At 47.5% G+C, this 288358-nt stretch overlaps 1 protein-coding gene across 5 annotated transcripts; it reads left to right on the top strand.

Moving 5' to 3' along the window:
* Positions 1 to 129483: 129483 nt before the first annotated feature.
* On the top strand, positions 129484 to 247180 carry FRMD6 (FERM domain containing 6). 5 transcript variants are annotated; one of them, XM_084630691.1, is made up of 15 exons: positions 170678 to 170812; positions 171227 to 171285; positions 202331 to 202580; positions 204392 to 204482; positions 210700 to 210779; positions 212913 to 212989; positions 215677 to 215863; positions 227712 to 227867; positions 230920 to 230985; positions 231913 to 231981; positions 234940 to 235114; positions 237592 to 237927; positions 238972 to 239103; positions 242128 to 242219; positions 243348 to 247180. In XM_084630691.1, exons 3-15 carry the CDS (start codon positions 202482 to 202484, stop codon positions 243618 to 243620), a joined length of 1833 nt encoding a protein of 610 aa, XP_084486817.1. In that variant the 5' UTR covers positions 170678 to 170812; positions 171227 to 171285; positions 202331 to 202481; the 3' UTR covers positions 243621 to 247180. The 5 variants fall into 5 exon arrangements, with proteins under 5 accessions (XP_084486821.1, XP_084486819.1, XP_084486817.1 ...); XM_084630692.1 differs by having other exon boundaries at positions 171227 to 171357; XM_084630695.1 differs by lacking the exons at positions 170678 to 170812; positions 171227 to 171285 and adding an exon at positions 129484 to 129504.
* The last annotated feature ends 41178 nt before the right edge of the window (positions 247181 to 288358 follow it).

Raw genomic sequence — 288358 nt, 5'->3', positions numbered from 1 at the left:
GTTATGTGATCCAAGTCATCTGGGAAGCTGTGCTTGCTTTGATATGCTACAGAAATATCCGTTTTCCCTTTGTGGCTCGGACTGGCTGTGTCTCTGAGGGTTTGTCCTCTAAAACTTACCACTGTCTTAGAGGATCTTCCATCTCTCTGGGCGTCTCTTTCTCACAGCTGCAGCCTGGAAGAAGCGCTTCATGCTCTAAATGGCAGATTTTCCCGATCTTGGGTTGTGCAGTTCACAGACCGGCTCTCAGTCTCTGGGAAGGAGGTCTGGTGGTCTCAAACGTGGCACTGTCAAACGTGGTCTCAAACGTGGCACTAGTTGCGTCACGGCAGAGAATGAATGAAGCCAGTAGTGGGCGTGCGTGAAAGAGAGAATTGTGCCAATGACGTGTGATGAAATCCCCAAAGATAAAGGGCTCCAAACGAGTCCTCCTCCTCCAGTAAAAGTGATTGATGTACATGTAGCACAGTGGGAACTGAAGGCTCCACTGAATTCAGGTGGCGATGTCGTCTGGCGTGAGTGTGTCCCTTTAAAATTAAAGACCTGATGAGATCTTCACAAGCCTGATTATGGCTGGATACATCACACTGGCATTGATTCCACCTCAGGCTTCTGGCCTACCAATTAGGCTTCGCGGGGGCATTTCTCAAGCCTCCTGGACAGCCTTCCCAATCTCAAGAGATTGGCTGTGGGGGCTGCCAGCATGCTGGAACCAAGCGCAGAGTTCATGAAAGTGATCGGTAAAGAGAGAGACGAGAGGGGTCCTTTCCAGGCAGGCTGCAAAGAAAGTAGCACTTGTGCCCCCACTTCTGTCTGGATTCACTGCCCCTGGCGCCTTTCACCGAAGCAAAGCAATGTAATGGATTTGACATTATTTCAAATGGCGGGAGTGGCTCCCTGAGAGTGGGGGTAGCGTAGGACAGCCTCTGGCTTTTCCAGTCCCCAGTGCGAGTGGGCATGGCTTGCACGTAGGCTGGCAGGGCCTCCAAGCATCCAGGAGGTGGCGCTCTCACTCTTCCTGGGGTGAGGGCACCCTCTGGTGGCTGTGGTTTCCGTGGAATCTGAGGCCTGCTCAAACCCAGGGCTTTGGAAGCAAAACATGTCAGCAACGCCTGACCATTGTCTTTGCAGTTTTGGGGGTTTTTTTATGAAAAACCCCCAAACACCCAAAAATGTCTTGTTTTTTTTATTATTCCATTTTTCTATCAGCAAAAAATGTGTCAACAGAAATTTTTTGACCAGGTCTGGCCGATCTCTACAAAACTCTCAGCGAGGGCTAGTCTGCTGGGACTGCTGCTTATCAGGCTCGTCACTCTTGTCTCCCTGTTAGCTGGTGCCTCCCCCATCTCTGGGTTGTGTCCACCTGTTGTCGTCTCTTGCCATATATTTCATGGAGAGTAAGCTCTTTGGGATAGGGACTGTGTGTGTGTGTGTGGTCCCTTGGGCCATGAGGCATTACTGCAATACAAAGTATAATTTTGAAGCTGCCATTGCTTCTTGGGATGAACTTAATCTTTAGAATGGTTGAGAGTGAGGGCTTGTCTGCCTGGCTGTAGTGCTTCAGTGAAGACGCTACCAATGCAGAGAGGCGAGGTTCTCCCATTGGTGTAGGTACTCCACCTCCCTGAGAAGCGGAAGCCAGGTCAACAGGAGAATTCTCCCATCGACATAGTGCTGTCTACACTGGGGGTTAGGTCAGTTTAACTGTGTTGCTCAGAGGTGTGGATTTTTCATACCCCTGAGTGACATAGTTATACTGACCTAATTTCCTAGTGTAGACCAGGCCAGAGTGACCTGGTCCTTGCCTTGCTCTAATCTCCTCTGGGCTTGGCAGGCAATTGCATCAGGGTGTGTGTGTAGAGGGGGGGAAGGGTGTCACCAGATTGCTATGCAAACACTGTCCACTGTGCTGTGTCACTCTGCAGAAGTCCATCCATGTTCTAGGGGTGGCCCCGCAAAGGTGTGGCTGGCATTGTGACACCCCCTGTATTAGATTGGCACACAAGCCAGGTATGGGATTTGTTCATCTTGACATCTGTCACCTGGGCTGCTCTGAGTCTGCCCACCCCCATGGAGCCACTTGGCTGGAAGAATATTTTTTGTGCAGGTGGATGCAATTGAATCTTGCTCTGGAGGATTGATAGACAACTGTGCCACTCGTGACATGAGCCAAAATCCATTCCCATCTGGCTGAAGGCTGAACAATACCAGCAGAATGCTTTTAAAGCCTTCTCAAGGAGTTGGTGGTCTATAGCCATGCACAGCTTCCCTGGGGGCGGCATCCTGGGAGATTTCGTGATGGAGCACCAGCAGCTGAGCCGGTTAGAGTGAACACCCTAATGACATCCTTGGCTTTGTTTGTCTTTGCCAGTCTTGCTGTTCCTATTTCATGTTTACTCCATGGGTCGTGCAAACAGGTGCAGTAACTATCCCAACCTGGCTGATGGCTGTGATAGCATCATTATTCTCAAAGTAACCAAGAACTGATGGCAACTCTTCGACAAGAATTTCTCACAGCTGTTTTAGTGTCAAGGAGACCTCACCAATGCCCAAAGCCAAGATCAATGGGAGTTGAATTCACTGTGCTCTCGATAATAAATGGTTGGTGGACCCAGTGCCTGATCACGACTGTAGATAAACATTCAGGGAAGATGCAGTCATCAGAGCACATGTAAACAGACTAGGGAAACTGTTCTGAATTCATTGTTAATTCACTGCATCTTAGAAACTGTTTCCAGCCAGTAGCTGTGACCTATTGGTGCTCCCCAAGATGAGGACGTGTACACAAGAACAGTTGACAGTGATGTAGCAAGTCCACGTCCAAGCTCAGCCATCCAGTAGGGAAGGTGGGCACTGAAGGGAAAGGAAGTTCTGGCACCATCGACCTTCCTCCCCCTTCCAGTGCACTGTGGGGGTGTTAAGTGGATAGCATCAGCTGGAGAAATGTGCTGTAAACCACAGGCAGGTCTGACTGGTGGTGTCAGACTGTCCTTCCGTATTGGGACATATGGAGAGAGAGGTGTAATCCAGGCCAGTTGCTTGTTCATTTAGAGATCACATGAGCTTCCTGCTCACTGTGATTGGTTTTCCTTGACCCTTCAAAGAACACAGTACGTGAGCAGTAAAATAATCCTAGGGACACAAGCTTCTGCCTCCTTCTGTGAGTTTGCGGACGAGGGGCTTTGGTTACTTGTTGAAAACATGCATGTGCTTCCAGAATTTACAAACACACAGGTCAAGCGAGAGGTCACAGGTCAAGTGAAAGGCTAAACACCGCAGAAACTGACTAGTCCATTAACTGGAAAGGCCACACTCTAGTGTATTCAACCACTAAAATGCTCCCACACCAAGACACCCTCTGTCAAAGGAAATAGTTCTAGGCAATGTGAGGACAGAGAGGACACTGGGATTGGTGCAATAGGGGGATCAGAGAGCCTCTTGGGTCTCTTCGTCTCTATGCAACATCTCCTGTATGTAACAGAAGGCTGGGCTTTGAGAGGAAGGATGGTTTGGCGGTTAGGGCGTTTAACCCAAGACTTAGGTCAAATCACTGCTCCACCACAGACTCCCTAGGGCACCTTGGGGAGTCCCTCAGGGTATGTCTACTCTGCAACTGGCCCAGGTGTCATCATTCAGGCCAGGGCTCTGGGACCCTTCTGCCTCCTGAGGTCCCAGATCCTGGGGTCCAGCCTGAGCCTGGACATCTGCACTGCAGTTTAATAGCCCCAGGGGCCTGAGTCAGCTGACCCAGGACAGCCATGGGTGTTAAATTGTAGTGTAGACATACCCAGAGTATCCGATCTGTAAAACTGTAATAAAATAGAGGATAAATACATTAAAGACCGAGGTGCTCAGATACATGGTGATGTGGCCAGATATCTACCTTAGCTAGACTTGTATGCATTCAGAGCTTACCCCAGTCAATGGGATGGGAGTCTTTCCATTGACTTTGGATCAGGCTCCTAAACATGGCTTCAGGATAATGCCCTCCGGAGGATCTGGTGCTTTGCAAAGAGCAAGTTGAGTCACATATAGCAGACTTGTCTGGGAAGCACAGCCCCACCAAACCAGAATGAGAAAATAATGTCACATATAGCAGATTGGTTTTGGAGTTTTTTTAAGCAAAGAGAAACAACCTGACTCATGGCTAAACCAGTTTCCAAATTAACTTTACATTCCCATCTATGTGATGTGAATTTCTGTTAAAAATAAATCGACTTGCTATGATACACCCAGAATTAATTCAGGCAGGATGCCAGAAATCCTGTGGGGGAGAGAAAAAGAAATCCATCTCACGCTCTCCTTAAGGAAGTTTCTCAATTCCTCCCTTTGCAAGTGCCAGGATGTATGCTTCTCGCTTTTCCAGGATCCCAGATTGAAGACTCCAGCTTATGTGCAGTGAGGTCTGTGCCCCCTTTTAAGCCTTGGTTTGTAATGGTCAGACTTGGATACATGGCTAAGGCTTGAGAGGGAAAGCTGAGCTGGACAAATCTAGGAACAAGATGTGGCAAGCCTCGTACAAGTGATTAATGACAAAATCCTGCTTCCCATCAGGAAGCAAAACAGAGTAGTAATCTGTTAAAGCTTTTATTTACCAACCATGGATGGAACTCTACAGGTCAGGAGTTGGGTGAGAGGATGGAAAGCAGCTGAGCTAAACTATCTTCCCTTCATGGGATGCTGATCTCGTTGGCCCCAGTTCTACTCAGGGGTAAGGCCATAGACTTCAATGGAACTGCTCCAGACTAACCTTGAGAGCAACTGACTTGCCCCTTGACTTGGAAAACCTGAGCTGGAAATCTCAGGAAAACAGGCTCTCCTGGGAGATTTCTGGTACTACTTGCTGCTGGGCAGGCCATGAGACTTGAGTTTTGACACTTCTCTTCTAGAATGTATGGAAACAAACTCTAAAATGGGGAAGTTGGTCACACTTTCTTTAAATCTCAGGGGCCCAATTTAGCATTGCGCCGTGGTCCCTTTGCAGCAGGACAGACGTAACTCTCCTCCCTCGGGAATGTCCCACAGTGATAGGAGCCACTGTTACCTCCATAGGAGCCCTGGGAGCAGGGGCCATGCTGCATAGAGCAGAGGTGAAGTGGGGGCAGGAGAAAGCAGTGCTACACCCCTGCACTGGCTCATAGTGGCCATTGCCACAGGGGTGCACAGAAACTTCTCCCCATCAGCCTCTGCCTAGCAGAGATGGGAACAGCCTTGCCCTCGACCCATCATCAGTTCTGGGATGAATTGGCCCCAGGTTTGAGCTTTGGGGAAAGGCTCAGGGTGGTTCTTGTTTTACTCCCCTCCTGTGAATGGAGTTTCTTGATTAATGATATGCCAGACTCCAGGTCTCCGTGACAATCTGCAACAACCACTGCTCCATCACCATGTTCCATCTGCATTTACACGGCCAAGTGGCCTGGGGACTGTAGGGCTTGCAAAGTGGCAACGTAACTTGTTGGAGAACTTGTAAGATGGGGGGGATCTTGTGGAAAGGTGTGCAGCAGGGAGCTATAATCCTTTCCCTAGAAGCCTGGTGTGCTGGGGTGGGGAAGTTCAGCCTGTTTCCTCTGGCATGATCAGAGAGCGGGGGCGGCTATGGGGGCTGGTCCATACAGGCCTTGTGCCCTCCTTGACCTCTTGCCCATCCAAAGAAGGGCTGAAATAGGGACATGCAGCATAGAAGAGGGGAAGCTCCTCTCATGGACAAGTAAATGGTTAAAAGATAGGAAACAAAGGGTAGGAATAACTGGAGTTTTTACAATGAAGGGAGGTAAATAGTTGAGTCCCGCAAGGATCTGTACAGGACCTGTGCTGTTCAACATATTCACCAGAGATCTGGAAAAAGGGGTAAACAGGAATGTGGCAAAATTTGCAGATGATACAAAATTACTGGAGATTGTCTAAAGCCGACTGTGAAGAGTTACAAAGGGATCTCACCAAATTGGGTGACTGGGCAACAAAATGGCAGATGAAATTTAATGTTGATAAATGCAAAGTAATGCACATTGGGAAATGTAATCCCAACTATACATACACAATGATGGGGTCTAAATGAGCTGTTACCACTCAAGAAAGAGATCTTGGAGTCCTTGTGAACAGTTCCCTGCAAACATCCACTCAATGTGTAGCTGCAGTCAAAAAAGCAAACAATGTCAGGAACCATTAAGAAAGGGATAGCTAATAAGACAGCAAATATAATAATGCTATTATATAGAGCCATGGTAAGCCCACACCTTGAATACTCTGTGCAGTTCTGATATATTAGAATTGGAAAAAGTACAGAGAAAGGCAACACAAATGATGAGGGGTATGGAACAGCTTCCATATGAGGAGAGATGAAAAAGACTGGCACTGGTCAGCTTAGAAAAGAGAGAACTTGTCGGGGTGGGATATGACGGAGGTCTATAAAATCATGACTGGTGGGGAGAAAGTGAATAGGTAAGTGTTATTTACCCCTTCACATAATTCAAGAACCGTGGGTTACTTGGGGAAATTAACAGGCGTTAGGTTTAAAACACCCATAAGGCAGTATTTCTTCACACAACACACAGTTAACCTATGGAACTCATTGCCAGGGGATGTAAAGGCCAAAAGTATAATTGGAATCGAAAAAGAATTCGATAAGCTCATGGAGGATCGGTCCATCAATTAGCCAAGATGGTCAGGGGCATAACCCTATGATGTGGGTGTCCCCAAACCTCTGACTGCCAGAAGCTGGGAGTGGATGACAGGGGACGGATCACTTGATGATTGGCCCATTCTGTTCATTCCCTCTGAAGTTTCTGTCACTGGCCACTGTCAGAAGACAGGATATTGGGCTAGATGGACCATTGGTCTGACCCTTTATGGGGCCACTCTTGTAAGCCATTTCAAATGTAGCTCTCTTACTTCTCAAGCTCCCTGAAGCCACTGATCACTGGGAGCTGACACTCTGCTGGGGATGTCCCAGTCACCACAAATCCACCCTGGAGCCCCTGAATGGGATTGGCTCATCAGGTGGTTGTGCCTAGGGGTCTGACTCAGAGCTGTGGGCCCCGTTGGCCAGGCGCTGTACAAATCCAGATAGAGGGGAGGTGGGGTTCTTGTATGGGATGGTCTGTTAAATCTGGTGGGTTTTAAATACATTATAAAGTCTATTTAACTTTGTAGAACTGCCCCATGCAGTGAGGACACGCCCCCCTCTCCCCCCTCCAATGATTTTACCCTTGTGGAGCAGCTCCATGCCCCAGTCTGGCTCTGTCGGGGTTAAGGCACTTGCACAGCATGGTGACTGAGTGTGGTGGAAAGGCCTCCATAGAGAATTGCTCCTGGCTGTGAGTTTTCTATAACATCTCCCAGGGTGGTGACCACTGAGCTCCTGCTGTGAGTGATAGCCAGGGACTGGGAGATTTGGATTAAATTCTCTGCTCTGCCACTCACTCCCTGTGTGACCTTGGGTGAGTCACTTAATCTCTCTGTGCCTCAGTTCCCCTTCTGCAGAATGCGAATAATAGCCCTGCCCTACTTCATGAGGGGCTGTGAGGATAAATACAGTAAATATTGGGAGGTGCCCAGATACTATGGTGATGGGGGGCATGTAAGTACTCCAGATAGGTGCCTTGAAACTGCAAAGAGGAGGCTTATTGGTAGGTTTGCCCAATGCCCCTCTTTCCTTGATAGTGCGTTTGTTGGCAGGTAACCCTACAACAGGTTCCATTTTTTTCAAGTTCTCACCTTTAAGGAACCAATTAAACTCCATAGTGTTTGAGAAATGAAGAACAAATGCTGAATTCCTATGGCGCAAGGGGTGAAGGTTTCAGACAAAGGGGCGCTCTGTGGAAAATCACAGCCCCCCTCCCCCTAGTCTGTTACACTGGAAATGGTTTATTTAACCCGAAACGTGTGGTTGGGTGGTGGTCACCCAATCACCTGTTCCTCTTTAGGGTGAAAGCTAATGTCAGTTATCATTGCTCTGTCGAACAGGGGATGAACCTAAGTGAATTGTCAAAAGGTCTGTTGTCCCCTGACATTACAAAACTCCTCACCCGCCTGGAAGATCTGCAGGGCAATGATTAGGGTTCTCTGATTCTGACCTCAGCATGTCCTCTGGAGCACGGTTGAATTTGCTAGGTTGAGGCCAGTCAGCACCGCTATCCTCTCATGTTGAGGAGCGCTGTGCTTCAGAGCTCCTAATTCTCCTCTTCCCTGGGTACCCCCCTTCAGGATCATTGTAGACAACACCACCAGCCTTGCTTGTCACTCAGGGCCATCAGCTGAGCATCCTCTTCTCCTCAGACCTCTGTACATCCTCATCTCCAGGCTACATCTCATCCTGACAATTCTTTTAGCGTAACCTCTCTAAGGGCTTGTCTGCGGGCACTAGGGAACTTTTAGTGCACACCAGCAGGGGCCACGCAGGTCACTTAGTGCACACCCGCTGGTGCACCCTCTACATGGACTAACACCCCCCGTAGGCAAGCCCTAAGGTACAGGCTTCCATCCATCCGCCCAGCTAAAATCCTTGTCCAAGCGCTCATCCTCTCATGTCTCCATTATTACAACACCCTTCTCTCTGGCCTGGATGTATCCAATCCTGCCCCACTCTTATCCATTCAGAAGGCTGCTGCAAAGATTGTTCTCCTCGCTTGGCACTTGGACTGCATCACCCCTCTCTCTGCATCCTTTCGCTGGCTGTCCCTTTTCTCTCTCACCAAACATGAGCTGGTCTAAGGGGGGGCAGGGATCCCACTTCTGGTGCCACGTGTCACCGAGATGGCCACCGCTGCATGTAGATCGACTGAGCCCAGTGCCCCTGGACTGGAGCAGGTGAACTTAACCCAGCTAATTAAAGAGGGCGGGGCTACACCTGGACCGATAAAGGGTGGCTAGTAGGCAGCTGGGGGAGGACTGTGGCAGGTGGAGTCAATATGAGGCATTGCAGGACGGCTTCTGAAAGGTGAGGCATTGCAGGACGGCTTCTGAAAGGCAGCAACGGTCAATGCAGACACTGAGTGGCGTACGTTGACCTAACTACGTCGACCTAAGTGCTACGCCTCTCACGGAGATGGAGTTATTAAGGCCATGTCTACACTCGCACTTATGTCGGCAAAACTTTTGTCGCTCAGGGTTTGACAAACACACACTCCTGAGTGACATGAGTTTTGCCTGCATAAGCACTTGTGTGCCCAGAGCTGTGTCAGTGGGAGACGCTCTCCTGCCGACATAGCTGCCCCTGCTCATGGAGCTGGTTTTATTCTGTCAATGGGAGAGCAATCTCCTGTCAGCATAAGGCGGCTACACGAGGGATCTCACAGCTGTCCGGGTATAGCTGTGCCACTGTAAGCCTGTAAGTATAGACATGGCCTAAGTCAGTGTGGTGGGCGACTTACATCAGTGAGCGCTACATTTTAGTGTAGACTCTTACAGAACGAGGCTGCCTGGAGTCAACCTAAGTCTGTAGCGTAGACTAGAGCGTACGCCATGTCTGCACTTAAAATGCAACAGTGGGCACAACTGCAGCATTTCAGTGTTGACGCTCACTACAGCGAGAGGAGGGGTTCTCCCGTCGGTGGAGTTAATCCACCTCCCGGAGAGGCGGTAGCTCGGTCTACGGAAGAATTCTTCCATTGACCTAGTGCTGACCACAGCGGGGGTTAGTCTGGGATACCCACGTCCCTTGGAGGGGGGTGTGGATTTTTTCACCCCCCGGAGAGACCTAGTTCTGTTGATGTACGTTTTCAGGGTAGGCCAGCCCTTAGAGAATGCAGAGGGTGTGAACAGCTCCTAGCATGTGTGATAGAGATAATGAATCATCGCTGTGTCTGGTAGCGCTCAAGTGCTGTCATGCTGATCTTTTAAAGGGCCTTTGGCTTGACCCACATGTGCTGAACTGTGTTGGACACGTCTGGAGACAATCCTGTTGCTGTACAGAAAACATATCCCTTAAGTGGCTACTTTATCAGTGACCAGCTGCCAGAATAGCTCCAGCTGGATCCCATGACCGCTGTGAGTGCCCTAGGGGTCTGAATGTACACCACTGAAATCAGTGGTATATTTACCCGTGAATTCAATGGGACAGGCCCAATTGGCAAGGATAATCCCTCACTTGGGGGAGGGGAATGTGTGTTGAGGAAAGGTCTTTTACAAGATCAAGACTTTCACACACTGGAGAAGGTCAACCCAGCCATATAAACAGATATGTTCCCCATTGCGCCATAAGCTTTTCTATGGCTGCTCCATTCTCAGCTCAGATCCACAGATGACTTTTAGAGGCTATGGTTTGATGCACATCATTCTGATCACACACCTGTCCGTGTGTAGACCATCCAGTGCACATGGTGAGTAACAGATGTCACAAGATATGATGGGGCATGAAATCAAAATCAAGCCATTTGAGTGTCCCGTGATATAAATACACATGGGGAGCTTTCGTCTGGCTTCATCTGTGAAACCCAGGAGGCCTTCTCTCCTAATGGGGTTAGTGGTTTAAAATGCCCCCTGCCACCAGAATGTGGAATTGGCACCTACACCCATTTCTGCCTTGGGATCTGCACCTGCTTATCAGTCACTTTCCTCCTGCAATGTATTTGTTGGGGGAATCCCTCACTGAAGCTACTGCAGAGTGGTAGATTGCTCAGTGGAGAGTTAGCACCTGTGGGGTTAACAGATGACGGCTGCTCAGAGCTCTCTCTGTTTCAGTTAGACCCATCCACTCGGCAGAGAAGATTTGGGCCCAATCTCTGTGCTCTCCCGCAAGTTATTAATATAATCCCCAGAGGTAATGAGCTCAGGCCCAGCGCCAGCTCATCTCATCAATACTTTATCGCTCTCTCTCTCTCTCTCCAGTTGGTTTGAATAGATTATTTTAATATGCACAGTGCTCCTCAGCCATTCCCTTAAATAAACCTGTGTAATTAAGGGTCATGGGGGAGCCTACCTGCTTCAGATCTATAAATACCCTGTCTTGCAGAGAGACCCATTCTTGCTCATTCTAATTTCTTCCAGCTGTGCAAAAATTCCCCGCAGTCTCCCTCCTTGATCAGCGCCGGAGGCCGTGTGCTCCTCTCCCTACCAATCCTCCGACTGCTCTTGCAGCCTGGAGATGCTTTGCAGCGGTGCTGGTGCCTTGGGACACAAGGAAAGGTTTGTGCGTGCACTGATTTCTATGCCACCGCCTGCTCTGCCACTCTCGAGACCAGGCCCTTCGCCAGGCGCCCGCAGCTCCCATTGACATCCGTGGGAGCGGCTGCTCAGCACCTCTTAGGATCAGGCCCCTAGTGTGAACTGTGGAAAGTTCATCCCACCTTTACCTTCTACGTCTTTGATTATTTATTTATTCTGTTGGCCACACAGAGCCCCTACAACGCCTGTTCTGCACAGTGCCGATGGGGCAGCGGGGTGAGATGCTTGCAGCATCCCTCTGTGCCCATAGCTCTGCAGCCTGCTCTATCTCTTGACTGGCTTGGTCCAAAGGCCATTAAAGTTGGTGGAAGGCTCCCATTAACTTCGCTGGGCTTTGGTTCAGGTTCTGTGTGTCCCGTTGACTCCATTTCCCATGAATTGGGCTTTGAGAGGAAAAGCCGGCTTTGATTCAGTGGCTAGATTTGCAGTGCGTGGAGGGCAGAGCAACCCCCGCAACTTTTGGTGAACATTCTTCTTGGCCCTGTTTTTCTCTTGTGCTGACCAACCCATGCATCCCTGGCAGAACCCCCTGGAGCAGCATCCCCATGTCTTGGAGTTCCCCAGGCAGGGAATTTGTTCCAAGCAATGAAGTTCCCAGGTGTCTGTGTTTCTGAGGTTATTCTGCACAGAGTCAGAATAAGCCACTATTTTGCCATTAAGAACTTGGTGATGAAATTCCTCTGCCTTGTTATGAGCATGGCATTTTATGGCCACCTTGTGTAAGGATGAGCAGGACTTGAACACAGGCCTACAGAGTTCCTAGGCAGCCCCACACTGGAACCAGCTGCAACCTGGCTACTCCCTGTGACCCACAATCTGCAGTGATTGCAGACCCCAGGAAGTTCTGCCTTGAGTGATCCGACTGACAGTGGTTTTAGCAATCACTGATTGGCGCCTTGACCCTAGAGAAGACCATGGGGAGTACCAGAAGGTGTCCAGGCAACAGTGTAGATCCTTAGCTAGCGGCCACACCTGTCCTGCTTCTTTGTTTCTGAACTCTTGGCTCTGGCTTGGATTCTGACTCCTGATTGACCTCCTGGACCTCCAACGTGAACCCTGATGCCTGGTATTGACCCTCGGCCTGATTCCTGACTCTGTCTCTGACCCTTGGCCTAGCTCCTGACTCTGGCTTGACTCTGATACTGGCTCTGACCCCTGGCTTCAGTTCCTGGATCCTAAGCTCCTGCCACTAATCCTGCCTGCCTTTGCCCAGGGTCCTGACACCTCTGGCCTCTGACACTCAGGTTGTCATCTGAGCTGTAAGTACCCATCTTGAATGCCAATCATATCCTGCCCCAACCCAGCTTGAGTCAAACTAGCACAAACTACTAGTGTCGCCAATGCAACAATTCTGTAATTCCTAGTCAAAAAGGATATTAAGGAGGTTACTGGAATGTGCGTGGACCTTGGTGACCTGAATGTTAACTCATGGCATCCAATGCAAACAACACTCGGTAAGTAGCCATTCATTCCTTGGGTTTGCAGGCTTTGCGGTCATTAAAATGTTTGCATGTTGATTTACTCACGAAAGGGCAATAATCATGAAAGACATTGATCACTGGGCGTGGGAGGACGGGTCTAGACAGAGCCCAGAGCATGAGCAAAAAGATGTGCAAATGAAATCGAGCTAAATCCTCTGCCTCCTCTCCCAGGGTGTTTTTTACTTGCAATTTTTAGGGCTGGAGGTTGTTTTTTCCTTCTTCTTCTTCTTCTTCTTCTTTGTTTAAAAGTTCATATTCTGTAATAACAGTTCTGCCAGTGTTTGGAAGACAGGTTTCCACTTTACAGAGGCCAGTGGATTGTTTATTGCAAGAAGCGGATTGAATGGTTCGGAGGGATAATGAGAAAACACTATATGATTTCTTGCTTCAGATGTGCTCCTAAGTTATTCCTGCTCATTGTAGAAGGGACTGATGAGGTAAGATTAGGAGGTTTGCAGAAATCCTTCTAAATTGGAAGGGAGACTTAATTATGGTTTATTGGCATTATAAGTTCTTAGGAAAACATCCTGTAGGGAAACTATTTTAAATCTCAGGGCTATCATAGAACCACTCCGGGAAGTCACTGGAACACAGTCGTTTTGTGGAAACCACAATGTCATGATCTTACAATGATTTAGAAGAAGACAGTAGTTCATTCAGACTCTGATTATAGATATTCTGCACCAATTATGGGCAAGCATGACTCATCTGTGGTGTTTACGGTACACTCAGCATTAGAGAGTCATTCAGGCTACAATTTCTGGAGGAAGAAAGATCAAAGCTATTGCCACTCCAAGATTTCACTGCAGCACTGGCTTTTCAGTAGGTCAAACTGGGCTGTCACTTCTCTATAGTTTCATCTATTGCAAAGTCTTCTGAATCACTTCCTTTCAGACAGCTGTGAGCCTAACAGAAATGAGCCCAACTGGGGGGAATCAATAGGTTTTGGACACAGAAGCTTCAGCACAGACCTCTACCACTTGAGCTAAAGGGGGAGCTGGCAGCAGCTGTAGTAGGCTGTTATCTAGGACAAGGATGCAATGCACAGTTTACAACAATGCAGTCTGTAGCTGGGAAAGTTCTCTATTGCTTTGCACCGTGGGTCATTATTTGCACCTGTGTAAAATGCTACCAAACTCTACTCACTTGCTCAAGTGTCTGCCCTTTGCACTTATGTCAGTGTGTGCACAGGGAAAGTGCAAACCGGTGGGGAATCAGGGGATCTAGACAGATTTTTTTTTAACTGATGCTAAAAATATATTGACCTTACGCACCTTTTAAGGCCCAGACAACAGCTTGTGTCACAGCTCTCTCAACCCAAGACAGTGACTGGAACCCCAGAGAGTTCTTGGCCTCTAAACCTATAGCAAAGTCAAACATTTAAGCTGCATCCTTTTCTTTGACTGGAGTTCTGACCATGCTCTGTGGGGGTGGAGTCAGAGCCTTTGCTATGTTTTCAGCTAGTTACCAGCCAGTGTCACTGAGCCCTCATGAGCTGCAACTTGTGCAGGAGCAGGCTGTGTTTGTTCCAATAGGTTATTAAAAATGTGGTCACTGGGGTTGGATTGTGCCTTTTGGCACCGACCTGAACAAGTGATCATGCATCAACCCTCATATAGCCCTGGGAGACCTTGTGACTCCAAGCCACCCCTTGTCCCCACCATTCCATTCGTGCTAACCTCCTGCAGCGGGGCAGTAATCTGCTACAGTCCTTTGCAGGGTGTACTGAACGTTCCCCAGCTCCCATCCAGCCACTTCCACCTGACTTTGTTGCACGTCTCGTGACATCTGGTGTTCTTCTGAAGGCCCCAGCTGCTGGAATCACGTGATTAGGCAACAATCTCAGGTGTCATCTAAGGATGTTTCTAGCTCTCCTGGTTTCTAAGAGAAGCTTGAAAATGTGACAGATCCAGCCCAGTGCACCTTCACTTCCTCCTGCCCGCAGGAAAGCCAGAGCACTCGCTGGATGTTCTTTGCTCCATGGGTGAGGTGGAAACAGCTTGGCAAAAACTTGACTAACCCAGCTTCTGTAAGGACTGGGTGAGGGGGTCAAGACAGATAGGTCTGACCAGGTTTGGACTGAGTAATGATGAGTCACATTGGGTATGTCTATGCTGCAATGAAAGATGTGCAGCAGCGCGGCTGCAGCTGGCCCGGGTCAGCGGGTTTGGGCTGCGGGGCTCTAAAACGGCTGTGTAGATGCTCAGGCCTGAGCTTGGGCTCTGAGACCCCACAAAGGAGGAGGGTCTCCGAGCCTGGATGTGTACACTCCTGTTTTAGGGCCCCACCGGCCTGAGTCAGCTGACACGGGCTCCGAGACAGGGTCCTGCAGGCTTTTGATTGCGTCTTCTTCCATCCACCTGCGTTGCTGGCTCTTTGGAGGCACGCCGAGGCAGGAGAGCACGAGCTCCTCCGTAATCAAACTCCAGGACCGCCCGAGGGGTAGTGTTCTGGGCCAAGCTATAGCGGCATCCTTTGGAAAGCTCACCCATGGTAATTGACTCCCGCAATAATCTTGGGCAGCCTGTGCAGGGAACAGCAAGTGCCACCCTTCTCAGCGGGCACGCTGGATCGTTTCAGGAGGGACCTAGGTAGGGGAGTGGTGGGGAGAGGCTCGAGATTCAGGAGTGCAAGCCCGGGGCTGGGAGACAAACCGCTGAGTGGCGCCGTGCAGCGCCGGTCTCTCTGCATGGTTGGTGAAGCTCTGCCTGCTGGTGGCACAGCTGATTGCTAATGAAATGGCGGGCGTGCAAGGCGGCTGCAGCAGCTGGGCAGAGGGCATACCGGGCGCTGGTCACTGAGTGGAGTGAGCGGGCTTGGGCAGCTGGGGGAGGTCTGCATGGAGCTGGAAGAAAGCTGAGCGCAAGGCCCCACAAACTAAGGCTGGCTCTGGCAGGACGGGCCGCTTGGCTCTCTGTTCTGTAGCACAGGCTTTCCTAGGCTGCACCCTCCCACGGAGCGAGGCTGGGTCTAAGCATGGCAGGGCCTTGTGTACCATATGACGTGTGCAGCCCCATTCCGTGACTGCTCCCACCTCTCACCCCTGCGGAGGCTCCTGACCTGCTTCTCTTCCTGCCTGATCACCCCTACCTCCCGCTGGTGGTAACCCCACTCAGCCGCTCGGCTCCATGCCCTCTGCTGGCCGCTAGCCTGCTCGCCCCTGGCCGACGGCAGCCGGAGGCAGCAGCAGGGGAATACATTCAGGAGCTTGGCCCCGAAGGGGAGGGAGCGGGGCAAGAGGAGGCGTTCGCCTCCCCTAGATATGCTGGAGGCTGCTAGTGCTGTGGCTGGCAAAGGACCCACAGGGCAGCAGTTGGCAAACATGATGCTCCCATAAAGGAAATGAGCTAGCCTGCATGTTAACTGTGTATCCGCTGTATCACAGTCATGGCCCTGCTGCGCTAGGTGCTGTACGAGCACAACAAGAATCACTCCCTGCTCCAACGAGCTTACCAGCTGAGCACCGGCTGAGAGGTGACAGGTGCATTCCAACGGGGGGCACCGGCGGACAGTGAGACGACCCAGTGTAACGAGAAGTGATCTAGTGTGTGGCCAAAACAGGCAGCCCCAGCTCCTTCCCTGGTTTCCATCCGGCACAAGGAGCCTGCGGGATGGAATCTTATTGAGAGAAAGAGCTCGGAGTGAAATAAATGTGTCTGTATCCCCCATCGCTATCGAGCGGGCCAGCCCCCGTGGTTAACGTCAGCAGGATGGTTCTCGCCGAAGGAGGCGTTGCCAGGGCAGGGGCTTGAGTGCCCCAGAGGACAGGAGGGAGGGTGGGTGCACGTTGTACTGTGGCAAGGGTGGTCAAACTTACTGACCCTCCGAGCCACGTACAATAATCTTCAGAAGTGTGAGAGCCGGCCACGCTGCCATAGGTGCTGGAACTAGGGGCATGGGGGGTGCTGCCGAACCCCCAGCTTGAAGTGGTTTCCCTCATATCTGGGGTTTACAATTTGGTTCAATGGCTCTCAGCATCCCCACTATACAAATTGTCCTAGCACCCCTGGAGCCCCGAGCCCTGGCAGGTGCCTCCACGAGGCTGGAGGCCCGATACCGCCCTCCCCACAGGGCAGAAGCCCCGAGCCCCACCACCCTGCTGTAGGGCAGAAGCCCTGAGCTCCCCCGGCCCCAGTCTGGTAAGGTGGAGAACGGGGTGGGGAACATGGGGGGAGCTCCGTGAGCTGCATTTTAACTGTAAAAGAGCTGCATGTGGCTCACACTTTGGGTAGGGCTACCCAGCAATCTGGAGCTGATGGGCATGGAGGTCTGGGGTTTGTGCTAGAGGGGGTGTGCTGAGCTGCAACTTCAGAGTGCCGTGTTACAGCTCTTTTTAGAGCACTGGTGCCAACCCCATTAGCCCGAGTCCGGCACCCCCAGGCTGGGCTGCTTGCTCTGTAACGATGGGCAGACGTCCCCTACGGGACTCCAAAGCAGCAGTGGGACGTCACTGACTAACGTGACAGCCAGAGGGCAGGATTAAATGGCCCTTCGCAAAAACTCAATGAGCGTACGTGTTAGGGCCCCACGCTTTCACCTTGAGCCACCATTGTGGTGGGGTTGGCCCCACCAGTCCACGCTGTGCTGGGAGAAGCCTTTGAGCTCCCACCCATCAGTCATTCCTTAGCACTCAGGGCTCTGGACTGCATGGGAGGTCCCTTAGGTGTTCCACCTCTGGTACTTGGGTGACAGACTGCAGAGGAGAAGGGAGGAGCTGCTGGGAAGATAGAGAAAGCAGGTGCCCAGCGCTGCTGTTGGTAACGTTGTTGCTGGTGGTAAGATGTATATAGCCCTTGGCTGTGTGGTCCCTACATGGCTGCAATGACAACTGCCCCAGAGCAGGTCGCAGTGGGGGAGGGAACACTGGCCACCAAGTCAGGGAGTTCCAAAAGCTTTTGGTTTTAGGATCTGGAGATGCAGATAAGGGTAGATGAAGGTGAGTGCTACAGGTCAGGGCAACGGCAGATATTTTCCTCCTCTGCCACCCAGCAAGTGCACTCGCTCCTGCTCCCAGCTCTCACCTTTCTTGGGGGACACTTGTGTCTCTCTCCCTCCTGACTTGGGTGTTTCTAGGCTGCACAGTTCCCTGCCTACGCTGTGAGTTGCCCAGCATGTCAGACTGCCTGAGCAGGGCTCCTCTGCTTTCTCCCCAGAGGGCTGTAAACAGCATAATTGCCCACAATTAAGTTAATGCCCAGCTCTTTCTAAGCAAGCACATTTACACTTTAGGTAAAAGCAGAACAGAGGAAACACAATAAATACAATGAAAGAACCTACAGGAATGCTAATGATCTTACCAGAGATCACCCCAACTCCACTAAGGGCTCTGGTAGGAGTCAGTTCTACGACCCCCACACAGGGGTTTTCCTGTGGTTACAAGTTCATAACAGCCGCAGAATCTCTGAGTTACTCTTTGATGACGTGTGGGCATTCTGACCATGGGGATAGGGAATTTGTAGACAAAGGACAAAGCTTCCAAAGGCCAAGTTCTTGCATAACTGGAGGGGGGACAGTTACACCCCCCTGCCCACAGAGACTTCCTTGGGAAACCTTTAAAAGTTCCCACTGTTCAAATAGTCCCGAGAAGCTCATCCCACCTCCCGAGGATGGCACTAGTTACGTCACCCAGAGAAGTTCCGTACAATCCCATAATAACACACACACACGCATTTGCATTTTTAATACAATGAGCTCTAAGATACTGAAACTTAATTCAGTCAGGTCTGGCCAGGATATTGCAGGAAATTGCCACCCCTGGCACAGCGAGACTCTCTGAAAAGGTAGCTGATTCTTTCCTCTCGTTTCGTTCAGCGGCATGTGATGTGGCACTGGGTAATTAAGGTGAGCATTTTTTTCCCTGTTGCCTCTTTAAGGGCTAGATCATGACCTAGCCTTCCAGTGTCACATGCGGCAGAAGGAGTGAGACGCTTCCACCCCCTACCCTCCTGCAAGGCAGCCTCTCTGCTGCAAGCCTTGGGGGAGAAAGTCGGGGCTGCATGCTTGGCACTTCCCACCCCACCCCGGGAGGCAGGTGGGGTGGGGAATAGACACACAGGGGAGGGCAGCTGGCAGAGCCTTGGCTCCGCCCCACGGCAGGCATATAAGTGCAACTGGTGAGGCAGCGTGAGCGTGTGTGACTGAGGTGTTCTTTATTCTGGGGGCTTCTCCTGGGTTGGTGTGGCCCCGGGCCTCCCCTTACCCAGAGCTGGGCCTAAGGGATCAGCGAAGCCATAAGGGAGCAGCAACGGGCTTTCATGCTAACTTTCCTGGGATTTGGGTCCCCCCGCTTGAAGCCATCAGTAGACCCCGAGGGATGCAAGACAAGGCGTTCGGTGACTGCAATGAGTCTAGATAGGCACCGCAGTGTCGTAGCCCTTGTTCAGGAGTCCAAGTGCGCGCAGGGTGAGAGTGAAACAGAGGCCATTGGAATTCCACACCGCTCCCCTCCCACGGCACGTGTCTCACTGCAGGGGAAGCTGCGTGCGCGAATCTCATTCCCAACCAGCCCTCCCTGAGCAGAGGGGCATCCATCTCCTTTGTCGTCGCCAAGCACGCACGGCAGAAAAGAAAATAGCTGATCCCAAGATGCTTATTACAATTAGAGTGAATCGAAGCACAGAGTTTTCTACCATTCGGGCGTGCTGGGAGCCCGTCTGTAAGGGCCCTGCAGAAGTACAAAGCACTGGTGGGGATTTGCATGCCTGGGGGATTTCTCTCCATCCGCAGAATGGCAACCATGGGTTCCTGATTTGTAGCAGCTTTTTGTCTATTGGTGTACCTCTGGCGTTCTCAAACATTTTTTGCTGGAACCCCCTTTGAAAATATTTCAGGCTGTGACAACCCTCCCGCCCCCCCAAAAGTGACGACCCCCCCATACCTTGCCACCCTTATTTCTGCACTGCTGCTGGGGGTGGCGCTGCTTTCAGAGCTGATCGCCTGGGTAGCAGCCTCTGTTCTCCAGCCACCCGGCTCTCAAGGGCTTGGGCTGACAGCCAGAGCCCCAGCACGCACGGGGGCTGACAGCCAGAGCCCCAGCACGCACGGGGGCTGACAGCTTGAGACCCTCCCCCGTAATAACCTCGCCACCCCCTGAGCGGTCATGACCCCGTTTGAGAACCCCTGGTGTAGCTGCATTTGCCTTCCTTGCCTGGTTTATTTTGGACCAGCAGCGTTCCTCTAACGACTGCTCCCCTGTGTGTTCCTTTCCCCATTTTAGGTCTTGGCTAGACTGACTTGCAAGGTACTGGCCAACCCCTTGTTGCCCCTTTGGCCCAAGCAGCTAGCCAATATCTGGGGCCTTTCTGGGTTGATATAAGGGACCATCTGCCAACTTGGGATAAGTGGCTACTTCCCCACCCCCCCACTCCTGCCGTGCTCCTATGACAGGGCTGCAAGGGGGTGGCAACTCTGCCCCAGGGACGTGTAATTGGGCAGAGCAAAGGACCTTCTGCTGCACTGAGCAAATTAGAGTGTCAATCAGGAAAATGTCTTAAACTCTTCTCTCTCCGCATTTACACGGCTCCTGAAATGGAAGTCTTCCTGTGACAGTAAATTCCAGGGGCATATTTCTAGTGTCTGCGTACTTATGGTAGACACTTATCATCACTTGTTGATGGCCTGTTCTGTTCATTCCCTCTGAAGCACCTGGCATTGGCCACTGTCGGAAGACAGGATACTGGGCTAGATGGGCCTTTGGTCTGACCCAGTGTGGCCGTTGTTATGTTCTTATACTGTGGAAACACTGTGTTTTGTTCTGACAGGAAAGAAATGCACAATCACTAACACCTAGCACTACTATCGAGCAGCCTTTTGTAAATAGCACGCAACTTGGGGTAGCTGGGCCCCTCACAACAGCTAAAACAAAGATCTACTTTTCAAATACCAATCTCTTCTTAAAGAAAAGATTCTGATCAATCCTATGTCCGATTGCAATCACAGCTGGTGAGTTTGTCAGGGGTTTGTTTGGCCACTTAGGTTCTTGCTGCATCCTTGGGATTGTGACTTGTGTAAGCAAATCACTTTGCTGCACTGGCTGCAGTAGAACAGAGGCATAAGTGGGTTACAATACTCACAAGGTGTGTGCATATTAAAAAGAATCAATGCATGCCAGGTACCTTTCACCTATGTGATTCCTTCTGCTTCAGAGTAAAGCTGTGCTTCGCAGCTCCACATTCTGCAGGGGTTAGCTACAGGGCGCATCCTCCAGAATCAAGTAATGACAACTCATAGCAGAATGAACCACTATCCAAAGGTTAGTGAGCCTATCCATGGTCCAGAATACTTACCTATTGGAGAAACCAGCACAGCTAAGGGAGAAGTCAGGATTCCTTCCTAGCTTCTACACCCGCGAGAGAACTGAGCTCCAATTTCAGAATCTCTCCCAGCTGATGCATGAATGGAAAATGACAGGCTTGGCCTTTGGTGCTACAGGCGAGTTTGCAGGGGTGGCTGGCAGAAGAAAACGCTCTTGGCTTGTAGCAGAAAGTTTGATCTGGAGGCTGAAGAGAGACGACAACTCTGGAACCCCCGCAATGCCATGTTTATTGAACAATTGCTCTTTAATGCCTTGCCATGTCTCCTTATGCAGCAGAATCCTCCACAGATGTATTGCTAAGACCACCCAACTTGTTGTTACTATAGTTATTAAACACCAACAAAATTCTGCACACAATGGGGTAGACACAGCGCCTCCTGTTGGAGCTCACAAGGAATCCTGGGCTCACACAGATCTCTGGATGAGGAGCAAATGGTTCCCTCTTGGAATGAAAGAGTGTTTTTAATAGTCACATGTGTAGCAGAGGGTGCTGGCCCTTTAAAGGAGGTGCTGGGTCCAGCACTGGACACTGATGTCGTCAGATTGCTTTTTGAGAGGCAGTGGTTAGAGCAGTGGACATCAGACTCAGGAGTTCTGTTCCTGTCTTGGCCACCAGTCTCCCGGATGACTTCCCCTCTGTGCCTCTGTTTCCCCATCTGTGAAATGGGGATAATGGCACTGACCTCCTTTGCAAAGCACTGGCCGATGGAAGCTGCTAGCTAAGAAGAAACTTTTTTTAGTTCTGCGGTTTTCACTTGGCCCTCCTCTGCCTGGTGCTGATGGGCTGTTTGCGCCAATCCCTTCTTGTCCCCTTCCTCACAGTGCCTTCAGCTCAGGAGCAGACTGCCTGATTGGTGGGAAGAGTCAGCAGGCCGGCTTTTAAGCCCAGCCGCATAGCTCAGCTCTGACTCTCTGCTTCAGCTCTGGCCTCTGACCCTGGGCTCCTTTTCCTGGCAACAGGGTCTTGCTCTAACCACGAGGCCCAACTGCACATGTCCCAGTCTCTGACACGCTGCACCTGCCCTGCATGTCCCTTTGCTCTCTTCCATGCCCCCTCTCTTCTCCTCCTCTGTCTTCTGTCTAGCTAGGCCCCTTCTAACAGGGCCCCATGCAAAGGAGAAACCTCCTCTTCCCAAAAAATGGTGGCATAGCCTAAGGTTTGCCAACCATCCCTCCACTGTCTCCCTCTCTCCTGTCCTCGTCTTGTCTCTTTAGTCTGAACGTTTTGGCCTGGGGACTGTCATTCTGTTTGTACAGCCCCTAGCACGAGAGGGCTCGGATGGCAGTCGGGGGTGTTGCTCTGTGGGGAGAGCCAAGTCCTGAGAGGGTATTAAGAGCTCCTGGCTGAGGAAACGGCCCCCGGGGAAGAGCTGGTAGCCAGGCCTGCTACCAGCTTCATTGCTGAGGGCCCTGGGGCTGGGGCCTGCAGGAGAGGGAGGGTATGAGCTCTCTTCTGAGGGAAAGCCCCAGTTGGGGGTGTCGCTGCTAAAGCCCTAGGGAGGGGTAAAGATTGACAGACCCTCAAGGCAGGGCTGTGACCCACAAAAAAGCCTGGGTGGCGGCTTGGAACCTTTGTTTACTCCAGCGAGGGGTGGAGGGTTTGGTTTAGCCAGAGGGCTAAACTCCCCAGCTAGCAGGGGGAAACTGAGGCACTGCCAAAGCTGCGTGACGGAAAGGCAAGGCACGGTGACAGTGTGCAGTGATGTTCCTCGCTCTGGTGGGCTAATGCTGGTGGGCTCTGAGGAAGGAGTGAGGTTTGCCAGTGCCTGTAGCCATCCCGGAGCAGTAAGAGTGGTGCCGTAGATCGAGCACTGGTTGTCAGGCTGCTGATCTTAGGCTTCGCAAATGAGAACCTAGTGAGGTACAAGTTCCCGTAGGCATGCGCCAGCCGCATGAATGGCTCAGGCTGCAGGGAGAGGTAGTTAAACCCACAGCACCTGCTGAGCAGGGCAGCAATTGACACCCCATGCATCTAATTATCTTTAGTTCTGTACAGATCCCTTTACTATAATTAACAGCAGTTTTTACATTCCAGAGGGGTGTGGTGGGATTTCTCCAGGCGGACGAGCCTCCTATTCATTTGCTAGATACTCCAAGCTATTCCCAGTCTAAGAAAAGAGACTTGCTGTTAATTTTGATCACAGTCAATGTGCATGTGTGGGTCTCAGGTAATTAAGGAGAATCTAATCCTCCTCTCTCCAGAGGAGCATTAAGTTTGTGTTTATAAATCCTTTCCTAAAATCTAGAAATATGAAACGTCGGACAATGGCTGCTTCATGCATGTCAATGAAAATAACACGGGTATGCGCCAGGCATCGTACGATCTGAGCATGCTACAAATCATTTCTCTCAAGCCTTCAGCGCCGTAACCCAGCAACCTGGATTTATTGGCAGTTCTAAGCTAACCTGGGAGGTATCAAGGGGACTATGATGTGTAAAACACCAACAGGCAGGTTGGCCTTGCTATGGAGCACAGGTGCTGTGCTGTGCTCTGGGGTCATGGTGCTAACGTGGATCCACACGGACCCTGTTAATGGGACGTCAAATCCACCTTGACCCTTTGACGGCCGTCTAGGAGAAAGATTGAGGAACCCAAGCAAGATGTGTCTTAAACACGCTGGCTACAGTGTTACTCTGGTTATTCCTCTGTGCTGTAGACGTGCCCTGTTTTCCAGTGTTGCCTCGCGAGGTTGGTTGTGTGATCGGAGTGGCACTCGTGTTTTGCTCGGTCGCTTCTGGAGAGGGCCTTGCTTGGGACAAGCCCCGGCTTCGCTGTGCATGCACGGAAGTGCCACCGTCGAAGCAGGTCGCAGCACGAGAGGGGAAGGGCTCGGCTCTGTGCGTTTTGTTTTTTGATCCTCTGAACATGCCAGATGGCGATGGGGTAACTCGGGATGCTGAAGCAAACATTCTTGTCTCTCTGCCAGCCCTGCCTGAGCCAGAGGCTTCCTGCACTGTAGCAAAGGAAAGTCACTTCCTGTCTGTTCCGCCAGTGCCTTGAATGCACATCAGTCTCCTCTGCTTTCTCTTCGGAGGCAGGTCAGCTGGGCTTTAGGGGCCTTGCAAGGAGAAAGCTCTGCCTGCTCTACCGTGGCTGCTTGTTAGCAAAGCATGGCAAGAATATTCACTTCACTGTAGTCACAAAACCTATTGATCCCAATGTACACCCACTTTACAGCTCTCTGGCAGTGCAAAGGGGCTTAGTATACAGTGGTGCTGGAACGAGGGGTGCTGCCACGCCCCTTGGCTTGAAGTCGTAACAACACCCCCCCCCCGCTATAAAAATTGTTCCAGCACCCCGTTAGTATAAGGGTTTCTCCAGAATAAGTGTCCCCATATGAGGAGCTACACCTTTATAACTCGTGATGCTGGTAAACGTCCCCACGTAGACTCAGGCTCGCTGTATTTCGCGTCGAGAATGATCTTTGTGGTTGTCTTTTCAACGAGTGCAGAAATGCAACAGCTTTATCTTCTCGGTTGGAGACCAAAATGACAGCATTTCACCATTGCACTTCATACCCCTTAGCTCAGCTCTTTTCAGGCTTGTTTGTTTTAACTGGGGAATCCAATTATTTCATCATTTTTAAATCGCAAAACATCTGCGATCGCTTCTTGTGCATTAATGGCAAAGGCTTTCGGTCTCAAATGGATTATGTTGCTGCCTTTGGGAAATGACCAGGAGTGCTGTAAACAACACAAGAGCTATTTACCATGTGGGGGGCTTTTGTACATGTTTCACCGGTTATTCAGCCACAGATGATCTGCTTTGAAGCTTCTGTGTCTCCTAAATCTTGAGTCTATCCTTCTTTATATATCAAAGGGCCAGTTCCCTGCCCCAAAGGAGTTTCAGTCTAGTATGTTGCTAATTATTTGTGTAACAGCAGGGCTCTGAGGCCTCACCCAGTAGGTTAGGCTTGTGCTAGGGACAATACAGACCAACTGAATGATGATTGCTGCCTCAAAGAGCTGACAGCCTTAGAGGTAAGACACAAGAAGTGGGTGACACCCACACAGGTGGGGAAGGGAAGCCGGAGTAAAAGCAATGGTTAGCTGTGTGCAAGAATTCATAGTTGTAATAAAGTCACCAGTAGCAGAAATACCAGCCCAGCCCCTGCCTAACTTCCAGGCAATATGAGTAAAGCCCCCAAACCATACTGGGGTAGGGGCGGTAGTGATACAGAGCCTGAATCAGCATGTGCTTAAATGCTTTCCTTAACTTTAAGCACATGTTTAAGTCCCATTGACATTACCAGCAATACTCACCTGCTTAAAGTTAGGTACCTACTTGAGAACTTTGCTGAATCAGACCCTTTGCTCTCCTGCTCTGGGGAAGAGAGATAAAGATATGTGGCGGAGTAGTAAACTAAGTGTATTTTGATTCGGGATCTGGAGGAGAAAGAGAGACTAGAGAAGCTATACCAGACATTGGAGGTGGCACAAAATGGCTTCAGTGGGAATTTGATTTAAAAATCTGGGTGAAAAACATTGAACCCATAGACTCGTAGCAGGGCAGGACTGGAAGGGACTCGTCATCCGCTCCAGCTCCCTGCACTGAGGCAGGACTCTGTAAACCCAGACCATCCCTGACAGTTGTTTGTCCAACCTGTTCTTAAAACCCTTCAATGACGAGGATTCCACAACTTCCTTTGAAAGCCTGTTCCAGAGTTAACTACCCTTACAGTTAGAAAGGTTTCCTAATATCGAACCTAAATCTCCCTTGCTGCAGATTAAGCCCATGACTACTTGTCCTACCACCAGTGGACATGGAGAACAACTGATCAGTCCTCTTTGTAACAGCCCTTAACATATCTTAAGACTTTTATCAGGTCCCTCCTCAGTCTTCATTTCTCAAGAGTAAACATGTCCAGGTTTTTAATCTTTCCTCACAGGTCAGGTTTTGTACACCTTTTTATCATTATAGCTGCAGTGTTCTGGACTCTCTCTCCAATTTCTCCACATTGCCCCCTAAAGAGCAGCACCCAGAATTGGACGCAGGACTCGAGCTGAGGCCTCAGCAATACCAAGTAGTTCCCATATCTTACCTACAACGCTCCTGTTAATACACCCCAGAATGGCATTAACCTTTTTCTCAGCTGCATCACATTGTTGACTCATACTCAATTTGTGATTAGCTATAACCCCCAGATCCTTTTCAGCAGTCCAGCCACCTAGACAGTTATTCACCATGTTGTGGTTGTGCATTTGATGTTTTTCCTTCCTAAGTGAAGTACTTTTCACTTGTCTTTATTGCATTTCATCTCGTTAATTTCAGACCAGTTCTCTCATTTGTTAAGATCCCGCTAGATACGCCCTCCCAGTCGAACAACAAACCACTGATAACTACTCTCTGAGTACGATCTTTCAATCAGTTGTGTACTCACGTTATGGTAACTTCATCTAGCCCACGTGTCCTTAGTGCGCTTATGAGAATATCATGTGGAACTACATCAAAGCGTTACTAAAACTGATACATCCTGTCTACTGCTTCCCCCTATGTGCTAGGCCGTGTCGGAGAAAGCTGCATGATGCTCCGTGAACTGTCACTTGTTAACTGTACCAGATTCCTAGGTCTGATTTATTTGCAGTCTCAGCCCTTTTTGATCAACTGCCCACAGCTTCTCCATGTGAGGTAGGTCCATGGTGCTGGGCTCATTTCTGGCTTCATCTCTTCATGTCTCCTGCTTTCCGAAATAGCAGCTGGACTAGTGGCTGCCAACGCTGGAGGTTGGCATGACATAGACAGCCACAACCTTTCCTCTGCTGCTTGTGGTCCAACACTTTTGCAAATAACTTTTCTGAGATGGGGTGAAGAGTCTAAACTGGAGATGGATCTAAAGAGAGAGGACATATCGGCGCTAGAAGGGTTATAGTTTGGCAGTAAAACCTGCCCCTGATCACAAGGGTTAAACTGTGACAAGCTGTTACGTGGGCTTCTTATCCAGATCCATCTTCTCCCGGTGAGTCTGGCGAGAGTCTACTTCATTTTAGCTGAAGCTCAATTCTGTGAACTGTTACAGGTTAAAGGAAGGATTGAGCAAGGAGGCTGAGAATACCAAACCCATCCCTTGGTTAGAACCACCTCCTCTTTTACTTCTCGAGTCCTCACTGGCCTTTGTACAAAAGATGCAGATTTCACACTGTGTCACAACAGAGTGATATATGGCTATCAATGGATTACCGTCAGAAGAGCAAACTAATCCCGTCTCCCCAAGTCAGTATTGTTAGGGGCATGAAAGCTGATCTCGGGGAAGATTTTATGGTATGTGTGGAGCAGCCATATGCCTTAACTAGCATCAAAAGCCACTGGCTAATCAGCAGGGGGAATGACTTGGAAAACTACTGTTGCTCCAAAAGTGTCTTGAATGTTCACAGAAATAGTCTCTGCCCTATTCCCTTCTTTGCTCAAAAATGACTGAAGTGGGAACTTCTTCTAGCAACGGAGCATATTTACTCTGCCAAGCATCCATATTTGTCCATCATTCCATGATATTCCTTTCTACTGGAGGAGAATTATTGTGGAGAGTTGAATTATAGGCAGTATGGGCTCTGGCTCTTTAAAGTGAGGCTCAATGGAGAGGTTGAACTGGCTTCTGATTTACACTTTAAGGTGGGGGACAGCAAGCATTTAATTAGCATCGCTACAGATTTCAGATAGGAGAGGGGAACTCTTCTGGGTCTAGGAGGTGCAAGCTAGTGCTGACAGTCACTGAGCATGTGGGTGCTGCTCTGAAAGTTCTGTTGTGGAAATAAAATGTGTGAAAGGATGGGAAATAAAATACCCCAACACACCCAGATAACCTGATCACAGAGGGGAACTGTCCTCAGAAATACTGACTAACATGGGGAGAAGGGGTGGAGAGACACACTTGTGTGATGTTAGGATTTAAAGGGGTAGCTTATTTTAGGGGGGTTCCTGGTGCTACATGCAGACTAGGGGGCTCTGGAGGGACATGTGTGACCTGGATCTTTCAGCAGTCAGTCAGCAAAGAGTCAGCCTAGAACAAGAAGGGATGAGTTGTACCTCACTGCCTTAGGGAGCCGCCTGCTGTGTGTGTCTCTCTGATTTTGGTTCTTGTGTGCTAACATTCTGGATTGTAAGAAAGTGAGTCATGTTACACTGCAACCTTCCAGCAAAAGCATTTTGTTTGTTTTTATTAAACATCTCTGTATGCCGTGTATGTAACCTGGGACAAACTTTAATTGCCAAAATGCGAATGCGGACTAGGGCTCCTGTGGTTAGCAAGGTCCCATGTGGCCAGATCAGTGTAGCCTGGATAATTAGAGGTGGATGCGCTTCATTTCAGAGGGCTTGGGTTTCTAACAGTCAGGAGGGGCTAGTCTCGCGTGAGCAGGTGTGCGATGGAAATACTGATCCAAGTGACCAGACTTTCTTTCTCCATCACACCACACAGACTGGTCCAGATCCCCGGCTGGGGTAAATCAGCATATCGGCATCTAAGACTGGATTTGCTATCGTGCTGTTTGCTCTGGTTGGGGATCTTAAACTGTCTGAAGAGCGCTGTGATCTTGGGGTGGTGTTTGGGGAAGTTCCCAGTCTCTTATTCAAAGTGAACCACAACCTTTGGCCTCTAGGGAGATGACTACAGGGGTTTGGTGCCAAGGCAGCCTCTGGCATGATGCCCAGGGAACAAGAGATGGTCATGGAGGAGAACAGAGTTTAGGGGGATTAAGGTAACTGGGGTGGTTGCAATTAATTCAGTGAGAACCAAACTCTCACAATGTTGAAACGTAAGTGAGAAAATGGGATATTTTTCTTCTAGCCTAAGGGCAGGGAAACAAGCATACAGATGAGGAGACAGGAGGCTTTAAAGAAGCAGCCCCTACTGGAACTCTGGAAAGAGAACCATCACTTAGAAGCAACTTAGCAAACCGTAGCAGAGCTTGGGTGAGTGTGGAGTCTCCATAGCACTAGAGAAAGGAGAGCACCTTGAAAAGGATTAACCAGATGCAGCCAATGCACCTTCAAGGGAACAGGAGAGAGCAACAAAGAGGCAGGCCCAGAGGGTGGGTCAGGTGGATGCATGGAAAATACACAGAGACCTGATCACCTGGAGAGGCGTGAGATGGAGATCAACTCCTGGGACAGCCATTCATCACCACAAGCCTGGGGAAAACCAGGGGAGCATCTGGATGCCACCTAGGCAGAGCTGCTATTCAGGCTGGGATCTGGAGTGGGAGAAATTCCAGCTGGAGGAAGAGAGACTGCAGCTGGAGGGACAGAGAGACCTGCACCGAGAATGAGCAGGAGAGCTCAGCCCATGAGAAATGCTGAACTGTAGCAGTGGCTCGTACCCCAGCTTTCATATCTGCATGCGTGTCTATACGTGTGCTTTGGAGCTGTTAGGTAGATGTTACTTCAGTTACAGCCCATCTCTACATCTAGTTTGGAGCTGCTGGTTTTAAGACCGTCTGAAATGATGCCAGTGCTTGTGACAGCTGTGGGTTATTTCAGGTGATCAAAGCTGGCTTGGTGTCCTGCACAACCTGGCCTCTCTTCCTCCACTCTGACACCACTCGCTCACTTCTTCCAGAGGAGAGACAGAAAACACCTCTTCCTTTGTTCTTTGAGATGATAGTTACAATCCACACAGATGGATTTTATTTTGTGTTCAGTAATTCGATCCATTTGGTCGCAGGATGTGGCTAAGAAGGGTGAGCCAAAGAATGCAAGTTTAAAGCAACTCAGTGTTATGCTGTGTATCTAGCTGAGTTTGGGGGTTTGGCTGAGACATGCGGTTTCCATGGCAATTGAGATTTTTGTTGTAGCAACAGGGTCCTTATGCAATGGCCTCTCAGACACAAGGTCCTCTGGTGAGTTATGGCTGGAGACATGAGTAGGACTGGCTAAGAGGGCGTAATGAGCCCTGGAGGGACTAGGTTCACAGCTGACTTAGGTCATAAGTGAAGGCTAGATTGTGCAATCCTCACATGGCTGAGGCGTGCCATGGCCGCTCTCCCATTGGAAAGCACCGGGTCTGTTCTTGTACGCAAGGCAAGGTATTAAGGTGTGTCACTCTCATTCAGCTCAGCGGGAGTTAGGCACCTAAATACCTTGGAGGATCTTGGCCTAAATGCTCATTGGGATAAATAAAGGCTGCCCAATCTGACCCTAAGTGAGTTTGGTCCCTGTAAAGTCCATTGCCACAAAGCCTCCACACTCCTCAGCACCCAACTCGGTCTCTACTTGGAAAAGTTACTGCTACACTACAGCCAGGGCGCCAGGGGCAGATGGAGGGTGTTGGCAGAGCTGTGGTGACACTGGATTTAGCTCTGGCTGTCGGCCGTAGAATGTCTGTCTCGTTTTCATCAGCATTCATACTCCTCAAAATCACTTCCATTTTAGATATCAGGGGGTAGCTGTGTTAGTCTGTATCCACAGAAACAAGGAGTCTGAAGAAGTGGGTTTTTTACCCACGAAAGCTTATGCCCAGATAAATCTGTTGGTCTTTTAAGGTGCCACCGGACTCCTTGTTGTTTCCATTTTAGAGGGAAAACGGCAATGGGAATGTTGAGCTGCAGAAGAACAGCTGGATGGCAGATGTGCTAGGAATGTCGCTCAGTCATTCTGAACATGGTTGCTCTTCTCTTATCTGCCTGCCTTGTTTGCTTAACTCTGCTTATCACTACGTTCTTAGATGGTGAGGAATTTGAGGCGGGGACTGTCTCTTATTATGTGTATACAGCACCTAGCGCAATGGAGCCCCGATTTGGGCCTCTGCGTGAAGTGCTGAGTCTTCTCTGAACTAGAGCCTGGTTAAGCCACGTGCAGTGACAAGTCATTCCTGGGCTGGGCACCAGCCAATCCTGGTCCTGGTCTCAGGCAGGTGTAAAAGCTTCACAGGAGAAACAGCAGCTCAGTCTGCTCAACATCACTTCCTGGCTTGAAACCCTCCCCTGCCTGTGAACGGTGACAGGTTCCACAGGCCTCAGCCTCCTCCGGCCCTGGCCTTGCTCCAGCCTCCTTCCCAGCCCTTCTGTTGCCTTGTTCCGATCCTGCTCTGACCTCTGGCTCCAGTTCTGAGCCTGGCTGTCATTGCACTGACTACTAGGCCTGGCTGCCACAGCTCCAACCGCTTGGCTTGACCCTCCCCGTCTTGGTTTCTGAGCCTGGTTGCCACTGCAACACACACTAATAACCTCAGCAACAAAAGGCATGAGCCTTAGAAATACCGTACATGTCATTTCTAGTGTCTGACTTGCTGTGGATGGTTCTGGTATCCCAATGACAGGTAAAATCCTACTTCTGCTTCCCAGCAGGATACGTAGGGCTATTCTCAGCTGATGCTACTGTACTTCACCACCACCCCAAGTCCTGTTGACAGCCATGAGAGGTTTGGGATCTGGGTAGAGATGAAATAGGGTCCATTCACTCGGCCCAGCCTATGAATGCTTGAGAGGGGCTAAGGAATTAAATGGTTACTTTAGGGTAAGGTGTCTCGTTAAATAGAAAAATGTCTGTCTGTGCAACTTAAAAACTGTTCATGCGGAACTACTGCCAATTCAACAAACTAATCCTAACAAATAGCTGAAAGTAGCTCCACTGTGATTTACTTTGTTACTAAATGAAGCCATTTTGAAATCTGTTCTACAGGTTGCAGTTTTCCTTGTCCTGTATTCTTCCTCTGAAATGGGCTGTTTTCTACTTTGTGCAAGTGACTTTGGCTTTTGCATAAGGCAGCAGATATTACATAGGATCTTCCCTGGAATAAATGTAGGGGGGAAAACCCTCCCGACAAAGAAGTGACTGAAAAGCAGGCTCTTGCTTAGCTTTGCAGAGCGCTGGTAATGTTTCCCCTCTGATCATTCATGCTTTAATATCAAAATAGATGACATAGGACTGGAGACAGAGGGGTGAGGCTATTGCATTTGAGGTTATCGTTTCCATGACTTATTTCCAATGCAACGTCAGGTCTGACGGGGTCGCACTGGAGGAAGCCCAGTGTCTTCATTATTATTGTAACTGGGGCCAGGCAATTCCTGGAACATGTCTGGGAACAATCCACAGAGTTTCCAAAAAAACCCTACCTCTTCTGGTGGGCTTTGGAGTTTGTGGCATGCAATATTTACAGTGTCCTGCAAGGAAAAAGTTAACCCCCTCTTCCTAGTTTCACTGCAGCCGAGTGAAATGTTCCCTCAGAGCCTTTCAGCAATATACACCCTGTAAATGTCAAATTTCTGCTTTATTACATGTGATGTCAGCCTGTCTACTCAGATAAGGGCCAGTCCTGCCCCCACTGAAGTCAATAGGAACTTTGCTATTGACAACAGTGTGCATAAAATCAGGCCTCTAACAGATCAAAGGGGGATTCCTCCAGGATGCCAAAGGGGAGTGTCTGGTGCACATGTTAAACTTAGAGAATAAGAAGATAGAAATGTTAAAGGGCCAGTCCTCATACCTGTCTCTCTATCACACAGCTCCTGCTCTTGCTGAGTCTTCTCCCCCTCCCCCCCACTGCATTCATGGGTAAAATGAAATTCAGGGTACACACATTGCAGCCAGAGATCCCATAGGTCTCCTGGGAAACCATCGCACAGTAAAACAACATTGTAGTGTGTGTGTTAACGCTGTGCCAGCCGGCATTGTGAGATTGAAGGTCTCTTTAGTCACACTGAAGACCTACAACACAGACAGGAGTGCAAAATTCCTCATGCTGCCTAGCCATGTTCCTCAGCTTGGAGACACCACTTCTGGGTTCAACGGAGAAGGTTCTGTCTGTGTGTTTCATTCAGTCCATGGCGCGTCCATTGAGCCTGCCATCAGCAGTGCCCGTTCCTACAGTGGGTCTAATTCCCATTTACACAGAGGCCCCTTCACACAGCCAGAGTGGTGTAAAGGGGCCATGGTGTACATGAGAACTAGACTCGGTGTTTTTTGTTACCATAGGTGGCTATTTGTCCAATCAGAACCAGACTGAAGCACTTTACTTCTCAATTAATCCCATGGAAATGAGTAGAAGTACTTGCGGATTGAAATACGACTTCCCTAGATTGCAAGCGTCTTGGGGCAGGGCCCAGCTCAGTTGAGGGTGTGTGCACAGTGTCTAGCACATTGGGCCCTGATATCTGAGTGGGGCTTCTAAGCGCTCTGCAGTACAAACAATTAATACCAACTGCCCAGCCTAACTATTAAATTATGAAAGCATCAGTTAAGCTTGCCATCTGTTTTTCTTAATCCACTAAAGTTTGCAGAAAGCTTTGTATGGAATCACTCAAAGAACAGTTGGTGAAATAGGTGGTGCTAAGAAGATCTAAAAGAAGGAAGGCAACTGTAGCTTCCATTCTACTACCTGTAAGTAACTTCCTAACTCGAAATAGAATTATAAAGGAGCACCTCTTTTGGGTTTACTATTCTACAGTAAGTCCCTCTCTTCACACAATGCATAGTCAACTTGTGGAACTCCTTGCCAGAGGATGTTGTGAAGGCCAAGACTATAACAGGGTTCAAAAAAGAACTGGATAAGTTCATGGAGGATAGGTCCATCAATTCCTATTAGCCAGAATGGGCAGAGATGATGTCCCTAGGCTCTGTTTGCCTGAAGGTGGAAATGGGTGACAGGGGATGGATCACTTGATGATTACCTGTTCTATTCATTCCCTCTGAAGCACCTGGCATTGGCCACTATCGGAAGACAGGACACTGGGCTAGATGGACCTTTGGTCTGACCCAGTATGGTAGTTTTTATGTTCTTATGTCAATGTCATAATCCTCCATCTACCACCAGGAATACTTTATGGTTACAATGAGAACATACAGTGCTTTGCTAACCATTGAGGGAGGTGGGTAATGCTAAGGAAAACCACTAAATTCCTAAGTCCAATTCAGAAAAGCTAAATTCAGTGGCTGTCTTCATTGTTCTCAGGGGATGCAACTCAATCTCAGACCCTCAGCTGGTGTAAATTGAAGTAACCCTATGGATTTGGGCCAGAGTGTACATTATAAAAACAGATCGGGATTAGCCGTGTCATTCAATTCATTAATTTTTAAGCAAAATAAGAACAGAAGTAGCCCTGAGCACTCTAACACAAACTTTCCTGGTATGTTGAAAGTGAAATTCTTTATACCCCAAAGGAATTAGTAAAATCAACTGCTTTTTCCCCTAAATCAGACTACAAACTGTTGTCCTCAGTGTGAGAGGACAAACTGAAGCAGCACCCTTGCCATTTAATGCCACAAGTATCAGAGTTGCTGTGAAGCGACCTCACCATTTCAGCTGAGGACCCTTTAATCCCTTGTCTAGGCATGTAAAGCCACAGGACTCACAGGAATGCATGTGATGTTTCCGGTAGCCTTTGAGACGAAAAGAACATGTGGTAGATCGCTAGAGCAGGAACTCCTTGAAGAGAAATGGAGTTAGTTAAGGAAACAGTGCACGGCTTTGTGCATGAAGAATCTATAAACGCTTATAATGTGCCATTCTGAAGACAGTTGCGGTGATTGTTTTCAGCGTGAGACCATACCTCTTGGAGGGAACAGGCCTGTGGGCCCACTGCCATCGTACTGGCGGCTTTCTGAAAAGCTCAAAGGGGGGATGGGAACTGTTGGGAAAAGCAACCTCTGTTTTTCTTATTAATGTTTAAGCCTTTGCTGCTGATAAGGAGCTTTCAAATTTTGCAAACACAGATGGCTTTGGGGGTGGGGAGAGGTGGGTTGTTTTTTTGCTTCTTTTCAGAATGCACCCACTGTCTTTGTGGAGTGAACCATTTTAGTACTGTAAATCCCTCAAAGTAGATTGCATTTTACCTTTTACTCTGACCCGACTTTGCCTCTCCGTGGGCTGCCGGGAGTAGGTCAAGCAGAGGTCGTATTCAAGTTCATTGGACCAAAGCCTGGTCAAAATAATTGGAATCAGAATTACTGGATCTTGCAGCATTTTTAATTTTTTTTTTCAAGCAAGTCCTCCTAAACCCTTCCAAACCAAAGGGTAACGTTAATGCTAGTGGCCCTCTTTATAGTCTGAATGTCATGGTGTGGAGCAGCCTGCTTTGGTCACTGGGCTGCTGTGCCACAGGCTGATGGTTCAAGGCTGCATGACGATATCTAAAGTTGGTGCTCAGCTATCCTGATGATGGCCAGTGTACAAAACCCTGAAGAGAAACACTTTCCATGGGATTTAGGTGCCTAAACAGCTTTTGAGGATCTAGGCCTTAGGGCCAGATTCTTAAAAGTATTTGGGTGCCTGAAGATGGAGATAGGCACCCAGTGGGATTTTTCAAGAGCACCTAGGCTCCTTAACTCCCATTGGCTTCAATGAGAATTAAGTGCCTCTCTCTGAATGTTTCCCTTAGTTAGGGCCTGTTCCAACTCCTGTTTGATGTGGAGGTGAGGGCCAGAGATTGCATGCAACAGATAACCTCTCCCAGGGCACATGGATTTTTATGGAAGGAATTGGCTATGAAGAAGGTGCACTGATAGAAATGTGCTCTTTCAGCTCCTGTGTAATTAAACTGTCACACGTCTGTCCACTTGCCTGTCTGCAGCCTCGTTCAGGAGAATACAGCCAAACTGTACTTCCATCGGTACGTCATCCGGGTAAGGGCCCGACTGAAGACCCATGGGAGCCATTCTGCTGACCTCAACGAGCTTTGGATCAGGCCACAGGTGTGAATTCAGCCTGTGGCCTCCTGGTGGTTGCCATTAGAGGAAGTGATGCTTGTGGTCAAGCAGTTATGAAATGATAAAGCACCTGTGATGTTTTGGAGAGCACCCAGACCAGCGAGGCGGTCTGTCTCCACCTGCCCTGAACTTTGGAGTGTCTAGGTGCCATGCGGCTATGCTTCAGAACCCTGTCACCAGTAGCTAGCCCACAAGCATACGGTCTCATCCTGGCTCTCACAACCCTAGTTACTTCTTGCACGGTAACACCAGCTGCCCTTCCCATCTCGAGTCTCCCCAGAGTTGGAAAGTACCAGATGCTCGAGCCGTTCCCTCTGATTCGTCATCTCCGAAAGCGTGAAACCAGCCCCTGCCCCACCAGTTATCATTCCTGTTGACACCCACATTCCCTGCAGCTTGCACACCAGAGACCTGCTTGGGGTAAAAATAAACATGGTTTATTTAATAGAAAACCCCCAGATTCAAAGATGAAATTGTAAAGGAAAGCAAACAAGTCCAAGTGACCCAGAAAATACACATCAAGGTGCAACCTGAGGCTTCATGCTTCCATATGAGATCAAATCCCTTTTCTTCTACAAGTTACCTATTGCCTTTTGAACGGGTTCCCAGCATACCCGCTAGCTCTAGTGGGAAATTCAGTGTTTCACAGACAGCTTCCCGCCTAGAGGCTGTCCCTCAGGTTCTGGAGGAAAACCTCAGATTCAAGCCTCCTTTTCAAAAGATTTTTTTTTTCCTTTTGCTCCTTTTATGTTATTCAGAGCTGGGGAAATCCCCTCTTAACTTGAGTACCAGGATGTCTTGGTGTCTTTCCGTTAACTCTAATTATTGTCTTTTCCTGGGGGTGGACAATGGATGGTTACTTGGAGCCTTTTCTTGTGTAAACACATGGTTTTGTGAGGTGCCCCTCCTTGCTAGGAGGTGTAGCTAAAATTGTACCACAGACTGGGCAGTTTGCTATATAGATAGATTCTTAACCACAGTCTGTATACATATTTCAGAGTGACCATCAAGCTCAGAACACTACGAGCTGTCATAAAATACCATACTCAATATACTCTATAGTACAGTAATATACAGTATGCAATCAGTTTAACTGCTCATTTGGGGGGTTTAAACCTTCTATTCTCCCCTTGGGGTGTCTGGATCCTGATTGTCACAACTTGGTTTTGAGAATATTTCGTCAGAACTGCTAAAGTGTAGAGGCCCAGATTTAGTTTGGCGGCTTCAGAGATGTCTTGAAAGTTTGAGAAACCGGTCACATACTGGGAGAGCGGAAAAGGCACGGCTTCGGCCTGTTTTCCAAAAAAGGAGAGCGATGAGCTCGCTCAAAGTATAGCGGAATAACACTGCTGCCAGCCCCAGGGAATAGGTTTATGATCATGCTACTGAAATACTGTCTCAGCCCAAAAGTGAGAGACCACCTATGTAGTTTCTGCACAGGTCGATCTACCATCCCTGCCGTGCTGTGGAACCGTGTTGAAAAATGACTAGAGTGACTAAAGTTACCATGTTTGTAGACTTTGCTGTTTCACGCAGCCGCTTTTGACGCAGTGCACTGGGGATACTGCCTCACCAGTACTGGGTGCCTGAGGATTTAGTGTGCCTGGCGGAGGAACTGTGCCGTGGAACATTTCGCTGGGTGAGGGTCAAGCGACGTATTGCAGCCTGGTTTCTGGTAGAATCGGGTGTACTGCAGGGATATGTTCTCTCTCCTACATTATTTAACGTTCTACTAGATGGTCTGATGACCAAGCTGATCTCAAGTATGTAGATGATAGAGCCTTACTTGGGGAGACTACTGACCAGCTACAGCTAATGCTGGACGAGCTGCAGAAGACTGCAGAATCCATGGCACGTAGATCAATGGTGATAAACCCAAAGCAATGCATGCCTCCTATGAAATGGAAATGAATGATCTGCCATGCTGCATATAGATGGCAAAGATGCTGACTGGGTGAATAGTTCTATCTGAGTAGTAAGTTGACAGCAGGAGGTTCTATATCTGAAAAAAAAATCACACACCTCTCATGGGTCTTGTTACAGTGGCACTTCACATCTTCAGAGGCCTCTGTTGTGCAGTCTCTGTGTGACAATTAAGATACAGGTGTTCAGTGCACTAGTGATGACAGCTCTGCTATATGGAGCAGAAACACGTCCTGCAAAGAACAGCGGGGCGAGGCAACTACACAGGGTTTTCAGTCTCAAAAGTTATGGCATAGTCTTAACATCCGTTGGCTTGCTTTTGTCTCAGAGGAGGAGATGCTTAGACCATCCCAGCTCATGGCAGTCTTTCCATTCTGTAAGTAGCTGATCCTGCGATGGCGGGGTCATGTCCAGCATGCAGAAGAAGCTACACTTTGACAGAAGGTTTCTAGAGCTGAAGTCAAAGGAAGCAGAGCACAAAGCAGACATTGAATGAAGTTGGAAGATGCAATTATGAGGGATTTGCGAAAGCTGAATCTTTCCATACTGACTCTCTTGCTAAAGGAAGAAAACTTGCAAGGGGCTGTTCAAGATGGACGTCCATTCTGCACACCACCACGGCCACATCATAGCTATGTGAATCTGATGACAATGACCACTGGTTTAGGCCAGAGCTGGGAAACCAGATGAGAGAAAAGGGATGGACTGAACAAAGAACCTTGGCCTTCTTCTGCATTAGCCCAAACCCAGACTTGCTGTCACTCTGATCTAGACAGAGATGGAACCCGCTAAGTCGGAGGTGGGCAAACTTTTTGGCCTGAGGGCCATATCGTGTTTCAGAAATTGTATGAAGGGCCAGTTAGGGGAGGCTGTCCCACCCCAAACAGCCAGATGTGGCCCGGCCCCCGACCCCTATCTGACCCCTCACTGCTTCTTTCCCCCTGACGGCCCCCCTGGGACTCCTGCCCAATCCACCCCTTCCCCCCGCTCTCTGTCCCCTGACCGCCCCTGGACTCTCCCGCCCCTAACTGCTCCATCCAGTCCCCCTCTCCTTCCTGACTGCCCCCCCAGGACCCCTGGCCCATCCAACCACCTCTTCTCCCTGTCCACTGACTGCCCCCTGCTGCCGCATTCAACCCCCCCTCTCCTTCCTGACTGCCCGGGACCCCTGCCCCATCCAACCACCCCTTCTCCCTGACCACCCCTGGAACTGTTGCCCCCATTCAAACTCCCTGTTCCCCGGCCCTTGACCACCCCCCCCCAACTCCTCTGCCTTCTATCCCACCCTGCTCCTTGCCTCCTTACCGTGCTGCCTGGAGCACCGGTGGCTGGCGGCGTGGCTGCACCAGGACAGACCGGGCTCCGCACCTGCACTGCTCCAGGAGCTCGCCGCCGAGAGCATTGCACCACCTGCAGTGCAGTGAGCTGAGGCTGCGGGGGCGGGGGCGAGCCTCCCGGGCCAGGAGCTCAGGGGCCGGGCAGGAGGGTCCCGCGGGCGGGCCGTAGTTTGCCCACCTCTGCGCTAACTGTGCTTTTTCACTTCACTTGAGTCTCTTTTTGTGCCTCGTGGTGTGTAAAGGTCTAACCTGTGAATTGGATTGGTGGGTGGTATGTTTGCTCTTCTGACATCTGAAAAGCATGTGGGTGGAAAGGAGTGTCAAATTGGCCTAGCCAGTATTTAGCTGGATAAAGTGAAGTCAGTTCTGCAAAATGGATGTCCGGCTGGGTGCTATCGGTGTGAGTGGGTCTTGTCTGGCTCACTTGAAAGAACCGCTGTCTGTGGAGCATGGGATGCTGGTTTCGCTCTCAGCTGTGGTAAGGTGCAGGATGTAGACACAGTGGGCCAAATTCAGAGGGGAGCCCAGTTGTTGCAACTTGCATCTTCTTCCATTCCACTTTCTATGCATGTTTCACTAACTTTTATAGCAATTAATACTTACATTCTGATAACACCCAGAAACCCCAATCAGGATCACAGTTGGATTGTTGCTGGGTGCTGTGTGCACACATAGAAAGAGGTAGTCTGGGCCCAGAATACTTAAATAGATCAAATGTAAGAAGGGGAAACAGAGGCTCAGCAAGGGGAAGTGACTTGCACAAGGGGATGCAGCAGGTCAGTGGCAGAGATGAGCCTAGAACCCACCCAAGTTTCCTGGGTCTGGTCCTAATCTAGCGGCCTATCCCGTAGACCCCATTGCCTCTGCAAAGGGCAATTCCAAACCCCAACTTTAACACTGAGTGGATTAAATTCAGAAGCAATCTATGGTAGTGTAAATTGTGTTAATTTCCATTCTAAGGGACCAGGAGAAAAGAGTTCAGCATGAAAAGTAACTTGCAGGGGAATTTAAGCATGTGCAAGTTAAAAGTAAACTGCCCTCTGTTTTTAATGCACGCCTTTTACCCCCAGCTCGTGGCGCATAAATTACGGCATCTTGTACTCCTCTGTCTTACGCCATTTTATCACCCCATACAACTGTACTGGTACAATACTATACACTAGTTAGGGGTCCACCCTGTTCCCATTGAAATCTGTAGGTCTTTTGACACTGAATATACCAGGAGCGGAATAAGTCCTTAGCGCATAAGGACATTAGATGTTTGAAAAATGTGACTCATTGCAGTCATTATGAACGCACACAAACTCCCAGAATGCTATTCAAAAATAGGTAGCATAGAGATTGCCATGGCTGGGTGGGTTGCTCTCTGTTCAGGACAAAAGATAAATGGCTAGAAGAGACCAGGTGTATGGAGAGAGAGAACCATCCAGTTGAACACTTTTACTCTATGCTGCCTGATTCTGCAGAATACATGGCCCCACCTTCAGCACGTCCTCCTCAGGAACCAGATGTTCTAATGTTAAAAATATATATAATGTCCTAATGGGGGAACTGATCATGTTTGAGATTTAATGAAATTAGAAGCAAAGGTCCAATCATCTGGTAAGAGAGGGTGTTTGTATTATAAATCAAGAGCCTGTAAAGAATGTTCATGTAGATGAACATGATTTGTTGGGGAAGAGTCAACATGGCTTTTATGAAGGGAAAACATGCCTCACCAATCTATGGAATTCTCTGAGGGAGTCAACAAATATGGACAAGGGTGATCAAAGGGATATAACATACTTGGACTTTCAGAAAGCCTTTGATAAGGTCCCCCGCCAAAGCTCTTAAGCAAGGTAAGCTGTCATGAAATAAGAGGGAAGGTCCTCTCATAGATCAGTAATCCTTTAAAAGATAAGAAACAAGGGGTAGGAATAAATGGTCAGTTTTCAGAATGGAGAGAGATAAATAGTGGGGTCTCCCAGGGATCTCTACTGGGACCTGTGCTGTTCACCATTCATAAATGAACTGGAAAAGGGGGCAAACAGTGAGGTGGCAAAGTCTGCTGATGATACAAGATAGTTAAGTCCGATACAGACTGCGAAGAGTTACAAAGGGATTTTACAAAACTTGGTGACTGGGCAACAAAATGGCAAATTAAATTCAATGTGGATAAATGCAAAGTAATGCACATTGGAAAACATAATCCCAATTATACATACAAAATAATGGGGTCTAAATTCACTGTTCTCACTCAAGAAAGAGATCATGGAGTCATTGTGGATTGTTCTCTGAGAACATCTGCTCAATCTGCAGTGGCAGTCAAAAAAATGAGCAGACTGTTAGGAACCATTTGGAAAAGGATAGATAATAAGACAGAAAACATCATAATGCCTGTATATAAATCCATGATATGCCCACACTGAATACTGCATGCAGTTCTGGTTGCCCCATCTCAACAAATATATTAGAAATGGAAAAGGTACAGAGAAGGGCCACAAAAATTAAGGGTACGGAACAGCTTCCATCTGAGGAGAGATTAAAAAGACCGTGATTGTGCTGCTTGGAAAAGAGATGCCTAAGGGGTCTGTGTGTGTGTGTGTGTGATAGTCTATAAAATCATGACTGGGATGGAGAAAGTGACTAGGGAAATGCAATTTACCCCTTCAAATAACTCCAGAACAAGGGGTCTCTACTGAAATTAATAGGCAGCAGGTTTAAAACAAACATAAGGAAGTACTACGTCATACAATGCACAGTCAATCTGTGGAACTCTTGCCAGGGGATGTTGTGAAGGCCAAAACTATAACTGGGTTTAAAAAAAGAATTAGATATGTTCATGGAGAACCGATTCATCCATGGCTATTAGCCAAGATGGTCAGGGACGCAACCCCAAGCTCTGGGTGTCCCTAAGCCTCTGAGTGCTAGAAGTTGGGATTGGACAACAATAGCCCTGCTCTGTTCGCTCCCTCTGAAGTGCCTGGCATTGGCCACTGTCGGAAGACAGGATACTGGATGGACCATTGGCCTGACCCAGTATGGCTGGTCTTATGTTCTAACTGTTAGCTGCACGAGTTGCCAGCATTCGTTGTGGGAGTAGGTCATTCTGTGCTTGGCTTTAATAGCGGTGAAAAACTGAATTTTAAAAATATGCCTTGCATGAAAAATCAGAGGGGACACCTGGGAAAAAGACACCTGTTGCCTGACCAAATTGTTTGTTTAATCAGCTCTCTTAATAAAGCGGCTTCCTCTCTTCAAGGCTGTGAACAAGCGTTAGCTGCTGCCTTCACTGGCCAATTCTCTGCGCTCCCAGCATATAGTGAGCTCACTGCTTTGGAAAGCCTTGGGCCTGAAAGGGACCGTATCAAAGCAGACTGAATGCTAAAGCATGTCAGCTTCCAGAATTTACCACCGCAATAAACTCAACAGCCAATAAATGGTGGTAAGAAAGTTAAAAGGGGCAGGCAATGGCTGCGTGTTTGGAAGGCGCGACTCCAAGTCTGCTCTGGGTAGCCCCGCAAACACTGTCCCATGTCAGACTGGCAGCTTGGCTTCTGCTGCTGAGGAGGAGAAGGAGGCCTTTTTACAGTAATTACATCATAAAACCTAGACAGTGGCGCATCCCCTAGCAGGCTAGCGAGAAGGACGAGGTGAGTCACATACAATCTCAATTACCTTCCCCTCTAAAGTGATCCTAAAGCTCCTGTCTGGGGCTCCCAGGAGTTTGAAGCGGTGAAATTGTTAACTCAGTGGGGGAGGTATTGTGCCCAAAGCAATTAGAGGATGAAGCATCTAGACCGGCACACCAGATCAGAGCATCTGGAGAGGCCTGCAGCTGGCCATTAGCCAAGATGGGCAGGGATGGTGTCCCTAGCCTCTGTTTGCCAGAAGCTGGGAATGGGTGACAAGGGAGGAATCACTTGATGGTTCCCTGTTCTGTTCATTCCCTCTGGGGCACCTGGCACTGGCCACTTTCGGAAGACAGGATACTGGGCTAGAGGGATGTTTGGTCTGACCCAGTCTGGCCGTTCTTATGTTCAGCTGGCAGACAGCTCCTTGGCAAATAAAACCAGCTCCAGGGCCAGGGAGCTAATCCTGGCTCTTTGCTGGCTGGAGACCAACAGACAGGGATCAGCAGATGATCAGGGCTCTGCTGCCAAATCCACTTCTCACTCTCCCGGCCCCAAAATGCCAGAGAGATCAAGAATATTGCATCTGTACAAAGATGTGGCTTGAGATGTACTGGGGCTTTAGACATACAGCTCCTACTGATTTTAACAGGATCTGTGTGGCTAAATCCCCTAGCTGGCTTTGACAGTCTCAGCTGTGAGATCTCTAAACCCTGTCCCTGTTTTACAGGTAGCATTTCAGTGACCCAGTGAAACAGGAGACAGCTAAGATTCACTTGGCCCCTCTGTCCCATTCAGAGATCCATGCTGGGGTTTTATGAACGCTATGGGGGTCCGGGCTAAACTAATTCATGTCCTCTTCAATTTGACCGTTTGTTAGGATGGTTGTTTGATAAGACACCAGGGACCAAATTCAAGCCTGTTTAAACTCCATTGACTTCACTGAAGTTGCATCAGGAATTTGGCCCAAAGTCAATACGAGATTGAGCTGTTCTTTTACTAACTTCTTTACAAGTAAAAAGCTTTTGTCTTTCTCTTTTGCTGGTGGGTCAGAATATTAGTAAGAACCAATTGAGCCATACAAGCACTGACTGGGAATAAACCATTCAACTGTAGAACCACAGGGTTAGAAGAGACCGCAAGGGTCATCTAGTCTAACCCCCTGCCACGATGCAGGATTTGTTGTGTCTAAACCATCCCACACAGATGGCTCCAGCCTCCTTTTGAAAACCTCCAGTGAAGGAGCTTCCACAACCTCCAGAGGCCTCTGTCCCATTGTCCTACTGTTCTTACAGTTAGGAAGCTTTTCCTGAGATTTAATCTCAATCTGCTCTGCTGCAGTTGGAACCAACTGCCTCTTGTCCTGTCCTCTGTGGCAAGAGAGAACAATTTTTCTCCATCTTTTTTATGGCAGCATTTCAAGTATCTGAAGACTGCTGTCCTATCCCAGTCTTATCTCATTTCCAAACTAAACATACCCAGATCCTTCAGCCTTTGCTCATATGTCTTGCATTCCATTCCTTTGATCATCTTTGTCACTTGCTTCTGGCTCCTTTCCAGTTTCTTCACATCTGTTCTATACAGCAGTGACCAAAATTGGACACAGTCCTACAGCTGAGGCCTAACCAGTGCCCAGTAGAGAGGTACTATCACCTCCTGTGACTTGCAGGCTATGCCTCTGTTAATAAAACCCAAAATAGCATTTAAACATTTTTTTTGCAACATCGCATTTGAAAGTAAAAAAACTAAGCAGGATTTGCACTTACTGGGCAAGCAGTTTAGATGGTGTAAATTGGGCTGGCTTCATTGAAGTCAATGGAGCTATACTGCCTTACACCACTTCTGACTAGGGTGACCAGATGTCCTGATTTTATAGGGACAGTCCCGATTTTTGGGACTTTTTCTTATAGTGGCTCCTATTACCCCCCCCATCCCCAGTCCTGATTTTTCACATTTGCTGTCTGGTCACCCTACTTCTGACTCTTTTCCTCCAGTCCATCATTAGACTTCTGCAGACTCCCAAAGAATAAAGAGCTTGCTACAGTCAGAGTGATGGCCCAGGTTCCTGGTGTAAATCTAGCCTGATGCAGATAACAATGGTAGTGTGTTGTTGTTTTTTTCCCTCGCTTGTCTCAAAATGTAACCAGGAGTCCTAATAAAAGCCTACTTGGGCTATTCTTAAGCAGCCAGGGACCTGAGGCTTAACGTGCTGAACACTTATGCTTACTCAAGCATAATGACAATGTCACTCAGTGGTATATTGTTCAGAATACAAGCACAGCCATTCATTCTTTGCTGCTAGCTTTGTCTGTCATTCATCAGTGATAAGCCTTTTATTTGGGCTCCTGCTGGTTTTCATGAATTCTGAATTGGTTACAGAAAATAAACAGATTCTTCTGCTGCAAAACGTGTAGATTCCTGGCACTGTACGTGGTTAAAGGCAAAGGGCCAAATTCTGTCTCGGTGTAAACCTGAGTAAGCCCATTGGGGCTGGAGAAACTGCACTGGGTGGAAATGAGGACAGAATTTGGCCATAACAGTAAAATTTCATTGTATATTTAGCTTTGATTTGGGTGTTAAATTAGCATAGTACTCCTGGCATACACGTTACCTGAATCAATTCCCTTATGGTGTAGACTGTAGAGGTCAGGTGCTTTCACCATTGTGTCCTAGGTTCAATTCCCAGTCAGGGAATGTTTACCTTTCTGCAGATGTGCTTTTGGTGGACAAATAGTACAATGACTGGTACAATATGGAGAGATGACCTGTCTCCATGGAACTTGGAATTATCCTTTACATTGCTGTAGTGCCCGGGGAACCATTCAAGGATCAGGCAAGGGTGTTGCCCTACAGAGGTTACAGTCTAAGTTTATTGCAAGACACAACAGGGGGAGGACAAGGTAACCGTGAAAGGAGCAAGTTATCAGCTGTGCCAAAGCAGGAACTATAGAGAAAACTCCGAATCCTGGCAAGAGAACTTTGGCTGAATATGCGAAAATCACAGTTCAGCACCACTAGGATGCTGCATTGTAGGGTCATTTCAGAACTTTCCTTTATCTTTAAAGGGACGTCATTAATACTGCAGACGTGTAACATAACAGGGGCTTCAGAGAGACAGTGCAGCCACTTGATACTGGGTCTCGCTCTGTAGAAACATAAGTAATCTTTGTAAATATCTGCAATCTTCCTGAAACATTCTCCAGACTCTGTCTGTTTTGAGTCTGCCCCCATTGGTCTAGCCTAGCTTGAAGCACTTCACTGCAGCTCATTGCATGTTAGGAGTAGGGTAGCAGTTGAAGGGTAGCAGTTGAAGAACACAGTAGACAGCATGTGGGAGCTGTGCCTGGGGATCAGGTCCAAGGCAAAGGTTGTTTGCAGGCTCCCTGATGTACTGGAATTGCTTGCCCACCCTGGGATTTACTCAGTGCATACATGCCACTAACTGCTTATTGGCAACAGACCCTGAAAAGCCAGCAATGCACAATGCCAGAATTCTTGTCCCAGTACCTCTGAGGCAATCAGTAAAATCTTTGCCCTGATACTTCTCCCTGGCTGATCATTTTCATTGGGGAAATTCCCACTAGCTGGTTGGCAGTCACTAAAACTGTGTGAAGTTCTGTTAATTGACAGGTGAGTTCATACCTATCAATCTCAATGGGTTGTACCTCAACCCATAACAAGGGTTCACTTGGATGATAACAAATGATAGTGCTCTGCACCTGTGCAAAAGGGATAGCTCAGTGGTTTGAGCATTGGCCTGCTAAACCCAGGGTTGTGAGTTCAATCCTTGAGGGGGCCATTTAGGGATCTGGGGCAAAAATTGAGGATTGGTCCTGCTTTGAGCAGGGGGTTGGACAAGATGATCTCCTGAGGTCCCTTCCAACTCTGATATTCTATGATTCTATGAAAAGGGGTGGAAGAACCTTCTATGGAATTGTTGCATAGCAAATAGCAGCCGCAGGGGTTGCTGAAGATTGGAAGAGGTAGAGTTCTTGGTTTTGTTTTTTCAGCTCCCCATCCCCAACCTGCAGTGGCATAATAAGCATACTGACAGTTTACAGAAAATCAGATTCATCTGCCAGGGGATCTGCTAGGAAGTTTAACTGGTGGAGCCAACTAGGGGAGACAAGTGCAATGGAGCAGTTGATGGGAAGCTATGGCATTAAATTCTTTTCACAACCCAGCCCAGGCCAGTGCTTGAAGCTGCCAAATAGAGGGGTAGGCTTTTGCAAAATGCATAGCAAACAACCCAAAAAACCAAAAATGTCTAGTTTAATATTTAGTCCTGCCATGAGTGCAGGGGGCAGAACTAGATGACCTCTCGAGGTCCCTTCCAGTCCTACGAGTCTATGATTCTACATCTTGTAGCCAGCGTAAGACGTGTGCCTGTCATCACCCTGATTATCCGACGTGGGTGTTTGTATCTGGAGCTCATCAGCATTTTGGCCCAAAAATGGGGAGTGGGTGGGAAATAACAAACTCATGATTTTTTTTTAACCCTCTCTAGTTGTATCGTATCTCGTGTTCCTGTCTGTCATACGTCCTTGTCTCTCCAGGCTTTCTGCTCTTTGGGGGATGGGCCATGACTTCCTATGTGCTGTGGAAAGCGCCTAGTGCATTTGGGGCACAACTAACATTTCCAAAATCTATTTAAATGACTCACCCCCAAAAGGGGCTAACATCCTAACAAGTGCTAGTCAGAATAGCTTGCCCCGTTCTGTTTCTCAGCCACCCACTAGTACAGGATTTATAGCAATGTCTTTAAATTAAAAGCTTTATACACACACACGTTTTCCCTCAGGGGTATAATTTAGTATAAGTTTTGCATAATGTTGGAAGCATAAAATATTCCATATCCATTTTTTGTCTATATTGAAGGACATGAGATGTCTTTTAAAGGGGGAGGCAGTGGACCAGAATCTCAGTTGGTGTAAGCCAGTATAGTTCTGTTGACTTCACTAGGTCTCTGCTAATTTACATCAGCGGAGGATCTGGCCAATGTGTGGTGAATTTTTGCAAAGAAGACTTTTTAATCCCTTGCATTCGGACTGTCTGCTGCGATTGGTGGGCTGAAATCCAGTGGGGGGGCAGCATGGCCAAATCAAAGAGCTGGCCCGATCCTACAACTCTCATGAATACAAAGCAATCATCTTTTCTAAAACGCTGAAGAGACATTCAATCAGCTTAACCTGCTGCCACGCAATGCTAGAAAGTTAATGGTCTCAGGGAAGATTTATACAGGTGCATCGTGGGAATCATTATGGTGTTATGGAGCAGGTTTCATTTGACTCTCCTTACTCCTCTCCTACCCCTGCCCTCGGGTCATTCTGCATAATGTTTCTGTCATTAGTAATATGCATGATCAACACTCAATGGTCACTAAGGGCTAGGGGGAATAAAGGAGATTCAAACGTTTTGTCTTTCCCGGGTATTTTGCACAGCAGCTTGTAAATGTCACCATCTAGTGAAGGTCCTTGGTGTGGTGGTAATGGCAGATGGAAATGACTTTGACCCTTTGCTGAGAGAACAGCTTGGTCAAAGGCCAGCACTTCTCCTGTCCCTGCCTCCATCTGCAAAGAACCACAAGAGGCTCTGTGCACACAAGGGTTCCTAGGCCAATGGACAGCTTTCCTTTGGTGACTCCCTGCACATTTTTCAATACGTTCAGCATGTACAAAATGTTTGCTCAGCCAAGACCCCCTTTTCAAGGGTCCCTCGTAAGTCATTGCACTTGATAAACTAAAGATAAATGTGCCACTTATTGAAATGCTCTGGAGCCTGCTGGACTTTGATCATGCAGTCTGCCTGAAGAGCTTTTTATTCTCCTGTTTGTTTAATGCGTCAGTGGGGAGGGTCCTGCTGCCTCCCGTCACCACAATCAAAGCCTCAGTCTAATCTCCCTGGAGGTCTGTTTCTAACTTGCAAGAAAAATGGCTGTCGTGCAAGCCAAGGGGAGGAATGAAACTCCTCCTTCTCCTGCAGGAACATGCATTCAGGACATCATGCCTGACCTGGCTGAGTCAGATGATGATGTGTGAGGTCAAAATTGTGACTTGACAGCTTTCCATCAGGGTGGAGAGACTACAGTATGGAGGCCCCTATAATATCATGTCAAGGGGACTTATTTTTCTGAGGGAAGGAAGATTATTTTTGCATATCTTGGTGCCTCCATTCTATTCCTTTTGAAATCCATTAGAATATGGACGCGTCGCACAAAGTCCTCTTCATTGGTCAGCCCATCTTTTTGTCATTAAGGCCTCCAAATTGGGAAAGTACATGCTAAGTTAGATAGCATGAATCTTTCAATCCAGAAGAAGCTGCAGTTACTTACAGAGACCTTCCTTTCTCAGACCTTACTCTGGAAGGTAATGTTCTAGGTGGAACAGGTGCTCTGAAGATACTGGATGACACAGCTCAGTAACTACTTAGAGGACAGGGCCCTTGAAGAAGCTGTCTGAGTGTTTCAAGCATGTGCACCTCCTCAAAAAGGGCCCATCAGGAGAAGAAGCTGCAGGAGAGAGAATCACTTTAGGAAAAATAATTATGAAAGATGTGGACAAAGCAAAAGGGAATACTCTCAAATGTTTGACTTGCCAATCAGCCCGGTTTCCCATAGGTGAATGGGGCGGGGAGGGACGGGGGTGGCTCACCCACTGGTCAGTGTGTGTCACAGGTCCCCCTCAGTGCCCGATCCACAGAGGATATGAATCTGTTACAGCTGCCAGCTATAGCACGTTAGCAGTCCGAGCTGCTCCTAGCTTGGGAGGTTCCTGGCTCAGTCCCGAGTGTGTCTGCCAAGATGGTGTCCATCACATATGCATACATGCCTGGGGGAGAGAGGGAGAAAGTGTAGATTGGAACCTATGGAAGAGTTGAGGCTTATGGGGATAAGAAAGGAGGGCCAAATCAAAATTCCAGCACTTGATCTGCAGTTTGCCACTGGTCTCTGTATTTTAATGGGCTGAACCAAATACTCTGAATGTGAACTACCCTGAGTTTTGGAGTGTCTGAACCCTGGATCATGGTTGTTGCAGTCTGAGCCCCTTCTAATTGGAATCATTCATGTATCGCAGGTGAGGACTATGTTTCTATGGTTTAGGTTTGTTGTGATGGGGTGTTGGCATTTTCCTTTCCAAAGTGGGCTGGATTGGCAAATAAATGGGACCTACTTGAAAAGCAATATACCCTTTTGCTTTGCCTATGTCTTTCAAAATTGTATTTCTCTTTGGTAATTCATTCTCAACTGAAACCAAGTATTAATGCCATGGGAGACTTACTTCCCCCTGAAAATGACTCAAAATATCAAATACAGGGGTGGCCAACCTGCAGCTCCGTAGCCACGTGCTGCTCTTCAGAGGTTAACATGCGGCTCCTTGTCTAGGCACCGACTCCGGGGCTGGAGCGACAGGCGCCAACTTTCCAACGTGCCGGGGGGTGCTCACTGCTCAACCCCTGGCTCTGCTGCCACTCCACCCCTTCCCCTGAGCCTGCCACGCCCTTGCTCTCCCCGTCCTCCCCCCTGAGTCTCCAGCACGCCACGAAACAGCTGATCAGGAGGTGCGGAGAGGGAGAGGGAGGCGCTGATTGGCGGGGCTGCCGGAGGGCGGGAGGTGCTGGGGGGGCGGGAGCTGATGGGGAGCTGCTGACGTAATACTGTGGCTCTTTGGCAATGTACATTGGGAAATTCTGGCTCCTTCTCAGGCTCAGGTTGGCCACCCCTGAGCAAATAAATTCAGATGGAGTCTTCAGTTTTCAACCTCTCCATTCTCTCTGTGTATGTATTAACCCACGTTCCCCCACTATCTTTTCTTAGCTGTGTGCCCACAACCCACTTCTGCAGCTCCTGGGCAGTATCTATTGCATTTCAATGCAGAGTGGAGCCTCGTGGTCTGATGTTCAGAGCAACAGGCATGAAGTCAGTGAGAGCTGTGGGTACTCATCAGCTTTGAAAATCTTGCCACCAGTTCTTTGAACAGAAACCGAATGGGATTTAAATTCTTTAGCTAAGGATTTTCCTAGAGCTGGCTGAAATCTTTCACACAATGTATTTTTATCCAAAAATGGGTCTTTTTTTTTATCTAAAACAAATCTTTTCATGGAAAAAATGTGGACATTATTGAGATTATATTTCCATTACATTATTATTATTTATTTGTATTATCTCATGTAGGAGCCACCATCATGGACCAGGACCCATTGTGCTAGGCACTGTAGAGACACACAAAAAGGCAGCACATTTGAATCAATAATTTTACTGAAATAGCTTTCCAACTCATCCTTGAACTGAGAAAGCTGTCTTTCTGTTTAACATGTTCTGTCCAGTTGAAATTTTTAATAATGTATTGTGAAAAGCAGAAGTGGGAGCCATTTTGACCCCTAGAAAGTAGAAACAACTTCAGAAACTCTTGCAAAGTTAAACCAGCTCTAGCTATTCGTGGCACAGATTTCTGCCAGGAAGGAGTTCCGCAGCTGAAGGTGCACAGCAGCCCAACACGTATCTCCAACAGACTCCAAGTTTTAGATTAAATGGTAAAGAGCAAGATGGTAAGGGACATAATTACACAATAAGATGTACGAAGCCAAAACCTCACAGCATTTTAAATACAACCCAGGATTTTAATCATATACTCCTACTCCAAAAAACCTCACATCCAGATTATGATTCGGATAATCTGCTAAAATGCCATGGAGTAAGTGAGGGCTCTAGAGACTTGATGCTCTCCTCAGATTTAACTCCATCTACTCTAATGGAATTACTCCTTCAGCACAACAATGCGAGGGGGCATTGGGTCCTTCACTGGAAGTGCATCTCATGAACTTTCTGTTGCTCTGGTAAACAATAGAGGTAGTCGGAGACTTTCTGATGTAATATTTCCTGTCAGAAAATAATAATTTGTGGTAAATTGCTGGGGTTTTTTTAGTGGAATTTTGTTTAGGAGAAAAAAAATGGAACAGAGCATTCTGATACGTGGTCATCTTTGGGAATGGAGAGGAGTTGTTTTGTTTTCTCCATTTTAGACTGCTAGAAGCTGAGACTGGACAATGGAACGGATCGCTCAATAATTGCCTTGTTCTGTTCAATACCTCTAAAGCATCTGGCACCAGCCACTGTTGGAAGACAGGATACTGGGCTAGATGGACCCAGTATGGCCCTTATGAAATGACCGTTAACATTTTCAAAAATTATATAGTGTTTTTTCATGTTGAAATCAGAATAAAACACTTTGATTAACCTGAATCCATTAAAAAAAAACAAAAAACTCCATTGTGTGGTTTCAGAGTAGCAGCCGTGTTAGTCTGTATTCGCAAAAAGAAAAGGAGTACTTGTGGCACCTTAGAGCCGATGAAGTGAGCTGTAGCTCACGAAAGCTTATGCTCAGATAAATTGGTTAGTCTCTAAGGTGCCACAAGTCCTCCTTTTCCATTGTGTGGAAAATTTTGGAACTTTTTTTGCTTTCCATGTCAGGATGGGAAATTCTAAACCGTGGAATTTCCTGCAAAACAGAAAATCTGCCCAAGTCTAATGAGTAATGCTTGCAGTCTTCCAGAGGGGATTGCATAAGCCATGGACAGCAGTCCTCCTCATGAGACCAGATCTCCCACACAGAGTCCCTAGTAATGGCTAATCCCATTACATCTCCCCTCTTGTGAGTGATGCTTTCTCAGTGTTTTTCATTTTGTGCTGAGTTTGGTTCCAGTTGAATAGCCTTTATAGCTGTGGGTTGGCAAGATGATGCAAATAACAGCAGGAGAAATGTGTGGAAATTTGTAATGACAAGGGTGTGGTGTAACAAATTGAAAGGACGCCCCCAGTACTGAGCTTTGAGCCAGAGGGCCAGATTTGGATCTCTTGTTATGCTGGATCAAATCTGGAATAACTTCATCAATGTGGATGGAGTTACTACTGATTTTGTTCCAGTGTCAGGGCGATCAGCAATTGGCCCAGAATATTGTACTGGGCTGGCTGTTTGGCCAAACTTACAGGAAGATTAAGTATTAAAGAAAAAAAAAAGCAAGCACAGTTACTTCACGTTCTCAGTTTTCCAAAAACAACAACAGAACCAAACCCACTCTCGTTTTGTCCATAGCAGCTTGTCTATCACTGGGGCAGGCCGGGAGTGAGTCCTGGAATGGAAAACCCTGCCCAGTGCACAGAGGGAATCCAGACAGAGCTGTGTGGTCAACGCACTCCCCACCCCAGCACACAACATTCTGGTCCCACGGACGCAGACAGGAAAACTCACCATGCCCAGGCGATGAAGCTCCCTGCAGGAAACTGCTGCAGGGTTTAAAGCTGTTGGAAGCCTCTTGGATTTGGTTCCTTCCTACACACGCTTTTTCTTTTCTTTTTTGTCATCCTAGTTTTGGGCACTCTTAAAGTAACCAACAAGCTGGAGCCTGGGGTGGAGGGACAGGGCTTCCTTCCAACCCAGCTTCTTAGGCACACAGGACCACGAAACAAAGCATCTGAGGGGAGTTATGCTAGCATAAAACTGGGGTAAACGTGTTGGGGAAACCAAGCCCAAAGCCTTCCACAGCCCTGGATTTCTCACCCCCAAAGTGCTAGTAGATGACTTAGATCAGAGGTCCCCAAACTGTGGCGTGCACCTCCCTAGGGGGGCATGGGGGAATGGTTGGGGGGTGCACAGCGGGACCCGGGCCAGCTCCCACAGGAGGTGGGAAGGAGCGCTACCCAGCCCCGCTCCGCCCCCAGCCCAGCTCGGCCACCCAAGCCGCAGCTCCACGCCGCCCCCAGCCCCGCTCTGGCTGCAGCTCTGCTCCACTCCATCCCCTCTCCACCCCCAGTCCAACTCTGCCCTCATTCCCTCTCTGCCCCCAGGCCAGCTCCATCTCACCCCCATCTCTGCCTTCAGCCCAAGTGTCTCTGCTGAGCCAACTGTGCAATAACAGAGGGGGAGCATGGACAGACTCTGTCACTGGGGGGGGGCGAAACAGGAAAAGTTTGGGCGCCACTAACTTAGATCCTATTTTTCCATCCAGGGCTGCAGATTTGATGCTTATAATTGGAAACAAAGTAAGCAAGAGCACTATAGCCTTGACCCGCGTTTCTCAAACTGGGTCTTGGGGGTCCATGAAGGTACTCCAGGGGGTCAGCTAGCCCCGTTGATCAACTTCTTCCCCTCCCCCCCAGTGCCTCCTGCACGCTGGGGAACAGCTGTTCAGCAGCATGCAGGGGGTACTGGGAGGGAGGAGGAGGAGGAGGCAGAAAGGGGCAGGGGTCGAGTGGGGGCTGGAAGAGATGGGGTGGGGCCTGGGGCAGAGTGGAAGGGCTTGGGGGTCCACGGAAATTTTTAAAATCAAAATGGGGGTCCTATGGTTGCTAAAGTTTGAGAACCGCTGGTCTAGATCAACTAACTGCCAAAGTGGTTTTAGCCAGGATATGGTCCTGTAAGGAAAAAAACTCAGCCAATACTACAAGGAGATGTTCATTGGAACAGAAAGGTGGCAAATTCCAAACCAATAGAAGGAAATACTTTTTTCACTCCGTGCATAATTAGATTGTATATAATTGCCACAGGACACTGCTGAAGTCAAGAGTTTAGTAAAATCCAAAGAGGGATTAGACTTTTAAATGGATAACAAGACTAGAGTTGTTCTAATTAACATCAAAGAGCAAAATATGTTGGAAGGGAAATAGTCACTCCTGCCTCAAGGTTTAAACCAATCTCTAACTATTAGGGATTAGGATGAGACCTTCACAGGGGCAGACATTCCCACATCTGCTATTGTGGAGTTTCTCTTGCACCTTTCTCTGAAGCACCAGGTGCTGGCTGCTATTGGGGACTGGATACTAGATTAGACTGACCACAGGTTTGATGCAATCTAGCAATTCCTGTCTTCCTATGTGGGCCTGCTTGCATTAGCAGTTCAGTTCAATGAGACTTGTTTGGCGTGATGGGTTATATGAGATCTGCCAGCATATGGAAAATGGAACTGGTATTGTGCCTTCTTTTACAATCAGTCTGTTACCTTCCTAGACTTCATGGATTCGCCTGTTTTCCTTCACTGGCTCTGAAATGCTGACTCTGTTATAGTTTTTCCCTGTAAAAGGGTCATGGCTTTCAGCAGGGCTGTTAAAGAACTACACCCTGAAGTCCTGTTCTCGTGATGTAAAGTATTTCTTTTGATTAGATTCAAGTTTGCTGCCTTTGGATAAAATCAGTTGCCCCCTTGCAACTCACCTTCTCTAAGCTATTCCTTATTTTGTATTCCCTAGAGTATGATCTCTCGTAACTTCTTTGTCCCTGAACAGTCTTTAACCCAGCGCGGTTTGTGTTTCATCATATAGTGCAATGGTGAAATAAAATGGTTTTCCCAACCAGACTATAGCGCTAAAATATTTGCTCTTTCCTATGGTTGAAATATTGACAATCGTGGCCCTATTCAATGAGCAAATTGAAGCACTTCATCCCCTGTGCCAACTTCTTTATGTTGTTCAAGTAAAGTTGTTACATCTCCGAGCCTCTCAACCCAACCTGAGGAGACCTTATTCCAATTCTCTCTGATCAGTAGCTGAAATAATACTGTTCCTCTTGCCAACCCATTTATTTTTAAACTAATTAAGGGCCTTAATTATTCACCATTCCTGCATTCACTCATGAAGGACAGCCACATCGGCAGCATACTTAATATTCAGAGCTACTTACTTCCAACAAATGTGGGCATTCTCAAACAGGTTTGTAAATGCAAAAGGAGAGCTAGAGGGGTAATTTGTAACAAATAACTCTTTAGAATCCAGTGAGATGGTTCTTGGCTTTTTCCCCACTTCTTTTCTTCAGTTGGCTGCAAACAGATGCTGCTTTTCTCAGCTGTATCAATTATCTGATATGATCTGCCAGACAATTTCTGTGACTATCTCTTGGTCTGCAGATTGTTCAGGAACAGTTAGTGACTATTCAATATTTGAGAGTCAAGCTGCTTTGAACGGACACGTAAGCCTCACTTTTCAAAAGTGGCTCATAAAGGGGCCTTGCTTTCAGAAATTGCCAAGTCACCCGCTGTAAGGGATTGGGGCATAGGTGGCCTGGCCTAGAAGTCATGACTGGGCTGGTGTCACCAAGTGAAGGACAGGCATGAGGTGGTAAGTCAGTGAGCAAAGATCAGAGTAATCGCTAAAGCCAGAATCAATAGGCGAGAGCCAGCGTCAGAGTCAGGCTAGGCTCAGAGACTGGAGATCAAGGGATGTGAAGTCTGGAGTCACAGCAAGCCAGAAGTGTATGAGACTGCCCAGACAACTTCCTGGGGTACCATCCAGGCTAAGTAGTGAGCATGGACCAAACAGAAGACCACAGGGTGCTCTCACACTGGACCCTTGGGCGGCACTTCCTGCAGCACCTAATAATTCCTAGTGCTCTTAGGATGTGGCTCTGCATGTCCCCCTAGAGGTGACGTGGGTTCTAGTCCCGTGGAGCCTTACATCACCACCCCCTGCAGGGGTACCCTTCCTCTGGGCTGCTGCCAGGCCTGGTTGTTCAGATGGGCTTGGTGAAATCTTCTTAACAGGTCAGGGGCAAGGACATGGGTAATATGGGTAGCAGGAATACTCTTCAGGACCGCAGCCCTGCCAATCCATGAGGTAGTACAGTCTCCCCCTCTGCAATTTAGAGCCGAGGACAGCGTGCAATATATATTCCTCATGCACTTGAACCTGGACTGATGGGCATGGCGGTTGGAGACTGCTCGGGAAAGGGGTCTTCCATGTAAGGCTTCAAGAGGGATACATGGAAAACAGGGTATGTCTTAAGGGACTAAGGGAGCTGCAATTTGAAGGTGATGGGGTTGATTTGCTGACAAATCCAGATGAACATCCAAGGAACTGGAGGTCTTCCTTGTGGGATAGCCTGTTCATACAGAAGTGTTTTGCTGCAAACCAGGCCTCTTGGCCCACTGTGACAGCTGGGCCTTCCTGGCACTGATGGTCCATGTACCACTTGTAGTCTTCGTCTGCATCTTTGAGGTGCTCCTTAAGCTCCTGGGTATGATGAATTCATTGGATCCAGTCTCTGGCTGCTGGCTTTGGGGAGGCTGCTGGCAAGGCTCGGTGGACCTCGTAATTTGCAAAAAAGTGACTCTGTCCAGTGGAGGCATGGTTGATGGTGTTGTATGAGAACTCTGCATAAAGCAGGAGGGAGAACCAGTTCAGATAGCTGACAAAATACCTTAAGTATTGTTCTAGTATGTGGTTCACTCTCTCTGTCTGCTCATCTGTCTGGAGGTGGTATGCAGAGGAGATAAAAGACCAAACATTCAGTAACTGGAGTGTTTCAAAGCATTAGACAGGCCTCGGTCCAAAGTGCTATGGTTCAGAAGCCTATGAAGACCGACAACGTGCACCACCAGGAGTTGAGCCACTGTTTCAGCAGAAGGTAGGTAGTCATAGGGGATGAAGTGTGCCATTCTGGCCAGTTGGTCTACAACAGTTAAGATCACAGAGTGGCTGTCAGAGTTGGGGAGTTCTACTGTGAAATCCAAGATGATCAAGGTCCAGGGTCTAGGTGGGGCCTCCAGGGGTACTAGATTGCCAAGGAGCGTCCTGGTGCACACACACAGGTCACAAGTCAACTCAGTCCAGGACTTCAGCATATAGGGCTACCAAAAAAACAGGAGACCGCACAGAAAGTCTGAAGGCGGCCAAAATGGCCCTCCAATGGAATGTCACAACAGAGGTGAAGCATTTCTATCTGCGGGCTCCCCAGTGGAATTTGTATGTGCCCATTGAGGTTTGTGACTTTGTCCTGACTGGAGCATTGCATTGGGTTCTGATTCTCATTTGCTTGGCTGTTTCATCACCTCCTGGACTACTGGGCCACACTGTGGGGTGGATTGGATTCGATCAGGCAGGGCTTGGTGCATTGTGGCACCAAGGAAGTTGCAACGTTTTAGGAGACTGGGTGGTTCTTCATTAGATTCTTCGCCCTCTTGGTAGTATTCCTCTTTTCGATAAGGCATCAGCTTTCCTTTCCTGAGTCCCAGTCGATAGGTGATGAGGAAGTTGTACTGCGAGAAGAATTATGCCCACCTGTGCTGTGTTTTCAAGGCTTGAGGCTCATGCAGATATTCCAGGTTCTTATGGTCAGAAAAGACATGCACCGGGTGTCTAGCTCTCCCGAGGTGATGGTGCCACTCTTTGAAGGCTGGTTTAATCACAAGCAGCTCTTTGTCTAATATCTCACAATTCCATTCTCCAGGGGTGAGTTTTTGGTAGTAGTATGCTCAGGGGTGATTTGTAGGGCTTGGGCAGCTTCAGCATCTATGACATTATCCGCAGCCCCTGAATCCATTAGGGCCCTCTCAGGGGGAATTGGCTTACATGACTATATATGTACTTGTAAGTGTGGGGAGGGCCCAAGTGTCCTGGATCATGTTTCCCTCAAGGGCTATGGGGTTGTTCAGAGCCCTGGAGGTACCCAGGCTGGTCCCCCACATGTCCTGGGCTCATTCATTTCCTTATTCTTTGCTGGTTGAGGTCTGTGATGGGCAAGAGGCGAGGCATATCATGGTGCTTCTCAATAAAAGCATAAGTTATTGAACAGTCACCGTTCCTTCTCTTCCAGCGTCAAGCATCGGTGGGCCAGATCAACCTGCATTGGTCTGTGGTTGGGCCCTAGGATTTTCAGCATGGAGTGTGGGCAAGATACTGGTATGGTTACCGTCTTCTCCTCCTTTTGCTCACGTAACTGGTTGTCAATATGGAGAGAGAAGTCCATAAAAGCATCCAAGCTGTCTAGGGTCTCAATGAAGGCTAGCTCGTCCTTTACCTCCTCGTTAAATCTACACCAAAATTGGTGCAATTGGGCCACCTCATTCCACTAAATGTCAACCATGAGTTGCCGGAACTGGGCGGAGTACGAGTCAGCTGGTCCTCACCCTTCCTTTGTGGTGCGGCTTTCACTGAGCATCCTCAAAAACTGCAGAAAATGCTCACAGGAAAGTATTCTAGTCGGTTAACACAGGGCTGTCCTGCTCTAGCAGGGGCGAGGCCTGCTTCTCCAGCTAGCAAACTGATCCCACCATTTATAAATTGGTTCGTCTCTAAGGTGCCACAAGTACTCCTTTTCTTTTTGGTTTAACTCCAGGATCCTGATTTCTTATTTACCCTAAAGCTGCCCCATTACACCACTCCAAAGCTGAAAGTCTACTATATTCATATGTTAACCTAATGTCCTACCTTTGTGTAAGCGGGGGAATAGTCCCGCTATTGTGGAGAACTTTCCTAGCTTCTGCACTACCCCAGTGAAGTGGGCTAGCGAAAGGATCTGAGTCTTTGCTCCCACTTCCTTTAGCCAGTGGCCTCCCTGCCCTTGAGGACTCCCCTTCCACTCTCCTGTCTGGCAGAGTCCTCGTAACCCCAACAAGGCTGGGCCCAGGAATCCTGAGGGGCTCGACCCCCAACCCTGCTGTGCCAATCTCTGTGGCAGAATTCACAGCCAGGTTCAGATTTTGAAGACCCCCAAGTTTGGGGTTGGTCCAGCCTGGGGCTCAGATCTGGTTCCAAATACAGGTTTCAAAGAGACCCGGAATTAATTGGAGATCTAGGCTTTAGCTCCATCTCTAATGATCGCTGTCATTACTGCAGTAACTTCCCCAGAGGAACACCACAAACTGTGGCAGGGTGGTCCAGCGGCTAGGACCATTGAGACTGTGACTCAAGATTCTATTCCTGGCTCTGCCACTGACCTGCTGTGTGACCTTGGCTGAGTCACTTCACTTCTCTCTTTGACCTTCTGGCCCTTGCCCATTTAGATTGTAAGCTCCTCAGGGCGGGGACTGTCTCTTCTTATGGGTATGTACAGTGCTTAGGACAAATCTAGAGGACCTGGAGACTTCAAATGCTACCGTGATATTACTAAGAAGGGGCACAATCTGGCGCTGTTGCTGATGCCCAAAGTGTGAGCTTCAGGGATATTTTACATAGAGATTTCTACCTCTAGAACAAGTGGGAACCGCAGAGGTTCCCAGCCAAAGCATGCGTGTCTGGCTAGCCTGAGCAGGGCCCAAAATGAGAATGTTAAATGACTACACTTAACCGTTGGCGTCTTTGCCATCAGCTGGGTCTAGCCGCCGCATTTCCAAATGGCATCTATTATTATCAATACATTCCTGGCAGCGCGGGGCCCTACTTACTGGAGTGATTGTGTAATAGCCGGGGCGGGGGAAAACACAACCGTCAAGACGCTTTTCGTGGACATGGCAGCTTTTCTTCCAAAAACCGGCTCCAATGTATGCACAAAGCGCAGCCTTTTACTTGTTGGGCATTCGACAAACCACACAGAGGTTTGGATTTAGCAAAGAAAAGTCAGAAATGTGACTGTGGTGATTGTCGGGTGCAGCAGCAGCATCTCCGTTGCGGACGATGATTCGCCACCTGACACTGTTGTCGACTTTTGGCAACTCTGGCAATTGACTCCATTTGAACAGGCCGGGGAGCTCTGTGAGCTTGCGAGGCAGAACGACCCGTGGCCTGAGGCTGTGGCTGTGATTACTGCGTTGGAGCTGTTACAGGGCAGGACTGGGGCAGGGGAGGACAGTGGAGGCTCTGGAGCAAGCAGCTATTGTTGGGAAAGCTTCTGAGGGCCAACCACCTGAACCCCTCTTGCTCTCGCTCTGCTTCAGCTGGGAGGGATCCGCCGACACTCTGGTGAGCAAGCAGCTCGACAATTAAACCCAGTCTGCCCACCTCCCTGAGTGTCATTGCTAAGCTAGCCGCAGTACACATCTGGATACTAAGGATGGGCTAGGGGCGAGTGATCCATTACAGCAAGAGTTGATAGGGCAACGAGGAAATGTTCCCCGTTCCTCCCATTGCTTTCATTTTATCTCTGCCCCCTCCCTGTTCTGAATTGCTCGTGCTCTGCACCCAGAGTAGAACAAATTTCATGGGCCTTCCCTCAGCCAAGGACTGAAACACATTCTGAGTTCCCAGTGGAAGTCCAGGGGACTTGAAGATGGGCTTTGCTGAGAGAAGGCTGACAGCTGGAGAGGTGAAGGATTTTTCTCTCTAAGTATATCATCATAGACTTTGGGATCTTCTCACCTTCTGCAGGCCTCTACTCCAGGATCTTTTGGTGAGGTCAGGTAGTCACATTCATCAGTTTCCTGTGATGTCATGGGAGAATGGGTGGGGCAGAGCTCAGGCCTGCCTGCCCTCAAATTCCATATTATTGTAGATACCACTCCAAAGTGGAAATCCTGCAAGTCCACATTTTCTCATAAGATTTCCAGTATGCTCTGGTTTGGACCAGGCTGAAAATTGGATTAGAACAGCTTGTTTGGTTTGTCTTTCCTACAAGACAGATTAGAGAGAGCGCAGGTTAAAAAATAGTTAGATGTATTCAAGTTGGCAGGGCCTGTTGAAATTCATCCTAGGGTACGAAAGGAACTAGCTGAATTGATCTCAGAACCATTAGCCGTTATCTTCAAGAACTCATGGAAGATCGGTGAGAAAGGCAAACATTGTTCCCCTTTTTAAAGATAGGTTTCAGAGTAGCAGCCGTGTTAGTCTGTATTCGCAAAAAGAACAGGAGGACTTGTGGCACCTTAGAGACTAACCAATTTATTGGAGCATGAGCTTTCGTGAGCTACAGTTTCCACGACATGCATCCGATGAAGTGAGCTGTAGCTCACGAAAGCTTATGCTCAAATAAATTGGTTAGTCTCTAAGGTGCCACAAGTCCTCCTTTTCTTTTTAAAGATAGGTACTAACAGGACCCCCGGGATTATAAACCAGTCAGCCGAACTTCAATACCTGGAAAGATACTGAAATAAATGATTAAACAATCAGTTTGTAAGCACCTAGAGGATAACAGGGGGATAAGCAGTGGTGCAAGTAGGGTGGTTCGGTATGGTACACCATAGCAGTAAGATATTTATAGCCGTTATGCAGTACCAGTAAGATATTTATAGCTGGTAAACCGTACCAGTAAGATATTTATACCCGGTATGCCATACTGGAAAAACACAGGAGGAGAAGAACATGGGGCAGCTTCTCCAGTGTGGCTGTATCACCCCCCAGCCCCGCCGCCAGCCCTTCCATGCAGCTGCGTCTACCCTGTCTGGGGTCTGTAGAGAAGCCCCACCGGAGGACGGAGCTGGGGGCAGTACAGCCATGCCGGAGGAACTTCTGGCATGGGACTGCCTGGCAGCCCCATATTCTGCTCCTTTTGCCACTGTGAGTCCTGGAAGAGCCCTGAACTGCAGGGCTCTCCTGGGAACTGCAGCGGCGAAAGGAGCAGAACGTGCAGCTCAGACTGACTGGGTTTATCTAGTGGGAACCAGCAAAGGTCAGTCTTGGGTCAGTGAATATTTTTATTAGTGACTTGGATAATTGGGTGGAGAGTATCTTTATAAAATTTGCAGATGACACCAAGCTGGGAGGGGTTGCAAGCACTTTGAAGGGCAGGAGTAGAATTCAAAATGACTTTGACAAATTGGAGAATTGGTCTGGATTCAACAAGACGAAATTCAATAAAGACAAGTGCGAAGTACTGCATTCAAATGCACAGCTACAACACAGGGAATAACTGTCCATGTGGTAGCACGGCTGAAAAGGATGTGGGGAGTTATAGTGGACCACAGATTGAAAATAAGTTGATAACGTGATACAGTTGCAAAAAAGGCCAATATCATTCTTGGCTGTATTAACAGGAGTGTTGTATGTAAGACACTGGAAGGAATTGTTCTGCTGTACTCAGTACTGGTGAGGCCTCAGCTGGAGTACTGTGTCCAATTCTGGGCTCTACACTTTTGGAGAAATGTGGACAAAATATAGAGAGTCCAGAAGAGAGCAACAAAAATAATAAAGGTTTAGAAAACCTGACCCGTGAGGAAAAGTTAAAACAATCTGGGCATGTTTAGTCTTGAGAAAAGCAGCCTGAGGTGGCATGTGATAAGTCTTCAAATATCCTAAGAGCTGCTATAAAGAGGATGGTGATCAACTGTTCTGTGTATCCACTGAAGGTAGGACAAGTAGTCATGGGCTTAAACTGCAGCAAGGGAGATCTAAGTTAGATATTAGGGGAAAATTTCTAATTCTGAGGGTAGTTAAGCTCTGGAACAGGCTTCCAAGGGAGGTTGTGGCACCCCCATCATTAGAGGTTTTTAAGCACAGGTTGGACAAACACCTGTCAGGGCTGGTCTCTGTTAACTTGGTCCTGCCTCAGTTCAGGGGGCTGGACTAGATGACTTCTTGAGGTCCTTTCCAGCCCGATATTTCTGTGATTCTATGATCGTTTTCCAGTACCAGCTGCAACTATGGAGCAGAAAGAGACAGACCAACTTGTTAAAAAACCATTACATTAACTAAACTTGTGTGATGCCTAAAAAGAGTTTGCTCTGAGTTCAGTGGGTATTTTGGAACAAAGTGAGGGGCTGTTCTTGGTCTTAACTGGTTCATTGATTCATCCACTTAATGAATACCTGGCACCAATGTGGCACACTGCCAGTCCTGCCTGGGAGATGACTAGATGAGTAAAGTTTTAGGCTGTTTGATTTTCTCCAGGCTGGGGGAAAAGAAGAAAGCCTTATTGTTCTCTTGGCCAGAGAAGAACAATGTGTAGAAATGGGGTGGAGGGGAGGTGGCAGGAAGGTGGCTGAGTGCCATCGATCAGAGGTGGGCGGAGGGGTGATACTTGTGGAACTGCTGTCCGTAAGATTGTTTAATAATAAACAGAAATGGCCCAGTCATTAATTTTTGCAGCACTTTATATGCATTGATAAAACACGTTCCCGAACCTGAAGAGGTTAATGTCTAACTAAGACAATGCAAATAAATGCGAGACAATACAAAGGCCCACCGTTGTGGAAAGGAAAAGTTTGGGGATTAGGAATGAGAGCTGGGTGAATAATGGATTTTTTGGATTCGCTGGAAATTCTGAAAGATTTGAAAAATAGTTTGAGACCAAACCAAAATTGATTATTATTTTTTTTTGGACATTTTTAGTGAATGAGGGATTTGAAGGAGGGCTTTGAAGGAGGCACCACCTGGCAGAGGAGGAGAGAAAGGCAGTTGAGAGTTATTTTGCAGGCAATGGACCTGAAGCCTTGGAGAGAGCAGGGTATTATGGGTAAAGAACAAAGGAATCTGGAAATTATTGTATGTGTGAGCGAGGTAACCATGCCACAGTGGTGAATAAACAGCATATTGTTAAAGCTCTTGTCTCCATGCTTATCTCTAACAACATGTCAAACATACCTTACCTCTAATTATTATGCTCTGCCACTAGAAAGGGTGCGGATGGGCCTTGGTTTATACAGGATTTCATACGGTATACTGCATCGTATATCTCGCCTATGCCTGCCTCTACAGGCTAGATCCTCAGCTGGTGTGAATGGCTCCCCTGAAATATGCTTGAGCTTCCCAAAATATGTTGCAAAAGCTCAAAACTCATAGCAGTTGGTTCTGTTTGGCACCTATACAGTTGGATGGGTGTCCCTCCAGCTTGCTGTGACAAGTGTCTGATCGCAAAAGAGCTGGTTTTATACCAATTAAACGTGTATTACATCCAAATAGCTGTGCTAAAAGAACATCATTAAGGTTGCAAAGTCAAGCACTCAAAAGTTAGGAAATGCCAAAATTAAGATTGTCCATTCAACCTGAATTCAGCCCCCTGGTGTGTATGCATTATAATACAGGTTTTAATTACATAATCACACAATTTTTTCTGCAGGAGCCCTCCACACTGCCTGGGTGCCACTGAGTGCTCAGTGCTGGTGCCCAGTGCCCTAGAAGCAGAGAGAAATAATTGCAGGGAAAGTCTGACTCTGCCCATGCAGTCCTGAACTGGAGCGTGCTCAGGGCAGATGGAATCTTTGGCAATTTTAGCTGTTAAATTCTAACAAATCTCTACTGAGCATGTGCAAACTGAGATTATTTTTCCAGAGGTTTATAATTTGCCCAGATTTGGACTGATTTTCACTGAGCTGGCAAAAGGCACATGCCTGACAACCAGGACAACCTCTCTGCCAAATTTCAAATCCCTGCTTGAAAGCGTGAAGGCACTGAAGTGTGTCAACAAAATAGGAGTAAGAATTTTTTTTAACATGGGGAATATATGTACCCTGATTCTGAGAAACCATTGAACTGTTTGAGCTGAAACTTTCCAGAAAAATACATATTTGGCAGAAACCTGGCCTGAAAAATTTCAGCCCAAACAGTTAGTTTAGCAAAATTCTAAGCAACTGACAACAGCCTCTTATTATGAAAAGCTTTGGGCAGCTGTAACCTTAGACATTGCTGCTTGCTCAGCTTATAATAGAATCATAGGGCTGTAAGGGGACTTCAAGAGATCAGCTAGTCTAGCCCCCTTCGCTGAGGCAGGGTAAAGTAAACCTTGACCATCCCTGACAGATGTTTGTCTTGCTTGTTTTTATAAACTTCCAATGATGGAGATTCAACAGCTTCCCTTGGTCACTTAGTCCAGAGCTTACCTACCCTTTGACTGGAAAGTTATTCCTAATATCCAAACTAAATTGACCTTGCTGCAGATTAAGCTGATTACTTCTTGTCTTACCTTCAGTGGATATGGAGAGCAATTGATCACTGTCCTCTTTATAACAATCTTTTACATATTGGAAGACTGTTATCATGCCCTCCCCCAGCCTTCTCGTCTCAACACTAAACATGCCCAATTCTTTCAACCTTTCCTCATAGGTCACGTTTTCTAGGCCTCTCATTTTTGTAGCTCTCTTCTGGACTCTCTCTCCAATTTGTTCTCATCTTTCCTAAAGTGCAGTCCCCAAAACGGGTCCCCATACTCCAGCTGAGGCCTCACCAGCGCTGAGGAGAACCCAGTAATTACTGTCTGTGTCCTACGTTCACGACTACTACTGACGGAATGCATGCTTGTCACTTAGTCCAGTAGCCAGCACGCTCCAAGCTGGAATCGTGACTGCGTTCCCTTCCTCCAAGGCTTTCACAGCCTCCCCCTGCCAGGCACCTTCCTCCGGTCTCTCCTCGGGTGCATTCTGTTATTTTCCCCATTATGTCCCAGGCCAGAGGAGCCCTCAGAAATTGCAGCCACTCATGAGGTGCAGCCTTCAGCTAGCCCCTTGCCTGGATCTGTGCTATAACTCCACATGTCTGAGTGTGAGCCTGGGCAGGTGGGAGTGGAGCAGCTCTTTCTATTTTTTTGCCCATGGGCCCAATCTAAAGTGCACTGAAGTCACTGGGAGAGTTTCCATTGATTTCACTGGGCTTTGGAGCAGGCATTACATAGGGAGGATCGGAGAGCCCCGTGCTGCAGACACATGATGAAGAATGAGCTCTCACTGGGGCCACCTGCGAGACCCTGAGGTCCAAAACTCATGGCTGCTCCCTTTTTAGTACCTAGTGAGAGGTGCCACTTGCTCAGTGAGCAGACCGGAGGGAGTTGCTATGCCCCACAGGTCCATGTTCCGGTATGTGCTGTGTTACGCACTCACGAAGGCCTGTGCCCATCCTTCACCTGTGTGCAGAAAATCTGAGGTTCATCGGAGTTCAGGCAGCAGGCCGTGTGAGCTGGATCAATGTACATACCCCTAGATGTCATCACACATGTCCATGCAAACCTGCTGTTCAACCCTGACCCATCTGTCTTCAGAATGTAGCCCGGATGCTGGAGACACGTCTATCTTGTGCCACTGGCTAATTTCTAAGGCCGTGTCAGGAAGATAAATGATGCTGGTTTAATCAGGGATCTCTCTGTGTCATGGCTATTGTAGGGGGTTAATGAAGATTTACTGATTAATACCACAGTGCTGTCTGAAAAATGGTGACAAAATTAGGTCAAAGGAGATAAATAAAAAGTTCTTTGAGGCACTCTCAGTCACTTTAAAAACTGAGAGGATGGATGGGCCCATGGTTAGGGTGCTAGCTAGAGACCTGTGTTCAGTTCCCTGCTCTGCTATAGACTTCATGTGCGACCTTGGGCAAGTCACCTAGTCCTTCGGGGCCTCAGTTCCCTGTCTATAAAACAGGGTAAATAGCCCTGCCTACCTCACAGGCACATTGCAGGGATATCTAAAGAGTGTGATGCGCCTGGTTACCACAGTGCTGAGGAGTCACAGAAGTACCATAGGTATGTTCAGAAGCATGCTTAGTATGATGCAGTCACTAGGAGGCAAATCTGGGCTCTTGTCATCTGCTTCAGAAACAAACCAGGGCTGTTTTCTAGAGCAAAGCAGCAGCTTCACTAGTAGCAGAGGGACTGGATTCTATCCACGGAAGTTACTAGATCGCAGGCCCTGGTTCTCCTGGGAGACTTCAATCACCCTGATATCTGCTGGGAGAGCAATACAGCGGTGCACAGGCAATCCAGGAAGCTTTTGGAAAGTGTAGGGGACAATTTCCTGGTGCAAGTGCTGGAGGAACCAACTAGGGGCAGAGCTCTTCTTGACCTACTGTTCAGAAACCGGGAAGAATTAGTGGGGGAAGCAAAAGTGGATGGGAACCTGGGAGGCAGTGACCATGAGATGGTTGAGTTCAGGATCCTGACACAGGGAAGAAAGGAGAGCAGCAGAATACGGACCCTGGACTTCAGAAAAGCAGACTTTGACTCCCTCAGGGAACTGATGGGCAGGATTCCCTGGGAGAATAACATGAGGGGGAAAGGAGTCCAGGAGAGCTGGCTGTATTTTAAAGAATCCTTATTGAGGTTACAGGGACAAACCATCCCGATGTGTAGAAAGAATAGTAAACATGGCAGGTGACCAGCTTGGCTTAACAGTGAAATCCTTGCTGATCTTAAACACAAAAAAGAAGCTTACAAGAAGTGGAAGATTGGACAAATGACCAGGGAAGAGTATAAAAATATTGCTTGGGCATGCAGGAGTGAAATCAGGAAGGCCAAATCACACCTGGAGTTGCAGCTAGCAAGAGATGTTAAGAGTAACAAGAAGGGTTTCTTCAAATATGTTAGCAACAAGAAGAAAGTCAAGGAAAGTGTGGGCCCCTCACTGAATGAGGGAGGCAACCTCGTGACAGAGGATGTGGAAAAAGCTAATGTACTCAATGCTTTTTTTGCCTCTGTCTTCACGAACAAGGTCAGCTCCCAGACTACTGCACTGGGCAGCACAGCATGGGGAGGAGGTGACCAGCCCTCTGTGGAGAAAGAAGTGGTTCGGGACTATTTAGAAAAGCTGGACGAGCACAAGTCCATGGGGCCGCACGCGCTGCATCCGAGAGTGCTAAAGGAGTTGGCGGATGTGATTGCAGAGCCATGGGCCATTATCTTTGAAAACTCGTGGCGATCCAGGGAAGTCCGAGACTACTGGAAAAAGGCTAATGTAGTGCCCATCTTTAAAAAAGGGAAGAAGGAGGATCCTGGGAACTACAGGCCAGTCAGCCTCACCTCAGTCCCTGGAAAAATCAAGGAGCAAGTCCTCAAGGAATCAATTCTGAAACACTTAGAGGAGAGGAAAGTGATCAGGAATAGTCAGCATGGATTCACCAAGGGCAAGTCATGCCTGGCTAACCTAATTGCCTTCTATGACGAGATAACTGGCTCTGTGGATGAGGGGAAAGCAGTGGATGTGTTATTCCTTGACTTTAGCAAAGCTTTTGATACGGTCTCCCGCAGTATCCTTGTCAGCAAGTTAAAGAAGTATGGGCTGGATGAATGGACTATAAGGTGGATAGAAAACTGGCTAGATCATCGGGCTCAACGGGTAGTGATCAATGGCTCCATGTCTAGTTGGCAGCCGGTATCAAGTGGAGTGCCCCAAGGGTCGGTCCTGGGGCTGGTTTTGTTCAATATCTTCATTAATGGTCTGGAGGATGGTGTGGATTGCACCCTCAGCAAGTTTGCAGATGACACTAAACTGGAAGGAGAGGTAGATACACTGGAGAGTAGGGATAGGATACAGAGGGCCCTAGACAAATTAGAGGATTGGGCCAAAAGAAATCTGATGAGGTTCAACAAGGACAAGTGCAGAGTCCTGCACTTAGGACGGAAGAACCCCATGCACCGCTACAGACTAGGGACTGAATGGCTCGGCAGCAGTTCTGCAGAAAAGGACCTAGGGGTTACAGTGGATGAGAAGCTGGATATGAGTCAACAGTGTGCCCTTGTTGCCAAGAAGGCTTATGGCATTTTGGGATGTATATGTAGGGGCATTGCCAGCTGATCAAGGGATGTGATCGTTCCCCTCTATTTGACATTGGTGAGGCCTCATCTGGAGTACTGTGTCCAGTTTTGGGCCCCACACTACAAGAAGCATGTGGAAAAATTGGAAAGAATCCAGCGGAGGGCAACAAAAATGATTAGGGGACTGGAACACATGACTTATGAGGAGAGGCTGCGGGAACTGGGCTTGTTTAGTCTGCGGAAGAGAAGAATGAGGGGGGATTTGATAGCTGCTTTCAACTACCTGAAAGGGGGTTCCAAAGAGGATGGAGCTAGACTGTTCTCAGTGGTAGCTAATGTCAGATCAAGGAGCAATGATCCCAAGTTGCAGTGGGGGAGGTTTAGGTTGGATATTAGGAAAAACATTTTCACTAGGAGGGTGGTGAAACTCTGGAATGTGTTCCCTAGGGAGGTGGTGGAATCTCCTTCCTTAGAAGTTTTTAAGGTCAGGCTTAACAAAGCCCTGGCTGGGATGATTTAGTTGGGGATTGGTCCTGCTTTGAGCAGGGGGTTGGACTAGATGACCTCCTGAGGTCCCTTCCAACCCTGATATTCTATGATTCTATCAAGCAGCATCACCACCTAGGACACTGGCTTTCCGTTGCCTCCAGTGTTATTTTATGTGCCATCCCCTGTCTGTGACATGGTTGATCATTTGAATCCATGGATGGCATTGGGCTCCTTTGGTTGATGGACTTGATTTGAGTTCCAACGTTCTTTAAAGATGATTTCTCACTGGCTTGATTTCTGCTCTACATTTAATTGAGCTCTCTCCAGCCTTACAAGCTGTTTTTCTTCCCCCTCCTGAGTTCAATTTCCCCAGCTGGCTTCTCTCTCGAAACATCACTTAATCAGGAAGATCTGATAGAAAGTGTATCCGACTTCTGTTAGCAGCAAGGGTTAAATGTAATAGGCTGACACATAAAAGAATCATCAAAATACATGAGTAACAGACCAGAAAAAAAAATTCCTTTTTTATCTTGGATGAACAGAGACTGAATTTCAAAGCCATCCCAATGGCAAAGCAGGGTCTGAACTGTGACGATGAATAAGAGATTGCAGACAGTGCAGTGATGTCCGGATGATGGCTATTGTTCTTGCACTGTGAAAACAATCTCCCTGATATATTATTAAAGCACAATACTGCACTTTCCCCCATCATTTCTTTGCAAACAAGGGGGACGCTAACTTTGTCTGCACTGAGATTAATAACAGCACAAACAGCCACTGCAGGAATTTGGAATTGTACTCGGAAATGACCAGGGTTTTTTGTTTGCTTTACACTTTTAGGAAGATTAAATATTATGGACATAGGTGATAGCGTGGTCTGGTGGGTAGTGCACAGCCCAGGAGCCAGGACTCCTGTATTCTCTCCTGGCTTTAGCACTGACTGGCATGACTGTGGGCAAGTCCACACTGCGGCTGAAGTAGTGACACCAGGTAAAGCCCCTTGTGCAGGTGCAATGTACCAGTATAAACTGGGACTTGTGCTGCTTTCCCCAGTGGGAAGCCAGTGCAAGTCCCAGTTTACACTGGCATTGTTCATCTGCACTAGGGCAGCTGCATCAGTGACTACAAATCCTATTATAGGCAAGGCCCAATCTTTCTATTTCCCAGTGCAGCCATCTGCAAAATGAGAGCAGTGATCCTGAGTCATAGGGGAGTTGGGATCATGAATTAATGTCCACCCATTGCCTCCCCTTAATTTAACCAAAACCCAAATATTTTTACTGAAAAAGGTTTTTGAAAAGTGACCTTTTTTTCAGTGTGCAGTTTCAGGGATTTTTATTAATTGACATTATTATTTATTTAAAATATTTTTGCCAGACATTAAAAAAAAAAACCCCACACATACAATTAAAAATTCCCATGAAAAATAGCTGGGGTTTGTCAACCCCCTCTGCTGCTCAGACCAGCATAGGATGGATGTTCTCATGAGTCAAATTTCATTACAGAAAACCTTTTATGGCCAAGTTATAGAAGCACTTGGACTGCATTCTGTTCAACCAGCTCACTAGATCACAGCATCTGGACACCTAGGTATTTTATGGTTTAAAAGAGATTGGTCCCATTCATCAGAAGCCTTCACTTTCAGAGTGCAAATCCATGCAGACACCACTTGCAGTGTTACAATAAGCAACAGTGCTTCTCTCCAGCTGTCTAGGAGCAGTCTGCCCTCTAGTACAGCATCTTCATCACCTCAGAAACGAGCTGCCTCTGTGCTGAATCGGCTATTGTCATGCACGTTTCTGATTAATCCTCTGCTGTGCCCAGGGAGTCGCGCTTTGGAAGGGATTCCACCCCACTGCAGAGCCTTTGGAGGGTATCCTAAACCTGGAAACACAGCAGGGCAAACACTGAGCATTCACACCGGAAGGAAACTTTCCAAGCTCAGCAGTTCCCATCACAACCTGCTACCCTAATTCTCTCAGCTGACACAATCTGGGAGCCAAATCAATGGCTATTAAAAAACATCAACACTGTCAGCCTTTTAAGGAGGTTTTGTGTTTTGTTGCTGCTCTCTACAGTCTGGAACATAAGAACGGCCACAGTGGGTCAGACCAAAGGTCCATCTAGCCCAGTATCCTGTCTTCCAACAGTGGCCAATACCAGGTGCCCCAGAGGGAATGAACAGAACAGGTAACCATCAAGTGATCCCCTGTTTCCCATTCCCAGCTTCTGGCAAACAGAGGCTAGGGACACCATCCCTGCCCATCCTGGCTAATAGCCATTGATGGACCTATCCTCCATGAACTTATCTAGTTCTTTTTTGAACCTTGTTATAGTCTTGGCCTTCACAACATCCTCTGGCAAGGAGTTCCACAGATTGACTGTGAGTTGTATGAAAAAATACTTCCTTTTGTTTGTTTTAAACCTGCTGCCTATTAATTTCATTTGGTGACCCCTAGTTCTTGTATTATGAGAAGGAGTAAATTACACATCCTTATTTACTTTCTCCACACCAGTCATGATTTTATAGACCTCTATCATATCCCATCTTAATTGTCTCTTTTCCAAGCTCAAAAGTCCCAATCTTATCAATCTCTCCTCATATGGCAGCCATTCCATACCCCTAATCATTTTTGTTGCTCTGTTCTGAATCTTTTCCAATTCCAATATATATTTTTTGAGATGGGGCAACCACATCTGCATGCAGTATTCAAGGTGTGGGTGTACCATGGATTTATATAGAGGCAAGATGATATTTTCTGTCTGATTATCGATCCCTTTCTTAATGATTCCCAACATTCTGTTCACTTTTTTGACAGCTGCTGCACATTGAGTGGATGTTTTCAGAGAACTATCCACAATGACTCCCAAATCTCTTTCTTGAGTGGTAACAGCCCATTTAGACCACATCGTTTTGTATGTATAGTTGGGATTATGTTTTCCCTAAAATACTTAATTAGCTTTAGGAAAACCAAATAAATATGCACAGACACGTCCAAATGATTGTAATTTATTTATTGCTTGCTAGTAAGTCTGCTGTGAAAAGTGCTATTTACAAACATACAAGTATCACTTTTCACAGCAGACTTACTCAGCCCTGGCAAGGCTGGAGACAAATTAAGCCCTGGAGTGAGGGTCGGGGTAAGTGGTGTGGGGCTGAGGGAGACAATGCGGGGCTGGAGCCTGAAGCCCTGCTGTCAGAGCCCAAAGCCTCTCAGCTGGAGGACAGGACCCAGGGACAGAGCCCGAAGCCCCATGTCCAGAGCCTGCCACCCCACCACCCCAGGGCTGAAGTCCAAATCCTTAGCCCTACCACCCCAGGGAAAGTGGGGAACTTGCTGGCTGCCTGCTTCTACAGCGTTGTGCCCCAGGTGACTACAGAGGGGTGCAGGGCCTAATCCCGGCAAGAAAAGCACCTGGGGCCGCATGGGGCCATGGTGGCCGCATTTGAGAAACGCTGGCTTCAATCATACTGATCATTACAGTACTGCTTCACTTAGAGAGTCATAGAAGATTAGGGCTGGAAGAGACCTCAGGAGGTCATCTAGTCCAACCCCCTGCTCAAAGCAGGACCAACCCCAACTAAGTCATCCCAGCCAGGGCTTTATCAAACCGGGCCTTAGAGGTTTTTAAGGATGGATCCATTTGTTCTCTTTAAAGTTTAAACCAAGCTCTGCAGGGTTATGCTATATTCAATTTATCCGAATTGCCACAGGGTTGCATTTGCATTTGGAAGGCAGACAGGCACGATTTCCAGGATCTCAATTTCCCTGTAGGAGCAGGGACAACTTTTATCAGCCAGCTGCAAGGTGTCTGTTTAATTAGGTTTAAGTGCAGGGAGCTCTAGTTTGTGCAACCTTCGTGGTTACTTGCAGCTTGTTGGGAATCCAGAGATGCAAAAATGGGCTAGTTTGACTCATTCCTTGTTTTGCTGGGAGGGGGTGGGGTGGACCCAGAGGTGGATTTACAGCCCTGCCAGCCAACTGGAAGCAAAACTAGATGCAAGTTGATTGCTCCGGCAGCCAATGAGATTGCTCATTTATTTTGACAAAACAAACAAAAGTCACACAACACACAGTCAACCTGTGGAACTCATTGCCAGGGGATGTTGTGAAGGCCCAAAGTATAAGTGGGTTCCAAAAGGAATTAGATACATTCATGGAGGATCAGTACATCAGCAGCTATTAACCAAGATGATCAGGGACGCAACCCCATGTTTTGGGTGTCCCTAAACCTCTGACTGCCAGAAGCAGGGACTGGGCAACGGGGGATGGATCACTCGATAATTACTTAGTTCTGTTCATTCCCTCTGAAGCTCAGTTCGAGCGAAACAATGGTTTAATTGGAGTCGCTGCCAGACGCTCAGACTAATGAAAGCCCCTTTGGGGATGGAGCCAGCGGTTGTAGTGGCGGAGACAGTAGTAAGGCACAGTTGTGAAAGCAGTGAGCAGCATAGCTGTGTGCATGTAACATGCTCACAAGTGCCACAATGCCCATATGCCGCCATTTCTTAGGCTCACTTCAGTGGAGAATAATGGCTTGCTCAGCTGGCTAGAACCAAATGGGTACTTCCCTGTTTGCAATCGGGAATTCGCATTAGCAGGTGAAATCTTGATTCTTCGACTAGTCCTCAGTGAATCTGGCTGTACTGTTAAAACTGGTTCCTTTGCAGTCAGAGAGGATCCTATTGCTACGGTGATGATAGACAGCATGGCCTGCTACAGCCGCTATTTCGCTCTGCTCCCAAGCATGCTAGAACTGCACTTGCATCACCAACCCCAAAGCTGCCGTAACACCCGCACTGAGATCCTCCTGACGACTCTGAGAGCCATGCTAATAATACTAGTTCTTGTATAGCACGCATCAGCCATAGATCTCAACATGCTTTACAAGGGAGGTCAATATCATTATCCCCATTTTACAGATTGGGGAAACCGAGGCACGGGGAGGGGCAGCAACTTGCTCAAGGTCACCCAGTGGGGCCATGGCAGCACCAGGAATAGAAACGTGGTCTTCAGAGTCCCAGTCTAGTGCTCTATCCACTCTCTTTGTCCCCCTCTAATGGCTGGTCCACAAAAAGGTTTGATTGTCATACTGTTCATACTAATGTACTTAGTCTTTTGGTGCAGGTGGTATAGGTTCGTGCTTTTGGTGTGGAAGGTCCTGTGATCAAGCCCTGCTGTCAGCCATGACAGGGTTGGTTACATCTATACCACAGCATCATCCTTGCCTCTAGTCCCTGCTCAGTGGAACCACTGAAGACCCTGGATAAAAGACTGTAGACCAATAATGACGGAATGGATAAATATCCACCCCATTAGCTGCTTTCGAACCCCCACCCATCGTAAACAGGATCGTCCCCAACCCACCTGCACCCTGATCAACCCACTAATTCAAGGAAAGCCTGGGAGAATAGAGGACCCTTGTCATGTAGAGAAACTGGAAAGGATCCAGAGGCGAGCAAAGGAATGCAAGCCCTATGAGCAAAGGCTGAAGGAACTGGGTATGTTTAGTTTGGAAACGAGGAGATTAAGGGGGGATAGGACAGCAGTCTTCAGATACTTGAAAGGCAGCCATAAAAAAGATGGAGAAAAATTGTTCTCTTTTGCCACAGAGGGCAGGACAAAAGGCGATGGGTTCAAACTGCAGGAGAACAGATTTAGATTAAATCTCAGGAAAAACTTCCTAAGACTGTAAGAACAGTAGAACAATGGAACAGACGCCTCGGGAAATCCTGGAAGCTCCTTCACTTGGTCTGTTGCATTTGTGAAACATGCCTGAATAATGCAGTTCGCAGCGATTGTAAACACTCCTGAGAGTCTATGGCAAGGGACAGTAGCCATCCCGCAGTGGGGTTCTTTAATCAGGGCACTGATCCTACAACTATGCCAGCAAGGGAGTAAATTTAGTCACATGAGCAATCCCATTGACTCAGGTGAGTCAAGTTATGTGTGGGTGTAATGCTTGGCAGGATCAGAAGCCCTAGGGTTTAATTTGACCTCAAAACTGGATCCCCTGAGCAGCAGGGGCAGTGGAGAGCAATAGTATGTTTCCTAAATTTGCAAAAGGCAAAATATTTAGCAGCTTTGTCTCTGAATTTTCCACTTCTCCCAGAAATGAGAAAGTCTTTGTTCTCCTAAAGTCAAAAGTGCCTGTCTTATTTCTGCCAGAGGAAAAAGCCAGTTCCACTGGCAAAACTGACCTGGGGCTCTGGGGCAAGGAGTGATTAGCCAAAATCACCTATAGAAATGTCTGGGGCCCTGGTCTTGCGGGGAGCCCCATGCAGGCAGCCCTGTGAGGCCCAGATGGAGGCCTGTTTAAGTTAATAGAGCTCTGTGTGGGCACTGTATCCCTTTAAATACTTTGTGAGCCCTCTCGGGGCGCTCACTGTGTTGTCTGTGTTAGAAGCAGTCAGCAGCACCCAACCTGTGGAGCTATCCCTTGCATGTTTTGTACATTCAGTCAGTACAGTTTTGTGCCCCCCCCCCCCCCACTGCCCCCGTTGCACCTTCATGTTATGTTTGTTGAGTAAGGAGCAAAAGACACAACATGTGCAGGGCTCCTCGTGCATGGAACTCACTGCAGGATCAGACCCTAACTTTGAAAAATCACCCTTTGGTGAAAATAGTGAGTGTTATCAGGGGTTTTTGGAGAGGGGAATGAATGCAAATTGAATAACTCTCTCGCCCAGCCCCTTCCCCAGGGTGGCATGATTTGCCAATGACTCCAGTTTTTCCGGGTGAAAGGGGCTGTCTCAGGGAGCACTGGCTCAGGATCTGATGAAATGCAGCCCAAGCCTACAAGCAGTACAGGACATTTTTTTGTGGGGTTTGTACAACCTGCAGGAATGAAATGCCTCAAGCCCCAGCCTTGCTCTCGCCAATTCCCAGACCCTCCCTCTGATGGCTATCTCACATACCAGTAAGTCATGCTCAGCCGGAGATGGGGATTTACTAACCTCATTATAAATGGCAAGAATAACCCTATGAACTTAGGGTGCTCTGCTTTCCGAGGGCCCCTCAAGTGCTTCCCAGACTGTAGGGATAAGGAGTGGGAAAGCAGAAGCTATTCTGTTCCAGTAGCACAACGCGGGAGGAGGTTCGGAAGTGAAGGTTTAAAACAAACAAAGGGAAGTATTTTTTCACACAACTCACAGTCAACCTGTGGAACTCCTTGCCAGAGGATGTTGTGAAGGCCAAGACTATAACAGGGTTCAAAAAAGAATTAGATAAGTTCATGGAGGATAGGTCCATCGATGGCTATTAGCCAGGATGAGCAGGGATGGTGTCCCTAACCTCTGTTTGCCAGAAGCTGGGAATGGACGACGGGATGGATCACTTGATGATTCCCTGTTCTATTCATTTCCTCTGGTGCACCTGGCAGTGGCCACAGTCAGAAGACAGGTTACTGGGCTAGATGGACCTTTGGTCTGACCCAGTATGGCCATTCTTACATTCTCTTATGTTCTTATGAGTTAATAAGAACTCCTCTAGCTGGAGGTCCGGGAGGGGGATTAGGCAGGAAGAACGCAATTACCCCCTTTGGCATGTGCCCAGCACTGACTGGCAAAGGCTTGTATCAAAACCAAAACAGTTTGACCACCAAGAACAACGACCTGCCATAGGTAGCGCAGTTGTTGGGAGGGTTCCCAAACCTTCTCCTATCATTGCTCCAACACCCCCCATTTGTGTGGCTGTAGAAGCTCTGTGACCGCCTGAAAAGGAGTTTGGGGCAGGGCCAGTCGTCTTGTTCTGCATTTATACAACACCTAGCACCACAGGGTTCCAGGCTGGGGCTGGGACTCCTAGGTACTACAGTAATAGTCATTCTCATTTTAGTCGTGGCTGGGTATTGAACCCAGAACTCTTGGTGCAAACACGAGCTTGAGCTAACTAAAGCTTGAGCCAAAGGAACAGCCTTCCGAGCTGCCCACCCATTGCAGTCAATGGGACTCCTTGCACTCATTTCAACAGGCCCTCTGCTGGGTGGTGTAGCAGAATCAGAAGCTCTGTGGATACGTCACACACACTGGCAGCTGGGGTTCATTTGCTTTTCTTCCCTACTCACTCTGTTGTGGTGGATGGTGTGAAATTGCTCTACCTTTGCCTTAGAGTGACCAAATGTCCCGATTTTATAGGGACAGTCCTGATTTTGGGGTCTTTTTCTTATATAGGCTCCTATTACCCCCCACCCCGGTCCCGATTTTTTACACTTGTTGTCTGGTCACCGTACTTTGCCTAGCCAGCCCTGGAAATGGTGGCTATAACCAAGACCTTAACTTCTGGCACCACTGCTCCCTTGATAAAAAGCCATCTGAGCCTTACTTTAATTGTGATCTTCAAATAAAATGAATTTACCTGAAATCCCCAATCCTGCTTAGCTGGGCCAGTTAGCTTAGCCTGAAGTTGTTTTTCAAAAACATCTTCCTCCTACACTTTAAAGCACCAGGAGAAATCCACTCTTCAGAACATGTCAGCAACTTACATTAAGAGACTCTGAATTTTGATTGTTTAATGCGGTGGAAATTGGTTGCCAAATGAGTTCTTAGCAGGCCTGCTCTGGTGCTTGGTCTTGGGAAAAGTTATGTTAAATACTATATCTCCTGGTATTCGACTTAAAGGAAATGTGATTACACATCTGTCATCATTTTACTCTTCTATGTTGACTGCTCGTATTAAGCAAACCACATTCCTTCTCTGCTTAATAAGCTGGGCTGTTCCTTTCCTCTTCGGGGAAGCAAGTCCCAGCTTGCCATCAATGTTCTTTTGATCTGCTTGGAAGAAGCTAAGCTATTAACCAACTGACAGCCCTGGTGGGAGAGTTCACACCATGTTGCTCCTTCCTAAATTGGTTTTACTTTTTGTTTCCTTTCCATACATGTCATTTGGCTAAACAGCAAAATAAGCCCAACGAGGTTGTCCGTTGGGGTTGGCTTGGTTCTCTGAAAGGTTTTCGTGGCAGGACTCTCTTCTTGTGAGCAGGTAAGAACATGCCGTGAGAAGTTGGAAGCTAGTCAAAAAAAAAGGGGGGCAGGTCCAGTTCTAGCAGAGCAATAATTCCCAGTGACTAATTCAGTAGCTGAGGCTTCACCAGAAGCAGCAATGGAAATGAATGTTTTACTCGGCTCCGAGAGAAAGGCACTTTGAGGACTATTTGTCCCCGCCACCCTGTCCCAGTGCTGGCCCAAACTTCCTGAAGGATGAGGTTCCAGATTTGGCCTAAGAGGAATCTGTCCTGAGTTATTTAGCCCTTTGAAAGACACTTCCGTTTTTCTCTTGCGGGTTTAATCTTCCAGTTCAATTAAGTTACCCTGGAGATTCCCATGGACCAGACGCAAGAACCCAACTCATAAATGTCTCCAGCAGCAGGTAGGAAAATGATCATAAACCTTTAGAAGAATGTCTCTGGAAGGGAAATAAAAACCATCAGACAAATCTTTAAGTTCTCAAAGGCACCAGTGATGCGAACCTGTTTAAACGTGTTGTTTTATATCGTTCCATAAGTCTTCAAAGAGGGTTCAGCAGGCAGTGGGAGAATGGCTTGAACATATAAGGAGACGTGTACTCTTCTAGTTTGTTGTTAGCAAATAGTGTTAAAGAGTTTAAATGCCCATCGGGGGCCTACTCCGGCGTTCCAGCTGGGGATTTTAAGTGGGGAGCAACTGCAGACTCATTGGTCTTTTTCTGCATTTCGGCTGAATGAGTCTTTGGGACTTTGCACTGCAGCTGGGTCGTATGAGGCCCAGCCCAGGTAGACAGACTTGTGCTAGCATGCTAAGAAAAGGATTTTGGCTGTCGCAGCTCGGGCTAGCCAGCCGAGCTCGGACCCAGGGCGTGGGGTGGGTTTGGACTCAAGTGCCAGAGCCACGGTGTCCAGGCTGCTATTTTTAGCACGCTAGCTCAAGCTGAGCTAGTGCGAGCATGTCTGCTCACGCTGGGAATCGCACCTCGCAGACGCAGTGCGGCCATGCGCCCTGTGGGCCCGACAAGCCATGCAAGTGTAGCCGGCGTTTGCAAGAGAGAGATCACCGGGGTATCTGTCACCAGTGGTGATTTGGACCCGGACAGAGCTTTGTGCTGAGTTTGGGGTTTGATCGCCAGTTATCACTGGGATATTTTAGCTCGAGAGGCGTGATCCGTGTATGGCGTCACGGGTCAGCCTTAAGAGTGGTCACTTAAACTCAGGAGTTGCATCCCTCAGCAACACCTTGCGCAACATTGTTTGTCTAGAAGCTTTTTTTAAAAGAGTCTGACAGCTGGTGAGAGGCAGCTGCAAATCTTTCCAACCTGAAGTTACCGGAGATCTCAGAAACTCAGTGGAGGCCCCGAAGGGCTATCAGTTATGCCGCTGTGAAGCGCTGTTCTGCTGGCTTATCGACAGCGATGTGTGCATATGTTGCATGTCAAATAACGCTTTGCTAGGACAATACTATATGGGAATAGGAGACAAAATAACATGAACACGAATGCTATGAACTGCCCCCCAAAATCACCAGGGTGCCTGAGGATTACAAAACCAAAAAGAAAATTAAGTGCATGTTGGAAGGAAGGAAAAATAATTTGGAAAATGAGAAGGGTTTTGTGTAAGTTGGACGTGTACCGCTTGACTCAGCTCCGTGGCTGCCGTGTCCATGTAGAATAAAGGTCAGATGCTGCGGATCACCAGCGTTGGGAGATTTTTAAAAGCAAACCTGGATTGATAAAGTAGGGTCAGACATCAGGGGGAATGTAAATTGATCGAGCATTAGGCAAATGAGGGCAATAATTCCTGCAATTTGAAATGTGTGTGTGAAAAGGACCCAGTATTGAATGCACTTAGAGCCTTCTCAGTTAATTGGGAGTCGCTGAAGTTGACAGAGGCGCATTCAGATAAAACTAGCTGGAGATGAGAATCGGGCACATTGAATTGTTTTGCTGCCTCCAGTGTCAGATCCTGATGCCCTCCTCAGGCTGAGTAGTACCTTACTCCAGGGGTAGTTTAACTGAAGCGAATGGGTCTGCTCCCGAAGTAGGGCTCTGTTCAGTGTGAGTACGGAGATCAGAATTTGTCCCGGAGGGAGGGCTCCAGTGATTCCTGGAAACTGCGTTTCCCTTTGAATTTCTCAGGGGAAGGCTCACACTGCTGTGATTCTCAGGGAAGCAGCTGGAAACATGGCCTTGGACATATTGTGGTGCTGGGGAACGTGACACATTCATTGATATCAGGTCCCAGGGCCAGACAGCCCTGGCACATCACTGCTGTTCCACCCCGGGGCCTCCCCTGCTACATTCTGGGATGGGCACAAATCTCCTGTAGGAGCCAGGCCAGGAGCTCATGCTTTGCCTGAGCCAGATATAAGCCGCAGAGCCCCATTCATCCCTGGTGCGAATGGGCACTGCTCCACTGAAGCTAAACACAGCCCACGGTCTATTGTGAAGCCAGTGTTGCTTTCCTTAGCATTCACCCCCATGCGTCACCTTGTTGTCTGTGATCTGCACCACTTGTCTCACTCCCACAGCCTCTCTCTGCAGCCTCACGTGTCTACACTGCGATTGGACATCCGTGGCTGGCCTAGGCCAGCTAACTCAGGCTCGCAGGGCTCGGGCTAAGGCGCTGTTTAATTGAGGTATAGACATTTTGGCCCAATCTCTGGGACCCTCCCACTGCGCAGGGTCCTAGAGCCCGGGTTCCAGCTTGAGGCTGAATGTTTACACTGCAATTAAACAGCCCCTTAGCCCGAGTCAGCCAGCCCTTTTAATTCCAGTGTAGACACACCCGCAGGCTGGGCTGCTCCCCGCTGTATGCACTGCAGAACTGACAGGGCGATGTAGCTACACAATCCATTAGCTCCATTGAGTCGCCAAGGAGTTTTGCAAATCTTTGCCTTTACTTGTTTACAGCAGGCCTTGCAACTCCTCCTTAGTGCAGGTGGCATCTATGCATCCGTTGCTGACAACGAACGCCAGCAAAAGCCTGCTCTGAGGACAAACGGCCGAATGAAACGCACATTCGCTTTTCTTCTCTCGCTGTCTGGACTTGCTGTGAACAGGAAGCTGGAGAACTGGTATTCCCGGACCTGCCCTGGGAATAAAGGAGTTGTGGTGTATTGAACACTGTGTTTAAATTGTAGGCTGTTGCTTTATATTTCTGGTCCTGCTTGCCGGCTAGTGGGATCTACATGGTAGTGAGCCAACTGGGCCTAGCAATAGTCAATCTGCAGCCAGCCAGCCTATGGTAACATGGAGGAGCTATGCCTTTGTTGTAGGAAGCAGCCTGCTTTGTCTCTCTCTGATTTGGGGTTCTTGCGTGTTCTGAGTTCTGAAATGAAGTAGGGTTATGCTGCAATCTTCCAGCAAGGGCTTCTTACGTTTTTTATCTAATTTCTCTGTTTGTATGCCGTGAAACAGAACAAGAGTCGCACCTCAAGGGAGCAGCCTTCTCTCATGCAACGTCTTGTTGGAAAGGAGCTGACATTTCAGGTCAGGGGGAATTGAAATGTACATGGCCTGAACCTGACACTGCAGGATGCTAGTCTTTGGTCCTTTCCACCTCCTCGCTCCATCTGCTGGAGCATGTCCATTTTTTTGGTAAGCTGTAGAATCATTTGAAGGAAGACCACGAAGGTGCATGATAAATGCTCTGGCCTTTGCGGGACATGAAAAATAGGCATTGCTGCGGGCATGCGGTCAGCCCCTCTTCACACAGCTTCAGAATGCCTGCTGCATGCACCGCCCGCTCTTTCGAACGACAGAGTCCGCCCGGACAAGCACTCTCCAGCGAGACGTCTGAGGGTAAATGTTAGCCTTGCCGCTCCTTTCCTGTAGGCCTTTTAAATGGTCTTCAAGCAACCCACAGCAAGTGCAACAAAACCTAGCCACCAAGGCTGTGACATTTGCAAAACCATGTCCTGAAACCCAAACCTTTTGTGCTGACGTCTCTCGTTTGTTTTACCTTTTGAGGAAGAATTTTCCAGGCACACCATTTAAAGAGAGATTTGTCATATTCAGGGGTCACTGCCAGTTTGGCTGAGCCAGTCTGAGCTACAGTTTATTCCTGTGAATCAGGCCAAAGGGGTATAAGTGGTGAAAGGAGATACAGACATTGATATCTACGCATAGTCCAGGGACTCTACACCAGCATAAAACCCACCATCTTGGGAAAAAGGATCTAGAGACAACTTGTGTCAGGTTAGATAGCCTGTGGTCTTTTAACCAAAAAAATGCACTGTCTGGTCTGATCCAATAGCAGCAGCAAAAATGACCGCATTTCAAGGAGTCAAGCCTGATAACCAGGAAGTTGAGACTAGCTGACAAATCCAGTTAATCGTTTGATTCTGCTGCTGCTTGTGGCACTGCAGTGACAATTCGGTGTTGCTGGGAGCAAAAGCACTAATAGATGAGCCAAGGTGGAGTGGTACAAAGGATGTTCAGGCCTGATTAGGCTGCAACTGCTGTCCAGTTCTGGGCACCACATTTCAAGAAAGAGGTGGATAAATTGGAAAAAGTCCAGAGAAGACCAACAAAAATGATTAAAGGTCTAGAAAACATGACCCCTGAGGGAAGATTGAAAAAATTGGGTTTGTTTAGTCTGGAGAAGAGAAGACTGAGAGGGGACATGATAAAAGTTTTCAAGAAAAAGGTTGTTACAAGGAGGAGGGAGAAAAATTGTTCTTCTTAACCTCTGGCGATAGGACAAGAAGCAATGGGCTTAAATTGCAGCAAGGGAGGTTTAGGTTGGACATTAGGAAAAACTTCCTAATTGTCAGGGTGGTTAAGCACTGGAATAAATTGCCTAGGGAGATTGTGGAATCTCCATCATTGGGGATTTTAAAAATACCACAGGTTGGACAAACACCAGTTCGGGATGGTCTAGATAATACTTAGTTCTGCCAGGAGTGCAGGGGACTGGACTAGATGACCTCTCAAGGTCCCTTCCAGTCCTATGAGTCCATGATTCTCTGTTAATGTGTATAATGCCATTGAACTGCCTTCCTAAGACACCTACATGGTAACATGTGAGCATTGCATGGGACCCGATGTAGCTTTCACTGAAGTAAGTGGGATTTGTGTCAGTGACTTCAAGGGAAGGGCCTGCCCAATGTGAGATGTGGGTCCAAGCAGCAGTCTTCCTACAAAACCTCTGTAAATACAGCGGAGGGATAAACCCCAGGGAGGGGGAAGAGCTATTTGAGCTAAAGGACAATGTTGGCACAGGAACAAATTGGGATAAACTGGCCATGAACAACTTCAGGCTGGAAATTAAAGAAGGTTTCTAAGCGGCAGAAGAGTGAGGTTCTGGAACGGCCTCCCAATAGGAGGAGTGGGGGCAAGAAACCCTAACTGGTTTTAAGATGGAGCTTCATAAATGTATGAATGGGGTGATATGCCAGGATCGCCGATGATAGCTGGGACTGGACTCAAAAGCCCAGGAGGTCCCTTCTAGTCCTATATTTGGAAAATTGTTTTGGGGTTCTGGAACCAACATGTATGTGTTCCATCTTTCATGTTGCAGACATTTCTATTACATCCAGCTATGTATGGGAGATTTGGGTTGGATCAGGGTGCTCTGTACTAGAAACGTGTTTGTGTACTCCTCTTCTCTGCCTACTGGTGATACTTAGTTTTGTTTACCTGGTGACGGATCGGAGTTACGCCGAGGAGCGTGGTGTGTGAATGTGCAATTCTTGGAGTCTGCATCTTTACCGAGCCCTTCCACTCTGTATTTTACTCCCCAGCCTTCTCATTTCATTACATTTCTATCATGGTCTGGAGCAGAGTGAATTTTTTTGGACAAAATGTTTTTTCTCTTGAAAAAATGCAGATTTGGGTCAACTGAAATATTTCCCCCCAAAAAGCCCCAAAAATTTAAATGTTTTGTTTCGACCTTTTCTAAACAAAATGCCTTCATTTTTATATTTGAAATGACTTTTTGTTTCAAATTATACTTCCATTTTATTGAAAAACGTTAAAAAACTTAAACAAAATAAAGTGTTTCATTCTGGGTTGAACTACATGTTTCATTTGACCCAAAACGATTTTTTTTTTTAACTTTCTTGGGTTGCCGAAAAAAATTTAAAACAATTGTTTTGGGTTGACCCCAAACAAACTTTTTTTTCAGTGATTCGGTTTGGCCAGCAAATGGAAACATGAGATACATGCACAGTTCTTATCTAGAGCTACATCGCAGGACAGAGCCTCCAATGGCGTGGCTCAGTGCAACTTCGTCAGTGTTCAGACACTACCTCAACTGAAGATCTGGCCCGTGTATATTGCGTTATAAGCGTTGCCTACAGAAAATTGCCATTGTAGTTCTAAATAGTTTATTCCACACTAGCTACAGAGAAAAAAACATTTTCCATTTTTTTATAAGAACATAAGAACAGCCCTACCGGGTCAAACCAAAGGTCTGTCTAGCCCCCATCCCTGCCCATCCTGGCTAATTACTATTGATGGACCTATCCTCCATGAACTTACTCAGTTCTTTTTTGAACCCTGTTATCGTCTTGGCCTTCACAATGTCCCCTGGCAAAGCGTCCCACAGGTTGACTGTATGTTGCATGTATATATATTATATATACACCAAAATCTTGAGTGTATGTTGTATCTGTTTTTGAATGAGTGCTTGACCTAGAAGAATTGTATCTGGCAGAGATCTGAGTACTAAAGTGGTGCCTTAAGTTAAGAGAAGCTTTCTAGATGTTGATGTATTCACAATGGCATGTTTTCTTATTGCTTCAAGTTAATTTGTGAGGCTCTCTGTGGTGCCATCTTTAAATATTTATCACAGAGGCAGGAGTGCAAGTAGGGCGGTACCCTCTAGTATGCAGTACCGGCAAGAAATTTTTAGCGGGTGCGGGGTATCGGAAAGACTTGGGGCTAGCCCCCTCCCACCCCCAGAGGGGGCGTGGGGCTGTGCTCTGCTCCTTAAAGGAGCAGAACATGGCTAGGGAGGGTGCTCATTCTTTATATGGCTTCAACAGCACAATACATATGCTAACAAACTCAAACAAAAGCTTTGTTTAAGTTTGTTAGCATATGTATTGTGCTGTTAGGTTGGTCAGGAGTCCTCAAGAGGGGAGGGTGGGGGAATGAAAGGTGTTTAAACAGTGTTTTTGATTCTGTTTCTCCCCATTGGTCTGAATTATCCATGACATCCACACTGCATCACATCAAGTCCAAATCATTAGAGGAATGCCTCTGCTTGCACTGACCAGATGGATTCTCATGTCAGCTCAGTTCTGCAGCCTGATGGGAATCAGGTGTTGTCCCCAGTGTACATAGAATTCTTCTTTGCAGCCAAACTAGTCTAACACCCATTTTGTTAACTGAAACTGGAGCAAAGAAAACAAAGAAAACAAATGCCTCATTTTCCAGCTTTGTGGGTGAGAGAACTATAAGTGAAGATTATAATGCCGGACACTGACATCCTTAAACCAGCTGCCTCAGGAATCTGCCAAGAACTTCGCTGAAAATATGTTCCTCATCTTAGCAACGGAGCTAAGACTCATCACACATCTGCCCACCTTTATTCGAATGAAGCTCCTTCTGATCTGACAGCTCAGGCATTGCCAATTTCATCCAGAACAATTTACAAACTTGGAACCTAATTCTGTAAACCCTTAATCATTTGATCAATCCCGTTGAAGACAATGGGACTATTTGCATGACTATGGGCCACTTTTGTGGACTGGTAAGAGTTTCAGGAGTCTGTTCCTTTAAAGGAAGTTGAATCCCCCATTGAAATGCAATGTTTGGGTACAATACCATAAAGCAGTTTAGGACACTGTTCTACCTGAAATTTGTCTTTTAATAAGTCAGACATATTCTGAAATGACTCCTCACCCAACTCCCATATTCCATATAAACAGACTGAATACTACATATATGGGGGGAAAGTGCATAGTTAAGCATGCTGATGTTGGCTGTCCAAGGGGATGGGGAGAGTGTGGGGGCCCCAGGCTGGGGGCAGGGCAGGGAGGAGTCACATGGGGAGGTCACGTGCCCCCCTTGTGTCCCTCCCATGAGTGCAGTACCATCAAGACATGATTTCTACTTTCACCACTTCACAGAGGAGATTGAAAGTTACTGAATGTTTCCAGCCAATGTGTGGCCCAGATTCTCCTTTCAGTTACATGGCTGCAACTGCTTTGAAGCCAGTGGGATTGCACTGGGATAAATGAAGGCAGGATTTGGCCCACAGACTGTATGAGTGAGAGTTTTCTGGCCATAGTCCATTGAGAGTTTTGTTATCAGATTGGGAAGAGCTTTCCGCCGGTGTCAGGAGGAATAATACAGAAACACAGGAAAATTAAAGAAGGCTACAGAGCTGAAAATGGAAACTGTTGGCTGTTGATCCTATCCAGGATAAATTATCCAGGGCTGGGAAATATGGAAATGATCTGGACGCTGCTTCCACTGTTAGCTTCTTTTTGTGCTCTTGCATTGACAGGTACTGGCTCTGTAGGCACAAACTCAGAATTACTCTGAGTGCCCCGAGTACGATGACCCTACAGTCCTTGTACAAGCGTAACTCCCCCAGGAGTTAATGGGAGTATTGTCTGTGTGAGGACTGGGCCCCAGGTTGTTTTAAAGACATTTTCAACATGACCAAGTGATGAAAAAGTACGTATTTATATTATGGCACGAGCGGAGAATGACTCTGCAGTGATGAGCTTAGCAGAGAAGTCACCTGAGAAATAAATCTAGCAGCCATACCTATTTCCTCAGCTCCCAGGGGTAAGTGGTTTAAAACTCATCTCTGATGAGAGAACAGCTCCCTTTCATTCAAATTCCTTGGATCTGCCTGAAGGCAGCTAAGAAGCATGAGACCTGATTCTCCTCCTGCTTACACCAGTTCACGCTGGTGTAAAGCTCCATTGACACCAGTCGTCAGTTACTCCTGATTTACACCGCCGTGAGTGCAAATCAGGCCCCTGGACTCTTTTGCAAGATGGCAGGAACTGGTGATGGATTTCTGGGTAGCTATTCTGGGAAAACAAGACAGCTAATTGCCCTGGTGGACTGCTGGCCTCGGAGGACAAGCCTGCTTTGTGGAACAGAGGAAAGAGCTGCTTCCACCCACAAGCCTTGCTCTTCTCTCCCTCATGTTATGAAGACAAACAGGTTTGTTGACTGTTCCTTTTCAAGTTCCTGCATGTCTATGAACAGCAGGGAAGGAACAGGTGGTGAAGTGGATCTGCAAAGGGAAGGCAGAGGGACTCTGCCAGGTGTTCTAGGCTGTGAGGTGCTCTAGAACCTTAGAAAGGGCCCAAGGGCTGACAAAACAAGTTCCCACCTTGCGCAACGACCCGCCTGCTTCACTAGGAGTAAGGAAGGGTGAGATCCTGGCCTGACTGATGTCGACGACAAAGCTTCCATGGACTTCAGTGGAGCCAAAATTTCAGCGACGGTTTACGAAAAAGTGTTTTCCGAATTCAACCGGATCCCGTTCTTCCAACCCTGACTCACGTGAGTAGGCCTTCTTCACAGGAGTTCTCCACTGAAGTCAATGGGGCTTCTCACTGGTACAAGGGTCACTCAGTCACATAAGGCTTGGCATGTTAAGCCCTAAATCACATCTTGTGGCACTTGAAAAAGTGTGCGAATGAAAACATAGGGCCAGATTCTGCTGCCTTTATCCAGGCCGAATCGTGCCTTACTGTGCACTGATATGAATGGGCCTACTTGTGGCCTAGGGTATGTCTCGGTGTGAGTGTAGCCGGTGGGATCTGGCTCACCATAGAGGTTCACGGCACTTGTAGCTGGACAGCACTTTCCAGTCCCAATTTGCTGCCTGCAGAACACTTGGCTAAAACTAGAGCTGGTTGAACAAGTCTGCATGGAACAGATTTGTATTGGAAAAGGCTATTTTATCACAACTCAGTGTTTCACAGGAACATGTGGATTTTGATGAAATTTTGGATGGAAAAGTTTCAGACTGATTCAAAATCAACAGGGAGTATTTTGTTTTGACTTTCTCAATTTTTGTTCTGACTTGTGTGGGCTGTTATATTTCTTAATGCTTTGGGATTAAGTGATAGAACTGCAGAAAAGGGTCTGGGGATTCATGTGGATCCCAGACTGAATATGTGCCAACAATTTGACGCAGCTGTGAAAAAAGCCAATATTCTGGGACGTGTTAACAGAAGTGCTGTGTGTAAGATATTGGAGGTAATTGTCCCGCTCTACTCGGCACTGGCGAGGCCTCAGCTGGAGTACTGTGTCCAGTTTGGGGGCCACACTTTAACAAAGGTCTGGACAAGCTGGAGAAAGCTAGAGGGGAGCAACAAAAAGGATCAAAGGTTTAGAAAACTTGACCTAGGAGAAAAGATTTTTAAAAACTGGGCAAGTTTAGTCTTAAGAAGAGAAGACTGAGGGGGAACCAGACAAGTCTTCAAATTGGTTAAGGGCTGTTAAAGAGGAGAGTGATCAGTTGTTCTCCATGTCCCCAGAAGACAGAATAAGCAGTAATCTGCAGCAAGGGAGTTAAGGTTGGATATTAGGAAAATCTTTCTAACTATAAGGGCAGTTAAATACTGGAGTAGGGATGTTGTGGAATCCCTTCATTGGAGGTTTTTAAGAACAGGTTGGACAAACATCTGTTGGGGACGGTCTAGGTTTACTTGACCCGACCAGCCCCACATTACTTTGATTTTATAATGATCAAATTGAAACATTCTGATAAGTTCATTTCAGTGTTTCTGAATCAAATTTTTCCAGAAATTCTGTTCTGTGAAATATTTCAAAATTTCAACTTTTCGTCTCGACAAATTTCAGAATGTCAGAATTTCCCAGGGGATGGAAATTCAGTTTTCTGACCAGCTCTATCCAAAACTAAGGAAGCTACACCCAGTCTTCAAAAGCACACAAATTACACCCCAAACGATGCTCCTGAGTGCTCACAACCTGAGCCAATGGTGCCCCAACATGGTGCAAAATGCTCGCTTACATTTCAAGCAGGTGTAGAAAATGTGGATGTGGCCTTTCAAGAAGGAGACTTGGCCAATAGTCTCCCAGCTGAAAGCATTGTGATGAAGGAACCATGTTGAAGCTTCCCAGTGCAGCCGTCATGTGCAGCTTTTCTGCTCCATGCAAGCAGGGCCACATCGCATATTGGTGCCAGTGGTAGGCTACTGACCCTTGGAAGGTTCTGGATACCCGTTAAATGAGCCATGACAAATGTAAGGGAATGGACATGGGGGCTAAATGTTGAAAAGTTATATATACCTGCGATAGTACGAACAATGATGTTGTTATACTATCGGTTAGACCATGGGACACTTTAGGCCAAATTCTCAGCTGTTCTGAACTGAAACAGTTTCATTGAAGCCACGGAGCACTTGGGATAGACAACCTGGTCGAAAGCCTACTGAAGTAAATGGAGAATCCCATTGACTTTAACAAAGCTGGGCCAGTTTATACCAGCAGAGAATTTAGGGTCGATAGGGTAGGCAGGTAGTTATAGCATAGATATTCCCCCTCAGTCTCCAGGAGAGGCTAGAGATTTAGGGAGAGATGGCCCAGATTCTCTCAGCTTGCTGCACAGGCCCTGATCCCAAACCAGATGCTGCTAGGTGAGTGTGGGGGGGAATCCCATGGAGCCACGAATGCACCTGAAGGCTGCCGGAGAGTGGGCTGGGGGGCGATCACCCCCTCTATTCCTCTATTAGCTCCATCCCTGCTTTAGGATTGTTCTTGGTAAACAATTAAGAGCTGTCTCCAGCTCACTTCCTTCCATGGCCTAGCAAAGAAAATTAACGAAATCAATAATCTTATTGATTTTTGTGAGTTTGTTTAAAGCAGGATTAGGGCTTCAATCCAAGTTTAAAGAAGGTATCTAGCTCATTTCTTCATGTCTGTGCACAAAGTTTCAAAACCAACGTAGCTTGGTAAAGGCATTTCTCAAGCTTTGTTGTGGTACAAACTTTCTGTTACTTCAAGCGTAGTGCCAAAGTAGTGGGAGCTGGATGAATAGAAACTTGGTCTGACTGAATTTTAATGTTTGGACCATCCAATGCTACAGACATAAGAGCCAATAGTGACACAGGCATAGATTGTGCCTGGCATCCAGGGTCAAATGATCCAGTAAACTGTCTTCATTTGAAACATGTCCCTTGGAATAATTTTGGCTGTTTAGGACTGATGAAGTTCTTCTTCATCAGAGTCTTCCTCACATGCTGTTCGGAGGGCATGTCCAATAGCCTAGTTGAAGGCACGGAGCACATCACATCCTTCTTCATGTGCTTGGGGATCTGGAATGTATGAAAGGATACAGGATTTTAGTTCAGTGCTGTGAATGTGCCCAGCCAGTGTCACCCCCAGCTGTTCTAGTCTAGCTGTGCAGAGCCTGGTGAGGTCCACTAGTTTAAAGATTGGAGCCACATCTTCATTCAGTCTTGTCTCTGCGGTGTATGTTATCAGTTCATCAAGGGCAATCTTCCCATGTGACATCTTCTCTGTGTTGCTTTGCTCAGTTTTGTTCTCCATGACTTTGTTGTAGAGAGACACCAAACATCTTTGCATGATGGGCCACTAGCTCGCATGCGCTTGGTTTTGCAAGCAAGTGCTGGTCTTGCAGCTGAAGTGCACACTTGCGGACTTCAGTATCGATGCTGAGGATGGAAGCTTCATGGAGGTCTTCTAATGGTGCATTAATTTCATGCTTCTTTTTCTGGAGGTCCTTTGTGCTGGTCACTTAAACATGTGTGTTTCCTCTGCAGATCATCAAGGCAGGGCCAGCCCACAACATTTTGGCACCTGAGGCAGGGAGCTCAAAGGATGCCCCCATTCCCCCTCTCTTGGGTCAAAACTTTGAAACTCTGGGTCCTAGTGGTGCTCCCCCACAGTCTGGCACCTGATTTGGCCACCTCAGTTCGCCTCATGGTAAGGCCAGCCCTGCATCAGGGTGATCCACAGTTTAATCCGTTTTACCCTTTTAAAGTTTGGTCCTGTCAAACTTGATGTAGCAGGATTTGTGCCAATGTCCATTGTTCTCATTCAAAGTCTTTTCAATACCATCACCATCCTCTAACCTACATATGTCTGTGGATATTGGAAGTGCATTCAGCTTATGGAAACATCTGACATTTTATAGTAGAGTTTGATAGCCAGATCCAACATGCTCTCGTTTATATTCTGATGGATTAATCAACTCTGCACTTGTGTCTTCCTCATAAAGTGCACACTTGTCCCAGTCAATATAGGAATGGGATGTGCCTGTTGATGGACCTGGCTGTCAGACAAGCTAGTATCTTTTTGACATATTTGAAGCATTAGTATTAGCCAATAGTAATCTAATATATTTCGCCACTGTGTACAGGTAATATTACCCAATCACCAAGCAGCTTTCAGGCAACCAAAGTAGCATCTGAAAGAAAAGAGAACTGGGATTAAATTCTCCCAAGACCACGCTCACTATCAAAATTAGTACAAAATGTGTCCTTACACCAATGTTAAGGTCATGTTGAAGGAAAACCAAGACTACATCCCTTGTATGTCCACCTGTAAAACAACAAAAATGTTTCCAATTATGACAGTGTTATTAAAATGACTGCCACAGACAACATGGCATGAATTGGTGATGATCCCATATCTGAACATCTTTATTGGGTCATGCCCTAAGACTGTAGCACATTTCATGCTTTTATGAGAACACCCATAATTCCATCTTTTCCCCCCCACAAATCTGATCGGCTGATGGTATCTGGCTTTCATGGTGGAGGCAATGTTTTGATTAAGTTATGAAACCTGGGGTGTGCACATCAAAGAACTGGATACCCTCTTGATCCCTGGAAAGTCTTCCTTATTGTAATGAGCATTTTTCCAGTGTACTAGTCTTCTGTCTCCATTAGAGATGGCCAGAACATGGAAATTCTTTCTGAAATTTCACTTTTTTGCAAAAAAAATTCATCCTGAAGTGGGATGGAATTTTTTGCTTCTCAGCTGTCCTCCTGGAAATCTCTTGTCAATTTCATGTTATCTCTCAGCAGGCTCATCATCAAATTGTTCCATCGAAAGAAGTTCCAGAGTGGCAACTGGGGAGCTAAAATTTTGATTTTCCAGATGGGAAAAATCAACATTTCTTGGCCAAGGGCATTTTTCATTGGAATGACTTTCCAACAAAAAGCCCCTGACCAGCTCTGGTCTCGAGGACTATATAGTGCCTATGAGAGCCAAGCTGAGCACCCGGCAGGACTTTCTTTCCATCAATTCCATTCAGCCAACATATGCCACTTCTTGGGCCGTTAAAACCACTTGATCTTTGGCCTTGTCCCTTTCTCGCTCTGCTCTGGTTGTTCCCAGAAATGCACTGTCTGGAGGGCCTTATTGCATTAATAATGGTCAGTCCCCCAGACACTTGTAAGGAAGAATAGTCAACGGGCTGACTAGCACCAGTTTCACTCCGTGGAATAGTTGCTATGAGGCTATATGCACAAGGGAACTTGAACTCAGGCCACATAAGAGCATAGGGAGGAATTACAATGGGCTGACTTTATTTAGAGAGAAGTTAATAAATAGAATGAACTGCTCAGAACAGCAATCAGAGCAGCTAATAGAAACCGTCTTTAACTGAAGGTAGTAAAGTGCAGTATCTGGGGGAAACAGCTGCTATTAAAATAACACCATGTGACCTCACTGACTAAGTGGTTCCTGACCTCTCTCCTTTCCTTAGTTTCCTATCCTGGATCCTGTCCACATACACTCCAGTGCTGGTTGAGATGTGTTTAGCCAGAATATTTGGCTCTGGATTTCAAACACCCCAAAGTCTGGGCAGTGTTTAGACCTGGAGTTTTGGTGTGTGTTTAAAGAGAGATGCCTCACCCATTTTCAAAATGCTGGTTTAGGCTGGGTTTTGGATTTCAAACACACCTCCCCCTTCGCCACCCCCCTTCAATAGTCAATGCTTGGATGTGTAGGGGCTGGGCACCAGCCATCATTTTATGGTGTAAGAGAGTCTCCTGCTTTTCCCCTTCTGGATAGAGAAGGAAGGGAAAAGCAGCTGCACCAGCTCCTACTTCAGTCGAACGATAGTTACGTTAATCTTGGAGCAAATACATGGCTTCGTAGGAAGCTTGGAGAAAGGCAGGTGTCCAATTTAACAGCCCTGAGAGAAATAAACACAAAATGTGTACAATAAAAGCTCTCCTTGTGCCAAGGAATGTTGCAAGATGAGATTCCAGGTGAGATCAGAGACCCAAAACAAGATAAGGTTAAACTGATTTCCAAATCCTTATGCGGCGCACTGCCATAAATTCAACCCATCGATTCCCTTGACAGCGAGCTTTAGTTGCATTGTTCAGCTTCTCGGAAGCCTGAGTAGTAACTTCATAAAGACGGGGCCTTGCCATTTTCTAACCATGAAGATCAGGTCTGTTTCCTATTCTGCCTTTTTATCACAGCAGTGCTGAGCTTTAATGGAGCTTTAATATTTCTTTCTATTATAAAAAAAATGTGTAAATATGGAGCCAGGCAATAACAGGGGTTATTAAAGCAAATAGAGTATAATTGATGCACTCCTCCCTCTCCATCATATTTTCCTCTCATCTGTTTGTACGAAGCCGGCCAATCCAGTTGGGCTTTCTCCATCCATGTGATGCAGTATCTCTCCCTGGAGAAACCCACTGGCAGAGAAAATAATGAATTTTCCAGTCCAAATCAACCAGAGTTAGCTTTTATTGTTCCATTCTGTAGCGAGGAATGCATCATTTGTCACCAGTGATAACCATAAAAAGTCTTAATGAGGCTTTAATAAAGAGGAATATCTTGTTTTCCATGCTGTTCATCCATCATGTGCCCATTAGCAAATCCAGTAAAAACAGACATGCTAAATGGCCTATAGAGTATAAATCTATCTGCATTTTTGGGTTGTTTTCTCTCTCTTTCCCTTTGTTGGTAGTGAGAGAAGACAAATATTGTTAGCCATGTATATGATGCAGAACAAAGTCAGACTCTTCTGTACTGGAAACTTGCATTAAATATCTTTGCCATAACTACAGTAGGTGGGACAGAGTCAAACACAATTATCTTCTGCAACTAATTTATGAAATAGAGTACAAAAGGGAGATTATAATGCTCAGATTAGGCTTCATTTCAAACCAGCATGTTGGAGGATGGCGTGGTATTGGATTCTGTCCTTATAATACTGAATAAGGTCTCCTACTGCACAATAAAACAGATGTATATGTAATTAAGGAAATGCTACATGCAGAGTGACCAGATAGCAGATGCGAAAAATTGGGACAGGGGGTGCTGGGTAATAGGTGTCTATATAAGAAAAAGCCCCAAATATCGGGACTGTCCTTATAAAATCGGGACATCTGGTCCCTTTTGTACCCTCCAGCTTCAACATATACAAATCACAGAATTTGGGGAGCTGGTCAAGATGTTTTGAATGAAAAGGGTATTTTTTCTGATGGGAAAAAATGGCCTTTTTGTACAAATGAAAATGTTCACGAAAAACGGTCAGTTTTTATTTTTTTGTGGAAAATGTCATCTTTTTAAAAAAATATTGAAAACATTTTCAAAGGGGCTACTGAAATGTTTTGTTTGCAGAAAACCGGGTTTTTAGTCAATGCAATATTGCAAGAATTTTTGATTTAAAGAATTTAAATATCAAAGACGTTGGGAGAAAATGGTTCAATTTCTAATGTTTTGGAGAGAAAAAAATCCAACTTTGAAACCTGGGGCAAAACTTGGTTTTCGCCTTTTAAACAGCTCTCGGTGTTTTTCATGCTCCATACCTGCATTTCCCACTGGCTTCCCTGGGAGTCGCAGTGGCTCATAGAGAGATGTCATTACAGATGCTGCATTAAGGGGTTTGATGAAACTAAGAGCTTTGTTGTCTTATACCAGGGAGTTTTCTGAACAGGAGCTGTCCTGAAGGCAGAGCAAAGAGACCCATTTACAGTCATTCCACCTGGCAAATATCTGCTCTCAAAACCTTGCCAGCTGCATGTCTCTTTAACAGCAGTGTATGGGTGTCCTAGGCATTCCCCACCGGTGAGGTGGGAAGGGCGCATGATGGGATTGTGATGGTTCTGTTCAGACATATACATTTTCATCCTCCCCTTCCCTTGACTTGAAGAAAGTCCAGGGGGAGCAGCATTAGCTGGAAGTTATTTTATTTAGAACAGCCCTAAAGATGGAGTTATAGCTTGGGGGGCGAGGGGGCGACGGACGTCCTAAAATGTGCGGGTTTAACAGAGACCTGGGGAGAAGGAATCTTCATTGCGTGCCGCTCTGTGTTAGGTTCTCTAGCTGGTGTTGCTCCAGCTGGGCAAGGAAATAATAAAAGGTGGCAGGTCTGAAGCAGCCCCACCTCTCAGCGGTGCCTAATGGGTAGTTGCTTGTGCATTACTGCTGGACGTGCTTGAGGATGTAGCAATTGCACATGACGCGTAGCCCGAGATTATAAGGCTGGCTTCAGAAGGGAAACCACAGAGCTCCTCCACTGCAGGAACTCCCTCTTGCCTTTTCCATCCTCTGAAGTCCAGGTTGCAGCTGAAATCTATTTGGCCGGGCACCCATCCGGCTGGCAGATAATTCTGATTAGCAAGGTAGGGGGGAGAGTGACACCTTTACCAAAGTGGCAGTGTCTGCCTATCCTTTTCATCTGCAGTGTGATTAGTGCCTATCGATGTCATTCATATAATAATAACCATCCTTTACACTTACATAGTTGAGTTATGCCTCGCAAAGGGCAGTTCAGTAGTTTTGTGGATGTGGTATTCTTTGCTTCCTGTCTCAAACCCTTCGGTGCCATTGCAGTGCACAGCTGCTGTACTCCACCTCAGAGGTGTCTGTATTGCAGTAGTGGGCAAGCAATATCTAAAGTTCTGTCTAAACTCTGGGTTTGAATCTGCTGTCACTTCCGCTGATTTTACACCTATGTAACTTGACTGACTTCAGGGGAATTGCTCTGGGTTTACGTCTGGGTGCACATCTGAGAGCAGAATGCAGCTTGATGGGCCAGATTCTTAGCTGGTGTAAAATGGGCTTCACTGGAACTATTAATAGGAGTGACGGGCTCACAATCTGAGCCACCCTTGCGCTTGGTGCACAGAGTTTTCTCCTGTCTGAGCCGCAGGGCATTATCTCTGTCACTAGGAGGGACGTCTAACGCATTGCCCCTTGCACAGCACCATGTTCCCGAGAGGGCACGATGGAATATTTAGGTCCAGCCGCTCAGCCAGCTGGTGCTCTTGGTGGCAAGTACTAGGGCCTGGTGAGAGAAGCACCTGCCTGCCGTGGTTGGCAGGGAGCCCAGAGCTGAGATGGCACTGAGATCACTCACTGAAGGTTTGAGCTGCTGACCCATGCCCAGCCCATGTGCCTCACTGATGCTTTGTCATTGCCACCCCTGCCCTGGCCCTAGCTGAGACCGTAGGACCAAGGGGAATATTCCAACAATGCCTCTACGTCTTCCAAACTGAGACCTGACCAGGCAACACGGCGCTTGGCGTCTCTGCTTTCCCTCCTGGCACAGGCATGGAGCTGTAGTTAGCAAAGCGATTCCAAACCCTCTGGGACGAGGTCACACCACAGGTAAGAATCCCTTGTGACACGTCCCATGTCAGAGAGATCCGATCCATCTTGGAGAAGTGCTGTGCTCCAGGCTGACCCAGAGCAGCACAGACCGACTGCTTGCTATGGGACGTCCCAGAGGGTTTGGAATCGCTTTTAAAAGAGGAAGGATGGTCTTAGAGTTATGGCTCTGGCTGGGACTCGGGTCATTTCGCTGCTCTGCTGCAGTCTCCATCTTGGACCTCAGGCAGTTCAGTCAATTGCTGTGTGCCTCAGTTTCCCCTTTATAAAGCTGAGATAATAATACTTCCTTTGTCTGTCTTGTCTATTCAGACTGTAATTTCTTTTAGGGTAGGGACTGTCTCTTACTATGTGTATGTACAATGCCTAGCTCATGGGCCCCGATCTCAGCCAGGGACTGCGTGCTGCTGTGATATAAGTATTACTGTCCCAGAAAACGGGTAACTGCTTCCCTAAATAACAAATATTGGGCCAAATTATGGTCTGTTTTACCGTGTAAATCCAGGGTGGCTCCACTGACACCAGCTGGGTCACTCCAGATTTACACAGGTGTCGCCAACAGGAGAATTTGGCCCAGCTTTTCTGACAATGTTTGCAATGCTTTAACGTGCATCCTGATGCTTGGAACGGAATCCCCCATTCAAGGGCTGGCAGGGGGTTCCTCCGTCTTTGTGCTCAAAACCGAGAAGGGGTTTGCTGAGGATGGCTAAAGGGCCTAGTCGTGATTAAAAGGCTACTGGCCAACATAATTTCATGTATTTAAATTAAATGATCTATTGCCTAGATAATAGCTCTAGGCAAGCTTGAAAATTCAAAGGCCAGAGCTGAGCCAAGCCTCCCAGCTTGATTCTAGCTGCCAAAACACAAGCTGAGTCAGTGCAGTTGAGTGCAAACATCTGCAAAAGGAAATACACCATGATGGATTGGGTTGAGGAGAGTTCCAGTGTTCCGTGCCACAATGTTCAATTAAAACGAATGATGCTTCTGCATTTGTGAGCATGAACTTAGGTTGAAATTAGGCACTTTTCTGCACGAAATCTCAGCCCTTTGTTGATTTCTCAGATCTCCTGGGACAGGGCTCCTCTTCCTGCTAGCGTGAGTGGAGGTCCTGATACCCAGAGCCCACCGGTCATTGCTAGGGATGGTAGCACTGTGTTCAGAACATGGTTCTCCTGGTGGCTTCATTAAAGAGAAATACATTAAGCTCGGAGAGTCATGATGGTGACTCACGGTACCTCTGAGCGACCGCATACGTGTCCGTTGATTCGGGGCTGCTGCGGATGGGAAAATGGGCTGTGCATTCAAGGCAAGGTAGATATTCTAAGTGCCGTCCATTGAGCGCTGGATTTTGCGGGAGCCAGGAAGTCTTGCCAGTAGCAATTCCAAAATATGCGTCGTGACATCTTAGATGGAAGGGACTTAGAAAGGTGATTCTCCCTTTCTCCACTAGATCATAGGCCCCCTGGCTTCTTGGAGTGTGTGTGTGTGTGTGAGGGATGCTGTATGGTGTTCACATTGCTGCATTAGAGAATAACATGGTAATAAGCCATGCTATGGCTCTCAAGGCTCATCTGCTTAGGTTCCATACTGTAAGGGTGAGGAACAGCTTCCGTATGGGGAGAGACTAAAAAGAGGAGGGTTGTTTGGCTTAGAAGAGAGAGAACGATGGGGGGAGGGGGATATGATAGAAGTCTATAAAATCACGACTGGAGAGGAAAAAACGAATCGAGAAGTGTTATATTTATCCTGTCCTACAATACAAACACTAGGAGTCACCTGATTAAATTAATAGGCAGCAGGTTTAAAACAAACAAGAGGAAGTACTTCCTCACACGACGCCCAATTAACCTGTGGAACTCATTGCCATGGGATGTTGTGAAGGCCAAAAGTATAATTGGATTCAAAAAAGAATGAGAGAAGTTCATGGAGGAGAGGTCCATCAATGGCAATTAGCCAAGATGGTCAGGGATGTAAGCCTATGATCTGGGTGACCTTAAACCTCTGACTTCCAGAAGCTGAGAGGGGAAGACGGGTGGATCGCTCCAAAATTGGCTTGTTCTGTATGCTCCCCCAAAGCTCTGGTACTAGCCGTATTGGAGACAGGGTACTGGCTAGATGGACTGTTGGTCTGACCCAGTATGACAGTTCCCCAGGCTGGGAGAAGACAGAGAGAGGCAGCCCAGGAATGGTCCTAGGAGGGATAGAGAAGCAGATCATAAAGAAACTGAGTTAGGAGAAAGAGGGGGAAAATACCACTTAAACTCATTGGGCCGCAGGCCTGCAAGGGCATCTTTGAGTCTGAAAAGGAAGGACTATGCTTGCAACAATAGTTCAGTCCGTGCAATAGCTGAGCCCTTTCACAGTTGAGCCCGGGGTGCTGGTAAATCAGGCTGTGACTGTCTGCAGGACCCGTCCCTCACCCCAAACCCAGGTTCGGAGGACAGTATTCTTTGTGTGCCGTTTCCACGAAGCACAATGACGCGGGCCCGTGGCAACAACGGTAAATATCTCTGCACTTCCCAGCCGCTTACAGCAGGAAAAGTGCTCCATGTAATGAGGCTGTCGCACCTTTCACTGGGGAGCGGCATCCGACCACAGTGCTTATGCTCACTCTGGAAGGGCTTCCCTTACGGTAATATAAGACCACGTAGGCTGGCTTTACCACTGCACCTGCACTGCGGGAACAAAGGGAAATCTTATCCTCTAAGAGCGAATGGCAGACGTTCCAGGTGAGCGCTCAGCACCCAGGTAATTGGTCAGCAATTATCGGTGCCCAAAGGTTAACAGTGCTGGCTAGGGCTGCCCTGTGATGCTGGGCCACAAGAGCAAATAGGGGAGACGCACTGTTCCGGGGGGGTGCAAGCCCAAGCCTCTCCAGAGATCCAGCAAGCACATAGGAGGGGGCATGTGCTGCACCCTCCCCTTGGACGATGTAGCTGGCTCCCTTTTGCACAGCTGGTGAGTTCCACAGAGCCGGAGCCTGTCCATGACCCTGGGGCACGGCGCACATTGCAGGGGGGGCTCCCTGCAGCCTCCTGTCACACGACTGCAGGCCTGCACTAGGGCCAGCCTTACCCGTAGTGTGATGCATCCTGTTCTACTGTGTCCTGGCATCACGTGATGGCAAGGCAAAGCCAAGGGCCTCAATGAGGGGGAAGCCTGTTTGAGCCATGACAGTTCATAAAACGTCATCCCTAGTGCACATCCCTCCACGCCGGTGGTGTTATGCTGAGGGGGCACTGGGGTCCCGCCGTATAATGCATCAGTCTTTTTACTCCTCTGCGTCAATGTACGCCCCCAGGTCCCCCGTCTGCAGGCTCCCACCCGATCCTTGGTTTGAGCTCAAGAAAACTGATTTTCCCAGATGGAGATGTCAGCCGCCCGTGTCACAGCAGGGACCTGCTAGCTGGTGATTGGGGGCAGAGCTGTTCCTTTCTGAGCTCTTTGCCAGTGGATCTTGCTTCGGGGATTCTGTTCTCCCCATGTGCCCAGCGCTGGGAGAGGATTTGGGAGGAGATGTTTGCCCGATGGCCACAATCTTGCTGTCACTCTTGGGTGAAGCAATCCTCTATGCTCATCGCCCAGGAACGAGATGAACCCTGAATTAGCAGGAGCGGAGGGGGCGGCTCTCCACCTAGTTCAGATGAGCTTGCAGTGACTTGTTCGGCAGTTCCAATTCCTGTTGAGCGGCTTATTACAAGAACCCGAAATAAGGATCCTGCATTCCTGAGTTGCGCTTTGGGAAGTGGCTTCATAACAAGCATCACAGTGCGTGCGTTACCCAATTAGGATTTCCCAGCTGGGTGGGATGAAGGCCTTTCCTGGCCTGCTCCTACGACAGCAGTGTGCAGTTCCGCTTCAAATCCAGCAGCAGGAAGATTTCCTGCAAGCTGCGCTGGGTGGTGTTCAAAGTGAGGTGCTAACTCTGCCGGTCAGGGATTCCTGGGGACAGATTAGCCCCGTGCTCCGCTCCTGCCGCAATAGCTTCTCTTGCCCAGCGCTGTGAAAACTCCACAATTGGGAGGGCTCCTTCTAACTCACCTATTGCACCTTTCACCTAACAAACCTGCCAGCCCCACTCCAACCTCCCTCTCCCATTTGGTGACCGGCCCTTTGTAATCTCCTTGTTCCAAGCAGTTTAGAAGGGCCTCGTGTAACCATCCACCAAACCAGTAGGTTTAAGATTTCAAGGCTGGGCAAACCACTGAATCGTTGCTTTGTCAGGAAACCAGTTAATAAGCAGCAGCCCCTGCAGTGAAGGGCGCGGGAATCTGATTTACTGCAACAAAAGGGCCATGTGGCAATGATCATACTATGGGCGAGATAAACGCACAGGTGTATGCCGCCTCCCAGATGTCTCCTGAATGGAAAAAAACAGGGGAACGAGCTAGCTGCTTCCCTGAGCGCCCGATCCAAAGGCCCCTGGGGAGACCATAATGGGCTTTGGATCAGGCCCTTAATCATTATGAATTTTATTATATGGTGCATTTCTAGGCTGCCCGTCCCCGAAGTTTGTAGGTGCTGCATCATTTGAGAAGTACGTCCTCCTTCCTTCCAGAGGAGAAACGAAGTCTCTTCCCCTCCCCGACTCTTTGTCTACTTTCGGACTCAAAGGAAGGGGCCTGCTTGCACAGATCACGCAGAGCCCTCGTTATCCATCAGGCTGTGATGGCAAATATTCCCCTAGCAGCTAAGCTGTGAAATGGGCCTGATCCTGGAGCACTGTGACTTTTATTGCCTTTGTTTAAATCCAGCCTTGGTAGGTTGCTCTGATATAGGAGCCACTCTCCAGTGTGGGAGTGAAATCCGGTAGGATTCCAGCTTTCAATTCCCCCCAGTATCCTTCCTCTAATGCCAGTATGTCAGCTCCGCTATTGGGCTCCCTTTGCACTGAATCCTGATGATCTGAACTCAGCGATATCCAGACAAAACTGGCGTCTCGCAAGCTGTGCAGATGATCAGTGTAAACCAAACAGAAGTCATTGCAGCTATTTCACAGATGCTTATTTGGACTCCCCCTCCCCCTGCTAGCGAGAGGTGCTGATTCGAGTTCAGTTCAGGCTCTCGCTCACTGAAGGGCAACGTACAATGCTTTTGATTCCAGGGCTTGCTCTGGAGCCCCCCTTCAGTGAGGCCGTTAGTTCATGCCGAGTGCATTTCCTGTTTCAGCCTGTGTTCCTATTCTCCTCCCTTTCCATTAGAGTGGCTAAGAAACTTGGCCTCTCCTAGAGGGGAATTTCCCAGCATCGGGTGCTATTGGCCAACTTTAAGGTAAAAAAAAGTGCATTTTTTCTCCTTGAGTCACCAGCAGCCCGGCAGGTGAGAGAGTCCCTGAACTGAAAGCAAACGAGAGACATTAATCATTTTATTAAGCCACAAAACAATCCTGGCACCTGACCCAGCTTTGTCTGCCTTCGTCCAGGCTATGAGCACTGGGGTAAAGTGCCTGTGTATTTACAACTTCCTTCCTGGCACGAGGGCTCCAGGTGCCTCCTTCCCTGGGGAGAAGCTGGGATTATTTCTTCACGTGGTGCCAATCACACCGGCAGGCTGATTTTTTCCTTTCATTCCTCCAAACCATGTCACCCTTTTTTAAAACAATGGGCCGTACAAACACAGAACCTGCTCCTTCGAACTCAGCCCAGATCACCGCCGCTTAAATCGAACACAGCTCACAACACCGGTGCCTTGGACCAGGCACATCGCCGCTCTCGTTACCGGGATTTTTCTTTGACACACCGAGGGATACATTCAACCTGTGCTAATGCTGGCGTAACCCTGGACTCACATTATGATAATGCCGAGGTCTTATGTAGCACTTTTCATCTGCAGATCTCAAAGTGCTTACAAAGGGAAGTCCGTTTCAGGATCACCCTTCTTCAGATGGGGAAACTGAGGCAAGGAGAGGCAAAGACATAGGGTGGGAGGGATAGCTCAGTGGTTTGAGCATTGGCCTGCTAAACCTAGGGTTGTGAGTTCAATCCTTGAGGGGGCCATTTAGGGATCTGGGGCAAAAATTGGGGATTGGTCCTGCTTTGAGCAGGGGGTTGGACTAGATGACCTCCTGAGGTCCCTTCCAACCCTGATATTCTATGATTCTATGAAAGTGACTTGTGCAAGGTCGCCCAGCAGGCCAGTGGCTGGGACGAGAACCCAGGACTCCTGAGTCCAAGTGCAGTGCAGTGCCCAGTCCCCTTGGCTCCAGTATCCCCCAGTCAACACGGACGGGAATAGCAGTGGTGCTCATGACACCTACTCCACTGGCAGGCTGGGAGATGATTGGCTTAGCCCCAGGCTGAGTGATGCTAGCCAAGGTGTGATGGCTGGGAGATGTGATGAATCAGCGGCCAACATTAGTGAGTCTCCTGTGGAGAGCTGGGTGCAATTTAAAGCTTCTCTCTTCTGGCCACACTCTTGGGAAGGACTGCAGTGCAAATGCTGACTGCCGTCCTCCGAGGCAGTAGCTCTTGAGGTGCAGCAGCTCTGCCTGTTCAATGTGGGGGACAAGGTCCGTTCAAACCTCCTGCCCCACCGGGGGTGAATGGCGCTTGCCAGTGTCACCAGCAGCATTTCCATCCCTTGGGATCTAATGTCTCTGTCTGCATCCCAGGATACAAGCCTGTCTTGGGCAGGTGTTGTGGGATATTGTGCCCAGCTCGGAGGAACTCGAGCCATGGGTGGCCTCTGGCCCTATTGGAAACTTTTAGGCAGTGGTTACAGCGCCAACGTGGCAAGGGATCGGAGAAGGGGAGACAAGGATTCGAGCCCACTCTTGTGGCGGAGGCTCTAGGTCGGAATGAGTTGTTTTCCTGGATCTGGCCCAGATGAGGTCCAAGATGATGTGAAGTTGCTCACCTGAGCTCACCACTGTACAAGAAGGAAGAAATCTCCCAGGAGCAGCTGCGCTCATGAGCCTTCTGCCATTTGGGGCCAAAATTCTCCCGAGAGCAGTGTGACGATTCAGCTGTGGGATTCAGCCCAGCTTAGGGAGAGGGTGGGGAGGTGACACCACCTGCCCTGTGACCCTGGTTCCTCTACACTGTGCAGCTGAGACTCAGTGCCCTGCCACCTGCAGCCTGCTCATCACATAACGGCCTCACCCTCACGCCCCCCAGCCTGGGTGCTCCTCGCAGGGTGACCCCAACAGTCCCGAGTTTGCCCCAAACCGTTGCCCCTGGAGTGCCCAGCCCCTCTCCCTGTAGCACTCACAAAACCGTCTCAAGTTTGCTGCTCTTTTAAAGAGACTGCGCAGAGCACCAGCCAGCTAGTGTGGCTGAGGATTTCACCCCTCAGTTTGGAGCACACAAGAGTAAGTTTATTAACGAAGACCAGAGATTTAAGGGGGGAGCAAGGAGAAGGAATCAAGATAGAAATGTTTCAAACAAAAAAGAAAAAAGATGCTTCTAAGGCTAAAACCTAACTTAACAAACCAGAGTCTTTTGTTCAAAGGCATTTTCTTACCCCAGTCCTTCTTCCAGCATCGCTGGCCAATCCTGAGCCGGGATCCAACAGACAGCGCCCAGAGCACTGGGTTTCTTTGTCTCCTTGAGCAAAGGATAACTAGGGGTTCTCTCCCCGCCTTTTCCTATCGATAGGACTCCGTGTCTGTCATGGAGGTCACGGATTCCGTGACCTCCGTGACTTCTCCAGCGGCTGCTGGGGCTGACCCCAGAGCCACCCAAGCCCCTGGCCTAACTGCTCAGGCAGCCCCAGGGACAGCCCCATCAGTCGCTGCTGTCAGCGAGCAGCAGTCCTGGGGGCGGCCAGAGCAGCGGCGGGTGGGCGGCCCTGGGGACAGCTGGAGCAGCCGCTGCACGGTGGCCCCTGGCAGCTGGTGCCACTGGCCTCTGCCCCCTCACCCCCCCAGCAGTCAGGGGTATGTAATAAAAGTCACAGACAGGTCACGGGCTGTAAATTTTTGTTTATATGACACCTTACATTGCACCTTTTAAATACAGAGTATGACAAGCATGTTAGGTGCGGTGAGTGTAGCAGGCCTGACAAAAGTTGTTGACACAGAGTCACGAACCACCAGTGGGCGTCTGGGTCAAATGCATCTTGCATGAGTTAGATGCAAATCCCAAACCTAACCCTAGCTTAGGCTCAGCCTTTTGAACCCACATCCAAAACCTTAGCTTGCACTTAATCTAGCTCTGGGTCTAACATTGGCCCATCTCTCGCTTCAGGCCAAAGGTGCCATTCTGAAATACAGCCCTCTTTCACAAAGAAACAGCTTTGCTGGGTGTACCTTTTTTTTCACTAGCAGGAGTTAGGAGAGCATTCCTGGAGGGAAGGAGTTGGGGTGGAAATGACCATTTAGTAAATCAAATAATCCATTTGTCTGCCTGATGCCAGGATTTATTTCATTCTCAGCTATCCCTGAAAGATGGCCGTTGAGTGTGGCCATGAAAATCTTGAGTGCTGGTGGATCCCCAGACTATGTGGTATCCCTCTACCTGACCACGGATGGATAATGTTGCTCGTCACAGTGGTAGCTGGGTGCCTTTCATAGAATTAAGAGCAAATATACAAAAGGTGTGATGCCAAATTTTCCAACGCAGCTGGGTAAATGCATTAGTTAATTTTTATTTCCTTTTTCCTTGCCTCCCTCCATCCCACTCCTCCGCCTTTATTTCTTTTCCTTCTTGTCTGCACCTCTTTTTCTTCCTCGGTTCTCTTGCTCTCTGCTGATCTCAGTTGCAGATAGGGAGTTAAGTCACAGATGTGTGTTTTGCCCTTGGATCTGCAGGGCATGAAATTTCTGGTTATTCTTACCTTCCCTATGCATTCCAGAGCCTTGGCCCTCTCTCCAGCTCCCACGAGCTTCAGCATTGAGGTTGGCAGCATCATAGCACCTGACCATTGTCACAGAGCGAGGGGTTCTGGTGGCTGGTGCCATGAAGACGGCCTCGAAGATAAGGCTTTGGGCTTGACCCAGTATTCTCAGGGGAGCCAGTGGGATGAGAGGAGGCCATGTGCTCTAAGGGCTGGTGTTGCTGAGGAGATGGGCTACCGGGGCTGGCCTGAGGGGGTGGGTGATCGGGGTAACAAATCAGCACATCTTTGGGGGAGGCAGGACGGGCACCACATCACTAGGTTCATCTGCCTTTTTTGCTCTGCTGGTTCAGGAGTTTGGGGGAGGGGTGCCAAAAACGTTTTCCACCCTCGGTAGAAAAACAGCCAGGGCCAGCTCTGTTGGTTGTTACATTCTTGACTCACTGAGGCTTTTCTCAAAAAGAAAAGGAGTACTTGTGGCACCTTAGAGACTAACCAATTTATTAGAGCATAAGCTTTCGTGAGCCACAGCTCACTTCATCAGATGCATATCGTGGAAACTGCAGCAGACTTTATATATACACAGAGAATATGAACCAATACCTCCTCCCACCCCACTGTCCTGCTGGTAATAGCTTATCTAAAGTGATCATCAGATGGGCCATTTCCAGCACAAATCCAGGTTTTCTCACCCTCCACCCCCCCACACAAATTCACTCTCCTGCTGGTGATAGCCCATCCAAAGTGACAACTGTTTACACAATGTGCATGACAATCAAGTTGGGCTATTTCCTGCACAAATCCAGGTTTTCTCACATCCCCAGGTGCTCAGACCTAGGTCTAATGAACTGCAGGAATCCTGCAGCCTGGAGGTCCCAAGGGTGCTCCAAACTCTATGCACAGAGCAAAACTGGATTGAGGAGAGCTTGTTTGGAGCTTTCCCCTCTGTCTTCAGCAGCTGTGCTGGCTGCGGTGCCTGGAGCAGTGTGAAGTGCACCTCTGCTCTTTTATTCCACTGGCTCTTCCACGGGAGTCCACTGGGCAAACGACAATGAACTCACAGGCTTGCAGGGGCTTGCATTCTGCTTGTGGTCTGGGGGAAGGCACCAAAGGTCACTGGCTCTTTGTCAGCTTTTCTCCCACCAGAAACTGCCGTTGGAACTCAAAAGATTTTTGCTGGTTGGCATTGTCCAGTTTAAGGCTTTTCTGCTTTCTAGAGCAGGAGAATCTATCTGCCAGACAGTGTCTTATGGATAGGCACCAAGGAATCAGGACAGTGGTACTTGTCTGGCTTAAGATGGCACCAGAAACCTCACATGATCACTAGTGAGCAATATTGTGCAAGGACATTCCAGTGATTTCTCATTAGAACCAGGTTTCATTTGGACTTGCCCACCTCCTGATTTGATTTTCACCAATGTTTGTGCGACCGGGGTTTATTCACAGGAATATCTAGGGAAAGTAATTTTCGTGGTTGTAATCCAGATTGCTGTCACCATGGAATCCAGTTTGTTTGGGGCAGAAGTGAATGGACTGTTTATAAAGGTTAAGTCATCCAATCAGGGAAGAGTCACGGTACCATGTGACAGTCACACAGCTCAGAGAGCGAGCCAGCCATTCCTGAGATTTGTTCACCCAAACCACTGGTGGAAATATTTCAAACATGCCCCGGCTTTGCTCACATTGAGTGAAATCACTGGCAAAATGCCCATTATCTTCAGTGGATCAGGTTTATAAAAATTGTAGTCTGTTTGCAGAAAATTAGTGCCTAGGAAAATGGGCTAAATTCCCCCACATGATTCTCCCAGCTCTGTTCATGACCCTGGAGGGGTGTACACATTCAGGATTAACAATGGGAACTGCAACACACCTGTCAAAACTAGGTTCTCTAGACAAAATCTGGGTGGGTGGCAACCTTCCCACCCAATATGTGTGGGCTGTATGAACATTCATGACTGTTCAGTCATCGTGCTCATCTAATAAGTAGGTTAGCCATAGTCTGGGCTTACCCAGATGGGTGGATAATATTTTAACAGCAGAAAGATCTTAATAACTGTGAATGAGGCATAGCTAAGTATACAGGGTTGATCAGGTGATTTACTGAAGCTAGCTATGCGGGGCCATTTTCCTTACATATTTATACGCTTTATTTTCTGGGATTGTTTCTAATGAATCAAATGAAGAATTATGGAACCCATCTGAATTTTCTTTCCTAGGGTGGGTGGTAACTGAAACACTCACTGAACATTTGCTGTCCCTGATCCTTCATTTTCTTAAAGAGAAGGCGTGCCCCTTCTTGCTCTGTTTGTGCAGTAGCTCTTCCGGCGTAAAACACACCAGGTGGAAATTGCACTCTTCCTTGGCTCAGGTCCGGGGCCAGAGGGTAAAGGAATATAAAGGATGGGAAGCATTCAGAAAGGCTTCACTAAGATCCAGTCCTATTGTACTTCCTCGTCAGCTAGTGAACCTCTTGATCTACAGTGACAGGGCTAGATTCTCCATCCCAGCTGTGCCCAGCCTGGGAACGTCAGTGGGCTGGTGTGCATCTAAGAGTGGACAGTGTTTCACGGAGCACCGTGTTCCCACACTAAGGTATCAGTTTGTTTATACAACTGCTGTGAAAGCAGCCACGATGCAGGACAGGAACTGTCTTGGCAAACCCTGAATGCTACAGATCAATGGGCAACAGGGATTCAAGCAAGTGCCTGGTAGGGTCAAGCCACAGATCACACCATAATAATCTATCTGGGCTATGTGAGGCCAACAGCAGGAATTCTTGTTTAAGGCTAAACCAGTTTTCCAAAAATTTTCATGAATGAACGGGGGGTGGGAGGATAGGTTCAGGTCACTGAAACATTTCCTTTGAATACATTTGACATGTTTCACTTTTGACCTCTTTTTCTTTCACTTTAAATTTTTTTATTCAGAAATTTAACTTATTTTATACTAAAGTCATTTCAAAACAGAAATCTGAAACTTTTCATTTCAAAGGTGTCAAAATGGAATTTTGAAAAGGATTTTTTCAAGTCAGGAAATTCATCAAAACCAACCTTTTCCCATGAACAATTTCAATAAATCTGCATTTAATGGCAACCAAATTTATAATCTCATCGAAAACAGATATCAAATTAGATTGACAGGCTCTATTTTCCATAAATGCAGGGTGATTTGCATTAATTACATTACCCTCCTTTAATTCTTTATTAATCTTCCCATTCACCTCTGGCCACACTAACCTGTGCTTTCCCAAAGCCATGTCTGAGTGTATGCTGTGGGCATGGAAGGATACCGTCTCCACTGGCCATGTCTCCTTTGCTTTTTGACCATGACCACTCTCTTGGAGCTGGGTGTGGGTTGAGCGATGGTGCTGGGCACTTGTGTGTGTGAAGTAGGACTAGCATGACAGCTTGGGGGAGGGATAGCTCAGTGGTTGGAGCATTGGCCTGCTCAACCCAGGGTTGTGAGTTCAATCCTTGAGGGGGCCATTTAGGGATCTGGGGCAAAAATTGGGGATTGGCCCTGCTTTGAGCAGGGGGTTGGACTAGATGACCTCCTGAGGTCCCTTCCAACCCTGATATTCTATGATTCTATGATTCTTGTATTTCCATGTCAATTGTGCATTTCTCTGCTACATTGTACAATGTGCTAGTGAGGCCATAAGAATGATTCATTCTGCTCATAACCCAGTATCCACCACACCTGGCAGGTATTTTGAATGAATTTCTGTAGGAAAAGAGAGACGAAATTATTGTATGATCTCTACATGCATTACACTGGATTTGAGGGTGAGGTTGAGCTACATTAATAAATATAGAGTCCTGACTTTGACTCTTACAAGTTAGAGATATGAATTACCAATCTTAAAGCTGGCTACAAAATACACCGAAACAGAATAGCATCTGATAAGAGCCTAGGCTATTCAGTAGCAATTGAAAGAAAAACTGTCAGATTAAACTGATACCCGGTTTCATTTACAATCAGTTTCACTTTCAGGGGCTTAGCACTGCTATTTTGGGGTTGCAGACACTGCCGGGAAACTCTTTTCACTGGAATTGTTTTACAAGAAGCAAACATTTCGAGTGTTCTTAAATTCTCTGAGAGCTTGTTCTTGTAAAACCTACATTTAGGACCAAATATGAGTTGGTCGTGTTCCTTTAACAGGATATATAATATCTAATTCAGAATTCTCCAGCTCATCTCAAGAGAAAAGTCCAAATTCCATTGGCATTTGCTGGATAAATTCTAGTTCCTTAAAGGGGCATGGTTAACTTAAACAGACAAAAGTGTGATTTAAAAAATCTACTATTGTTACCCACTCACTGTAACTAAGAGATCAAGGGGAAGTGTTTCCGTTTTTCTGACTAAAGGGGTTTCTTATCCTTCGCAAATGATCTTTTTGTGCATGTGGCCACAATCCCTGTTGGTTCTGGTTCACAGTTCACCCATGTATCATCCATTAGGCCCCAATCCTGCAAATTGTTCTGTGGCCACACCATGAAGTTCGTCACCCCCCCCAGGAAACAGATTGTAAAAAGATCACAGAGATGCATTCAGGGGAACTAGAGCAGGTGTTATAGCTCAGACTATGAACTCCTGTTTATTAAAATTGACTAGCTCTCAAGTTTCTTTATCTGGATTTATACAGCTGATGGTGTCCTTTTTAATACTAAAATAGCCTTGTCATTAAGGCCCTACTGTGGGATGATTGTCAAATAATGGTGGCTAAACTGCAAACACAAAATGGAAAATTTTGGAAAAGTAATAATGGACATTGATTAATTGTGGTAATTTGGAAAAGCCAGAAAAGACCTATTTGTTTAAGAAAAATTTGATGGAACAATGTAAACACTCAAATATTACGTTGTACCTGATGATATTTTTTTTTGATAACCAGACATTTTGATGCAATTATATTACAGTCATTAATGTGTGGGGCTGACAGCAGGCCCCTGGCCGCCGGCTGCCCCGGGCTGACAGTGGGAACCCCCGCCATGTGCAGGGCTGACAGTGGGAACCCCCGCCACCCCAGGATCACAGCAGGAGCCACACGGCTGACAAAATTGCAGCAGAAGCCTAATATTGTGGGAGCCACAATATTGCCAATGAAATAGGGCCTTACTTATCATGCAGTCATCAGAATCAGCAACATTGGTGAGCAAAATTGGCTCCTATAAACTAAATATAAAGGGTGAGTGAAAGAGGGCAGCAGTAAGGATTGGCTCTTTGGTGTAAATGGGTGTAGCTCTTTTGAAAAGCGTCTTGGATTTACACCACTGAAGATCTGAGCCTAAGAATTAAAATAAGTTACACAAAGGGCAGCATGCAGTTTTCAGACAATCTCCTCCTTTGGAGTTTTCACCACATGTTTGCAGTAGCAGCTGCATGGTTAATGAGGTCACAACCGGGGCACATCAGACATAAATATCAGCAATAACAGCCCTCCAGCTTGCAATCAGGGTGAGGAGACCAAAGTCAGGATAGGCTTTGAAGCTGAAGTGCAGGGGCCATTTCAAAATGCCTCTCATGAACGTGACTTTAAATAGAAAATAAAATAATTGGCTGTTTTCTGCTATTCACCTCGGAGCCAGTAGCAAGAGGCCACGCTAGAGCGATCACAGACTCCGAGGGAGACTTGAGGAGAGACCAAACACAGCACGTTGTCTGGGGCTGAACAAACTTGTGGAATGCAGCCGGTGGGAGCTGGCTGTCACTTGGCTTTATTTCCTTATTCCAGCAAATAAGGTCTGCCTTCAGAGTGATGAAAATGTCTCACTATTTACACCTTAGCAACTGGCCTATCCGTGACTGTGTTAGAGAAACATCTCAGATATAACACAGGGACTCTGCTCTCTCTTTCAGTCCCCGCTGTCTCTCCTGTGCTTTCCCCCTCTGTTTTCTTTGAACAGTCAGTTTGCATGGTACTGGCTAACTTCCCGCTGCTGCTGCCCGGGTGTGCTAGGGCGGAGTGAAGGATGCAGGGAAGACTTATCCAGACCTTGTTGAGCTTGGATAATAGACGATATTTTACTAACAGAAAAATACTGCCTGAGTTACTCAACCTCAGAGAAAAATAAGTGTGTGACGGGGGTCCTAAAAAAGGGGGTCTATGATGCTCTGAGGGTGAGGAAGGATGGAAGCAGCTGGCTTTCTTTACCTTGGCGCAGTGAACTGGAAAGTAGGACATGAGTCAACAGAAGATCTCTCTGAGGAGCAGGCCCAAAATGCAGGAAGGAGACACAGGTTGGGGTTTTCAAAGCTACCTATGACAGTCAGGTGTCCAACTCCAAGGAACGTCAGTGGGAGATGCGTTCCTCTCTCCCTCAGGCCTCTTAACGAATCTCAGCCTTCATGGAATGAGGGCACAGCCCTGCAACTTACCTGAAAATCCAAGGGGTGGGGAGAGCGTGCATGGCTTGCAGTGGCCTAGAAGTTTGTGGAATACTTTGGATGAGACCTTCACCTCAGACCAGAGTAGCAGCCGTGTTAGTCTGTATTCGCAAAAAGAAAAGGAGGACTTGTGGCACCTTAGAGACTAACAAATTTATTTGAGCATGAGCTTTCATGAGCTACAGCATGCATCCGATGAAGTGAGCTGTAGCTCACGAAAGCTTATGCTCAAATAAATTTGTTAGTCTCTAAGGTGCCACAAGTACTCCTTTTCTTTTTACCTCAGACCAGTGCCCAAAGGCAGTTCTCTAGGAGACACAGCGTAGGTGATTTGGACCAATAGCAGGAGGAGAAGGTTCTAATCCAGTTCGCTTCACACAAGTTTAAATCTAATGGTGACTCGGGAAAAGTGAGGCACGGAGGAGATACTGGCATAGCATCTGACTGACTCTGCTCATCATGGCAGACAAGGTGGGGGTGAGGTAATATCTTGGATTGAACTGAGAAGACAAGCTTTTGAGCCACACAAGAGCTCAGTGTGGCTCGAAAGCTTTTCCCTCTCACCAGCAGGAGTTGGTCCAATACAAGATATTACCTCACCCCCCTGGTCTCTCTAATATCCAGGGACTGTTACAGCTACAACCACTCTGCTCATCATGGCAGATACATTCTGATTTGGGGTTTCTCACAGTTACTTAACTGTAGAATTCCTCCTCCTGAGCCGTGGAGAGAACATGCTGACTCAGGGTATGGCCACAGTGTGTCCGTTTTAGATAGACACCACAAATTCCAGTACCAAGCTATTATAGTTGCTTAAGGCTTCATACCTCTGTCTGCCTTTAGGGCTGTGATGTTGTCTTTGTAGCAGAGAAGATTGTGCAAGAATCCTGGGATTTGCAGATCTTCAAAAGGAATATACACTGCTCACCTGTGCTTTCCCTGAGCAACCTACACTACCATTGCAAAATTCCAAATCTCACTTTGAAGAGCTGCTATTTTTCCGACTGCGGCTAGGCCTAAAGCAGCAACACTGTTTAATGTGTAACGGTGTCCAGGTATGTATTCTCCCTGTGCACATGTAGGGAAGCCTTGATCTCTAGCATGAGATTTTGATATGTTCATCTGCGTCAAGCTTTGGCTAACGACTAAAAGATGTGCTGGATTGCCTGTGTTCATGCCACGTATGGTATATAGATCAGTGTGCAAAAAATAGAGGGAAAGTCATGTCGCTTGATCATTTTAGGACTATACAAAGTCTCTAGTACCCATATATGATAAGGTACCCAAGTCTTCGAAACATCCACACATGAGAAATAGGAAGGCATATTTTATCATCTCATGTATTCCAGTGTTCCAGGGTATGCTTAGTGTCAGTATCCTGTGATCTAAGTAATACAGATGAATTGCAAAGTTTTCAAAAACAACAAAGGGTCCAATCCTCCACTGACCTCAATGGTGTAGGATCAGGCCCTATGTGACTTCGGAGTGTAAGTCTTATTGAAAGTCAGTGGGACGTAGGAGACTGTGGCCCAGATTTTTAAAAGTATGTGGGTACTGCTCCTCTCAGCATTGTAAGGCCTAAGGCCCAGATCCTCAAAAGTACTTAGGCGCCTAACTCCAGTTGGAAGCCATGGGAGTTAGGCACCTACATAATTTTGAGGATCTGCATCTTTGGCACTTTTAAAAATAGTACCCAAAAGAATTCATGACTTTCTCAAACTCAGTCATTCCATGTTACACCTACTACTCAGGCTCTTAGAAAGGAATTTTACAAAGCAGAATTATATATATTTAACCCTCCCCCACCCCAAGCAGAGACTAGCCACCCTAATCAATGTAAATAATCAAACAGAATTTTTCAGTCATGTCTTAGTTGTAGAATATGGCTGATTGCACGTCACTGGCCCATGTACTGAAATAAAAACCACTCCAAAGTTACTGTAAATGGCCCAATTCACGCTGAGAAATACAGATAACTTGTTATTAAAAGGGCAGCCTCCCTGCACCCCTGCTGTGCCTTGGTAATTCAGTACATTTTGCATGGCATTTTTTTCCAGCGTGCCTCAGCCGAGAAATGGATCAGCCACATTTAGGGGTGAAAGGGTCTGATGGAATGAAGGTCACCCTGGTGCACCCCCTTTCCATCAGGTCTGGTGCTGCAGGTGAGCCCGTGCCTCACTTCCCTTCACCCAAGTTATGAACAAGTCCAGACTGACCTTCCATAAACCCACGCTCAGTCAGGTACATCTAGGGCCATTCATCATTTCAGGCTTAGTCCTGCTGGCTCCTTCAGGAGACCTTCTTGTCCTGCACCTGAAAACAGTCTCTAGTCTGGGCAGCCTTCCCCATTCCTTTTAGGGGTTATCCCTTTTCAACCCCTCCTTAAGCCAGAATCCCCAGCCCTCGTCTGCGAACTGGGGCTGTATTCATTAGTGACAGTGTCTCTTTACCCAGGAGCTGAGTTCTGGGTTAGCCAGCTCTGGGCCCTTTAGCCAGCTCTTGGGGCTTCTCCCCTAGCTGGCTCCTTTTCCTTAATTACCCTTTAGGCTGCTTGGCAGCCCACCCTTTCCCTCCTTGTGTCTGTCCTGCTATAACAGAGGAGGCAGCCTTTATGCTGGTCCCCAATTGATTGGGGGAGTGGGGAGCCTTGCCCCACCCTCTCTTCAAGGCTCCTGGCCCTTAAAGATATAGCAACAGGATTATTCTCCCACACATCACTCATTCCTGGGACAACTTCCTCTCTGTCCATATCTCCCTTTCTCCTTCTATATAGAGATATTGGACCGTTCAAACTCTTAAAGGGCCATCCACATTTCGGGATGGGCTGACCGCTAGGTCCCATTACCCTTAAGGGGCAGATGAGCCTGTAGGCATTTCGTTCTCCTGACCCAGTCAGCCTCAGGACCCCGTCAGTTGCTGCACGGTACCAATCAGCGCAGACTTTGGCGGTGGTTTCTCTGTGGTGTGGACCGCTGTGGCCTGATCCCAAGAACTCATTTCCTGTGGGCTGCCAGAGCCAACAGATGATCATGGCCCAGTCACGTGACTTGCTCATTTAACGAGGAAAGGGTGAATGGCTCGCTTCCGCTGTACAGCAGCACACGGCTTTTGGGAAGCCCTGCGTGTGCCGCATTTCAATAGCTGGGTTGAGTGAGGCAGAAGCAGCTCAAATGACTGGTATAAATTCAGTATAAGCGAAGTTCACCCCCGGGCGGAGGTGGGTTTTCTGTGCGCTGCTGCATGGGACTTGTGCTGGTTCTCGTGCACACAACTGGGATGGCTGGTAGGTAGGGGCCAACTCCTCAGAAAGAAGCTGCTACTTGAGGAGTATTATCACCTTATGTTGGACTTGCAGCTCAATGCAAATGAGAAGGCCTAATATTTTTATGTAGCAGCTTTATATTCAATAGATTCATAAATAGGAATATTTTAATTTTACAAAGGGTCTGGTCCTGCTCCACCAAAGACAAGTGGAGTTTTGCTATTGATTTGAGTGGCAGATGGATCAGGACTGACATGATGAAGGTGTTTTCAGGTGAAGTCCCGCAGTTTAATTTCTAACACAGAACAGTGAGGCTAGTATTTGGAGTATTTGGTGCTAAGAACTAGAGATGGACATAAATCTGAACAGCTGAACTCAGGCTGAAGTTACTATCTCAATCTGAATGTGATTGCTGGTTCTTTGTGATGCTTAAATTCCCAAGTGATGTGCCTCTCAGAGAGACTGTAGATACGCAGATAATCAGCTGAATGTCAAGTCAGAAGACAGTTACTCTGGTGCTTTGGGGACATTTGGATCTGAGTCCAAATCAGGATCCTAACTTGGTGATTGTGCCCAGCTCAAACCAGAACCAAACTCTGCCTGTGTAACTGGGTTTGTTTCTGTTTGAAAAATATGGACTCCCATATGGGAATCAAATTTAGATTAATTCCCAGCCATACTTAGCATCATTGTATACTGGGGCTTTGCTAGGGAAGAGTTTGGATAAAGACCTCCAATAGAATGATTAATGATTCATTAATGATCTGGAGGATGGCGTGGATTGCACCCTCAGCAAGTTTGCAGATGACACTAAACTGGAGGAATGGTAGATACACTGGAGGGTAGGGATAGGATAGAGAGGGACCTAGACAAATTAGAGGACTGGGCCAAAAGAAATCTGATGAGGTTCGACAAGGACAAGTGCAGAGTCCTGCACTTAGGACGGAAGAATCCCGTGCACCGCTACAGCCTAGGGACCGAATGGCTCGGCAGCAGTTCTGCAGAAAAGGACCTATGGGTTACAGTGGATGAGAAGCTGGATATGAGTCAACAGTGTGCCCTTGTTGCCAAGAAGGCTAACAGCATTTGGAGTACTGTGTCCAGTTTTGGGTCCCACACTACAAGAAGGATGTGGAAAAATTGGAAAGGGTTCAGCGGAGGGCAACGAAAATGATTAGGGGCCTGGAGCACATGACTTATGAGGAAAGGCTGAGGGAACTGGGATTGTTTAGTCTGCAGAAGAGAAGAATGAGGTTGATAGCTGCTTTCAACTACCTGAAAGGGGGTTCCAAAGAGGATGGAGCTCGGCTGTTCTCAGTGGTAGCAGAACAAGGAGTAATGGCCTCAAGTTGCAGTGGGGGAGGTCTAAGTTGGATGTTAGGAAAAAAAAATTCACTAGGAGGGTGGCGAAGCACTGGAATGCATTACCTAGGGAGGTGGTGGAATCTCCTTCCTTAGAGATTTTCAAGGTCAGGCTTGACAAAGCCCTGGCTGGGATGATATAGTTGGGGATTGGTCCTGCTCTGAGCAGGGGGTTGGACTAGATGACCTCCTGAGGTCCCTTCCAACCCTGAGATTCTATGATTCTAGAAGAACAGTACTTTGATGCTCCTGCTCTCCAGCAGTGAACTGGCTTATTACACAATGGAGAAAAGCCAGCCAAAAGACCGGGGACAGTTTCATTTACCCACTTTGTTATTTTAGTGAGTTGCTGTCGAGATTTATGGAACGAGGCCTCAAACCAGTCTCCATATATTTGGTTCCAGTCACATGACCTGGGTCAGCATTCTCAAGGCTTATGCCAGGAGTCAATAGCCACTGACTCCATGTGCTACTGTTACGTGCACCATTAACAGTGGGTGCAAACGCTACTATATAGACATCAAAGTACCTGAGTGCTGGACGTGGAAATGTGCAATGGGTGGTGGCTGTGTCCACAATTAACTGCAGGGTGTGCCATTTTGTGCATGGACAAAGGGGAACCACTAGGGATGGTATGAAAAGGCCACAATGTTTGCAGAGGTGGGTGCTGAAGTTCATGGATCTGCTTCAACTTATGCCAGGTACAGCACGCTTTTGTGATCACTCTGCTCACCAGGGAGCAGCAGAGTGCATCTTGCTCTGACTCCGCTCCTTCCAGCCCCATCACACTCTCTCGTCCCACCTGAGCTGGACTTGACATGCCCTCTGCACTGGGAAAGGGGCCAGGCCAGAATTCTCACAAACTAGGGGAATCCCCCATTGTCGCCTTAGAACCGATTCAAGGTGGCTTTGTGCTGCTCCACCAGAACAGAGCAACCTTGGCAGGGCCCAGTGTTTGGTCAGTGCCATACAATGTACAAATTCTGTAAGGCTAATGAAAACCAGTCCCTAGTACGTTCATACTGCTCCCAGCCCAGTTGGACCTATGGCTTGGCATTTCAGGGCACCATTCTGATGGAAATCAATAGGCAGCAGGTTTAAAACAAACATAAGGCAGTACTTCTTCACATAATGCACCATCCACCTGTGGAACTCGTTGACGGGGGATGCTGTGAAGGCCAAAACTGAAAGTGGGTTCAAAAAAGAATTATTAGATACATTCATGGAAAATAGAACCCTTAACGGCTATTAGCAAGATGGTCAGGGATGCCACCCTCTGCTCTGGGTGTCCCAAAACCTCCAACTGCCGGAAGCTTGGACTGGACGACAGGGGATGGATCACGCAATAATTGCCCTGTTCTGTTCATTCCCTTTGACGTGGCTGGTACCTGCCACTGTTGGAAGACAGGATACTGGGTTAGATGGATCATTGGTCTGACCGGTATGGCCGCTGTTATGTTTTTAACAAGTGCTTTTTGCTGGTAGGACAGGAACTTCTCACTGGGGCTTGATCATGTATGATGGCTGGACACTAGGGAGGTCACCCTGCCATTGCTCAGGGGTAGAAGGTAATGACATTATCGACTTGGCTCCCCCTCTGCCTCATTTTCTCCAGGGGATGGGTCTAAAGCTCTCAGAGCTGGGGCAGAAACTACTGAGCCCTGTGTTTCTAAAAATACCCCCTGGACTGTTCTGTAGTGCAGATCACTGAGAAGCAAGATTATACAGGCCGTGCAGGTTAAAATGAGCTGCTGGCTGTATGCCCTGTCCCCCACGCCCTGCTTTAACGCCCAGCAGGGCTGGTTATGCCAGAGTAGTTAATGTTGTATCAATGTCTCCACGTTAATCCCCAACATTGAAGAGTTTATAACTTGGCCATAAAAAATTCACTCTGGGCTATGCTTTTTATACATCTCTAATTCAAAAAAATGGCTTTTTTTAATACCCAAAGCTCTCAAACTACAGTGTATCAGCCCAGAATGGGGATCTAGTGCCTTTGGAGAACTCATTTAGAAAAGCAGCTTCTGTAGATCCATAATAGTAACTTCTTCTGCATAAAATTCATAAGGACTTTCAGTCCGGGGATGAGAGCACGTGAGTTATCGTCATCGACCCAGCAGTGGCTCTTCATCTGCGCTGCGCCAATAATCTTCTTACTCTATTCAAATACTAATTGATATGCTAAGCTGCTAAACGCTCCTTGAAATTATTGTGAGCCGTGGTATCAAGAAGACCCCAGCCATCCCTATGGCCCCACACTGCACTCACTATGTGAAATTCAGGACCCACTCTTTAGTCATAGAAACACATAGTTTCACTAGACTAACACACATCAGTCCTTTGGAGACTAAATTGTTGTGTGCCGCAGGCAGAGAACCGGAGGGACCGAGGCGCCCCAATGCCCAAGGTCTCTCCAATGGCAGGGAATGAGACTGATTTGTTGCGCTAGTGGGAAACTGGGGAACCAAATGCTTAGACACAATAGCAAAAACTAAGAACATTTGCCAAGCAGGGGCATCTAAAGGCTATGGATGCTGATACAAAGGGTGGGGGTGAGGTGGTAGGAGCCCAGGAAGCTGGTGTTTTCTCTCTGCATGGCTCCTGGAAAAGGTTTCCTGAAGAGGAGAATATTCTACTGCTGGGGTCCAGTAAGTACAGATGGTCTTGTAGTGGAATGAACATGTAGGTGGCATCAAGCCATGTAGGTTCTGTCACTGATGTGCTGTGTGACTTTGTCAAATCACAGAACCTTCCCGCCCTTCGCTTATATTCTGTATGGAAAACAAGGATAATAGGTCAGATTTTGGCCCTGTTCTAATACGTTGGGTATTCCTCTGGTCTGGGGGAACCCCATAGGGTGGCATAGAGCTAGTTAGTGCTGGTTCCAGTTCTCTCTTCCGGGCAGCTCCTGGGTTGAGGGGCATGTCCAAAATCCGGCTGTGCGCCAACAATCCCTGTCTGGTGTCGCAGACTTTTGCGGGCCATTTCTAGCTGAACAAGTTAGAGCAACCATCAGATGTCTCTACTTTTTGCCAAGGGATGAACTGGCTTCAGAGTCAGGGTGGTGGAAAGCCATGCTCGTCTCCCACTGCACGCCCCAGTAACTGCACCAGACCTAGAGATTTGGAGATAATGCTACTTTGTAAAGCAAAAGTCTATAGATGAAAACTTCTGTGTAAGCACAAAGTACTATTATTAATTACCCCGGGGGGTAATGCAACCTCCCTGTAATCACTAGGGACCTAAAGAAGAAAGCCAGTGATCCAGAAATGTATGTTTAGCAATCTGCATGTAAGGTATAAATCAGGGGAACAGTGGTTTATGGAAATGAATCCAATCTCCTGCCAAATGTGGTAACAGCAGAGAACAAAACAAGGTCATTAGAACCACTGAATACAGCCCCTGGTGTCTTTGTCATCCACTATAGCTCCTAGCATTTGCTAGGCTTTGTTTATGCTACTGTCCCTTCTCATATCAAGGGGTGAAATTAATCAAAAGTCCCTCCTAGCAGCCTAAGCTCAAATGATTTAAGGTGAGTTCTGTTTAATAGATCTTGATTTGGCCCAACATCCTAGAACTGTAGTGAACAAACAGCGCATGGAAGAAAACATGTACTATAGACAAAGTCCCCCCGCTGTGAATCACACCTGCCAGGAGCAAGGTGTCAGACAAATTACAAAGGGCCCGAAAAGCAGAGCTGGTGCCTAAGCTGGCAAAGAGACTGCATCAGTGTATTGAAATGATTTCGGCCTAAGGCTCAGCCTAGTAGATGAGCTACAGACAAAGGGCGTGGGGCTGGAAAGCTGGGCTGCTCCCAAACTGGGTGCGTGTGAACATGCCAAAGTCTCCTGGGTGGGACTGAGGGGATTAAACAGACACAATGAAACACTGAGGCTGGGACTTTCAAAGGAGCCAAGGGAAGTTAGGCACCAAACCCCACTGCATTTCAATGGGAGCTGGGCACCTAACTTCCTTTGATAATCCTGGATTAACGGTCTAATCCTGGATCCTTTGAAATCAAGGAGAGACCTCTCATTAACTTCAGTGGGCACAGGACCTAGCCCTAAAACATGACAATTCTGAATTAGCATCATCATAACCTCTTCTAAGGCAACATTCCTAATGGAGAAACTCCTAGAGACATTTCTAACTTCATCAGGTTCAGTTCTTGGATCCCAATAAGAAAGGACCCACACATGTTGCTGGTTTTTAAGCAGAACTCTCTGTGGATTTCAGTAAGAGGTTCTTCTTGAAAATGAATGGCCCAGAAATTGCCAGGTTGTTCTCTCTGCATTCTTTTTAGTTTTCAGAGTAGCAGCCATGTTAGTCTGTATCCGCAAAAAGAACAGGAGGACTTGTGGCACCTTAGAGACTAACCAATTTATTTGAGCATAAGCTTTCGTGAGCTACAGCCCACTTCATGGGATGCATGTAGTGTATCCAAAAAGCAAAGGGTTTCTGGTGACCTGCTCACTGGCTTTTTCCATGAGTCCCCGTTTGCCCTTCACAATCTGCAGTCAGCACAGACAGGCATCAACAACATTTCCCATTATAGATGAGCAAGAAATGAAAGATTAAAGGATGCCTGACTCAGGAGGTGTTTGTCTTCCCTTCAAAGGCTGCTGGGTCCAAACACAAGGACATACCTTGTGGAAAACATGATGTGTGGAAAACATCACATTAAATAACCCGCTCTATGAAGGGTTGTGTCTGTGACATGAGGAAATGAAAGCACCACGTCCAACAGGAGGATTGTGGCCCTCCCTAGTGTTTAATCACAAAGTGCTTCTCAGAGTTGGCTTAGAATGGTTATCCATGTTTTAGAGAAGGGAAAACCGAGGCACAAAGCCATTAAGAGCGTTGGCCAAGCCAGGAGCAGGGGTCACAAGTAGAACCTAGGTCTTCTGATGCCCAGTCCCCTGCTCTAAGAGCACTTCATTAAAGGGCAGCTGAGGTTTTTCCCCCATGACCCCCTGCTAGTGTGTTATATGCCCCTTCCCCTGGTCCCGTGCCCAGTCTGATGAGGATGTGAGTCTGTTACAGCCCTTGCTGCAGATGCTGGGTCTTTAGCTCAGGCCCTAGAGCCATGCTTTCAGCTCTGAAGGTCCCCAGGGGGCTGGCCAAGATGGCAGTCATCATGCTAACAGGACCCAGATGACAGTGGCTGATTACGGCGGTAGTGTAAATAGGGAGGGACTCCGCTGCAGGGAACGGGGCAGCCCAGGAAGCGAGAGGAGCAGAAAAGCCACATGGTCTGGATGCGCTCCCCCTTGCTGCGTGTTGGCATTCGCAGGCCTTTCAGGGAGGCGTGAAGGATGTTCATGGAACCAGCTCTCAACGGCCCTTCCATCGCTCAGCCCAGCAGCTTGTCGAAATTGGCCCTGACCATCCCAGTGCAGTGAAATGTGCCCTCAGCCCCAGGTAGGAGCAAAGTGCCCTGTGGTGGGTAGCCAGCGGCGGCAGCTGGGAAGGGATGTCCACTGCTATCAAGCTGGGTTAGGAAGGCTGGTCGAAAGAGGGCTGGTTTTCACTCTACTTTAAAACAAATCCCCCCCCTCCCCCCGCGGCATGTTTCCACTCCCAGCTGTTTGGTGCAGCTCCCTGGATCTCTGCCAAGCTCTCCTTGCTCGCCCTCAGCCTCTCTTTTATCCTGTTTTCTATCTGGATGAAGCTGCTCACGCCACCTCCTCCCCAAGAAGCAGGACACACGCTCGGTGTTGCTGAGCTGAACTTCAAGCTGCCCTGAAGCTGCTTCTCCGTCCCGACCCGACGGGGGAAATTCTTTCCTGGCTGCTGACGTCTGAAGCCTTGGAGAGAGCCAGAGAGCTCGCATTTCAGATCGTTTGGAAGAGCTTCTTATCTGCATGCAGTGAAGTCCGCAGGGCGGGAAGAGTCCGTACATCCATGAAGCTCAGTGCCCTGTCACTGACACACTCTGGGGTCCTGGGAAAGTCAGTTAAGCCCAATGTCTTCAGCAGTGCCCCCTCGTTGAGTGTGCCCCCAGCGATCAGGATGACAGACCTCACTGCTTCCCTTTCCGAGTGCGAGGTGCACTTCTTCCATTAACTTTGCTGATTAACGAGCGGAGGACAGCGTGGCTAGACGCAGCCACTGAGGAGATAACCGCTGGGCCAGGACAAGGGGAATGTGCAGAGCACTCCCGCCCTATGCGGCGTAGCAAACATTACCACAAAGCCCCTCCCCTCCTCCCCCCCACTACACACACCCCATGTGCAAATGGCTCGAACACTTCCCAGCCCCTCTGAGTTCCCTTTGCGCTCCAGGGAGTGCGCCGGGCCCAGGCCAAGGAGAATCAAGCTGCTGGTGTTTATCCCACAGTGACAAGGCACGTTTTAATCTGTTGTTTCAACCACACGGTTCAAATCCTTCTCTTACTGCACCAGTGCAACACCGCGGAGGTGAGCTCGGCCCTGTCTGACCACACAGTGGACAGTTAATTCATTCAGAGGGGAACACTGTGATCGTCTGGTCTGATCTGCTCTGTTGCAGCTGGACTTGCTAGCCCTTGTGCTCCAAATGCAGTTTACCAACAGAGAGCTGGAGCACAGGCTCACGCCTCTTTTTCGGCAAATGGCTTTGTTCTGCGATCGGATTGTAAAAACGGAAGAAGGCCTGTGTCGCTATTTCTCGCCTTCCTGAAATCAGAGGGGATGGATTCAGAGGAGGAAAAAAGCCTGGAGACCTGTCTGCATGGGACTGACCTGACAACACATCTCAGCCCTAATGAGAATGCAAAAATGCAGCCTGAATTCTCTTCCCGCCCCCCCACACCCCGCAGCCTGCATGAAGGGCTGCAGTAAGGCACCTCTCCTAGTGACTTTAGGAATGTGAGACTCCTGCAGATGTTTGGAGCAAGGAGCCAGCTGCCTCCCACATTCCATAGATTGGCTCCTCGCTGGGAACATCTGGGCTACCTTTGACTCTTCACACCTCTCCTGCCCCCTCCCCACAAATCATCTTCGCTCTTTGATTTCAGTATCTTTCCAAACACATTCGAAGCCGATGCGTCACTATCACAGGGTGTGCGTTAATTCATCACCCTGGCTTTAGTTCCCCACATTGCCCTTGGATGACCTGCAGTCACCTGCGCCATTCATGTAAAGAGACCTGGGTTTGAGAGCTTGGGGACTGTCTCCCTTTGGTTTACAGTTAGTGCATTCTCAACCTCCCTGAATAAAACCTTCCAGTGGATGTCGGGTTGTTCTCTTTCTCAGCCTCTGGGCCAGATCCAGCCCTGCTGTGATAAATGGAACTCCTTTTAAATCAACGGTCTCATCACCTGCATTCACCAGGGCAGAACTTGATCCAACACTTGTATCTCTGAAGGGTGGGATTTTCCAAAGTGCTTAAGGAATTGAAGAGCACAAGTCCCATTGGATGTGCTCCTAAATCCCCTAGGTGCTTGAAAAAGTACCACCCAAAATGAATAGCCTTCTTTAGATCAATGGGAGGATTTTTTTCAGATACTGTTTCAAGGTCTCGGTACTTTGGAGGATCAGTCCTTGATCTGCCTTGTTTAGTTGTGGGTACCATGCATTCAGGTTATCTGGTCCCTAGCTGTGCTCGCATGGCTCTAGGGAAGCTAAAAATGTGTGTGCTGATGCATGCATAGAGTTAAGGCTTGGAGTTCACCAGATAATAACCCGCTGGCCCCATTCTCCCATAGGCAGGCTGGGGAAAGTCTGTGCAGTTCAGTCTAGGGGGGCCCTGTGCCTCTCTCCTGCAGAAGTGACAGGGGTCTATTCCCTCGGGCAAGGGATCTTGTCAGAGACAAGGGGGCTTCACTCGAACACTTGGCCTGCTGGCTCCACGCAGCCCCTGGAAAGCCTGTCTCCTGCAGGAGCAATGCGGCCAGTGCCCCCTCAGACCAGGCTTCCCCAGGAACCTCCTACGGGTAGGCAAGAAAGCCCCATCAGTCACTACAGCCTGCCCTGTCTGCAGTAATTCACAAGCTTTACTCCTTGGGTTTAGCAGAGCAACAATTAAGCAGAGACCAGCTGTCTCCATGCCTTGCCCCTGGCTATATCCCCTCCTCCCTGGCCATGCCTCTGGCACACCTCCCGTGCAGGGGATGCCTCTGGATGAGGTGGCTCTCTGCCACCCGAGGAAGCCCCTGAACCCAGCAATGTCCCCTTCCCCCATAGCCAGGTCTGCTGGTTTAACCACTCCTTCGCGCTGCTTGGTACTGCCCACACGTGAGAGGGTGATGCACAATCAGCCGCTGTCGTTGTCCACATGCACAGTTAGTTTGTTAAGTGTAGGTAGAATTTATACAGACTCGACGCAAACAGCCACTTCAGGCTGGCCCCCATCCAGCCTGCCGAACTCACCCGATCTCTCCCAATGAAAACCTACCCTGAGGGACCTACCTATCTTTAAAAAAAGAAAAGGAGTACTTGTGGCACCTTAGAGACTAACCAATTTATTTGAGTATGAGCTTTCGTGAGCTACAGCTCACTTCATCAGATGCGCATCCGATGAAGTGAGCTGTAGCTCACGAAAGCTCATACTCAAATAAATTGGTTAGTCTCTAAGGTGCCACAAGTACTCCTTTTCTTTTTGCGAATACAGACTAACACGGCTGTTACTCTGAAACCTACCTATCTTTGTTAGAGACTTGAACCGTGTATCAAGTCAAGAAGGATGAAGATAAATGGGATAGGGTTCAGAGAAGAGCCATGAGAATGAGTGAAGGATTAGAAAGCCTGCCTTATGGTGATAGACTCAGGGAGTTTGATCTATTAGCTTAACAAAGAGAAGTTCAGGGGTGACTTGATCACAGCCTGTATCTACCTACAGGGGGAACAAATATTTGATAATGGGCTCTTCAAACTAGCAGAGGAAGGTCTAACACCATCCGGTGGCTGGAAGCTGAAGCTAGAAAAATTCAGACTGTAAATAAGGCATACGTTTTTAACGGTGGGAGTAATTAACTGTTAACACAATTTACCAAGGATCCTGGTGGAGTCTGCATCAATGACAATTTTTAAAATCAAGATTGGGTGTTTTTCTAAGAGCTCTGATCAAGGAGTTATTTGGCAGGTCTCTGGCCTGTGTCATACAGGAGGTCAGACCAGCTGATCACAATGGGCCTGTCTGGCCTTAGGATCAGTGAATCAACCACTCAGCAGCTCTACTAGACTTTAGGGCCCAGAACCTCAAACCTATTTAGGTCCTAACATCCACTGATTTCAATGGACGTTAGGAGCTTAAATACCTTTAGGATCTAGGCCATATAAGGTCCCAGGTTCCATTAGTTAGCCTGAGAGCAGTGCCCGCTCCATCCGTTGTTCAGGGCGCTTTCACTAGAAGCAGGGACCCTTACAATGGTTTGTCTGTAAACACGGATGACGATGCTTTGGCAGCAAAAGGAGGATTATCGCTGTCTGCTTTACGAGATCTTAGTTCCCTAGAAATACCCAGCGCAGTGGCAATGTCCTTTAAGGAAGGGTTGTACCTAGGGAGTGCAAGAACAATGAGACCCCTCTAGGAGAAAGGAGGGAAGCTTTGTTTAATGATGAATTTAAGAAATAAGGCAAACTGGTTCCAGAAAACATGTACAACATCCTCCTTATTCAGCTGCTGGGTCTCCCGGCTGACCTTTAATCTAACCTGGATGATCGTTACTGCAAGATTTTTCTGAGTGTAACAGAAGATATGTTTCTTTGGATGCAGATTAAAGCTGCGTATTTTGTGGAGGGAGTCAATTTCAGTGCCTCCCAGTTATGCAAACAGATCAGTATCGTAAAGATCCACTCATGATGCGGCATGGTAAAAATCAAAGGCAGAAGGCAGGGTTTCAATATGCAGCATTAAATGGCCTCTGTAAATTCAGCCACCACACCTTGGGCTCTGATTTTGGTAGAGTGAGATTGAGACTGGCTCACACTTGGATATAGGGTTGCCAAATGTCTAATCGCACAAACCCAGACACCCTTGCCCTGTCCCCTGCCCTGCTCCTTCCCTGAGGCCCCTCCCCTTCCCCAAGACCCCGCCCTGCTCACTCCATCCCCCCTCCCTCTGTCGCTTGCTCTCCCCCACCCTCACTCACTTTTACTGGGCTGGGGCAGGGGGTTGGGGTGCGGGCACTGGGCTGGGACCGAGTGGTATAGAGTGTGGAAGGGGGCTCCGGGCTGGGGCAGGGGCAGGGGGTTGGGGTGCGGGAGGGGGGTATGGGGAGCAGGCTTCAGCCAGGAGGTGCTTACCTTGGGCAGCGTCCGGTCAGCGGTGCAGCAGGGCTAAGGCAGACTCCCTGCCTGCCCTGGCCCAGCGCTGCTCCCAGAAGCTGCCGGCATATCCCTGTGGCCCCTGTGAGGGGCAGGGGGCAGACCACACTCTGCCAGCCCCCTGCCCCCTCCCCCCAGGGCCTCAGGGACGTGCCAGCCGCAGCGCATCCCTGCCTTAGCCCCACGGGGCTTTTAGAGCCTAAAATCTCCCAGTTTGGCTTTAGTAGCCTCCAGGAGATATGGCCTGATTCCGGGAGACTCCCGGAGAAACCGGGAGGGTTGGCAACCCTACTTGGATGGGAGATCTCCAAAGAAAGTCGCAAGCTCCGCATGGTAGTGATTCACTTGGTGTCATTCTGAGTAAGAACTGAAGCAATGCCTAGCATTAGGGCCTTTAGGAGATATCTGTCCAGGTACCTAAATTGTCCCCCTTGCAAACATCAATTGATGTATCCTCACCAGACCCTCCATGAGTCCAGGAAGGTGCTGAGGCACAGAGATCTTAAGTAACTTGCCTAAGGTCAGACAGGAAACATGTAGCAGAGCTGGGAATTGAACCAGGGTCTCTTGAGTCCTGGTCCAGTGCATTTAATCACATGGATTTTTAGGAGAAACTCTCTGAGAGGGACAGGATGCTCCAATGGTTAGGCCAGTAGTTCAGAGACCGGGGTTCAATGCCTTGTGCTGGCACAGACTTCCTGTGGGACCTTGGGCAAGTCACTTTGGACCAGCTTTTTAATGGTGTTTAGGTGCCCAACTCCCACTGAAATCACTGACTAAAGTATCGTTAAAAATCTGGCCCTTAACCTCTCTGTGCAACAGCTCCCTTGCTGTCCTGGGGGGATAATAGCACGGCCCTGCCTCACAAGGATGTTGTGGGGATAGATACAGTGCTGATGCGGCCCTGAAAGTATCTAAGATCAGTCATAGAGTTTTCTTCGGCTTGGCCTGCTCCTCTGTGTTTCCCCGTGGACAGGTTGATTTGGTCCAAGACTATTAAAAATCCTGTAACGCTTCTCAACAGAGATGTGGTAAGTGCATTCTGCTGCCCTAAATACTCCCTGTGTTTTCAGTGAGACATGTTCTTCTAGATCGCCTGTGCTAAGCTGCAGTTCTGTCAGTTGCCGTATTACACTCCAGAGGTGGCTGCATTACACTGGCAGTTGAAGTCATGCTTGTACATCTTACATGCAGTATGTGAAACTTTAGAGATACTGTGGGAGGAAAGGTGCAATCTCACTATAAGATATGATTATTAGTTATGATATTACTACTAATAAATCACACCAGCCTGGGTTAGACCTGAGGGCTCTTTCAGCCAGCACAAGTACAGTGCAGGCATTTCTTCACGAGAAGGTACAAACTGTATTCTCCTGGATTTTTAGTTTGCCTTTTTTTTTTTTTAAAGTAAGGCCTCTGAAGAAGTCTGGCTCTAGGGAAGTGCTGTGTAAACAAGAGCCAATGCAGAGCTGGAGCCACTGATGTGGAAAACAAGAAACACCTGGAATTTCTCCCTGCATCTCTGGCCACATTCACAGACTTGAGGCTCTTTGTTCTCTCGATGATTATTTTTTTGCAGACTCATTGGAAATGAATGCCCAGAGCTGCTAGCGAGGGATTGTGGTTGGAATTAGACCCAGGGGATCGGGTGGGAGGAGGCTCGAAAGCAGGCTGGTTCTAAAGGTTTTCACTTCTAATCAGTCAGGCTTCGGTTTAGCCACCACAATCAGTCCCTACGTCCATTTTGGATCTGACAAGAGATGAAAGTTGTGCTTTACTAAACTCTTTAAAATTTAGTAAATGGACATATCGATAAGCTATTCCTCCCTCCAGTTTTGTCTGGTTTGATGGAGATGTTCGATTTTCATCACCTTCTACTAAACACACATCATGTTCCACTTTGCACTGTCCACAAAAGTCACTAAAGCAGAAATAGGCATGGTGAGATATAGAGATTTCCACTCTTGCTGGCCTCTGGTAGGACACTCAGTTGAGGGCTTGGATTGTGGTTCCTTGCCTCTCTTAACTGTGAGGACATCAAGCCTGATTGTGGCGTTGTTATTTTTCCAGCCATGATGTCATGGAGTGAGGAGGGACCTGGCTATAAATCTCATTCTCTCTTGCTGTATCTGATGTCTAGCCACAAGCTGTCACTTAGAGCAGGGCAGATGTCGCTCTGCATGGAGAATATTACAATCACACTAGGGGAAAGGCAGGCCTGAAACGAATGCCTTTCTAACCTGCAGAAGGCAAAAAGAAAGGGAATCTAAAATGCCCCTTATGGATAAGCCTGACAGAAGGATGAAAGCCATGAGGTGCTCTAGAAATTACTCTTAAATGCCATGGAATTTCACAGAAAATGAGATTCTTCACAATAGAGATTCTATTGAATTTTTAAACCAACAGTGCAGGTTAGAGACTCCACCTTACTCTTAACAAAGCAAATGTGCGTGCATACACACACATGTGCTTAGTGTTCAAACTCCCTCTCCCACTGCCCTGCAGTTTGCCTTTTTCATTAACTTGAATCACACTCAAACATAAAATATAGTATCCATTTTTTCTGGAGCTTTGCTTGGTCCTAGACTTCCTGTAGAACCTCCTTTCCCCTGCTCCCAGTTTTCTCAGCCTTAGAGAGAGGCTCGGCCAACTCCCAACCCCACTCTGCCCCTGATTTATAGATGTAGGTTGGACCTAGTAGGGCTCACCTGGTCTGATGAGTCAGCAGAAGTAGTTCTGCATCGCTCTGCTGTCACACCAGCTGAATAGCAAAAGTCAGCTCTATTGTGGAATTCTAAAGGTTGGTTTTAATATGCCATCATTCTGTATTGATTTCCATAGGACTTTTCCATATGGAGCTCACCTAATGACCTACAAATCAAACTAGCCCAACTAACGGACCCAGATTCGAGGTTGCAGGTATTTTTTTTTTATTGATTTTATTCTTCTCCACGTTTCCTTACCTAGAATTTGTCTACCGAATGATGGCAAGAATTGCTTTTGTGTATCTGGGGTTTTAGATAACATCTGGCCCTCTGGAAGAAATCGTTTTCACTGTGAAAATCCTAAAGGCCTTTTGCTTTAAATTTTTTTCTAAGCATGATGGCAATAGACCAGACTTTGCCTAGTGACTCCGTAAGAAGGCTCAGCTGCCCAAGCCACGTAGCAGGAATACGAGGCCCAGACAGTAAAATTCTCAGGATGATGCCGTTCTGTGTGGTCTGCTCACTTTGCACCCCAATTTGGCATGTGACAATGTGGCTGGAATCACTTGCTCCAGCCTTTTCAAGACATAATTAACTCAATCCCTCATGGAGTGCATTTCTGTGAACATCAGATTAACTCCCGATCTAGACAGATGCCTTCCCTTGATTTCCTGGTATGCTCATCTGTCCTTTCAGATAGCAAATACCTGATGCATTGATTAGTAATGCAGGATTGAGCTCTGCAAAAGCAATAGGAATGCTAATTGTATGTAATATATTAAATGTGCATACGCTGTCAGAGCTGGGCTCCCTAAATTACTACCCAGGTTCCATGTACAGAATGAAGAAGAAAATGAATATTGCTTAGTTAGCTCAGCTCACACTGTATAACCCCATTATAATCCCCATATATCACCAGCGTGGTTGGTTTGTAAAGCGAAATCCGAGACACCGCAGCAGAACTGTTCAGAAATATACCTTTATAAAGGCGGGCACCGAAAACGATCAAGATCTGAAAGGCTTAAGGGGCTGCATTCCGTTCGTTGTGCGAGAAGGATGACACGCTTCCCCAGAAAGGAAGTAGCGTGATCTTAGTGTAGAGCTTTTGACTTCTTTTTGATCAATAAAAGAATTAACAATTCTTATTTTAAGCTGGCCGCTTTCAAGTCAATGGGCGTTTTGGCGTTGACTTCAGTGGGTCCAGGATTTCCCCCCAGGTGCCAAGCTACCAATGGCGAGACTTACTTGGGGATTGGACATTACTCCAAGGCCTGAACTTGCTTCCACTAAAGTCCATGGTAAAACTCCCCTTGACTTCAGTTGTTCTCAGATCACAGTTGTGGGCCACACTCCCACACCCTCACTCGTGTCTGAGCGGCATGGTCACCTGCCAATGGTCCCGCTGACTTTAGTAGGACCACATGTGCAGTAAAGGGTCTATCCCAAGTGAGCAAGGGTATCGAAATACAGCCGCATGTGAGGTTGTCAGCTCCTTGGGTTAGCTTCATCCAGTTGTTGAGATAGTTGTCTTCTCATCAGAAAGTATATGTGTGGTATGTGAGTGGAGGGATGGGGGTGAAGATAGATGTGATGTCTATAGCAGATCTTCAGTGTAATCTTGACGAACCTGCTCAGATGTGCCATATTCACTCGATCTGTGCTATGCTGCTTTCATGGAAGTGAAAGTTTAGAAGAAACAACTCACCCCAAATAACAGGGGTAAGGTGGGGCCCTGGTCTCCCTCATTTTGTGGTGGAATGATCAGCTTTGCCAACCACACACAGGTCTTTGACACCAGCTGAGAATCTGGCTCACAATCAGCCTAGCTCGATTAGAACCAATGCCAACTTATCCCAGTTGAGAAACCAACCTGGAATTTTTATTCTATTTCTTACCTGCGTGAATTGACCTGCATAACAAACCATGCTATCTATGTCACAAATAAGACAAAAGTGTATGTACAATAGGCTGTTGTCTGAATAGCCTGGAAAATGATTGATTGTTTCTAAGCTACCTCTTCAACCTCTGTGAGAGGCAGGTTTGCTCTTTCACTCCCTGTACCAGTGGAGAAGACAGCATATTCCATCCATGGGGGATGGAGGGAATAGAGGTTTTTAAGGCCTGGCTTGACAAAACCCTGGCTGGGATGATTTAGTTGGTGTTGGTCCTGCTTTGAGCAGGGGGTTGGACTAGATGACATCTTGAGGTGTCTTCCAACCCTAATCTTCTATGATTCTATAATCAGAGTGCCTTACATTGATCTTGACTGAGTCCCATCTCGCTGAATGCTTGGGACGATGTGGGTGAGCTCTGAGGGGACCGTGTCCAGCCCTTGCTGGCTGGAGGTAGCTCTTAGCAGGATGAAGTCTGAGGACAGCGTGGGAAAGCGGGTGAAATGGTGGGAGTCGCATCCCAGTGGCAGATCAGCTAGGTGCTGTACAGCACAAGAAGCCAGTTGAATGGAGATTAGTTTGTAAAATGTAATTGAGAAACTTGGAACGTGCCTCACAAATGATCAATCAAAAGGGCTTCCTGGCCTCACTCAGTGCCAGGCTCACGTGAGAACAGAGTGAAGGAAAACAGGGTTCTCCGTTGTTTGACCTCTAGCCATGTGGCAGCATTCTTCGGACTGAAATGGGTGGTGCCGTGTGAACAGAGAGTAACCTAACGTCCTGTAGGGTGTCTTTAACACATTCCCAACTGTCCACTCTGGGTGGACTCTTTTTTTGTTTCTTTTACTGCTAAAGTGCTGATTACTCTTTGGTGGTGAAAATTGTACAGGTTTACCTGCATGGGGGTGGGGAATGTCACCTTTCATTGCTTAAATTGGTATTTAACAAACTCAGCACATACTTCAGAGTGACGAACTTTCAGTGTTTATTATCTGGAGGCCTTGTCAGTGTTAATTAGATGCTTGTTTGTCTGAAAACTCAGTGCTTTCATTAGGTCCTACCAACTCCACGTATTTCTCTTGCAAAGGCTGGTGCAAGCCATAGGGACTGCACAGCCTGTGTGGCTGCACTAAATGCATGAGGGGAGGTTTACAGAAGAGCCTAAGGGAATTGGGAAACCAATCCCACTCAAAGGCAGCACCTCCCCACTAATGGTTTGCTCGTAATGGGACTGCTGCATTAGACACTTTTGAAAGGCCAGCCCCCAGGTGTGGTCCATATGACATTTAAAAGTCCTGCTTTCCCCAGACAACGTAGGGCCTGAAAGTCAGTGGGTCTCTTTCTACTGACTTGCTTGGGGATGGGGGTAGCTTTGTCGAGTTTGCATCAACCAGAACTTCCTCTTGAAACAAGTCTCCCCTTTACAACTCTGCTTCTTTTCCCCCTTCAGAAGCTACCCACTTAGTGTCCTGCCTCTTCCACATGGCTGGAATTTGTGACACATTTAGACCAGTGCTGAGAAATGTAGTCAAGTTGGGAAAAAATCTTGCACGCTGTTGTATCTCTGGGAACAGAGAGTCACTTAAGTGCAGAATCAACAGAGACTTCTTTCTCCTGACTACATTCTGATCCATGCAAACATTCCTTCTCACAATGAAATCCCTCTCTGTCATTAGGAGATGAAGGGGGGGCTATTTCATATACTCACCCATCTGCGGTCTTTTTTACACTCCCCTCCTTTCAGTACCGATGTCTGTCTCTTTTTCTCTCTCCCTTTCTGCATGTGTGATTACATGTATTACGGACAAAAAAACCTAAGTTAAAAGAACGTTAAGGCTGCAAAGTCAAGCACACAGAAGTTAGAAAAGGCCAGAATTCACGTTGCTGGGCAGGGATATTTGCTGACAGCAGAGGGGTGAGTAGACTCAGGAATCTTGGGTTCCATTCCAGGTTTGTGCAGGGGGTGTGCTCTAGTGGTCACAGACTCTTCTGCCCCTATTCCCCCGCAAGCCCGACCCCTTTTGCCCTGTCCCCATCAGCCTATCCCTGTGCCAGTCCAGTCTTCCCCAGTTCTTGGCTCCTTGCCCATCCAATTGCAACATCCCCCGCCCCACCCCTTCCCACCCCTTCCCACCCAGGTGCCCGTCCCAGTCTTCCCTTCCACCCGCAGACTCCTTGTACCAATCCACCCCCTCTATTCCACCCCTTTCCAGTTCTTGTCCCTTGTTATTTCTGTCAGCCAGCTTCCTCCTCCCCCGCGCTGCCTGGACCCCAGCAGGGAGCACCGACGGCACCAGGGAGACAATCTACCGGCTCACAATTCCTGTGTCCAGCACAACAGCGCCCTGCTCCTCCGTTTGGAGGAGCAATTGCGGAGAAAGTCCCTGCTCAGCCCTGGGGTGGAGCATGCTCAGTACAGACAAAATCTTCAAGAATTTAGCTGCCAAACTCCAACAAATCTCTACTAAGTGTGGGCAAGCTGAATTTTTCAAAGGCTTACGAGTTGGCCACATTTGGGCGGTTTTTCACCGGACGGCATAAGGCACATCCCTGATACCAAGGTGACCTTCCTGACATGTTTCAAGGCCTTATTTCAAGGCACTAGAGCCTCACCAAAAAAGGTTGTAAGAATTTTTTCAAGGTGGGCAAAAGCAACATATCTTTTCCTAATCTTTCTCTTGAAAACGACTGACAATTTTTGCTGGAACTTTTCAAAAAACGTCAGCCTGAGGCACACACCTGGCATGGAAAATTTCAGTCTCAACAGCTAAAATTTGGCTAACTTATAAGCAACTGAAAACAGGGTCTTATAATGGGAAGTGTCAGGCAACCTTACCTGTAGACGCTGTACCAGCTCCACCTGTGATCTGTCTGCACACATAGATAAAGGATACTGCTGTAATTCTATACTGATATCGCTAGCTCATATTAGAGATATAAAATTAGAATCAGAGCTGTCTATTTTATGCCACTATGTAAGCTGGGGTCAGTGCTTTTATTCTAAACCTTTGTTTTCCAGAGCTTTATGTCTGGATCATAAAAATTGAGGAGAGAAACAAAGCACATAAAAGAAGTTAGCAGCTGCAGCTGCTTTTGCTTTGTTGTGCTTGTATAGCTCATAAACAACTTTGTTTTCCAAAGTGAAAATATTCAGGCCAGCAGCACATAACACAGACTCTTCCCTTTTGCCTTCGGGTGTTTGCTTTAGAACACAGTAGCTGGTGTCTTTCCAATAATAACAGCTCATCAAGATTTTTAGGATGCAAACTCAGTGTGACTGTGCAACAGCGATATTGACCCACAGCAACTCTGTGCCTTCTGCAAACCTGGGCTCTGATCCTGCAAGCTCAGCCATGCAGGCAGCCCCCTGCAACCATGAAGAGCCAGCGGCAGGGCAAGACATCATGCCATGATAGACTGTAGTGGATCCCTAGCTGCCGTTCTGCTCTGGTTAGTGTATTGCACCCATCACCGGGAAGTCCCAATGACTTCCAGAAGGACACTGAGTGACATGAGTAGCAACTACCCTGAACTTCTTTCTGTCCCTCCCTTCCTTGCTCCCTCCCTCCTTTCTTCCTGGAAAAATGGCATGTGGATTTTTTAAAAATACATCTTTAAATGTGTATTTTGGTGTGCTGTGCCCTGGGCTTACATTAGTGAAGGCAGGTGGGAAAAAATTCACGTGGCACTTGGAGTGGAAGGGGGTGAGGTTTGTGGCAGTCCCTGTGGGAATTTGTTCTACAGTCTGGAAGAAGCCCCCCCAAAACACTCCTCTCCCCCACAGACAAGTTTTGCCCTTGCAGCAGAAAGCTCCATTATGCCTGAGGAGTGGAGTTATTGACCACGACCTTCATCCTGATGCTTTAGGTGATCTTTACCCCAGGCCCAGATCATTAAATGCCTTGGTGGGAAGGACCAAGGAGGAAACCCTGCTCTCATTGAAATCAGTGGCAAACCTCCCCCGGACTGCAGCAGGGCCCAGATTTCACACCCGACTTCTTGTGTCTGATGTGATATTCGCTGGGAAGCCAGGGTAGAGAGCAGGTCGCATGTGCTCGCAGCAGCCCGTGTTGCTGAGGAGATGTGCTGCAATGTTCTGTGCTGATTGCAGTTGCCTCAGGGCTGACGGTTTCATGTCCAGGCAAATTGCATTGCTGGGGTGGAGAGTACCCCATGCAAATAGGAGCAGTTTAAAAACAAAATAGTATTTCCTTCTCTCTCTCTCTGCCCCTCCTATGAGGTGAGTAACCTTGCCATTCCACACCCCTTCTCTTCCTGAGTTTCCTACAGACTCTGCAGTGAGGCATCCCACAGCCTAACCAGAGAACCGATGGTCAGCTTTCCAAACTGCCCCCAGGAACTGAGCTCCTGGCTGAATGTTCTCTGCAGGCCCAAACATTTGAGGGGAACGTACATTTTACATGGGGCCGAGTGTGCCGAGCGCGGGAGCAAACCCTGCAAGCCGTGAGCGCTCTTCCTGCAGTACATACGTCATCTGTAAGAAAGCAGAACGGAGCTTCACAGCTGAACCTTTTCTCTCAGCTCCTCCCCAGACTCAGCCATGCTTAAACCCTAATGAAGAAACGGTGTGGGGGATCCAGTTCTGCTGGGCTCTGGGAGTCTCTTGCGTCGGGGAGATCTTGGTACGGGCCTTTTTTATTCCTTTGTTAAGGGGCTGGGTTTATTTCCCCAGCAGCACAGCCCTCTGCTAGAAAAGGGTCACACATGGTGCTGTGGGGTTGTTCTTGCAATTCATAGAGCTTGGATGTAATCAGCGGTCGTGGGTCACCGGTGTGGTTAGATGTTTGGCTATGTGTGTGTGTTCTCCCTGTGTGCTGCCCCAGCTCTGTGCAGACAGCCAGCACAGCAGACCTGGAGCGAACCGCCCAATGACCACAAGATCCGTTAAGGTACGAAGGCGCCAGGCCAGCTTTATTGTCGACAAAGCACGGTAATAGCATCTGTCAGACTCTATGAGGATACTAAGACATGTATGCCCGCGACAACGGATGCAGCTCAGTGAATGGCGGGACTTTCCATTCCCCTCTCAGCTGGACAAAGACACTCCCTTTGAGATACCTCTTTATACCCCATTACAAACAAGTTAGTAGTGCCTCTGATATAGTCATTGCCCCCTGACCTGGCTAGTTATCACCTTGTCCATGTTGGTTCAATCAAAACATTTCTATTACATACTATCATCCTTATCTTTTAGGAGGGGTCAGTGTTTTCCTGCTATCCTTGGGGAATGTTTTTGTACCATCCTTGATATCGGGGTGTTCTGGTACCATTTGATACTGGGATGTGTTTGCGTGAGCACTCTGTGCCTAGCATTTCTTAGGCATGAGCATGTCTGCAATATCAGCCCTGTTCTTGCCAAATTCCATAAGCAGGTCCTGCCTCATACCAGGCCTCTGATACAAGGGCTTATGTCTCAGGCTCTCTTCCTGCTGCAGCTGTCCCTGACACTGGTCATTTCCTTTGGATTCAGCCGGGTCATGCCCCTGTGAATCACAACAAGCCATTGGTCCTGGACAGTATTCACCCCCTGTGGCTTGCTGATCCACAGCAGTATCCTCCTCCCATTTCTCTGTCCTTAAATACTACACAAGACAGACACCCCTGCTGTGGCTGGTGATGTGCTTCCAACAGCAATTGCTCCGGTCTGCCTGGAGTTACACTGGGGTAGCTGCTACACCCCTGTGACTGGGCCAGCACTGAGCCCCTGCGGTTTAAACAGACCCATTTGGGATCATGCCTGTATGTACTGGAGATCCCGTTCTTGTTGCACTCCCTGGGTGTGACCCAACTCCATTGATTTCTACTTAGATGATTAGCAGTTTGGGGCAGGGACTGTGTGTAGACACATACGTACAGCGCCCAGCACAATGAAGCGTCTAGGTGGGACCAATACATCCTGCTGACAATGGTGATTTCACTGGGGTGCTTTGGGCCTCTCACACATAGCCCTAACGCATCCCTCTGCTTCTGATTGCTCTTTGCCCCCTGCCCCACATCTCTGCTCCAGCAACGCCCCCGTTAGATGACAAACTCTCTGCCGATGACGTTGTAAACTCAACTTTAGTTTGCAGGCTCCTTGGGGGCAGGGACCTTGTGTAACTAGCACAAAAACCTCCTTCCTTAGAGGTTTTTAAGGCCCAGCTTGACAAAGCCCTGGCTGGGATGATTTAGTTGGGGTTGGTCCTGCTTTGAGCAGGGGGTTGGACTAGTTGACCTCCTGAGGTCCCTTCCAACCCTGAGATTCTGTGAAAGTCCTATGCACTCCTGACAGCGTGGTGTACGGTAAAGCAGTAGTAATGCCCTAGATCCTGCTTTCTTCCTGCCTCCCAGTTTTGCCTGCCTGACTTCAGGGGCCCTCTGAAGTGAATTTTCCCATTGATTTAAGTGGGAGCATGACTCAGGCATCTGCTTCCCCCTCCAACCCTGCAACTCACCCACACACGCCAGTCTAACTAGCTAGCCTTGGGGAAGGTGAGTCAACCTGTCGCTCCAACTCCCTCCTGCTTCACTTTAATTAGACAAGCGTGTGATGAACAGCCCTCCAGCTCCCAGAGTGGTTCCAACCCGCAGGCCCTGGGAAGAGTCATAAAGCTCCCTTTGCATTTGGATCCTCACTGGGCTTCCTGATTCTTCCGTGCTGCTGTCACTTCTTGTGGGAACGATTCACAGCTGGTCCCTCCTGCTTTTCCCCAGCGGGGTGACCCAGCCCCATTCATGGGAGTGTTGCCGTCAGTGGGAGCACGCCTGGAGCTTAAGCTAGCTGTTGGGGAGGTTATCCTGGAAGCTTTTCCACGTGGCCGTGATGCTCTTAGCATTAAACCTTGACCAGAGCCCTTTAAAAATGCCAGCTGGGGGAGACCCAGTGATAGCAGGAGGGGAGCTCACTCTCTCTCTCTTGCAGTCCTCCTTCCCGTGTCTGGCCTTTGCCCTCTCCCCTCTGGCAGCAGGCCAGAGGCGTCTCACAGAGGCTGATGAGGTAGCTGCAGACACAGAGCGTCCGGGACGCATGCTGACAGATGCAGGGGGAAGTCGGCATGGCAGGGACAGAGTGGCAGGGGTCTCTTTGTTACATTTTTCCACAGGGCTTACTTGTAACATCCCTGCGTCAGCCGTCAGCGCCTGGCCTGATTTACCATCGCTTCTCTGCAAGCCTTCAGATCTGTCCCCTTGCCGGGCCGTGCACAAGTCACACAAACGACATGTTGGCTGAAGCCCTTTCAGGGCGAGAGCCGACCGGCTGGCTGGGGCCTTTTGGTTACGCCCCAAATTCTGGCCCCAGCACACAGCCCAAGCAGCCAGGTGGCATTACTCTGGGGACTGAGGGCTAGAAACCACTGCTCCCAGGCTGCTGCTGTTGCAACCTCTGGGCTGGAAGAGCCTCCACATGGCTTCCCCTTTTCCCCTCTCAGAGCAATGACCAGGGGATCAGCCAGATCCCCATTGCACGGGTCTGCAGGGAGCTCTCGCTGGGTACAAACCCCAAAGCCTGTTTTCCCCTGCTTTTTGCACAGTGGAACTGCCCTGGCACCGTGTATGTGGATGGATACAGATAGTAGAGTATGCATCTGTGTGTGTGTAGATAGGGTGGGGTGTGGTCATGCAGGGAATACAAAATCCTCCTCTACATGTTTTATTTATAGTGTGCATTTCTTGTGCCATATTCGGTTACATTTCTTTCTACCACCCGGCTCTCCTCTGACATTGTGCCATGTGACACTTGCATTTAAAAGAAGACAGGCTGATTTCACCTTGGATATACCCATCTGCTATGCTGCTGCATTCTGCCTGCCAGGAACCTGGTGGGTCAAAGGAAACTGAACGCAAGGAACATGGATAGTACAAGCTGAGATCGCTGGGATTTGCTGACTATCCCAGCAAAGTCTTTTTGAATAGTTTAGTAGAGATGAAGTATTAAGAGGAGGACCATTGTTTCCTAAAGCCACAGGTGCAGATCCAGTTATAGCTTTGGGGCCAAATGCAGTACGGTCCTTGGGACAGAGACTGGGTTTCTCACTGCAAATTTGTACAGCTCCTGGTACAAAAGGGGTGTGATCCCTGATTGAGCCCCTACATGCTCCTGGAACGCAGTTCTTATTATTTTCAAGGGGTATGTGCCTGACAAAGATGTGCATCTGATGGTTTCTCAATTCCTTTTATGCCTGAATGTGTGAAGAGTAGCAGGAAACTCAAGCTCGTCCTAGGATTTTCAAACGGCGTCTCTCCTGGCCAAGTCTGCTCAGGATAATTGGTTCCATCACATGACCCACAGTCACAGCTGCACAGTGTAGGGGCCGGAGAATGGCCCTGCACCCTGGAGCAGACCCCATTTGCCAGGACAGGCAGTGCGGTCTAGTGGAGCAGGCCTGAGAGTGGGAGCGAGGAGACCTGGGTTCTAGTCCTAGCACTGCCCGGCTGGGTGATCGTGGGCACGGCCCTTCCAAGTCTCAGGTACTCATGTGGCCTCCATAGCTGTGGTAGCTGAGCCCCCATGGGGCTATGTGGGAATCTGGTACCTACCGTGCACCTCACATGGCGGGGAGTGGGCCTGGAACCCACAGCAGCCCCTCTCCCTGCTGGGGGTGGAAGAAGCCTTGAGCCAGCAGGGAATGGGGGTAAGGAGCTGGGGGAGGGGCTCTGGCACAGTGCGTACCCGAGGCCTGTTCTGGCTCCTTGGCCCTCCTGCTGCTGGGGCACAGGACTCACGAGGAGAGGCTGAGGGAACTGGGATTGTTTAGCCTGCAGAAGAGAAGAATGAGGGGGGATTTGATAGCTGCTTTCAACTACCTGAAAGGGGGTTCCAAAGAGGATGGCTCTAGACTGTTCTCAATGGTAGCAGATGACAGAACAAGGAGTAAAGGTCTCAAGTTGCAGTGGGGGAGGTCTAGGTTGGATATTAGGAAAAACTTTTTCACGGGGAGGGTGGTGAAGCACTGGAATGGGTTCCCTAGGGAGGTGGTGGAATCTCCTTCCTTGGAGGTTTTTAAGGCTGGGCTTGACAAAGCCCTGGCTGGGATGATTTAGTTGGGGTTGATCCTGCTTTGAGCAGGGGGGTTGGACCTCCTGAGGTTCCTTCCAACCCTAATCTTCTATGATTCTATGATTGTAAACCCAGATCTGTGGGACCTGTGCTTGTCAACTCAGTGGTTTGAAACCTGCTCTTGAGCACCCACACTGCATTGTAAACCTAGGCTTACAATTGCTGTACCTGGTCTAACAGCCATGCTAACACGTCCACACTGCACTACACAGACTGTCTGACTCAGATGTGCAGCTTGAGCTGCGTCCACACTGCAAAATGACAGGGCTTGGGCCCGAGCCTCATGCTCTGACCCACCTCCCAGCAGGGTCCCAGGGCCCACATCCTGAGTGCTTGCAGACCCGAATCAGGCAGATCTGTGTGTGGACAAACGGGGTCTTGGGTTCAAACCTGAGTCAGATCCTGAGCTTAGTGTGCAGCATAGACATACCCACAATGACAATTACACACAAGGCAAAGCTAGTCAAAGGCAGGTTGTCTTAATGTGTCAACTGTGGCAAGTTTTGACAAGATCAGATCCATAAATTGGTCATTGCAATAAACAGTCATAACATAACTCTCCTTAGTTCATCAGGCACTAGATTTCATTGTGTTAAGGATTTGTGCCCCACTCAGTTAACAGCACTCGGAGCTGTCCATGCTTCCTTTCCATTGCAGTGACAGTTCTATGTAAGACCGCTTGTCTTTTCAAAATGCTTCCCACAGTGGCTTGCTCAGGATCTAGATTTGGATGTGAAATCTAAGTTAGCGTCAATCTGTCATTCACTCTCCCCTGAGTACTGGAGCCCTGTCTCACAGCAGGCATGCGTTTAAAAGCCTACTGCATTAGCAAGGAATTCTACTTGCTTCTCTAACCCGGTGACAGAGTGCTCACAGCACCACCCTGATCGGGGACATGGCTGCAGGCTCAGCTGGAAGCCGTTCACCACTTCCCAGTGAGGGAGTCGAGCACCTGGTTAAGAATTGCCAGGCTAAGGTTATAACTGGGAGGAACGGGAAGGCTTCCCTGCTTTGCAGCGCCTCCTTGAGACGGAGCCACTCCACGTGTGAGGAAAGGGCTGTGTCTAAATGCCGATACGCTGCTCCTGGCGTAACGTAATCAGCAAACCAAGAATGAAAACAGGGACTGGGAAAGAGGATTTGCCCCCACCCAGTGTTTTCTTTCTTGCCGCAGTGGAGTGTTTGCACCATCATTTTGGTCCCATGCAGGGTACATGGGAAACCTGGGGGAAGGAGGGTACAGCCAGAGGAAAAACCCAAAATAAGGTAGGAATTGAATGAGGGAATATATTTTTTCTGCCAGATTAAAAATCCTGGAGCCTTGCGCTAGCTCTGCTGGCACTAGAAAGCCTGAGCGCATTGCTCTCATGAGCCCTGTACCGTGTGTGTAGCTCTAGGTTAGAAGCAGCTCTGAATTATTTAATGACTTGACGCAAAGCCCATTGACAGCTGGATCCTTAGAGCCACCTTTTCAACCTGCTTCAAACCAGCCTCTAAATTCGCATGTGCAGAATAATTGGCATGGCCAACCGTCTGCATGTGCAATTACCCAAATTGCATGCACAAACAGATCTTTGCATGTGCAAATCAAGTAGTTGGCAATCAGGCTCCTTGATTAGTGCAAACAAATGTTTGGTTTTTCAGTGTAAATGCAGATTTTCCAATCAGAGGCTGAGGTTATTCCAGGTGATATGTGGCTTTTACTCATTTTGTGCATAAAATAGCGCTAGTAGATTTGTTTAATCTGCGGGGGTTGGCGGGGGGGAGGATTTGAGTCAGAATAAAGTTGCCAATGTCCAGGTTTTCCCTGGTTCGTCCCTCTTTTGAGTGGCTGTCGTGGGAAGTCTGTAAGGATGCTCTGTACACCCCAGTTTTATGGGCTCAGGATCATGCTTGACGTCCTGGCTTTTTGTACCTGAGATGTGGCAACCCTAAATTACAAACAGCTTTCTAACAAAAGATACAGATGGAGGAGACACTTAACTTGCTGGCAACTAAAAGTTTTGAATTAAAATTAAATCTCCCCCCAGATTAGAAATGGAGCCGGCAAACAGAGAAACTCGGATTCCAGCTATATTATTAAGCAAACCAATCTCTAACAGACCACAGTTGAGCAATACTTCAAATGCATTGAATTACTCACATAATTTAGATTTATTAGAATAGTTCCTGTGTGTCTAATATTAAACATCAGAAAATAGGTTCTTAGTAATTAGTTAACCACACATAGAACAGTGAAACCAGTGTTTGCCTAGGCACTGACTCCGTGAGTGTTCCTGGGCTCATGCACCCGCCGAAAAAGCTAGGGAAAGCTCAGCACCCAGGAGCCACAGTCATAGGCAGCATGTGACTCTTGCATTTCGGGAGGCTGGACAGGCGTGCTGGAAGCTCCCTAGAAGCTCCCTAGAAGCCCTGTGACCCCCACCCCTGCTCCGGCCCAAGGCCCCGCCTCTGCTCTGTCTCTTCCCGCCACTGCTCCGCCTCTTCCCCCAAGGTCCCCCACGCCCACTAAGATACCAGGTATAGACCCACAGTCAATCACTGGAATATAAAAGATGTGTATAAATATGCTGAAAATAGCCTGCCCCCAAAACTGGCAGAGCCCCCCTCCCCAAACACACCTCTTCAAAAGCACCCACCAGCAAAAACAAAAGTCAGCACCTGTGGGTAGTTGCCTTAGAAAAACCTAAGATAGATGGGAAGGTACAATGGGAAGATACAGACACATGCAATACAAATCATCTTATGCGACTGAATCTAACAAGTAAAAATTAGCTCCCCGGACTTTAGTGGAGTTTTGCTGCTAGCTCTAGTGGGCCCAGGACTTGATCCTTAGTGTTTAACTTCAATACATCAATCAGCTAACGTTTAATTAAAATTGTCTAATTAGGGTGGAAATTCAGCGAGGGCTTCTACATGGGCTAGGCACCACTCAAGCCTCACGTGCAGGGCCCAGGAGGTGCATGGGAGCTCTGCCCGGGAGTGATTCTTTTTTCACTCCCAGGTCCGATCCTACAACTGGATCCATGCAGGCAGCCCTCTGGGCAGGCGTGGTGTCCCAGTGCCTTCAGAGCGTGAGCCAGGCCGATGGGCCTGATCCAAAGCCCACTGTAGCCAGTAGAAAGACTGAAAGGGCTTTGGGACTAGGCCGTGATGCCTCTCATGCAGCGCTCTGGGTGCTTTGCAGAGCTGAATATTACTGTATGACGACCGTGTATGCAAACATGGCCAGTGTGTTTCACAGCGCGAGGGCTCGGTCTGCTGGATTGCCTCTAATTGCACTTCTTGGCTGTTAATTAAGTAGAACTGGATTCTTAAAATCTATTTACTAAGGTCTAATATTTATTGACTAATCTAGAGATGGATCCTTGTACATAGCCATTCATATCCCAGCTAGTATATTCTAATAAGCAATTTGCATCTGATTTAACATTCAAACAGCTGCTTCATTAAATCTAAATGCGATCCTTAGCAGAGCCCCTTCCTGTAAAGCCAGGGTGAAGTGCCGCACAGGCATGCTCACTGCCAACAGTGGCAGTAGATGCCATGGGGAAAACTGCAGCTCTGGCAGCTTGCTCCCACGCAGAGCCTAGGACACAGCACTCACAAGCTTAATCTGCTCCAAGGCTACCTACTAGCTGTGGGATTCCTTGTGCTTCGGGCCAAGCTTCCTTCAGTCTGGGCTCTGACCTAGCATCTGAAGTCAATAGGATGCTTTCTGCTGACCCCGATGAGCTTTGGATTAGGCCTTTGGGGCATGCTGAGAGCAGTTTGCATGAGGCTTTTATGCTGGGGGATACGTCATAAATAGCATGCACATCAGTGCCCAAAGCAGGCCTGCTCAGTGCAGTCATCCCACCCCTCTTTCAGCCAGCGTGAGGGGCACTGCAGGTTTCTAAGCCCATCGCGGGACCCTGCTTCAGAAAGCTGGAAGAAAAGAAAAAACAACGTGCCTGGAAAGGGAAGAATCCCCCTTGCACTCCTGTGAAAGCTACTTAGGTCTCAGCACGTTGAATTGTATGACTGGAAGGGACCTTGAGAGGTCACCTAGTCCAGTCCCCTGCACTCACGGCAGGACTAAGTATTAACTAGACCATTCCTGACAGGTGTTTGTCTAACCTGCTCTTAAAAATCCCCAGCGATGGAGATTCCACAACCTCCCTAGGCAATTTATCCCAGTGTTTAACCACCCTGACAGTTAGGAAATTTTTCCTAATGTCCAACCTAAACCACCCATGCTGCAATTTAAGCCCATTGCTTCTTGTCCTATCCTAAGAGGTTAAGGAGAACAATTTTTCTCCCTCCTCCTTGTAACAACCTTTTGGGGAAGTAAGAGGATGTTGCACACCCAGTATTGCTCTCTGGAGAAGATGGGTGCCCCCCCCACACACCCCTTCTTTTCCTACTTGCTAGCCAGAGCAAGGGGGCGCCAGTGTTGTGTTCAACTCCTAGTATAGACCGTCCGCAACTCACTACCCCTCCCTCCCCCACCCCAGCAGGGAAGGAGTGGGTGAAGGATTGTGCCAGAGAGGGGTTTCTCAGGGTCACAGCACCTCCTAGTGTCACATCCGGGACATGGGTGGTCTGGCCTAGTGGGTTCTAGTCTTCCAGATCCTTACACAGGGCCTGAGGGTACAGCTGATGCACTGCCCCTTGCTGTGAATTGCCTTGGCCATCCATCCCTTTCCTCTCGTTCCTGTTGAGTAACATTCTAATTCTGTGATGTATTTATGTTGTTTTATGGGAACTCAAATGGGGGACATAAATTCTCATGTGCTGCTTCCAACCGGCGGAGATTTACTGCCTGTGGCTGACCCCGTAAGATTGATGTTCTGCACAACGAGGATCCAGAGAAATGTCTCTCTTGATGGGAGTGTGTAAGAATGTAATTGGGCCTCATTAAACCCACCTTCACTTGGGCATCTGTTTGTGTATGTGCAGCAGTGCCAGGTTTGAAACCAGCGTTAGCACCGCCAGGGGACAGAGAACAGAGCAATTCGCCCTTTTTAGATGGAGAATAGGAACTGAAACCTTGCTTTTCCCAGCTTTACACTAGCTTGAAAGTAGCACCAAGAACAGTTTACACAATCGCTTCCTTGAGTCGTGCTTCTATGCACTGGGAGAAATTCAGATCTTGGTGACATTAATGTAACGCCACTGACTTCAGTGGTGTGACTCTGGATTTCCAGCCAGTGTCAATGAGGTTAAAGTCTGCATTCTCCACCTGTCTGCTGGGGGAGACAGGCAGGAAGCTGCTGCAGATTTTTCGTGTGTCTGGAAGTTCTGCGCAATCCATTGACCATAACTCTAGTACAGTGAATGCACATTCCGATGATGGCATTTACTGTTGCTCATGGACACTTGCTTGAGGGTAGAAAGAGGATTACGGTTCAGACTGATCAAGTGTTCAGTGAGGATCCTTGTCCATAAGTGATGAGTGGGTGACACTAGTGAAATGCTCTATGCTATTTCTTTCATCATCTTTTCTCAGGAAAGAAATACCACAAACGCTACAGTAAAGGCAATATAGTAAACATCCAGGGCCAAGTCCTCGACAGATGGAAATGGATGTAGCTCCATCAATAGAGCTATACCAGCAGATGATCTGGTCCCAATTTCTGATGGCATCTGCCATGAGCTGGATTTTTCATGATCATCGATCAGCTAAATGTAGAAAACTCAAAAGAGCCAGGCTTCACTGACTTCCTTTAGTGAAAGTGTTCAAATCAGGCACTATCCTGCCCTCACTTCTTATTATTATTGGTATTGCCCTAAAGCCCCAGTCATGGCTCATGGCCCATTGTGCAAGGTGCCGTACAAATACAAAGCAGAGAGACAGTTCCTGCCCAGAAGGTCTAAGCATTGTGTAATGATTGTTTCAAAGAAAGTTTAAATCTCTTACAAATAGTCTCATAATCTGCACATTGACTGAAACAGCCTGGTTTTAGCAGTGATTGGGGATTGGTCAGCTCCCAAAGGTTCCCTTGTTCATTTATCCAGAGAGATAGATGACAAAAGGTTGTCCTACCCACCTGTGACAAAGTAGAGACTTTGTTGGCTAAGAGTTAAGAGCCTTGGAACGTCTTACCTTCTTTCTTCTTATGATAGTATGTAATGTACCTAGCGGCATCCCCTCTATCAGATGGTAATCTCATTGTGGCAGGGGCCTTCTCTCCAGCAGCACTATATAAATATTATTTCTTCTGGAGTATTCCTCCCAAATGAACACAGAGTCTTAAATATTGGGGCTTCCTTGATCTTCAGGCTTCACTGTACCATGAAGTATGCCTAATATAGACAAGGGCATCTATATATATGTACCATATATCAGCTGAGCTACATAGAAAATAATAATGCTTAAGGAGCTGATCCAAAGCCCACTGAAGACAACGGGAGTGTTTCTTTTGACTTCAGTGACTCACAGACTCTAAGGTCAGAAGGGACCATCCCTGACCTCCTGTACATTGCAGGCTACAGATCCTCACACACCCACTCCTGTAATAGACCTCTAACCTCTGGCTGAGGTACTGAAGTCCTCAAATCATGATTTAAAGGCCTCAAGTTACAGAGAATCCACCATTTGTACTAGATTAAACCTGCAAATGACCCATGCCCCATGGGCTTTGATCTTACTGTACAGGCCTGATGTCACTGTACAGCACTTTTTGGCCAAAATCTGTTCCTGATGAGTGACTTTTCTATCATGCACTGCCTCATTCCTGTTAGTTCAGAAGGGGAATGTGTGGGGCCAGGTAGTGTGAAGAAAAGGTCCTTGCTAATCACTAACACCCACTTCTGCAGGAGCACACTTGTCAGTTGTTGAGCCTGATGGAACATCCAGAGAAGTAGCCTGTGTCGGGCATAGGGGGATCTATGTTGTTTCTCCCAGGACATGGAGAAAATTGTGCCTATTGTCAGGCAGTAAAGACTTGATCCTGCCACATTGGAGACAATGGGAATTTGATCAGGATTCCCTAAATACCAGCACTGAAGAGGTTAAAATCTGGTGTACATGTGCTGGTGTAAATCAATGGCACCCCCGTGAGTGAGGGTCTGGCTGTGAATAGAGCCCCACTGGAACATCATATAAAAAAGTAGAGCGGTGAGCCAGCTGTGCTGTAGTTCAGGTTAGTGATCTCAAAGGGCTGCCCAGAATCCTGGCAAACCCATGTGACATCAGCCGCTTGCCTGGCCTTGTTTAGATTGACAATGTCCCTATTGCTGTATCAATGACCCACTAGTGAACTGGCTGATACTTACACAATGAGTCATTGTTCTGGCACAATTCCCTGCTCTCCAAACACATTTTTTCACCTACCTTTGGAATGTGGGACGACTGACCTTGCGAATCAAAACTCAAGCAGGAAAAGCGGGGCCGTCAGTGGCTTTACTGCGGAGAGGGCAAGCAGTGGGGGAGCATTTTTCCAGGCACTATGTGACCAAATGACGATTTTAAAGTGGAAGGCCAGGGGCAGTTTAAGACAGATATCGTAGTTGCTCCTGGGCCTAATGAAAAAGTTGCACACACACACACACATACACAGCTTGTTTTTATATACAGTGGGCTAAATTCTGTCCTCATTTACACCCATGTAACTGACAGCAGCGTGTGTACGCATTTAATTGCAGACACAAATTCCTAGCTCACTGAAAACTATGAAGATGAAAGGATGCTGTGTGTCCACAATTTGCTACAACACTAAATCAACAAAGGATGTTGACATTGCTGCTATTCCTTACAGTCTTCAGCTGTGTACATAACGGCATTGAGCTGTTCACAAAAGGCATTACATACTTACGGGTGCTTAGGCTGATCAGCAAAACCAACCTCATCTGAAAGATGCTGTCTTGCCCTGGATTTCTGTTTGCGGAGTACAGTGACAGAGAATTATTAGAGGTGTTAACAAAACAAACTAGCTCTTACTCTTCATTATTGTGAAGCTGGTACAATAAGGACAGCCACTACTCTGCAGAAATAAATAACACTGCAGGATGCAACAAACAGTTTCCCAAGCCCCAGATCATATTAATCATCCTTGCTCCCACTGAGCTATAGAAAACTGGGCTGGACTCATCCAGAAATCACAGATTGGACTGGTAAATAGAGAGATACAATGTGCAACTTTTTGGTTCCACTTTATAATTGAATCTGGCCATGGAATTAAAAACGCTGTGCACCCCAGAGGATTGTACTCAGTGCCTCAGGATAAAGAGACAGGGGAGAAAGGATACAAAGCAGGATGTAGCGTTCTAGGAGGACTTTTATGCAAATTGTAATTCTACAAAATCAATCTAGTTTTGGGTTTTTTTGGAGTCAGTGGATATTAGCTACTAGCTTGAAAAGTGTGAAGCAGGCACAGCCCTGGTGATGGATACAAAAGGGAATAAATTCACTTATAAGGAGCAAACACTTTGGGACTGAAGAGAAAGAAACAGGATGGACGGTCTCCTGATTAATGCATGGAACAGAAGTTAGGGGTCTATTACAGGAGTGTTAGGTGAGGTTCTGTAGTCTGTGATGTGCAGGAGGACAGACTAGATCAGAGGTTCTCAAACTGTGGGTTGGGACCCCAAAATGGGCTGCGACCTCATTTTAATGAGGTCACCAGGGCTGGCTTAGTCTTGCTGGGGCCCAGGGCTGAAGCCAAAGCCCTGGGCAGCGAGGCTCAGGTTGGGCTTCGTCTTTGGTCCCCCCACCTGAGGCAGCAAGGGGGTCACGGTGCAATGAAGTTTGAGAACTCCTGGACTAGATGATCATGATGGTCCTTAATGACCTTAAAGTCTCTAAGTTCACACCCTAGTTCTGCCACTCTCTTCCTGTGTGACCTTGGGCAAATCATTTAACCTCTCTGTGCTTAGTTCCCCATCTGTAAAATGGGGATAATACTTTCTTGCAGCCTTTAGCTGTCTTCTCTATTTAGATTGTAAGATCTCTAGGGCAGGGCCTGCCTCTCACTAAGTGTATGAACAGCAGCTGGCACAGTGGGGCCCTGATCAAGGTGGAGTCCTCTAGATTCCACTGTAATACAGATGATGATGATGATGATAGTGAATAAATAGATCAAGTGTAGGTATTGTCTTTGTGTGGTACAAACTGCTCTGATCACATGGAATAAGATCATAGAAATATAGGGCTGGAAGGAAACTCGAGAGATTATCTAGTCTAGCCCTCTGTGCTGAGGCAGGAACGGAAAGGTGTGAAAGAATCCCATGTACCCATGAACTCGAAGCATCATGCTCATGAATAAAATGTGGCCCACTACCTGTCACAGCTGGTCATGGGCAGCCAGATGCCACAGTCATGAGACAGGAGTCCAGAGTTAGCTAGATCGGAATACCAGGAGGTCAGAACCACAAGTCAAGACCCAGATTGAGGCCAGATCAGGATACCATGAGGTCAGAGGCAAGAGACAAAATGGAGGTGGGGAACCACAAGTCAGATGCTTGGAGTCCCGCCAGGTCAGAATGCTGGGAAATCCAGCCGGGGTAGCAGGAAGCACAAGGCACGCAGGGCAGAGCCTACTTGGTCAGACAGCTTCCTGTTCCTGCTGCTGGCTTAAGTAGGGCCAGCGGGCCAATCAGCCGCTCTGGGACTCTGCCAATCAGACCTAAGGGGCGGAGCCTCACACTGGGGGCTGGGCTTTGTGGGTCCCAGGTCAGCTGTTGCCAGTAGGCTGCCAGGTGTAGGGTTGGAGCATGTCTGCTCCCATGAACCTCGCAGGGTCGTGACAGAGTTGCTCGTTAATGTGAATTTCGATTGATGAGGCAGCACCATTGCCAAGACAGACCAGGTCACCGCAAGGACAGTATTTGCACAAGCTTCAAAGTAAATACAGACTGAGGAGCATTCGATGGAGCTGGCATGATGGAGCGGAGAATGCTGGGTCACAAACAACCAATGTCAGATTCCCAAAGTCGACCAGATTCCAGGTAGGTGGAACTTACGTGGCCCAATACCTCAGAGCAACTGACAACGCTTAGGGACGTTCTGCCTCAGTAAATGCATCTTCTAGGATTAGCACTGGTTTAATTCCTCTTGGTGTGGGACAGCTCTAAGCATAGTCTCTGACTTATTGCCATGGTGACACCAACCAGAGAGGAAGTAGAGGCCTCATCTTCTAGGGCAGCAGAAGCTTTGGAATCAAGACTAGCAGAATCAGCAGACTGTTCTCTAAAGTGACTCTCTGGCCATGTGTTGTTAAACCACCGAGCCCATGGTAGTGGAGTGTGACTTTGTCCTAACTAACCTGTACCAAGGCAAAGGGTGTTATTTCTGCATTCATGGATAGTAGGTAAAAGACGATGGTACAGTCTCATGTCACTTGTGAATAGGGTGACCTGACAGCAAATGTGAAAAATCGGGACGGGGGTGGGGGGTAATAGGAGCCTATATAAGAAAAAGACCCCAAAATTGGGACTGTCCATATAAAATCAGGACATCTGGTCACCCTACTTGCTTTTCATGGTCAAAAACTATTTTTTTCTGATGCATTTCTTTGAAAAACACTCTGAAACAATGCCTCTGAACATTGGGGCCATGCATGAGCACTCCACCTGCCCAGCTGAATCTAATACATGCTGTTGACCCTTGGGCCAAGCAGTTAGCCAATATCTGAGGCCTTAATGTATTTCTGTTAGGAGGAGAAACTGACTATACAAATCAAGTATTTCTTTAGTATAACCCTGTTTTCTTTACAAAGAACCTACGCAAAATCCTGCTTCCCTGAACGCTGGAGGAACCCATGAAAATTCTAAGCCTGCCTTTCCAGCCAGCTCTCTGCCCAAAAGAAGCACTCTCTTCACTCCCTCCCAAGGTCACATTTACCCGGCTTCTCTCATTGGCTGCTCGCTTTCTGGTTCCTTTCACACACCTTCCAACAGAGAACTGCGACCAAATCAGTGCTCTAAGCCTGAATGTGCAATCCGACTCCAGGGAAACCTCGGAGGCCTCATGGCTCACCTACTACTCAGGCTTTGCCTTAGTGGTTGGGGCCTTGGGCAGTGGCTTTGGTTGTTTTAGCTATTATTAAACCATAGGGCATTTAATTTGCTCACTCATTTAGCCTAAATGAAAAGATGGTTAGCACACCTATCAGCTTCAGTGAGGTCTGTGACGGCCCATAAATTAGTTGAAATGAGAGGCGGCATTGCCTAATGGAGGGAGCACTGAACTAGAACTCAGGAGGTCTGGCCTGCTCGGTGACCTTGGGCAAGTCACCTCTTTGCCTCAGTTTCCCCATCTGTACACATAAGGTTGATACTGACCTTTTGTGAGTGGGCTTTGAGACCTGCTGATGAAAAATGCCATGTAAGATCTCGGAATAATTATTTTATTTATTTTAAGTCACTTAAAAATGGCACTTAGAGTCCTAAATCATTTAGACCCAGATCCTCAAAGATAGTTAGATGCCTAACCCTGGGCCTTAGGCACTTCTGAAAATTGTATCCCTCCTATAGCTATTGATGGATAGATTAGAAAACATAGTAAGATTGCCCAAGCATTTTATCTATTTATTCTTGAAAAATCTATATTATAGGTAAGAAGGCAAGTTTTGCAGCCAATTAAAGTGTCACTATAAGAAATATTTCCCCCCTACCCCTGCCCCCAAGTAAATATTACTGCATAGAGTAATGGGATTATTAGTACTCGAAGGCAGCAGTTTAGAAACCCCCTTAAACAGTAAAAACACAGTAGTAAGATCCTGGACTGGATGACAAAAGGCCCATTCAGCATAAATTTCAGCTTCTCCATGTTGCTAACATTTTCAAGATCTCATAATTGGTGAGTTTTCAGAGTAACAGCCGTGTTAGCCTGTATTCGCAAAAAGTACACAAGTACTCCTTTTCTTTTTGCATAATTGGTGAGCTAGTCATGCTTGTGGTTTGAACCAAGGGCTCAGATGAGATGAAGTGAGATGGCAGCCAAGTTTAAAACATGCTGGAGACATCATAAAACAGAAATTGGTGGCATTTCTGCATGGATCTGAAGTAAAACAACAAGACAGTGTGAAAAAGGACTAGGTTTCCGGGTAGAATCTGTTAGTAACATTTTGGGGTATGTCCCATTTTAGCACGGGCGTTTTGGTTATTTTAAAACTATATGGCAAGATTCTAATCTGGGTTACACGACTGTAAAACTGAATCACTCCAACTGGAGAAAGTCTATACTGACTTCAATAGTTACACCCATGTAAATCTGAGACCAAAATCTGATCTCAAGTGCCAGATTCCTTCCACCTGTACCTCCAATGAAGTCAATGCATTTACACCAGGGATGAACCAAACTTTGTGTTCATTTAATTCTGACTGTAGTTACAGCAGTGGAACTGATGTGGTTGAGGGTAGACATTTATCCCATAGTGACATTTGGGCAAACAAGGAGTCATTTGTTAATTTATGGTGAAGATTTGTCTTTAAATAGAATATTGTGTACCCGGATCAGAGTAGCAATCAGACACACTGCTTTTTAACTCTTTGATTCCTTGACGTTTACTTGATACTTCATGTGCCCTCTGTGGGGTGGGGGAGAGAGAGAGAGACCCCCACCCCCGATGAAGAGTTTCTTTTGGAACTATGCAATTGCCAATGACAGAGGTAGAACAATGTAATTGATCCAGTGCTGTGAACCAAAGTGAAGGCTCTGATCCTGCAGTCAGATCTGCTCACGCAGACAGACAGACCCTTCTGCTTATGCAAAATCTCACTGAAGTCACTGGAGCTCCAGGCGATTGAAAGTCCTGCCCCCACATCCAATTACAGGATTGGGGCCTACATGTGTTAGATGTATCCAGATCTTGCCTCCCCCTGGACCCTCTGTTGTCGATGATGATGTCACTACAGTCATGCATATCAAGGAATGTCTAACGACTGAGACAGACAAACCACTCAGTACTAGGTCCGGTTGCCAACAATGCATTGCTCTCTCTGAAACAGCATCCAAATGGCTCATGACCACTGGTTTTATGTCCTGCCGCTTAGTTACTCCCTGTTGAAAATAGGTGTCTTTACAAAGCCCCGCACAAAGGAATAAACAGTTGTTGCTAAGAATAAAAATATTGACTCTCGTACTTTATATGATTGTCTTAAAACGCTGTGCTTACAGCAAAATCCTTGTGTATAAAGATCTGACAAAAGAGGATTCCCTAGATCAATTTTATAAAGTAAGTGGTGCAATGGATCAGTAATTCCTGGGGGATAAATGCCTCCCCTGGCCCAGTTACTCGACTATATTGGTTCTACTCCCCGTTAACACAGCTCCTCTACCACTTCAGCACCAGAGGACGGAGTAAATCTGGTTGCATAAGTAAAGTCAAGCACTTTCTGTGCAAGACTCCTGATCGGTCCGAAGATGACCCGAATAAAATAGAATCTTTAGCCATCCCCAAAATCAAGCCCTCCACTGAACTGCATCAGGTAAAGCACTGGAAATGGCCGTCTGCCATAGCTTTAGACCTGAGATGGTGGTATTAGTATTTGGATTGCATTAGCTTTGAGAAGCTCCAGCCCTGGTGAACACTGCCCCCCCCCCAAAGAAGTCTTCAGATCCCATGAGCTGCTACAGCAAACGCCACGACCCCCCCACCCCCGCCCTGCTTTTGGCCAAAAGGCTTCCAAGAATGGAACTAGACGACAAGAGCCATAAAGAGGGGTGGTTCTGAACGTTGTAATCAGACTCAAAATGCCTACTTTTTATTTCTCTTCTTCTCCCAACAGCACAGTGTGTAATGTAGCATGTTATAGGAGGCCAACAGCCAAAGGGAAACAGCTAGCTCAGGCAAGTGTCATCATGACATTGCAAAAATACATCCCCAGAATGTCCTCACGGCAGCCATCTTTCCTTGCCCTCTGTTCTAAACCTCCTGGCTGTCATGGCCAATAAAGACTTCCTTAACTATCTCATACTTGGGCAGGCAGAAATGGAATGGTCATCACATGGCAAACACCTTGACTTTCTGGCCTCCCAAATGACTGCCGGATAACTGATGTGTTTTCAAACACAGTCATTTGGTTTCCAGAAGGCTAACTTTTCTAAATACCTTCTGTAGCCCTAAGACTCGAATTGACTGAGCCATGTCAGACTCTGGCCTTCAGCCAGAAGAAATGTTGCCCGTCTCAACTGCAGAACTAAGACACCTTGTCCCTCCTCAGCTTGTCACACTTTTAGGCTCAGCAGGATGATAAAAATTCATTTTGAGCCCAAAGTAAAGCCATGGGAACTTGCAGGAACTTGCCCGGAAAGCAAGCTTGCTGTTTTTTTGTTGTTGTTTTTTTCATCAAATAACTTGCCACCAAAGCCTGCAAGAACACGGAGAGCTTAAAGTCAACAGAGAAAAGTGTTATATTCTTAACATGTCTTATAGCCACTCCAGGAGAGGTTGTTGCTGCAGTGTTCTCATGCAATAGGATGTGGGGTCAAGGACCAAATAACTGACTGGTAGAGCTGGTTGAAAAATGATAGTTGTAGGGAGTGGGGGGAGGTGGTTGTTTCTTTTTTGTCAGGAAGTTTACAAAAGATCTTTTTCTTCAAAATATCCTTTCAAAAATGTTTAGTTTTTTGAGAGAAAAACTAAAGACAAAACTGGGGGCAAATCTTTTTCTTTTCAAAAACCAAAAAAACAATGGGGGTGGGGTTAATTTTTTTTGGAGGGGGGGTTCAGTACAAATGTTCAGTTTTAGAAAACCAAATGCCAACACTATTTTATCAGAAACCAAAACAAAACAAAAAAAATCCATTTTCGAACCACTGAAAATGGGTCAGCCTTTGCTTTTTGAAAATCATATATTTTTTTCGGTGCTTTTTTTAAATAGATAAATCAGAACATTGTGAAGGGAACAGAAGTCCGTGCATTGCCGTCAAATGTCATGCTTTCAAGAGCTGCATGAAAAGTCCTGGTCTTTGGGTATTCCCTCTATTACTCGAGGGGTTAACCTAAGAAGGGAAGCGAGGGCAAGCCAAGTAACCCTTTAAATCTCTGGGTTGCCTTTTTCCCCCCATTGGTTTGATGCTAATTGAATTGGTCCCTGCTGGTTGCCCCCTTCTCAGGCAATGCTAGGCCTGTTAAGCAGGTCTGAAGGATTCCGTGGGGACTCATGTTCAGATATTCTTTTTTTCCACTGTATTCTAGCTTCTCCGGCTGAACTGTCATTTCTCACCGTCCATCATTGTCTGTCAGGACCCACATCAGCATGGAGAGAAGCAACAGCTCCTCCTGATCCCCTGTAAGACGGGGGAACGTCCTAACACTGAGCCAGTCTTTCATGCAGATCATTTAGCTGATGATTTTTGCTTCTCTTCCTGCTCCCAGCAGATCCCAGAGAAGACTGCTATTTTGGTTACTTTCCTGAGCCCAGGTCAGAGCCAAAAAGTAAACAACCAGCATAAATATAGGGCCCAGGTCATTAGCGTGCGTAAATCGGTGTAGATCCATTGATTTCATTCCTCCAGTGGAACTGTGTCGACTGAGGCCAGCTAAGGCTCTGGCCCTAGATTTTAGGTCAGAAAATGTATTATTTAAAAATCCAGGGCCAGAGTCTCGTCCGGTGTAAACGATGCAGCTCCACTGAAATCTATGCTAACTTATCCCAGCTGAGAATCTGGCCCATGATACTTAGCCCAATAATGCCCTTTTCAAGTGCTTCCATTGTGCTTTGAGTTCTCTGAGCTCACTCTCTCTTTCCTCCACGCTTCTGCTCCCCCCACTAGTGTCCAATACAAGTCACCACAATAATTCTCTTCAGAGCAGGGACTGTCTCTTTTATTCTGTGATTGTACCGCGCCTGGCACAACAGGGTCTTGACCCAGGCTCTTAATGCTACAAATATATCATACTAATCTATGAAAATATTAGGTTTCAGAGTAGCAGCCATGTTAGTCTGTATTCGCAAAAAGAAAAGGAGGACTTGTGGCACCTTAGAGACTAACCAATTCATTTGAGCATAAGCTTTCGTGAGCTACAGCTCACTTCATCGGATGCATTCCACTGAATGCATCCGATGAAGTGAGCAATGCATCCGATGAAGTGAGCTGTAGCTCACGAAAGCTTATGCTCAAATAAATTGGTTAGTCTCTAAGGTGCCACAAGTCCTCCTCTTCTTTTTATGAAAATATTATTGTTCCTTGATCTCTCCTCTGCCACCATCCTCTGTCCCCTGGAGCCTGAGCTCATGTGCACCAAACAAAACCCTCTTTCGAATGCATGAACAGTGCCGCAGGGAACGCTCCGCCTGTCCAGAAGTTGATTGACAGGCCGTCAGGTGTATTCTCTCTCTGTAGTGAGTTGGCATCTGTACAGAGCTTTGAACGGGTGAATTGCTGTGTAAATGCTAAGAACGATGATTATCTAGAGCCTAGCAGGTGGGTAGCATTGGCCTTGAAACCTGGTGCCCTGGCTAGCGGCTCCCGGAGTGTACCTCAGTTCTCACACTACAACAGGAGCAGAGAGTAGCACAATGTGATGGCTCCAAGGCATTGAAAGCTTTTTGGGGGGTGTAATTATAAGATATATAAATAAAACAAAACCCAGCAATGGCTACTGGGCATCTATGTTTGTGCGCAGCCAGCGTCTGGGAACCACACTGGAAACATACAGGTTGTTGTCACTCTCCATTGTCTGCTCCACATAAAGGCTTATGTATCTGCTGCTGCTCCCATGTAAGAGACTTAGGTGCCTAAATACCTCTGGGGATCTTAGCCCTGCTCTTTAGCTGAAATGCCGGCGCCTCATGCTTTTAACTCTGGAGGTCCTGGGTTCAAACCCTGGGGTCAGTCCAAGACATTGCCATCTTTGGTCCTATGATAAACTCTGTATTGTCAACGGGAAGGCCGGGCATTGGTGGCAGAGCTGTGCTCCACCTGTTGGCCTTCCTTTAACCCCTGGGTATTGGAGAGTCTTATCCTCACCCTCCCTTTTGCTCTGCCATGCTGGCTGGGGCAGGCTGGATGGCCTGGTACTGAAGGTGCAGGGAAGGGAGATAGCAGTTAAAAGATCTGTGAATTCGAACTGAACTGCATGGGGCAAGTCTCTGTCTTGGCCGTTTCTAAGGGCTGGCATGATGGATGGACTCTTACACAGCAGTGTCTGGCAAAAAGGCAAGTGCTCCACTAAAAGAACCAACCACTGCCATCTGCCAAAAAACAGGACCGGCACAAAACCCTGCTCATAAAATCGCCATATGCTCTATTAGTTGGAATGAAATATTCTCATGGAGCTGTCTTCCCCCACTGCCGGGCAGGTGGGGCTGTCACCCGTCTCTTCACTCACAATACATTCTCACTTACTTTACCATGGCAGCACCGTTATCTTGGAGAGCTGGACGGGCAGCCTCCTCTGAGCTGGGGATATCGTCACGCTGGACACTCTGAGGACATGAACATGTGCACTCAGACCTAACACAAGACATCACCTCAAGTTATTCCCAATCTGGGAAGAGATGCCTGAAGGTGGCAGTTCTCAGGTGGCACCATGCAGGGCTTCTACCATACCTTTTAACTGGTCGATTGCTTTACTTTCTCTTTTTAACCCCAGCTGACTGTGTTCCCCCTCATTCCTAGTTTGCTTCTTCTGGATCAAACAGAGTTATGCAGGAAATCACCCTGTATGCTTGATCCTGACAAGGGAACTCAACAGCCAGTTTATAATCAGAACAGGAAAGGAATGGAAACAAGTGAGCGGCGTGATCTTACTTTTCAGTTTAATAGGTTGTCTATCATAGATCTACAAGGTGATGACTTGACTTCCATTCTTGTACGGCTCCGAGTGCTGGGCACTGAGGGAGAGACAGGAACAGATATTGAATGCAGTTGAAATGAAAATGTTAAGATGAATGCTTGGCGTTATGAGGATAGCCCATGTTCGAAAGGAACACATTTAGGGAAGTTGCGAAGGTGGTACCAATTATAGAAAAGTTACGGGAGTCCAGGCTTAGATAGCTTGGCCATATGACCAGCCGATTGGAAGACTATATAGGAAATATAGAAGCAGAAGGGAAGAGAAGAGTTGGAAGACCCAAAAGTAGATGGACGTCAAACAAAAGGATTTGATTAGCTGTGGAGTTTCCAAGGAACTGCTTCAAGACAGACTAGAATGGAGAAGGACTTGAAGAGCCGACCTCGTATAGTAGATGGGACTAAGGCTAGAAGAAGAAAGGGAGATGCTGTCAGGCTGAGGCTATTGAGAGAGCAGAGTTTGAACCACCAGTAAGGCTGCTGGGTATGATCCTTTGTTACTCACCATCCAACAAGGCAAAGTAAACTGATGGGGAAAACATGCTGCAGGCTTGTGGACCAGCAAGACTCCTATCCCCATCTTGAAGCATGAGGAACACGGGAGTTTCCAGACTGGATCAGAGGGTGACGAGAGGAGAGAGACTGTGTTTGGGGGGGAAGGGGATTTCTGATGAGGTATTTTTGTACTGTATTGTGTTTTTTATCCCCAACTGGGTTGGGGGTCACTGAAAAAGGAGAATGAGAGAACACAAAAAGAGAAAGAGAACAGGGATCGTCTTGGGGAAATTTCTGGGCGCCACATTTCAGGAAAGATGTGGACAAATTGGAGAAAGTCCAAAGAAGAGCAACAAAAATGATTAAAGGTCTAGAAAACATGACCTAGGAGGGAAGATTGAAAAAATTGAGGTTTTTAAGCTGGAGAAGATAAGACTGAGAAGGGACATGATAACTTTCAAGTACATAAAAGGTTTGTTACAAGGAGGAGGGAGAAAAAATTTTCTCGTTAACCTCTGAGGATAGAACAAGAAGCAATGGGCTTAAATTGCAGCAAGGTGGTTTAGACTGGACATTAGGAAAAAACTTTATAACTGTCAGGGTGGTTAAGCACTGGAGTAAATTGCCCAGGGAGGTTGGGAATTTCCATCATTGGAGAGTTTTAAGAGGAGGTTAGACAAACACCTGTTCGGGATGGTCTAGATAATACTTAATACTGCCATGAACATAGGGGATGGGACTAGATGACCTCTCAAGATCCCTTCCAGTCCTATGATTCTATGAAAGGTCTGATATCCTGTCTGACAAATGCTAACGCCAGCTGCCTCAGAGGATGGTGCAAGAAACTCCCTAGTGGGCGATTATGGAATAACCTGCCCATGTGGGTAGTTCCTTTTTAACTTCTATCAGTCAGTTACTAGTTTTTTCCATGAATGAAAGCACCAAGGTTTAAATTACCTATATCCCTGTTTCCTTTGAGTCTTGCCTAAGAGCTCTGTGTAACTCGAAAGCTTGTCTCTTTCAACAACAGAAGTTGGTCCAATAGAAGATATTACCTCCCCCATCTTGTTTCCCTTTGCCTATTTGTTATTCAGTATGTGTGATTGTTCACCCAAGTCATATGCAAGGTCATACATCTAGGAACAAAGAATGTAGGTCATACTTACAGGATGGGGGTTTGTATCCTGGAAAGCAGTGACTCTGAAATGAATGTAGGGGTTGTGGTGGAAACTAAATGAACATAATCTCCCAGTACGATGCTATGGCAAAAAGGGCTAATGCAATCCTTGGGTGCATGAGCAGGAAAATATCGAACAGGAGTAGGGAGGTGGTATTATCTCTCTATATAGCACTGGTGAGTCCATAACTGGGTACTGTGTCCAGTTCTGGTGTCCACGCTTCAAAATGGATGTTGAAAAAATCAGAAAGGGTTCAAAAAAAGAGCAGTGAGAATGATTTGAGGTCTGGAAAACCTTCTTTACATTAAAAATTTAAAGGAGCTCAATCTATTTAGCTTAATGAACAAAAGATTGAGAAACGCAACTGGATCATGATCTAGAAGTACCTCCATAGGCAGATTTTTGCTACTGGAGGGCTCTTTAATCTAGCAGACAAAAGCATAACAAGATCCAGTGGCTGGAAGTTGAAGTCAGCAAAGTTCAAATTGGAAATAAGGTGCACATCTTTAACTCTGCAGGCAATCAAATATTGGAACAAATTATCCAGGGACATGGTAAATTTTGCATCACATGGTGTGTTTAAATCAAGTCTGGATGTCTTTCTAAAAGAATGTTGTCATTCAACCAGAAACTATTGGGTTGGGTGCAGGAATTCTCGGGTGAAATCTCTGGCCTGTGTTGCACAGGAGATCAGACTAGATCACACTGAACCCTTCTGGCCTTGGAATCCCTGATTATCTACTAGGTGGTTTGCAAATGACCCAGAGGGGGAAATGTTTGCATAAAGGGCTCAGTAGACAATTCCAAATAATGATCAGAGATGTAAAAATTCAAGGGCTAGCTGATGTAGGTCAGTGTAGCTCTGACTTCAATAAGCTATGCCAATTTACACCAGCTGAGGATCTGGCCCAAAATGTTTATCAATAATTAACCAGTGGAAAAAAGGCTAAAATCATTGACTGAAATACTTGCCATTAATAGTGTGTCCTGGATGAGAAGGGCTGGATGAATAGTGAGTGGCGAATGGTAGCACTGTGACTTTCAACTTATTTCAGCAGCATTCACTATCCAAATATGTTTAGTGCATTTCACCATGCAGCAGACAAAGACATCATTCTCTCCTTTATATTAGCAAGTATTCCAGGTCGCAATTACACAGCCACAGGCATAAAACTGGTCTGACCTTTCTGCAAAGTAAGATAACTCTTAAATGTACAGGCATCAGATCTACCAGCTCTTGAAGATATTCACCAAGTCCTGTTGCTATTTACACTACCGAGTCTATCTTTGGAGTGAGGTGTAAAAACAATCATACTATCTTCTTGGCTGTGTCCGCCCTCAAATATTGCACTTGTTTTCATGACGGTAGTCACTAGTTCACTCATTTAACACACAACAGGAGGGAGAGTTCATGTTTGTTCCTAGCACAAACACCATCAGATCATGTGAATTTCAAATGCAATCCTGAACCCATTCCTCGGCTGGTGTCAACTGGTATAGCTTCAGTGAAGTCAGGAGAGCTGAGCTCTGCCAGTTGACACCAGCTAAGGATCTGGCCTTGTATATATTTCAGTGCAAATCAAGAGTTCCTACTGCTCATTCTTGTGCTCAGGCCCCTAACCAACAGTCCCTTAAATATCTGCACATCAGAAGGCATAAAGAGCCAACATTTCCTTCGTTACACCAGTGCAACCTCACTGTCTTCACTGGGATTGGACTGGTGTGCGTGACATGAGAATTTGACTCTGAGCTTTGAAATGGTTCTAAGTCCTAGGCAGCTGTAAATGATGGTCAGAACACACCATATCAACAGTAGCTGTTCAGTATTTTCATCTCGATTAAGGAGCTACAGACAAGATGTAAATTCCAATATACCAAGAGAAGTTGAGAATGGATCCTTAAATCTTTCTCAGTCTTTCAGACATTTCTTGTGAACTGAGGTTGGATCTTATTTCTTATCCTCTCATTCCAGTCTAACCTCGCTCTCCTCAGGAACTGTTTGGCTCAGCCCAGATCTTGTTGATTCATTTTGCTAACCCCTGTGTGTGGTAGATATTGGCTTCCCCAGCTAAGACAGGGCATTATTATGGTTCTGCAGTGTCTGGGGAACGCATCTCAGATGGGAGTGGACTATTGGAGCCAAACCAGAACCCAAACTCTCATTCGGCAAGAAGTTTACATTTACAACAGCAATGTAGACTTGTGTGCTCGTGCTGTGTGTTACATGGAGCACACTAGGCCTCACTAAGGGGAATCCAGGCTCACTTTGCCAGCAGGCAGAGGGAAGGACAGTCCAGGATCCTGGAACTGTGTGTGATTCTGCATTTCTGACATTCCTGCCTGAGTCTCTGATGGCTGCCTGCCACTGGCCTGGCAACGACAGCTGACACATCCAGCTATCATTGATCATTGCCGGGTGAAGTTAACAATTTAGCTTGAAATCAACAACTCCAGCAATTTCAAACAAAGCCTAAAGGTTGAATCAGTTTAGGTGACAGTGGGTCAGTTTCCCCTGTAACCCGAACTGACTTCTCTTTCAGGGCAGAACTTTGTTTTCAGCTCCTGCGCACAATTGGGAAGTTTTTTCAAACTCAGTGGAAGACCCAGAATTGCAGATGGAATTGCTAGGTGGTAGGTACATTGGGTTGGTTAATTCCCATGTCTTCCATCTCAGGAGATCTGGGTCCAAATCTGATTAAGATCCCAAGCCAAATGCATTTGGTGAGCTCAAACTGGTCATGCTTGGACATTTTTACTAACATCAAAAGACTACCCCATAATTTGCTGCAACTGATGGTCTGTCTGAGAGGCCTGGCTCAGCTAGAGATCACAACTTTTAATATTATTATTGTGTTACCATAGCCCTGGAGTCCAGGAGCCTGATGTGCTAGGTGTTGCAGAAACACACACAAAAAGATGGTTGCAGCCTCAAGGACCTTACAATCTAACTCTAAGACAAGAGTCAGCAGCCAGATCCAGGCAGACAGAGGGAGCACGAGGAAACAATGAGACAGCGTTGGTCAGCGTGATTGGCAGTGCTCTCTGCACATCAGTAACCTAATCCCTGTTAGCTTCATTGTAGGCATCACAGCAAAGGAGAGTTTTGAAGGTGGCTAATGAGGTAGCTCTGCAAATGTTTACAGGGAACTTCTCCCAAGCGTGAGGGACAGCATGGGAGCAAGCCCGAAGTTGCTCCTTTGAAAGTGTAACAAGAGGCTGATGGAAGCTGGCATTGTGGGCCGACTGGAGACAAGCACTGACAGATTGAAAGTGAATGTGAGATGATGGGCCGGGTGGGTATAGGCCGTGAAGGGCCTTGAAAGTGAAGACAAGCTGCTTTTGTTTGATGCAAGAGAGAAGAGGGAGGCGGCAGAGGAATTCAAAGAGGGGGTGACATGGCCAAAGCAACAGGCTAGGAAAATGATCTTTGCAGCAACACTCTGAAAGGAAATGAGTGAGGCCAGGGTGCATTTGTCAAGGCCAGAAAAAAGGATGTTGCAGTAATTGAGACACAAGATCATGAGAGCTGGGACAAGAGTTTTAGCACTGTGGATGGGTAGGAAAGGCTTAGAGATCTTAAGCAGAAGATAAGAAAAAACTAAGGCTTTATTGAATAAGAAAATTGCACTGGTTTGATGTAAATTGGGTTTTAAACGGATTTAGTTAAACCGGCGCAAACCTGCGTGTAAACAGTTTTATTTCAGTTTAGCTTAAATTGATTCCTAATTGACTTAAATTAAATCGAAATAGGCCTGGTTTAGGTCAGAATAAGTGTGTCCACACAGGGGTTTGCAACAGTATATCGAAATCAGTTTAAAAACACATCTATAATTAAAATGCAAAACTGTCACATGTGGACGAGCCTTAAGTTGCATTGGGCAGCTGTTTGAGCAAACTCACCCAGCCCCTCCCCACATTCACTAGAGTTTAACCTTTGCAATCATCCACCTCATTTTTTAATGAACACGAAAGCTCATGCTCAAATAAATTGGTTAGTCTCTAAGGTGCCACAAGTACTCCTTTTCTTTTTACAATTCACTCCATACTCCACTTCCCTGTGGAAGACAGTTTTTATCTCCCTAGGGCCACACCTGTGATTGATTGCAATGGAAGCTGTGGACTCTCCACACATTGCAAGATTGGACCCTTGAGGATGGAAGTCAGATTTCCAGCATGCAGTCAGTTTCTGCTAATGGACTGAACCAGAGTAGTAGGAACCAACAGCAAGAGAGATTCACTGACCCAGGCTTTTACACAGATGCAAAACTCAAAGACAGAAAACAACCTCTCTGTTGGATTTGCCAGTAACTCTTTGGATCGCCATAGGGCAAAGTTGCAGACTAAGATAACAGCAAACCAAAATGTAACATGACTTGATAACTTTACAAGAGAAAATTCGAGTTGGTGGCATGGGGGATACAATCATCAGGAATAAACCACTTACAGCCTAGCACAGATAGCTGATACAGCCCCTAAAATGTCAACATAATTTAAGACTGTTTTCATAAATCTAAAATGAATGTTGCAAAGGTTTATGATTTGAGTCCCCCTCATACGTGCTTGTGTCTTTCTTTCAGCTGTATGGCATATAGCCGGAGCATACTACCGGTTATTTTCAGCTCAGCCAGGTAATGAGGGAGGCTGGTGCTGATTCCGTGGCAGAATGAAGACCAATTCCACTAATGGATGGAATTTAGAATAACACAGCACTGTAGGAATAATGTGAGAGGCTAGCTGGGAAAGTCTACCAGGGAAAGGGCACAGATAGGTATTTTATATTCAGTGTCCTGTGTGGTTTGGTAACACATTTTGTTCCTTGAATGGCAAAATGAGTCTCCTATTTAATTTGAAAACTGTTGATACTACAAAACGTTAATAAAAATAATAATACCATGCACTTATAGAAAGGTTTTCATGAGTAATCTTAAAGCACTTTACAGAAGAGGGCAGTGTCATTATCCCTATTTTATAGATGGGAAATTGAGGCACCGACAAAGTGACTTGCCCAAGATCATTCATGAGGCTAGTGGCAGAGCCAGGAATAAAACCCAGGTCTCCTGAATCCCACTCTAGTGCCCTCTCCTCTAGGCAACACTGCCTCCTTTCTTTCTGCAATGAACCTGTGCAAGCCCAATGCTGAACTCCTTTCTCAGGGAAAACTCCTACTGAAGTCAATGGGAATTTTATTTGATGGAGGAAAGTGTGGTGTGGTGTGTGTGTGTGTGTGTTCATGCATGAATATGCATTCGTGCCCATCTATCGTGCAAGTTGTTAAGTAAGACAAAGACTTAATTATGTCTTTAGAATGGCGGAGGCTATTTCTAGAACCAAAATATAATGAGACTGTCCTGCTGAGAGCAGCAAAAGCCCAAGCTTTATCGTTAGCAAATGGCTTCTGCTGTGACCCACTGAGAGTGCAACTTTTACCTATTCTAAACTTGATCGTAAAAGATTAAGGACAGAACCAGCCTCTCCCAAAATGTCAGGCTGTAACGATCTCAAGAAATACCTTCAAGATTTTAATTATTGGAGCACTAAAGTGATCTCTTCATTTGCTCTAGCGGGTTGTGAATATTGGTTGTAAAAAGGGCACTCTGTGGTGTTACTCATGACAACAATCGAGAGGCTTCAGCATTTCTCCAACACAGTCACACTTTTATTACTATATTTTCCCCCAGGACATAAAGGTTTTAACTGTATGTGATGCTGCTTTCCATTATCCATACCCTCAGTGAAATGTGTGCTCAAAAGAAGCCATGGGTGCGGCCTGCCTTCATGTGCTGGCATTGACCCTAATGGAAGAAGCTAACGGCAGTCCAACGGCCAAATTTATCCCTGTGTTCTCGGTATACTGCATTGAAATGTTGATGCCATTTCTCAGCTTGTATGGAGATGCAGCAAGAACTTTCCCAGATCCTCTGGGAAAAAAATGTTCCAAGTCTTCATTAAAGTTTATGGCAAACAATATATGGTGGTGACTCTGTAGAGAGCAGCTCTTTTTAATTAAGGTCTAAGTCATGCTTTAGCAAAACCCTGGCTGGGATGATTTAGTTGCTGTTGGTCCTGCTTTGAGCAGGGGGTTGGACTAGATGACCTCCTGAGGTCCTTTCCAACCCTGATATTCTATGATGCTATGAAAACATCGATACAGAAAAAAACCAACTCCTTCCCCCCTTCAAGATTAACAGAACTCCTTTTTTATTACACGGTCCATGCAAGGATTTCTCAGTAAGGTTTAATGTAACTGGAAACAAAAGCATTTGGCCCTGCAGCCAAGCCAGATAATGCTAAAGAAACGTTAGCCTTACTACTGATCTCACCTCCTCCTCTCCCCAGCATGAAGAGGGGGGCGTTTCTTCACAAAAGACAATGGAGTTATGCATGTGTGAGCAGAGAATCAGACCCCTCGTTATTTTGTCAGCCCTTCTTCACACAAGCAGTCCCATTACTACTTACTCATCGTGAATAAGGCTTGCGGAATAAAAAGTGGTTGATTCCTCCATAAACAAGTTCATGGAGATATTTTATAACACGTACCAGTGGTTCTGGAAGTTTATAAAGAAGACACATTATTAAAATGGTTCTTACTTACCCAGAAGTGCATAAACCCAGGTACATTAGACGTATATTATGTAAAACATGCACATCCTCAGTATAGGCAATGACACTGAACATGGTAGGGTTCCTTCTCGATCAAGACAATGCAGGGAGCTTTATTGCTGCCGCTCTTGCTGTCCCGGTCCTAAATTCATATTCCTGCTGGCATTGCTCTACCCGTGGGGAAGTGCTTTTCAGAGTTGGGGCCTATAGGCTCTTGTGGGAAGAGGACTTCAGCCTCGAGTGATGTCAACCTAGCACCTTTCACAAGGACAAACTTCATATCCGTGTGTACAGTGGAGATGACACTGAATTCCTTTGCAAAGGGCTTTGAGATCTACCAATGACAAGCACTAGGTATTATTACTAGGCAAAAAGTGAAGCTGGAAAAGGAGATGTAAGAAACTTAAGAACCTCCTGATGAGGGCTTTATGAATTTTAAGATATTAGATGGAAGAGCATTAAAGTTTATATTTTTATATCTGTTTGCCAGAAGCTGGGAATGGGTGACAGGGGATGGATCACTTGAAGATTACTTGTTCTGTTCATTCCCGCTGGGGCACCTGGCACTGGCCACTGTTGGAAGACAGGATATTGGGCTAGATGGACCTTTGGTCTGACCCAGTAGGGCCATTCTTATGTATATTCAGTATAGTTTTGGGTGGGTGGCAGCCTTAATTATCACTAAACAAAGCTTTTGTTTGTGTTAGAACATACTATATTGGTGAAGCCCTCAGTCCAGCATCTCTCTACACACTGTAGGCCTGTATTATTGTCAGATGTGTTGATATATTGTGTGCAGTAGTTTAGACTCTATTATATTATATCATAGCAGTAAGTTATTTAAGGCTATCTTTTAATTATAGGTATGCACTTAGCACCACAGGACCTCAATCCCTGATTGAGAGTTCTAGGTGCAGATGCAAATATTAAATAATAATATAAAGAGAAAGCTCACATGTTGTTAAAAAACCAATCCTCTGGATTTAATTAGTGTGGTATAATACACATGGTTATATCATGAAAAAACATCTTAACTAATTATGTTAATTTTTTTGCAATGGCCTAGAATTATAAAGTATATTGACAAGGGATTGTGCTCTATCCCATCACAAACCTAAAATGCATAGAATTAAAGATGTTTAAAAATAATCTCTGTACTAAATGGCTCAATTAACTTTGGTTTGCCAATGTTTTCAAATGTTCTTTAGTGGGCTTGGTGCTCATGGGCAGATGAATTCATTTTTTACTCTGGGTCATTGCTTACATTTTTCAACTGGTTAAACAAAACTATAGGAAAATCTACTTGAGGTAAGCCAGGTTTCTTCATTGCACAGTTGTGTAGTTATTCTTGCCATCAACAATGCTACTACTGAAATGCTGTTGCAGAAGCAACTTGACTGGCAATGACACAGGATTGTAGAAAGCAGCTGCTAGGCCCTGCAGACTCAATTCTGTTAACGTAAATATATCCTAGTTCAAAATATTTATATGCATTTTAAGTGAATGAGATATTCAGCCACAGTAATGGCTCCCTTTCTGAAATTTGCAGAGAAAAGCCCATTGTTAAGACTCTGTTACATCTTGTCCAAATATAATTTAATTTATTGCAGTTGCATTTTCCGTCTATGCTTCCATGTCCTGTTTTTAATAGTATTAATTCCAGAATTTTTAATGGATCTATTGTTTGTCTTAAAAAAAAAAAAAAGATAGAGAGGATACCAGCTAAAGTTTATTTGTTTTTCTCTCTGCATAAAGAAACAGATTGTCAACTGGTGTAAACTGGTATGGCACAATTGGCCTCCACTGGTATACTGGTTTATACCAGTGGAGAATCTGGCTCAAAAACTTTCACTTAACCATTTAGCATATATGTAAATTAAATGTGCATGTTAACTGTATTGCTATACGTACTGTACATCCTGTTATAAGCACAGATAAGAAAACCCAGTAAATTATCCAGGCTTTCGAATTATACTTCATTTGCTTTATCTAATCATCTCAATGTCTTTGTAGCAAGGTTTCATACCCCAAGAAAATGCACTATTCATAATGCGTAAAATGTGCAAGCTCAAAGGCTGTAAATGATGTTGAAAAGGCAGGCTAAGAAACTGTGCTTATGTTCCAAGATATTAAGCAGAACTAATTTATCTTTCCATATGAGATACACAATTACTATTTGGCATCAAATGTGTCTTAAGAGATAGCAATATAGAGATGATCATGAACCGATCCTAAGAGGAACATAAAAGATATTGAATATGCCTTTTCCAGATGTCTGACCTGCAACAACTTTGTTCATTTAAGCACAGGTGCTAAAATGTTTGGTGACTTGAGCTAAAATTAATGATCATTCTCAATAGAACTCGAAGAAAGCAATGGTATTCTTACCAGATCAGTCCACTCATATGGTAGAATAAAGTAGAACATATTTTTCCTGGTACTGTGCTCATTCAAAAACCAGTCGAAGAACACTTCAATCTCTCTGGTCACTCGATTACAGACCTAAAAGTTGCAATTCTTCAACAAAAAAACTTCAAAAACAGACTCCAACGAGAGACTGCTGAATTGGAATTAATTTGCAAACTGGTCACCATTACGTTAGGCTTAAATAAAGACTGGGAGTGGATGGGTCATTACACAAAGTAAAACTACTTCCCCATGTTTATTTCCTCCCCCTACTATTCCTCACACGTTCTTGTCAACTGCTGGAAATGGCCCACCTTGATTATCACTACAAAAGGTTTTTGTTTTTTTTTCTCTCCTGCTGGTAATAGCTCACCTTACCTGATCACTCTCGTTATAGTGTGTATGGTAACACCCATTGTTTCATGTTCTCTGTGTATATAAAATCTCCCCACTGTATTTTCCACTGCATGCTTCCCATGAAGTGAGCTGTAGCTCACGAAATCTTATGCTCAGATAAATTTGTTAGTCTCTAAGGTGCCACAAGTACTCCTTTTCTTTGTGCTCATTTGTTTGACTAATCCAAAATCTTTCAGGGATATCTTTGCCTACACAATTAAATGTCCACTTTTTGCAATGATTCCCTTTTGAAATCCAATGCAACAAAGGCATTTCTCTTGCAGATAGCAATGTAACTTAAATTCAGTTAACTAACCTTGTCTGAGTACCACTGAAAAGCAATGGGATTATTGGTATAATAAGGCTCTGATACAAGAAAATGCTTACATTCATCCCTGTTCAGCAAAGCACTTAAGTATGTGCTGAAATCCCACTGGTGCCAGTTTAAATGTTTTGCCCAATACTAACACTGAGTCATGCCCTAAGGCAGTGTTTCCCAAACTTGGGACGCTGCTTGTTCAGGGAAAGCCCCTGGCGGGCCGGGCCAGTTTGTTTACCTGCCGCGTCCGCAGGTTCAGCCGATCGTGGCTCCCACTGGCCGTGGTTCGCCGCTCCAGGCCAATGGGGGCTGCGGGAAGCGGCAGCCAGTACGTCCCTTGGCCCGCGCCACTTCCCGCAGCCCCCATTGGCCGGGCACAGCGAACCATGCCAGTGGGAGCCACGATCGGCCGAATCTGCGGACGCGGCAGGTAAACAAACGGGCCCGGCCCCGCCAGGGGCTTTCCCGGAACAAGCGGCGTCCCGAGTGTGGGAAACACTGCCCTAAGGTACTACACAATATGAGCAAAGGTGGCACAATTGGGCTTATGCCATGACTGTTTTAATGATGAGCTAGCGGTGTCTTTGATGTCTATTGGGGGGGAAGCGCACCTACAGGGGTCCGGGAACATAGGGCCGGGGTGCTGCGAGCCATTGAACCAAACTTTAAACCCTGTATATAATGGAATCTTCTTCAAGCCAGGGGGGTGCAGCTGCACCCCTCGTTCCAGCCCCTGTGGGCATGTACTTGCAGAATATAATCGGGCAACACAAACTGTGGCTGGGCAGAAAACTACTCCGTGGTTTGAGCCGTTCTCAGTGGAACTGCTCTGCCGTTTGGTTTACAACCCACTGCCTGTTTGCTCTTCAGAACTCTTCAGTTTGGTTTACAACCCAACGACTATTGATTGGCTCGTCAAAACTTGGCTTTGTTGGGCTGGGGCGACCCGCTCCAGAATAACAGGGCTTGAACCCCCGCCACAGCAGGACTCAGGCTCTGACCCCCCAGCAGTGTCCTGGGTCGCGGCTCCTGGGGGCTTGCTGGCCCGGCCAGCCTGAGGCTCAATCCGGAGTCACTCCCGCGGCTCAGTGTAGACATGCCCTCAGAGGCTGCGGGGGGGACGGGGACGGCTCTCCGGGCTGTACCAAGGGCTGCCCCGCGGAGGGGTCCGAGCCGCAGCGCCGGGGGAGGGGGAGGAGGAAGAGGAGGGGGCGGCCCTGGGGCCGGCCTGCGCCGCGCCGCGCCGGCGGGGGGCGCTGCGCCGCGCCGCGCCGCGCTGCCGGAGCGCCCGGGCCCTGCCCCCCCGCCCGCCTCTCTCCTCCCCCGCAGCCCGGGGCTTGGTACGTTCCCGGCTGGCGGCGCCGGGGGCCGCGTTCCGGAGCTGGCCGCGCTCTGGGGCCGGCGGGAGGAAGCGGGGAGCCGGAGCGCGGCAGCCCGGGGGACGCTCGCCCAGGTACCGCAGCGGCTCGGGCCCGGCGAGGCGAGGCGAGGGGACCGGCCTGGGAAGGGGGGGCGCCCCGGAGGACCCCCGCTCCCTCGCCCCGCTGGGCCGGCGCCCCCTTCCCTTCCCTTCGGGGGGCGCTTGTCACGCCGCCTGGCTGGGGCGTGGGGGCTGCGGGGCGGGTCCCCGGGGCGGGCGGGGGCGCCGCGGGGCTCGCGTTGTTCGAGGACTGCGGCGGGACGCGGCTGTGGGAACGGGAGGCGAGCTTTGGGCACGGCGCGTCCGGGTAGTGCCCGCCCTGGAGCGGCCCGGCAGGGCTCTGCCCAGCCCCTCCGCTGTCCGGGGGTCCCGCTTGTCCTAGCCTTGGGTTATAAAGATAAAGCCCCTTTGAGGCGTTGATGAGCTTTTTGTCTTGTGTTTACACAGTGAGGTCCTGGCCCAGGCCCGGGGCTTCCAGGAGTTGCGCGAAAACTAATAATAAGAAGGTACTCGCTTTTCTTGGCACTTTGCATGACATGTGCGGGGAGTGCGAGCCTGGAGGAAACTCTTCAGGGCAGGTGTGTAGACAGTGACTTGAACCTAGAGGGCGCTGCTAAAATGCAAATAATTAGGAGCCATCGTTTCCAAAAGTGGCTAGTGATTTGGGGTGCCTCTGTGTTTGGGTGAGACCTTAAAGGGACCTGCTTTGCAGAAGGTGGGTGTTTCAGAAAATCAGACCTTTATAGGGATGTTAAGTTGCGAACCCATTGACCCTAATAAGAATTGAAGGCACAAACTGGTGGAAATGTGTCAAAACAAGGAGATTTTAAAGCCCACATGAAGGCTGGTAGTTTTAGACGGATCACCTGTTAAGTTGGTGATCATAGGAACCTTGACATTTTTGCTAAAGCCAATGTCTTGGTGAGGGATTGAATATGATACAAATGTAACAGCAGAAATAGCTTTCTTTGAAAATAAAAGTCAACCCAGTTAGTAGATTCCATTATTTCTAGCAGGGTAACATTCAAAGCACTTTTTGTGTGTTTGTCCTATACAAGTTTGAGTTTAAATGTTGGGTTTTTTATTCTTTTCAATGCGGTGATTTGAAAAGCTGAGATGATGTAATAAAATCTCCGTGGATTGTCTTTCCTGTTCCTTTCCTTTGGGAAATATAGACATTTTCAGTGTTTTGGTTTCATATGCATCTATTTTAATGTTGCTGTTTATTGCATGAACTACTCTTTATTGCCACAGGGCGCAATTTTAGGGATTAGTAAGTGGTGTTGGAGAAACTGCAAGTTGCTTCATTTTCCAAGAATGTTAGTCATTTCCTTTTAGTGATTTCTGGGAGTTGAAATTTAACAGCATCGGTACTTCTAGAGGAAGACTTTTCCATACTGAACTGTCATTTCGGCTCTCTGCATTTCCTAGTCTAACTCACGGGAGCAGTTCTTACTCCTGCACTAGTATGCCTATTGACATCAATATAGCCGCTCATTAATATGAGTAGGATTTATTCAAAATCAGATTTAGCCTTCGCCTGCTCCCGTTTTAATCAGTAGTTCTGCTAACCGTTTTGTGGAGGTAGGAATGGGATCCTAAAGCGAATTATGAGGGTTAATTTGATGATTTCATAACACATTATTAGGATTTTGTAGGAAAACACCTTATAAGTAAACTGGTAAGACAGTTTTGTTAAAATGTGTGGCCGATAAAAGAAATAAAACAGATGAATCCTCTCTGGATTATGGAAGTCTGGTAGATAAAACTGCTTAACCTTTTAATGACGCACTTTGTTGGTGAGAAAGTGGAAATTTAGGTCCCAGTCCTGCAAATATACTTAGCTTTCTTCATGAGAGTAGTCCAATAGGGAGCAAGTTACCATCTAAACTGGGACATATTACCCCAAGATTTGCTAGTGTGACTAGTGATTTTTGAGTGCCTCAGTTTGGGGGTAACGTTTGGGGCTATTCACATGAGTAAAGTTATATGTGAACCTGAGTCTTGTGGAATCAGGGCCTTAAATATTTACTCTTGTACTGAGTACTGAAAATTAAGTAATACATTTTTAGAAAGTAAAATGAAATATTTTAAAATCTGTATTTAAACTCTTTTTGGAGTAATATATCAGCAAGAAAGACGTCTACAGTGGAGCGCTATTATCTAGTTATTTTATCCGCATGCTATCTTGTCCAGGCAGCCAAATACCTAGAGTTTGAGTTAGTGTTTTAATTGACTTGCAAGAGTAGATAAAAATCTGACCAGTGGGTGACTACAGCAATCAGCACATCTGTCATTTCTTATGGAAGCACTGCTGAAGCAGACAGGAAGGCCTGGTCTTTGCCTAAAAATTAGACTGACCTAGCTACATTGCTCAGGGTTGTGAAAAATTTTTTGCTGTGTGCAACATAGTTAGGTCGACCTAACCTCCACTGTTGATGCAGCTTGGTCGATGGAAGAATTTTTCTATAGACCTAGCTACCACTTCTTGAGGGGTGGATTTACTACAGTGACGGAGAAACCCCAGTAGCTGTGCTGCTGTAGTGTAGACATGCCCAAAGTGTGTGTTAGCAACATTGTTGCAAGGGGGAAAAGTTGAGTGTGCAAGTTTAGAGTTGCTGTAGGGCAAAGGTTATGCATGGTGGGGGGCGGTATGCAGGGTCACATGCCCCCCCATCCCCCCAGTTTTGCTGCTTGGCTTGTACTGAGTATGTCCACATGGCTTGAGCATGCTCAGTAACACAGCTGAAGCCAGGGCTGCCCTCGCTCTGCCTCGTCCCTTCCCCACCCCCAACTGTCAGCAGGTATGGGTCATCTCTGCTGTAGGACTTAGCAGCTCTTCTAAAAAAAAAAATATTGTACACAAAAAAACTATATTAAAAGAACACTATTAAGGTTGCTAAGTCAAGCATTCAGAAGTTAGGAAAAAACAGAATTCAGGTTGCCTGTGCAACCTTAATATGCCTCCTTGTGCATGAGTATTATGATACAGTCTTTAATTACATGCCTCGCCCAGAGCTGCAGTTTCAGGGAAAGTATTGCTGAGCTGTAGGCTGGAGCGCGCTCAGTGTGAACAGAAACTTTGGTGTCTTTCAGCTGCTAAAATCTAAGTTTCTACTGAGCATGTGCAAACTGAGATTTTTTTTTTTTCCCCCAGAGGCTTATAACTTGGCCAAATTTGGGCAGTTCTTTATGGGGACAGCAAAAGGCACATCCCTTGCGCAAAGGCCACCCCCCTGCCAAATGTAAGTTTTTTGCTCCAAAGTCTGGGGGCGCTAGAGCTTTTCAGAAGAAAAGTCTGCGGAATTTTGTAACATGGGCAAAACAATGTATTTTTCCCTAGTCTCATTCTCAGAAATGACAGAACCATTTTGGCTTTAATTTACAATACCCGCCCCTCCCCCCAAAAAACTGTCTGAAGCAAACACCCAGTATGAAAAATTTCAGTCCAAACGGTTAAAGTTTGGCAACTTTGTCAGCAACTGAAAACAGGATCTTATAGTGAGAAGTGGTGTTACTTGCCCCACCTATTTAGTCAGTGTGAAGAACTTGGCTAGTGCAGCAAAAACATTTGAATATGTTTTTGTCTTGTTGGGACAGGAGTCAGCTTTTTTGTATGAGGCTGATGTATTTTACTTTCATAAGAATATTTTCACGCCAATCCAAACCCTTTTTCCTGATAAGAAAAATTACAAAACTGTGCGGATTGAACTGCCAGACCTTTTCTATTCCTAGGCTGATTTAACACTGCTTTATAAAATCTCTGACCCTCTTAAATGGAGGATAAATTTGTGGATTAGTTTGGCCTTTTTGGACAAAATGCTTGAAACTGAGGCTATTTCCTTTAACTCAGCTACTTTTGATGGTGAGTTCAGATTTGGACACGTACTTTGTTTCTAATCTCACTTCGTAAGGGAGTTCTTGGTCATATTAATTTTTAACTCTTAGTTTATTGAAACTAAGAATTCCACAACAAGTCCTGCATCTTGGCAGGGGGGTTAGACTAGATGACCCTTGCGGTCCCTTCTAACCCTGTGGTTCTGAGATTCTATGAAATTTTCTTTTAAATCAAAATCTGTAAGCAATTATTCCTTTACATGAAAGTCAGTGCTCTGAACAGATTAATTCAGACCAGATGTAAAAATATATGTGAATTTCAAATTAAGATGATCTCAACTTCTTCCTCCCTGTTTTTTATATGCTGTGGACCCCAGATGGAATATACAAATTATGGCTGTTAAAATATCTGCCTGGTTGTTAATCTAGCTTTATGCGCTTTCTGGTTTATAATGTTTCTTTTAAACAATCAGCATTTTCCCTGTTTCTTCTGAGGAAGTGAAGTTTATTAACATTGTCAATTGAAACAAAGCACATTGCTGCTCTGGTTTGGTAGAGGTTATTTCCATCTGAAATGTAAGCAGCCAGTAATGTAATTTGTAGTGTGTGCTCATTGTAAGGATGCTAAATTTATACAGGATTATTTAAGAAAGGCAATACCAAGTCAGTTGTAGAAAAACCCCTCAATACCATTCTGTTTTTGGCCATTTGGTTGCTCATTTATGGAATACCATTGAAGATCATTTCAGGGATTAAAAAGTAATTCCTTATGGTTTAATCTTTCTCCCATTTGAAGTTAGGGCGAAGCTGCCATGGACTTCAGTGAGAACAAGATTGGGCCTCAATTTGAAGGATCAGATTCTGTTCATTTCAGCATGAATGGAGTTTGTTTAGTAGAGTCTGTCAAAAACTCATTAAAGTTTTTCTGGGACCCCAAAGTGGGTTGTAACCCCATTTTAATGGGGTCGCCAGGGCTGGCTTAGACTTGCAGCAGCTCGGGGCCAAAGCCCCCGGGATTCAGCCCGGGTGGCGGGGCTCAGGTTACAGGCCCCCTGGTTGGGGCTGAAGCCTTTGGCTTTGATTTGACCTCTTCCCGGGGCCGTGGGGTTCAAGGTTTTGCTTTGCGGCCCCCCCCCCCCACAGGGCTTCGGTCCCCCCTCCTGGGGTTGGGTAGGAATTTTTTGTTGTCAGAAGGAGGTCGCGGTGCAATGAAGTTTGAGAACCCCTGTTTCAGCAGATTTTGGATCAGGCCCATCATGTGCCTTCCAAGAAGCTTTTGGTTATCTTGCAGTGCTGATACCGATTGGACCATGTTGTAGGCGGATACTATCTTTCTCTATTGCAAAGTACTAAACTGTTCTGGCTCTAGTTCTGTAATGTTGGATGGGGAAAAAGGAGATGTAGCTAATAAACAGCTGAAGAAACTGCAGCTGATATTCATCCTGGGGAAGCCTAAACAAGGGAAAGGGCAACGGTTGTCAATGGAGTTAAGAAGGAATATGAAGAGTAGTAGGAACAATACACAGAAGGCTTTCAACAATGTAAACATTCTAGCAGGAAAGAGCATTGGAGGAAAAAATATAAACAAATTAAAAGTACTTTCATTGGACCAAAAAGGAAACATTGGTTCTTGGATTAAGGAGTTAAAGGCAGGATTGTTATCTATAATCCCAGTAAACAGAAGGTGAAGAAAAGAATGGTCCATTTTAAAAAGTGATGGGGAACTAGAATTCTTAGTTGGAAAGAGTTTACGAGAGACCTACTGGTATAGGGAAACATTTCCTTTGTGAAATTTCTGGAGGAGAGTAATAACCCCAGTAGAAGTTCCAGTCAACTCCATTAGTCTTTCGGTGGGTGCTCAAATACTGCAATGATGTAAATATTTAAGTAGGGGACCAGGAGCCTGGACACAAGTAGATGAATCAATCTGCTGCTCTGTTGCAAAACCAAGCAGACCAAATGGAACTAGAGGAAAATTTTCAAATAGAATTTCTAAGGAAATGTAAAATGTTATATTTTTTTTCTTGACTGACACCAATGACAACGGTTACGTTAGCAACCAGGGACAAAATGTTTTTAATTACGGTCAGCACATTACCTTATGGTTTACTTTTGCCACCACTATGCTTGTCTGTATATCACCTATGTGGGTGTGCAGTGCTTAATGTGTGCCAAGGCTGGGCCCCGGCACCTCTAGGCTTGGCAGTTCGTGGCCCTGGCACCTCTGGGCTTGCTGCATACATTATGCTTGAGACCTGGCACCTGTTTCATTACAAATTACGCACTGGGTGTGTGTGTAAAGGAGCAGTCACGCAGTGTACGTTACTGATGAGGAAAAGGATCTATACCCAGATCCTCCAACGTATTTAGGTTTCTAACTTGTATTGATTTCAATGGAAGTTAGGAGTTAAAATATCTTTGAGGTTCTGGGCTTGAGAGTATGTTGTGGAAAAATCCTTGAATCAGTCAGCTCACTGTTTGAGTCCAGTGGAAAATAAACAAGGTACAGGAATGTGTCACAGACAGAGAGAATCATTTCTTTGGATTTATATTCTGTTGTTGTGCTAGGCACAGAGGAGATATTGTCTAGAATTCTTCGTTGCGTTTTGGACACCTTTCCATTGGAAAGATATTGCCATGGAAGGAGTGCAGCATAAACAACTAAGATGGTTGCTAATTTTAAAGACAATTCTCAGTATAATGTGGGATCATAACTGGGTTCTGAATATTTCCACTTATCATTTGTGTTGCTTATTACAGTTGTGGATAAACAAATGGATTCTGCCTCCTCCTGCAGCCAAATCATAATGCCTGAATGTATGACATCCCAGACATTCCCGTGGCTGTGATTTAATAAAACACTGGTTATTACTTAACTGTAGAAAGAGAAGCCGTGGAGGGAGAAGTCTCTTCCTCAAATGCATGTTTTCGCATATTACTTGCAGAGTTCTTTTAAAGAACCCAATTCTGCACCCTCACACTAAGTAGCTGTCACTCAAGTGGGTCGTCCCAGTATCTTCATTGGAACTGCTCCCATGAGTAAGGGATATCCAATGGGACTCATGGGAAATATCCTTATGTATACATATTCTCTCTTTCCTGTTAGACTTGTTGTGAAAAGCTCTATGTAAGAGGCTACGTACATAGATACAAGAGAGGCTAAAAGCTTGAATTTATTCGTTGTCCTTATTCTGGACCAGATTGGGACAAAGGGCATCACTGCAGTGATTTGGGTGGGCTTGCTTGTGGTGTTAAGGCCAGATTTTTAAAGGTATTTAAATGCCTCACTTCCATGGAAGTCAATGAGTTAGGTGCCTAAATACATTTAAAAATCTGCCCAACAGTACTGTTAATTATGAGCCAGAGTCTCCATGTCTGGCCTCAGGTGTATTAGTCCCCACTCTTCACACAGGAAGACCCAAGCTGGAATGAAGTGCCCAATTCCCCTTGATGTCTGTTGGAACCGGGCATCTCGCTGCCTGAGGCACTTTTCTAAATCCCACCCACAGTCCCGTGCCCTGCGGAGCACCTGTTCTGAAAAAGGAAAAAAGAAAACTTAGAAGTGACCGATGAAATCTTGTGAAGGGCTTTAATAAAGCTGGTTGAGCCCAACTGGCTTCAAGACTGAGCTTGATAATTTATGGAGCAGATGGTATGATGGGACTGCCTGCAATGGCATGTAGCTGATCTGTGACTGCAAGCAGCAAATATCTCCAGTGTCTGGTGATTGGACATTAGATGAGGAGGGTTTGAGTTACTACAGAGAGTTCTTTCCCAGGTCTGGCTGAGGGGTCTTGCCCACAGGCTCAGGGTCTAACTGATCGCCATATTTGGGGTTGGGAAGTAATTTTCCCCGGGTCAGATTGGCAGAGACCCTGGAGGTTTCTCGCCTTCCCTTGCAGCCTAGGGCACTGGTCACTTGCAGGTTTAAACTAGTGTAAATGGTGGAGTCTCTGTAACTCAGTCTTTAAACCATGATTTGACGACTTCAATAACTCAGCCACAAGTTAGGGGTTTATAACAAGAGTGAGTGGGTGAGACCTGTTCTGTGGCCTGAAAAGTGCAGGAGGTCAAACTAGATGATCATGATGGTCCCTTCTGACCTTAAAGTCTAGGCATCTATAAATAGGAAATCAAGAGGGAACAGGATATTTTGACTAGATAAGTTAGAGGGAGAGAATGCTGAAGGATTGTCCATGTGGCTAAAATAAACAAACGGGACAGACTTACTTAGCTGAGTGCCGCCTTCTTGTCCAGCAGTTCTTTGTCTGTTCCCCCTTAACAATGTCATCAGTACAGATTGGAACTTCTGGATACAAACACAGTGTAAATTGTGCCAGCTGGCCTGGTACATGATACCCCTGCCTATTAACTACAATACTAATTGATCCAGTTAGCTCTTCTGATTCTTCTCTAATACCCAACAGCCTCTGTTTTAAACATAATTATGTCTCCCCTCCTAAGCTCCTGCCTTGTAGGATAATTGTTTCCATCCAGATACAACAAACCATCCTTAAATTGCACTATAATTGTGCTCAACTTACCCATTCTATTGATTAATATTACATGGGTCATTTCAAAACAGGAAGAGTTACAGCCTTCAGAGTCTCCTCGCTAATTACAGTCCTGGGGTGAATGTACCACACTGCCTGTGGAAAAATATTCATTGACAATGTAGTGCCATTTTTGTGCTATGCCAGGGTGAGCTCAGCTTTGCTGGGATTTATTATACATCAGAGGGAAAGATATTGTATGTTGCAGCAGCGTTGGGACAAAATAGTAAGATTTTGTTCCTGAAATTTTACTGTTGAAGAATATTAAAAACTGATAAACATAGCTCTGCCTTGGTGTCGCTATTTAATCATTTGTATGGGATGAGGGATGCTCCATGTCTTACTACTAACCGTTTTGCTAGTTACGGCTATAAAGCAAAACAACACATAGGAACTTCTGTAAGGATACGCTGGAGGGAAACAGGAGCCAAAAAAGAGTGGCGGACTTACTGTGGTGTAGGAAGACAATTGATCATAGGTCCTGAACTTGCTTCCCATTTGATCTTGGTGCTGGTTTGTTACTTCTGTATAAAGAGAGGGGGGGTGGGATTCTGGCCCTAGGTCCTTATTCCCCACTCTGGAGGTATATTGGGGTTGTAAAGGCACTGCAACTTGCTGGGGGGTAATTCTCCTGGTACCAGAGCAGTGCAGGACTACATGGCCCTCGACCCTTGCAGAGCCTGGTGATGGGGCAGTGTCTGGGGCTGGCGAGGTGTTTCTGCAGCACTGACTGTTACGAAGATTCTGGGTTGCTCCAGGCTGCGGGGCAGTCCATCAGCAGCGTGGGTAGCATCTGTGCCAGAAACCGCATCAGTCCCCAGCTGACCGAGAATATGGGGGATGCAGAAATGGCTGGTAGCCATCTTTGCCCCCGACCCTCCCCCAAGTCGTTCCTTGTGTGTCATGCCCCCTGGGAAGCACAGCACGGACTCTGACCCTGTTCTATGCTTGGGGCATGATCCTGCGACATGCTGAGCGCTCTGAGCTCCTGCTGAGTTGAGGGAGTTGAGGGCAGTCAGCACCATGCACGATCGAGCCCACAGGGAAAATGTAACCACGTAGGCTGGCAGGATTGGGCCCTTCCTCACTCAGGCGTTGCCCTTGGTTCCTGTGAGAGCGCTGTCGGAGCAAGAACTGCTTACGCGAGTAAGAGTTGGTGGAACAGGCCCAGAATTAGTCTGTGTTTTGCATGGGGTTAGTGCAGCCAGGCTGCTCCCCTCTTCTGGAGATGGTGGTTGGGTTGTCGCTGTCATCAAGGCAAATCCCCCAGTCTGTCTGCGCTAACTGCCTCCCCTCCCTTTAAAGCTGTTCAGACACATCCGTGCCGTTGTGTTCAGCTGCAGCTCTTTGTACGGTTTAAAAATTGTACTTGAAGATTTAAGCACTTGGGAAAGATTTGGGGGAAAACAAATGGACAGAGCGCAGGTTTATCTCGGTGGTGTTCACCGTGGAAGATGGACACTTTAATATCTCCGTATTAGTCTGTGGCTTCACCATGAGCCCTGAATGTAGGGGCAGGATTTAGGGTATGTCCGCGCTGCAGTTAGACGCCAGGGCCAGCTGACTCGGCTGACGGGGCTCAAGACATTCAGGTTTGGGCTGCAGCCAGAGCCCTGGGACACTCTGCCTTGCAGGGTCCTGGAGCAGAGGCTCCAGCTTAAGCCCAAACATCTACACTGCGATTAAACAGCCCCTACGCCTGAGCCCACGTCAGCTGGTATGGGCCAGCCGCGTGTGTTTAATTGCAGTGTAGACGTACCCTTATAGGTTCTGCCCTAGGAACAGACCGGAGAGTGAATTGTGACTCAGTCACACCCTGGTCCCTGGTTCCCCTGCCCCCCAGCTCCTCTGGAACAAGGTACTTGCCTCAGCCCTCTACCTGGCACAGATTACGTCTCCTGTACGGACTCGTGTGTTATGAGGCAGGGCAGAGACAAGGCCCCACCCACTCCTTGTTACTTGGTATGATTAAAAAAACAAAAACACATAACAACGTTTCAATTATGTGTGGCTAAAGCAGCAGGCCCCGTGTATTTCCATTGCTTTTTGCAGTGTTGCCTTTATTCAGCAGCGTATACATCTAGTGGAACGTCATGTTTTCAGATATTTTCTGGGTTGGTAGCAATCAGAAATGGTTTTGGTTCTCGTCTTTTTGTAGGAAATCACACTTTGCCTCAAAGATTCAGAAGCAAATACAGACAGGTTTCCTGATATTAGCATGACGTGGTGTTGGGTTGAAACAAAGAAGATTTAGCAATTCTGGGTCCCATTAAACAAGCTATTGGTTTTCTCCTTGGGGGTAACAACTTAGTGCAGACAAAATGCCTTACTGGTGCAGTTGTCAGTGGGCGTTTTATGTGCACAAAGCAACCAGAATTTGGACCTGAATAGTTGAGCCTTCAGAAATGTATTTCTTCAGGAAACTGGCGGCAGATGAAGGTGTATCTTTACAAATGAACATGAAAGGCCAGCTCCTCAGCTGGTGTAGATTTTGCATACTTACAATGGAGCTATGCAGATATATACTTTGCCAATTGATACCAGATGAGGCTCTGGACCTTGAAAACTGCCAAGCGTTCTGCATCCAAACCAGAACAGATATGATTGATACTGTGTTGTGCAGCAGGAACTGTTCTCCCTTTTCAAGATATCAGTTTGTTTTGTTTCTGTGTTTGAACAGAGAAAATGACACATGATTTCAGCCAAATCTCCTTTGCAAGTAGCATCGCTGACAGTCTGTCCCGTGCAGTGCAGCTCAGCCGGGGCTCTGTACATTCCAGTGAGAAGGGCTTTTAGGGGGTGGCAAGGGGTAATCCATCCACAGAGGAGTCTGAAACCCTGGGTGCTGCAGGAGTGACAGCAGAGCAGCTCCACAGTGATCAGTAGAGTGTGAAACTTAGCAGGAGTTGTGAGGAGAAGTAGACACCAAGGCGTTCAGATAAGGTGATTATGGGGGCCAGGTCACTGGATTTACACCAGAGCTGAGCGGAGAATTTGGGCTGATACTGGGGAACTTACTCAGTTTTCAGTAAAAAGAAAAGGAGTACTTGTGGCACCTTAGAGACTAACAAATTTATTTGAGCATAAGCTTTCGTGAGCTACAGCTCACTTCATCGGATGCATCCAATGAAGTGAGCTGTAGCTCATGAAAGCTTATGCTCAAATAAATTTGTTAGTCTCTAAGGTGCCACAAGTACTCCTTTTCTTTTTGCGAATACAGACTAACACGGCTGCTACTCTGAAACCTGCTCAGTTTTCAGTGTTTGTCTGGATGTTTGGGTTTTTTTAAATCTTTCGAAGCTCATTCCTGATTCTCGATTGCCTTGCATCTTGATCCTGATTCAGCTCCTGTTGGTGGCCATGCAGGGCCTTGATGTCAGTGGGAACTGGATCGGGGCCTTTGTGCCCTCGTTTTTATTTGTGCAAATCAGGTGGAAAGCTTGGCTGTGCGGTGGAGTAAATGAGTGCCCAAAGTGCAGGGCAAAGGAGAATCGGGCCCCATGTGACTTCTGCCTTCCCCCTCCAATAGCTCCCCACCCTGGCAATAACTAGTGTCCCCAAGCGCTGTTTGCTGAACATCTAAGGTGGGGTACGCCTCCCTGGAGTAACAGGATTGGCTTATTCCGAGTGTAACTCCAGTAGACTTTTATTTTGTGCTGCAGCGTACGGCCTTCATATATTTACATTGGGTAACTTCTGTCATGAGAGGCAGGGCTTCCCTACAGGCTTTGCCCCAAAATGTAAGGGTTCAGCAGCCCAGGATAGATCCGAAGCACCTGCAGAAACACTTATTTAAATCCTAGGAGTGCCACCCCTTTGATCCTAAATTAACAGTCCTAATTTAGCTTGTGCAGAAACCGACTTTGGCACAAGAATTCTGGCCTATAATGAGAGTGATCAGTTAAGGTGAGCTATTATCAGCAGGAGAAAAAAACCCTTTCGAAGGATGGCCCATTTTCAACAGTTGACAAGAAGGTGTGAGTAACGGGAGGGGGAAAAAATAAGCATGGGGAAATAGGTTTACTTTGTGTAATGACCCATCCACTCCCAGTCTTTATTCAAGCCTAATTTAATGGTGTCCAGTTTGCAAATGAATTCCAATTCAGCAGTCTCTCCTTGGAGTTTGTTTTTGAAGTTTTTTTGTTGAAGAATTGCCACTTTTAGGTCTGTAATCGAGTGATCAGAGAGATTGAAGTGTTCTCCGACTGGTTTTTGAATGTTATAATTCTTGATGTCTGATTTGTGTCCATTTAGTCTTTTACGTAGAGACTGTCCAGTTTGACCAATGTACATGGCAGAGGGGAATTGCTGGCACATGATAGCATATATTACATTGGTGGATGTGCAGGTGAACAAGTCTCTGATAGTGTGGCTGATGTTATTAGGCCCTGTGATGGTGTCCCCTGAATAGATATGTGGGCACAGTCAGCAACGGGCTTTGTTGCAAGGATAGGTTCCTGGGTTAGTGGTTCTGGTGTGTGGTTGCTGGTGAGTATTTGCTTCAGGTTGGGGGGCTGTCTGTAAGCAAGGACTGGCCTGTCTCCCAAGGTCTGCCACGCTATCAGACTTACATTTTTGAGCATTTAACTTTAAGATCTGTCCTTTTGAAGGGTCAAACAGTAGTCTGCCTTCATCCTTCCCAGAGCAGTCCACAGTTTGGTGTGACTTTTCCTTTTCAGCTCACTGTGTAAGTGCACCCCCTACCTTTCCATCCTCCCTGTGCTCAGGTACGTGCTCTGGCAGCTCTCCTCTTGGCTTCAGAATGAGACATAAGCACAACAGTGCGGAAGGACGTCCTGGGATCAGATCCTGTGGCTGGGTTTCAGAAAGGGTCTGGAGAACTGTGACCGTTGCTAATGTCTGCGGATAAGGGTACCCTAGTCATATGGTCAGTTGCAGAGCGATTGGGCCAGGTTCTGATCTTGGCCTCAGTGCTGTAGATCTGGAGTAACTCTCTTGTCTTTATTAAAGCCACGAAAGTTTATACCAGTGTTAAGATGCTCAGGATCTGACAGTCATCTGCTGTGCTCAGGAACAAATTGTTCCCCCATATACAGCAGCGCATAATTGGCTATTGTGTGTTCATTTTTCCTTCCTCCAAAGCATCAGTTATTGGCCACTGCCAGAGGTGGGGTATGGAAACTGATGGTCCAATCATCTAATTCAATATGGCAAATCCTCTCTTTCTTTCTTTCTACTTTGGTTTTTCAACATCCAATTTCTGGCTTTTTGTGCCAGATGAAATAATCTGATATTTATAATGAAGAGCTCTTGTTCCAATGAAGGTCTTTCATCTGCTTGCATACAGTACATGGAAACTTTTTAATGCATGCAGAATTGGAGACAATTTTAATTATGTGGCAACCGCAAACATGAATTGAATTAATCCAGCTTTTGGTTAGCAGAAGTTGTATTAAGTGAGGGGTTTAAAACTTGTAACAGTAGCTTGCTGCATACCTACACTGACATGATGTATCATGAAGAAGACATTTTTAAAATTTAAAAATAAAAAATTCCTCCAGAGTGAAGTGAAGCATGGTAAATTTCATCTTTCCACTCTCCCTCAGTTGGACATTTCATCCTTGCTTTGCTTTACTTTCCTTGTACAAATCTTTATTGTATAACCCCTCAATTCATCCATTCCTTTTTATCCTGTTAGTAGCTCTTAAGAATTAAGGGCTCAGCCAGGAGTCGGTGGCTAGTGAGTTCGTTTAATGCTTTAAGGTGGCTGTGTGAAAAACATTTGGCAACATCTGTGTTGTAAAAATATGCAAGGACTTATTCAGAACTCTGTTTCTCGTATCCATCAATGATGATCCCTTTGCTATTTAAATACAGTAGGTGGAAAATCTGTTGTAACACTCTGAAGAGGAATAAATGTGTCACACAATGAGAACAATACACTGCGGGGAATCGGAGCAGTGCAGACTAGCTCCAGGGTTTATCTGCCGATTGCTCTGAACTGATGTTCTCTGTTCTCCCTTCATCGGGCGTTTTAATAGTGACCATAGAAGGTGGTCACAAATAGCATTCTCATGACAATGCCAACTCGGTGTGTTCTGGCAGGGGGTGTGATTGGGGTGAAGGAAGAAATCTGTGCTCTAATGAGGAAAAATGATGCTATGGTGTGAGAAATAACCAGCCTTCTACGGCCACAGGAAACACGTGAGCAGAGCAGAGGCCCTGGTTGGGTGATCCAAGGTGAACCTCATGGAGTTTCCATCAAGGGGTCTGCTCAGGAAGTTGGGGACCACAGAGGAGCTGGGGGCACGGACCTCCAACCTGCAGTGGCTAAGGATCTGCAGAAAGCTCTGCTCTCAACCCACAGATCCCAGAGCTTTTGCAGGGGGGGCACTGTTCCCCTGTGGTGAGCTGTGATCTACCTCCACTTCTGTAGCACTGCTCAAGCGACCGTGACCTTCCCCCTGTGCAGATGCGGAGCACAGCCTATTGAGGGGACTGAGTGGCAGATAATGCTGCTTGGAACACCAACAGTTCCCGCGTGGTGTCTGGAGCGGGAGGCCTGACCCTCTGGAGTGGGAGCTGAAGGATTTGGATATTAGGAAAAACTTTTTCACTAAGAGGGTGGTGAAACACTGGAATGCGTTACCTAGGGAGGTGGTAGAATCTCCTTCCTTAGAGGTTTTTAAGGTCAGGCTTGACAAAGCCCTGGCTGGGATGATTTAACTGGGAATTGGTCCTGCTTCGAGCAGGGGGTTGGACTAGATGACCTTCTGGGGTCCCTTCCAACCCTGAGATTCTATGATTTCCATGAGCTCGGAGACGAGGGAAAACATGGCCTGGAGCTAAACTGCCCCCACACTGCCCCCTCCATTCATCCACCGCTGGGTGGGAGCATTAGCTCCTTACAGACAGATTTTTTTTCCAAAGAGCTCAGCAACCCCCCCCTTCCCCCCCCCCCCCCCCGATCCAATTAAAGTCAGCAGAAGCTGAGCGTGTTCGGCTTGTCTAGAAATCAGGCCCTGCGTTTTTAATGCCTTCTCTGATCAAATAATGGATGGAATTCGTCCAGGGCAGTTGAGTGGGTCAGGACCCTTCTTAGAGGTAACAGATGCAGATATTTTAGGGACAGGATAACCAAACTTAAATGTGCAGATTCCATTCTTAACTGCCAGATAATAGGAATTTCAGAGTCGAATCGCTCACTAGTAAACAGCACGGCATATGTGCCAAAGGGAGCTCTGTGGAAGGCCCATGCATGAAGGAATCAAAGATTACATTGTAGAAATAAGAAGCAGATGCTTGAAAAGAATTTTCCAGAGTCCAGCATTCTCCCCCCCCCCCCCACCCCCCCCGCTGGATACAGGCTGCTAGAAATGCATCATGTTTGAAAGGAATTTTTGTGCCTGGTTCCTACATCTGACATGGCTTCATATCACAGGTGTTTGTCAAAAAAAGCAAGTGGATCTTGGAATTTAAAATTCATGAATTCTATAAGTGTGCACAGCCTGGTTGTATGGTGCCTTTCAAAGACACTTAGCCTAAAAGTTGAGCTTTACTGGACCAAACCCAAGTGCCTGCATCTCTTTCAACATGGAAACCAATTTTTCAGGTATCTGAGATTAGTCATTTTGTTGATTATTTGTATTACCGTAGCACCTCTGAGCCCCAGTCAAGGACCGAGGCCCCACCATGCTAGGCGCGTACAAGCACAGAACAAAAAGACAGTCCCTGCCCCCAGGAGCTGATAATTCAAGTGTAAGAAAAGGTGGATGCAGACAGACGGGCAGAATACAAGGAGGCAGTGAGACAATTTGGGTCAAGAGGCTCGGCACTGGTCTCAGACTAATCACGTTTTTTGTAAGCACCACAGCAAAGGAGAGTTCCAAGGAGGGATTTGAAGGAGGACAGTTAGTTTGGGGGGTGTTTATGGGGAGCTCCTGCCAGACATGTGGGGCAGCATGGGAGAAAATACGAAGGAGATTGTTTGACGGTGTAGCAAGTAGGCATTGGAGGTTGGTGTCCTGGGTGGACGGTACACGGGAGTCGACATCGCAATAGTGAATGAGAGATGACCGGTTGGCTGACCGTTTGCTCCCTAAAGTTTCAAATTCACTGGGAGTTCTTGGTGTGTGGGGAACTATTGTTATTGTTTGAAAAGGAGCCCTGCCTATGGGTCCCACTCACAGATCAGGGCCCGTTTGCACTGGGCCCTGTACAAGCAAACAGCAGGAGAGTTCCTGTCCAAAGGAACTCACAGACTAGCTTTATGACAAGGCGCCAAGTGGATGTTGCAGACAAATGGAGTGAGGGAAGAAAAATGGGTACAGGATTGGTCCCTAAAATTTAACTTCTGATAAGCAAGGGATGACTTTATGGCCAGTGTCCTTAGTAAGCTCCTTCTTCGCTATTGGACCATTTAATTGATCCTTCCTGACTAATGAGCATTTTTAGTTCAGAGGAATTGTGGTTGTGCACCCAAGCTACGCTGTAGAGATCTTTCAGAAGTAAGGCCTCCCTCTCAAGTAAAAATCAAGTGATCTGGTTATTCTGACATGCTCATCTCCTACCCTTCAGAGCACCTTCTGGCATTTTTGACAGTAGCATTTGCTGGACCAGGAACTGCTGGGTGGATGTGAGTTGATAGGTAACAGCCAGAGGTTGCATCTCTGAATGTTGAATGGTCTTCCTGCCCTGGGAACGGTGTGAACTTTCCTTTATAAAAGGATACTCTTCATGCTTTCATTTTGTTTTTCTAAGGGTCTACGTCTATACGGCAGCGGCCCAGCCGTGACCGTGTCGCTGCGCTCCTGTAGCGTAGATGCTGTCTACGTCAACAAAAGGGGTTTTCCTGTCTCGGGCGTTAAGCCATCTCTCCAAAAGGTGGGAGCTAGGTCGAAGGAAGAATTCTTCTGTCGATCCAGCAACGTCTAGTCTAGGGCTTAGGTGGACCTAACCACGGTACTCAGGGTGTAACGTTTTTCACAGCCCTGAGCCATGTAGCTAGATTGATCTAACTTCTAAATGTAGGCCAGGCCTTATTCTGCGAATGTTGTTATGAAATCCAAGGGAAATGGGGGAGCTGGCCCAGGAGCATTGCTACTGGTTGCTGATTTTTTGGCAAGGAGGAAGGCTTGGGTTCAGGAATGGACTGCATCTTCCATTTACAGAGATGGCAAAGACTAGTCATTAAACGTAGGAGACGTGCTTTTGCCTTCTTGGGTTGGATGGGTGGCTGCCCATTCAGCCACTGCCCAGCACCGTTTGCTGTTTGACACGTTGACTTACCGCTGGCACAATTTGTGGTGATCATAGCAAGCGGGAGGAAAAAGGAAGGACTCTGGAGGAGAGCAGGGGTCTGTACTGAGCAAACCGGCCCCTGGACAGCCCCAGGAAAGAACAGGGTCTGCTGGGTGATTAGAGGTGATTAAGAAGGGAAGGGAAATATGACACCATCAGCAAAACACCTTGCTTTGCATCTGACATTCCTTCTCTCACTGAAAGTTTGTACCCCGACACCATCAAGTGTGATGAAGTAAGAACCAGACCTGTTTAGAACGAGTTCCACTCACCCCACCATTACACTTTGCTTTCTCCACCTGCTGCCCCTTCTCTGGATTTCTCAGGGCTCCAGGAAAGGAGAGCCTCTACTCTTCACCCAAAAACTCAGTCATTGTTTGTATCTGTGTTTCCATCCAGCATTTATTCCTAGTTTATTATCTCGATTGCATTTTGTTATAGCTGTGTAGCGAATACAATGCTCCCTTTGTTCTGATACAACTAGGATCCTTCGCCATGGCTTGGCAGCCTCTCTCCTGCACGCATTCTCTCTGGCGCCATTTCTTATTCCTCTTTTTTTTATTGGTATTGCAGTAGCACTTAGAGGGCCCCCAGGTTTCTGTGTTAGCAGTGTGTGACCAGTGCCAGCGGGCATTGCACACAGACAGGGCAGCTGGGCTTTTCTGGGGCTCTCATCAAAAAACGCTTCCTATTTTGCTGCTGTTACTCATCAGTTAAGAACAGGGCTGAAGTGGGATTAAAGCAGCCAACTCCCATCCTGGAACTCGGGACGCCAGTGGAGACCCAGCTTGTGCTATGTATGGAGATGCTTAATATTGGAAAGCAACTAATTCTTCTGCATGCTTACAGTAAGCAGTAATGATGGCTAATGTTACTGGGACCGTCTAGCTTCACAGACCAGATCCAGTGTTCTTAGAGTTACTCCGTTACTGGTAAAGTTACCAGTGGTGTTTGGATTCTATAGGTACAGGGCTAAATCCTGCTTGCCTTACTCATAGTGGGTCAGTTTATGAAGCTGTTACTCATAACTATTTATTGTTATTTTATCATATGTGCAGGAGTCTGTCATGGTCCAGGACCCCACTGTGGTAGGTGTTGCACAAACACAGAACAGAAGGACCATCCCTGTCCCATAAGCTCACAGTCTAAGACCAGAGACAACGGATGGATGCAAACAGATGGGGAGTGTCTCCTTGTTTCCGGGTAGTGTTGGTCAGCATGACAGGTAGTAGGCTCAGCATAGCAGCAGGCTCACCCACGTGGGTAGTTCCTTACTCTAATCAGCCTCATTGCTCTCCCGACAGAAGGTCCTTTTCCTGAAACAATCTTGACATGAAGAAGGGTTCCCCAATTCGGCTCAGCAGGACTACTTATCTGAATATGATTTGTGGGCCTTAGGCTGTAATGTGATCTCTCCCTCTAGGGTTTAGAGCTATGCAATGCAAAAAAACAAATCTCCTTTTTCAATTGGTTAGTAGCATCGGCCCTAGTGAGAAGAAGAATCAACTCCAATAACTATAGGGCAAAAAATAGTACCAGAAATTGTAGCTGACTAAGAGTCACGGTACCACAAACCCGATGACACCCAAATCAGACCAATCTTGCTGTCCGCACTTCTGTGGCCTGCAAAGAAAGCTAGCTCCCATCCAGTACAGTAATATCTCACAAATGGTAGTGGGGCGGAGGCGCCCATGTTTGCTAGGATACTGTATGTGAAAAGACGGTGGGCCAGGAGTTTCAAAGGGAACTAAAGATTTTGGGTTTCTCAGTTCTGGGGGCCTGACTTGAGTCCCATGTACAGGCCAGATTTCAAAGCAAGCGCTGAGCTCCTGGTGGGTAATCAGGTTTTCTTCGGTTGTCTCAGCTTGGGCCTCTAGAAATTGAGGCACCCAGAATTGCTAGTCCCTTTTGAAAATATTAACTGGTGGTCTTGAGCATGGTGAGTGGTGTTCACACAGACCTCAGTAGTCCAGGCTCAGCTACTCCTGATAAATTGCTTCTGATCAATTCACACTGTACATAGCATGCATGAGATACCTTATTTGCTTTAAATAATGTTGTGTGATGCTCCTGAATCATTCGCTGTGAAGTGTACAGGAGAGAGGGCATGGCGGGAAGGGAACTGACCTAAACTCAACTCCTTGCATAAAGACTTTTCACACTGCAGCTGAGCACTGTGGGGAGTCCCGGCTGCCAAATGGAGACCAAAAGGGACTGGAATTGTGACTTGTTTTTAGGCACCAGAGAAGCTGTGTGGTGGTCCACAGCTTGTTGCTCTGCCACAGACTGGGCTGTGTTATTGTTGCCAGCCCTTTCCCCAGGTTAAAAAAAGAAAAGGAGTACTTGTGGCACCTTAGAGACTAACAGATTTATTTGAGCATAAGCTTTCGTGAGCTACAGCTCACTTCGTTGGATGCATGCAAGTTAGTTTCTTCGCTCAGTATCCTAAGGCCATTGGCTTGTTTTGCAGGGAGTGCCTTAAACGGCTGTCTCTGAACCACATGGTGGGAGATGTTTGCTTCTGCATCAGGCTGCACTGACTGTCTGAACAAAGCAATGCGTGCAGGCTCTGTGGCTCTCACTGTTTTCAGCTTGTGTATCTTTTCTAGTCTTTTAATTTCTAATTTAAATGACGAGACCAGTCTCAAGTCTAAGCAGGAAATGTGATATTAACTTGATGCTCTGTGGAATTGGAGCTGTATTCTCGCCTGACTCCGAGAACAGTTTTTAGTTTAACCTTTTAAGTGCCAGCAGCTAAATTCACCAGACTCGTTGGGTGCTCCCCTCAGTATCAGCAAGTGCTTATCAGCAACGAATCCTGGTTTCTGTTCCCACAGGCTGAGGAGATTGCAACAGGTGTGTCTGACTCTTCTTTGTGTGGTTCCTTGACCTAAGGTTTAGATTTAGATTTTATTCCTGTCTGTGTCCATTGGTATTCCTTTACTTTTAGGGGTTGGTTTTATTTCCTGCTGCTTTAAAGAGACCTTTTTTGTATCTGAACAAACTGGAAACAAGGAACCAGTTACAGAAAAAGCAATTTTCTAAGTCTCCCTCTTCAGTATTCCCTTTGCTGTTGTCTCTGAAGCCTGTATTTTAATAAGGACCCAAATCCCTCACCGTTCCGCTTGTCTTTGCTTGATTCTTTAGCAAAGTGACTATCAGCCCAGCCTCTTACTTATTTAAGTTAATGTGATGCCACAATTTAGCACTTGTGAATTTTGTTGTAGGATCACCTAGGAAGAGCAGGTGATCTGAAGAACTGAAATATTATCATCTGAGCTAAAAGCCAACCAGGTTAAAGTCTCACTATGCAAACATATTGAGTAAAATTTCCAGCCATGCCCAAGGGACTTAGTATTCTAAGACACATCATAAAATGTTACCCAAGTCTCATTTTCGACAGTGATTTAGACATTTAGAAACCCAACTCCCACTGACTTTCAATGAGAGAGTGACTTAGGCACTAAGGATTCTAAGTCACTTTTGAAACTGGACCCCTAATGAACTTAGATACTTTGAAAAATTGACAGGTTTCAGAGTAACAGCCGTGTTAGTCTGTATTCGCAAAAAGAAAAGGAGTACTTGTGGCACCTTAGAGACTAACCAATTTATTTGAGGATAAGCTTTCGTGAGCTACAACTCACGAAAGCTTATGCTCAAATAAATTGGTTAGTCTCTAAGGTGCCACAAGTACTCCTTTTCTTTTTACTTTGAAAAATGTTACCCCTAGTAAATGAAAGTTCCCTTCTCCAAAGAGTTTTTGATTGAAAGTCTTCACTAAATTGCTAACATTGCAAGAAGTATTATGAAAAACAAATTGAAAGCTGAAAGTTTGTATTTTAAATCTAATATGTACAAAGATCTTTCCTCTAACAGGAAGCCTTTGTTTTAAGGGACACGATCAGAAAGTTGTATAATAGCTCTTCAGAATGCCCTCTGGACCAGATTCTCATTTATGCTCAGGCCCTTTTACACTGCATGGCCAAGAGCATAAGTGAAAATTTGCTGTCTGCTTACAAAACCTCCTTGGAAGCCTAAATCACTTTTCTCCCTTGTGGTTGTGATTATGATGAGTATTAGTTTAAATTTATGGCTGAGATTTTGCAAGCTGAATTTCATCCTACACGCTCTACTTTGCCAAACCAAACTGATCCATCTGAAATTTCACATGCCGGATTTTAGACCAGGATAGAATATTTTTGGAAAGTTTGGGACAAACCTGACCAGGTATTGAGAAGATTTGGGGGGCTGAAAAATGAGATGGGTTTCACTTTTGGAAACCATTCCCATGGTTTCTGTTGGCTCACTTCATCCAAATGGCTTGGCCTAGAAACTCTAGGCTCGTGTAATTCTGTTGATCCCGGTGAGGAACAGTGCCTTTGGCTCATTTTGTGTGGAACAATTTAGATATTAACTGTGTTTTTGGTATTGCCAACCCAAATGTTGAAAAATCATGATTCAGGCCCCCAAAATCATGAGGTTGTCTTAAATCATGAGATTTTAAAAATAACAACTGTTAGGGTTTTTTGTTTGCATCTGAGTTGTTAGGGTGCGTTTGGATTAGATCGTGACACTTTTCCCTTCAACATAAAGGCTAGAAACTCTCTTTGATTTTAAATGAAAGCCGAGATTCTCACAGAATCACTTTACGTCAGGAAATGGGGCTTTAAGAAAACACCAAATTAATAGTGAGAACTGACAACCCTGAGGTTTTCATGTTCCTAGTAAAGTCTGCGTGGCCCAGGCATGGTGAAAAAACCTTTTGCTCACACCAGTGCACTGTTTATAAAAACCTGTACCAGTCAGATGTGCCCATATAATGCTTCTGCAGCGCTTCTAAGATAAGAAGGAAGGAATTGGGAGCGACTGAGGGTGAGATGGCTCCAGTGGAAATTTGAAACCTTGCAGAGTGTGTCTTGCAATGTGAAGCACTGCAGGGCTCAGACTAAGGGGTTCTGCAGGAGTGGAGCGCCACCATAATTAGGAACTGCACTGTCTGGACTAACAAGAGGGAGAAAAGTTGGGAACTGAAGGTTGGCTGAGATCCAGAGCGACCGAAAGGGAGCTATGCTCCCGCGGATAAGAGCTTCTGAACGGCACAAGAGCAGAGCTCCATCTTGGTCACTCATGCACTGGAGCAGCTGGATATAATCAGAATCAGGTCGTCTGCCTGTAGTGGGAAAAATGATCGTTTGCTGCTTTGGACTCCCATTAGATGTGCAGAGACAGCCCAGCCATGGGAGAGGGAGCTGGGTTCTCTTCCACCTTACGACATTATCAACCAAAGGATCCTTCAGGTCCAGTCAGTCACACCTGTGTAACCTCCAGCCAGTGGGGGTTACAGAACTGCCACTAGTGGGTAATGGGAAGGCCAGGGGTTGCACGGGTATTGCTGAGGAGAGGCCCTCTGTTCCAGCTGGTGTGAGACCCAAGGAGCTTTGTTCGATGCTCCGGGCCCAGGCTGTGGTGCTGGTGTATCCCAGGGCGAGGGTGTTTTCCTGGTCCCCCTCCGCGCCAATTGACAGAAGATAGGAGTCTGTTCCGGCTCCCAGCTGTGGAGCCTTGGTTCTTTAGGTCAGCAGTTCTCAACCAAGGATTTCAGGGGGGCCTCAGGACCCCGCGACTGAAACCCCGAGCACTGGTTTGCGTGTCCCGTCCCCCCCACTGCAGTGCCAGAGCAGGGCAGTCCCAGGGGCAGCTCCATACCCCCCCCCCCCGTTCCCCACTCCTGAGACCCCATCCCCTGGCCAGGTCTCAGAGGCGGGAAGCCGGAGGCGGGCAGCTGCTGCTCTTGCTGGTGTCATGGAGCAGGCAGCCACGGCATTCCCCCATCTGCTGCTGGTGCCCGGAATTGCGGCTGCTCCTCCGCTCATGCAGCTGGTAAGAGCCGCCCAGACAGGGGGACCCCGCTCTGTGGCCAGCAGAGCCCTTGAGGAGCAGTGACCACGGAGGAGCCCTCCTGGCACACAGCCCCTAGCTACCCCCTGCCCCCACACAGCCCCTAACTGTCCCCTGCCTGCACCCTGAGTTACCCCCCCACCCACACATAGCCCCTAGGTACCCCATCCCTGCACCCTGTGCTCCCCCCTGCCTGCACACAGCCCCTAGCTAACCCCTGCCTGCACCCTGAGCTGCCTGCCCCTAGTTACCCCCCCGCACCCTGAGCTACCCCGCTGCCCACACACAGCCCCTAGGTACCCCATCCCTGCACCGAGCTACCCCCGTGCCTGCACCCTGAGCTACCCCCACACACACCCACACATAGCCCCTAATTACTCCCTGCCTGCACCCTGAGCTACCCTCCCCCCACCTGCACATAGCCCCTAGGTGCCCCATCCCTGAACCCTGAGCTCCCCCCCACATGCCCCTCTCTGCACCCTGAGCTACCCCCTCTGCCTGCACACAGCCCCTAACTACCCCCCCGCCCGCACATAGCCCCTAGCTACCCGCTCCCTGCACCCTGAGCTACCCCCCTGCTCGCACTCAGCCCCTAGCTACCCCTGAGCTACCCGTCTGCCTGCACACAGCCCCTAACTACCCCCCTCGCCCGCACATAGCCCCTAGTTACCCCCCCGGCACCCCGAGCTACCCCCCTGCCTGCAAACAGCCCCCAGCTACCCCTCTGCCCACACCCTGAGCTACCCCCCTGCTCGCACTCAGCCCCTAGCTACTCCCTGCCTGCATCCTGAGTGGTTTTCAAACTTTTTGACCTGAACCCCTACCCCACACAGCCCAGACAGGTGGGTGGCCTGCTGAGGTGAGTCGGGTGGAGGTGGTGCTGCCTTCCTCCACCCTGCTGTTCAGAGCTGGCCTGAGCCCTGCCGGCCCCTGCTCCCACCCAAAATAGAAGTCAAACTACGCCTATGCCTGAGTCTCTCCCCCCCTCCCCCACTGGGCCCTGGAGTTTTTATAGCATGTTGAGGGGGGTCTCAGAAAGAACAAGGCTGAGAACCTCTGCTATAGGTCATGCTGGAGCAACTCACGCTTTTAGGTCTGGAGGGCCCCAGTTCGATCCCTGGTGTTTCAGCTCAGAGGGTGGCCCTCACATTAGCACTCACTAAAATCACTGGACATATTTAGACTTGTAAACTGAGCATACTTGCTGCAGAGTCATTGAGAGACTGTTTGCAAAATGCTGTCAAACGCTGTCCAGAGTAAACAAGCTGAAAAAACAGAGCTCTCTTCCTCTAATCTCGCTTCATCATAATAATTTGAGGTATTACTTCTCGAATGGACCAATCGGAATTCAGACAGAAGTGATTTCCCTCCCTAGATTGATGGTGTCCTTTTTAATGAAGTCTTTTGCCTTTGAATAATTTGCATTGAATTAGCTCCATGTGTCCTCCAGCATCCCCAGTGCTTTCCTGACTGTGTATATAGGAATCCCAGAGTCACCATTCTGCACCAGTGACGTTTCCTGCTGGAAGGAAGCTTTTTAGGAAGGGAAAAAAAGATACCTTGGATTGAAATTACAGGGGGACAGGGAGAATAGTAGAGGGTCACCTACTTCGTTGTATGAGTAGGCCAAGCTGTACACCCAGCCAGGCCCACACCACACTATGGCCACCCTTCCCCCCCACTCTGGGCAGAATCCTGTTGATTTTGATGCAAACTAGAAGAGCCTGATTTCCATTCTGCTCCATCCCACCAGCCTCTGTGAGGTCACTGTCCCCCCACCCTCCTATCCTGAGTTACCAAATAATGAGTTTGGAGGAAATCGGAGTTCTCCAGTTTGAGGTCTCAGGGCTGTGGGTACGTGGCAAGTGCAATTTTGTTTTCCCCTATAATTTTTAATGAGCCTTGAAATTAACGTGGCTGTTCTATTTAGACCCTGGTTTGTCATAGTCGGGACTGATTCTGTCAGTTCAATTCAGGGAATTTCATTAGCAACACTCAACTCATCTCCCTTAGGCCACATTACCTAGTGTCATGAAATTGTATACGCCCAAATCCTGAGACCAGTGTCTGCCCCATGTGGACAGGCTAATACCTGAGCAGATACAAGAGGTTGAGAGGGAGGAAGACTCCTTCCCCATGTAGGCAATATAGAGGCTCCACAGCCAGGCCACAGAGCCTGCTCCAGCCCCTCTCCCGATCATAGGAAGATCATCAAAATATCCAGCCTTGCCTGTGTGTCCACCCACCCGTCATGGTATGGTGCAGGAAGCCCATGCAGGGTGAGGCTCTGCTCAGGAGTATGTCCCCCACTATACAATCCCTAGCTCCATTTCTGCCCAGCAGAATCAGACCAGTTCTCCAGGGGGACTCTGCGGCCATGGAGCATGGGGGCTGACTTGCCCTTACTGAAAGATGTCTGCATAATGCCTACGTTCAACAGCTCAGAGCTGAGTTTAACAGGGGGCCCTTCACTCTGAGTTTCATGACTTTGTTACTGCAGAGGTAAGGCTAGGGTTTAGTGTAAGGCACTTTCAGAATAGGCAAATGAAACTGGCACGGAGACCAGTGCTCTCTTTTGGTCGGAGGCAAATATCTGCTGAAGGAAGGGGGCAGCCTCCTCAGTGCGAGCGTAAATCAACAGGTTATAAAAAGGAAGAAAAAGTAGTTTCTATGCGAGACATTTGCATGTTTCATTGTGTAGGTTATCTGGGCATTCATAAATCATCACGGTGACTTAAAACTACTTGTTCAGAGCTCACCCTTTAAAAGAAAATGTTTTTGATAACCGGATATCATTACCACTGTGTTGCCTAGTTATTCTTTATAAATACCATCAAAACTGCTCTTTTTCTTATCAAAGGGAAAACTAGAAAGATTAAGGGCAGCTGCTGTAAATGAGTCTCCTTCTATTCAACCGAAACCTCCGTCAGCTGAAGGACCCCTTCATTTCTGTGCCTAGTGTATGCTGAGCACGTACTCTGAAGAGTATTTCATAAGACATCTTGCTTTGAGCTGACTTTTTTTCTCTCTCTCTCCTTTTTGAGGGCCACTGAAATACTCAGTGAAGAACTTTCTGCAAAGGAGAGAGACTGCCGCTTTCTCTGCTATCCTATTTAAAGCTTCTTTGCATATCCTATTGTAACAAGTGGCACCATTGTCTCCATCAGGATATCAAAGTCCATGACAGGAGCTGGCTCCTACAGCTTGAGGAGAAAAGAGCCATTAGGAAGCAAGCAGCTCCCAGGCAAGATCCACACATTTTCAGTAACTGCCAAAGACCATGCAAATCTTGGATTGGACTATTCAGTCACATGAGACATTGCAAACCATCTGCGTCATAGGCTGCAGAAAGGAGGCCAACAACAATTTTGCATATCCTCGTTCAAACTCCCACAAAGCGCAAGGGAGTGTCTGAGGAGAGGAAATGGTGATAAACATGCATTTGAGGCCAGGTTCTTTTGAACTATTCCATGACCATTACAAGAGTTTGGTTAGTTTAGGGCCTATCAGTGGTAAATCTCCCCAAGTCTGTTTTTTGTATTACGGTAGCATCCAGAGACCACAAGTATGATCAGGGCCTTATTGTGCTAGGCGCTGTACAAATACCTCCTAAGCGACGACAGTCCCTACCCTGAAGAGCTCTGTCTAATTAGACAAAACAGAGGGCAGGAGTGGAGACGGAGGCACAGGGAGGTGCAGTGCCTTGTTTGAGGGTGTAAAGCAAGCCCATGGCAGAGCCAGTGCAAGATTAATCAGGTTTAAGCCCAGAAGGGACTGTTATGATCATTTAATCTGACCTCTTGCATAACGCAGGCCAGGGAATTTCATGCAGTGATTAGCCCAGCACCTTATAGTGGAACTAGAATGGATCTTTTGCAAATCTTGATTGAGAGACTCCAAGTGATGGAGAATTTACCCCACCCCTTAGCAATCTGTTCCAGGGGTTAATCACCCTCACTGTTAAAGCCGTTTTAATTCCAGGTTGAACTTTGCTCTCAGTCTGAACTCAGGTATCCAGAGTCCCAGTCGAGTACCCTGTCCATTGGACAGTGCTGCCTTGGATGGCATGTGTCAGATGTACGGTCATGGCACATAGTGAGAGTGCAGTATAAGAACTTTGATACACTAGACTAGAAGAGAAGGGACCAAACTGCGTCCTTCATTCTAAATGTAGCATTCAGAACATCAAACAAACAAGTAAATAAATGAGAAGGAATAACCTATTCGATATGGGATCCATGGGGAACAACAACGGAGACATACTGATGTCTTACTCTGCAACACAGCTTATAAGTGTTCTGATTTGAAAACAAGTGAAGTCAGAATCAAGGGACACAAGGATCTTTTCCTGGAAAAGGCCAGAAGCAATAGTAAATTCTGTCCTTCATAGTCTCATCTGGGTAGCTGGAAAGATAGTGCTGCCCTTGTCTGCTAGCCAGTCAGCCTGGAGGATTGTTGCTATAAGACCTCCCTGCTGGGAGAGAGATGGGTTAGCGTCACTATGTGCTCTCCCTGTCACCAGATAGAAGTAGAGAAATTTGAATGTATTCCAGCATTTGAGGTGCTTGGAATCTGAGCATAGTCATATTCTGGGCAGCCTTGGGCTGACCCATCCACTTTATTACAAGATCAAAACGGAGCTGTAGGAGATGGTCAATTTTACACTTTAGACCATTGCAAATTATATCAGTAAAGCAACTGCAGTAATATCTCCCATCTGACTGGAGCCTTTCAGCTGCTGAATTACAAAATGTTGTATGTAGTGATGGTTCATGTCTCAGAGCCTTTCCCATTTCTCCTTCTTAAATCTGCTAAGAAAATTGTGGCTTCCTCCCAGTGGTGAGACTTTAGGTGCTTCTAATTTAACACATAGAAAGTGGGTGAGCAGAAACATTCCTTCGTTCTCTAGGTGCGTTAATGACCAGTAGATAATTCCTGAAAAGAGAGACTGCAGTTTAATTCGGAATATGGAGCCAGATCCACGGCTGGTTGATGTCAGTGGAGCTGTGCCGATGCATGTCAGCTGAGGATATTTGATGTATATTTTAAGAGGAAATTTTCCTGACGTTAAGACCATTTAAGGAGTCAAATTTCAATAAGACATTAATAACTTCTAACATCCCTCCTATAGAACAGTTTTGATGGGGAGGAGGGGGATACTGAAATGGGAAGTACTTATGCTAACTGTATAGGAATGAAAAAAATCGCCTCTCTAAAACCCGAAAGGAAAGAATTATGAGCTTCCAATTTATAGTCTTGTAAAAACAGAAGCGCATTTTGATTTTTTTCATTTGTTAAATCCTGAAATAATCAGGGGTCAGAATATAAGTGATCATGGAAGAAACAAATGGATTAAATACAGCAGAGCTGGGGGTATGTTGTTGAGCAGTTATAAAGGTACCACCCATTCTTTCTGCTAGCGGCAACAAATTAAATCCAAGTGCACTCCTGTTTCTTTCCAAAAAGAACTGTTTTGTTCTTGCCGTATATACATTTTCCCCTTCTTAATATGCCAGTAAAGCCCTTTAGAGGCTTGTCTGAAACCAAGCCAAAAGAATAAAACGGCCATTTCAAGGCTTTTCAGAGTCAGTTGGAATTTTTGGCCACTGTAATTAATGTCTCTGAGCTTTCGGTCCTAGGAGGTTTCGTGGTTCTGTGTAACTCTGATACGTACTAGATTGACCTCAGACCTGGTTTTGTTCATATGGGTAAAATGGTATGTCATGTCCTCTTTGCAACACTGCCTGTATGGGTGGGAACTCAGAGCAGTATTCAGGTAACATAATGGGTGGGTTTTTTAAGTGAGTAAGTCTCTCTGATTCTGCAAGATATTTAGGCACATGAATACCACAAGTCAGTGGGACTGGCAGCCTGTTTTAACGTTATCCATGTGCTTAAGTTCCTTGCTGAATTGGGGCCTTAATATAGTTGGGAGCAAAGACCCAGTCCAAATAGTTTCCGTGAGTGACTGTTTTAACAGAGTGCCTTGCAGAGCACTTAAGGCTTCTAGCTTTAGCATGGAAGAGATTGGGTGGTAAAAGTCTGCCCAAGGTAAATCTGATATAATAGTACGTTTTACCTTGCATTGAAACCTCACCAACTTGTCAGACTTTAACATACCACTCCTAGGAGTGCAGACTCTGTATGCAGACAGTGCAGGGGGTAGGGGGTGTCTGTATATTGGGAAATATACAGAGCAGGAATTAACGCCTTGATCTTGTAACCCATTTACACGTTGAACACAATGAGATGGCTCGTGTATGGCCAGCTAGTTATGTGTGTGTGCGCGCAGAATCCAAGCCCACGTGGCCAAAGACCAGCCCGGCACAAAAATGCCTGTGTTCAACTTCAGTGGGAGGATCACAGACACAATGTATGTTTCCAAAAAGGAAAGTTGAGACCTGGACGCCGTGGTACTTTTGTTTACCCTTTTCAAAATCACTACATTGGGTGAGATGACTATCATTTTTCAAAGGTCTGAAAGCTCCTATCTGTGCTAATGATGTCGGACTGAGAGAACTCCTCCTAGATGGTGTCATATGATGGCCATTTCAGTAGCCGTGTAATTTTTCATGAAACAGGTCTGTAGAAGTGGGGCAGTGAAATTTCAGCATCATTTGCTGCTGTCTGCGATACCTCTTATAAAACTGCTATTCCTTGGTAATTCTGTCTGCTGCTGTACCTTAAAACTGGGCAGGGATGTTTTAAATGAGAAATAACAAATCCCACGTTAATCCTCCGAGAGGCAGATGGTCAGAACGTACCTTGAGGATGCATTGGTAGCATTAGAGAGCTCGTACAGAGGCTATCACATAAGACACTGAATAACAATGAATTGCATTTCATCAAAGCAAGCGAACTAAATACAAATACTTCTGTATTGAGAGTTGCAGCTGTTAATTCCACATCACTTCGTAAATGCCTAACGGTGTTAGGAAATTAATGTAAATCCAGCTGGCTTTTTGTTGCTAAGTGTAAGTGATGGGTTCCCAACCTGAGGGGCAGGTGCCCAAGAGAGAAGGGCAGGACTAGATTAACCCAGGCAAACATGCACTTCTGGCCCCTCTACAGGCCAGCTAAAGTAGATGCTCCCACAGTAGGGATGCATTTATACTAACCCTGCCCTGGCCAGCATAGCTGCACTTATGATTTTGTAACCCAAGTACATCCAGCTTGTGCTGCATGGATGTTGCTTAGTTAACCTTCCCTTTCCAGATCAGTCAGTGACTGGCTTCAGCTGCACGGATGTTGCCTGTTAACCCCCTTAGGTCCGTCCCCCAGGGTTCCCCGCTGCACAGATGCTGCCCTGTTAACCCCTTCGGTCCATCCCTCTAGGATTCCTGGCTGGCTCCCCTACGTGGGCACTCGCTGCAGCTCTCCGTATTTGTAGCAGGTCTTGAGGCTGTTGCTGAGCAAGTCCTGCGGGCAGAGTAGAGGGGATGTGGGCTGCTGGAAGCAAGGCAAAGCTAGGCAGGCTCCTGGTGCAGGGAGCCCCAGTGCAGAAGCTGGCCCCATAGAAGCAGCAAGGAGAAGCAACGTGGGCCGCCCCACTGCCCGCTCAGGTTGGGCCTCATGACGGGGGGCGGCTAGGCCAGGTTTGAGTGGTGCTGTGACCCATTGCGCCAGATCATGATGCCACTCACTCAGATTTGGTGCATCCCCCTGCCCCATCGTGACAGAGGGGCAGCCAGTCCGAATTTGAATGAGTGGCACTGTGATCTGGGTCTCAGGGTCGCAGCACTGCTTGGGTTGGGCCCCCCACGAATTGGGGCCCTAGGTACATGCCACATGTGTCTATGCGTTAATCCGGCCCTGGAGCGGGGAACCCTTTTCTGTTGTAACATACGGTCTCAGGATGGGAGAGGCTGAGAGCCACTGAGGGAAACGATTCCACTGAAATGCGTCCCAGGGCCTAAAGCTCTGTAGCCCTTCCATTGTTCAAAGAAGGTTGCTGAGATCCCTTCCCTGTTGATATGACACTCACGTGTTCTCTCCTTCCCAGCTATGGCACCCCCAGAGACAAAGGCCAGAATGTCCCTCCTGTGATGGGTTTGTGATGAGGAGAAGCTGTTGGCTGCTGAGTGCTCTGAACCTGAGGTTTCTGCCAGGACTCGGAGCGCTGCATTGAACCACTAGAGAGAGCCCAGAACACAATGAACAAACTGAACTTCCATAATAACAGAATCATGCAAGACCGCCGCAGCGTTTGTATTTTCCTTCCCAACGACGATTCTCTCAACATCATTATAAATGTAGGTAAATGCCTTAACCCAGGTATGTCCTGTGCATTCATCTAGCATTGGGTCTCCTAGGATGCTGTACCCACAGCCTGCATTGTCCTGATTTGCCCCTGTTTTACTTATGGAGTCGCTTTATCACACACTGACACCTGTGACACAGGTCATCTCCAGGCTGCCACTTGACTGACAGATGAGCAGAGTTATCTGCCCAGGGCAACTCTCCTTGCAACACAGTGTTCAAAATTAGTTTAAAGCAGGCTTTTTTTAAGAAGTCCACTTGGCACGCAGTTGCCTTTCTTCTCTATGCCCGTTTACATCAAACAGCGTGGAAAAGTGGCAACTGGAGGGTATGTACAAAAGCTCACTTTTTTGGTAACCTCTCCATTTTATATAAAATATATTTGATTTAGGACACAGAAAATATGTGTGTGTATATATCTAACAAATGTGTTTCTAAAAGAGGTCAGTCTTCTGCTGTTTTAAATGTATTACTCCTTTTACGGTTACTCACATTTGAAGGCACATCAGGATTTTATTCTCTCTGTCTCATTGGGCTTGATGCTCTGAGAATTCATTCTTCGTGCACTGCTCTAGCTAAATTCAAGTGACGTTATTTTAGGTGTGATCCATTCCTTTATGTATCATTAGAACTGGGTCCAGTTAAGCCCCTGACATGCATGCCCAACCCCCATTGGTTTTGGAAGGGTGAACATAGAGGCAGAATGGAGCCTTTTGACAATAATATGGGTTTCTTAGCTTTTTCAAAGGGCTGGACTGGAATTTATTCTAGAGAAAGAAACCCAAAATTGTTCCACTCTATAGGTTAATGAGATTCTGAACTAGGAGTTGTGTGTCTGATTCCCTGTCCCCTGCACTATGTGTAGTTGTTCACAGTAATGTCAGGTGGGAGTAGAAATGCTACGGAATCAGGTTGGTAGTGTTTTACATCCATATTGCACTTCTTTTGCCTGGGTGTAAATTACGGCGCACAGTGCAGGACAATGGAGAACCGGACCCTTCAGGAGAACTCCAACGGGAAGAAAACCTTTACTGCAAATTAACAGGAGCAGCAACATGGGGGACACTTCTAGTTTGCTTTATTCTTAAACTCTTGTGAGTCCTTGATGTTGTAATATGTGGGTTTTTGAACCACAGACTGGCTGGAATTGGAATTGTTGGTCTGTGTCATAACTAAGCCCTAATACTGATACCACTAAAGAAGATCTTCTTTTAGCACAAGTGATAGGTTTTGGCCTTTCTCAGGGACTATGCAGAACTAAGGTCCTGGGACTTTGGTGGTTCCTAGGCCTAACACCAGCCCTCTGCACAAGGTTGATTTTCATCCTTGGAGAAGACCAGAGTTTAGTTCTTCCTGTGCAGTGCTGAGTGGCCACCACCTACAGTATAGTGACAACCTTGAGGTCCTAAGTGACTGTGGATCTGTGGCACTGTAGCCAATACCTGTCGGTGTGAAAGGCCTTGCCTGTAGCAAGCATTTTGTTTTGTTACAGGCAAATATTTTGTTAGGCTGATATCAAAAGTAGTGACCATCTTGGCCCACCTTTAGGTAGTTAAATGTCTGTCTCATGCAGTGGGTAATGGGATCAGCTGGAATTTGGAGTATGCATGGTATAGAATACATAATTTATGTGCCTAATGTTTTACATTTCTTGGTACACACTCAAAGCTCCCATTGACCTTCAGTGGAAGCCGGGAATGTACAGCGGCTTCAGGATGGGGCTTGATTAAAGATCATAAAACACCTGAAGAACATATTGGCAGATTCTCGTTAATATTTTCAATCCTGTGTTTTTCTGCTGCAGGTTAAAATATTATGTCGTGAGTTACTTGTCCAGGTATGCGACCTTCTGAGGTTAAGGGATTGTCATCTCTTTGGACTCAGCGTCATACAAAGTAAGTCTCAGTCTGAACTTGTATACTTCAAACAATGCTATGTCACATACAGATGTGCAACAGAAGTATGCTGGTTGCCAGAATAGGAATAAACCTGCCACGTCATGAGTGAAATGTTGATAAACAACTTGAGCATTATTATAACAAGGGATGATAAATATAAAGTATTGTCCATTGTAGCACTGTCCCTCTTCACCCGGAAATCCCCATTCATTGTGTGCCCTGATTGGTGACAGGATAAGGCTCTGGTTTGGAGCTGGCTCACATTTAAGTTCTATTTTCCTGCAGTTTTCTATATATTCTGTATGTTCAAACAAACTGTCATGTGCTCTCTGATATTGTCTAGCCTCCAGGGAACCCAATCAGCCCGCACTAAAGTCAGTGAGAGTTGGATCAAGCCCCGGGTGAGCACTGCTGCTGTTAAAGAGGCACTCCTACGTACTTTTATAGTTCCTGAAGTGGTGTTAAATCACTGCTTCAAAAAACAAATAATTCTTCCTTACATCTTGAGTCAAAATGTGTTTTGGTTTCCTTCAAAGTCCCCCCGCAGATTTTATGCTTGATTGTTTACTTCCTTATCTGTTCACCAAGCAGCATTTCTTGGTGGGGTGTTTGCTAGGTAACTCCCAGAGTCCAGACTAACTGCACGAGGCCAAAATGTCAGAGGAGTTTCAGTATGTGCAGAGTGCCGTGCTGCATTGAGACCCAGTTCAGCACATATCCAAGTTGTTCAATAAAGCACCTGAGTATGTGGTTAGTTCTTATTGAGGTCAATGGGATTTTATCACATGCGTAAGTGCTTGGCTGAATCAGGGTCTGAAGGTACTTCTGCGCTGCATCGTAAACCCAGGTCAGTGGGACCCTGGCTCATGGATTCATCTTGAGGTGCATCCACACTGCAGAATGACAGGGCTTGGACCTGACCCTCAGCAGGACTCAGGCTCTGACCCACCTGCCTCGCAGTGTCCTAGGACCGGAGGCCTGAGTGCTTGCTGAGCCGAGTCAGACTGATTTGTGGATGGAAGGGGGACTTGGGCTCAGAATGCAGTGTAGGTGTACATAGAATGCCCTGCTCTCTTCTGAAGTTACTCAGGAACAGAAATGTAGGGGCTGGGGTTTATTTGAGAAGTGTTTACTATCTGTAGCAGGTTGCATACTCACCGCCGCAGCACCTCCTGCTGGTCATCCGGGAATTAGCTCAACTCCAGCTCCAGAGCGCCCCCTGCTGGCCGGTGTCTCGCCTGCCACAGGCCCCATGTCCCTCCTGGACCCTGGTGCCCCTTACCTTGGTACCACAGCAGTCCCCACACTCTGGGTCTCCCCTCCCAGGGGAACCCCCACCTCCTGTGTCCCCCTTGCCTCAGTGGCTACTGCCAGTCGTCTCTAGCCCCCTTTCTCTGTAGCAGACTGCAGTCTGTAAACCACTCATCACTGGCAAGGGGGTTGGACCAGCTGCCTCTGCCTATCCCCGGGCTGCACCTTTGCAGCCCCAGTACCTCTCTAGGCCTTTAACAAGTCCCTCAGCCTGTGGAGGTGCTAGGCTGGAGCTCCCCAGCTCCTCTTGCCCTTCCCCAGCACAGTTCTGCTTCCGGTACCCTGCTCCAAGGCAGCAAGGCCCTTCCCACTCCAGGGCTGGAGTGAGACTCTTGACCTGGCTCCTCTCTCAGCCCTTTTATCCGGGCCAGCTGTGGCCTGATTGGACTGGTCACAGCTGTGGTCAGCTACTCCCTCAGCTGCTCTCACTCTTTTTATCTCAGATGCAGCCCTCTCCAGAGCTGCTTTTAACCCCTGTTCTGTGGGAATGGGGCAGCCACCCCACTACACTATCCAATGAAGACCTTGATAATGCAAATCAAATTGGGGGACTGGGTCTACAGGGTTGCATGAGTTCTAAAGGCTTTGATAATTCACTTGGAACTCCAGCCCAGATCCTCAGGGGTATTTAGGCTCCTAACTTCTAGTGATTTCAAAATACCCTTGAGGATCTGGGCCTTGCTGCCTTGCCCAGGAAAAATCTAGCTCCTGGTAGCGGCTCCAATCTTTGAGATCCATTTGGCAATGGCAGGAGTTGAGGAGGGCTATGAAAGCAACACTTCACCTGCATGTGATTCAGGTGAGGTCTAGTATAGAATTGCCCCATGCTGGATACAACACTTTTTTGAGTTTGGATATTGTTGTGACTAATCTTCAGAAAGTCCACAGATGTTTTATTTCTGATGGTATGAGATTTCCAGCATATGCCACTCATAATTAAGTCCCCATGATTATTCAGCTTTTTTCCTATACTTTATAGATAAATACATAAGGAGAAGGTCATCCTATTCCTTGGTGTGATTTGGTGGTCTTCAGTAGATACCAATTAATATCCCATCCTGTGCTTTATCTGTTTGGACACTGACCCATAAGCATTCAGGATCATTTTCTTCTAAGTTATCAGTGACTCAGAAATAGATAATGTCCTTTGGTTCCTTGATTAATTTTGTTCTCATCTTGATTTTGTGCTGAGTGCTCAGATCTTCCCTCTTTTTACCCTCCCCTTTTATTATTAGTTTAACATACTCCTCACTACTCAAGCCAGCCGGTCCCTGAGGAGATTGGACCATCTTCTATGGGGACAGGGGGAGCGTCGAGTTAAGATGACTTCCACTTCAGCAGAAGGGGAACCAATGTTCCGCTTAACCAAAACTCTACACTACTTACCTAGCCAATGGTTCACTTGCCAGATCTTCTGGCTTCCTTCACTCGTGGGACAGGCAGAATCTCAGAGACGATCACTTGGGCATGCTTCCGAGTTCCCTGAAGTGATCGACTATCTGAGATATATCCCGCAACATGGTGTGATTAGTGCCAATATGAACCATCACCAGTGGATCCTTGCCTGACCATTTCAGAAGCCTATCCAGTCTTAGAGTAAGATCTCATGTCTTAGCTCTGGGAAAGCAGCACGCCACCCTGTTGTCCGCCTGTCTCTTGACGAATGTTCTTTAGATTCTTCTGAGTACTGAACTCCCAACAAGGATTGTCTGTCTCCCTTGGATAGTTGGAGATCTTTTTGGGCAAGTTTAATATTCTTACAGGTTGGGCCAAGCTGCCAGCCCCAGGTGTGCCCTGTACATCCCTCCTTTCCCTTGGACCAGCTGGATCTTGAGAGGTTTCTTCCACAGATTTCACGTTGAGGACCTGGTATCGATTGGAAACTTCTAGCTCTGTGTAATTCCTCCTGGTCGTCATCTCCCTGGAAGCCACAGGCTGTCCTTCCTCATCTATCTCCAGCCACTTCAGATTCTGCCATGACCTCTTGTTTCTGGTGGTTGCAAACTCCCAGGTCACCTCTCTGACGTCCTCCCTCTCCAACTCCTTGGTGGCCGGCTCCTTTCCTCTTTGAACCTGGGGTGCTGGTGTTTCCTGAACTGGGCTGTCTAGGAACTCCTCCTTGTCTCTACTTGCTCCTCCAATCCAAGAATCCTTTTCTCCAGCACAGCCACTAGCTTGTACTTCAGGCACAGATAATCCCTTCTGGCTTCAGGCAGGAAAGAAAACATGGGACATCCATTGCAGGTCACCACCATTGTTCCATGGCTGGCCATCTTGAAATAGCAAATACAGCTGAACCTGGAAAAAGAGCCTCTCACACTCCCTCCAAAACTCTCCTGTTAGCCGCCTCTGTTTGCGGCTCTTGAGTTCGCCTAGCAAGTGACTTTCCTGTAACACATCTCCCTGCTTAGCTCAGCTCAGCTCTGGCCCTCGCTGTCAGGGAGCATTAACCACTCTGGGTATGTCTATAGTATACTGCAGTTATACACCTGTGGTTAGCTCATGCCAGCTGGCCCCAGGCTAAGGGGCTGTTGAATTGTGGTATAGACGTTCCGGGCTCTGGGACCCTCCCACAGTCCCAGAGCCTATGCTGCAATTTAAGCCCGAATCATAGAATCATAGAATATCAGGGTTGGAAGGGACCCCAGAAGGTCATCTAGTCCAACCCCCTGCTCAAAGCAGGACCAATTCCCAGTTAAATCATCCCAGCCAGGGCTTTGTCAAGCCTGACCTTAAAAACCTCTAAGGAAGGAGATTCTACCACCTCCCTAGGTAACGCATTCCAGTGTTTCACCACCCTCTTAGTGAAAAAGTTTTTCCTAATATCCAATCTAAACCTTCCCCACTGCAACTTGAGACCATTACTCCTCGTTCTGTCATCTGCTACCATTGAGAACAGTCTAGAGCCATCCTCTTTGGAACCCCCTTTCAGGTAGTTGAAAGCAGCTATCAAATCCCCCCTCATTCTTCTCTTCTGCAGGCTAAACAATCCCAGCTCCCTCAGCCTCTCCTCATAACTCATGTGTTCCAGTCCCCTAATCATTTTTGTTGCCCTTCGCTGGACTCTCTCCAATTTATCCACATCCTTCTTGAAGTGTGGGGCCCAAAACTGGACACAGTACTCCAGATGAGGCCTCACCAATGTCGAATAGAGGGGAACGATCACGTCCCTCGATCTGCTCGCTATGCCCCTACTTATACATCCCAAAATGCCATTGGCCTTCTTGGCAACAAGGGCACACTGTTGACTCATATCCAGCTTCTCGTCCACTGTCACCCCTAGGTCCTTTTCCGCAGAACTGCTGCCTAGCCATTCGGTCCCTAGTCTGTAGCTGTGCATTGGGTATACACTCCAAATAAACAGCCCCTTAGCCCAAGCCCCGCAAGCCTGAGTCAGCTAGCCCAGGTCAGCTGCAGGTTTTTACTTGCAGTGTGGACATACCCTCAGAGACCCCAAACAGTGGGGCTGAACAAAGCACCAAAGATGTTACTGTCCCTTTTAATAAGAGTAAGCACAATAAATATTTTATAGTGCTGTAGTTCTATAGAAAGCAAGAACATGCTGCCACACTGCATAGTCACTGGCTTCTACCTGTGAGGGCTGGCTCTTGCAAGGAATCCAGAAAGAAGCTTCTAGGACCTCTAGGGCAGGGGTTGGCAACCTATGGCACACGAGCCAATTTTTAATGGTGCGCTGCTGTCTACCGGGGACAGCAGCGTGCAATTAAAAATCCGGCCCCGCCCGGCCCACTCTTCTCCGCCCCTGCCCACCACTCTCTCCTTGCAGGGCAGGCAAGCTTCCCCTCCCCGTCTCTTCCCCCCAGCGTGCAGGCTTCCTGCCCCTCCTTCTCTCCCTCCCTGCAACCGATCCCAGCCCTCTGCCCTGACCCCACACCCCCTTCACATACCCCCAGCCCTCTGCCCTGACACCTGCACCTCTCTCACTCCCAGCCCCGTGCCCTGACTCCTGCACCCTCCTCACACACACCCTGCCCTGACTCCTGCACCCCCCACACGTACCCAGCCCCCCACACCCCATGACCTGACTCTTGCACCCCCACATCCACATCCTCACCCCCACCCTGAGCACCAAACGGGCGCTCCTGCACACCCCCCCACACATTCCCACTTGCACCCCTCACACCAAATGGGAGCTGCCCAGGTAAGCGCTCCACACCCAAACCTCCTACCCCAACCCTGAGCCCCCTCCCTCTTTCTAGCTCCTGGCCAGACCCTGCACCCCAATCCCCACCCTGCTCCTTCACCCCCAGCCCTGTTCTCAGTGCACTCCCACCTTCATCTCAGTGCAGAGAGAAGAAGAGAATGGGCCAGAACCAGGGAGAAGGTAGGTACCTACTCTATGTGGACAGGGCTGGGTATGTGGACAGGGCTGGGACCCCAGACTGGCACCGGGCTGAGCGGGCCGGCGGTGTAAGATCAGCATTTTAATTTAATTTTAAATGAAGCTTCTTAAACATTTTGAAAACCTTGTTTACATACAACAATAGTTTAGTTATATAATATAGAGACTTATAGAGAGAGACCTTCTAAAAAATGTTAAAATGTATGACTGGCACGCGAAACCTTAAATTAAAGTGAATAAATGAAGACTTGGCACACCACTTCTAAAAGGTTGCCGACCCCTGCTCTAGGGTATGAGAAAGGTGAGGATCAAGAATACTCACCAATGCCATGGATGAAGATCTGATACTTTTCCACAGGAAATATGTGGATGTGTTGTTTACGCTGGAGAGTGTTTAAATAATGCTGCATTTTCTTCTTTTGAAATGTATTTGGGAGCTTGCATAACTGTGGGTGTGAAATTTTTATAGTACGTTTTTTAAAAGAAATCTTGGGGAACCATTTGCTTTCTCCTTTCTTATCTCCACTCTTTCTAATGCAGACAATGAACATGTGTATATGGAGTTATCACAGAAACTCTACAAATACTGCCCAAAGGAATGGAAGAAAGAAGCTAGCAAGGTATGACCGTAAGAGTTGGGTTGAGAGGGGCCAGTTATTTCCTCTCTACAGATTCCATGTTTCACCTAGCTGGAGCCGTTATACCTTAGGGGAAGGTTTGAAGGGTGCATAATTTATAAGACGAAGAGGAAAACTTGAAGCATGCAAAATTAATTAAAAACGAATCAACTGTTACTGATGAGAGTGGCATAGGGCTGCTCAAAAAGACTTCTTCATGCGTGGCCTGTCTACCTGCAAAACAAGAGGGGATCTGAAATTCTCAATTGTTAAGTGATTTATAAATGAAAAGCTTGAGAAAATAAAGATTACCTAGATGGCAATTGAATACTGCTGGATTGCAGGATGTCTGGGAGGCTAAATTAGGGAACATTTGGGAACTACATTAGGATCCCAGAGCATTAACCCTCATGATAACTGGCAGATCTGTCAAAGCTAGTCAACCCATATACCAAGCTCTGGGGTAGGAGACGTCAGACAAGAATGGTTAGGGGATGGTTTCTTGTAATGAGAGACAAGAGGTCCCCAAAAGGAAAGCAATGGGGGTGAGTGTGAGTTGAATCTCTGCAGAAAAGTTCCAACCTAGACATATTCTACGGCATCTCTTGTAGGTTGTTGTCAGGATTCCCTCCCCACTCTGAACTCTAGGGTACAGACGTGGGGACCCGCATGAAAGACCCCCTACGCTTATTTCTACCAGCTTAGGTTAAAAACTCCCCAAGGCACAAATTCTCCCTTGTACCTTGGATTAGGTAATGCTGCCACCACCAAGTGATTTAGACAAACTCAGGGAAAGGACCACTTGGAGTTCCTACTCCCCCTTATATCGCCCCAAGCCCCCACACCCCCTTTCCTGGGGAGGCTTGAGAATAAACAAGATGAGCACAGACCAACCTTGGGTTTTTTTAGGACACTTAAAAAAAAAAAAAAAAACCCCAATCAGATTCTAAAAGAAACAGAACTTTATTATAAAGAAAAAAGGTAAAAGAAGCACCTCTGTAAAATTAGAATGGAAGATAATCTTACAGGGCAATCAGATTCAAAAACACAGAGGATTTCCCTCTGGGCCAAACTTTAAAGTTACAAAAAGAAAACCAGGAATAAACCTTCCTCTCAACACAGAGAAAATCACAAGCCAAAACAAAAATAAGCTAATGCATTCCCTTGCTAGTATTTACTCATTCTAATGGAGATGGATTGCTTGCTTCCTTGATCTGTGTCTGGCAAGCACACAGAACAGACAGACTAACACCTTTCCTCCCCCACCCCCCTTTTGAAAGTAGCTTGTCCCCTTATTGGTCCTTTTGGTCAGGTGCCAGCCAGGTTACCTGAGCTTCTTAACTCTTTACAGGTAAAAGGATTTTGTGCCTCTGGCCAGGAGGGATTTTATAGTACTGTATACAGGAAGTTTGTTACCCTTCCCTTATATTTATGACAGTTGTAGAGAACAGGAAAAAATGCATTAAAATAACAAACTCCAAACACAACAATGGCGTCTGTCCCCCCTTCCCCTTATAGCTGCTGGAAATGTCTTTTTTTTTTAATTTACAGAATTTTTGAAAATTTCATAACTGGAATCTTGCCTTTTTTTCAGAACAACATGAATTATTTCTCTTAAATTTTTGTAGAATTTTTCTCAGAATTTCCCCTTGCCCCATTTTTGAAATCCAGTAACTGTTGAACTCAAAACCTTTTCCGTTTTGAAACGGAATCTGAAGCTTTCTCATTTTGAGATATATCCTACCCTGTGGCTAACCTGACCATATGAAATTGGCAACTCAGCAAAAGATGCATGAAAAATAAAGGGATAAAATAGATCGAACAGCAGCCAACAGGCTAAATATTTTTTCCCTTGGAAGTTTTCCCAAAAAATGGAAACTTTTGAAAACTTCAAAACATTTTTATAAAAAATGTACAATTTAGAAAAACAGCCCGACTTTGATCTACATTCCACCTTCTCTGGTTTCCTGGATGTGGTGGTCATGATAAATTTTGCACTGAGAAAACAGAATATAGAGCATCAAAGATTGCATTATCTTTCTGATTTCACAGAAAACTTTGCAAAAAATTATGTTCTCAATGGTTTCTTTATATCCTCTGGGGAAGGAACTCTGAATAATTTTCTCCCTATTGCAGGGCATTGACCAGTTTGGTCCCCCGATGATTATCCACTTTCGAGTGCAATATTATGTGGAAAATGGCAGACTGATCAGGTAAGGGGAAAATATTACAAAGAATGCGTTTTTGCACCAAAAAATGCTTTATTGTTAATGGAAAAAAATAGAAAATATCTTGGGTTATTCCTACTTGGTTAGAGTTCATTGCATGTATTGTAACTTTGTCATAGACCCCCAGTAACAGCGGATTGCTAGGGAAAAAAATTATTTGTAACTAGCCTTTACGTGATCAATTTCATATTTCTATCCTTATAAAGATTAACATTAGCAAAGTGCTCCTGTATGGCTGGTCTGAGCAGGGAGAAATTGTTTTGTTTTTTACTTTAGCAAGATACAATGAGTCTTTTGTGATATAGTTTGGGCAGGTTGGTTTACAACGTATTGTGTTTTTCCACTGTAAAGCAAAAAGCAGGCAGAATTCAGCTTTTGTTCAATTAACAATATATGCCATAGAGCCGAACTTTCCAAAAAGAAGGGTGACATGGCTCATCCCAAAATTGCATGGAGTCGTGCACCCATGGTTGGCCCTGCATTTTACTCTAACCGCGCAAGCTAGTATCGCCGCAGCTATCCCTTTGCTTGTTGGCAGACCTCGTCTATCCTATTAGCCAACGTGTGCCTGCAATTGGGCGTGCATATTTGTGTGTGCAAGTTCTACACAACCCCTACCTCTTGAGAATTTGGGTTTCTATCAGTGTAAGTCCTTGGTCACTGGGACTACTGAGATGTGTAAATAAACCCATTGGGAAGGTCTGGGTCTCTGCGAGATCAGAATGTGGCCCAAGGATGTCAGGAATAGGTCAATAGATATGTGCAGTAGCTAAAACTGCAATATGTTCCTCCTATGAAGCTCGTCACTGCTTAGAAATATGGTAGAGTCTCCAGCACAGCTCAGAGCTGAGCAGTTTTCAAACATTTTATTTGCCAACCGTAAGAGGTGCTGGCTCGAGCTTCGGTCCTGGAGGTACAATAAAGGTAGAGAACGACTGTGATTGTGTTTAGGGTTTGCAGACTCCTTGGAATACCCATTTTAATTAAAGGGAGAAATTGTTCACTGAAGAAAACAGAGGGCAATGACTAAGAGCCTGACTCAGTTATGTATTGTTTACATGAACTTTCCACTGTATTGCTACAGATGGGTAACCCCCTGTCCTTTGCTCAGGCAGTGCACACAAACACAGATGTGTGCATAACAGAGAACCCTGACCTAAGAATTCTTTTGTGGTGACTTCCTCTGCTAGGGCGGGATTGCGTGGTGGTCATGTAGTTTCTCTAGGGTAGGGTTACCGTACGTCCGAGTTTGCCTCTTGTTTGCCCCTCTGTCCGGGTGGATTTTTCAAATAGGAGGCAATGTCCAGCTTTTTTTGTGGCGCAGACATTGCAGATCCAGAAAGAGCCCCGACTGGTTTGCTTCCCGATAGGTCCCTCCCATGCGTCCGCATCTGATTGATCCTTTGCAGCGACTGGATCCTGCCCATCCAGGCCCCGGCTCCCAGCCCTGGGGATGGGGAGAGCCCAACAGGGAGATATTGACTGACAGCTGTCGCTGTGTACTGGGTCTGCGCCAGCTGCCGTGGCAGGGAGCGACGCTGCCCCCCACCTCAGGAGTGAGGTCCCATGTCTGAGCTCCTTAATAATGTGCGGGGGAAATGTCACTGAACAATTAAGAGTAAAATGTAGAGCCATTAAAAGATGCTAGCTCGGTCAGAAGCAGCCTTCAGACCCGAAGCAGCCCCAGTCTCGGTGCATGGCAGAGCATCCTCCACACAAGCCTGTCTCATTGCTGCTCCTTGGCCCTGCCCCTCTTCCCCTGACAGCACAACTCCCTCCTTGCAAGGAGAGATAGAAACCAGAGACCGAGCTAACATTGCCACAAGCACCTGACAGCACCAGACACCCCTTTCCCTCTCCTCTTGTACCTGCCCAGCACGCACAGATGTAAGGGCACCTGTGCCCTCCTGATCCCCACTGTCCTGTGCTCAGGCAAGATCTGCCTATACTCAGCCAACCCAGAGATACCATGGGGACGGGAGGAAGGCGGGTGCTGTGTGAGATCCATTGGACCAGTGGATGAGAGGGGTCTGGGGAGCAGCTAACTTTTGAGTAAGTTGGAGAGGGACATGGGAATCAGGCAGGATCCCTCTGGCTGCCCTTTAGCTATAGCTTCAGTTCCTTCCCTCCTTCCCCAAGCTGTCCCCACCACATCAGTGCCCATAAGCGGCCGTCCTGCCCCCCCCCATTCCTCCCTGCAATCCCCTGCCTCCTTTCTCAGCATCTTTGCTCTGCACCCCCGAATCAGCTGTGAGTTCTGCTCCCGGTCGCAGCTCCCTCCCTGCACTGGCGGGCCCCACCTCCCCGTTGCCCTCTCCTCAGATGCCCTCCCTTGAGTTTCCTTCACGCCAGCGCCTCGTGCTTGCTGCCTCGCAGGGGTCTGAGTCACAGGCAGAGCCTCTGATGTGTACTGAAGGCTGGAAACTCTGCCCCGCCCTCTTGTGGGGAGCTCTGAGATGGGGCCAGCGAAGAACGTAGCCCGGAGGCGCATTTGGCCCCCGTGTGGCTTCCCAGCGCTCCCAGACACCCACCGCCCCAGCGTTTGGAAATTACTTGGTTTTGCAGGGGGAACGGTGCTGCTGAGCAGTGTGGTCTGCGTCACGGGCCCACGGTCCGCGGGGCAGGTTCATTCTGTCGTGCATGCGCTCACGGTTCTGCTCTTCTCTCCCCAGTGACCGAGCAGCCAGATACTATTATTACTGGCACCTGAGAAAGGAGCTGCTGCATTCCCAGTGTGTGCTGCGCGAGGAGGCCTACTTCCTGCTGGCAGCCTTCGCGCTGCAGGCCGACCTTGGGAACTTCAAAAGGAACAAGCACTATGGGAAGTACTTCGAGCCGGAGGCTTACTTCCCTGCATGGGTAGGTGCCGTCTCCTTGTCCCCCGGGCAGAGAGCTTCCGTGTGCATGACCGCCCTCTTCCCCCACTCGTGTCCAAAGGCGGAGGGAGCGCGAAGTGAATCGGAACGAGAAATATCCTGAATGGGAGCTTCGTAGGCGAGAGGGAACCCAAGTGGTGGTAGCTGCCAGTAGCATTGTTCTGATCCGTTCCACGTGGCAGGATCCCGCGTCAGGGCAGTGGTGGAAGATGGGTATGTTCAGGCATAGTGGAAAATGCATGCCGGGCAAACAAATGGGCTCGTGATTGGGTCTGAATGCAGATGCTGTGCTTGGACATCAGGGTTGTGGTGTTTCTCCTTCACCATAATGCTCGCTGTTTGTTGTCCCAAGAGGCCTATGGGGGATTATGTGCCGGGGTGGCCTGTGGTAGCAGGGGGCTTGATGACCAAGAAGATCCCTGGCTGGCCTATGTTCCTGTTACATGTTTCCTGTTAGAGCTCTGGTACGAAACTGCAGAAAAACCTGAGTGTCTCTGGATTAAGTTTAGAAGTGTGTGCAACAAGAGTGATGTAGTGGTGGGAGTCTGCTATAGACCACCGGACCAGGGGGATGAGGTAGATGAGGCTTTCTTCCGGCAGCTCACAGAAGCTACTAGATCGCATGCCCTGATTCTCATGGGTGACTTTAATTTTCCTGATATCTGCTGGGAGAGCAATACAGTGGTGCATAGACAATCCAGGAAGTTTTTGGAAAGCGTAGGGGACAATTTCCTGGCGCAAGTGCTAGAGGAGCCAACTAGGGGGGGGCGCTTTTCTTGACCTGCTGCTCACAAACCGGGTAGAATTAGTGGGGAAGCAAAAGTGGATGGGAATCTGGGAGGCAGTGACCATGAGTTGGTTGAGTTCAGGATCCTGACGCAGGGAAGAAAGGTAAGTAACAGGATACAGACCCTGGACTTCAGGAAAGCAGACGTCGACTCCCTCAGGGAACGGATGGCCAGGATCCCCTGGGGGACTAACTTGAAGGGGAAAGGAGTCCAGGAGAGCTGGCTGTATTTCAAGGAATCCCTGTTGAGGTTACAGGGACAAACCATCCCAATGAGTCGAAAGAATAGTAAATATGGCAGGCGACCAGCTTGGCTTAATGGTGAAATCCTAGCGGATCTTAAACATAAAAAAGAAGCTTACAAGAAGTGGAAGGTTGGACATATGACCAGGGAAGAGTATAAAAATATTGCTCGGGCATGTAGGAATGTTATCAGGAGGGCCAAATCGCACTTGGAGCTGCAGCTAGCCAGAGATGTCAAGAGTAACAAGAAGGGTTTCTTCAGGTATGTTGGCAACAAGAAGAAAGCCAAGGAATGTGTGGGCCCCTTACTGAATGAGGGAGGCAACCTAGTGACAGAAGATGTGGAAAAAGCTAATGTACTCAATGCTTTTTTTGCCTCTGTTTTCACTAAGAAGGTCAGCTCCCAGACTGCTGCGCTGGGCATCACAAAATGGGGAAGAGATGGCCAGCCCTCTGTGGAGATAGAGGTGGTTAGGGACTATTTAGAAAAGCTGGACGTGCACAAGTCCATGGGGCCGGACGAGTTGCATCCGAGAGTGCTGAAGGAATTGGCGGCTGTGATTGCAGAGCCATTGGCCATTATCTTTGAAAACTCGTGGCGAACCGGGGAAGTCCTGGATGACTGGAAAAAGGCTAATGTAGTGCCAATCTTTAAAAAAGGGAAGAAGGAGGATCCTGGGAACTACAGGCCAGTCAGCCTCACCTCAGTCCCTGGAAAAATCATGGAGCAGGTCCTCAAAGAATCAATCCTGAAGCACTTGCATGAGAGGAAAGTGATCAGGAACAGCCAGCATGGATTCACCAAGGGAAGGTCATGCCTGACTAATCTAATCGCCTTTTATGATGAGATTACTGGTTCTGTGGATGAAGGGAAAGCAGTGGATGTATTGTTTCTTGACTTTAGCAAAGTTTTTGACACGGTCTCCCACAGTATTCTTGTCAGCAAGTTAAGGAAGTATGGGCTGGATGAATGCACTACAAGGTGGGTAGAAAGCTGGCTAGATTGTCGGGCTCAACGGGTAGTGATCAATGGCTCCATATCTAGTTGGCAGCCGGTATCAAGTGGAGTACCCCAAGGGTCGGTCCTGGGGCCGGTTTTATTCAATATCTTCATAAATGATCTGGAGGATGGTGTGGATTGCACTCTCAGCAAATTTGCGGATGACACTAAACTGGGAGCAGTGGTAGATACGCTGGAGGGGAGGGATAGGATACAGAAAGACCTAGACAAATTGGAGGATTGGGCCAAAAGAAATCTGATGAGATTCAATAAGGATAAGTGCAGGGTCCTGCACTTAGGATGGAAGAACCCAATGCACAGCTACAGATTAGGGACCGAATGGCTAGGCAGCAGTTCTGCGGAAAAGGACCTAGGGGTGACAGTGGACGAGAAGCTGGATATGAGTCAGCAGTGTGCCCTTGTTGCCAAGAAGGCCAATGGCATTTTGGGATGTATAAGTAGCGGCATAGCGAGCAGATCGAGGGACGTGATCGTTCCCCTCTATTCGACATTGGTGAGGCCTCATCTGGAGTACTGTGTCCAGTTTTGGGCCCCACACTTCAAGAAGGATGTGGATAAATTGGAGAGAGTCCAGCGAAGGGCAACAAAAATGATTAGGGGACTGGAACACATGAGTTATGAGGAGAGGCTGAGGGAGCTGGGATTGTTTAGTCTGCAGAAGAGAAGAATGAGGGGGGATTTGATAGCTGCTTTCAACTACCTGAAAGGGGGTTCCAAAGAGGATGGCTCTAGACTGTTCTCAATGGTAGCAGATGACAGAACGAGGAGTAATGGTCTCAAGTTGCAGTGGGGGAGGTTTAGATTGGATATTAGGAAAAACTTTTTCACTAAGAGGGTGGTGAAACACTGGAATGCGTTACCTAGGGAGGTGGTAGAATCTCCTTCCTTAGAGGTTTTTAAGGTCAGGCTTGACAAAGCCCTGGCTGGGATGATTTAACTGGGAATTGGTCCTGCTTCGAGCAGGGGGTTGGACTAGATGACCTTCTGGGGTCCCTTCCAACCCTGATATTCTATGATTCTACATTCAGTGCACTCAGGTTTCCGGAGAGAGGGAAGGGCTCGCAGCAGTGAGACTGGAAAGGCCTGTGGACTAAGCCATGGGCTGATGGGAACTCCGCAGCATGCAGCTGGCCCAGGTAGCCCAAAGCAAGGGCCTGTTTACCCCTGAGCAGCAATGGATGCACTGGAGTAGTGTGAGTGGATAGTAATAGTGAGTGCTATGGGCTGCAGGGATAGCGAAGCCAGGTTGTACATTCGGCGTGAGCGCTTGGGCACGGTGCAAACTCGGTCCTCTGTGCCCGCACACTAGGGTGACCAGACAGCAAGTGTGAAAAATCGAGACGGGGGTGGGGGGTAATAGGAGCCTATATAAGAAAAAGACTCAAATATCGGGACTCTCTCTATAAAATCGGGATATCTGGTCAGCCTACCGCACACACCCCATTGCCCTGCGGGGTCAGCTGGGCCCCTGCTGAGCTGGCAAGTTCTTGCTCCACCACCCAGCCATTGCTGGGATGCCAGAGCTCCAGATCTGAGTCCCTGCTTCTCCTGCTCTCGGCACAGCTGCTCGTGTGGCCGTCCAGAGGTGGAGGGAGCAGCCCAGTGTGCTGAGTGGGGCCGTTTGGCCCCAGCTCGTTGGGGGCCCTGGCTCTCTGATGGGTGGGGGGTTTGTGTGGTTCTTGGGCTTTCCAGAGAGAGCGCGTCTTTCCCTCGTGCATTCTGCCCATCGCTGCCCCTGCGGCTCCTCGCAGCTCCTGGTCGCGCTCCTGCCTGCACGGAGCAGCCACAAGCAGCAGTGTGAGTGGGGCGTGGAGGCTGGGCCGGGAGACAAAACACAGGAGGCCTTGCAGCTGCGGGGCTGCATATGAGCAGCTTCACCTCTCCTTCCCGTTCCTGGCTGCGCAGAGAGCGGGGAGGAAGGGGTGACACATACTGACTGCGTCCCCATGTCTGCAAATGCTTGGGAAGGCTATCCTCCTCCCCTTCTCCAAAGAGAAAATTCAGGTCCCTGGGAGGTTTTGGGGGGTGTGTGTGTGAGAGATTGAGAGGGAGGGAGATGCTGGGGTTGCTTCATTCATAATTATTGCTGTCCGGTGACCGCTGTGGAACTTACAGATCCAGCTCGAAGGAGGATGTCCAGCTGGTTACATGAGAGAGACATTCACACTACTTGCCCGACACAGGAATGTTGTGTGCCATGACAATCCACCAGTGAGTTGCCCACCAAAAGAAGGGCACTGAAGGTGTTAGGCAGCGCATGTACCCACCGCACCTCTGAAACACGCTGCATGGAACGCTTGCTTCAGTAAAGCTAGTTCCCTGTCTTCACATGGGCGTGGCAGGTGCTGTTAAGACCATACTCTGACAGTAGGTGCAAGTGGTCCATTTGCTGCTGTGTTTGATCGCGTGGAGCCTGGGACTGTATTGTGGCTAGCTGATAGGTGGTGGTGTCGTTATTGGGCGAGAGCCATGCTGGACACACTTCAGAGGAGGCTGCAGCCCTGCCTTGGAGAAGTTTTCAGTCTCTAACTTGTGCGACCGTGGAAGCTCTATCCAGAGCAGAGAGTCCCCAGTGGTACTGCAGGACCAGCATAATCTACAGATGAGATCACACCGTCCAACTGGAAATCCACACCTGAATTTTTGTTTTTAATGGGTTTAAAATTCCACATAAAGAAGCCTACAGGAATGTATCTCACTCAAGCCTGCCCACCTCCTGGCCCAGCCATCTTCTCTGGCAGCCCCCTTCCTGCACGACCATGGAGCGGGCAGTGCAAATCTTCTTCTGCTTTCTCTACATCGCTCCCCGCCGCTGAAGCCAGCCGGCGTGCAAGTAACCAAATGCCAAGATGGGTCCAGTCTTTCTCCTGCACCAGAAAACAGGTGCGAAGTTAAAGGGACACAGTCTACGTGCAACTCGCATTTCAGTCCTAGAATGTTGTCATACCATCACCTGCTGCAGTTACCAGAGCGCGGTCGCTGAGAGACGCGGGTGGGGAAAAGTCGTTGCTCTTCATTTCAGTAAAAGACTTAAGGGTGGTAATTCTGCGACAGAAAAGCTTCGAAAACCGACTCCAACCAGAAACTGCTGAGCTTGAATTAATATGCAAACTAGACACCGTTCACTTGAGTTTGAATAGAGACTGGGAGTGGCTGGGTCATTACACCTATTGAATCTATTTCCACATGTTAAGTATCCTCACACCTTCTTGTCAACTGTCTAAATGGGCCATCTTGATTATCACTACAAAAGGTTTTATTCTCCTGCTGATGATAACTCTGCTTAATTAATTAGCCTCTTACAGGTTTCAGAGTAGCAGCCCTGTTAGTCTGTATCCACAAAAAGAAAAGGACTTGTGGCACCTTAGCGACTAACAAATTTATTTGAGCATAAGCTTTCGTGAGCTCACGAAAGCTTATGCTCAAATAAATTTGTTAGTCTCTAAGGTGCCACAGGTCCTCCTTTTAGCCTCTTACAGTTCATATGGTAAATTCCACCTTCTCTGTCTGTGTGTATATCTTCTTACTATATGTTCCATTCAATGCATCTGATGAAGTGGGCTGTAGCCCACGAAAGCTTATGCTCTAATAAATTTGTTAGTCTCTAAGGTGCCACAAGTCCTCCTTTTCTTTTTGTGGATACAGACTAACATGGCTGCTACTCTGAAACGTGAAATTTAGTCAATTGGGTTTTTCATGGCACCTCATGTATAGTCAGTTTCCCTGTTTTCTCCTTTAGAAGCCCTGGTCCAGAAGAGCCCTTAGCTTTTAAGTATGCAAGTGGTCCACTGGGACTACTCAGGTGCTTAAGTTAAGCATGGGCTTAACTGCATTACTGGACTGTGCCCTTAGTCAGTTTCCCCTTTGCTGAAAAGCCTAATAAACATCAGCAGGGGAACAGCAATGCCTTCATAAAACCCTGCTGGGTGATTTTTAAATGCCAGATGATACTGTTTAAAGGGGGCTCTACCAGAAACAGGTTTGTTTTTTTTTTAAAATTAAGGCAAATTGTTATAAATATGTCAGGCTACTGTGGCCTTTTTAGCAGTTCTCTGGGACTCCTCATAGCTCTTCAGCTATATCCAATCTGCATCTATCATGCACTCCAGTCTTGCAAACCCTTATGCACATAGGTAACTTTACCCCTGTGCGTGTTTGCAGGAACGGGGCCTTACTTTCATTAGTGCATGGATGGTTATTTCTCTTTGCCTGTGTGTTAACGTTACAACTTGCAGTCTCTGATGTGTTTTGCTGGCAGGTTGTGAGATTTCTCTGTATGTTAAGACTCCAGATGACACCCCCCACTGAAAACATGAGTGCACTCGCGAAATAGTCTGATTACACACTTACAGCAGGGTTGAGCCAGTGTTTCCATTTCAAACCTCCCTTTTCAGGAGTTTACATCTCACCTGGTATAAAAGTGCATCAGGATGGAACAGTGCATTCAAGCCTTCAGCCCAGCTGGGAGTTCTTTAAACTTTAAATCCTTTACAGAACGGTCAACAACCCGCAGACAAATGAGCTCCTTTCTCACTGTCTCAGCTCGCTTGAAAGTGAACAGAAATGATATGTAACCCATCTATAACACCTGACAAGTGTAAACGGTCACACTGCAGCCATTAACTAATCTTTCATGTGCCACAATAGTAACAATCCCATTTTACACATAAGGAAACTGAGGCAGGAGAGTAGAGTGACTCACCCAAGGCATACAGTGACTAAGGCAGAGCTCAAGGCTGCCTCTCCCTGGGCTGCTTCCTACCATCCACCTCCCACCCAAAGGCTTGAAGTCTGAGGGAAGGTAATAAAGGAAAAGCAAATAACAGCAGCTGCAGCCCCACAAGGCTGAGCAGGCAGGCTCTTCCACCCAGCGAATGGTTTCTGCAGAGCCCTCCCTCAGGAGCTCTCAGGATGGGTCTCTGCCCTGCTCTCTCTGGCCCCTTCTGAGCTATCTGGTTCCCTTTTAAGCTCCGCCTCCAACTGGAGCCAGCCATGGAGGGGTAGAAGGGTGGAGTTGTCTGGGCCCAGAATTGTTCCTTAACTCCTTCAGTTCTGGTGTGGGGTTTATACACCCCGTCACGGTGCCCCACAGCTGTACGTCTGTCCTGAACAGAGGCAAGTAGAGCTCTTCACAACGGCTTGTTCATGAAAATGGAAATTTCCATGGGAAATACCCCATGTCGATGCCTTTTGGTGAGGGCAGGGGGGAGGTTCATCGAGAAATGAAAATTTTTCAGCAACTATCTCGAATCCTTCTCAGAGCTCTTCCCTGTATCCCTTCAATACGTCAATGTCCTTTCTGAAGTGTGGCCACCGCAACTGGACGCAGTGTCGCAGTCGCAGCCTCGCTGGTGCCATTTGCAGCGTTAACACCTGCCTGCTTCTACTCAGTATGCCCCTGCTTATACTTACAGGGTTTGCTTTTGCTCTTCAGCCATTGAATCACCCTGGGAAAATCCTCTTCGGTCGCTGTTCACCCTGACCCCAAAGTCCTTTTCTCAATCAGTGCTTTCCAGTAAACAGACTTTAAAAAGAATCAATTGCTCTGAACAGCTAGAACAGAGGAGAGAAGCTGTGAATATATATTGGTTTTAAAGAGGAGCAATTAAAGAGACTGAACTTTAATATAATATTGTGTATTTGGTAGATGTGAATCAACATAACAGTGACTCGTCCGTGTCAATGGTTTTGCAGTAGCCATTGGATATTCAACATGAAAAGGTTAATAAAGATGTAGGCACTGTTGTCCCTGTTGATTGCTGCCCTTATTCTCTTTAACAGAGCTCGCTGGTGTCGGACAACTCCCGATTTAGCTGAAGAGTAATCGCCTCATTTTCTTAGCCCAGAGTCACTGCATGTCCCACACAGAATCTAAAAAATCACTTCGGAAAGTTGTTTTAGTACAGTGGGGTGTACTTAATGGGCAGAATTGAGCCAACTGGTCTCATAACCAGCTGCTGAAATGCTTGACAATTACCTTAAAGCGTTACCAAGGAGCCTAAGGGAGTTAAGCACTCAGTTCACATTGAGTTTTAATGGTATTTGGGTGTTTGACTTCGAAATCGCTAGCTGAAAATGGAAGTAAAAATCTGCTTTTGGGGAGTCAGTCCTATTTCTTGAGCACTAGAATAATCCTGCTGCAACTTTGTGGGTTCCCAAGAGCTTTGTTAAAGGAAAGCACCCGTGCTCGTAGGTGTTTTCTGTCCTTTCTCTTAGTTAAGAACGGGGCAATAAGCTGTTTGAAAAATGGTCAAGAATAACTGTCTATAGTGGATCACTGTATTTCTCTTGGTGAACACTAAGACCTTATCTGCTCAAGGAAAGGTTTGCCAGTACAGCTGTTGGGGTAAATCCTCTGCGTGGAGATGCAGCTTATAAAAGTTCTTTTGCTGGTATAACTATACCCCTTCCCCAAACTACATTGCATCATCAGAAGGACTTTGCTGCATTGACACTGGGGCTTTTTCTGGCGGTTAGGAGCATAGGGTTTTTTTCATACTTAACCAACATAGTTATGCTGGTAAAATGAGATCCACACATGCTTATCTCTGACCATGGATTTCAGACTGAGCTACATCAAAGTGAAGTGCTCAGCTGGTACTATTTCGATTCTGCTAAATACCTAAGTAGGCTTTCTGTGAGACTGGCCTGCTTCCCTGCCTCAGATGCCAGGGCTCAAGAACGGCCCTTTGCACTGTGATATTTATTCACATTTTATCGCCTGAAAATTGCTTAAATGAAGTGCTTTCCAGGAGCCACACGTTAAGCCACATCTTGCTGCCGGTGAAATAACTGGCTGCTTTCTCGGAGGTGGAGTCTATGGAGCGTGGCCGCATCTCTGCATACAGATTCTGAATGATTGTTAATGTAAAGATCTCTGTGCAAGCTTTCATATCCAGAGAACCTTGTGTACATTGTGAACAATTCATGGAAGAGTCAAACTTAATAAGAATAGAAAATAAAAACACATACCTCCCCACTCCCGTGTTTTAGCCTCTTTTTGGCAGAGGATGTTGTGACGGACAAGATTAGAACAGGGGTCAAAAAAGAACTAGATAGGTTCATGAAGGATAGGTCCATCAAAGGCTATTAGCCAGGATGGGCAGGGATGGTGTCCCTAGCCTGTACGCCAGAAGCTGGGGATGGATGACTTGGTGATTACCTGTTCTGTTCATTCCCTCTGGGACACCTGGTAGGAAGACAGGATATTGGGCTAGATGGACCTTTCGTCTGACCCATATGGCCGTTCTTATGTTCTAACTGTGCTATACCCATGTCTTAGCCCAGTGTCTGAAATTTCAGAGGATAAAACCCACTACTCAGCATGAATATAGTCCATAGCCACGTATAATGGCAAATAAATACATATATTTTATATATATAAAATGAAAACTAGCATTAATGTAATGTGATCTTCTAGAATTTCAGTCTGTAGGGGTGATACATTGTTGGAAAACGGTACCATTTGATTATGTTGGTAGGTCAAATTCTGCCTTGAACTTACCTCTGTGAAACGCCCATTGACTAGTGGGACTGTATGGGTGAACTAAACGGGATTGCTTCCAAGGGCGTTGGTGCAAATTGCCACAGGCGTGTCATTGGAGTGGAAGGTCTCTGTCTCTCTCGGGCTTGGTCTGTGCTATGAAGCTCTGCTAGCAGAGCTATAGCTGGTTAGGAGTGTGGAAAAGTTCACACACACGCCATATAACAGAGCTGTCGGCACACCCAGGCAGGAAGAAGAGTGCTTTCGCCGGCGTAGCTAACGTCGGGTGGGGCAGTGGTGTTGGGACTGCATCGACAGAAGCGTCTGCAGTAAGGGGCTCTGCCAGCCTAGCACACGCTCCGTGGAGCACAACACACTAGCAGTGCCATGAGGCAGCGTGGTGGCCTTCTGCAGCTGAAAAGCAGGTGCACTCCCGGCCTCGAACGTCACAGTCCCTTATTGCTGGTTTTCGGGGACCTAACCTCTTGGCTACAGCAAACGTGAATGGAGAAGAGAGCCCGCGCTCGGCATTTCATGCTGTTGGATCCGTTTGTGACGATTCCAGGATCATCTGTCAGATGGTTTGTTGAGGTCCAGCATCCTGCAGCAGAACGTTCTTCCAGTAACACCCCCGCTACATCTGGTAGCCAGAAGGAATGAAGCAAATGGCAATCCTGCAGGGCAGCGATGTTGTACCTGGTGGTGGGAGTGTGGGTCTGGGAGTGGGGAGTGTTGTATTCCCAGCACTGCCTCTTCACCCCTCCATTCCTGCTTCCACACCTGCAAAATGGGGGTGATCGGTAGCCGCCTGCACCATGGCTGTGATTGTTCAGGGCCGTGGAAGGGCCAAGTATTTATAATTGAGTGGAAGCCCAAGGTACATGCCTGGCTTAGTTAAACACTGCGTTCTGCGTGGTTTGGAAGGGAGCTCAGCGCCTTTCCACAGTCAGGGTCTGGGCTGTGCGAATGTGCTTTTGCGATCGGGAGGAATTTCAGCCCTGTGTAGGAACAGATCCACTGAGTAATAATAGCCCCCAGCACTTACCATATATAGACCTCTCCTCCATTGGCTAAGCACTGTGCAAGCCCTGACTAATGAATCCTTGCGACATCCCCCTGTGCTGAGCTCCTGGGAAAACCTGGCCCCAGTTGTGGGAGCTGAACTTTTTGGAAAAGCTGTGGCCTGACCCAAAGCCTGCTGGAGTTGGGGGGGGGGGGGTCTTTCAACTTCGGTGTGCTCTGCACTGGGCCCTGGGTGCTGTCTTGCTCTTCCCTCACCCCAGGGCTTTTAGAAACCTCCCCCGGCAGGTGGTCCCTCTACCCTTGGCAGGAGAGAGGTTTAAGGACACTTGGCACAGGAGAGGGGGAGAGCAGGTCTTCCTTTATAGTGCTAAAGGCCAGGAGAGCCCATTAGATGGGCTAGTCTGACCCCCTCGGGGCACAGGCCATGCAGGGGCCTGCAGCAGCCTCTCTCCGACTGAAGACTGGTGGAGGGCGAGGCGCAGATAGCAGTGGGGAAAGGCTGGTGGTTTCCTTCCTATGTCCCCGGGGCACTTGGTGCTGCCTCCCCCCTTTCCCTGGCTGTCCTGGAGTGCTGTCCCCCCCTTGGAACAGTCTGCTGGCGCGTTATCCCTAAGGCGGGGGCTGGGTCTGTTTGCCACCATCCAGCCCTGGGCAGCTCGAGGTAAAATAAAGCATGCTGAGCCAGGAACTTGCTCGGCAGCACCCCGGGGTGGAGGCTGTTGTGCCCCAGTCTGTCTTTGAAACTCTGGTCAGTGGATCTGCTTTAATACTTCGCTGTTGCCCCTGATTTTGCTTTTTCGGTGCCAAGTAACAGCTCCTTAGCTGTGCGGCGCTAGCAGGAGGAGCTCAGTGGCTTCCCAGTGTTGCCGGTTCAGCCGCAGAACATGGTGACAGCTGGTAGCCGGAAGGATGGCCCAGTAGTTAGGGCAGTAGCCTGTGGCTTAGGAGATTGGGGTTCAATTCCCTCCTCTGACACAGACTTCCTGTGTGAGCCTGGGCAAGTCACTTGTTCTCTCTCTGCTACTCTTCCCCATGGGGATATTAGCCCTGCCCTGCCTCACAGGGGAATGGTGAGATGCTCAGATATTGTGCAAATGTCTAAGAGCAATAGACTAACAGGTGGTACAATAGATCATAACCCCACATGGAAACCTAACTTTAAAAAAAAATGGTTACTGGTTTCCTGCCTCTCAGAAGCAGCAGGCCAGTTGCAGGCTGCTGCTTTCATCCCAAGAGCAGGCACTGACTGGTGTCTCTTGATTTTCTTCTAACAGGTGCTGACAAAGAGAGGGAAAGACTACATCTTAAAGCACATTCCAAACATGCACAAAGATCAGTTTGCACTCACGGCCTCCGAAGCACATCTTAAATATATTAAGGAGGCCGTCCGGCTGGATGATGTCGCTGTTCATTACTACAGATTGTATAAGGTAAGAGAGGGTGGCAAATCTGCAGGGCAAACGATATGTTTTTCATTTGGGGTGCTTTTAATTAAAAAGGACAGCTGCTGAATAATTTCTAGCATGCTTTGGGAAGTGCTGCATTTGAGATGTCACTTGATCATTATCATGGTTCAGTCTTAGAGGCAGATCAGTGATGCATTTACCTTCAAGAGGCCGGATATTGCTGCTTTTTATAGTGCTTTTATTTTTAAAAGTTAAGAGGAGACCAGATGAAAAGCAGGCATAATATACCGATGGGAAGGGTGAGCTGGATGCTGCGTAGCATACAAGATTTCTGGGGTAATTTCTCATCCTCCCATGACAAATTTACATTTCTTTCCTCCTGGGAATGAAGCAATTTGTTTGATACAGCCTGATGTTTCACAAGACGTTTTGTAATAGTCCTCACATTAAAGAGAAGAAGTTTGTCTGCTGGAGAGCTGAGTAACAGCAAACTACAAATACAGATATGATGAATTATTAAAGAGGATTCGAATGCTGAATACTATGGAGATGGCATCCGGCTGGAAACAGCTGCGAGATTTATTTTTCCATGTTGTCTGTGCTTGAAATGACCTACTTTTGCTTACCCTCTTTTTCGCTCAATGGGTGAAATAGGAAAGCAGCGTGTATTTTTCCTCCGTGTCTCTCTTCCTTTTCCCCCCGGAGCATTAATAAACACCACCCAGTTGCGCTTCAACAGAGGCCGGCATTAGCTCTGACAGAACCATTCCTAATACTGCTGTGTTAACACACAAGCCATGATTCTCTTCTTGCTTATGCAGCCGTAAATCAGGAGTAACTCCGTGAAATGCAGTTACAATGATCTAAAGCCAAGTTAAATGATTGTTCACCTAGGCCCCGATTCAACAGAACACCGACGTGTGCCTAGGCACGTACTTAACCTTAAGCAAGTGCTCTGCCGAAATCAGGGGTCACTTCACTGAAGTCACTGGACCTGAACTGTTCAATTGAGTTGTTAAGTCTTTTCATTGCACTGTTGTTCCAAATCCCCACCTGGGCCTGATTCTGCTCCCGTTGAAGTCCATGGCAAAAGCCCCGTTGACTCCCTTGCAGTGTCAAGCCCCTTTTGTAAATCGGCAACATTCCACTGCCTTCAGTAGAGCCATGCCTACTTCCACCGGCTGCACAGCTGGCCTGTTGCTGGGATAAAAGGATTTCTCCAATGTCTTCAATGATGGGTTCTTGGGGGCAGTTCTCCTCTCGTCAGCATTCTCCTGCCTGTAAGAGGATTCAGTACGTGTCAATCGTTGGAGCATTTGAAATAATGGCCCAGATTATGTATTGTTACATGCCTGGTTTTGGCTTTGCCATGTGAATGTTGGGGGTTGTGGGAGGGGGGGAACCCTTCCCAAATACCCATCTCTTTAATGAATCTCAAATCCTCCGTTAGAATGGTAGGGATGGCTCCGCTGTCAGAGTGCTCTGTGTTTGGGGCAAACTCACATCTGGAGCCTCTTACTTTCACACTCAGGCACATGGGTGTGATGATTACCTGATTTTTGCCTTAGGGCTGGATCATCACCACCCTGCCATTCCCATTCCTCCTCCGCTAAGATAGTGACTTCTGGCTACTCACCTGGTACCCCTTGTTGGGTACAAGTAAGCTGAGAGGGGGCCCCCCATCCCGTTCCATCCATACTCACTGACCAGAATAGCTGGCCAGGTGAATGGGGGTTGGGAGGGGTAACTTGATCCTCCCACCACAGCAAAGGGAAGCCATGGAGGATCCCAGTATCTCGGTCTGCTCCTGGGGCGCTACAGTGATGCACCAGCCCTTACACAGGGCACATTGTAGAGTCATGATCCAGCCCTGGATGCCTGTAACAGTAACTATTCTCAAGCCACGGTCTTTGTGAAACCCTTACGGATGATGCCCAATAATGACATCACACACCTTCCAACACGGGTGTTTGCCTGGATGGATAATGCCTAATGTGTCTTGAATGTCCAGGGTTAACATGCATCAGAGGCTTTTCCAGCCCTGCCTCTGCATGCTCTCCTTCCCTCTTAAGTTTTTGTCTAAACATCAGACAATGGGTCGTCTTTAAAAATAAAGACAATTGAGCTTCTCTTTTAAAACGTCTTCTGCAGAAACCTAAAGGTTTTTACAGCCCCTCTTCCAGAACTGTCTTTAATTTCTGTCACTTTTCTGTGAGTCCTATTTTTGGGGGTCTGAGTTAAGAAGTTTGCTTAGATTTATTTACATAAAGTGCTTCAAATAAACCCAGCAATTGATGTGCATTTTTAATGACATAACATCTAGTATAGAATATTTGAGACTGTGTTTGTTACTGCACAGCAGATGGAAGTGATTTAGAGAAGATACCTACACAGTAGGAGTAGATTTATACACTGTAGATCTTTCAAACACATTCAGTTTTTGGAACAGATGCAGTAGGCTTAAGTGATACAGGAACTTGTGCGATCTTTGTCTCTAGGTTTCAAAATCTTTCCTGGTAGCAAATGGGAATGCAAAAGTGTTGGCTCAGAAATGCAGAGGAGTTGGGCTTAATATATTGCTATAGAAATTGAAACTAGAAAATGTTTGGGTGGCTTTGACAGGGAGTGTAATAGAATTCTTGATGGGGGTTCTCATGCCTGTATCTGAGAATCGCAGCGCTGTCAAAACTGTGTGTGTGTATCACCAATTCTAGACCATGTTGTTTATATATAAAATCTCTCTCTCTTTCTCACATTTGTTTGATAGTGCTGTGCTTTTATTTATATCTGTATGAGCCTGATTGTTCAGACATGCCAAGCACCTGCAACTCCATTTGCAGTCGGGAGGAGCAACGGATGCCCAGTACCTCCAATAACTCTCACCCAAATCCTTTTTACGTATTGTATCCAAGAAGCATGAGCCATCCACATGCAATTATTAAACAGCATAATGCTACAGTTATTTCCCACAAAATGACAGCCTTGGCTATTGCCTTTCTTCTCTTCAGGGATCTACTGTATGATGTTTATTTTATATTGAAAATTATTTACTAAAAGCACTGTGGATTTTTTTTAGGACAAAAGGGAAATCGAAGCCTCGTTAACCCTTGGGTTGACAACACGGGGCATACAGATCTTTCAGGTACGTAGCTAAATGTATCCATCAGCCAATTTTTGCTCTCATTTATGCTCTTATATCTTGAGCAATTCTCGCTGAAATCAGGCTGTCTGAAATGAAAATAGTGATACATTTTCCTCACCTGATGACCTCAGGTTTCATCGTCAAGAATTAGTGGCTTTTGCTTCACCAGTGGAAGTTGGCCATTTTGACTCCTGCTTATTTTTTAATTATTTCTTTTAAAATCAGAAGTTTCTCAAATACTTTTGAAATTCAACAATCACTGTTTGGGTCAATCATCTAGTAAAAATTAACTGTTAGACACTAACTGTGCTAGAAATGTGCTAAACTGCTAGCCAGTGCCCCAAGGATTGAACTGAGGAATCTCCAGAGCCAACAGCATGAACTAAAGAGTCACAGCTCCCTAGCTGAGATCTGTAACACGGAGGGGAACCTGCAAGACACGCACACGCCAGTAGGTATCATCAACAATTTACAGTGTATTACAGCACTTGAATTTGCACAGACAAACGTCTTCCTGAGCAAATTGCTAAAGGGTGCAAATATTATTAATTGCTTTGACTCTGCGAGATGTCAGCTACAGAAAAGTCATTCAGCAGAATCCTCTTCTCTGAGCTGCACTTTGGATCTGTGTTGGATATTCTGCATGCATTCCAGAGGCTGAGTTTTCATTGATGTCATTGGGATTGGCAGGCAATGAATGAATGCAGAATAACCTATGTGCATCACAGAGAATTTTATCCTTTTGGATGGCTTCATGAAACTTAAGCCATGTCTACACTAGAGACCTTACAGGACAGTGCTTCAAAATTTGAACGTGCGGGTGAAAGATGTTATCAGCTGTGTTCAGCTTGTTCATAAGTCAGTAAAAGTAATGAATCTGTCTCAGGATTCTTAAACCCCATTCTCTGTGTGCAATTTGTTTCTCAGAATTTAAATGAAGAAAGACAGTTGCTTTATGACTTCCCCTGGACAAACGTGGGAAAACTTGTATTTGTGGTGAGTACAGAACAATCAGGGGTTCGTAACATATGATCTTTCTTTTTTAACAGTGATGTTTCTTCCTATCTTTCATCAGCTTCCCTTTAACCTGCAAACTGCCTATAAGAACATTAGAATGGCCATAGTGGGTCAGATCAGTAGTCCACCTGGCCCAGTATGTGTCTTCCGACAGCGGCCAATACTTGACACTTCAGAGGCAATGCAGAGAACAGGGGTATTTATCGAGTGATCCATCTTCTGTCATCCCCTCCCAGCTTCTGGCAGTCAAAGGTTTAGGACACTCAGAGCATGGGGTTGTGTTCCTGATCATCTTGGCTGATAGCCATTGATGGACCTGTCCCCCATGAACTTATCTAATTCTTTTTTGAGCCCGGTTATACTTTTGGCCTTCACAACATCCCCTGGCAATGAGTTCCACAGATTGCCTGTGCGTTATGTGAAAAAATACTTCCTTTTGTTTGTTTTAAACCTGCTGCCTATAAATTTCATTGGGTGACCCCTGGTTCTTGTGGTATGTGAAGGGATAAATAGCACTCCCCTAGTCATTTTCTCCACACCATACATGACTGTATAGACCTCTGCCATATCCACCTTTCGTTGTCTCTTTTCCAAGCTGACCAGTCCCAGTCTTTCTAATCTCTCCTCATATGGAAGCTGTTCTGTACCCCCTAATCATTTTTGCTTCCCTTTGCTGTACCGTTTCCAATTCAAATGTATCTTTTTTTTAAATGGGGCAACCAGAATTGCACACTGTATTCGAAGTGTGGGCATACTGTGGACTTATATAGTGTCATTATGACAGTTTGTCATCTTATCCATCCCTTTCCTAATGGTTCCTAGCATTCTGTTCAGTTTTTTGACTGCCGCTGCAGATTGAGCAGATGTTTTCACTGAACTGTCTACAATGACTCCAAGATTTTCTGAGAGTGGCAACAGCTCGTTTAGATGCCATCGATTTATATGTATAGTTGGAATTATGTTTTCCAATGTGCATTGCTTTGCATTTATCAACGTTGAATTTCATCTGCCATTTTGTTGCCCAGTCACCCAGTTTTATGAGATCCCTTTGTAACTCCTCACAGTCAGCTTTGTACTTAACTGTATATCTTACAAATCTGTGACTGTCATATAGCCAGATTCTGATCTGTTACATACATGTAACAACACTGAAGACAACCCCTTTCAAAAACCTGAAAACAGTGGAATTACTCCCTGTAATACACCAGTGTATCAGAACCTCGTACAGAAAAAGGCAAATGTTACAGTGCTCTTAGGACAGGGAAGTGAGACTACAAGCTGGGTTGTTATCTGGTGGGTTGTAACAATAGTTTCCAAGCCATGAAGGAGCTGGCTGAGCTGGGTGGGAGTCCTGAATATTTTAGACTTAAGATTTTGTGTTCACAATGGCCAAAATGTTCAGAGGCCGGGTACTCAGCATTGCTGAAAAACAGGCTCTTTAAGGTGTCACAGATTTGGCACCTAAACACTGAGAAACTCCAAATCTCTAGCTACTTTTGACATTTTTGCCCAGATACATTTTTGAGGAATACTGCTTCATGGAAACACAATAGCCTGCAAAGTCCTTCATACCTTTTATTAAGCTCTAAGATCACAGATACACTCTGCACCTGACTGGGAAAAGTCTGTTTCCTTTAGCCTCTTCTGGGTTTTTTAGCCCACCCCCCACTCTGCACTCTAGACCTAGCAACAGCAAGAAGCTAAATCTCAAGTGTGAACTCATTTTGAATTGGAGAGCAATAACGAAATGTTGCTGTGAGGAAAATCAATATGAATAGTCCTGGTTTGATTCTTTTTCCCCATAATGGTACAGGTATGAAAGCAGTTTTAGAAACTCTGCTTTCCTGAAAATTTGCTAGAATCTCTTCCAATCCATCAAGTTGCTTGGTTGCTGGGTATTTAAATGTGAGCATCTTAAAGTCAATACAATGTACAGTCAACCTGTGGAACTCATTGTCAGGAGATGTTGTGAAAGCCAAAACTGTAACAGGGTTCCAAAAAGAACTAGATACATTCCTGGAGGATAGGTCCATCAATGGCTATTAGCCAAGATGGGCAGGGATAAAACCCGATGCTCTGAGTGTCCCTAGCCCCTGTTTGCCAGAAGTTGGGAGTGGGTGATGGGATGGATCACTTGACTGCCTGTTCTGTTATTCTCTGTGAAGCACCTGGCATTGACCATTGTCGGAAGACAGGATCCTGTGCTAGATGGACCATTGGCCTGACCCAGTATGGCTGTTCTTATGGTCTTAGTAAAGGGGGAAATAATTCATCCAGAGTAACTCATCTGTTATTTCCTTTAGATCATTACAGCTCAACCATCAAATAGAATGTACAGGTTGGGAACTTGTTAAACCAGGGCCCACTCTTATTGGAATCACTGGCAAAGCTCGCCATCACACCAAAGAGAGCAGAGTTGGTGCTAGAAAGATTCATAGATGTTAAGCCCGGAAGAGACCATTATAATCCTCTTGTCTAACCTCCTGCCTGACACAGGAGCATTAAGCATTGTTTGTGTATTAAATTGTGTAAATGCATCTGTTTGTTCTCCTGCTGAAGTGTCTCGTGCACTTACTACTTTCCCCCCTGTGAAACTGAATAATTAACTGAAGCCAAACCTCTTGCCCGGTCTTGCCGTGGGAACCTGCCAGCCCTGACACTGGGCATGGATTTTGGCAGTATTGTGTAATGCAGAGCAAACCGTGTTTGTTTCCTATGTTTGTCTCACTGCAAGACAATGTGCCCTGGGGTAACTGATTGTTCTGCTCGTAACTTCAAGGAGTCTTCTTAAATAGAGCAAATTCCCACCATTCCCTCGAAGCTCCCTTTACCTTTCACAAGGGAACAGAGTAATCGGTCTCTGCATTCCAGGCTGGATGCCTCCCTTTACAAACCTTTGCAGTGCAGATCCTGATATTTCCTCCTTGCTCCGCACAGGGTAAGAAATTTGAGATTTTGCCGGATGGTTTGCCATCGGCCCGGAAACTCATCTACTATACAGGCTGTCCCATGCGTTCCAGGCACCTCCTGCAGCTTCTCAGCAATAGCCATCGCCTCTACATGAACCTGCAGCCGATCCTGCGGCATGTCCGGAAACTTGAGGAGAATGAAGGTACTCGGCTGTTTTTTAATCGGGCTAGACTGTGTTTTACTGCTCCCCCCTTCCTCCCCCGCAGCTTACAACAGTCTGACTCCGAACAGTGGAGCTGCAACCTCTCGTCTGGCTTGAGCTGCTGTCTAGAGCTGGGTGGAGGAAGGCTATTCCAGGTCATGGAGGGAAACCAAGAATTTCAAAATTCTCCATGAAAGTGGATGGAGTCCCTCGGGGTAGGCCCAGAGCTGCCCCCTTCCCCCCAGCCCCAGGACAGTCCACCTGGTGGGCAGGCCCAGAGACCACCCAGCCCCGGGGCAGGCCCAGAGGTGACCCAGAGCCGCAGAGCCTGGAATCCCTGGGGTCGCCAGCCCTGCGGCATTCCAGTTGGCAGGGTTTCAGTGGGTTCTTGGGAGAAATCGGACCACATGTGAGAAACATTCTCATTTCCCTGAACTGGCAAATTCCGATGAGAACAGTGTTTCCTCGGACCCTTTCTGACCAGCTCTCCTGCTGCCCGCGGCTGCAGTTTCCTCCCCTGTGGCCTCTAGCAAGGGTTCGTGTCAGGACTGAATTGGCGCGGTGGGGGCACTGCCATCCGTGCCAGGCCCCAGTGTCTGCTTCTGCAGCACCCATGCTCCTCGGCACGCTCTAAGCATAAGCAGGCCCTACTGGCCTTGCTCCTGTGGTTTCCCGCTCCGGCTCGCGCGCCGTACAGTTTGTGTGCGCAGGTTTCTGAACGAGTTCCCACCCGCGCTCGGAGGAGGGACTTGGACTGTGGGCTGTTGGGACGAGCAGCTCCCCACCTCCTGGTGCTCTTGAAATCGGGAAGTTTCAGCCCCGGCTGTTAGTATCAAAGGGGCAAACCCCTCCCTGTGGCCGTGTGAGGGCCAAAAGCAGGCAGAAATGCCATCTCCCCATGGTGCCACAGGGCTAGGAAGTGCAGAGGGAATCCGGAGCCAAGCAGTCAAGCCCCACAACAGAGATCAGACACCATGGCGATGGGCACGGTCTAGGAGAGCGTGGAGGCAGAGCCTGAGAGTAGGCTGGGAGAGTGCAGGTGGCATAGCCAGTGTGGGTCATGTGAGTCCCCAAGCCGTGGGTTATGGTGGGGGATCAGAGCTACTGCCCTTCTATACCCCATGGGGGTGACGCTGGCCGGCTTGCACAGCAGATAGACAGATTGGGGCTGGAGATTCAGCCCCACTCCCTGCACCGTTGCGTGCCCAGAGCCGTTTCCCTGGACTCCATGCTGTTTGCCAGCAGTGGGACCAAATTGCAGAGAGCTGTGTGTAGAAATGCATGAGCCTTTGCTGTTCAGCAGATAGCATTGGCAGGGCGTAGTCAAGTTCGCAGTTCCAGCATGAGAAGGGCAACTGATCTCCATGTGTCACGGCCTGAGTTCCCCAGTGCACTCAGCCTCTGGCCTGCCGCGCCGCTTTTTCCAGCAAAAGGCAGCCAGGCAAGGAACCGGGCTTTGCCCTGAAACTCAGCCTGCCTTCAGTTTCCCCAATCCTGAAGTCACGTCCGTGCGAATGGTTTGAATTTACCCTGGCACACTGGTGCCACTAAAAATCCCTTCCACCTCCACCCGAGGGGCTGTCTGGGGACCCGTGTTGTGCAGCGTGTTCCCAGTCAGAGCCTGGCCGGACGCAGCCTGCAGCTCACTTAGATCAAGAATGTGCTCCCTGCGGGAAATCTGCATGCCGTTGTTTGTGTGGGCTGAGCGTCAGCAGACCAAGCTGGGTGATAACCACACTGTAGACAGATGCTGGTCTACTGATAAGGCCCCTGGCCATCGGAGGAGTCAGGAGGAGGCCCTGTGCTGCGATAAACACAACCATAATTAGATAGCTGCACTGCATCAATAAGGCCTGACTGGGCCTTAATGCGCTGCAGGGTGGGATTGTGCATCAGGGTCCCGGGATTACAGGGGAGGGTGCATCCTGCATGGTCCTGTGTAGCTGGTATTTCACAGGCTGGGGGTGGGGCTGGTTCTGGCTCCATCTCCCTCTCCTGGCCCCTCCTTGGGGATAGTCAGCTCCAGAGGTGCTGGGAGGGAGCCGTGTCAGTGATCCCTTGCACTGCGTGACCCAAGGCAGTCTGTAACTACCAGGGAGGGCTCAGGCCCTGCCGGCGTTGGGGCTGTGCACCCCCTTGTGGGGGGAGGGAGAGAAAGGGGTGTCCGAATACAACCTCGGGAGGGAGTGCCCCTGCCATCGTGCCCGCGGGGCAGCCGGTCCCCACTTGTGTGCTCAGCCAGTTGCTCTGAGGGCCATGGCCCTGTCCCCGCACCGCTGACAGCTCAGGGGCTGCAGGGTTGCCTAGCAGCTGCCCAAAGGCAGGAGACACTGGGTGGGGAGGAGAGGGAACAAGCATCTTCTTGTCCGCAGGCCCAATCTGGCCCAGGGTCGGTACGCATCCCGGGTGCGTTGGCGCCCCTCGCAGCCCGCCAGGCTCCCATGGGGGAGTGACCATGCTGCTGGCTTGCCTTGCAGAGAAGAAGCAGTACCGGGAGTCTTACATCAGCGACACCGTGGACCTGGACATGGACCAGCTGGAGAAACGCTCCCGAGCCAGCGGGAGCAGCGCGGGCAGTGCCAAGCACAAGCGCCTCTCGCGGCACTCCACGACCAGCCATAGCAGCTCCCACACCTCCGGCATCGAGGCGGACACCAAGCCCAGGGAGACGGGGCCGGAGGACAGCTTCTTGGGCACCGCTGTGCACCGCAAACTGAAAACCTGCAGCTCCACGACCAGCCACGGCAGCTCCCACACCTCCGGGGTGGAAAGCGGTGGGAAGGACCGGCTGGAGGAGGACTCTCAGGATGACGGTAAGCCGAGCGGATGGCTTCCATTCCACATGCGCTCTCTGCAGTCTGTCTCGCTGGCTGCTGAGTTGCAACAGATCTGTTACCAAACCGTCGGGGTCATTGCGTTCCACCCGTGCACAGCGGAGCCTCTGAAATAGGCTCTGCGCAGGAGAGAACAGATTCCTAGCTTAGACGGGTACGTCAGTGCCGCTGGCAGTGAAACCGCTTTCGGTGTTGTGCCCGCTCCAAGCAGCTCGTCCCCGCCAGTCTCGCACCCTAGCCTGAAATCGCTCGGGAGGGTGCTGGAGACACCAGGGGAAAGAATCAGGGCCGTGCCGTGAGAACCCTGAGCCTTGCTGTTGCATCACAGCATCCAACCAGAAGCAGTCATGGTGCTGAATATTGCTGGTGGGATGGAGTGCTGGCCAAAGACAGCCAGGAGGCAAATGATTTCCCCTGCGTGTCACCCCAGACATCCCTTTCCAGCATCACAATGCGGGTGATTGGGCCCCTGGGAGTCTGTCCGCACTGGAGCTTAGAGGTGGGTAGACAGACATGCTAGAGGGGAGCAAACTAGTGCACTAAAAACAGCAGTGTGGACATTGTGGCACAGGCAGTTGCCCGGGCTAGCTACCAGAGCTTGAATCCAGGCCGTTGGGCAAGCTTGGACTTGTGACCGCCCATACCACAGCGGTCACGCTACTATTTTTAGCGCGCTAGCTTGAGCTGAGCTAGTGTGGGTCTGTCTACCCGGGCTAGGAACAACACCTGCCAGTTGCTGTGTGGATGTACCCTCAGCTCATTAGTGCAGCACCTAGCAACCATGTGGCTTAGACCTGTAGGTGCGACCGTGACACACATAACAGATGATCATTTTCTCAAGCATTTCTGCAGTCGTGACTGGCATTCACTGCTGCTTTTTAGGACTCAAGAATTATCTTTATGCGGCAGCTGCTGGCCAGTAGGGACAAACCATTGTATAGCTCCGAGAGCCTCTGGATTTTTTTTCTGGCACTCTTTCCATGTTAGAAAATAATTCAATCTTTTCTTCTTCTTCGGCTTCAGAAATAGAAATGCTGGTGGATGACCCCCGGGAGCTGGAGCAGACAAATGAGTCGCCCTTCGAGGTTAGCCCAGACATGTGTATCTACATCACTGAGGATATGCTGACGTCACGGAAGTTTAACGGACACTCAGGTAAAATGCCACGGGGAAATGCCTGACCTTGCTTTCTATGATGGTGGGTGAAATCACTAAGAGCACATAGGTGGAAGTGCTGGGGATGAGAAGCAATTCGAAAAAGGGTCATCTTGACAAATGCCACAACAGAGCTGGAGTCAGATTTTTCAGGAGGTCAGATCCCCATGAATTTACCTTCAGGTGTGAGATAAAAGCACAAAGTGGGACAGTCTACTAGATTGCTTTTGGGGGAGGAGGTCAATAGCAGGATTTCCAGCTCCCTTCATCTCCTTTTCTTTGTGTGGCAGCATTGGGTTCGATGGTGCAAATGCCAGTTTTAATTTTGAGTCAAGTGAAACTTGCGTAAGGCAACCACTCACGGGACCTGCAACGAGGAGTTTGCACAGTAGCAGTGGGTCAAACTAAAGATCAGATGAATGTGTACTGGAAACCATGGTGATGCTTTAAGATAAGGGATTGCCAGGAGTGGGAGGATCTTAAAAGCACATTTCACTTCGGTAGCTTGTAATATATGTAATTTTTTATCAGTACATCTAGGATGAAATTCACCTCTTTGCAGGGGGCCGGCAGAAAGTCTACATACCGTATCACTTCAGTCCCACCTAATCCCTCCAAATAAAGCTTTATGCACACAGGTGAATTTCATATAGAGTAAAAATAGACATACTGAGCCAAACTCAGTCCTAGTGTAAGCATCTCTCTCTCCTTTGGAGCTATTGGAAGTTTAGCCCACTTACACAATGCAGAATTCGGCCCAACAGAGTGTCCCAATTGTTTTTCGAGTCCAAGAGTTGAGGAACAAAACATGTCATATCCTCAGAACTTGAGGTGTGCACTTGCCCAGCTCTGTTTCGTGCACAGCTCCCCGATTGCGTGTGTAATTTCAGTAATCCCATGCAGATCCTGTCTATATGAACATGCACTTTACCATGGTGCAGATGCACATGTCCGGCGTTATGGAAAATCTGATCCGTTTACTTATGTAAAATGGGTTCTTAGGTGATGTGATCAGTTGAGCCAAAGGCTGTTTGTTAGGAGGATTTTACTTTTCTATGATCCATTCCCATTTTGAAGGACACCATCGACTTGAAATCTAGACCTTTTCAGAAATAAGTTGGAAGAAGATGCAGGCTCTGCACCTGCCCTGGAAGGCCTCTGGCAATCGCTGTCATTCTGCAATCCCATTTTCCTTTTATTAAATGGGGTTTTCACTCCTTTGTTGCTGGGTGACAGGCCCACAATTGAACGGAGATTTACTGACTCTCCAGGGGGAATGGTGAAACTGACTCTATGCACAAGGCCACTAAAGGCACGTACTGGAAAAAATAGAGAGGAATCATCTCTTTCTCTAGTCTCTTGTAGCTGTAGCAGCTGTAGGTGTTGCTTGTAACAATTGCAGGTGAAACCTTGTCAGACAAAATTGTGATTTGTGTCTAAATATCCATTTAGTCTCTTAATTTGTGAGAGATTAAAAATGAATTCCGTTACTTTCAGAATGACTAGCACCAGTTCTAATGATCTTTACACAGTGCCCTTTCTTCTTTCATCTAGATAGAAAGTAAAACCTCTCTTGTAAACGGCACTGTTAAACTGACCTGCATGGTGGTTTTGCCATTTTGGCCTTCACTCCAAATGAAGATACTTTAGCACATTTTGTCTCCATTTTCATAGTTTCTTTCCTTGATCTCACTTCCCTTTCCCATCTTCATTCAAAGGACAAGAACGCTTCAGCACTTCTCCTCTGTCAGCTTCACCATTCTTTCAGCAGCACGTTGTCAGATGAAGGCCACCCTGCCCTCTAGAGAGACTGTGTCAGTGAACTGCCGCTATGCACTGGGGCCCTGACCCAGGTGTGTCAGGATTTGTACTTCAGATTTTTGCGGCACGCCTAGAAAAGGAGAAATTCCTATTCCTAAGTACTAATCACATTTCAGCTTCTCACTGGGTGCAGGAGGTTATGGGGAGGGTTTATAACTGCTAAAGATTAGATCGCTGTAATGGTTACAATAACACCTGATGCATTCTTAAGGTGAGAAAACCGTGGACTGAAGTTTGTAGTTCCAGAACTGTAAAGTGAACACCGTTAGCCCATCAGCATATAGGGCCAGATCCTGAGCAGGTGTAAATCAGTGAAGCTCTGATGGAGTCTCCTGGCATTGTCATCCCAGTTTTCTCCCTCAGTCACAGGCCACCTATAAACCATAGGAGGAATCCTGGCCTCGCTGAAGTTGATGACAAAACTCCTACCAACCTCAGTGGAACCCTTCACCTTGGGGCTCCGTTGGAGCATCAATATAGTGCCAGAATACAGAGGTTCCTTCTTTTATTTTCTTACTTCAGGAATAATCAGAAATTGGCTTTGTTTACATTTTGCATAGGAGTTTATTAAAAGATACAGACTCAGTTTCAATTATCTCAGCTCTCGACTGTGGCTAGAGAAGCAACTCAAGGAGCCAAATTCGGAGGCAGGGAGTATCGTGAACTCTTTATACTTAGTTTCTCCACGTGCTTCTGAAATGCTCTCTGCTCCGCTGATGGGAGTCATATCTGCTGAGGAGCTGTAGAAAGACACAAGTTAAAGTGGGGCGGGAAAACCTCAGCCTCTTGCATCTTTCTTGTGGCCTTTTAATGTGTAACTGACAATTGCTTGGACCTACATACACAGTGACGTCCTGTGTGTAAGCAGAGGAGTCCAAGATTAATGTAAAGGGATCTAACATACTCAGCATCTCTGAATTTGGTCCTGTGTGCCTGAGGGAGGCTAAATTGGCGTAACATACATGTTGAAGAGACACCAGTGCAGACTCCCTCTAGATTAATTTATGAATATGGCCCCGAGTAACTAAAGAGGATCTCTTTTGATGTGACAAAAATGTTGATACCAAGTACTTCATCTGTGCAATTTTAAATGTGGCTTCCGTAAGGTAACTTAACCAGGCAGCAATGTATCCTGGCAACCCAGAAGGTGACTCTAAATCACTCCAGACTTAGATCTGTTTCTTTCCTTGTTTCCTAATTCAGGGTTAATCGTAAAGGAAGTGAGTTCATCCACATCCAGCTCTTCAGAAACAGTGGTGAGACTTCGTGGTCAAAGCAGCGACTCGTTGCCTCAGGTATGCATGCATTGAGACTTCAGACATACGGCTAGATCTAAAGCAAATGACGTGTCTTGATTAGACATGGAAAAACCAATCTGGAGGGGGGGAAAAAAGCCATCCAGTACCTTGCTCCAAATTCATATGGGATTTCGGAGAGTTTGGGTAAATTTTAGCTTTGGGGGTGAAAAAACATTATATTTCCTTTTTGCAAACCTGGGCCTTTTGAAAGCAAACAGCAGGGAGAGCCTTTTCCCACTGCATTTCTCACCACGTCAGAAACAGGGAATGCTAGAAACCTTACAAGAACATCAGATCAAATCTCCAGATCCCAGAGACTTTAATAGATTGGAATACACCAGCCCTATATCCCAGTGCTTTATCCAAACCAAACCCACAGCCCTTCTGAGGTAACTCATCACTAATCTTGATCCCGAATGTTGGTGTGTTACAATGCCCAGGAAGTTTCCTTTGTCCAGAGACATACAGCAGTATGGGCTCCAACAATGTCACTTAACACCCCAGCATCACCCATATCCTGCTTTCAGTTTGTCTGCAGAGACGATTCCAAGGACCCCAGCGATGTAGCTACTACAGGAATGTCTGCTTGAGCTGGAAATTACACCTTCCGCTCCAGAATAGACATGCGCTAACTCACAATGCTGGATCTGACTTGTTTGCTCTCCTGAATGACTGTACCAGACTAAGTTATCGCTGTCTAGAGAGAGGTCCAAACCAAGATCCCAGATCTAGGGGTTATTTGAAATCCAACCCCACATCTGGATTTGAATTGGGCAGCTGGCCTCTATCTTTATAATGGGTCCAAACACCTAAAGTGAGATCTTGACCCTACTGAAGTTAGTGGGGGTTTTGCCAGTGACTTTTTAGTAGGATCAGAATTTGACCCCTGAATTTTGCTGACTTGGCACCTAACTGCTGTTTTTGCCTTTAAAAATCTCCCCCTCAGTCCCTGGTCACATTCACCATATCTCCGTATATGTAACGGGAGAGTTATATTTAGGGTGAGCGAAGACCATCAAGTGCATAATGGTGCTGTCTGGCTGCCACACAGGTGCACCAGTGATGTAATTTTTAGATTGACAACTGATGCCTGCTAACGCTCCTCCTGTAATCTCTTCTGTACAGACCGCCTGCAGAAAACCAAAGACTTCCTCCGACCGGCACAGCTTAAGCCTGGATGACATCCGGCTTTACCAAAAAGACTTCTTGCAGCTAGCGGACACTGCTCAGAGCTACACGTTTGGCTGTGGCCACGAACTGGATGAAGACGGTCTCTATTGTAACAGCTGCTTGGCTCAGCAGTGTATCAATATCCAGGACAGTTTCCCAGTCAAAAGAACGAGCAAATACCTCTCTTTGGATCTGACCAATGATGAAGTTCCAGAGTTCGTTGTTTAAGCTCCACAGCTGTATTGTGGCTGGACTGGCTACCTGCACTATTAGAAAGACTTGAAATCTATTGATATTTCCTTGAAATGTGTCTGGTGCCATATGGTTTTTCCTTCTGCCTACACACCTGGCCCTTTGCTACTACAAATCAAGGCTTTAGCTACCACTGCACTTTGAGTAGTACCCAGGCAGTAGGGATAGAGATTGTGTGGCATGACCAAGCCCTGTTTAGGTTAATCAGTCAGAGGGAGAGAGGAATTCTCTTTCTTATTTGGAAGTAGTTGGTGCAAAATACTGATGATCTTATTTCAGTTTGGAGAAGCACGACATCGTTTCTTTATTTAACCTATTCAAAGATAATCCTACGTTCTTATTCCTGCCTCAGGAAGGCTCTTGAGTCTGGTCAGGTTTGTCTTTTTTTGGTTTTGGGGGTTTTTTTGTTTAGGTTTTTTTTTTTTCTTTTCCTAAAGATGCCATTGCCTCTTGTTGTATAGCCATCGCTTTAGCTTCTGTAGATGCTAAAAAGAAAACGTCACTCCCTTCGTTGTGTTCTGTCAGGCCAAAGAAATGTAAATATCCTAAATGCCAGTATCAAGAAGATGAGATTTAAGCAATAACTAGACAAGAAACGCTATGCACGTTCCTAATACCGTGGAAACCCGTGAGTTCAGTTGCAGTTGCCGTATTGTGTGATCCCAGTTCTTCCAAAAATGTCCTTTGGAATCTGGTTCCAAACAGAGCTTTTGTTCAGCATTTTGTAAAGTTTACAAAAATCAGATTGATGTTACATGGGAACTTAGAAAGCTTCTAAACTTCTTCTTTATTTTAAAGAAAAATGAAAAATAACAGATCATATATAATGTAGCAATAATGTTTGCTGACCAAAGTACCTTAAATATATATAATATACATATATAAAATTCTATATATGTTTATATATGTTTGGATCTTTATAGACCCTTTTTATTTTTGTTCTAAAATACTTTTTATACCAAGAATATGCTTCCTTCCTTTAATAATACGTATAGACAATCGTTTTTTTGTTTTTTTCTAACACGAACTGTCTGGAAGGTGAAAAAATACTTTCCTGTTGCAAATAATATGTATGCAACTGCATTGTTAGCATGATTGTTTTCAGTTAACATAGTTTTGTTGTTCTTTTAAATAAGGCTTTCCACGCATCATTGAATACTTTACCATTTAAATAGTTCTGATGAAAGGAGGAAGATGTTCTATCAGAAATGCGACAGGTGCAGCTTTCGAGATGGAGTGTCCTAATGACATTAACATGAACAGGTGTCATGATAATTTTACAATCAGTAAATATGGGGCAAAGCATTACAGCAACTAATATTTACAGCACAATGCCTCTTTTTAAAGGACCTATTTTTAATTAGGATTTAGTATTTTACAGCCATAGTTTACCATATTTTGATTATATCATATTTTTAACTGGAAACTTTTCTTAACAAAATGGTTATTTTATAAATAAGGAGTGTGATATTTTTATAAGAAATGCGGGTGTGTTTTTGGTAACAAAAAGGACTTCAGAGTTTTGGCGCAGGGGGGCACCGTAATCAGTGTTATCGCTATACGGGAGACAGTGTTATAGAGCAAATAACGAACACTGCAAAATTTGCTACAGCATTGCTGCCTGATACATAGTTTTTTTTGCTAGAAAATGTGCCAGGGTTTCCATAAACACTGGCTACTTTTCATCACTCTGCTGCCAAGTTTGTGAGGGCTTTACATTGCCCGAGTGGGGGGAGAACATTCAGGACATATCAGTGAATGTTGCCCATTATGTATAATAACATCAGTGTTTGCATTGTGTGTGAGATATATGTAGCCAATTGCTGCCATGGTACTGTCTAGCCAGTGCAGGGAGAGTGAGCAGTGAAGCATGCAGGCGCATCAATAGGGGGCAGCATTCGGTGGCACCCAGCACCTCACTGCAGGGTGCTTTGCAATAGGATCACCCGCCACCTGCTGGCCAACGCTTCCTGCAGGTGATAGGAGATGCACCGATTAGCTGCGGAGCTAGACTCGCACCGCTATCCTCGAGACCATCCCTGGTGCCGGGCGTCTCTCTTGCTAGCAATGGAGAGGTTCTGCATCAGTTGAAAGCGGTTTTCCCTTCCACATCAGCACAAGCCAAAACTAGATCTAACTCGGCCATGTGCAAAGTCTCCAAGCTTTAAAAGTCCACCTCGCTGGCGCTGGAGTTTCTTCCCTCTCTGCTGAGTCACATTGAGTTCCTGCACAAAAGATGATCCCCTCTTGCAGAACAAGCAGAATTTTCAGGTTCTAGGATTGTATCTCTGGGGATGACCACAGATCTGTATACATGGATGTTTGATATATACACTATATATACCCGCACACAGTGTCTATACAACATATATAATATACACAGCTATATCACATTGCAGTTATCAAAGTTCAACTGTCAAAAATGGAAAAGAAAAATTATTCTGAATTCACAGGGTCAGATTTTTTTTTTCTTGCCAACTGATTGGATAAGCCAAGTTTCTGTTGTCAAAAGGATTGTACAAAATACCTGCTCCTCTGTCCGTTTATTCCCCAGTGGTGGTGTGCAATATGTAAGGTTTCCCTCCTACTCATCTTCACGCGTTCATTGTTGGCAAACCCGTTTTTCTTGAAATGGTATGTGCTGCGCGTTGGTATGACCCTGGCCAAACTAAAAATTGTAAAGCACCCATATCATTGAAGAGACCCCAACATGATATGAGCCCTATTTGTTCTTGTTATTTATTTTGTTAAAATATAGGGGGAAGAATGTAATTAAAGGATTAATTATGCAAATAGTGCTTTTATGCCGTCGAGAAAGCGGGCTACTTTCAGTCCAGATCCTGCAATCCAGTCTGTACAAGACAAACCTTTTGCAATCATGCAGAGCCCTAAAATTGTTCATGGGTTTCCATGAGGGTCTGCTGATCTGGACCCAATTGTAGGATCGGGGCCTTTTGCTTTATACTCCAACCAAAAAGTATGAAATCATTCATGTGGTTCCGCAGACATGGTGGTTTTGCTCAAGTTGTGTTCTACTTGGATTCATAAGTAGTTAACTTACATGAATAGACAGCATTGACCCATAACAAGACACGTCATTGCTTTTGTCATAATACTCATAATTTGTTGCAAAACGATCTTTGTAATGTGGGGTGCTGGCAGTTGAAAAGGCAATCAATATCTTGTATTCTACACTTGGTACTAGAAAGCTGTATGATATAAAGTTATTTATTCTGCATCGGTTAGAAATCCCCAAATGGTCAACGTCCGGATTTGGTGTCTGTTGCCTTCTGACATTTACGCTGATACGTTTGCAATAATGAGCTATATGCATGCACAAACTAAATAATCCTTTCTGTGAAAGGATCTTCCTGTCACGACCATACGAGAAAGGGAGTGTGCGTGTGGAAACATAGCGGAATTATTTTGTTACATTGAAGTTTATGTGCCTTTCATGGTACAGTTAGAAATTACAATAAAGTTACAGTTGTTTGCATTACTATGAGTCTTGACAATATAAAAAATGTTTTAACTAATTGTTGAAGTTTTGTGAGTTCTTCAATGAAAATATTGCAGCGAAATTATCCTTCATGCAAGAACGGATGAGGCCAATACTGGAATCCTGCATTCAGTTCTGGTGCCCACATTTTTAAAAGGATGTTGAAAAATGGAAAAGGGTGCAGAGAAGCTCCACAAAAATAGAGTTCTCAAAAAAAAAAAAAAAAAAAAAAGCCTTACAGTGAGAGAGAGAGAGAGAGAGAGAGGAGACCTGATTACAAGGTATCAATAAAGTTCTGTAGCTGGTGTCATACAGGACATCAGACTAGATGATCCCAATGGTCCCTTCTGACCTTGGAATCCATGAAGATATTGGGCTCTAAAGGGTTCTGTAATCTAGCAGAGAGAGGTAAAGCAAGAACCAACAGCTGAATGGTAAAGCCAGACAAATTCAAAATAGAAATAAGGTCCAGCGTTTTTAACTGTGAGGGTGATTAACCACGGGAACAAGCTACCAAGGGAAGTGGTGGATTCTCCGTCCTGTGGTGTCTTCAAAATTGGATGTCTTCCTGGAAGAGATGCTTTAATCAAACACAAGTTATTGGGCTCAATAGAGGGTAACGGTGAAATTCTCTAGTCTGTCATACACGGAAGGTCAAATGAGAGGAGGTCTCTTCTAATCTTAAAATCTGTGAATAGTCTACAAAATCCTTTGGTGGTTACATCTGTGTAACATTGAGCTTCTTAAGAGTAGGTATTTCCTTTGGCTTGCAGATTCCTTCTTCAGTAATTCTGATAGTCTGCTCTGACACTTGTGGGAGTGGGTAGGTTCCTTCAGATTGAACATAAATGACATTTCAACCAATCAAACATTTTATGCCAGTGCTGAGAACTCCTGGTGTATGATTTATTGAAGTACTCCCATCGCATCAGACAATGTCGGGGTGGGGTGGGGGGATGGCTTATGGGGTAGCAGGTGTGTTGTGTGATGTACCCCATTTGATTGAGGAACAGAGAAATGTCTCCAGAGCAAAGGTCATTTAAGTAGAGGTCACCACAGCACCAGATGTATGCTGTGTCAGGTCAGCACTTCAGAAGGGGCAGATAGCAATGACTGGGCCTATGGCTATCTGTGGTTCTTGGCCACATTACCACAGTGTCTCAGCACCTCACCATCTGTCATCCTCACAACTCCCCCTCTCCACGTGAGGAGGGCAAAACTATTATCCCCGTTGTCTAGGGAAACAGGCACAGACCAACTAAGGCCCAGATGCTCAAAGATACATTGGTGCCGAAGTCAACAGGATGGGAGTTAGGTGCTGAGAGACCTTTGAGGAGCTGGGCCTAAATCAAATGACTTGCCAGAGGTCATGCAAGATGCCAGCAACAGAACAGGGATTTGAGCCCTCCTGAGGCCCAGGCTAGCGGTCTAACTGCGGCCTGACCACTCTGTCTGTATTGCTCTGTTTTAGTGTGTGTGCTCCTTTCTTCCACAGACTGAGAACAATGCTCCATGCCCCTTGAACAGCCGCCGGCACCTGTGCTGGGTGAGGGTAGGGGTGCCCCGCAGCAGCCGGGACACCACGCTGGATTGGAGAGCAGTGCCCTGTCCAACACGTGTGTGAACGCTCCCTAGGGATACCACGGAATTCCACCAGCGGGCGTATCCTCCAGGGAAACCTGCAGGAGGAGGGCTGAGGGCAGCCCCCCCTTTCAGGTCCCCCTCTTCAGGGGCCAGCATTCCTCCCTCCATGCAATGAGCCACAGCTCTGTCCCCAGACTGCTGATCCTCACAGACTGGCTGGCAGGCAGGCCTGTATGAACCAGGCCCCCCAGCCTCCATGCCCTACCCAGGGTTGTCGCATCTTCCCCTCCACCTCTTGACGCAGCCGCAGTGGATCTGATTGCCTCCCTGGCTGTGTCTGGATCCTGCACCCTCCACACAGCGAGGCCTTTGAGCTGCATTACTTTTCCTTAGGAAAAGGTAGGTTGCCAGTTATCTGACCGACCCCTTCCCTCCGCCCCACTGCGCCCTGATTGACCCTGGCCTGACTTCTCCGACACAACACTCAGCAAAGGTTGGAACAATGGACATCTTGTATTAAGAGTCTATGTAGGACAGAAAAATGAATATGATCCTGTTGTAGGGAATTCCTTGCACTGTTTTTTTTGTTTTATTTTGTTTTTTAACTTCTTCTGCCATGTAAAGAAGATAGTTTGTAAGAAATGATTATGCCGCATCTGGTGATGTCCAATAACTGAAAACTTGGCACCTACCTGTATATTCACGTGTGCGCACAAAAAAGCAACCTGATTTTCAGAGGTTTTTGTGGGTGCTCGGCACCCCTGAAAATCGACTTCGCTTTCTTAAGGTGCCCAACGGGGATGCCTGATTTTAGGTAGGGAGGTTTGAAAGGTTTTACCTCGATCCCTCTTGATAAATTACTAGGTTTCAATAGACCTTTATTGATTCTGTTGTAATGTTGTTTTTGGTTATCCCTGGAAAAAGTTTAGTTAAACATCTAGCTTGCGTTTATGCAAAGAGCATTGCACAGATCAGATCCAATGAAACCATCAAATCTCACCATCGTTTTCTGCTGTGCGATGTTGCCAGGCTCTAATCCCATTACAAGTCAATGGGGAGGTAACGGGAAATCAGGAAAAGCTCAACACCGTTGTACATTGAAAGCGAGAGAGTGGGAAAGGGGAGTGTCAAAAGGCTGCAGAGTTTGCTCACTAGGCTCCTTTTCGGAGCCACAGCCCGAGCGCTGTGCCCCGATCGCGCAGGCTCCACGTCCGCTCCTCCCAGCCTGTGTCTGCAGGAAGCAGGTGAGTCCTGGGGAAGGGGGAGAGGAGTGGAGTGAGCAGGGGCGGGGCCTCGGGGAAAAGGCGGGGCAGGGCAAGGGTGTTCAGTTTTCAGCAATTAGAAAGTTGACAACCCTAAGAAAAGACCACTGGCCATCTTCTCTGTGGACTCCCTGGCCCACCCCTCATGAGGATCCTGACCCCACAGAGAGCTGTCCAAAGAGTCACACTATAGAAGCAGGTGCTAAAAAGAGGGGCAGAGTGGAGGAGGCGTAATCCATAAATCAAGGGCATGGGCTGGCCCTTTGATCCTGCCGCTGCCCAGGCGGCTTGACTTGATGATTTCTCAAGGTCCCTTCCACCCTACAGTTCTGTGATTAACCCACTTACAAATTGCAAGGTCCACAAGCCAGGTTCTCTGAGGCAACAATCCAGTTCTGGCCCCTGCGCCTTCCTGAAGCAGGGGGTTTTCATGTGCAATAACTATTTGTGTTTAAAAATAAACCAAAGATCCTAAATAATTAACTCTGTGTGCATGTATGTACCTGACAAGATTTAGGCTTTTATACCCCAATAGAGCTGTGTGAGTAATTATTAATAATGATTTGTGTTCTGTCAAAATTTGGGCATTTAATGTTCGCCTCGTAGAAAAAGGCATGATCATTCCCCTCTATTCAGCATTGGTGAGGCCTCGTCTGGAGTACTGTGTCCAGTTTTGGGCCCCACACTACAAGAAGCATGTGGAAAAATTGGAGCGCGTCCAGCAGAGGACAACAAAAATTATTAGGGGGCTGGAACACATGACTTAGGAGAGGCTGAGGGAACTGGGATTGTTTAGTCTGCAGAAGAGAAGAATGAGGGGGGATTTGATAGCTGCTTTCAACTACCTGAAAGGGGGGGTTCCAAAGAGGATGGATCTAGACTGTTCTCAGTGGTAGAAGATGACAGAACGAGGAGTAATGGTCTCAAGTTGCAGTGGGGGAGGTTTAGGTTGGATATTAGGAAAAACTTTTTCACTAGGAGGGTGGTGAAACACTGGAATGCGTTACCTAGGCAGGTGGTGGAATCTCCTTCCTTAGAGGTTTTTAAGGCCCAGCTTGACATAGCCCTGGCTGGGATGATTTAGTTGGGGACTGGTCCTGCTTTGAGCAGGGGGTTGGACTAGATGGCCTTCTGAGGTCCCTTCCAACTCTGAGATTCTATGATTTGTATTACTGCGGTGCCCAAGAGCTCTATCTACCAGGGCCCAATGGCAATTCTAGAGTGGGGGGAATTAGTTTTGGGTTGACTCAAGAACAATTTTTTTAAGCTATTTTTGGTGAATCAAAACATCAGCAAACATTGTTCAGAGTCGTACAAAACACTTTGTGCTTTTTTCCTTTTAAATTTTATTTTAAATGAAATTGGTCATTTAGAAAGGAGCGGGCGTTTCAAATCAGCATCGAAATGTTGCATGTAGAAGACGTTGACTTGAAATGGGTTCACTTTTTGGAAAATTTGTTTTGAGTGGTTGGTTTTGGGGTGGAGGGAGCGGGGGCGTTGGTTTTGTTTTTTTGTTTGCCTTTTTTACTGAATCAAGTTGCTGCAATTGACATGACTTCAGGAAATGTTTGACGATCCAAAGCTGCATTTTTGTCACCGAAAATGTTTTGTGTGAAAAATATCACCAAGCTCTACACCCAAACACAAGCCTCTCCTTTTCCTCCCCCCGGCCTCCAAAAATCCTGGAGTTCTTACTCATCCCAAACTCCCCTGATTTGGAGGGGAGTTGCACGGCCACTTAGAACCTACACACACCGACTAAGAGTGGCAAAAGCAACGAGTGATTTAGGGAGCCTCCATTGTTTTGGGGCCCAGGCTGAGCCCTGACGTCAATGGGTGTTTGGTATGAACGAAGACCATGGAGCTAGAGCAAAGACAGCTACGTGGCGTGTCACTAATTTAGGGGGGCATACTTTTAAAAAGTCATTCCAGCTCCCGGATATCAGCAGTTCCACTGTATTCCCTCTTCTGAGCATAGGAGCTGTGGCTGGAAGGAGTAAATCTTCTAATGCCTGAATAATCACACGGGTAAAATCCAGTGTGGTTATTGCTACAGAGGCCGGCACCAAAACACAGTCAATAGAGAAGCCTTGGGGATGCGGAGGCAAGCGTATGCAACAGGGACCGCTACTTTTCATGCTGATGGTAACATCCCCTTGGAAATGACAACCAGCTGCTCAGACTGTTCGGCTCAGTCCCTCCGCCTGACGCTTGGATCCCCTTGGCGGCGGCATAACCGTGTCCGCCTCCCAGCAGAGCGGTGGGGAGGCGCCAGTAGCCAAGTCCAGGCGCTGCAGAGGAGTTCCGCTGTGACTTCGAAGCAGTGCACTGGCCACGAGTGGCAAAAGTGACTAGTGATTTTTGTGGCCCGAATGGTCAGACTTCGGGTGCTCAGTATTTTCAGCAGCTCAGGCCTCTCCATGGTCAAAAACTTAGTGTCATACATATAAAGGGAAGGGTAACCACCTTCCTGTATACAGAGCTATAAAATCCCTCCTGGCCAGAGGCAAAACCCTTCCACCTGTAAAGGGTTAAGAAGCTAGGATAACCTTGCTGGCACCTGACACAAAATGACCAATGAGGGGACAAGATACTTTCAAATCTGAAGGGGGAGGAACAAAGGGTCTGTCTCTGTGTGATGCTTTTGCCGGGAACAGATCAGGAATGCAGCCTTACAACTCCTGTTAAGTTAGTAAGTAATCTAGCTAGAAATGGGTTAGATTTCCTTTTGTTTAATGGCTGGTAAAATAAGATGTGCTGGATGGAATGGATATTCCTGTTTTTGTGTCTTTTTGTAACTTAAGGTTTTGCCTAGAGGGATTCTCTATGTTTTGAATCTGATTACCCTGTAAGGTAGTTACCATCCTGATTTTACAGAGGTGATTCTTTTACCTTTTCTTTAAATAAAATTCTTCTTTTAAGAACCTAATTGATTTTTCATTGTTCTTAAGATCCAAGGGTTTGGGTCTATGTTCACCTGTACAAATTGGGGAGGATTCTTATCAAGCCTTCCCCAGGAAAGGGAGTGTAGGGTTTGGGGGGGATATTTTGGGGGAAGACATCTCCAAGTGGGCTCTTTCCCTGTTCTTTGTATAAGACGCTTGGTGGTGGCAGCAGCATACGGTTCAAGGACAAGGCAAAGTTTGTACCTCGGGGAAGTTTTTAACCTACACTGGTAAGAATAAGCTTAGGGGGTCTTTCATGCAGGTCCCCGCATCTGTACCCTAGAGTTCAGAGTGGGGAAGGAACCTGGACAGTTGGCCACCCTCATTTCTAAAAACCATGTAGGTCGGCTTCAGCATTGGTCACGTGAGCCCTTCCATCACACAGAAGTCAATGGGCATAGCACTGGAGAAATGGGGGAAAGCCGAAATGTGAAGCACACTATGTGCCATTGGGTTAGTCGATTGGTCTCCAAGCCCTTCAGCCCTACGTAGAGCTGCCATGCATGTGACAGTATCAGCATATTGCAGCTGGGTTAACAGTACTCCTGGCTCCTGAACAAAGCATCTGCTTGCTTAATGAGCCTCAATAACTCTGTGCTGTGAACGGCCAGGCCTTGATAGGGCATCTGTGTGAAATGGAAATAAGTGAAGGAATCGTACCATTGAATTTCCTGGCTGGCGCGCGTGACAGGCCAGCTCTAAAGAAGGGCTATGTGTGGACAGATATAGTGCCTATGTGGAGGTGACACGGTTTTAGCACCAGAAGGTAGCCCAAGCAATAATAATAAATACCACTAGCTCTTTTCATCAGGAGATCCCAAAGTATTTCACAGTCATGAATGTACTTATCCTCACAACTCCCCGCTCAGGCAGGGCTCTCACCCCCATTGTACAGATGGGGAAATGAATCACAGGCGGACTAAGTGACTTGCCCAAGGTCACACCAGAAGTCTGTGGCAGAGAAGGGAATTGAACCCAGTGCTCCCTTTGACAGCGTCACCTGCGCTCTGCCCATTAATCCCTCTCCTCTGGACTTAGTCTAACACTCCAGCTCCCTGACCAGCACAGACCCCTGCCTTTGTGGGCTGTGTTGACTTTGATCCTTACAGCTGAGTCAATAAGCTTAAGTTCCTGTTTAAACAACAGCCAGGTCTGAGAGTGTCCTGCTGTCCCTCTTCAACATGTAACTAATGTTGTGGTTTCAGAGTGAATGATCTATACATGATCGATAGGCCAAAGTCCTGTAGCAAAGCCTAGCTGTATTGCACGCCAGCTGGGACAACCACCGCGTAAGCTGAGTTAAGAAAGGAGAGAATGTAGAAAAACAGAAGGAGCAGTAGAAACAAGGATGCACCTGGGGCCCTGTTAGGAGAGGACGGGAAGATGCTGTCCTGTGGGGGTGTGGAGAGAGACCTGTATAGCAGCCTGGATTAAACAGCAGGTGGTCGGAGTGGTGGCGGCGGCGGGTGGGGGGGTTATTCTTCAGGTTCTGTTTTTCCCCTGAACGGGGAGAGAAGCCCATCTGGCAAGAAGGCTGCCCGCACCCTAGGCAGCCAGCGCTCCATGGGGATTCAGCTCTCCAGTTACTCAGCCCGAAGGCAATTTTGTACCTCTTAGGCCAGATGCTCCCCGCTGAAGTCAGGAGAGATCTGCTGATTGGTATCCACTGGGGATCTGGGCCCCAAAGTTACTGTCTGGCTCTTGCAGCTTCTCCTACTGGCGGGTGGCCAGCAGGAGGCGAGACTCGGCCAGAAGCCCTAGCCCTGGTGTGGGAGTTGTGCTGATGTGTGGCTGTTAACAAAAGTGCCTCTGGGAGCCCTTTCCCTCCATGCACCACAAACCAGCAGATGGAGTCCCTGTAACTTGATCCAGCAGGGGCCACAGGTGGGAGGACAGCATCTGACCCTTTAACGGCATCATTGCAGTTCACCACATCACTGTATCCTCTGCACCCTGGAGATTCCCTTGGGCCTGTTTTCCTGGTGAGCCTGCCGGGGCTGTGCTGTCAGGGCAGCTCTCCAGGCTGGTTCCTGCGCTCCGCTTGTGAGCATTAACCCTTTGTCTCCTGCGCAAGCGGGATTAGGAAACCCCCACCCTGTGTGCTGCGAGCGCAGTTCCCCGCTCCGCAAGGGGGAGCGTTGGATTTCAGAGCCGGGCTGAAATTCCAGGCACTCCGGCTGTTGTTTGTTACCTCTGCTGCTGGGTAGCGTTCCCCTGAGGTCATTCACGCACGTCAGCGCACAATGTGGTTGGGTGTGAGGGACTCTGGCTGGGTCTCACCTTGTGGCCTTGACCACAAGGGTCTAATAAAGGTGGAAGATCCAAAAGCCAAACCGGGGAGGAAGGCGTGGGAACCTGCCTTTGATAAGACAATCCATAGCACTAAATTGTCGTCCCACTGACAAGGAGGCAGGGCTGGCTGCAGGGAGCCACTTCACCATTGCGCCTTCCTGCGCTGGGGGCAGGAAAAGAGCAGGGAGAAGAAAGGAGCCACCTTTGTGCCTCCCAACCTCAGGGCCTGTGCAGCCACGACACACCTCCCAGCTTAGAGCAGCTCCCGGGCTGCTCTATATTGAGGTGTCTTGCAGAAGCCAGCTGTGGGCCATTATGCCAGCACAGCTGGAGGGTGCTTCAGCCACAGCGTCTCATCCCTAGTATGTCCTCTTCCAATCCTGGCCTGACCGCTGCACCAGGGCCTGCAAGTTGTCTATGCTGGAAGCAGGAACCTCGCTAGGACAGGGGGATTCTGTCATGTCCACCCTCTTTGACGCCCCCTTCATTCTCCAACTTATGGCAAACCTTGCCATGGTCTGTTTCACTTGGGCATACCTGAGAGAGCCCATCTGCCTGTCCTTTTCTGTCCTCCCCTTCCACCAGCCACACACTCTTCTCCCCTTCCCTCCTCCTTTTGCTAGTCTCTTCCCCCACCCCTGCCTGCTCATTGCCATTTGGAATGTGTTGGGGGCTAGACACAGCTTTGGGGCTGGGTTCTCTCCTAGGGCCCTGCTGATTATATACAGCTTATGGCCTAGAAATTAGCATTTGGCAAAAGGTTGCAGAGGGGAGTGAAGCAAAGGGAATCAATGAGTGCGAGCACCTACATACCTGCTTGCAAATCAGCTGGTGTGTAACTGAGAGCAAAATCTGGGCCAAACATTGTCTATTTATTTCCCTATTCTTCATTTACAAAGAGACCAAGGCCCTTTTCCTACCTTCCTTTGTAAGTCCTGAGGTGATTGAATACATCCCCGAGATCTCTCATTCGTGTGGTGGGGTAGAGGAGTGCAGAGGGGCGACCTAGCACCTGGCCCTTTCCTTTGGTTATAGATTTAAAAGCATTTGATTGAGACAGGTTGGGGGTGGGTCCCTTCTGCAGGGCTTGGCTTGCCGGGCCCCAGACCAGGGTGTGTCTACACTGCGAAGACAAACCTGGGGCACCGACTCTGAGCCGGGGTCAATTGACTTGGGCTTACAGGGCTAACAATAGCAGCATAAAGAAAAGGAGGACTTGTGGCACCTTAGAGACTAACCAATTTATTAGAGCATAACGTTCCTGCTCGGGTTGGAGCCTGGGCTCTGGAACTCAGCCAGGGGAGAGGCACCCTCAGGCCGCTTTGCTCTGCTCAAGGTGGACCCAGACTCGGCACAGCACTCTTCACAATGAGTGCCTGGTACGTGTGCTTTGCCAGCCCTTTACGCTGCCGTCACACAAAAGAGGGGCTTTGCAGGTTCATTGCTGTAAAGGGCTGCCCTGGGGTGAAATCAATTAGGCCAGGTTCCGATCTCACTTTCAGGCATTTGACAGCACTGTGACTCCTGATTTCACTCCCAATCGGACCCATAGAGATGAGCCGCCCTCCCTGTACCACCGGTTGCTGTGAGACAGCTGATCCCACCCCGGCCACAGGGATAGAAGGGTAGCAATGGGCTTTAGCATGTTCTTCATTATTTGCATTGCCCCTGCCCCGTTATGCTAGGCTCTGTACAAACATAGCACAAAGAGATAGGCCCTGCCCCCTGGAGTTTACAATGTAAGTACAAGATGAACCAACAGGCGGACACAAACATACGGTGGGGGAGGGACAAGGTAACAGGGAGATACAACTGATCTGTCTGATAAGCAATGACCCTAAAGCTTATTTATCTGGGGCAGAGAAGATCAGCTCGCAGTGGGACAGAGACTCTTACACCATTGCCCGCCCCTCTCCGCCCCTGCCGGTGTAGAAAGGGGAGGTGGCCAATAGACCCTTTCGCTACACCAATTCATGGCTGTAATTTTGGCCCCTTGTGGCCTTTAGCAGCCAGTGTAAATCACTGCAGCGGCTCTCAACTTTTCCAGGCTACCGTCCCCCTTTCAGGCGTCTGATTTGTCTTGTGGACCCCCAAGTTTCACCACCCTTAAAAATGACTTGCTTACACAATCAGTGATAAGTGTCACAGCACCCTCGTGCTGAACAATGGCTGACTTTCTCGTGGCTACCATAAAATTCTTAAACGAAGCAATTGGAATAGAAATACTGCACTTACATTTATTTCAGTGGAGAGTATATAGAGCAGTACAAACAAGTCATTGTATGACATTTTAGTTCGTACTGACTTGGCTAGCGCTTTTTATGTCGCCCGTTGTAAAACTAGGCAAACAGCTTGATGAGGTGCATAAATTGGAGAGAGTCCAGCGAAGGGCAACAAAAATGATTAGGGGACTGGAACACATGACTTATGAGGAGAGGCTGAGGGAGCTGGGATTGTTTAGCCTGCAGAAGAGAAGAATGAGGGGGGATTTGATAGCTGCTTTCAACTACCTGAAAGGGGGTTCCAAAGAGGATGGCTCTAGACTGTTCTCAGTGGTAGCAGATGACAGAACGAGGAGTAATGGTCTCAAGTTGCAGTGGGGGAGGTTTAGATTGGATATTAGGAAAAACTTTTTCACTATGAGGGTGGTGAAACACTGGAATGCGTGACCTAGGGAGGTGGTAGAATCTCCTTCCTTAGAGGTTTTTAAGGTCAGGCTTGACAAAGCCCTGGCTGGGATGATTTAACTGGGAATTGGTCCTGCTTCGAGCAGGGGGTCGGACTAGATGACCTTCTGGGGTCCCTTCCAACCCTGATATTCTATGATTCTATGAGGTGCTGTACCCCCGGAAGACCTCTGCAAACCCCGGGTTGAGAACCAGTGAGTTAGAGAAATTCTCAGGCTGCTGTAACTCTATGCCGAGGGATCAGCCCTACAAATGTGTGGCAGGGGGCTCCGGGGAGTGCAAAGAGGAGTACATAGGTGACCATCCCAGACCCGGCTGACTTGCTGTCCTGCTGTAGCTGAGAACCTGGCCCCAGGTATTGGTAACAATTGACTAAGACTTACCATTAGAAAGAGGATACGTGGAGAGTGTTTTGGAATATTGGAGTAGAGTTAAGGTTGTTTCCACAAATGTAGTTATGAATTTCCAGGCTTTCAAACCTTCCACCGCACCAAACCCCTGCCATAGGCCGAGAGCTTTAGGCAGCTCACGCTTTCCATCAGAAGACTCTGGTTTCAGTTGCTTATGACTTTGCCAAACCTTAGCAAACAGCACGAGAGCGGAGCAGTCCCAGCTCTGGAGCTGGAAGGGTTAACCGAGGGTCTCACACAGGGCTTGCCAAGGAACCCAGCCCCCAGTGCGACTGTCAGAGAAGTGAGCACGCAGGCCTGTGTTAGCACTAGGGGCTGAGAAGCCCTTTCTCCTGCCTGTTTTGCCTCCTCTCCCTTTACATCTGCGGCCTGGTTTTCCTTTGCCCAGCCCTCCCATCGCCTGATCTGTCATCCAGCGTTCCTTGCTGGGCCACAAGGGGCAGCTCCACTAACTTTCATGAAGTTCCTTTTTTTAGCAGCAGCTGATTTGGCCTCTTCATCCCAATCCTGCTGGGGCCTGGGAGTGGGAGCAGTGCAGCTGACCGTGCCCAGGGAGCAGCAGAACTGCCCTGCAGTGGAGAAGCTGCTCAGAGGCCATGGGGATGGGCACCGATATCGGGCGGGAGAAGCGTCTCTCCAACTCTCCAGGCCTCCCTCTGGTCTGCGGCAGCATTTCAGTTACTGAGCCCTTCCCCGGGGGTGGATCTGTGTAGAACTAATGGGGCGAGGCAGATCGCAGAGCGGTACAAGGATTACTGTTACTCTCAGTCTTGAACCCGGATACCAGGCCATCTTTAAGGTGCAGCCAGCTGCCTCCCTCCCCGTTCTGACTCCTCAAGGAGCCGGCGATCCTCTAAGAACCGGCTGTGCCCCCGCAATCAGACAGACTCCTTCTACTTCCATGGGTGTGGCTGCACTGGCCCTTTTATCTGCCTCTGTGATGTCACAATGCCCCAGGATGCACTGGGCTACACAGAAACCCCACCCCCTTAACGCCAGCTGGGGCAGGTTAGGCTCAGAGGCTGCTGAAGTGGGAGCTGGGGCTTTTCCTTCCCAGCTGATCCAGGCTTAGAGGGTCAAGGGCTCAAGGGGACGACGTTGGGCTGAGACAGATAAGAGGGAGGGGGCGCTGGCTGGGGATTCAAGAGACCTAGGTTCAGGTCCCTGCTCTGCCCAGGCTCCCTGTGTCACCCTGGCCAATCGCTGGGGTGCTCAGTGCTGCAGGTCTCCGGCTAACAGCACAGCCGGCTCCCATGGGTGCCATCAGGATAAAATCCACTGTGGAGTGGGTGGCCCTCGGCCGACATGGCCGTGAGGACCAGGGATGTCCCTAGAGAAACCAAGGATTCCTACGCTGACCCAAGTGCAGCTTGAGCAGTGGGTCTGGTTTTCATTACACTGTGGTGCAGGCACTTCTCTCTCAAGGCCTAAAGTTTTCTTCAGCCTCCTCTCTGGGCTGGGAAAGGACACGCACGAGGCTTTCCAAATAGAAAACCCCACCGTCACACCTCAGGGCCCTTCAGCCTGCAAGCCTCCAAGGTTTAGCCCCAGCACAAGAAGCTGGGCTGTCCCAATGTTTCAATGACACAAGAACAACCACCCTGGGTCAGTCCATCTAGCCCACTGCCCTGTCTCCTGACAACGGCCAATGCCGGGTGCTTCTGAGGGAAGGAACAGGACAGGGCAAGTATCAAGTGATCCACCCCGTCGTCCAGTTCCAACTTCTGGCTGTCCGAGGTTTAGGGACACCAGCGCACGGGGTTGCGTCCCTGACCATCTTGGCTAATAGCCATTGATGGACCTCTCCCCCATGAACTTATCCAATTCTAATACCCACACTCAAACCTGGGCCCTGTTTTTCTCTGGCCATCTCCTTTTCTGACTGACCCCAGATGCTGCTTTCTTCAACCTGGCCTTTCAGAATTAAATCAAGGCAATTACCTAGCTCTCTTTTCTGCCAAATTGTGAAGGCCACCCAACTGGTTCCCACATGTCCTCATTCTCTGTTGCTCACGGAAAAGACACGGAGGCGGGACAGGAACTAGACAGCAAAAATGCTGCAGTGTAAATAACCATAACACGGGGGAGCAGGGGCACAAGACAAGATGATCTTTCGTACTCTAGTCATATCACATACACTCATTTAACCATGCCACTAAGACTTATAAACTACAGAAGCCGGCCCTAGTGTATCCAGCCTCGCACAGCACCAGACAAACCCCCCACAGCCAAGCCGGGAAGTGACACCGCTGAACACATCCTGCTGATGCTGATCATGCCACAAAGACCACCTGGGACTCTGGCGCCTACTCACAGTTCTTGCTAATATTGGATCCCTTCCATTGCAAGCTGACCGCTTCCACCTTCCCCTAAGGGGAGAGAGAGAAAGAGGACTCCGATGCCATCTTGTGGTACTAGATGATCACAACCGTCCAGTGCTGCTCAGTTCTGGGCATCTGTCGTACAAACAATAGCAAGAAATAATGAAAGTCAGCGAGAAGAGCAGGACACTGGGACTCCAAAAACCTGAGTTCTGTTAGCAGCTCTGCTGTGTGACCTTTGCCAAATCGATTCCCCACTCTCTCTCTCCTCCTGCTGTTTGTGCCTTTAGACTGTATTTTGCTCAGGGCTAAGAATCTCTCTGTGTCCAACACCTCGCCCAGTAGGGCCTTGATCTTGGCTGAAAGGAGGCAGTGAGCAGAGAGCCTGGTAGGGTGACCAGATGTCCTGATTTTATAGGGACAGTCCAGATATTTGGGGCTTTTTCTTATATAGGCTCCTATTACCCCCCACTCCCTGTCCCAATTTTTCACACTTGCTATCTGGTCACCCTAGAGCCTGGCATTTCACTACTGCTTAGACTGCAAGGTAAGTCTGAAATGAAAATGAAAATGAAGTGTGAGTTAGTATGGGAAATATGTAAATGTCAGAGTCAAGTGAGGCAGGAGCGGGAGAGGTGTGTCTAAAAGCAATCCAGCCCTTGCAAAGGACGTGACGTGGTTTGTTTGTGCTCCTCGCCCCAAATCTGGGAACATCCCCCTCTATTCTGGTGCCCGAATTTGGCGGGGATGTCTTTAAGCACCAAATCCTGTGGCATTTGCTGCTGGCCCATCCCCGCGGGTGCTAGGGTAGTGGCTGCACGGAGAGCCTGGTGCCATCATCGAGCTAGGAACAGAGTCTTAGGGGCAGAAGACTGGGAAGGCAAAGATAAGGTGCAATCAGCAGCTCTGCCAGCTGAGCTGGGGGGAGAGTGTATTGGGGGGGGGAGGGGGGCTGCATCTGATTGAGCAGCTAGAGGCTAGGGACTTGATTTGCAGAGGTGCTGAGCTGCCATGGCTCCGATTGACCGCGACCGCAATTGTGTGCGCTCAGCACCCTTCCCAATCTCTCCCCCCGCCCCTGGCTGCTGGGTGACGGGTATTTCTGGACTAGCCAGGGACTGCCGCTTGGCTGAAATGCCTGCCCTTTGCAAAGATGCTGGGAATGGTAATTCTTTGTGACAACATAGCTCAGGCCACTGCTGGGTGCTCCTCCTACTCCAGCACGGGTAGAAATTCAGGCCTAATTTTCATTGGTCAGAAGGTCCAAACAGACTTATTGAAGTGAGATAAGATGTATCCTCCTCCTCCTCCTCCGGGTAGAAGTGACCAGCATTCTCGGAACGCGTCAGGGCAGCTGCGAAATGCTACCAGAGATGGCAACTAGCAATCTGCACTGTGTACACGCCGTTTCATGCATTGTGCCATTCCTTGCAATGGGTGATCTGCCTGGGGAAGGAGAGGAGGTGTGGGCCCTCGATTTCTAACCTCCTGTAGACCTGCCGTGACATGTAATGGGCCAAATCCTGTCTTCATTCTATTTCTGTTTTAATATTTATATTGCCCTGGGCTGCTGCCATTGGCACAAAAACCAAACGGAGAATCAAGGAGCTGTGTAACCAGTTGGGAGAGCTCCACCTTCCCCTTAGCCCCCTGGAGACTGCACAGCAAAGAATCTGGGCTTCTGCTTGCAAAGACTAATTGGACCAGGGCACATCACCCAAAGACACCAGCCAGCGGGTTATGATTTTGATCCAAGTTCCCTGTTGTCCCTCCCTACAAAGTGGGGATGAAGGACAATCTTGCTCCGTAGTGGTGGTTGTTTTTTTTTCTGATCTGCTTTGAGGTGGTAAAGCCTTTGGAGCAATTGCTAATGTTTAAAACGTTTTCTTTGAGCATAAATATGTCTTGAGATTGGCATTGATTATCCTCTCCAACGAGGGCAAGAGATTGTGACAGCAGCATTAGGGGGCTTCAAATGCAGCAGCCAGGAGCATGATCATAGGCCGATGACAGTTCTCCATACTGCTCTATGAAATCCTCCCAGGCTTATGTGTGGAGGGAAGTTGTCTGTTTTTCCATGAGTAGCATGTGAAGTCACCGGTCTGTGCTGAGCCCTTTTCACTGTTCCCTAATATGGGAGGAGACCCGGTGTCTTCACTTGAAACCTGCATTTGTGATGCATGTAAAACACAAACCAGCAAAACACAGAATGGCCAGTGAGTTCTTGGAACGTATTTGCGCCAAAGTTTTGTTTCAGAAAGTAGCGGCAGTAACCAGGGGGACAGCCATTTTAGACTCGATTCTGACCGATAGGGGGGAATTGGGTGCGAATCTGAAGGTGGAAGGCAATTCAGTTGAAACTGATCATGAAATGGTAGATGTCGTGATTCTAAGGAAAGGCCGGAGTGAAAGAAGCAGAATAAGGACAATGGACTTAAAAAGCCCCCCACCAGATTTTAACAAACTCAGATTGCGGGTAGGTCAAGTCCATGGAAAGAAGAAAATCGAAGGGGAAAAGGAGTTCAGGAGAGCTGGCAGTTTCTCAGAGACAATATTAAAGGAACCACAGCAAATTATCCCAATGTGAAGGACAGATGGGAAGAATAGTAAGAGGGCAAAATGGCTCCATCAGGAGCTCTTTAATCACCTGGAAATCAAAAAGGAATCCTACAAAAAGGGGAAACACAGTTGCATTGCTAAGAAGGGGTACAAAAGATTAGCACACGCATGCAGGGACAAAATCAGAAAAGCTAAGGCACAGAATGAGTTACACCTAGCAAGGGGCAAAAAAGCAGTAAGAAAAGATGTTATGAATACATTAGGAACAAGAGAAAGATGAAGGAAAGTGTAGGACCTCTGCGTGGCAAGGAAGGCGAGCTAAGAACAGATGGTCTCAAGAAAGCTGAGGTGTTCGATGCCTATTTTGCTTCAGTCTTCCTTGTAAGAAAGTAAATTGTGACCAGAAAATTAACAAAATGAATATTAACAACAGGGGGAAGGGCACCAGCCACCACTGGGAAAGAACAGGTTAAAGAACATTTAGAAATGTTAGCTGTGTTCAAGTCAGCAGGGCCTGATGCAATTTATCCTAGAATCCTGAAGGAACTAGCTCGGGCTAGTCGTTAGTGATTATCTTTGAAATCTCATGGAGGCTGGCTGAAGTCCCAGAGGACTGGAGAAGGGCAAACATAGTATCTATCTTTAAAAAGGGGAACAAAGAAGACCCCAGGAACTATAGACCAGTTAGCCTAACTTTGATACCTGGAAAGACATGGGAATGAATTCTTAAGCTATCAGTTTGTAAGCACTTGGATGATAATAGGGTTATAAGGAATAGCCAGCATGGATTTGTCAAGAACAAATCATGCCAGCCCAATCCAATTGCCTTCTCTGATGGAGTTACTGGCCTAGTGGGTAAGGGGAGGCAGTACATGTGATAGACCTTGATTTTAGTGAGGCTTTTGACACAGTCCCACATGACATTCTCATAAGCAAAGTAAGGAAATGTGGTCTAGATGAAATTACTATCAGGTAGGAAGACTGTATTCAAGGAGTAGTTATCAGTGGTTTGCTGTCAGACAGGGGGCATATCTAGTGGGGCCCCACAAGCGTCTGTCTTGAGTCTGGTACTATTCAATATTTTCATTAATGACTTGGATAATGGGGTGGAGAGCACACTTATAAAATTTGTGATTAACACCAAACTGGGCAGGGTTGCAAGTGTAACACCAACAGACCCCAGTTGGCGGCGGGCAGGATCGAACCGGGGACCTCTGGAGCTTAGTGCATGAGCCTCTACAGCAAGAACTAAAAGGAAACTGTCTGTTAGCTAAGGCTGTAGAGCAGACTCATAATCTCTCTCTCTCTAAGTGGTCTTGGTGCCACTAGATGGGGCAGAACGCCACACCCAGGAGGTGTGTGGGTTACACAAGCACTTTGAAGGGTAGGATAAGCATTCAAAATGACCTTGACAAATTGGAGAATTGGTCTGAAATCAACGAGATGAAAGTCAATAAAGACAAGTGCAAAGTAGTTCACATAGGAAAGAAAAATTAAATGCACAATTACAAAATGGGGAATAACTGGCCAGGTGGTAGAACTGCTGAGAAGAAGCTGGGGCATATAGTGGACCACCAGTTGAACATGAGTTAACAATGTGATGCAGTTCCAAAAAAAATCAAACACAAAAAACCTAGTATCATTCTGGGGTGTATTAACAGGAATGCTGTCTGTCAGACACAGGAGGTAATTGTCTGCTCTGTTTGATACTTGTGAGACCTCAGCTGAAGTATGGGGTCCATTTCCGGGCAGCACACTTTAAGAAAGACGTGGACAAATTGGAGAGAGTCCAGAGGAGAGCAACAATAATGATAAAAAAGTTTAGAAAACGGGACCTCTGAGGAAAGGCTAAAAAAATCTGGCCCTGTTTAGTCTTAAGAAAAGAACATGGGGGAACCAGATAACAGTTGTCCAATATGTTAAGGGCTGTTACAAAGAGGACAGTGATCAATTGTTCTCCATGTCCACTGAAGGTAGGACAAGAAGTAATGGGCTTAATCTGCAACAAGGGAAATTTGGGGTTAGATATTAGGAAAAACTTTCTAACTATAATAATAGTTAAATACTGGGATAGGCTTCCAAGGGAGGTTTTGAATTCCCCATCATTGGAGAGTTTTAAGAATAGGTTACACTAAGACCTGCAGGGGTGGCCTCAGTAGAGGTGCAGGGACTGGACTAACCTCTGAAGGTCCTTTCCAACCCTACATTTCTATGATTCTGTGTAATATTCAATCTGAGGGTTTGTCTACACTACCGCACGGGGTCGATCTAAGATACGCAACTTCAGCTATATGAATAGCGTAACTGAAGTCAACGTACTTAGATCTACCTACCGTGGTGTCTTCGCTGCGGTAAGTCGACAGCTGACGCTATCCCATCAACTCTGCTTGCGCTTCGCGTTCTGGTGGCATACCAGAGTCGACAGGAGAGCGCTCAGAGGTAGATTTATCGCGTCTATACTAGACACGATAAATCGACCCCCGCTGGATCGATCGCTGCCTGCCCATCTGGCGGGTGGTGTAGACAAGCCCTGAGTATGTGCAGAGGAAAGGGAGTCTTATCTGGAGTATGCTGACTATTTACGCTTCCAAGAGTAATGCTTCTATATGTGTTTCCCGGCCGCAGCAATGCAGCCCCAACCAGCATTCCACTCTGACTGTGGTTGGGCAAGCCTGGGTATTTTGGCTGTTCTTTTTCCTGAATGTTCTTGCCTCCATCCTCACTCGGTGTGCCCAGGCATCTAACAGAGAGATGGATGGTCAGTTTCAGCTAGCTTTATAGGCCATAGGAATTGCTGTATTGGGTTGCCCCATAGTCCATGTAGCCCAGTGTCCTGTCTCCAATGACGGCTGGTACCAGATGCCCCAAATGAAGTAGCAAGAAACCCCACCGTAGGCAAGTTTGGGATACATGGGCACGTCAATGTGGGATTATGGTCCGCTGCTTGGTAGAGTCTTTGACTGGCATCCTTTTTATTTTTTCTAAGTCAAAATAAAATATAATAATTCTTTTCAGCGGGCGGGGTGGGAAGGTGTATATTCAGACATTCAACCTCAGATTTTCTCCGTTTGCACTAAACTGAAGTGTCCTGCTGATGGCTGGCACCTTCTCCCATTTGAGGGGAGGAAGGATGCTCTTCATGTTAAACCACAGGGCCAGACAAGCTAGACCATGGGGGTTGCATGGCTAGCTCTCTGGGACCTGGGGCACGTGGCAGAGGCCCAGGCTTTCCGACGTGGCCGATGCTTCCATTTTTGCACGCCTGGCTGGAGACATGCACAGCAGAATTAGAAAACAACGGGTACAGGCTGCAAAAACAGACCCACAGCAGCCAGTCTCAGAGTCCAGCTCACCTGATTCGCGAGCTCATGTGGCTCACACTGTAATAGCTGTGTAGACGCTGGGGCTGGAGCCCGCCTTCTGAAACCCAGTGCGGTGAGGGAGGGGATCAGAGCCCGTGCTCTGAAACCCGGCGCGGTGGGGGAAGGGCTCAGAGCCCAGGCTCCAGCTCAAGCTGAATGTCTGCACTCCTTTTAGCCTCGTAGCCTGAGCCCAAGTCAGTTGACCCAGGCTCTGAGCCTCACTGCCGGTGGCTGGGGTTTTTTTTTGCTGTGTAGTTGGACCCGAAGAGTCTTGTGCACATCCGTGAAATGCCCAGGCAGGGTTCCAGCCGTTGCACTGTCCTCCGGTTAAAAGGGGAGGGTGATTTAAACCCACAGAACTGGCCACTTGAAACATGTGACTAGAAATGTCACTGTGCTGGTTTTATTCCCTAATCGCAGGATGCAAAGCTCCCTCAGAGGGAGAGCAACTCCTCGTGCTCATTGCTGGGGTTCTGTGCTATGTCTGCTCAAATCCAGTGCAGCTGGCATGCACGAAGCGTTGCCCAAGTTGACAGCCTCTGATAGGCCTGATTAGACGCATGAGAACCATTATGCAGGCGGGGGAGTAATGGACGCTGCAGCAGCGAGCTATTAGCCAGAGTTTCAGACTGATTAACCCACGACCTGGTAGCATGCGATGGCAAGGAAACCTGCTAAAAATAGCCCCAGCAAGCCACTGGGAAATAGGGCTGGAGCCATGCGGGAAGGTTCGCGCTGAGATCTCTTCGTCGGAACATGAGCAGGTTGGATCTGGCCTGGGGTTCACAACAGGTTTAAGAAGGCGAGAGAGAGTAGATTAAACTCCGGAAGTTGGCAGGGGGTGGGGGGGAGGGGGCAGCAGGAAGAGTGTGAATTTAGCATCACGAGAGCCTTTCAGGGATCTCTCCCCATCAGATGCTACATGGAAAGTGCATTCACACAAGTCTAGTCCTTCCGGAGCGCACGACCGCCGTGTTACACACACAAAATTCTCTGTTACTCACCCACTCTAGGGACACCTGCCCTTACCCTGTTCCTAAGAGCTCAGGCATAACTTTACATTCTAGGACACCCACCCTTACCCTCTTCCTAGGGCTCAGGCGTAACCCTCTTAATTTAGGCATTTAACTTTACCTTTCCGTGGGCGCCGGGCTCTACTCCTCCAAGCTCTGGGTAAACACCCCTTCCCTCTGGCCTCAAAGCAAACACCAATTCCCTCTGGACTCAGGGCTTAATCTTTTGCAGGTTTACGGGGTCTTTTACCAGTGAAAGAGCCTTACACACTAATATCCTACTTAACCTCTATTTAGTAACAATCACCAACACAGAATGCACACTCTACATGTAACCCTTCTGCCCGTCAGAGTTGGCAGCAACAAGGGCCGGGTTCAATATCTAGGGGTTCCATTCCAATAACACAATGCAAACCGGCTCGAGCCCCCACCCAGTGACCTGGGACAAATATATACCACCCCCGCTGGGCGCCTCCAAGAGGCAATACTTCCCCTCTCGCAAGCACATAGTCTGAGTGTAGCAAAAGTCTTTTAATAACAGAGAGAAACAATGTGGCATTATGTTGGGGAAACACCACCAACCGGATTCATAACACAACCCATGAGCAAAAACAACCCCACCCCAGGCAAATTGGGGCATGCCCTTTTCCCTTTGGTTCTTGAGTCCAGCAACCCCAAAAGTCCAATGCCCCAAAAGTCTCTGTCCCTGGTCAGGGCAGCCCCAGAGTTCGAAAGTTTATCGGCGGAGCTTTACCTCCCAACCTGGGTGGAAATGGGACGGGGGTAAGAGGCACCTTACGTGATCTGAAGCTGACCGCCCCATAGCTCCATAGCGGCGCTCCACTCCGCTCCGCCAGCCACCCCACAAAACTCCTTCGCGCAGCTGCACTCCGCTCCACCAGCCGCCCCACGAACTCCTTCGCTCAGCTGCGCTCCGCTCCGCCAGCCGCCCCACGAACTCCTTCGCTCAGCTGCGCTCCGCTCCGCCAGCCGCCCCACGAACTCCTTCGCTCAGCTCCACGGCCCACAAGCAGCTCCTGCCATCCACACACTGCTCCGTGTCGAACTGCTTCGCCAGCCGTCCCGCAAACTGCTCCACAATATATCTTCAGGCTCCCCCACTACTTAACACAACACTCAGTGATTTCAGCGCTTAGGTGAATTCAGCTTATAATAGGGGAGCCCCAGTGCTGGTGCACTGTCAGCCCAAAGTGAGTTCAGCAGCCTATAACTAGACTTCTAATGAAATCAAAATTAGCTCTGATATTCCACAGTGGAGAGAGGAGGAAATGCAATTAGCATGTAAGGCCCTCACCAAGGGGCCCATGCCACCAAGTATTAATACTTGTCCCCAGCCTCTCTCCATTCACACAGTTTTGGAACCCATGACCCTTGCCTAGCGAGTGCTACTTAGATGATGGTGAATCCCTCCATTGTAACAAAAGGCCACGTACAGTTCCAAGCACAGTTCCCATAATCAGGGTAATAACAATTTATTCTTCCTGCCCCAATAACAGAGACACTGGGGATCCCACAGCAGCCAAAGTGACCATTTGGGCAGCTATGGTCTCATTCTAGGCGTGGTGGGTGTGCCTATGCAAATGAGATCGGCCCCTGAAGTTCTTTTCCACAACTTGCCACACCTCACCACCAGATGTCAGGGTGGAGCTCATCCTGACACTGCTTACATACACATATAGTGCTCACCACTCCCAGTAAGACAGACAAACTTTTCTTGATGTCCAGTCAGGATCAGGTCATCTGGGGGCCTCCAGTTTCTGCATGGTGTCAATGGCAGAGCGTTGAGGTCTGGCAGCTCTGAGCTTGGGTCTGTGTCCTGGAGCTGGTTCCCAAAGAACTTCCTTTGGGACCCCCGTTTATCTAGTGAAACTTGAGTCCTGCTTAGCTCTACCTTAACCAATTATTTTACTAACCAATCCTAACATATTGAAACAAAATTCGCTAACCAATCGTACCCCACCACCTTAATTGATTTACATCTAGCAAAATTAATTATGTAACAGACAGAAACAATGAAAGAACCAGACAGAGACCACACAGACAGACAATAGGGAAGTGGGGACCATAATGACAAAACGATAAAGAAATGAAGATTTCACACCCACAACTGTTGATAAGTGGTTTCTTGCCAGACAGAATGCTATCAAACTAAGTTTTCTTTAACCACCTTAAGATCTGTTTCTTTATCTGGTGATAGTGGGTGCTATTAGGTCAGGATCTCCTTCTTAACGGCCGGATCTTATAGTGTTTTAATGTCATTTAGCTGGAACGTGAGGATGCGACTTCCTGCTTCTGAGCTAAGGGCTGCTGCTCTCCTAACATGGCTGCAGACAAAGGCCTTAGGCCTTACAATATGGCTACAGGAAAAGGCCTTATCGTTACAGTTGTCAATCTAGCAATGACAGGCTCTCCGCCCTCCCACCAAGGGCTTCTGACTATTTCTCCCCTTTCAGAGTCCTAAGTGAAGCAAACAAGCAATCCCAGGGCAGCGAAAGAGATTAAACAAAAAGGCGAAGAAGACAAAAGAAGCCCGCAGGCAAGTCTAGCCAGGATATTTGGCCTCTTGTTCTTCAGAAGGGCCCTGAACGGATCATGGCCTCCCCAAAGCTTTCTGGGGCTCCAGTGTTAGCCTGAAACAGATTTTAAGGTGTATACTTTCTGAGGCCGCTCAGAAGATGGGCTAACCTGCAGGCCCTTCCCGCTCCCATACCCGGGGTAGTTAAGAATAAAATCAACAGGGTAAGGTGCAAATACAGCAAGATTTATTAGACCAACGTGGTCTTAAAAGCAGAAGCCTTGTTACAAAGCTAAATAATAATAGCACAGGTAATAGGAAAAGCACAAGTAATAACAAACAGCTCAGTTATTAACAGCAGATGCAAATGGACTTGCAGTCTGGAGCCCACACACCTGATACACTGGGATAACCAAAAGACAATAAAAGGAAACTACAGTACCAGCTCTCTCCTTGTCCAGGGCTCGAATCCCGATCGTCCAAGGGATGAACCCCAACTGTCCCACGGAACGAACCCCGACACCACAACGAGGATGGTTCTGGAATCCTGGACAGAGCCAATGAAGACTGGAAACGCTGGACCACGGGAATGCGGGAACAGGATGCGACAATCACCAGGTACGTGGCTTGTCTTCTGTCTTCCGTGCCCTGCGCGTCATCCTGAGCGGACGGACTCGCCGGTGGAAATGGAAATAGGTGCGTCCAGTGTACGACACCGCTGGAACCTGACCCCTTACGCTATGCTCCTGGCCTAGCTGGACTCCTTCCACCGGCTGGTAATGTGGGAGACGCTGGCTGCCACGAGGCTGGACAGCCCCGAGCAGCAGTGCGGCTCCCATCTAAATAGTCTGCGGTTGCTGGGCAGGCCACGCAGTCACATGATCCTAACCGCTCCCTGCCTTTCCCACTCTAATTCGAAAAAGGCAAAGGGCGGGGCGGGAAGCTCTCCGTGAAGGAGGGTGTCCAAAATGGAGTCCAACTTGTTGATTTTACAGAACAAGATGGAAGCTAGAGGAGAAACATACCAAAACAAAGATTTTACCTCAACACCAGGACAAGCTCTACAAGACAGTCTCCTCCCCGTTTTGGGGGACAGAGGATCTGTGTTCCCTCTTCCTCAGAGAAGAAGAGGGAAGCTCAGAAACCTGCTCCCTCTCCAGGGCTGCTCCTGGCACTACTGAGCGGTGCTTCCTCCTTTAAACTCCTCTTCCAGTCCTGGCATGACTTGCAGGTGCAGCACGGTGAGGCGACTCCAGCCCAAAGGAGCTCCTGACCCCTTTCCATGCTGGTGTGGGTTTATACACCCCGTCCCAGAGCCATCATCATTCCCTGGCCCAGGAGCCAGGCTGCAACCCGCTGTCAGTGATCCCTGGGATACCAGAAGCGTGTCGGCCTTCCGCTCGCATGACAACAAAACACTTGGAGGAGGGGACGATCTCCCTGCACGCCCATTCAGCACTCGGCTTCACAATCTGCAGCCATGTATTTAAACTGTCCTCGTTTCCATTGTCTCGCCAGGAGTTTCAATGCAGCTGGGGAATGCAATTACTAACCAGTAAGGAAATGCAACCATTATGCATGTACAGTGACTGTGATGCTGGCAGGCCAGGGGCTAGCTCATGCCAAGGTCTCAGCTGGACACTGACAGATACACAGCTGCAATCTGCCTGTGGGTTAATAGTGGTACAATAGGTGTTAGAATGATAAGGAAGCTGTAACGATGCTGGTTCTGGTGGGACCCAACTGAGAGTGCCAATTCAGGACAAATTGCTTCAAGCAGGGCAGTTACAGCCCCAGGCTGGGGTTTCTATGCGCACCAAGGCAAACCAAACCAGCCAGACAGAGACGACTTTGGTTTTACCCCACTGGCTAACCACAAGTCACACAAGCAATTCCCTTAGACACTCCAGTTTCCCAGTATCAGCACCAGGGCCACTCGTTATGGGGACAGATGGTTATGAAAACCAATACCCCAGTAAAAGAAAAAAGGTTCTCTCGATCCTAAAGGACCAAGCCCCAGACCCAGGTCAATATACAAATCAGATCTTACCCACAAATCACGCTGTTGCCAATCCTTTAGAATCTAAAATCTAAAGGTTTATTCATGAAAGGAAAAAGATACAGATGAGAGCTAGAATTGGTTAAATGGAATCAATTACATACAGTCATGGCAAAGTTCTTGGTTCAGGCTTGTAGCAGTGATGGAATAAACTGCAGGTTCAAATCAAGTCTCTGGAGAACATCCGCAGCTGGGATGGGTCTTTCAGTCCTTGGTTCAAAGCTTCAGTGTAGCAAAGTCCCTCCAGAGGTAAGAAGCAGGATTGAAGACAAGACAGAGGAGCTGCAGCAGCTTTTTATATTCTCTTGCCAAGTGGTCTTTCTTTCTTTGTCCCAAAGACAAGCTGCCCATCACATGGCCTGGAAACACCTCAGAGTTCTCTCCATAGGCAGGTCCCTGCATGCCTTGCTGAGTCACAAGGTGTATCTGCCTTCTCTCAATGGGTCAGTTGTGTAGCTGATGGTCCTTAATGGGCCATCCAGCAGGCTAGGCAGAGCTGACACCAACTTGTCTGGGGTGTCACCCAGAAGCATAGCACAAGTTTGAAATACAGACAGTATAGAGCCAATATTTATATCTTTAAATGCAAAAATGATGCAGGCATACAGATAGCATCTTCATAACCAGCCAACCATAACCTTGTCTTAGACACCTTATTTGACCCCCTTTATACAAGATTTGGTGCCACTACAGGACCTTGGTTGCAACAATGTTCTGTACAGTCCCAGTTCAAGTCAGTAACATCATAGAATCGTTCAGTGTTTGGACTCTGTCAGATACTTGTGCGTTGGTGCCTGTGTTAAATCTTACTTGTTAATATCTGTGCTCCATATTGTAACATAATATTGGAGTGGGTGTCATGTGACTGCACAAATCACCACAAAAGAGAGGGACATTAATTAGTGGAAGGAGTTGCTCATCTACAGAAAGCATCACACCCTTCCTGAAAGACGAGACCCCTTGATACCAGATGGGCTACCGCAGGATCTTACAACTGGAAACGCGCTACATCCGGACTGAGAAACCATCAACAACAGGACTCAAGACCCTTATTGTTGCTCTGCTCTCTTCTCCATGTAGAGGAGTCATGTGTGTGGACTGCTGCCATCAGCTGAGTGTGCAGCTCAGCGCACGTTAGGAGGGAGATAAAAACTCCAGAGCAATGGCGCTAAGGATCTCAGTGCTGCTTGGACTCTGGGTGGGCAGGGTATTTCTAGGCATAAGCAAGAGATCCCCAGCTGCTTAGCCTGGGGTAGCCCTAAAGGAAAAATAGAGCTTGCTGATTATAGATGCCTACATTACCTTCTGAAATCTAAGGCCCGGTCTACACTACAGACCTTAATCGATAGAACTGCATCGCTCAGGGGTGTGAAAAATCCACACTCCCAAACAACATCGTTATACTGAGCTAACCCCCCATGTAGACATTGCTATGTCAGCGGGAAAGCTTCTCCTGTTGCCGTAGCTACCACCTCTCGCGGAGGTGGGTTAACTAGGCCAATGGGAGAGCTCTCTCCTGTCAGCTAAGGGCATCTTCATTAAAGCATTACAGTGGTGCAGATACATCAGTGCAGTGTTTGAAGTGTAGACTTGCTCTAAGACTGTAACTCATTCATGTGTCTATATTTGCTTGCTTTAACCCTGGAAATAATGCTCCAATTTCCTTTTCCTAGGTACTATAGGATTGGCTTCAAGCCTTGTCTTTGGTGTGAGACCTAAAGTGCAATTGACCTGGGGTAAGTGACTTGTCTTTTGCGATCAGGACTCATCTGAATATTGCTGTGATTCTTGGTGTAAGAGCCCAGCTATCTCAGAGCTATGCTCACCTGGGGAGTAAGACAGACCCATGTAGCCCAGGGGAGTGTCTGAGTCTCTGTATTAAGGCCATTAAAGGGCCTGAGGAGTTTGTCCTTGGTACAGTGGGTTGGTGAAATCGAAGTTTAGAACTCACAACCACTGTGGGGCTTGTGCCCTGGTTTTTAACAGCCTGCCCCCAGGTTGGTACTCATGCTTTTGTGTCACCATTGGGAGCATCACAGGATGGGTACATGTGGGCACCTCCTTGAGAGAACTGCTTCTCGCGATGCTAATATTGACCAGTGCTATGGAACAGCAGTTTTGGACAAGGCTACACTACCAATGAAACAGGGGGAACCCTCTGACCACATGTCTTGGTCCCAGTTTCAGGACATACAGTGCTATCATGAGAATGAATGGGCTACTTCTCAATGCATGGGCATATGATTATTTCCTAACCGGAACTCACCATTGGCCTAAGTTGTGTATCCCAGAGGAGGTCGAAGCAAGTTACAATTCATTATGTGTATTGCAGTAGCACCCACGAGCCCAGGGCTCCCTTGTGCCAGGCGCTGTACAGACACAATGAAAATATGGCCCCTGCTCCCCTGCTTGTGGGGATACAGACAAACATTTTGAGCAATGGTGTTTCTTCTAGGAAAAGCCCATGTTACAATACAACTCCTCTTGTGTCCATTGACAATACCAGGGAGGTCAGGACTGCTGCGTACTCATGCTTATGACTAGATGCCGCCCATGAACTCGTGTGGTGTGGGGAAAGGGTCCTTGTGACTACAGAAAGGAGCAGGCAGACACAAAGGCTGCCAGGATGCTGAGTGCAGTATTGAGCCCTAGAGAGTATAGAATATAATGTCACTGATATCTTGTGGCTCACGGACCATAAAAGGGGAGTTGGTGCTTTTAAGCCAGTTCCATTGGCATCCTTGTTGGCAGTTCCAGTAGGTCCATGGACTCAGTAGGCCATGAAATCTGAGCTACTCATGCACCCCTAGAGATGGTCTCTCCGGAACAAGATCAAGGTTCACTGGGGAGATGGCGGGGGGGCAGCCTGCGTTGCTTTTGTCACATGGCACCCCTTTTGTAAATGAGCATAGGACTAAAGGCTGGGATTGTCCCAGGAGCCCAAGGGAGTTAGGCACCCTACTCCTATTGAATCCAGTGGGATTTGGGCACTCACCTCCTGTTGACTTCATTCACCCTCCCAGCCGCCGTCTCCCAGCCTGCTCAGCTGGTACCTGCTGGGATTTAGTATTGACAGGACTGTGAAATGATGAGGGAGCAGACGATGTGGAGGTAGCAAGGACGGTGAGAAGTGCTGGCGTTCCCCAGCTGGCGTCAGCAGAGCATGTGACGCACGGAAGGAGAGCATATTGCACTTGTCTTCTGCAGAGACCGAGGCCCCGGAACGGCGCCTAGACGGTGTAGCCAGACAGCCAGCCCCCCCCCTCTCAGACCAGCATTGCTGGAAACACAGGAGGAAGCAGGAACAGGGCACTTAACATATATTCCAGCACAGCCTTTGAAGCTGTGAAAGCACAGGTGTGCTGCTACAATGTGCCTCTGGGAACAGATACAACGATTAAGCTCACAGCAGGCAGAGGCCCTGTGACAGACATGGCTGTTAGCCCCTACTAAATAGCGTGATGCACACACACCAACATCCTAGTTGGGAAAATATTTACCCTGATAAAAGAAATGTCCAGTAGTCGACACTTATTGTTTCTCTCCTTTGCAAGTGTAAACTACTCTTGCGAAAGCTGGCGTCACCCCGACAGACCAGCCTCAATTTGGCATAAGAAAGGAGAAAGAGAATAAAGGAGTACAGAGGTATAAGTAGGGGACCTACAGCACCATGATTTTTGAGTGCTTTTCACTATCTATCTGCTGGTCAGATAAGTGACAGCCTCCCAAGGCTTCTGCAGCTAAGAGGGTCCCTACGCCTTGTCCCTTATTCGTCTTTCCGCGGAATTGAGTGACCGATCCTGGCTTGGCACCGCTGGAATCGAGAGATGCAAGGAGGGTAAGAAGCACCCACACCTGATCTCCTATCTTTAGTGTACACATATTTTGAAATAGAGCTCTATACTTTGTTTTCTTTTCTTTGGGATTGTGGCTTCAGTTTTGTAACTTGTTTGTGTGTGTAACATCTCTACATTTAAATAAGTAGGCACTAGCAATTTTGTAACCACATGATTAGAATCTAGCTTAATAAATTTTTGGTAACCATTTATGCATAAGCCTGACTTGTTTTCTCTGGTTTACTGTAAAGCAGCCAACACAATTAAAGAACCTCAGCCGTTTTGGCTCTAAAGCCTGGCCATTAGGTGAGAGTACTAAGAGCCTAGCGTTGAGTTGTGCCGCCTCCACGGGGCAAACTCTTGGGGCACCTGTCAGTCAATCCTGGCTGCCCGCTGCGAAGGAGCTCTGAGCTCTAGCAGTTAAAGTCACGGGTGTGGAGAGGCTCTTAGTGCTGCCATTGGGGCACCTGTCAGTCAGTATTGACTGCCCGCTGCGAAGGAGCTCTGAGCTCTAGCAGTTAAAGTCACGGGTGGTTAGGACCTTGGGGCATCCGTCAGCCTAGCCCGGGCTGCCCGCCGCGAAGGGACAGTGCGTCCTAGCGGTTAAAGTCACGGATGGTATAAACGGGCATAGCTGGCACCTCACCAAACATCCTTGGCCGTCGGCTAACAGAAATTGGCGTCACGAACAGGATTGTGATATAGGCTGCACTACAGTAACACAATGAAACCAGTCATGATAAACACCACAGAATTCTCTGAGCTAGAGAAAAGTTTGACCCAAGAGGGATGGGGAAATCCTCTGTGGAGCAAAGAACTGCTGGAGAAATATTGGGGAAAACCAGCAGAGATCTGGCAGCATTTCTGTAACTGGAGAACTGCCTGCAAGATGAAGAAAGGGAAAGGAAAAGGTGCTTGTATATGGCTGCTTACTAACATTTGGCAAGCTGCCTGTAAGGATTATCATAGTCTGGCAATAGAATTTAATAGGCTGCAACAGGAAAGGGACACACTGCGCCAGGAATGCCAGAATTTAGATACCAGAGTAAGAACACTGAATAGGGATATGGAACATCTTCAGAAAAGATTACTTCCCTTAATTGAGAAAGAAGGGATAGAACGAAGGGAAAAGCTGGAGACTAAAACACGCAGTATCAACCGGGCTAAAGTTGAGACTGCTCTCTGGCTAGACCCTGAGGAATGGGATGGAGACATTTGGGATTCAGCAAATGAGTCCCCCTCCTCTGAGGAGGAAGGTCCCTCTGTAAAATTAAGACCAGCTATCACACATCACAAATCAGAAGAACATGAGGAAAATTTGAGTGGGGCAGAGCTGGATGAAGAAGGGGATGACAATTATCCATCCACCTCTTCAAAAACAAAGAAGGGAGGTAAAAAGGGAAAAGGGAGTAAAGCTCCAACACACTTTACCAAAATTACCACCCGCCAATATACTCCCATGGAGTTAAAAACAATCCAGGGAGATTTTGCTAAAAAGCCTGAGGAAGGTATAATAGAGTGGCTGGTCTGCCTCTGGGACACTGGGGGTGGATATATACGCCTGACAGCCCAAGAAACTGAGCGCCTTAACTTAGGTGCAGGAATATTCCTGGAACATTCAGAGGGGAACACCCCTAAAACACTTTGGTCTCTGGCTTGTCAATGGGCAAGAGGAATTTACCCAGCAGACCGAGATGAACCCACAGTAATGCACTGGACCAACATAGATGAGGTAAAAACAGCTCTATTAACTGTGGCTGTTATTAGCATGCTTGGCCAAAACCCTCAAGAGTTAGCCTATGAAAGCCCATGGGAGGGTCAGGTAGATGTAGATGATCTCAGACCCCTGCTTAAGGGAGTTCCGAGTAACCACAGGGCTATGGCACTGTCCCTTAGATCAGAAGCTGCAGCACATAACAGTACCTTTCGGGCACTGCTAAACCTTCTGGTGTCATACTTTAGAGAATTCGGAGACATCAGAGCACTGACAGGCAAAGCTAAGATGCGTTCCCTTCAGGGAAACAAGGGGGCACCATCTAAAGGACATAAAAACAAGCGAGAGCCAACCCAGGAGGAAAAGGAGCTTAGAGCCAAGTTGTGGAGACAATGTCTGGCTTTAGGTTATCCCAGAGATGTGATAAATGGACTGCCCACAGAGCGGCTAAAATTATTAACCACCTTTAAAAGAGCTGACTGGGAGACAACTCATGCTACTCCCAGTGCACCTCTGCAGCTCTCTCCTCTTTCCCCACCTGCAGACACCCGGTATACTCCATTGCTGCAGCAACTGCAAGAGTTACCAGAGCAGGGAAACTAACTTGCGGGGGTCAATCTCCTCTCCTAATAAACCAGCTTAAATCCAAAGAGGAGAAAACAACAGCAAAAGACCCCCGGATACATGTAACTGTAAATGACAAACACATTATTCCTTTCTTAATGGACACAGGGGCTCAAAGGTCCATGATTAAGCGAGAAAGTTTTCAGGGCTTGCCACCTACTGGCCGAAAGCAAGTACTTGTTACAGGGGTAAATGGCAGTACCATAACTTACCCATTAGTTAAGATAAAACTGGATATCCCATTGCAACCCCACCATCAGCCCCGAAAATATGAGGTGATTTTGGGCAATGCCAACATACTGGGCATGGACGTTTTAAGAGGAAAGAAGGGAAGGATTAATGGGGAAAGATGGGCTTTTGGAGTCAGTTCTGTTCCTCATGCCACCCACCTGGAAGAGGAAAGCCCTCCCCACTATTCTGTAAACTTACTGAGCAGCGCACCTGCTCTCCCGCCCTCAACAGTAACAAACATAAAGCAGTATAATGTCCCAGCTGAGGCCATAAGCCCTGTTACTGACCTGATCAAAGATTTGGAACAGCGAGGAATTTTAATTCGTACCCACTCTCGCTTTAATTCTCCTGTGTGGCCCATCAAGAAACCAAATGGCAAATGGAGACTCACTATAGACTATAGGAAGCTAAACAGTAACACTGGACCATTAACTGCAGCAGTCCCTAGCATAACAGATATTGTAAACACCATACAAATCTGGGATAAACCCTGGCTAGCAGTATTAGATGTAAAGGACATGTTCTTCATGGTCCCTTTGCAACCAGCTGACCAGGAAAGATTTGCTTTTACTTGGAAAGGTGTACAATACACTTTTACCCGAATGCCACAAGGGTTTAAACACTCACCCACTATTTGCCATGGGGCACTGGCAAAGGTCCTAGATGACCTTATACTGCCACACAATGTACAAACTGTGCAATACATTGATGACATCTTAATAGGTGGGAAAACCTCAGAAGAGGTACAGGAGGCTATGAATCAAATCAAAGGAGCACTAGAAGCCCTTAATTTAGAGTTACCAGCTGAGAAATGCCAAGGTCCCTCCCAAGAGATAAAATTCTTAGGTACTGTATGGATGGGAGGTAGGAGGTCTGTGCCTAATGACACTGTGCAAGAGCTAAATCAGGCACCCTCCCCTGAAAGTAAAGATCAATTGAGACAGATTTTGGGAACCCTGGGGTTTTGGAGAAAACATGTACCTGGCTTTGCCATTATAGCCAGACCATTGTACAATTTGTTAAAGAAAAGTGCTGCCTGGGAATGGGCTCCTGCCCATGAGGAAGCCCTCAGGCAACTGATAGGGGAGATACACACCTATCAGGCTCTGGGTCCCATACATCCTGAAGCCCCACTCCATTTGTACCTAACTGTGGGAGCCACTGGAATGTCTTATGCTCTCTGGCAAGAAAGTGACACTGCTCCCAGACGACCAATTCAGTTTGGTTCCAAGTCATGGCAAGGGTCACAGGCTAACTACACGCCTTATGAGAAGGTGCTTCTGGCAGCTTACACAGCCTTGAGAGAAACTGAGGAATTAACTCAGGATAAGGACATCACAATTCACACTCCTCTTCCAATCATTAAACCTATATTGGAAGGGAAAGAGTTACCACCTGGTGTAGCACAAAAGATGACTATCCAAAGATGGGCACTTTACATACACCACAGGGTAGGGAGTGCAGACACTGCACAAAACCCCACTATGATTCAGGAATCCCTATGGAAAGTAGGAATGCCTGATGAATACCGCCTACCTCCACAGCAGTCTCCCATTAAGGATGCTGCCCCATTTGATCCTTCTAAGCCTGAGGGAGTATGGTTCACTGATGGCAGTGCCAGGCTGGTAAAAGGAAAATGGAAGGGAAAAGCTGCAGCAGTGCCTGCAGACACCTCTGCAGCACCCCTAACTGCTGAAATTGATGGGTCAGCACAACTTGCAGAATTGGCTGCAATTAAACTGGCCTGTGAAGCAGGAGCCACCGCAGTATATACGGACTCCTATGCGGTATGGGCAGGTGCCACTCAGTGGATCACTAACTGGAAAAATAACCACTGGGAAATAGGAGGTAAACCAGTCTGGGGACTGGAATACTGGAAGTGGTTATATCAGCATGCCCTGCAACAACCCCTGTCTATAGGACATGTCTCAGCTCATCAGAGGAATAATACCCCAGCTGCACAGTTAAACAATTTAGCCGATGCAGCTGCCCAGCTCTTTACCACACAAGTAGAATGGGAACGCTTATATTCATGGTTACATGATAATTTAGGACACACAGGAAGTGATGAGTTAGTGCGGCAAGCACATATCAGGGGGTGGCCTATCACCCACAGACAGGCTAGAGACCTGGTACAAGCCTGCACTATTTGTGCTGAGACTAGAAAACATATAGTAGAAGGACAAAGGTTTGCCAGGCTAAGAGATGGAAAAACACTATGGGCAACCTGGCAGGTCGACTATGTCGGACCACTGCCCACTACAAGGCAGAGGTGGAAATACATCTTGACTGGAGTAGAAATTGTTTCAGGGATTGGTTTTGCATATCCAACCCGATTGGCAACAGGGTTGTCCACAGTTATGGGACTAAACCGCTTAACAGCAATTGTCCCAATGCCTCAAGAAATCCAATCAGATAATGGTTCGCATTTTAAGAATAAACTTGTAAGGGAATGGACCCTTAACCATGGAGTCCAATGGACCTTCCACCTTCCATATCGACCTCAATCTAATGGCATGGTCGAGCGATGGAATGGGTTGCTAAAGAATCACTTGAAGCCTACTGATGGCACATGGGGAGACAGACTGGACGAAGTGGTGCAGAGATTAAACAACAGACAGACTCCTACAGGAAGTCCAATCAGCAGGGGATTCTTCCCTACAGGGAAAGCTATCTCCCCTGCCAGAACACCACTGCACAGTTCCAAGTATGCTCCCGGAGATACTGTTGTGATTAAACACCCAGCCCTGGGAACCTTTACCTGCGTTTTGCACGCCTATAAAGAGAAAGGTGTATGGAGTGCCTTAAATGCTGATAAAAGGCTAATAACCATTACAGAGGCTTGGATCGCATCCAAGACCGGCTGACCATGTGATTTATTGCAGGAATGGTCCCATGGTTCCGAGCAACCTGCCAGCTAACCTGTCAGCAAAATGGACCATGCAGCAGACCTGTTTGATCACTAGAGACTACTATGGACTGTTGATATATTTGCCATTACTTATAATAGCAGGTGTAATTTTTGCTTTTGGTTTTAAAATAAGTTTTTTAGCTAGAACACGACCCACCAGAGATATGTTCCTGCAAGCCCTCATGATCCTTCTGTTGGCTCCAGTCACCTTGGCAATACCAGAACATCCTCTTCGGGGAGCAATCCAAACCATCGCCTCAGCTGCTGGTGCTACAAATTGCTGGATGTGCACCTTGCTAGATTCAACCAATGGACTGGGAATTGAATTTGTACCACTACATGCAGTGGCTGAGAATGGACAAACCTCATGGATGCAATGGTTAGCTCAACACTTGGGATTCTCCCTCTCCCCGTTTTTACATTCGGTTGTGAATACTGTTTTAACCATTTTAATTATTGTAATTGTTTTTTGTGTAACTTTATGTATTATGAAGCGTTTGATTCAAACTGCTCTGTCCTCCACACAAATCAGATACCTAGAGCTAAAAAGGGATCCTACCCAATTCCGCGAACCCTCATCCTCTAATTTGGTTGTTGGGTATTTCTAGATTTCCCCAAGGAGGGCAAGAGGTGCTGGCATCACCGCCACCTTGCAATCTGGGATGTAGTGTGGTGCATCAGGGGGTGGAATGTAGCCAGACAGCCAGCCCCCCCCCTCTCAGACCAGCATTGCTGGAAACACAGGAGGAAGCAGGAACAGGGCACTTAACATATATTCCAGCACAGCCTTTGAAGCTGTGAAAGCACAGGTGTGCTGCTACAATGTGCCTCTGGGAACAGATACAACGATTAAGCTCACAGCAGGCAGAGGCCCTGTGACAGACATGGCTGTTAGCCCCTACTAAATAGCGTGATGCACACACACCAACATCCTAGTTGGGAAAATATTTACCCTGATAAAAGAAATGTCCAGTAGTCGACACTTATTGTTTCTCTCCTTTGCAAGTGTAAACTACTCTTGCGAAAGCTGGCGTCACCCCGACAGACCAGCCTCAATTTGGCATAAGAAAGGAGAAAGAGAATAAAGGAGTACAGAGGTATAAGTAGGGGACCTACAGCACCATGATTTTTGAGTGCTTTTCACTATCTATCTGCTGGTCAGATAAGTGACAGCCTCCCAAGGCTTCTGCAGCTAAGAGGGTCCCTACGCCTTGTCCCTTATTCGTCTTTCCGCGGAATTGAGTGACCGATCCTGGCTTGGCACCGCTGGAATCGAGAGATGCAAGGAGGGTAAGAAGCACCCACACCTGATCTCCTATCTTTAGTGTACACATATTTTGAAATAGAGCTCTATACTTTGTTTTCTTTTCTTTGGGATTGTGGCTTCAGTTTTGTAACTTGTTTGTGTGTGTAACATCTCTACATTTAAATAAGTAGGCACTAGCAATTTTGTAACGACATGATTAGAATCTAGCTTAATAAATTTTTGGTAACCATTTATGCATAAGCCTGACTTGTTTTCTCTGGTTTACTGTAAAGCAGCCAACACAATTAAAGAACCTCAGCCGTTTTGGCTCTAAAGCCTGGCCATTAGGTGAGAGTACTAAGAGCCTAGCGTTGAGTTGTGCCGCCTCCACGGGGCAAACTCTTGGGGCACCTGTCAGTCAATCCTGGCTGCCCGCTGCGAAGGAGCTCTGAGCTCTAGCAGTTAAAGTCACGGGTGTGGAGAGGCTCTTAGTGCTGCCATTGGGGCACCTGTCAGTCAGTATTGACTGCCCGCTGCGAAGGAGCTCTGAGCTCTAGCAGTTAAAGTCACGGGTGGTTAGGACCTTGGGGCATCCGTCAGCCTAGCCCGGGCTGCCCGCCGCGAAGGGACAGTGCGTCCTAGCGGTTAAAGTCACGGATGGTATAAACGGGCATAGCTGGCACCTCACCAAACATCCTTGGCCGTCGGCTAACAGACGGTCCCCATGGCGCTGTGCTCCGTGGACTCTAACGGGCCAACAGATTTCTAAAAGATGTCTCACTTCCTGCCTGAGCAGAAGGCTGGCAATGGAGCCTTAGCAGTCTATGTCACGGCCCTTGACACCAGCCCTCTTGAGAGTGTCCCGGGAGTCTCGGGATATTCTGTGGCTTTTCTGGATGCCCCAGCTCCCGGAGTCGTAGGTGAGAAGCTTGGCTTTCATTCAAAAATCTGAGTTTCTAGAACGCCTCGTTCTAGTGAAAAGCTTGAAACCCTGAGCCCAAAGGCTCACTAAAGAAGCCAACTGAAAGAACCCTCAATTTATTCTCATTGTTTAAATAGCATTGCAAAGCCAGTGCCGTGGCGTTCACGTTTGGACCTGGCCACATTGCCATGGAGGGTCTAACCTCTTTCCAGGGCATGCTCTCCTCTCGAGGGATCTTTTCCTCCCCAGAGGCTTTTATCGCTGTGTCCGCGCTCCTCTGTGTAGTCCCGTGCACCTGCACAAAGCGGTGTGAAGTGCTAGGATATCAGGATAATAGTGTATACCAAGAGATGGAACGTCTGTGGCCCCATCCCCGTCGTACCTGCATGCCTCAGCCTTTGCTTTATTTACCCTCCCACCACCTCTGTGAGGGAGGGAAGTAAGAATTATTATTCCCCTTTTACTGAGAGGCAAACTGGCTGGCCTTAGGTCACACAGGGAGTCTGTGGCACAGCAAGGACTTGACCCCAAGTCTCCCAAGACCTCAGCTAGAGCCCTAACAATTGGGCCATCTTTCTTCTCGCTTGCACTGCTATTAACACCTGCCCAGTGTGCAGAGCAAAAGAGAACCTGTTTGCCACAGCTCCAGTCGAGCGCCCCCTCTTGGCCACTCACTAGACGGCTGTGAGGGGATCCTGCTGTTGAGTCCCCGGGTGTTTCAAGCCCATAGATCCCAGGCCCTGTTGCTGCTTTAGGGCCTGCAAGCACTCACAGGGTGCAGATTTTCTATCTGGCACCCTTCCTATGAGCTTAGACCATGCAGCCTACTGCCTAGCTGCTGGACCCAAACTTCCCCTGTATCTTATGCCCACGTTCTCTCTGAACTTCAGGTGTGCACCGTACTGGCTGCAGTTTAAGGCTCTCAGGGGCACAGGATAAGGTGGAGTATGTAACACATGCAGACTTTGCACTGGATGCTAACCCGTTATTGCTCTTTCTTTAATAGCACGACAAATACAGAAACCTATCCAAGTGTGATAATAAACTCTACACACACTTCCCTGCCTCAGTTTCCTCACCACTCCAGGGCACTCTTCTGGCTGGGGTCAGGGTCACGTGGAGCTGTTCAGGGTCCTTCGTTTTGCAGTGCATGGCTTGGAGCCTTCTTCCCTCAGCTCACCTACTCTGTCTGTTCCCTTCCCCTGGCCTGCCCAAACTTCCTGTGTGGCTCCTTGTTGACCCATTCCCCATGAGTCCTTGTGTAACCTCCTGCTTGGTCACCTGTGTCCTGCTGAGAGAATTTCCACTCATTCCATTTCTCGCTCTTCTTCAGACAAGAGGAGAAAGCCTCTGCTCCCAGCTTGAGCAAAGACATTGTCCCAGGGACCTTGAATAGACAGTCGAGTTCTGACGACCCACCGCTGTCCCTGGGCTGGGAGATACAAGCTTAAAGGCTTGACAGCAATGTCGGATGCACAGAGCCAGAGAGGCCTTCCATCCTACAGCAGTTTCATAAAAGCAACTTCAACGTATCAACCAGATAAGTTATACAGAGAGACTCCCCAAAACCATTACACTGTCCCAGAGTACCCAGAAGGTAGACATAAGAAAAAACAGCAAAGGGACTACAGTTAATCTCTGCAAACAGCAGCCCAGTGCTTGCTCTGGTAAAGAACAGTAACTGGTTACCAAGGGCTTGATCCAAGGCCCATGAAAACCCTTCCATTGTATCAACTAGACTTTGGATTAGCCCCCACGTGCAGGTGCCCTCTGCAGAAACATCACTTTATAAGGGTTCAGGAAAGGGATAGTCAACTATTTTTTGTGGCGGTACAAATTTCTTGGTCAAGGGAGAATCAAGGTCCAGACTCCAGAGAAAATAATTCAAAACATAATAAGTAAATAAAAAGATTTTGGGGTCTGTTCAAAAGCGTCTGGGAGTCCAGATTTGGCCTGCAGTCCACCTATTGACTACCCCTGTGGGAAGTGGAAGGGGGTGGCATGGTGGGCGTCCCATAGTTATTTGGCTAATCAAATGAGACCAATCAGCCAATGCCCCATCTCTTTTTTTTGGTGTTGGCTTCCCCTCCGGAGCATGCTTCCTGGTTTTATTTCTTCTTTTCTTGCTTTCTTTTGTTTTTCTTCTTCCTGCATCTGGCAGGAGTCAAATGCACTTGAACGGCCATCCAAAAATATCTGCTTTCCGGAGGGGATTCCAGGCTCTCTTCCTATTGTCTGCCTGAAACACCTGGCACGTCACTTGGCCTTGTGAATGAATGCCAGGAGCAGAAGCAGCATTTGAATAGGTAAGGGTGAGTCATGGGCCAGCTGAGCTTCCAATAGCTCTGCAGGACAAAGGGAGAATTTGGGCAAGAGGGGGGACCAGTAGGTGGCAGGATAGGAAGAGCCAATGGATGGATGTGGTTGTAGGATCATCTATTTACAGCAGGTATGGGGAAGGTTTGAAGTCACACACTTGGGCATGCCGGCAGAAGTGATTCTACCCATCTCCTCAGCTTCCTGCAGCCGTGGTTCTCATGAGGCCATCAAAGAGGTCTTGTTTCAATTTGGGAGCCAGGAAAAGTTCATGCAAATCTGTCTCCCAGTACTGGTGAGGTTATGTCTGCAGTCTGCTGTCCCAACCATAAAGGAAGGATCCGTGCCTGCTCGAAGGAACAGTGGCAGTCTAACATAGACAGTGCAGTCCAGACACAGGCCTAGTCTCAGATGCTCCCTGTGCTTTCTGGGGTGGGCGTCCATGTGGTTGTTGGGCATGCAGGGAGCAGGAGGGAGTTCTGAGAGCAAGGGGTGGCGTGGCAGGAGGACTCAAGACATGGGTGGGAGGAAGAGGCAAAGGAGGTGTTGAAGAGGTCTGTGTGGGAGGAGGGACATGGGAGTGGGGGCAGAGATGTACTGGGGTTTGAAGGTGAGTGGGAGAGGGTAGAACTTGAGGCAAAAGGCAAGAGAGATGGGGGGTGTGGTTGGATTTGCAAACACTTCATTTTTTCCTGATTTTTTTTTTTGACCCAAAAATTGCAATTTGGACAACGTCGCCCTGCCCCCAGTGGAGGGATTTGGAAGCAAGTGCAAGCGGGCAACAAGAGAATGGAGATAGGGGGAGATACTGGAGATACTGTGCAGTAAGAGGATGACTGAGGGCTGCAGATAAATGTGGGAATGGCTGGATTGGAGATCACCAAAGGGTGGAGCACCAAAGGGTGGTCCACTGGATTGGAGATCATGCAAAGGGTGGAGGGATGAATGGTGTGCGGGATGGGAGATGTTTCTACAGATACAGCAGCACCCTGAAGCTGAGAGATCGGTGTTCAAGTCCTCGTGTGGCTCCCAGGTTGCACCATGCATCTCAGTCAGAGGGGACGAGACCCATGGTGTATTGGAGTGATGTAGTCCAGTGAGCTCAGCCCATCAAGGAGTGGGACTACAACTCCCACAAGCCAGTGCAGACCCCCGCAGGAAAAGGTGGTGTAATGCTGACTATTTCAGTTCACGCTGAATGGAGATTTCGTTTCAGTTTTTCCCAATGGAAAATCAAAACATGCTGGAAATGACACATTCTATTGGCTGGAAAATTCCCGACCCACTCTAACCCCAGCAAAGGGACCCAGCGAAGGACTACGTGCTGTGTGCAGCTGCCCGGGCATGAGCCTGTTATTTTGATATAAAGGCACATAACACGTAATGCAGAATGCCTGGGCACCAACGAGAGAGAGACCGACTGAGCCTCCTCTGGCTGGGAGTGTTTAACTGGATCAAAATACAGACACTAGACATCTGGTCCGCTTTGCCCAGGATTCTCCACTGGCCCATCCTCTTGTTTGGGATGCAGTGATTCAAACATCAGACCCAACTGCCTCTCAGATACCGAAACCTGCATGTGACCAGCATCCGCAGTCTAAACAACCAGGATCTTTTGCAATGGACCAGGCGGCTCTGAAATAACATTTCCTTATGACCTGGACTGGGTTTGAAGTATTCAGGTGCCTTTTCTCCCTCCTGTTGCCTTGTTCTGGTCCTCTCCAGGTCACTTTGCGTACATCTGCCCCTGCTGTGAGGAGATTCAGGCTGAGGCCTGTTGACTGGCTGCGACCTGCTGCTAGCCAGCAGGGTAACATTTGCCAAGTGCTGGATAATGGGAGCAGATCAAAGGAGGCGGATGTAAATGTTATTCATGCCAGGGTACAACGTGATTCGGGAAGGAGATTTGCCTCCCTGGTTCAAGGGGGAGGACTGAGTGGATTCGAACAGTAATTGACTGATGGGTCAATTCCTCTCCTTGTAGAAGTTCATCACAGGTGAGTTTAGCTGAGGCCACCTGGGAACCCAAGACTTTACCATTTCAGTTCTTTCTGTAACCCCGGTTGTTGGCGGGCAGGATCGAACCTGGGACCTCTGAAGCTTAGTGCATGAGCCTCTACCGCATGAGCTAAAAGCCATATAGCCCTTAGCTAAGTCTGTAGAGCAGACTCATTAATTTCTTGCTAAGTGGTCTCGGTGCCACTAGATGGGACAGAACACCACACCCAGGAGGTGTTGGGATACATTTCCACTTTCTCATCCCGCCAGCCTTCTGACTGACGATGGACTGTAGGAAACAGCTACTGGCAATTGGCCAGCATCACCCACTCCAGATCCAAATGTCTTTAGAATTCAGGGGTGCTCCAGGCCTGGCGATTTGCTTTG

Source organism: Lepidochelys olivacea, assembly GCF_965140295.1.
Source record: "Lepidochelys olivacea isolate rLepOli2 genome assembly, chromosome: 6".
NCBI lineage: Eukaryota > Metazoa > Chordata > Testudines > Cheloniidae > Lepidochelys > Lepidochelys olivacea.
Note: the sequence above shows the minus strand (reverse complement) of the source record. Positions and strands in the feature narration are given on the sequence as shown.

Excerpts from the sequence above, each read along its gene's own strand:
- FRMD6 (XM_084630695.1), top strand. The coding sequence starts at position 202,482 with ATGAACAAACTGAACTTCCATAATAACAGAATCATGCAAGACCGCCGC. Across the intron at positions 231,982-234,939 it reads TGGGAAAACTTGTATTTGTG|GGTAAGAAATTTGAGATTTT; the intron begins GTGAGTACAGAA and ends TGCTCCGCACAG. Across the intron at positions 242,220-243,347 it reads GCAGCGACTCGTTGCCTCAG|ACCGCCTGCAGAAAACCAAA; the intron begins GTATGCATGCAT and ends TCTTCTGTACAG.